At 36.7% G+C, this 275,362-nt stretch overlaps 1 protein-coding gene across 3 annotated transcripts; it reads left to right on the forward strand.

The window, feature by feature from the left end:
• The first annotated feature begins 58,356 nt into the window (after positions 1-58,356).
• Positions 58,357-188,651, forward strand: IL1RAP (interleukin 1 receptor accessory protein). Of its 3 annotated transcripts, none has more exons than XM_059922079.1 (11): positions 58,357-58,495; positions 101,351-101,415; positions 134,344-134,629; positions 138,438-138,624; positions 149,650-149,815; positions 152,211-152,282; positions 154,250-154,376; positions 156,639-156,787; positions 176,486-176,629; positions 177,969-178,112; positions 187,933-188,651. In XM_059922079.1, the coding sequence occupies exons 2-11, from the start codon at positions 101,352-101,354 to the stop codon at positions 188,649-188,651; spliced, it is 2,058 nt and encodes a 685-aa protein (XP_059778062.1). In that variant the 5' UTR covers positions 58,357-58,495; position 101,351. The 3 variants fall into 3 exon arrangements, with proteins under 3 accessions (XP_059778062.1, XP_059778063.1, XP_059778064.1); XM_059922080.1 differs by lacking the exon at positions 187,933-188,651 and adding an exon at positions 180,619-182,246; XM_059922081.1 differs by lacking the exons at positions 176,486-176,629; positions 177,969-178,112; positions 187,933-188,651 and adding an exon at positions 159,691-159,761.
• Positions 188,652-275,362: the final 86,711 nt, after the last annotated feature.

Here is a 275,362-nt window from a genome sequence, read left to right on the forward strand (position 1 = left end):
TCTCTGCTTTGCCCTCCACACCCTTGTTGCTGGGCTGTCCTCCATGGCTCCAAAGCTTTCCCCCCCCCGCACACCCCCTGTCTCTACCAGTGAAGGGTATTCCTAATGTGTGGAAACTTTTCCTTCTTCACAGCTTTCTCTCTGAGGTGCAGGTCCTGTCCCTATTCTTTTGTCTCTGTTTTTTCTTTTCTCTTTTGCCCTACCCAGGTACATGGGTAGTTTTTTGCCTTTTGGGAAGTCTGAGGTCTTCTGCCAGCGTTCAGTAGGTGTTCTGTAGGAGTTGTTCCACATGTAGATGTATTTTTGATATATTTGTGGGGAGGAAGGTGATCTCCACATCTTACTCCTCCACCATCTTGAAGGTCCCCCCTCAGCTGCCATTTTAAACCAGTAAGGAATAGATACTCTTCAGGGAATGATGAAGAACTGAGTGCTTAGGTGGAAAGAATGCAACAAATGACTTTTAAGATGCTTAAACATGTTCATAATTAGATAAATACAACTTACCATTATAATCAGATCTGCAAGTTCAAAAAATCAATAGTAAATTAAGGAGAGATCGATATGGGAAGTAAATCCTCTCTTATATGGTTGGGAAAACTGCACAGCCTCTTTGGAAAATACTTAGGCAATATCTATTAACCTAAAAACTGAATATACCCTTTGGCCAAGAATTTCCCTTTCAGGAACATATCTTACAGATACTACTTACACATGGCACAAATCATTACATGCAATGATGTTCACCAAAGCGTTGTTGGTAATAACAAAATATTGGAAACAGCAAATGTCCATCAAAATGTGACTGATTAAATACAAAATGATTACATCTACTCAACAGAATACTATGCAGTTTAAAACGTTGTTTAAAAAGGTGGAGGCAGATCACAGATGCTGATATATTGTAGAAAAGCTTCTAAGATTTATCATTAAGTGAAAGGAACCAGTTTAGAGCACTGTGTAAATCTTCTACCTTTTATGAAACAAATAGGGAAGTATAGCTTATAGTGTTTTCTCTCTATATAAAATCTGCATATATATGCTTATACATGGATAGAATGTCTTTGCCTAAAACTATTAACAGTAATATATCTGTATGAAGGAAATGAGAGTCTGAGGAAACAAGAGTAGGAGTGATTTACTTTTCACTGTTAGTGTCTAGTATGTTTGATTTTATTTTTATTTCTTTCATCTAAACATTTTGTACACACAATGCATTTCTAAGGGCCAATTTTGAAGCCAATCATCTAGAATTCAGAACAAGATATTGTAGGTCAAGCCCCAGCCAGCATAATTCATGAAATCCAATTCAAATGATAATACGTGGATTCATTTATGATCACATACATACACTAGAAACAAACGAGCCATGTTAGTTATCTAAACTACTGTTCTGAATTGGCCATTAAGGTATATGGATTAGTTGAGCTGCATCTGGACGGGCTGAGCAGGCTGTGTGCGGGCCTCAGTCTGTTTAGTATGCTGCCACAGACACAGCCATGAATTTCAAAACAGAGGAAGGGCTAGGTGCCACTGCCAATGAGGGATAAGTAAACCAAGCCTACAGTATTATTTGTCTCTAAGACACCCTCCATTTTGAGTGTCTCTGAAGCCTGTAATTAAACAGAATGAAAACTAGGCTTTTCACTGGTGAACTTATTTATTAGGCGGTCAGAAGCCTGACTTCCTTCAGTGGAGTCAGTGATCTTAAGAATTCCTAGGAAAGGAAGGGAAAGCCAGATAACTAGAAAAGAGATGAAATAGAAACATGGGCAGGATATTTGGTTTAGCCTTAGAAACTGGAACTATGACTAATCAGATACATAGATTAAATAATTCTCATGAAACACACACACACACACACACACACACACACACAGGATCCCACGGCAGGTGGCTGACTGGGAGTATGGCAGCTAATTGGAGGTGGAGTCTATCTTCACAATAATACCACAAGTGCCATTACTGTATCTGATGCTAAAATAAAGTTCATACTCATCACTACCTTTCTCTTCACAGATTGCTATTTATCTGTTTAATTCTGGACTTTCTCACAGCACTCTCAAAGGCCAGCATGGTAGATTTTCCTAAGACAGTAGTTTTCCTAGAGCATTCCCTTCCCAGCTTCATGACAGCCTGATGGTCTTGGAAAAGGAAGTGTGCCCATGAATGTCTTTTTACATGCATATTTAAGCTTTTTATTTTGAATTAATTGTAGACTCACATGCAGTTTTAAGAAATAATACAGAGGTCTCATGTACCATTTATCCAGTTTTCCCAATGGTAACATCTTGCTTAACTACTGTACAATATCACAAGCAGGAAATTGATACTGATACGATCTACCATCTGCATGATCTTTGTACTTTATGTTTTAACATTTAAAAGTTGTGATTAATCTAATAACTTCGTTCAACTGCATGCTTATGTGCACGGACTTGTGGTAGTGAGTGAACATCCCTAGGAATTCAAGCTGAAGATGGATGACTGCTATCCATAACAATACAATCTCTTACGTCGCTAAGATTCTATGGACTCCTTATGTTTGGATGTAAGGGTGGAAAGAAGCAAAACTCTTGGAAAGAATCAAGAAGAAAAAGAAGAAAAAGAAAGAGGATGTGTACTGTGACGATATATAAGATTACACTCGCAAGATTTACTGAATATTTGGATGTTGGACCTATAATTCTTATCTTTGTAACAAAAGAATGGGCAGATATATGTTCAATAATACTGTGCTGGTCATTTACCCAGCCTTTTGCCTATGCTAAAAGGAAGTAAATCCTGCAGGGAAGGAGGGACATGAGAGCATATGAAACTATTCTCTGGATTCGGAGGCTGGCAGAAGTTCAAATTCCCTGAAGTTCTAAAGTCATATTGCTGTTTGTCCTTAAAGGTCATGGAATGCACCTGTTCAAAAAAAAAAAAAAAATCTAAGGACCAAAATTCAAGGGATTAATAAGAATAAATAGAAGATATGAATAGAAGTGGGCAACGTATAAAGGAAGGTCCAAAGAATAAGCAAGAAAGCCTCAGCCACTCTCTTTATGGAAGTTAAAGGAGCAGGATAAGATGGCCTGGGCTGAGTCATCACCTTGCCACTAACCAGAAGAGTGACAATGAAATGTTTATCTTCTCTAAAAACTATGTTATCTGCAAAACTGTGATAGTAATATTGACTTATTTCCTTCACGTAATGTTTTTAAAAAGATCAACTTGAAAATATCAACATGGATTCAGATAAGGCACAGAGATAAGGAACTAATTACTGGAGCATAATAAAATAAAATAAAGAATTCCAAAATTAGTTCAGTTCATGGAAGCTATGGGAGTCAGGGTTATGCAAGGAGGACATTAAATGAGGAAGCATATCTGGTTGTCCAGTTTCATCATTTGTTTCTTCTCCCCAGTGAAGAGAAATATTGATCACATTGCTAAATCAATGGTTGATTTTCAGTCTTCATCTTACTTGACCTAATTGGTAGCTTTTCACTTAGGTAATCACTTCTTCCTCCTTTAAACACTTCTTCACTTCCAGTGACTGCTTCTCTCCGTCTTATTTGCTGATTTCCCCTCATTTCCCCAGACTTGACATGTTAGGGGTGTCCTAAGGCTGAACCTCAGACCTTTTATTTTTCTATACACATTCACACTTTTGGAAATCTCATTCAATCTCGTACACTATCATTCATAAACTGACAACTCCAAAACTCACATGTCCAATCCAGATCTCTTCCCTGAACTCATAACCAACTGCCTGCTCAATGTCACCATTTGGTGTTTACTAGCCTTCTGCAAATAAACTTGCTGCAAATCTATCTTCTCATTTCCCCCATCTCCCCTTACCCTTATTCCCACAGATCTTCCCTGGATCAGTGCATTGTAACTCTTTCCTTTTGGTTGTTCAGTCCAAAGAGGCTGGTAAAACATTTTTGAGTTCACCAATCTCCAATCAATCAGCAAATATTGTAGTCTCTACTTTCAAGTTACATACAGAACCCAACACTTTTCATTACCTCCACCAGCAATTTTCATCTGAATTAATTGCCAGTCCTCATCATTTGTTGCCTGAATTATTTTAATAGCTTCCTGTCAGTCCTTCTGTTTTTACACTTGCCTGCCCACAATCAACTCTCAATACAGCAACCACATGATGCTCTTAACTATAAGTTAGATCCTATCACTCCCATGCACAAAACTCTCAAGTGGCTTCTAATTTCCCTCAGAATGAAGAAAGGAAGTCCTTACAATGGGTTACAAAGTCTCACAAGGTCTGTTCTCTCTTCCCTTTCTGGCCTCATGTTCTACTGGTCTCCTTTGATTCACTCTGTTCCCAGCACACTGAAGTCCTTGCTTTTCCTTGAACTTCCCAGGCATTCTCCTACCTCTGGGCCTTTGCATTTACTCTTCCCTCAGCCTGCGAGGCACCTCCCTCATTTATCCATGTGACTTACTCTTTCACCTCCTTAAGCTCTTTGCTCAAATGCCACATTCTTAGTGAGGCTTTCTCTGACCTCTATATTTGGTATTACAACCTCCTTCCCAGCCAACGCTCCCTATTCTCTTTGTGTGATTTATGTTTTCAAAAAAATTTTGTGAAATGCCTATTTGTCATACTACATTTATGACTTTTATTTATTATTTTCTCCCTTTTCTGGAATAAAAACATTATGAGGAAAGGAAGTTTTGTCTGTTTGGTTCACTGTGTATCTCCAGTACCTAAAACAGTGCCTTTCACATGTTAAGTACTCAATAAAGATTTGTTGAATAGAAGAACTAATTGATTAATTGAGGTATGAGTGAATGAGCTAGCTTAGAGTCTGGCTAAAGAACATCTCAGACAGCTGGCTGACTCTATAGAGAACAAGTTCCTTGTGGGAGCAGGGGTCCAGGCATTCTTCTACAGTGAAGGTGTCTTCCAGATTGTATGAGAGGGAAAAAATAAGCACAAATTTAAGGTCACTTTTGCTTGGATTTTACTGACCATGCTACTCTTACATGAATATAAGAAGGTGTCAACCAGGAAAAAAAATGCAGCGGGAAGAAGAGAATCAGAATTGATAAAAAGGCACGGTAGTCAGATGAATCTAAGATCACCTTGGAGAGATAGAGTCTCTAAAGCTTTTTGAATGGAAAAACTTGACATTGGTTTGTTCTACACTCATTACTAGATTGTACCAACAACTAAGAGGCCATGTCTGAAATGGACCATTAAATGTAGTCCTTTGCAGATTTAACACAAGTTATATCACTCTGAAGAGTGCTTTGACATAACTTAGAGTTAAACATTTGCTGTAAATGCCACTGTTTATGGTAATAATTGACAAACCTTGCTTAGGTTAGATGTGAGTAAGAGTAAGAGTTGTTTTGTTAACTGGTAACATTACTGAATTCCTGAAAATTGCAAATTCTGTTTGTGTTTTAAAAACCATTGGATTAACATTGCAGTTGCTAAATAGCTGAGTTTGTTGCTCTGTTAAATATAATGTGACAGATATTAAACTCTACCTCTTGGTTCCTTTCACAAATTTCAGTGGAATTTTTTTTGTCAAATATTAAAAATTTAGGACTCTAACTTCCAATTTTGATTTTATAAAACATTACTCAAACCTTTGTGAATGTGAGGGATAAATATTCTTAACTTTTTTTCTATCTCACATTCCTTCCCTCCCTACTTTCATTTTGGAGTGCCTGATTTTCTTCCTTTCACATAAAAATAGAGTCAACGTTTCTTTCAAAAGAATAATCAAAAAAGGCTTTTGAACTTTTTGTTGTCTTAAACCCAGAATAGGTAGTGGGAGAATCCAGAGTTTACCAATTTTGCTAACTTTGTTGTCATGACAGTAAAAGGCAAATGTGTCTTGCTTGGACCAACTATCCATATGGAAATTGGTTCAATTTGGTTTGTAGAAAGAATACATGCTGCAGGAGGTTTAGTTTATTTCCATACTTTGTACTGACAAAATAGCCATGACTTTCTGTTCCAAGGGATTGTACTAACTGTAGCTGCTAATTATCAAGTGTCTGTCACTGTGCTAAGCAATTTATAAACATTGATTCACTTAAGACTAGCCATGCTTTATTTTCATGTAAAGTCATTCCATTTACAGTTGGAAAAACTAAAGCTATGGAACTTCCGTTACTTGCCAAAGTTCACACAGCTAGGAAGAAACAGGTGGAATTGAAGTAGATGACCGTGACTGCCCTATGTATATACAAATGCTCTTCTTCTCCCTTTAACTTCCACTTATTGCCTTGTAGACATGAGTACAGAGTCACCATTCTGTTATTATAAGAATATCAGTGATGGTCACTCAATGAGCTTTGCTTCCACAGGACTTTCTTGGTACCCAGTGTGTGCCAGATACTGGGATAAATAGGTGGAACCTCAAGGCTGTTCCTCATGTCTATTAAAGACTGACTGGAATAGGTTTTCTCTGATAACTGTGTAAAGAAAATTCAATTAGAATTTACAGAGATAGCAATTATTTTTGCATTGGAAAGAGCTGAAAACAATGATGACTCTCCAAAATCTACTCTGCCTTCCTTATAATGCTGATTTTACTGAACCATTTCTTCTTCTTTCAACCCCATGGATGGCTCAAACATTTGTGTTGTCCATTCACTCACCTTGTTAATAATTAGTGTAGGCATGGTATGTGACCCAGTTATAGACAATGAGACATGGGAAGAAATATGCTGTAAGAGACATGGATTATAGGAAACATTCCTCCACACTAATGAAATATTAACCAGAGAATGATTTAAAAAAAACTTTCTGACTTTGCATATTTTGTGTTTAAAATATTATGTCTATTTCATAGCAGGTTTCATGGGAGATGATACTGAAGATAGATCCAAGGTGCATTGTAAAAGATGCATAGAGGTAAACTGAAGTGCAAGGGCATCTCAGGTAGAAATAACAGAGTTGGCAAAGGTACAGAGAGTCAAAATTGTGTAAGATACAGTTGGGAATGGCAACCAGGGACTCCAATGGAGCTAGGACCAGGAATGTAGGCCCAGATCATGGAGATTTTCAATATTAGAATAAAGAGACTAGAAAAGTCTTTCCCTTCAGGAAATAAAAATGGTTAGAAGATTTTGGGGTAAGAAGACACAATAATCAGTATCTAATCTGAAGATGACTCTGGCTGGAGAAAATGACAGGTGAAGTATTTGCAGTTATTAACATCTAAATTCGCAAAAATGACTACATGTACTTCAGCATATTATTAATAATTAATCATGTGTTTATTTAGTTTTTATTCAGATGTTAGACATACTAATAATTAACCAGATTTCTAACAGAATGATGAAAATAATGGACTATAAATGTACCAAAATGTCAAAGAAGCAAAATATTTATTTTCCTTTCACATAAATTTGCCAGAAATTCTCTTAAATGAGGAATGTGAAAGAAAATAAAAGATTGACTACTGTATGCCCTGGGGAAAAATTTATGCTCCATGGAGTCTGCATTCCACTGTGGCTGAGGAAAGGAGCACTTTGTATTTGTAATTTAGACTATAATTTGGGTTGTGATAGGGTGACACTAAGTGGCTGAAAAGGGAAAGGCTTAGTCAATAGAAATCAAAATAAGAACAAAAAATTGCACTGTGGTGACATTTATGACTCCCAGGCAACAGCATTAGGAAATTATACTCATAGTAGTTCGGAATCATTAAAAAAAATCAACATTAGCAATTTCTCTCCTTCTGAGTAGCTCAACTCTCATCCATTCTTATAAATGGATGATAAAAGCCAATGGAAATTGAATCATATAAGATAAATCAGTAAATAAGAGTTTTCCCTTTTAAATTAAAATGTATATATATATTTTGCTATTGTATTTCCGGACTCAAAGGTATATTTATTAGATAATATTTTTTTCTTTTGTGGTGTTATTAATACCAATAGTAAAATAATAATAATTTTACTTTTCAGCTTATAAAACTTACAGTGGTTTTTCAACTCAATATCTCTGAGTAAATTTACTCAAACAAATAAATATATACATAATATTTAGCTGAGTAATTGCTTTTGGACCCCTTCAAAAATTTCTACCTGAAGGTGGAAGAAAACATGACATTCTGGCAAAATTTATAATCAATTTGTGTTGTTATTTCCCTTAATGCTTTGAGAACTCTCTTTTTAAAGCAACTATATTTTTATTCACTGAAAATCAAAAGAACTTCCTAGTCCAATATTCAATCGTTCATTATTTATTTATTCATTTATTTTTTCATTCAATAAATATTAGATTGAACCACATAAAATTGTTATTTTTTATTGGTTAAAAATGGCTAGGACTTCCCTGGTGGTCCGGTGGTTAAGATTCCATGCTTCCACTGAAGGGGGCACAGGTTGGATCCCTGGTCAGGGAAGTTCTGCATGCTGCACGATGCGGCCAAAAAAAAAAAAGGCTAAATATTGGCAATTACATATTATTCAACCTGCTATTTATTAAGTTCTTCTAGATGATGGTGGTAGATATATGGTATCTTTACTCATGGACCTCTGACCTCTGACATGTGACCCATCAGTCTAGTAGGAACAACCTCTACTGAGACAGACCATTTTATCTTTTAGATAATTCTCATAAAATGTAGAAATTTTCTTCCTTCAGTTGTGTTAAAATCTTGCTTTCTGCACCTTCTAATATTGGTTCTAGTTCTGGCTTTTTTTTTTTTTCCCCCTCCCCCTCCCCTAGTTCTGGCTTTTGAAGCCACAAAAAAGAAATCTACTCCATTTAATACATGATTAGTCTCTGAATATCAGAAACTCAACTGCACTTATTTCTGCTTCTATTTTGTGGTTTTACCTCTCTCGATTAAACATTTTAGTTGCCTCATCTGAAACGTGGTAATCTCAAATTGGTATTTGAAAATGTTGGCCACTGCATCTTCCAGATATTTTACCTCTCTGAGCTTCTGTTACATCTCTTTTCTGGCTTTCTTCCTGCCTCTCAGATTCTCCTTCATTTTCTCTGGATTATTTTTCTTTTACTCACCCCTTCAATATTATTGTTCCCAGCCTTAGCCCTTTACCTTGTCCACTAAAGTGACCCTAGATGACCTCATCCTGTCCCTTGGCTTCAACTGTCACCCACTTGCTAAATGTTTCCAGCTCTAGCTGAAAACTCTCTTAACCAGAGACCTGTATATTCAACTGCCCCATAGATATCTCTACTTGGAAGTTTCATCTGTACTAAACGTATCCACTGCTCATGTATCCACAATACATCATCTTATATTCATCAGTTAATCTGTATTCTCTGTGTGTTATTTTTCCATTCACCCTGTCACTCAAGGCAGAAGCATAGTTGTTGTCTGATACCATCATTCTTATCCCCTGCTCACCCCTCACCCCACACATATAAAAAGTAATTAATCAGTAATAAGCACAAATTCTATTTCCTTAATTGCTCTCAAAACCATCTCTTCCTATTTTCACTGGTTCAGGAATGAATCTCTGTAATATGTTTGGTTTTGTATTGTTGTGCTGTTTTTAATATTTTTATCTCTGTCTTACCTCTCTTACCCTCTCCCAATATAATTTCTCAGGTAGACTGATTTTTCAAAGCTGTAAAGTTGATCAAGTAATTCTGTTTCTTAAAAAATATACATTGATTTCTAACAGCTTTTAGGATAAAATTCAAACTCCCTAATTTAGTACAAAAAAGGAGAGAAATAAGAGAAGGAGATGAAGCATCTCGATGTCTTAATGGATCAATTTAATTATTCTTCAATGAGGATGAGAAGAGAAAGTGTTAGAAAAAGAGGAAGACAGGGAGAGAGGAAAAGAGGGAAAAAGAGAAGGAAAGAAGAAGAAGGAGGAAGAGAGAGGGAGAGGGATGGGAGAGGGAGAAGGGGAGAGAAGAAAAGATGGGCCAAAGTTAGGAAGATAACCAAGTGAACTTATTTCCTGAGCTTCCTGAAAGTGGGAGGCGAAAGAGAGAGTTCAATACAACTGGGTCTATACAGAAGTGGCAACCTGAGTCAACTCACCTGTCTAAATACTTAGAAAAAATTATAGTGACAGGGGTAAATGGCTATTTTTACCCTTAACCTGTTCAGTGATCTCCTTTCCATAGAACCATTATTGCCTTGAAATCTGACCAATCTGAATAAATTTCCATTTTGCCTGGGTAAGGGTAAAGGGACAAAGTATTTGCTAGATGGAGGGAGTATACTTTTTCCTCCTATTAATTCTTTCACTTTCCAATTCATCATAATCTTACAAAATGAGGCAAGTGATATATTACACACCCTCTATTTAATGAATCCACTAACTATATGTTTTACATTTTCCTATCTTATCTAAAAGATTATGAGAAATTTGTGTCAAAATTCACTAAGACTGTAGTATTGCCAGATATAACAGTCATACAAAGTTGTCTGAAAAATTAAATGAGATAATTTGGAAAGAACTTGTTCTTTAATGAACAATTTACCTCATTTCACTTTTTATTTTTTGTTTTATTTTACAGAATTATTGCAGTATAATAAATGTGACATAAACTACAAATTATTTAAAGTCAAATTATTTATACTTCAGTGAATTTGACATATGTATACACCCATGAATCTGTTACCGTAATCAAGATGTTGAACAATTCCACCAACCCCCAAATTTTCTCAAGCCTCTTTGTGTTCCATCCCTTCCTCCAACCAGTCCCCAAGCAATCACTATCTGATTTCTGATTCTACAGATTACTAACAGGCTTTAGAATTTTATATAAATGGAATCATACAGCATGAGCTCTTCTATGTCTGGCTTCTTCCACTCAAATTCAACCATGTTGCTGCATGTTCATTTATTTGTATTGCTGCATAATATCCCATTTGCCACAGTTTATTTATTAATTAACCTATTGATGAATATTTGATCGTTTGCAGGTTTTATCAATTACAAATAAAGCTTCTATGAACATTCATGTACAAGTTTTTATTGAGGCACAGATTTTCCTTCCTCTTGTAAGTGTCTAGGAATGGAATGGCTAGGTCAGCTGGAAGATGTATGTTTAACTATTTAGGAAAATTTCAAACTGTTTTTCAATGCAGTTGTAACATGTTACTTTCCCATCAGCAGTGTATGATAGTTACAGTTGCTCCACATTTGTTGTCAACATCTGGTACAGTCATTTTAAGGTATGTAGTGATATATCATGGTGATTTTTAGTTGAATCCTCTGATGACCAAAGATGTTTAAACATATTTTCATATGTTATTGGACATTTGTACACCTTTTATGAAATGTGTGTTCAAATCTTGCCAATGTTTTTAACTGAGTTGTATTGTGATTGAGTTGTAAGAGTTTTTTTTTTTTTTTACTGGTTCAAGTTTTTTTCTCTTTTTAAAAATTTTTTTAAAAAAATTTATTTAATTTTTTTTATACAGCAGGTTCTTACTAGTTATCTATTTTATACATATTAGTGTATATACGTCAATCCTAATCTCTCAGTTCATCCCACCGCCACCCCCCGCCCCCCGCCCCCATTTGCCCCCCTTCGTGTTCATACTTTTAAGAGTTTTTAATATATTCTGGATACAAGTCCCTTTGTCTCATATATGTGTTGCAAATATTTCCTCTCAATCAGTCATTTGTATATTTATTTTATTACAAGTAAAAGTTTTTATTTTGATGAAGTCCAATGTATATATATTTTTAAATTTTATATCTCACATTATGCAAGATAAATAATGTGGAGATCTACCATAAAGTGTCTACAGCTAACAATACTGTATGATATACTTAAAATTTGCTAAGAGGGTAGATCTTATGTTAAGTGTTCTTACCACATTTAAGTAATAATAATAATAATAATAATAATAATAATAATAATAATGGAGGTGGAGGGAAACCTTACGAGGCAATGGATGTGTCTATGGCTTTGATGGTGGTAGTGGTTTCACGGGTGTATACATATCCTCAGACTCACTGAGTTGTATCCGTTAAATATGTACAGCTTTTTACATGTCAATCTCGCCTCAATAAAGTGGTTTAAAAAACAAACATAATTTACTCTATAACAGAATAAAGGAGAAAAACCGTATGACCATTTCAGGAGTTAGATGTAGAAAAAGCTTTTGACAAAATTTAACATTGATCTTCAACAAAAGTACTAACTGTACAACTAAAAGTACTAAAAGTACAACTCAATGGGGAAAGGAAAATCTTCTCAACAAATTGTGCTGAAAAATCAAATAGCTTTATAGAAAAACACAAACATCCATTTCTACCCTGCCACATACCCAGAAATTATTCAAAGTGGATTATGGACCTAAATAAAAGAACCCAAAGTACAAAATACTTAGAATAAAAAATAAGAATATGTCTTTGGGAAATTGAGGCAAAGATTTATTACAAACACATAAAACATCTGTGTGTGCCATCTGTCGGGGCCCATGTATTTTGTCTGTGGGGTGTGTGCAGCACCAGCCAAAAGGGAGAAGCCAAAAGCAGATTGTTGGGAGCACGTGTCAGCTAGCTGTGTGGGTCTGCAGATGGCTTGTTCCTCAGGGTTGGTGGTCTGGGTTCTTGGTGGAGTCCACGAGCAGTCGATCAGATCTGTGGCCACTTGTTGAGATCAGCATGCTATTTGCTGTGCGTCCCTGCCCCTTTTTTTTCTGCACTTACCTATCCCCAGACTACAGCCATGCCAGTCCTCTCAATGTTCAGGTGGGGTGAGCCAGAAGTTGGCCTCTTGGGCAGCATCCTGCAAAGCTGGGGAAGCATAGTGTAATAGCTGCTTTAAAGTACTATCTGATCATTTAAACAACTATATCATCTTGGTTTGGCATCTTTTGACTGTGTTTACTCTTAGAATGGATTACCTTTCCTAATTCCTTGTATGTCAATTAATTTTGGATCATGTCAGTGAAATTGTGAATTCTTTTTTTGTTTATACTGTGTATATATTATTCTGCTATAATTCTATGGAAAACATTCTTATTTTTCTTTCAGCACTCAATCAATTTGGTTATATTTAGGGTGTATGAAGTTCCAGCTCACTTTCTGAGGATGGTGGCTCAAGTCTCAGTTTCGTTTCCTAAAACTTCACGCCATTGTTTGAGTCAGTCCTGTCCATGCAGTTAGGCTAAGACTTGTGTGAGATTCATTCCCAGAATTAAGGCTTCTTTCCCTAGCTCTTTTCCATCTTCCCACACCCCCCAGCCCACTTATGCTCCTTTCCTTGTTTCCTATGGCCAGAAAAAATGTTGAGTTGTTGGTATTTTAGTTACCCACACTGCATCACTCTGCAGCTGATACCATCATCATTCTTATCTTGCCAAAGGGGGGGAAAATATCCTGAAAATCCACTCTCATACTTTTCCATATTTTGACTCCTCTTCATAGCTACTTACATTTGTTAACTCTCCTTAGCAAACAAAATGTAGTTGTCTTTTTTGTATTTTGTAGAGTTTGTAGCTGTTGTCAGCAGGAGGGTTGGGTTATTGGGGGTTCACATAACCAAACAAGAACTGGAACTCACAATGTTTCCTTTGTAAAGTGTTCTCTTCCATTTTTTTGTCATATATTCCAGAGGGAATTATACTTTAGATTATAGGGGAGGAGAAGGGGTTTGACAAAAGGAAGCGTATTCAATTACTTATCCTACACCTTCAGTGTATGATGTAGCTCATGCTATAAAAGAAAGAAAACCTGTGTTTTTTCCTATTTGAAATTAATTTGTTGTTCCTGCTTGAGAAAGTAGCTTTGCTTCTTAGAGCCTCAATTTACTTAGGAATATATTACCAGAACTTGGTATAGAAATTCTTTAAAAACTCCATATTTCTACAGAAAATAGGAGTTGTTATAATCAAAATTCTGACAAAGCTATTTTAGTAGATAACTTTGTTTATTATTTTTGGTTATTAAGAAGCATTTTAGCATTAATGCACCTATTTTGTCAAAGTAAAAGAGAAATCTAAGAAGCCTGCAGAGATTGGGTTTTGATCTGTGACTTAATCTACATTGTTGCTGCCCTTGTTCATTGAGGCTGAAATAATCATAATCTGCTGATCCTAAGCATATTTTTCCTGGCCTAGTTTTCAGGTGGGCTTGGAATTAGGGACCTAAATTAGAAATTATCCTATCTGCTTACTAACACATATTGGTTTCATTTTTTAGAGAAAGCAATTAAGAATATGATGAGCCCACAGTAAGAGAGGCTGTCTAAAAGCTCTTTACAGCCCTCATCACTTAGAAGAATAGCTATGCAATAAAATACATCTGAAATTTATGGATTTAAGACTTAAACCACTGTGACTATAGTTTTTTATTTTAATAAGCTTTTTACTCTTCAGTAAATGAATGAGGAGTAATTTTTAAATTACATTTGGTCCTTCACGCAGTTACTTTTATTTCTGCCTCCTCACAACATACCCATTTATTCATTAGAATTTGTATCCAGATATTACTTATAACTGGCATATAGGTAAAAAGCTATGACAAAAATAATTTCTTTGTGATTTCAAGTCTTAAATGTTACTTAATTCTGGGAAGGAAAGGACAGAATGGAAATAATGACTTTTTAAAATATAAAAGTTATATTTTTTATTCCATTTTTGAAATACTGACACTATTTTAGGCTGGACTTTGAAATTACATGATAATAGCTGACACTTTTCATGAAGCATTATCAAGTCAATTTCCTTGGCAAAATCATTTATCCATGAATACTGAAATATATTCTGCTTTAAGGCATTGTAGCAGCTAATTCATGCATACCGTATTTGAAATTTCACATTTGGGTGGCATATATGAATGCAGCATGAGAAATACCAAAAATGATTGCTGAGAACCTTTGAATTCCAATGGCTGTGAATAATTTATTTTATTATTTATTTCAGATTTTCAAAGAACTTGTCCAAAATTCTCACTTTAATATAATTCCAGCACTTTATTTTTCACTGATAATTCTTGTATTAGTAACATCTCTGGAGCTACAATGCACGATTTTTGTATTATTATGACCTCGATAATCATTTCTGCTCTTTGAAATTGTGTGACATATAAGAAGATCCTAGAAGTGAAATCAGAAGAAGTTTCTGGGTGGTTCTAAATTTTGCTAAATGATTTTTGGTAAACCAAGTAACCTTCTGGCTTCCTACCACTTGTAAACAGAGAAATCCTGTTACCATTACCATAACAGAGGTTTGAATTAAAAGCTCTTTGTAAAGTGTTGTTTTATTCTCCTAAGATGTCCTGTGCATGGGAAACTTTCAATACATAAAGTATTGAAATTGACAGACAGTGCTAACACATCTGATTCTGGTAAAATGGTATATTAAAATGGTATAAAATTCCTCCCATTATGAACAACTTGAGATGCTAGATATAATCAAACAATATATAAAATGTGTAGTTGAATTAACAAAATGGAATGAGAATCCCCAGGTGATAGAAATTAAAACTGAAAAGTTCATGTGATAGAAACCATAGGGCACACTAGATAGAAACATTGAGTATAAGACTTAGTATGTCTAGTGCTTGGATTTTTTTTTCTTCCATTTTTAAAGTCTTTATTGAATTTGTTACAATATTGCTTCTGTTTTATGTTTTGGTTTTTTGGCCACGAGGCATGTGGTATCTTAGCCCCCCAACCAGGGATCGAACCAGCACCCCGTGAATTTGTCTTAACCACTGGACCACCAGGCAAGTCTCCTAGTGCTTGGATTTTAATAACCTTACTTTGGTAAGAAGTTGGAGACTGATGCATGTAGCTGGGACCCTAAAAGGATTGAAACCTCAATCAAAGGGTAAACTAGAATAAAATCTATTTGCTGACATAGGAAGCAGATAGACAACAATGAATCTTCTCATCTTCTCTCTGCCTGGCTTTTGAATGAAAAAAAAAAAAAAAAAAAAGGCGGGGGGGAACTTGTAAACTTGGACCCAGGTCTTTGAAAATTGGAATCTAAATTACCAATGAGTGCAAGATGTAGGAACCTCCATTTCAATAACTAAGATAAATGTTAGTCTCAAACCAGTGTGTTCCTAACAAAGGCAAATATAAAACCAACCTAAAGAGATATTCCACAGTCCCAGTCACAAGAAAATCTCACAGAAGAAGGCCTCTTGAAATGATATCGCAATAAAAGTAGTTTACAGGAAGTTATAAGCACTGGAAAGTGAATTAGAGAGTTGAAAGATAAATTGGAGGATATCATCGTAATGCAGCACAAAGACAATGAGATAGAAACACGGAAGACAGGTTTAGAGACAAGGGGAATAGAATAAGAATGTCCAATTATGTTTGATAGGTGTTCCAGAAAAAGAAAATACAGAAAAGAAGGACATCTATATTTGAAGACAGCATGGTTGAGAATTTTTTGAATTAAAATTCTTCATTTTCAAGAAGCATAAGTTCTATAAAAAATAAATAATTCCACAGTTAGACATATTTTAGTGAAACTTCAGAACATGAAATCAAAGAGAATATGTAAAATCCAACTAAATAGAAAAGGCAAATTACACACAAAAGAACTATAATTAGAATGACTATATATCGCTCAATGAAAACAATAGCAATCACGATTATGATGTAATATCTTCATAACATGGAACAAAAATAACTGTCAACCTGTAATCCTCTGCCCAGAAAATCTATCAAGAATGAGTGTTATATGAATCAAATTTCAAATAAACAAAGACTGAGAGCCCCTGACAGACTCCTCCTTCAGGAAGAAGAATTTTAAATCCTGGAAGAATTGGGATACAAGAGCAATGGTGAGCAAACTATTGGGAAATATGTGAGTTAATATAAGTATTCTTATAATCTGTGCATTGTTTGTGTGGAAGGCAAAGCTTTCAATTAAACTTTAAGTCAAATCTGAAGTTAAAAGTAACCACAAAAAGAATACAAGTGAAAATGTAAAACCTTGAAACTAGTAGTGATCAAAAAAAGGAAATAAATTATATAACACTAAGATTAATCTAGTGGAAGAATAGAAAAGAGAAAAAGAGCAAAGAAGAAAGCATGATATGGAAAGCCTAAATTGTATATACAAATACAATTTTGAGTGCTTATAGTAAAATTAGGTAGCATTATAAGTGTGTCAGATGTGTTTTCTCATTTAATCCTTACACTGATGTCAAGCAGTAAGTATAATAAGCATGTCATTTTAAAGATTATGAAGTTGGCATGCACATGATTTAAATAGTTTTTTCAAACTTGCATAGCTAATAAATAGTAGAACTCAGAGAGTCTGGCTCTGGAGTCCATTCTCTCACCACTATAATTTTTTTATATACAAAATTAAGATGGTGAAATAATTCTAAATTTATCAGTAATTATAGTAAATGTAGAAGATGTATACTTTCCAGTTAAATATAAATGGTATAATATTGCCTATTAAAAGACTCTCAGAATGGATTAAAAGAACAGTGACAACAAAGAGCTTGACATAGTAAATAATAAAATAATTAATAATGAAAGTATCAGGGTGAGAAAAATACCAAAAAATGTCTAATGAAAGGAATATTTAGTTTATCTATATTAATGAGAGAAAAAATTGACACTAATGCAAAAATGTCTTATTAGGAATTAAGAGGCTCATTATATGATGAAACAGGAATAATTCATCAAGAAAATAGACAATACTATTAAATTGCATTTTCAAGATGAAAGCAAAAAAATTTGCAATTCTAAAGATTTTTTGGAAAATACAAAAAATCAGCTAAAGAATAGTAATCTCTCCTTGATATTTACATATTAGAAAATATTCACAGTATAATTTTTCTCTAGTTTTACAAAGGCCCTTTACTGACACTCAACAAATCAAACTTGTTGAGAGCTCAGGAGATGAATATTTTAGCCAAAACTTCAAACATGTTTTGGACATAGTGTTAAGAATTGCTCATCTTAAACTTTTCCATGAAAACTTTCCTGATTTTCCCCACTAGGTATTTCTCTCCCTATTTTGAATCTCCAAAGCACTGTGTTTATATCGCTTTATGGTACCTGTCTTAATTTAACTCGGTGGTCCTCACCAGGGGCAACTTTGCCCACCGGGGACATTTGGCGGTGTCTGGAGACATTTTTGGTTGTCACAACTCAGAGAGTATTATTGTGGGTAAAGGCCAGAAATGAAGCTAAACATCCTACAGTGCACAGAACAGTTCCCCACAATAGGAATTATTTGGCCCAAACTATCAACAGTGCTGAGGTTGACAATAAGAAACCTGGTTTTAATTTGTAGTATATTCATTTGATTTTCCACCTTCTCTGCTTTCAGTTACATTATAAGCATGGTGGGTGGTGTATTACTCACTTGGATTCCATATAGCATGTAGTTTTTGTGTCTGTTACATGGTAAGTGGACATTTGTTAAATGGAATTTTTATTCAGCAACAATCCCTAGTGTCCCTTATGTCTCAGGTGCTCTCTTCAGAGTTTGTGTAAAAGAGTCTAAGTAGGTAGTCTTTATCATCTAGGAATTCTGAACTTAATACTGAAAGAGAAATAGAAATTGATAATGTATAATACAATACACTGTGTACTTCAACAAAAATATGAGGGAAAATATGCAGTGGGAAATGAAAATAAGCTGAGACTAACTCTGCTTAGAGGAGAAAACTTTAGTTATAAAACCGCAGTGAGTTGGAGGTTGAATAAGGAAAAGAATTTGAAAAAAAATAGAGAAGTGAATGAGACAACTTGTGACGGGTAGATGAGTAAATGATTCTATTCTAGAACTTCTATAACCAATCTACTGAAAAAAACAATGGATGATTGGGAGATTGGGATTGACATATACACACTACTATACATAAAATAGATAACTAATAAGGACCTACTCTATAGCACCAGGAACTCTACTCAGTACTCTGTAATGACCTATATGGGGAAAGAAGCTAAAAAAAGAGTTGACATATGTATATCTATAATTGACTCATTTTACTGTACAGCAGAAACTAATACAACATTCTAAATCAACTATACACCAATAAAAATTAAAAAAAACAATGGATGGAGTAATTGTTTAAAAAAGTCATAGAATTGCAAAGCTGGAAATGATCGTAGAGTTCATCTACTCCAACCCCCAATTTTATAGATATTGGAAACTGAGTTCTAGATAGGTGAAGTGATTAATAGTGTCTCAGAGAGTTTCTAGCAGAGACTGACCCAGGCCTCAGGTCTCCTGATTTCTATTGGTTCATTCTTTCTATTATAACCCATTGTTATCCTTCACCTAATGTGCAAGGAACAGCATATTTTCACCAAATTATGGAGATGTGAGATGGCTATTTTGCCATGGTAATTTAGCCAGTGTATTAGTCAGGGTTCTACAGAGAAACAGAAACAGAACCAATAAGGTTCTGTTATACACACACACACACCCCGTAAAGTATTTGACTCACACAATTATGGAGGTTAGACAAGGTCTGAGCTCTGCAGTTGGCAGGCTCGAGATCCAGAAAGAGCAGATGCGTTATTTTTGAATCTGAAGGGAGAAAAAGAACCAAAAAACTGATGTCCCAGCTCAGCAGTCAGGTAGAGGAAGTCCTTCTTATTCAGAATTTTGTTCTATTCAGGTTCAATTGACTGGATGAGGGCCACTTTCATTAAGGAGGGCAATTTGCTTCACTCAGTCTCTGAATTCAAATGTTAATTTCATCCAGAAACATCCATACAGAGACACCCAGAATAATGTTTAATCAAATGTCTGGATACCATGTGGCCCAGTCAGGTTATCATATAAAATTAAATATTACGGTGAGTAACAAAAACAAACAACTGATGCCCTCTGTTTACATACTGCAAAGTGCTTTAGAGGGCTATTTTTATTTGGCTTGGAAGAACTAAGGAGATTTCATATAGTAAATCAAAACAAACTAGAGCCTATTTGGTCTATAACAATACTAGACAGTTGTGTGGACTATTTTGGTTAGGTAAACTAGAATTAGAAAACAAAATGCAAGATTTAAAAATGTAACATTAACAAGATTCTTTTCTACCAAAATAGAGAATTTTATTAGGTTTGCATAAAAGTGAGAGATTTCCTTGAACTCGTCTTTCAGCATTTCTCTTAAATTGTTTACCTGAGTAATTATTCTAAATTCCAAGAACTGTTCCTTGTATTCACTTTTACCTCTTCCATGGCATTCTATTTTTGTTTTATTTATGAAATATTTTCTATAATCTCTCTGAAGCCTGATTGGAGTGTTGTTTTGTTGGAAGATGGAGGGAACGAAAATTGCCCACCAAACAGAGAAGACATCTTGAGACCGAAAAACGAGGTGGACAGCTCCATATAATCAATGGGTCAGTTTATAATTAATGGATCAGTTTATTACTGGGTAACTTACTCAAAGAGTGAGATCATGATTGGGCAGACAACCATCTGGAAGCATTTGCAGCCACACTTCTCACCACCAAGGGGTCACTGGGACAATTTTACAGTTAACCTAGGGTCTGAGGGTAGGGGCTTGGAAATGGAACCTGCATTCCTAAGTCAAAATTCATGAATGGGTAACTGGTCTCCTGGGCACCTGGAATAAGTCAGGGAAGGTTTTCATCATTGTTTGGGGACTAACAGAGCATAGACTCCACCTCATCCTAATGATTATTGAACAATATCTATTAACTACAAAGCCCTTGATGACAAAGAAGTGATTCGCTGCACAGTACAGCCCTGGGTAGGGTCAACAAAAGGACAGGAGAACCTGTAAAGGTCCAAAATGGAGTCAGTTATGCTAACAGTTACACATTTTTATATGGAGTTTAGTTTTTTTGAATTATCTGTATTAGCCCCAGTGGTGTATTTTCTCTGCTTATTTATTTTGTTCTACTCTTTCATTTTGAAAGATTTATTTTATGTCTGATCACTATTTGTGTATTCGTATTAAGATTGTGACACTAGAATTCAGTAAGTTTCCTCTGTACAAAATTATATATAAAAATAACTATTTCCTATATTCAAACAAGTTCCATGTGAATACAAGTTTAAAACTATGCAACAACTCAAATAAGACTTGAAAGAATGACAAAGAATGTGAGTTTCTCAAGGGAACTATTATAAAAAATTATATCTATATAAATTACAATAATATAGAAATTAATTAATAATATGAATGAAATTTTGGTTTTATAATTATATTAACTGTTTCTAATATTCACATGGAAAACTAGACAAGAAAAATACCCAGGATATTTTTGAAAGAGTAGAGAAGTGAGAGGTAACACTACCATACATGAAGTGTATTATGACAATATAATCATTCAAAATGTATATTAAAATGTAAAAATAAAGGTGACAACCTACCTCACCTTCTACACTAAAATAAATGACATAAATGTAATTCATGGAGTAAAATGTGAAAATTAAGCCATAAAAGAACCAAGAAGAGATTCTGAGAGTTAAACACACATGTACGAAAACACACCCATAAATGGCATGAAGCTGTCTTTTCTTAGTATGAAAGAAAATTCAAAAGCCATGAAAAAAATAAAAGATTATTGAATTAATTTTAAAATAGGTTTTAATATGCATGGCAAAGTAGTATAAACATAGTGAAAAGAAGAGGGAAGTTATTTGGAACATATGGGACAGATAATTGATCCAATTTCCTTAATACAGGACTCCCATAAATCAGTAAACAAAAATCGAACAGTGCAACTGAAAAGGGGCAACAATTATAAACAGAAGTGCAAGTACATATGCATTAGTCAAGGTTCTCCAGAGAAACAGAATCAGTTGGAGATAGATAGATGATAGATGATAGATAGATAGATAGATAGATAGGTGATAGAGATTAGAGGAGACTTATAGGAAATGGCTCACACGGTTTTGGGGGCCAAAATGGCCCACAGTTGGCTGTCTGCAAACAGGGGACCAAGAAAGCTGGTGGTGTAATTCAGTCTGAGTGTGAAGCCCTGAGAATCATTGGGCCAGTGGTGTAAGTTCTGGCCTGAATTTGAAAGCCTGAGAATCAGGAGCACTGATATCTGAGGACAGAAGATGAACGTGTCAGCTAAAGCAGAGAGCGAATTCACCCTTCCTCCACCTTTTGTCCTATTCAGGCCCTCTGTGGCTTGGATGATGATCTTTGCAGGTGGTCTGCTGACTCAAATTGTAATCACTTCCAGAGATACTCTCACAGACACACCCAAGAATAATGTTTTACCAACTATCTGGGCATCCCTTAGCCCAGTCAATTCGACACATAAAATTAACTATCACTACATACAACTCAAACACTTGAGAATATGCTTAACTACCATCAGAAGAGGAGCAATACAAATACTTTGAAATACAATTTTTCACCTATCAGAATGGCAATTATTTCCCTGAAAAAGATTGATAGTATTCAGCATGGGTAAGAATATAGGGGAATAGATAATCTGATGCATTTTTGGTTAGAGAGTATTGGTTCAACTTTATGGATAGGTATTTGGCAATATCTATCAACATAACAATTCACATACCTTTTTACTCGCAATTATAATTCTAGGAATTTATCCTTTAGTAATCTTCCACATCTCTCAAAGAGAGATGATATAATGCAATGATTAAGAGCACAGATGCTGGAGCCACACTGTTTGGGTTTGAATCCTGATTTTGCATTTACTAATTGTGTGGCCTTGGGCAAATTATTTAATATCTCTTATGTCAGAGTTTTCTGATTTGTAGAATGGGGATAATAATAGCAAGTACCTCATAGGGTTGCCATGATTGTTAAACATGGTAATATATATAAAATGCTCAGCACATAATAGGTGCAATATAAGTGGAGTGATCATGCATCTCAGTTTGCCTGGCATATAGTCCTGGTTTACACCTGTCCTGTCCTAGTATAAATAGAAATACCCCTGCCCTTTTAGTCTCAAAGATGTCCTGATTTGGATGATACATAGGCACCTTATAGTTAAGTGTGAAGGTGATTATACATAAAGATATTAACTGTGGGTCTGTTTATAATAACAAAGATTGGAAATAATGTCCATCAATTGATTACTTGTTAAATATGTATGTATACATAATATTATATATTAAATATCCAGTCCATCTTTTCAGAGGAATACTCTGCATCTATATAAAAGAAAATTAAACCCAGCAATTATTAAGAACAGTGGTTTTCAGACTTTTTGGTCTCAGAATTCTGTAAACAGTTAAGATTCATTGAAGATCTCAACCTTCATTTTTTATTTTTCTGGGTTATATCTAGTGATATTTACCATATTAGAATTTAGAATGGGAAAAATTTTAAATATGCATTTAAGGCTCATTTAAAAATAACAATGATAAACATATTCCATGTTACTCCATTTTTCATAAAAAACTACACTAAAATTAACATGAAAGTACATTGCTTTACATTTTAGCTAATGTAAAACACTCCTATTTGCTTCAGCATCCAATGTGCTGTACTATCACATTACAGCTTCTGGAAACATCATTGCACACTCGAAAGAATACGAGAGAAAAAAACAAGTAAACTTTTAGTTTTATTATGAAAATAGTTTTGACCTCATGGCCTCCCTGAAAGGATCTCTGGTATTCCCAGAGGTTTATACTTTGAGAACCACTGGCTTAGAACTTGGACCAAAAAAGAATTTTTTCAAGGAGGATTATTTTATTATTGACATTTCTTAGAAGTGCCTGCACATGATGATAATAAAAATAAGACTGACTTTTAGTCAGTTTTATTATGGTTTATAAATTCTCTATCAACAATGCACCCTCTTACTGCCTATGCCTGGGGTAGACCCCTCTCACCACGCCACCATTTGTATACCACCGTGTGACTGAGACCAAATTAGACCCAAATCCATCTGATGGACAAAAGCTGACATGTCACAGCATGTTAAAGAATTATATTGGTACTAAGGTCTAAAAATTGATATACTCACTCATGGTTATTTAAATCGGAAAAAAAAAAACAAAAAAACAAAACTGGTTACACAAAGGAAATTCCCATCATAGACTATGAGACCCAGTGGAGAATGTGGGCAAAAATCCTAGGAAAAAAAGAAAACAACAGTTTTCAATTATTCTATGGAATCTAAACAGAAGATCCAAACACACTCATACTAAAACAGATAGTTACAGCAAGGTAGAAAGCATGCAAATCTCTGAAAACTTGAAGATAGTTAATTATCATTCTGAGATAACTACTGCTGTAAATTCAGTCATTCAGCCTCTGTTTTTACAACCTGACATTTTCCACCAAGAATAATCTGCCGTCCTCAAGAATTTTATTTTCCTGGATCTTTCAAGGGTTCTGCCTGCTCAGCCCTGACTCACCAGCTGAGGCTCCCTTAGGAGGGGCAGGAGGGGAGAGAATTCCCAGCACAAGTGCTCCAACAAACTTCATGGAAGTCCCTGCACATTTTGTTGAGACAATTAGACTGTGCACCCGCACAAAATAGTCTCATCATCTTAATTAAGTTAGTTTGAAGGAAACTAAACTAAAAGGGATCTGAGGTATGGAGCATTTCTTCCAATGTAGCTTGAAATGAGAGAGAAGAGGGTCCATGTGAAAGACTCATTATAAACCTAAGGAAGGTGGAGAGCAAGTAGCGTTTGACTAATGAAAATGCAATGAATTTGGAAGCATAAGTTATATCTTTAGTGATGAGGAAGAAGAAATAGTGCAAAAAAAAAAAAAACCCACAATTTAATGGCTGAAGAAATAAAAGGAGAAAAGGAATGACAGGGAATGTGAGTGGTATTGGTAATGACACATGAAGCACCTTAGATTACCGGATGTCAGAACTAGATTACTGGATGTCAGAACTGGAAGGCATTTTACAGACCATCCAGACCACTCAAACCAACCACTTTATTTTTTATATGGAGGAAATAAGGCCCAGAGTAGATAAAATAAAAGGACTTGATGTTTATAATGTTATTAATTTATTTATCATCAAACTAGAAGTTACATAATACCTCTCAGAATCTCCACTTTTTTTTAAAGGAGGACATATTATAGTTATTGTTTTGTTATACTTTCTTTTTCACATAAAAATATTTAAATATTTTAACATTTTGTAAACTGATAGAACAATAGTGAGTGATTGCAACACCACCCTAAGTCAAAACCAAAGCCTAACATAATGATTTGAACTTTATAATTTCGCATTAGCCACATAATTAAATAAAATTCAAAAACACTGTTTTGACGTTTAATGCTTACAGGTACTGTTCTTCACTCTGCAGAGAAACCATAAATTAATTCAACAAGGTTCCTGACCTCCAGTGGTTTACAGTTATCAAATGAGATTAATTATAGGCAAAAAATACAAAATTTATAGGCAAAAAATTTTTTTAAAAGAGTTTTGAGAGAATAGGTCATGGAGAGTTTAATTCTATTTAGAATTTGGGAAGCCTTTGTGAAATTAAATTGAGAACAAACCTTGAAGGAATAATAAGACTTCAGTGGACATAGATTGAGAAAGGAGGTCATTTCAGATCGAAAGGAATATACCCACAGAGGCAGAGAGGTAGGAATGTCTAGTGTGCTTTTTAGGAAAGACAAGTGTACTGGCTGTGTGTATTTAGGGTAGGGGAAAGAGAGTACAGTTGGCTTACTGACTGCAATGCTTGCCCATACACAGCCTGTTCTTTGAGGCCACCCGTGTATCCAAACATCACTCAGGACTTTCTCTTAGGTGGCCATGAACTTTACCATGTGACCTTGTCTCCAAATGCCCCTCATTGGATTAGAGGTAAGCTACCCCACAGGCTCATCAAAAACATACATGTTGACCTGACCAAAAAGATGAATGAGGCTAATCACGTGCCATAGTTGATGACCTGAATTTAAAAACACAAAGTTTCAATGGAAGATAAATATATAGAAGATATTCTGGATATCTTCTGGAAGAAAAGATATAGAGAGAAAAACTGTAAGATAGAATCAGGGCTATGACGAATTGTAATTGTGAGGGGTTAGAAGCTCCGTGAAGAGAACCCATGGGGTTCTTGAGAGTCAGAAAGCAGTCTGTCCCCAGAGTTCCCTCTTTTGATAAGTCCTTCTTATAAACCAAAACTGGAAGGAGGCTGTTTCTCAAACCAAAAGAACCTGGCTAATCCAGAGATTAAGAAAACCAGTGAGGAATTGGCCCACACTTTAGAGTACCTCTTATGGCAATCTGAGTATTTTAGACTGTACTGTGTATATTAATAGCTGCTTGTTTAAGAATTACCAAAAAGTTTCCTTAGAAAGGTACACAAGTTCTGACTCACTAGATTGAGGATGATACTAGGAATCTACCTTTTTTCCTAAATTCCCCTGGGGATTCTGAATCAGTGTTTATGGACCACACCTTGAAAAACTCTGATGTAGACTTTTTTTTAAAGTAGGGAACTTCCATAATAATTTATATTTTATTTTGTGGGACACAGGCCAAGGAGTGAGACCAGGAAGTAAGCTACTGAATATTCTAGATGGGAGATAAGCAGTTGTGTAAAAAAGTGGCTGTTGATACAATAAATAATCTTTCATAAGTTTTATCTATACTATCTGAGTCTCTCATATGCTCCTTTTATCTCCCTCCATTATTTTCTATCTGTGACTTATCTATTCCAGGGGTATTGAGCATAATTCTATAGATGGATGTGAGGATTAGTACATCTGATTCCCAGGATCTAGTGATCTAACCAAAACTAGCTCAGTCTCATAGTATAAAAGGCTATATCTTAATGCTGAGAAAACATTTATACAATTAAGGGACTCAAGTCTTTTAAGGTAGGGAATGGAAAAAAAGAGGTGAAAATCTAGGTGGTAAAAAAATATTTTTTAAAGTAGGAAACGTAAAATCTAAGCACAGGTAATTGCGTAGTACAGATTTACCTAGAGTAGAGAGAGATCCTTTCAGTTTTATATAACACTAAACTAAAGCATGATTTTGGTGATTGACCAATAAGAGGGAGTTGAAAATAGTCATCCACAAAACGCAAAGCTCAGACTCCGGTATTTATGCTATATCCTTACTTATTAAATGGATTTTCAAACTGGGGTCTTTAATACAAGAAACTGATTTTACTGATGAGTCACTGACAGAAAGTGATCTTTGAATTATCATTATGATTTACTTTGGGGATTTAATTTTTAAGAACTCAAATAGTTCTTCTGTGTCTCTGAATGTGCCCAAAGGCACATACACTATCAGGTTGTGAATCATTTCTAATCCAAAACGGCAGAAAGGGAACTAGAGAAGTAGGAAGACCTGATAAATTTGAAAAGACTTTTAGTTCTACAATTAGGACTTTAATGATGAAATAGAAGACAATGATAAAATAGAAGACACAGAGGAATCCCCCAAAGCATTTTTGGCTTAAATTAGCAATATAATTTCCTGAGTTCCCCACTCTTCTTTCCATCCATCTACACTATCTGTGTTGCATATAAGAAGCTGAGTAACTAGGCTCAGATGTGCTTTTGAAGGTTCCATGTAATAGCCAATCTACACAGACTTCTAATTGCCTTAACTTAAAAAGGAAGTATACTTTTTTTTTTAAACATCTTTATTGGAGTATAATTGCTTTACAATGGTGTGTTTGCTTCTGCTTTGCAACAAAGTGAATCAGTTATACATAAACATATATCCCCATATCCCCTCCCTCTTGTGTCTCCCTCCCACCCTCCCTATCCCACCCCTCTAGGTGGACACAGAGCTCCGAGCTGATCTCCCTGTACTATGCAGCTGCTTCCCACTAGCTATCTATTTTACATTTGGTAGTGTATGTATGTCCATGCCACTCTTTCACTTCGTCCCAGCTTACCCTTCCCCCTCCCCGTGTCCTCAAGTCCATTCTCTACGTCTGCATCTTTATTCCTGTCTTGCCCCTAGGTTCATCAGAACCATTTTTTTTTTTTTTTTTAGATTCCATATATATGTGTTAGCATACAGTATTTGTTTTTCTCTTTTAAAAAGACAGTATACTTTTTTAAAGAACATAACTCCCTGCAAAACCAAATTGATAGCAATGTCGAATAATTACAGCTTCTTCTGGTTGCTATAACACCTCTTATACCTACGTCATCCTTTATCACAAGTGCTTTTGAGTGTTAGTAGAAGAGAGGATAGTGACATAAGATTAAAGGAATGAGAGAAAAAATATCAACTCACTAAAGGTGACATTAAGAAATAATTGAATGTCAGTATTCTACCTAATGGAAACATAATTATCTTCATAGCAAATAATAGCACATATGTCTTATGATGCGATGACTTCAAGAGCTGGTACTTGAGGGACTGATCGGGAAAGAGTTTAAAAGTTTCTCACAAATGTAAAAAGTAAAATACAATAAATCTATCTATAATAAAACTGGGGAATGTTTGAGCTTTTCTTTAACCCCTAGGTGGTCTGGAACAACTTAATGATCATATAAAACAGCCCTGCTTTAGGAGAAAGACTCAATAGCAGAGTTCTTAGTGAAGAAGATTTTTATCCTCTGGAAACCACCTTTGTGTGGTTGTGTGGCTTCACCCATTTGGTGGGAAAAGGCAGGATGACTCTTGCGTAGGGAAAGAGAAAGGAAGAGGTCGGGAAGAGGAAGGCAGTAGACTGAATGAATGGTAATGAGTTCAGAGGAGCCCCTTAATCGTTTTTCTACCATGGGCTTCTATCTGGATAGGACCAAAAGGGCTTCATTTAATGAGAAGATTTATCTTTGGTGTCTATGAAGCGAGAGTTGATCTGACATTGTTTAAACAGACAACATCAGAATGGAAGGGTTTAAAGCTAGTGTATTACTAAAATGTTCAAAGAATCTCATAACAAATACATTCAAAATACACAATCTAAATCCTTTTCAAAGGGCACCTTCCATTAATCCCTCAGCTGGGGTTCCTCCTCTTTTTTATAGCATCATTTATCACTTTAACGTAACATTAGTTTAACGACTAAAAGCCATGGGAGAAAACCTGCACTGAATATTGGAACATTAATGACTTAAGCAAAAAGGAAACACTTGAAAGACCAGCCAGTGCTCTAGTTCTTTCCCCTAAGGTTATAATCACAGATGCAGGAAGCAATTGCTGCTATATAAATAATACTGCAGTGTGGTTCATGTTGGCAAGACCAGACTTATTTGTGACGCTAAAGGGTAAATAACAAAAGGCTTGACAAACTGACTCAGGGGAGAAATGTGTGTTTATGTGTGTAGGGGAGGAGTGGTAAGGGGGAGAGGAATGAGCTCAAACAGTTCTTTGCTTCTGGTGCAGATTTTCCTAAAGAAGAAATACAGGGTGGAGATGAGACATAGGGGCGGGGCATGGAAATACCAGGGCATCCTAGCAGCGCAGATGGCATGGGGACTCACTGCCTCCTACTACTCCTGAGGCTATGGATGCTGCAGAAAAGCAGGTATGGATGTGGCTGGGGAGAGGGTTGGGAAGGCATTGCAAACTCCATTTAGGCGGGAAAATCCCACTCTTTGTGAAATTAAATTCCCCTCATTGCTTCAGTAACTTCCTTTTTTGCTTTCCCAAAATATGTATCTGACATATATCTGATTCTTTCCCTAACTTTTCCTAACATGATCTTGGGAAAGACACTTACCTTTTCTTGAATTATTTTGTGCACATTTATGAAATGGATCTGAGATGGGGATGGTAAGGATGGGGTTGTCTAGGTGAACTCTTTAAGCCCTTCTTGAACTTATCTTCTATGGATTTCCTTTGTTATTCAACACTATTAGTATAGCTGGTAATTTTTTAAATGATTGCCTTAATGCTGTGATTGCATCACATCAAAAGCCTGAATCCACGGGCATAGTTTTCAGCCTCCAGAATTTCCTAAAGGTGAAGCAATCTGGGAAATTCCAAGCACCTTCAATGTCACACTTTGTCACTGAGTGACAAAGACTTTCTTCTCTGCGCTTCTTCTGGGCTAGACCTTACCCTTGGCCTATAAAGACCTGAACAAAACACTAACTTTATTTCTAACAGCTTAAGCCTGCATCCCTAGGGTGACTCTGAAAGCACCTGCCTGAGAAAACTCAGGGCTGCCAAAATAATTTTTTGTTTGTTCCAGCCCACACCTAAGGATAGGGCCCCTGTCTCCCTCCCAGCCTCTGTGGGAGACCAGGAGCCTGACTTTGATAAGTGCCAGTTAACAAACACAGATGGGAGCCTCCTTTCCTGCTTTTTGTAATTTTTCACTTCCCTGACTCTACTGAGCCCTCGTTCTCTCCCTTCCTTATTTCCCCATTCACCCTTTAAATGCCCAGTCACCTCTGTACACATCTAAATTGAATTCAGTTCATGCTGGACTCTTTTCCCTATTGTGATAATATACTACTGATTAAAATCTGTCCTGACCACTTTAACTAGTGTCCAGCTTTATCTTTGACATTAAACAGCTGCCCTCCATACTTCCCTAACATCCTTTTGGTTCAAAAGAGTAAAATACAAACAAGTTTCTCATCCTGTGTTTTATACAGCCCGTGGTGGGCATTTTCCAACTGCCCCACCTCTTCTGCTGTCTTTGGGGCCCATCTGGCTTTTGTTTTAATCTCAAACACAGCAGATGACATTCTCTGCCAATGAGTCCTATTTTCAGCTCCCTTGGGTGAGCTACGGAAGCTGAGCCATGCTCCCAATTTACTGCCAGTTTTAAAACAATAAAAATCTAGTACTTATTATTTCCCACTGACTGAAGGCAGGGTCTAAAAGCACTGACTCTGATTCTTCTGCAAAGATTTGAAAGCCCATTTTTAAGAAGTATTTATATATCATTTGATTGCTTCACGTGGCCCTCTATGGCTTGTGGGTCTTGGAGGAGTTCTTACTTGCTGAATTGAGAGTCTTCTCCATCCCAACTGTCATCAACCGGTGCCTGGGGAGGTAGGTCAAGCTTAGCTTGTGTTGAGCTCTTTTGAGCTCTTTCACCCTCTCATTCTACACTGTAAATGTTGAGTGATCCCCACCTGCTAGATCAGACTTGTTGTCTTCGGGATGGATCCTTACCTAAGGTAGCTCTGTGGCCCCTGGCAGCTAATTTGTCCTGATTCGTTGCTTTGCTGTAGAGCTTTGCTACTCAGGAGAGGACCATCAGCATCTACACACCTGAGAGCTTGTTAGAGATACAGAATCTAAGGTCCTACCCCAGACCTACTCAATCAGAATCTGCATTTTTGAGAAGACCCCCCAGGTGATTCAAATGCACCTGAAAGCTTGAGAAGCATTGCCATTTATAATGCTCTGACTCTGGCTTTCTCCTGGAATCCTCATAATTCCAGAATCCTGTCTTCCTAACAGGCCTAGGAGGCTGTGGATGTAGACTTTTCCTTATTCTTTGCAGACTCTTCCTACATAGACTGTAGTTCTGCTCCGTAACCTGGAACTCACCACAGAGTTACCTCTCTGCCTGCCTGCTGGCACTCAAGTATCTCATGCATGTTCCATTTTCCCCTCCTAAAATACAGGGTTTACACCTGCAGGCTGGTCACTCCTTAGAATCACTACCCGGCTCACCACCTGCTTCATCTTGGTTAACACACCTGGCTCTAGGTCAGCCTGTTCTCATTAGCCCCATACTGTAAAGTATACCCTTCTGTGCCCATAGGGTCCAGAGCACCAAGACCAAGTGAACTGCAATGATAATTGGGGGATCTTGTAAATAGCAGGGACCTGAGGGCACAAAACATGGGATTTAGCTTCATGTAGTAGAAAATATAATTTCATCTATCTCAGAGATTGTTGTAAGGTTTGAATAATAATATGTACAGAAGCACTTGGTAAAGTCAAGCACTAAAATGCTATTTGACTGAGCAGTAATTATGGGACCAAATTACTTATCCACGCTGCATCCCTCTTACAGACATATTTTGGAAAATATTCAGGGACTACGATAAATGATGGATAATAATTTAAGGGGAAAATGGGGGGGAAAAGAAGCCATTCTCATTGAATGGGATTATGATTGAATATTTTCTCTCCAAAAAAAAGAACAAGGAGGGGAAAAGAGCTTAATGGATACCCCTTAGTATGGCATTCATTCAAGAACTTCTATGATGTGACACAACATACCCATCTTTCCACATCTCTCACTTTATTTCTCCCTTCACCATCACCTTAACCCACCCCACATAATTATTCCTTCTCCTATTTATTTCCCCTGAACACACTTGAGTTGCCTTTTCTCTCAACTTAGATGCTCCCTTCTAATTCCACCTACACTTGTGAAAAGATAAATTTTTGTTCATATGCCAAAAACCTCACATTTATTTATTATCCTAAATCAAATATATCTGGATTTGCCTCTACGCAGAAGGATTGGCAGGAAATTTATCACAGTCATTATTTTTCTAAGGGTGGAGGGGTTTCTTCCCTCCCTCAGAATCATGTACGAATCCGGAAGGCTTATGGAGTCCAGAAAACTTGGAAAATAGTTTTTGGAACTTAGGCATTCATGGCTGTTTCTACCACGGATAAATATACAGAAAATCCCATTTTTATGCGAATTTTCTTGATTTTTAAAAGTTGACAAATAATTTCACATGTTTAAAAATCCCTCATGGACCAGTCAAAAGATATCTGTGGCCAAATTCAGCCCGCAGACTACAAGTTGGTGACCTTTGCCTTAGACTTTAGAATACAAATTCTTACCCATCTACTTAGAATAGTGAAAACAGAAGAATTTTAAATTGGCTTTTCATCTTTATAAATTTCTTACAACTCTGAGCATAACACAGAATTTGAAGTTGAATAGATTACTCTGTTACACATATTGAAACCCCATGAAGTCTTCTAAACTTAGCTCAGATACCTTCCATGACTTTCCTGAAGACAACAAGGACTACTTTATGCAATGAAATTGATTGGTATCTCCTCTATACCCTACAGCGTTTTGCATCCTTTATCCCTCCCATCTCCTCTCTTCCCTGCCTTCTCCTTTCTTCCTTCCTGCTTTCCTCTGACTAGTTTGATATCTATGATTCAAACTCAGAGGGCAGTATAATCCAATGACTGAGCTTTTAAACACTACTCCATGGAACTTACAATACAGTGAAGACACTAGTAAATTATGCAAGCCAATACTCTTCAAAGAAAAAAAACTGTTATGGACTTAAACAGGGCTGCTTTTTATTAAATTAGTTTATAGACACATACTTTACTATAATTCTTTTGAATGGAAGATTTATATCTGATTGATTTATTGCTCTCCTATAGCACCTGGCACACTGACGGTCCCATAGTTGTATTGAACTGACTATCCATATCTGAACATTACCACTCCATGCAGTCTGATTTAAATGCATTCAACTATTGCCTCACCATCTCCCCACCCCGCCTTCACCATACTCTACCTTCTTTACAAAGACACTCAGAAACACACTCTATATCACCAGAGAGAATCTAATATCCTTTACAAACTTTGTGTGACGGAAAACATAACAGACAAGGAAGCAGGAGGCAAAGGTTTGAGTTCTGATTCTGTGAGTCTGTACTATGTACATTTCTCAGGCCTCTTTCTCTTATAAAACAGAGTGTGCACTAAATGATCTCCAGGCTCCTTTCAACTCTGGCAGTGCAAAAAAACTGGCTTTGGAGTCATCACAACGGAATTCAAATCTGACATCTCTAATTTCCCAGCATGAATTTATCAAGTTACTTAATATCTAAGACAAATAAAGTGCTTACCACGGTACCTGGAAAATAGGATGCTCTCAATAATTATTAGATATTTTTATTATTATAGTATTGTTGATTATTATAAATCCTTTAGGATGACTTTATCTGAGGCCTATATATATGGCAGCTCATTTCTGGTTATGGGCTGATATTGTCTGCTTATAGCTACCATAAATCCACCTCACATTATCAGTGGTTATGTATACTGCATAAGATCCTCATAGGGACATGGAAACTGAAAAACTGAGTCGTGTAAGGAGTTGTTTTGCAGCTGACATCTCCTTGATTTATTTCTCACTCATTTGCCTCTCTTTTCTTTTCAACCTGAATTGACCAGATTTATGGTTTTGTGTAGGCATAGCCTGTGTCTGATCCTTAGCCACTGTTAAGAAAAAACAAGATCAAATGAGTGAATTCTTTATATTTATGAATCTTTCTGAAAATTCATCAGGGGTTCCACTTTCACCAAGAGAAATCAGCAGAGACAGGCAATGCACATAATTTCTTACTGAGAAAATAATAAACTTTCTCTCCTTTGGGGAGAGCTGTAAAATTTTAGGAACTGTCTTAAAATATAAATCTACTGAAGACTCAGCTTTGTTAAATTATAGAGTGTTTAGCCTCAACTCTATATGGATCTTTGTGGTTCTTTATCCTATACCTATATATTTGTTATTCCTCCTAGCATCTGTTATTTGAAAGTTTAATGAATCTCCCTACTTTGTTTTTATGCAGTAGCAGAAGCATTGAACCAAATTAGACACAAGATGGATTCCTGTGTCACTCCATTAGAATGTTTCCTCCAAGTTGAGATGGGTACCCTACAAGCTCCTAAAGGATAGAACGTCTGAATGTTCTGTCCAGACAAAAACTTCCTAGGTATTGTGAGAGATCAGTTTCACTCCCAATTGTATTGCTATTTCCTACCGTTCAAAATGGTTTCACAATATTAAAAATAGGGGAGGAAGGGATAGATATTTGGAACCAAAATTGAATATACAGTTTTTTCAATGACCCAAATTTCTCCTCAGTCCTCCCTTAGGGTTGGTTGCTAGACCTCTCTTTGACAATCCTCCCTCCTTGCTCCATTAAGTCAATCAGGATGAACCTGAGATCAATGTCTATTGAAAGTTATTTCTCCAAAATATGATATCCTCTAAAATGTTATTCTTTTTAATGATTGAGAGCTTCACCTTCCCTCTAATAAATATAATACTCTTGAAATATGTCACAAATTTAATTCTATTGATGTATCAGTCTGGGCCCAGTTAAAAGATAAATAGAAAACACTTAGATTAAACTGGGGAAGTTAAATATAAAGAACTATTAGCCATGATGAAAGAATAACTGTAAGATATAAGGAAACTCTATATGGTACCCTAGGGCTGATGGAGTGCCCAAGAAAGCACAAATTTGGAAGTGGTTCAGACTTCACTGGAGAAGGTGTGGTTCAGCCACACTATAGCAGAGATGGCTGGAGTTGGTCTGGAGTTGCAGGGCAAATAATAGGTAGCCCTCTGATTGCAGATGAGCTGCAGGGGGTCAGCAAACTGTGGTGTAGGAGTGCAGTGGGAGACCTGGCACTGACAGGGCAGAAGGGTTTCTGCCCTTCTGGGGCTTGGGGGTGGAAGCTGGGTGTTGGAGAGGCTTGCAGATGAAGCCAACTGCGGATGTATGACCCTCTGGGCCACAGGGGGTTTGGGCTCACCCAGAGAGTCTAGGTGACTGCGGGAAGATTATCACCAGAAGCTGAAAGATCCTAGAGAGACTGCTGAGGCAGGCTCCACCAGATGTTCTCACACCCACATTGTTGACACCTAGTCCGCAGAGGAAGCCTCTTCCTTCTGCAGTGTCCCTCTAGTGCCCTCTCATGAGAAAGCTTCGTGCTTACTTTTAAGGAGAAATGATTGTAGGAATTCCATTGTTGATCACCGAGTATGTATTGAAGGATGCATTTGGAGCAGAAAGACAATACGTTGTTAATTTACTTGTGTAATTTTACCGTAGCTTGGCTCTGATATATTGGGAAATTCTCTATACTTAAGAATCAGACAATCAGGATTAAAATATTAACGTTACTTACTAATATTACTTAGTTGCCTGTATGTGATTTGGGGCTATATATTTTGCTTTCCTGAGCTTTAGTTTTCTTGTCTGTAAAATATTCATACGACCTTCCTCAGAAGATTTTTGGGAGAATTAAATGAGATATATAAATGAGAATTCTTGATACTGAAAATCTAAGTGTATTTTATTTAGTCTATGTCTCTTGAAATCATTACATTGTTTATAAATTGCATGCTAATAGTTGCATCTGGAAGCTAGATTGTTGACAAAAATAAGACAATTCCATCACTTACTTTTAGATCTAAAAGAGGCTTTGGAGGTCACTGAATCACCTTCTTTGACAGTTGAGAAAATTGAGACTTGTATATACTAGCTGGCAGCTTGGAGTTAAAAATCAAAACCAAAACTCCAAACTAACAAACAAAACCCAGTTTTTAATTTGGTTTTAACTTTCTTTCCATGGTTGGTGAGTGTGGTGATAAGAGCAATGAATCTAGCTAAACAGGAGGGGTAGGGAAGATTTGTGTGTAGTGAGTCTATTCTGGGGTATGTGAAGAACCTTCTGTAATCTGACCAGAGTGTTCTCCCTAATTTAGGAGACGCAAAGGTTTCCTATGAAAAGGGATCCTTTCATCATTAGCATATCACATTCATGTTCTTTCTGGAGCAATTGTTTGGAGCCTTTTCCCCAAAAGCATTTCTCACTAATTATTTAATATACTTACCAGTTCCTAATCCCCTCACTGTTTTACCCCTAGCATCACTCTGCCTTCCTTGGAGGAGAGAGCTCAATACAAAATGCTGGTTGCTAAGCAGTGCCTATTTTTACTCCACTTGAACAGAATAGAGGCCCACTCAATGAGATTCTATCACTGAGGCTAGCTACCAAGCTGCTTTTGTAGGTTAAGCATTTATTGCTGTTTTTCTATGAAACTACGAACTCCATAGTTTGGCATCCAGAATGAGAGTGTAAAACTGGGGCCAAGGACCTGCACCAGGATTGTATTAATAAAATAATTGGAAAACCCTCAAAATATCTCAATACTTGAAGTATTTACTGAGCTCCTAATACAGTTTATGGTTCTGTATTAGGCACTGGGGAAAAATTATGAAATTAAATAGATTTGGCCTCTGATTAGAGTTTATAGATTAAATGGAAAGAGAGGTAGACAAACAAAAGCACCAAATGACAAATTGTGATAAGAAATAAACATGCTGCTGAGACAGGATAACAAGGAGAAGGGTAGTTTGTTTAAACAGAGAACAAAGAAGAGGGCTTTCTGAGGCTGAGATGCAAAGACCAAGAAGGCACCAGTCATGTGAAATGTATTCCAGGCAGAAGGAACAGCTTGTGCAAATGTCCTGGGAGAGGCAGTGTCAGGGTGGGAGGTGGGATAAGAAGTGGAGAGTGGGGTAGGCAAGGAAAGAGCTAGCCATGAGGAACTGAGAAAAGACCAGGGCAACTGGAGGTTAGTAAGTAAGGGGATGAGGCTGATATTACAGACAGGGATTTGGATTTTAGCTTCACCAAGTGAATGGAAATCACTGGGAGGACTTTATTCAGTGACTGCTTTGATCCATTTACATTTTTACAGGATTATATTTATTTTCTGGAGAGGAACTGGTAGTAGGAGGATGGGAATGAAACAGTCCATTTAGGAGGCTATGGCAAAGGTCCAGGAGAAGGAATGATAGATAATTGATGAGAGGCAGTGGAGATAGCAAAAAGGCAAATCTGAAATACGTTTGGGAAGTAGAAGAAAAGAAACTTGGTGATAAACTTCTGGACTTCTACCGTAAACCTGCTCCATTTACAATCTTCCCAAATTTAGTTGATGGCCACTCCATCCTTTTTGCTGCCCTTTGAAATTTATTCCTCACATCCTTCATGCAAACACTAAGCAATCTGTTGGCTCTACATTAAAAATGTATCCAGAATCAACCACCCGCACCAATTCTATCTCTAAATCTCTATCCAAAGCTACCATCATCTCTCACTTAGATTATTGCAATAGCCTTGCCTGCTTTTCTGCCTTTCCTCCTGCAGTCTATGGTCCTACAACACTCAGAAATTCCATTAAAAATTAGATCAGATCCTGTTAATCCTCTGCTCAAAATCTACCACAGCTTCACATCTCACTTTGAATAAGAGATAAATACCTTGCAATGGTTAAAAGGCCCTACATGATCTAGCCAAACTATATCTCTTACTTTACCTTTCACTCCATTACAGCCACACTGGTATCTTTGCTATTCCTCAAACATGGCAAGTTTGCTCCCACCTCAGGGGCTTTGCGCTTGCTATTCCATCTTCTTGGAATCTCTTTCTCCAGTTAGCTATGTGATTCACTGTCTTACCTTTTAAGTCTTTGTTCAAATGCCACTTTCTCAAGTAGACCTTCTCTAACCACTCCAGATAAAATTATATTATAAACAACATTCTCATTTTTTTGCTTTATTGTTTTTCATAGGATTTATTTCATCTGACATACTATGCATTTTACAATTTATTTTACGTAAATGATTAAGCTCCATTAAGTGGTGAAATTGTTAAAATAGACTTTAATTTTTGGAAGAGCTTTATATTTTCAGAAAAAATTAAGAAGCTAGTACAGAGAGTTCCTGTATACCTGGTACCCAGTTTCTCTTGTTATCAATATCTTTAGTATGGTACATTTGTCACAATTAATGAACTGATATTGAAACATTATTAACTAAAGTCCATAGTTTATTCAGATTTCCTTAGCTTTTCTTTAATGTCCTTTTTCTAATCCAGAATCCCATCCTGTATACTATATTACATTAAGTTGTCAAGTCTCCTTAGCCTCTTCTTGGCTAGGAGAGTTATTCAGACTTTCCTTGTTTTTGATGTTTTAGACAGTTTTGAAGAGTAATGGTCTGATATACCGTAGGATGTCCCTATATTGGAAATTTTCTGATGTTTTTCTCATGATTAGACTGAGGTTATGGGTTTTGGAGAGGAAGATCATAGAGGTAAACTGCCATTTTCATCACATCATATCGAGAGTGCATACTGTCAACATGACTTGTGACTGATGACGTTGACCTTGATCACCTGGCTGACGTAGTGTTTGTCAGGTTTCTCTACCATGTTGTTACTCTCCTTCACCCAATTTCCATATTGTAATCTTTGGAAGGAAGTCAGTGTGCACGGTCCACACTTAGTGAGCCCACTCAGTCCAACTCCTTGAGGGCAGAGCATCTATGTAAATTATTGGAATTTTTCTGCGTGGGAGATTTGTCTCTTCTCACCCATTTATTAATTTATTCCATCATTTAGCTTTATTGGTATAAATGTACGCTGACTTATTTTATGTTTTGGATTACAGTTCAATACTACTTTATTTTGTCGCTCAAGTTGTTCCATCTTTGTCCATTCGGAGTGCTTTCTGTTGCTCCTGTACCCATTTGACATATTGCCACCAATTGTTTTTAGCGCTTTCTTCATTTCTGGTATTACAAGATGGTCCAGGATTACCCCTTGTATTTTCTGTTCTTGTCTTAGAATTAGCCATTTTCCCAAGGAACCAAGGTGAATCTTTGTCAGTTCAGTTATTTCTATATCCCCTGCACCCAGAACAGTACCTAGCACAGAGGAGTTGCTCCATATTTGTTGAGTGAATGAATGAATGAATGCATTGAAAGCAGGATTAAGGGATAGGACAGTTATGGTCAGAATCCCCTCCTCACATCAGACTCTTATCTCATCAAGGCCAGTGGGATCCGGCACTTTGGCATAAAACCTTCTATTGGCAGAATTGTAGAATCTAGATTTGCTCTCTTCTCAAATGTTATTTTTTTTAAGGAAACGGTCATCCTAGGAAAAGTGTCTGGAAATGTACAAATTGCTTCCTTCAGTCAGAATTAAGTACTCTCCCCTCAGTACGCCCCACCTTCTCATGCCCTTATTAGAGAACTGATTTTATTCTTCCTCAGTTGTCTCGTCTCTCTTGCAGTCCTTCACTAGGCTGTGAACAGCTCGACGAAGGGGACTGTGTCTTATTCTGTGCAGTGTACATAGAACCACAGTAGCTGACACGCAGGAAGCTCTCAGCAAGTTGTTAGAATGGATGGGCTACACAAAGAGAGAATATGAGAATAAGATTAACTGTCATTGCTGGCAACAATAATAATTCAAGTTACAAAGCAAGCATAATCAAAGATCTAAGTTTTTAGCTGTGGGACAATTGTCTGAAAAAGGGTGCACTTCAGTTTTGAACACTTACGGGACAGAGGAAGTTCAAAATAATGTATCCATTCTTCAATAGGCTAAATAACTGTCTTTTTCCCCTTCTATCTGTCATTTCCCATAAATTCCAATACGCAAGAGTCTTTTTGTGCATGCGGAATCACAAAATTCTTAGGATAACCCTCAGATATGGTATAGCTTCCTCATTTTAAAGCTGGAGAAACTAAGGCCCAGAGAATGGAGAAATGATTTTTCCATGGCCACATAGGCTTGACGTATGGATCTCAGTCTCCAAAATGCCATGCCAGCCTTATTACTGCTCTACCAGGAAGTCTCCACCAAAATTGACATCATTGCAATATAAGCGTATATTTTAGTTACTTATGACACTGGAAAACACATATCTGCTGAATAAAACAACGAATAGTGTAACTGAACTAATTCAAAGGTCTAATATTTTTAAGCATTTAATAATCTTGAAAGTGGGAGAGAGAATGCACATTTAAAATCCACAAAAGACAAAGTTATTACTTCCAAATATTAAACAGCTAAAATTTGGTCAGAATAGAAAAGGGAAAAGAAAACAACATATGCTGAGTACTTACCATGTACTAGTTGCCTGTACAGATTATGTGGCTTGATGTTTCAAACAAAGTAAGTACTGTTATGAGATGTTAAACAAATCACCCCCAGTCACACAGCTATTAATAACAGAGCTGAAATTCACACCTGGGTTCTGTGACTTCTACATCTGGATATGCCCTTTTTCTATATCATAATACTTAAAACGCCAGGACTTGAACTATTCTGATTATAGATTTAAACCAAGTCTCATTATGCCTATGTTATACGTCATGTCAAAGTTGTATTGATTTAGTTGATTATTTGTAGTATTCACCATTCAATCCAATTTAGTTCAAACATATTTACTAAGTGCCTCCTGTGTTTTGGGCACTCTATACCATGTTCAGGGCAAATAAAAAGGACGGATTCACCTGATCCTAAATAGGAAACACATGCTCACACTTAACTGGAATTGAAGGGAATATATGGAAACTTCTTAAACAGATGGACAAAGTGCTAAATAAAGTGTTGCACATGTGTGTTTTTGTGTACACATACATATATAGCAAGGGTACTTCCTGCTGTGTGTGGGATGTGTGTGTGTGTGCACTCGCGCATATATGCATATGAAAAATCAGTTCCGTAAATTTATACTTGCCCTATATACATATTGTATATATGTAAGTAGATGCATATGAACGCTACTGTTTTGTTTCAGTAGGTTCTTTATTTTACCCCCCGGGGCTTAAAGCTTAAAGTGCAGCTTAAGGTGTTTATTTGCTAGTTTATACATAACACAGAAAAAACTTACACCCGCCTTTTATGTGTTTATTTTCATGGTGATGATCTGATCATGGCTCAAGATTTTGGAAACACGATAAAAATGGGAATAATAGCATAAAAGAAAAAAATAGAAAAAAGCCTGACTGGCACAAAGTGTTAAGAAAAGGAACTTCTTCACAAGGACTTGGGATTTTCTAATAAGTTCATTTTTTATTTCAGACTTGGCACATTGTATAAGCATGCCTTATTTGTCAAATTCCAAGTTTATAACTCTCCTTTTCTATTCTCCAATCTCAAATTAATTTTCTCTGTCATAACTCAAAGAAATTCAGAAAAAAAAATGCTCTTATGATGCTCCATTTGTCCTGACATACATAAACGGTGAGTTTATAATAGTCATTTTATCCAGCTAATCTCTTCAGAACATTTGTTTTTTAGTCATTGTGAAATTCACATATAAGAGCAGGTCACTTGCAGTCTGACCTTTAAAACTCTCAGTAATGGGCTGCACGTTTTGCCTGTCAGATGTTGTCTCTCCTCCATTGTCCTTTGCAAGAGATGGTCCTAAGTACGAAGTCATGAGCTTGAGTCCAGACAATTGGGCAAATCCCTTTTTGCATCTCCTTTGAAATTTTAACTCTATGAATGCCAAGACTTCTGTCAGCAGAAAATAAAACATAATATTTAAAACCAATTAATGAGCAGAACTAACCTTAAAGCCAGGAGTGGGAATAGGAGAGACAAAAAGAGATCTTTAATTTTTTAATGGTGGTTAATTCAGGAAGAACCAACATAGGATATAAAGTAAGAGTGTGGGATGTTAGGTTGTAACAGAATTGTTTAAAACCAAGGAATATACACAAAGGAGACAATTTGCCAGATGGAACCAATTGGAGGGATTTATCTTTAATTTCTCTGAACTCCTCTGTACTCTATACCTGTCTATAGCTCTCATCTCATCTTCCTGGTGTGATATCTATTTGTGTATTCTTACCTCCTCTGAGATGCCAAGGTTTTGTTGAGGGGAGAGAATGGATGTGATTCAGAACATCCTTCTCCAAAATGCCTTGCACAGTACTTTGTACATAGTAGGTGCACGGTAAACAATGATTGATCGGCTGCAGGCATGAGAAGGAATGCAAGGATGATATTAAAGGCATGTGGATTACAGTGTGTGGTTTCTGTATCCCTGCATTGTGTCATCAATCAGTTCTACAGAATCATTTTTGCTCCCTGTACCTTAGAGTAAAAGATGCCAATGGAATGAGAAAGACAGCCACGTGATTTAACATTGGCTAATACATCAGGGCTTCTTAGATGGCAAGACATCGTCTTGTTATATCAGCCAGGCTGACTTGATGAAGCCAAACCACATGGCGTTTGTGTTCATGTCAGGCAGCTGCCATCAAATGCCTGGGAAAGATGCTGGCGATCTCCCTCTTGAGATGCCGATTTCATTTAAATAGTTTGCAGACTATGCGATTTCACCCGCTCGTTTTACACTGAGGTTCTTTTCAAAACCTCAGCTCTGAGTTATGGGTTTTCAAAGGTAAAGAACTCCAAAGAGTGATGATTACTGTATGTGAATGGAGTATGAAAAGCATTGAGTAGTCCATATGAAATAATAGTGATGATTACAATAATTTTAATAAAATTGTCTCCTTGTGTCTTTCTCATGGGGAAGTCAACTGTCTCATGAAACCACAATGCAATAGTAGGTGGAGCCTCAGAGTTAACACTGAATCCTAGTGATGAAGAGACTGACTCGCCCTGTGTTCCATGGGCATAGGCAAATAATAAAGCCAGGACTGCAGACTGAGTGGGGGCTTGTGACTGAACAAGACTACACCAAACAGCATCATAAAGAGTACACGGTGGCAGACCTGGGTTCAGGACCCTTTGCTGATATTTACTACATATTTACAATCACATCAACCAATTTGAGCCTCATGTTAAAATGGGAGTAACAATTCCTGCTTCTTAGCTTTCTTACATAATTGTTTTGTGGATCAAGTTACAGATGATAATGACTTGTAAGGTACATAAAGTACATAATCATAAAGAATTATAATTATTACAACAATTCCAGGGAAGGATCTCTCCCTCTTCTTAAATTAAGTAGGAGCTGACTCTCCAGCTACTCCCCATTTGGTACCTCTGCTTCTCACAATAAATCAGGAAAGCATTTTAAAAACATAAGACATCTTTGCTGCAGTGTCAATCGAGAAAAAGTGTTTATTGAATGCTTCTATTAATCAATAAATGTGTATCAAATATCTATCACCCGTAAGGAATTGTGTTGGACTTTGGGGAGAATAAGAATTAATATCAGCTATGGTTCCCTTAGGGTACCTGTGGTTTCTAGGTAACAGGAGACAAATTATTAATTCATTTTAAGTCAAGCGCTGGGGCAGGAACTTCCATTTTCTGTACACACATAATGCACTAGCCACTGTGGTAGGCACTTTAAAAGCATTACCCCGTTTAATCCTTGTAGTAATTTACCTTTGGAGATAGAGGGATTTTTAATCCTCATTTTTCATGTGTAAACACTGAGGCTTTCTGACTTTATGTCAGACAACTTATTCAAGAATATGCCACCAATCAGTCAGAAAGTTGGAAATTCAACCTAAACTGGGGCCTTGGCAAATAATAGGAAATCCTGGCCAAGTATGCTGGGGCCTGATGGGAGTGTCCTTACCTCTCTTGTTTTCTATGGTTCTACTTTCATGTGTTCACACTTTTGGGAGACTTACATCTCTCTCTTTCTCTCCAGGATTCGGCTTCACAATGAAATCTTCATTTAAGTGTTAATTGTTTCATATATGATGGTTTCATATGATTTCACTTATCTCCACAAAATGCTTGATTATCACAAAGGAGATGAGGGCTTTACCTCATTTTTACAGGTAGAAATTGTGATATGTTATATAACATCTGACATGTTTTGTGAATATATGATTTAAATATCAGTTATCACAAATTATTTAGTGAAGAAAAACAAATGTGCATTTATTGAATGAATAAACACATAAAGCTAGCATTGTTACCTCTAAAAATTATTTATTACAAAGAATATGTATCAAATCATACTTTTCTGTTGATGTCCATTATAAAATTGGAGACATATTCCAATAGACAATTGATTTTTGCAGCATTAGGTATGAACAAATACAAAGGAATATTACTAAACTCTTAAAACCATATATCTAAAACAAAAAAAACTTTTCAGTAAAACAATAATAATATTAAAAATGAATCATAAATTAGATATGCTAAAACATAAAATGTTAAATAATATTCTCAGTTTATTTGTATCTTAGGAATTTTCTATAGTTCATGATTTAAATTTCAGGTTTCTTTCCTTGTTTTTGTTTTTTGGGTTTTCTTGTTTGTTTTTAATTTTTTTTTTTAAATTTTTGGCTGCATTGGGTCTTCTTTGCTGTGTGTGGGCTTTTTCTAGTTGTGGCAAGCGGGGACTACTCTTCGTTATGGTACGCGGGCTTCTCACTGCGGTGGCTTCTCTTGTTGCGGAACACGGGCTCTAGGGGCATGGGCTTCAGTAGTTGCAGCACGTGGGCTCAGTAGTTGTGGCATGCAGGCTCTAGGACGTGCAAACTTCAGTAGTTGTGGTGCAGGGGCTCAGTAGTTGTGGCTCGCAGGCTCTAGAGGGCAGGCTCAATAGTTGTGGCGCATGGGCTTAGTTGCTCAGCAGCATGTGGTTTCTTCAGGGATCAAACCCATATCCCCTACATTGGCAGGCAGATTCTTAACCACTGCACCACCAGGAAAGTTCCCCCACATTTTTTTTTTTTTTTTTTTTTTTGCTTTTATCCCAAACTAAATACTGTGCTTTGATTTTTCTTTCCAAAGGGGTCTCTCTGTGTCCAAATTACTTATTTGTTCACTTCTCCATGGGGAGAAAGAACATTTATTTTTAGTTATTTGCCATAGAGGAAAATATATTGACACCCCCTTTTAGAGGAGTAGTACCAATTTTATTTCTTTCACAAATAACACTGTTGTAGAATAATTTAAATAAACCATCATGAAGTTTAAATACAGTCCTATCATTTTAACACTTCAATTGTTTTCATTTTTATATTAGGCTGCAAGCCTATAAATATGTTTTGAATTCTGTGTTTTAAAATTTAAATATCATAAAAAATTTTATACTGTGTATAATTATAATGACTAATGGCTATATAATACTCTATCACATGACATTTCAAAATTGACTAAATCATTTTCCAATTTTTTTAACAAAACCAGGTTATAATTTTTTTAATTGTGGTAAAAATACATATAGCATAAAATTTATCATCTTAAGCATTTTTAACTTTACAGTTTGGAAGTGTTAAGTATATTTGTATTCTTATGCAACCAATATCCAGAACTGTTTCATCTCTTGCAAAACTGAAATCCTGTACCCATTAAACAACAACTACTCTTTCCCACATGCCCCCAGCCCCTGGTAACCACCATTCTACTTTCTGTCTCTATGAATTTGACTACCCTAGGTATGACACGTAAGTGGAATTACAGTATTTAGCTTTTTGTGACTAGCTTATTTCACTTAGCATTATATCTGGAAGTTTCATCCACATTGTAGCATGTTCTATAATGTTCTTAATGTTTAAGGCTGAAAACATTCCACTGTACGTCTATGCCACATTTTGTTTATCCATTCGTCAGTCAGTGAACACTTGGGTTGCTTCTACCTTTTGACTGCTGTGAATAATGCTGCTATGAATATGGTGTACAAATATCTGTTCAAGATCCTGCTTTCAATTCTTTTGGGTGTATACCCCAAAGTGGAATTGATGCATCATATGGAATTCTATTTTCAATTTTTTGAGGAATCGTCACACCACTTTCCACAGAGGCTGCACCATTTTACATTCTACAAACAGTGCAAAAGCATTCCAAATTCTCCGTATCCTTGCCAACACCTGTTAATTTCTGGGGCTTGGGGGAGCTTTTTGTTTTGTTTGTTTTTATAGTAGCCATCCTAATGGATATAGGTGGTATATCATAGTGGTTTTGATTGGCATTTCTCTGATGATTAGTGATGCTTAGCATCTTTTCACGTGCTTATTGGCCATTTGTATACCTTCTTTGGACAAATGACTATTCAAGGTTTTTGCCTGTTTCCTAGCTGCGCTATTTGTTTGTGTTCCTGAGTCATAGGAGTTCTTTATATATTTCTGGATATTAACCTCAGGTTACCATTCAATCTTGCAATGAATACCTATGTGGATATATTTTTCTCTTTGCTTGAATTATTTCTTTAGGTAAATTTTCAGGATTGAAATTTTGTCTTGAAGAATATAACATTTTTAAGATCTTGACTTTAATTGCCAAATTGCTTCTTCTACGAGTTGTGCTTATTAAGCTTAGAATCATGGAAATTCAGCACTGTACCAGTAATGCCAAAATTTCACTAGCAAAATTAGGTTTAAGTTTTTTTCCAATAGTAAGCGTAAAAATGTTCCTCATTGTCTACATCTGCATTTCTTTGATTACTAGTAAAGTTGAATACTGTTCCATATTTTACATTCCCTTATTTATTAATAATTAGATCACACATTTGTCTATTTGACTATTGGAATTTAGGTGTCTGTGTCATGGCTTTTCAAATATTTTGCAATATTGTCCTTATACATATTTTTTATTTTAGCCATTCTGTAGTTTTCATTGTAAAAAAGTTATGTGTGTGTATGTATAATAGTTAATTAAATCTTTCTGAGCTTTGAAATATGATACTAGATTCTACTTCCTGCTATATTTTTTATTGTATATTTTCTATGATTCTTTCTTTAAAACAAGGTCAACCTGTACAAATTTTTTCAAGGTACCTCACAGCTGACTTGCCGGAGCTGTGGAATTTACACAATCTGCAGGCTTTCCTGAGTGGTGACCAAAATGTCAGCCTATGCTATTATGTGGCCAGCTGAACATATTTGTGGAAGGAAATGTATCTTTTGGAAACATAGCACCAATAAATAAAAGGGCCTTCAGGGGCAAAGAAAGTGTCTTGGTGTCAGTAGCAGCAATCAAAGCCATATTGGAAGCACTGTGGCCAAGAAAAGAAAGTGAAGAGTCCTGGTTTTGGGGGGAAAAGGCTGAGACATGCTGCCCCATGGATTTTACAGGAACAATAAAATTAAGGTCTCTGACCACAGAGGGTCTTTACAAGGATCTAGGATAAGTAGTGATATTAAATCTTGAGACCTTGGCCAAATTCCAACTTGGATAATTGCATTCGGTCAATTTTAAATTCCCTCCACAGTTTCTAATGCAATGCCCTTCTGTGCTTCCTGATGCCAACCCACTGCATGTTGCTGCTCTGCATCGATAAGTAACTGGTAACCTCTACCCTGGAGAAGGCCTTGAAGCCACCAGGGGAACAGTCATTATACATGGCATTCTGGTCTTTCACTTCTGAAGAATCCCACTTCCAAACATTTAGGCTGTTATAGAAAATTCTGGAGGTCTTGAAGTGTAGTGTATTTGGCATGGGTATTCTCCCATGACCCTACCGACCCCATTTCAGTAGATTGGGGTCAGTCAAAAAGATATTTAGACTTCAGATCTGGTAGTCTGAATTCCAGTCTAAGGCCTCTGACTCTTATTACATGTGTGACCTTAGGCAACTCACTCCCTTACTCTTCGACTTTCCCAAGGTTGCAGAAAACAATGCCTTAACATGGCCAGGCCTGCCATGACTAGTCTCTCTAACTAACCTTTCCTACCTTATTTCTACATCCTCCTAAAGATAGAGATTATAGACAGGAAAACTGGACCATTTCTTTTCTTCTTGCTGTGCACGTTCAGGCCACTATGCCTCTGTCCCTTCTGTTACCTAAATTTCTCTTGCCTGAATGCCTCCTGCCTCCCTCTCTTCTTGACAAATCCTATCCATCTTTCAAGATGAATCTCAAATACCATCTCCATAAAACCTTGCCTGATTTCTCAGCCGGAAGTCATCTTGTTATTCCATAGTATGAACGTGAGTGTACATAGTTGTCATAGCTTTCATACTAGAAATTTATCTTCTTAAGTTTATTGTGCACTTCCTGTGGAACATAATACTGGATTTTACATTTACTAATTGTTTAAAATCTCTGTTTTAATCTTCATTTTCATGTGATAACTTTCTAAATAACAAAGCAGATCTCAAATAAGCAAATAATATTATAGTTCATTCGAGGTTAATAAGTATACACAACCAAATAATCTCTTCCTTCTTGTGGACTTTATGTGATTTCAATCACTAGCAATGTGTAAATTTTACCAAATGTATTTTAAATTTAATTACCTCATGATAAAAACTGTAGGGTCATACTCTCAGATGAATACAGTTTAAATATATAGTTTTTTAATGCAGTTTCTTTTGGAGTCTGGTTAAGTGACCATTTATGAACTTTTCCAAATTTATATTGGAACTAATATGTAATCTTAGAAATTTAGCCCTGGAAGATAACTGAGGAATCAGCAAATCCAGTTGTTGTCTATATCAAATTTCAATTTTTAGAATCACTTCTGGAGTGAGGTGATTCATCTCACACAAAGCCCAAAAGCCACAGGTTAGCATAAGAACTGGGTGTCTCTAATTATTTGCAAAACCATTTAGAAAAAAATAAAACAAAATTAAAAAACCATGGGTGATTTACCTGCTTAGTTATAAGGGCTAATGATGACTGTCCCAGTATAATATTGCCAAGTCCATAACCATCTTAAAGGAAAGGAACCAGAAGCTCAGAAAACAGAAGTGACTGTGTCCAGATCACACAGAAAATGAGAAGCCAAACCTAGACTGGAGCTCAGGTCACCTGGCATCTGTCAAGTGCACTATTTTGCCTCTTTACTCTCCAACAACTTCACTCTTCCTTATCTTTTTCAAGGTTTTTCTGTATCCAGGATAACTCTCTGACAACGTTAAATTTTACAGTTTACAATTGTAGAAATACAACATACCAGCATGTTAATCATTGATCTTTTTCAAAATTAGATGCAGAAGTCTCACTGTCTCTTCTCTTTCTGCTGCTTGGGATTCAGAGTCATCCAGGTCTGTCCCAGGTCCAATAACGGCTCTGGTGCTATTGTTTAATGGAGATAACCTCTGACTTGATGGAACAAACATGCTCCCTAAAGAGAGCTATCATGTACCGACTAATTCATTCTTCAGGTAGGTTATAACTCTATAGTGCTTCAGTTCTCATGAAGAGTGTGTGTGTGAATAAAACTACAAAGGGAGTATTTTACCCCAACAGAAATGAAGATATTGACACCATAGTAAGTCAAACTCTGTTGCCTGTGATAATGTGTTTTCCTTGGTTGTGTTTACTTTGTGAAAATTGATCATGCTCTACACATATGATTAGTGCAATTTTATGCATTCATGTTATGCTTCCATAAAATGTTTATTGTAAATAATAACAACAATACTAACAAAACAACACTGCCCTAGCCTTGCATTTAGAGCAAGGCAGAGAATGAGAAAAAACTACAAGTTCTAGAGTAAGACTTTAAAACGTAGCTTCGTATCTTCCTAGCTCTGTGATGTTGGGCAACTCTTTACCTCCCAGAGCCTCGGAATTTTTCATATCTCTTAAATAAGAAAAATAAGTATGCACCGACAATCCTGCAGCCTGTGGAATGAAAACCACATTCACAGAAAGGTAGACAAAACGAAAAGGCAGAGGACTATGTACCAGATGAAGCAACAAGATAAAACCCCAGAAAAACAACTAAATGAAGTGGAGATAGGCAACCTTCCAGAAAAAGAATTCAGAAAAATGATAATGAAGATGATCCAGGATCTCGGCAAAAGAACGGAGGCAAAAATCGAGAAGATGTAAGAAATGTTTAACAAAGACCTAGAGGAATTAAAGAACAAACAAACAGAGATGAACAATAAAATAACTGAAATGAAAACTACACTAGAAGGAATCAATAGCAGAATAACTGAGACAGAAGAACGGATAAGTGACCTGGAAGACAGAATGGTGGAATTCACTGCTGCGGAACAGAATAAAGAAAAAAGAATGAAAAGAAATGAAGACAGCCTAAGAGACCTCTGGGACAACATGAAATGCAACAACATTCGCATTATAGGGGTCCCAGAAGGAGAAGAGAGAGAGAAAGGACCAGAGAAAATATTTGAAGAGATTATAGTCGAAAACTTCCCTAACATGGGAAAGGAAATAGCCACCCAAGGCCAGGAAGTGCAGAGAGTCCCATACAGCAGAAACCCAAGGAGAAACACGCCAAGACACATAGTAATCAAACTGACAAAAATTAAAGACAAAGAAAAATTATTGAAAGCAGCAAGGGAAAAATGACAAATAACATACAAGGGAACTCCCATGAGGTTAACAGCTGATTTCTCAGCAGAAACTCTACAAGCCAGAAGGGAGTGGTATGACATATTTAAAGTGATGAAAGGGAAGAACCTACAACCAAGATTACTGTACCCAGCAAGGATCACATTCAGATTCAATGGAGAAATCAAAAGCTTTACAGACAAGCAAAAGCTAAGAGAATTCAGCATCACCAAACCAGCTCTACCACAAAGATGTTAAAGGAACATCTCTAAGTGGGAGACACAAAAGAAGAAAAGGACCTACAAAAACAAACCCAAAACAATTAAGAAAATGGTAAAAGGACATACATATCGATAATTACCTTAAACGTGAATGGATTAAATGCTCCAACGAAAAGACACAGGCTTGCTGAATGGATACAAAAACAAGACCCATATATATGCTGTCTACAAGAGACCCACTTCAGACCTAGGGATGCATACAGACTGAAAGTGAGGGGATGGAAAAAGATATTCCATGCTAATGGAAATCAAAAGAAAGCTGGAGTAGCAATACTCATATCAGATAAAATAGACTTTAAAATAAAGAATGTAAAAAAAATAAATAAAATAAAATAAAACAAAGAATGTTATAAGAGACAAGAAAGGACACTACATAATGATCAAGGGATCAATCCAAGAAGAAGATATAACAATTATAAACATATATGCACCCAACATAGGAGCATCTCAATACATAAGGCAACTGCTAGCAGCTATAAAAGAGGAAATCAACAGGAACACAATAGTGGGGGACTTTAAGACCTCACTTACTCCAATGGATAGATCATCCAGACAGAAAATTAATAAGGAAACACAAGCTTTAAATGACACAATAGACCAGATAGATTTAATTGATATTTATAGGACATTCTATCCAAAAACAGCAGATTACACTTTCTTCTCAAGTGCACATGGAACATTCTCCAGGATAGATCACATCTTGGGTCACAAATCACAAATCAAGCCTTGGTAAATTTAAGAAAATTGAAATCATATCAAACGTCTTTTCCGACCACAATGCTATGAGATTAGAAATCAATTACAGGGGAAAAACGTAAAAAACACAAACATATGGAGGCTAAACAATACGTTACTAAATAACCAAGAGATCACTGAAGAAATCAAAAAGGAAATAAAAAAATACCTAGAGACAAATTACAATGAAAACACGATGATCCAAAACCTATGGAATGCAGTAAAAGCAGGGTTTTTTTTTTTTTGTAATTTTTTTTTCTGTTTCCCCATTTTTATTTTTATTTTTTTTCACACACACACACACTGTATTTTATTTTTACAAGAGATAAATAAACTGACACCAAGCATTGTAAATGGATGACCACAACAAAAGCAACAATGATTGCAATTACCAAACATGAAACACACTCATACTATGTCATAATATTGACATTCAGTCCAGTAATCCTCCACTGTAACAGCTCCTTTACTTTGCAGTGAAAATTGATTTGTATATTTTTTGCCTCTGAGTCCTTGTGGGCAGTTTTACTTCTTCTTTTCCAATTTGTATTCCTTTCATTTCTTTTTCTTCTCTGATTGACGTGGCTAGGACTTCCAAAACTATGTTGAATAATAGTGGTGAGAGTGGACATCCTTGTCTTGTTCCTGATCTTAGAGGAAATGCTTTCAGTTTTTCACCATTGAGAATGATGTTTGCTGTGGGTTTGTCATATATGGCCTTTATTATGTTGAGGTAGGTTCCCTCTATGCCCACTTTCTGGAGAGTTTTTAATCATAAATGGGTGTTGAATTTTGTCAAAAGCTTTTTCTAACACTAGGAAGAGAAAAAAGGATATACAATGGAGAAAAGACAGTCTCTTCAATAAGTGGTGCTGGGAAAACTAGACAGCTACATATAAAGTAATGACATTAGAACACTCCATAACACCATACACAAAAATAAGTTCAAAATGGTCTAGATGTAATGGACCAAAATGGTCTAAATGTAAGACCAGACACTATAAAACTCTTAGAGGAAAACATAGGAAGAACACTCTTTGACATAAATCACAGCAAGATCTTTTTTGACCCACCTCCTAGAGTAATGGAAATAAAAAACAAAAATAAACAAATGGGACCTAATGAAACGTCAAAGCTTTTGCCCAGCAAAGGAAACTATAAACAAGATGAAAAGACAACCTTCAGAATGGGAGAAAATATTTGCAAATGAATCAACAGAAAAAACATTAATTTCCAAAATATATAAACAGCCCATGCAGCTCAATATTAAAAAAATGAACAACCCAATCAAAAAATGGGCAGACTTAAATAGACATTTCTCCAAAGAAGACATACAGATGGCCAAGAGGCACATGAAAAGCTGCTCAACATTGCTAATTATTAGAGAAATGCAAATCAAAACTACAATGAAGCATCTCACACTGGTTAGAATGGGCATCATCAGAAAATCTACAAACAACAAATGCTGGAGAGGGTGTGGAGAAAAGGCAACCCTCTTGCACTGTTGGTGAGAATGTAAATTGATACAGCCACTATAGAGAACAGTATGGAGGTTCCTTAAAAAACTAAAAATAGAATTACCATATGACTCAGCAATCTCACTACTGGGCATATACCCTAAGAAAACCATAATTCAAAAAGACACATGCACCCCAATGTTCATTGTACCACTATTTACAATAGCCAGGTCATGGAAGCAACCTAAATGCCCATCGACAGACAAATGGATAAAGAAGTTGTGGTACATATATAAAGTGGAATATTACTCAGCCATAAAATGAATGAAATTGGGTGATTTGTAGAGACGTGGATGGACCTAGAGACTGTCATACAGAGTGAAGTAATTCAGAAAGAGAAAAACAAATATCGTATATTAACGCATATATGTGGAATCTAGAAAAATGGTACAGGTGAACTGGTTTCCAAGGCACAAATAGAGACACAGATGTAGAGAACAAACACATGGACACCAAGGCGGGAAAGTGGGTGGGATGAATTGGGAGACTGGGATTGACATGTATACACTAATATGTATAAAATAGATAACTAATAAGAACCTGCTGTATAAAAAGTAAATAAATAAAATAAAATTTAAAAAATAAATACCTACCTCATGGAGATGCTGTGATGATAATATAATATTTGTAAGAAGCACCAGGCTTAGAGAGCACCTGGCCCTCAACAGATGTCAGTAACTGATTCATTTGTTCACTTTTTATGTCAAGCACCATTCTGTGATATAAAAGCCAATAAGTCACAGTTCTTGCTCTGTAATGAGCAATTTCAATAATATTTTCCCCATTTTTATTCCAATATCCAATTAAAGGACATTTTTTCCACTTTTTCTTTCCCATTACCTCCCGCGTGTTTTCTAGCTAGAGTCAGGGGAGTCTGACTCTTCCCCTTTCCCACCTCTGGGGGCCACGTGCAAACACCTTCCTCTGGGTTCATATGGAGGACTGCACTCTGTTTCCAAAAGCACTTAGCACGTGACGTTGAAGTTATTTTATTTATACGTCAAGCAATAGTTGGATGGATGAATGAATGCTTTTCCTTTGTCCTGTAGTGTCTTACTGCTTCCTCCTTTGTCACCATACATCTTAATTTCACCTCTCCTTCCAGTTCCTGCTATGACACCCTCTCTGCTTCTTTCCTTGATCCCCTACAAACAGAAGAAATTTTCGTTCTTCAATACTCCAAGAGTACTTTATTTGAACTTTCTGGGGGACCTCAGGGTAGTATGGGAAAATGCGACCTTGAGAATTTGTTAAACCTGGGGTTTGCTATTGGGTTCAACCTTAACTAGCTGTGTGTTCTTAGGTAAGTAAGCTTCTCTCACTCTGTTATCTCACAAATAAAAGAAGGGAAAACTATGTTTCTGAAGGCTATTGTAAAGTTTAGAAATAATGCATGTTCAAAAGACATGCCACATAATAGTTGTTCATTGGAGGGGAGATATTATTTCAACCTTGTTTTGTATAATCTATGTAGACATTGTGTCTTTTTCTATTATGAAAGATCCACGTCGACCCTATTTTAGCATTGCTCACAGTGCTCATGTAGAGCAAATATTCAACACATGTTTGAATAAATGAATGAAAAAAAGATAAAACGAATTCCCCAATGCTGGTGGCAGAGAGAGAATCCTATACACAGTCTCTGAATCTCAGATGACTAGTTGAAAATCCCTCTCTGGAGATGACTAATACAACAAGTGCCTGCCTGTTAGGGGATCATTCAAGCTTCCTATGGCTGCACAGAAAAAAAAAAAAAAAATAGGGCTGAATGGCACAGCCCTCTCATATTGCTGTATGAACAAGCAAATATTAGCATGATTTTAACGGAAATGGACTGGTTGTTACTCACCAGTTGGTGACCAATTTAGATTGAGTCTGCCCAAAAGAATATTGCAGGGGTTTGGCTTATGGGGTAATACAGGTTATGGTATCTATGTGAAGAGTATGCCTTCCATTTTGATTAGATTTTTGGAGGCTGGAAGCTGGTGTGTTGTTAACTACTTACAAGGCTAAGTTAGAACCATAAAGATAAGTTTCTCCTGTTTACGTGCAAAGTTCTTGTCTTCAAATTTCCTGCTGTAGTGAAGTGTCAACACTGCATAATAACCATCCTCCAAGACTTTATTAAAATCCTGACCTTTGCTTCAAAGCTTCTGTTTGGAAGGAGAAAAGTAAGGAGAGAAAATTAGGTCTTTTCTAACAGTCTCCAGGAGCTTTGGGCCATAGGCCAAGAAGACTCAGACTGTCGTTTGGAAAACATGTCTTTGTCCCTCACCCTGTCACTCACCTAGGTCCGGTCCCTTGGAGGTGCTGGAGAAGCATCATTGTGAAGACAAGCATTCTAAGGGAGGAGAAGCCAGTCTTAAAGGAAAAGCAACTGGGAGGTTGGGGTGCTTTATGTAAACATAAAGAGTTTGTTTTGAACAAGTGAAATTTGAAATGTGTATGAAACATCTAACAAGAGATAGTAAGGAGGCAATAGTGGTGGTTCCTACTGTAGATTTAAGTTTGCAAGTTTTTATCACATAGATGTTTGAGATGAGGTCCCCTAGGGAGGGACTAAGTACACCAAGGATTGAGCTCTGGGACATTCTAACTCTCAGAGGTCACCAAGAGGTAACGGATCCAATGAAAGAGTCTGGAAAGGAGCAGCAGAAGAAATTGATGGAAAACAAGGAGTCAAATAAAAAGGAGTTTGAAGGAGAAACTGAACAACTGTGTCTGATGCTGCTAAAAAGGTCAAGTAAGATGAAGACCACAAATTGACCACTGAATTTGGCAAAGTGAAAGTCATTAGATACCTTAACTATGGAGTATTAGGGACAAAAGTCTGACTGGACTGGGTTCAAGGGAAAAGCAAAATTCTGAGGCCCCCTTACAACTACCGCAAAATGATTAAAGATAACCTGAAAAAAGAAGTAGAGGTTAGTAACAGAGGGAAGAAGAGAGTAATGATGCTCTTCCAAATATTCAGTCAATTTCAAAATATTTTTCTGAGCATTTCTTACGCACCCAACACTGTTAGGCACTGACACCAATGAGTTTGCAGCCTCATTCATTCATTCACTTAGGCCACAATTGTTCATTGAATGCCTAGTATGTGAGTTTTCAAACATTTTTTAATTGTTACAATAAAATTTTGCCATTAAGCAAATTTAAAAAAGAAAAATACTCCCATAATTCTGACACATTAACATTTTCCACATTTCTTTCAATTACTGTCCATGTTTTCATACCTTTTATACAACCTGACTAACTATATTGTAAACCTTTTCCTTTGTAGACACAGTTTCATAATCTGTTAATTATGACAGCAAATACTTTATTGTGTGAATATACAGCATTGGTTATCTAACATTTTCATTCCCAGCCACTTATGTTGTCTTAAAATTACAATATTTAATACTGTGATGACTTGTCTATATGACGTCATCCTCATTAAACTAAGAGTAGCTCCTCAAAGTGAAAGACTATATCCTGTTCAATTCTGAATCACCAACGTGTGCCTGGCACAGAGTAAGGACTTCTAGAAAGTACATGAGACTGTCTAGTGGGGTAGTTAAGAGCAAGGAGACTGCCTCAGTTCTCATTTTGCATTCTCTTCTTGTAGGCTTGTGGCCTTGGACAAGATACAACTTCTCTATACCTCATCTATAAATTGGAGATAATAATAGTACCTTATAAATTATTGTGAGAATTAGCTGATACATGCAAAGTGCCTGCTACTTTGTAAGCACATGTTATAAAAGTGTTCAATGAGTGTATTATATAAGAAAAAAAATTGGATGCCCTGAAATATATTTACTGGGTGAATAATACATTAAAGAGCAGTTTTACTTCTGCTTCATACAATAAACTTCTAAAATTTTATATTGTTTCCTTTTTGGCTTAATAACAATGTGAGCATGTATTGTGTGTCAGATATCCAGAGACAAATAATTTCTCAGGATTAATTTCCATAAGCGATATCAATAAATGAAACAACATGAACATTGCTACAGCTTCAATTATACTATGATTTTCCCTTGGGGAGTTAAACCCTTTGAGGGCAGGGGCAGTGTGTGAGTTTTGCCCTGTTGTCCATCTTTAGCTGGTACCTAGAGACTGGCACCTCCTAGTTCCACCTACTAGTTCATGAGGACCTTTTCTTCTTTCCTGTCTTTTTCCCCCTTCTCTTTAATTGCTGTCTTTGGATCTCAATTTCTTGGGTAAATAAATAAATACGATTCAATCAGTTAACTCTAAGAGCAGAAGAAAAGTCATGCAGGTGGCGGAGTAAAGCATGTGTGAAGAGACAAGTCAGCTTGGTAGATAGCTTTCGTTAGGGAGTCCCAGAAATGGGGAAAAGTGATGAAGGGCCTTGCCAGTCAGGAAGAAATCGTGATGCACTGGCGATAGAGAACAAGAGAAAGTTCTCGAGCAAAGGAGTTGACAGTCATTGTAAAGCTTCTCAGGATGACTATACAGACTACCATCTAGAGTGGGAGAGGGTGGCTGAGGGCTCTCTCAGAAATCTGGAGAAACGGGAGGGAATGAAAGGGAGTAATTCTTTTGAGATTGTTTGCTTCTATAATGATTATTTCATTCATTCACTCATTCAGTGCACATGTACTGAGTGCCTACTTTGTGCCAGGCACCTTCCTAGGCACATTGGGTACACACCAGTGGAAAATACAGGTTCCGTTTTGCTGTCCTGAGCAGTAGTTTGTTCCCATGACTGTCACTTTTGTAGCGGAGCGGAGCGCCAGACCACCGAGATTGAGTCTGTTTCTTCCCGTCGCACTCTGGGCTTGGCACACGATGGGGGCTCAAATCCTGCGGCCTGAATTGATTTATGGCCTTGGCGCAGCACGAGAGCTAAATACACAGAGCCGGAAAGAAAAGGCGATCTCGACTGTGAGACCAGGATCTTGCAATGAGCGCAAGTGTGCGTCTATGTGTATAGCCGGGGGCGCATCTCCCCAGAGCGCCTGGCATCGTGCCAAGCTGCAGGACCCACGCTGTCCCTTTCTGCGCGCTCCAGCCTGCACAGGCGGTGGCCGGGCGCCGAAAGGCCTAGCGCAGCCTCTTGCCGGCCGCGGGCCCGGCGCCGCTCCTCCTCGCCGCGGGCGGGGCCGCCCTCGGTGCCGCCCCGCGGCCTCCGCTCTGGGAAACCCTGAGCGCTGGTGGCTGGCGAGGCGGCGGGTGGAGCGGGAGCCGCGCAGCGCCGGCCAATCGCGCAGCGGCAGGGGAGGAGCCCCAAAGGGGGAAAAAAGAAAGTGCCGGCGGAAAGTAAGAGGCTCGTTGCGGGAAGACTGGCCGGATCCGGGTCCCCGGGACTCTGCTTTGGCCAAGCGCACCGAAAGACGCGGTGCTGGGCGATCCTGCACCCATCCCCGCCGCCTTCGCTGCGCCCGCTCTGCCTCCCAAGAAAGGTGAGTCTCGCGCGGCGATGAGGGCTCGGGGGATCACCGATCTACAGAATCTCAAGGTGGAAGGATTCTTACACATCGTCTCCTTCAACCCTATTTTACAGAAGGGCAAACTGAGGCACAGAGCGAGGCAGCGGCTGGGATAGATCACACAGCTAAGTTAGTGCCGTGGGCAGGACTCGAACCCACTGTCCAGAGTCCCGTCTTTGCTTTGTAGGCATTTAAGTAACGCAGTTGTGTGAGGGCTGCGCGTCACTGCAGCGCTCTCCCAGCTCTTGAAGGGATAATACCCCGGCACACCGCCGGCCTTGGTTTCTCTGGAGTGCTGCTGTGAACGGTGAGGATAGAAGGGGGCAGTGTGTCCCAGCGTTGCCACTGGGTGTCACGTCGTCTCCAGCTTGGACCTGTGACAGCCTGGGTAAAGGCTGCTTGCAGCCTCTCTTTCTCTTCCCCTGACCTGTTTTCTCAGAAAGATGCCCCGCCGAGGGTGTCCGTCAGACTCCTGGTAGAGTCCGTGGAGAGGTGAGGGGCGTCCGGGCGCCCGTCACCTCGTCTGGCACAGTGTTCTCTCCAGCCCCAGGGGAAGCGGGGCCGGTCGTCCTGTGGGAAATAGGATGCTTCTCTTGCAGGAATAGCTGACCTCACGGAGCCATAGCCTCTCTCACTTCTAAGTCCTGGGAGGGAACAAGGAAGCTGAGTTAAAGAGAAAAATCACAAACACAAAAGCAAACTTCTGCCGTTTCCTTTTTTTTTTTCTTTTTTCTTTTTTTTTTTTTTTTTCGTTTCCTTTAAGAGCCAGTTCCCAGTCTGTCTTGCCTCCACCCGCTGGTGGTGAAATTGTGAAACGCCGCTAGGTTAGCTACCAGCTGAGGAGGAGGATTTACCTGGCCTTCACTCCAGCTCTGCCACCTATTAGCCGTGTGAACTTGGGCAAGTTATCCAATCTTTCTGATACTCAGTTTTGTTTTGTTTTTTGTTTTTTTTCCAGCCATAAAATGGAGATTTTCACGGTCACAAGGAGCCCTTAGGGCACTTGGGAGGATAAAATGCGATAATTCAAATAACATGCTTAGCACAGTGCCTGGCTTGGCACCTGTTCAGTTTGACATTGATGGCAACAATTAAAAATATTACTGCATAGTAACCTTGGAGACAATGGGTTTTTAGGAAGCTGAATTTTCAGATAGAGTGACTTTTTTTTTTTTAATCTAGATGTTGTGGTTTTTTCTTCTTTGGAGTTTGAACAGCTCTTTTATAGTGTTTTCTGAATGCCCTCTACATGTGACTTTGATCGTAGATGCTTGACTTGGTGTATAAAATGTTTCCCAGTGATGCCAATGCCCTGCTCGTTTTTAGGCCAAGCCTCAGGTCTGTGAAACTTTGATCTGCGGCATCCTTTACTGGCAAAGAGGGTCTTGAATTTGATGAGAGGTAGAAAGACAAGAGGAGAAGTTGCAAGTTTCGTCTATGTTACAGACTGTTCTAAGCCTTTTATTCCCCCTGTGTCAGGTCAGACATGCAGCTTTATATTCCTCAGCTAATATAGGAAAACAACAAGATTCCCGTGTATTTCTTTTGGATTAAACAGTGATGCTGCTAAATTTAGTCCCTTTTGGACACAAACTTACCTCATATAAACACAAACATCCACATGTGCCCTCACTAGGCTTCCTTTATTATTGGCATTATTGGTATTTTAAAATGAAATAGTGTCCTTTACATACCTGCCACCTGGCTCATAACAATTGCTTTTATTCTGATTGACTTCATACCGTTTTTTACTATCATCTCCTGGCTATGCCATAAGTCCCTAAACTGAGCATCCAGTATTTATAGTTGGCTGCCTGCTCCACAGTCCATCACATATGCCTGTGTTATTGCTGTATGCAGAGCAGGGGTGTGATACACCTTGAGGAAAGGAAAGAGTTCGGTGGTACCCTCTTAGGTAGCTCTCGCACCAGACATTTGCAGAGGATGGGATCGCTTGCTTCCGTCAGCCTGTTCCGTGTGCGTGCATTGTGATGAGCTGGCCAGGATACATCTGAACGTGTGTCTGAGAGACTAGGGACTTGTAGGGAAAAGGAGAATGCTCAAAATAAGGTCAGAACAAGGGGATGGGAGATTGAAAGCTAATTCCTTTTAGTTCTGGTTTTTTAAAGAAAGGATACTCAGTTATACCCTTTCTCCTTATAGAGATTATTTGTTACCAAATACATAAATATAAAACTTTAAAATTTCCACAGTGTATTCCATATATATTATCTTCTTTGTTACTTGCAATAGCCTTGAGAGAAGGACATGGCAGACATATTAATAGTGGAAGGATAATATAATGATATGATAAAGTATGAAAAAAGCTGGGTTTATCGTCAAATTCAGATTTCAGCTCTAATTCCTATGTAGCTGGGTAATACTAAGCAATTTATTTCACCATTTAGAGTTTCTGTTTTATCCAATTCTAAAGTGAAAAAAAAAAATGCTTACTCCAAGGATGCACGTGAGAATTAAATTAAGTAGAATAATGTAAAGTACATTTAGTGAGTAGGTGCTCATTAAATGATATTTCTTCTTAGTTGATCTCAGTTTATTGAGAAGAAAATTGAATAAGAGTCAGAGAAATGAGAGGTTGCCAGGGGTCACATGGTTCATAAGTTTCAGCCTTGGGAATACAGATCACAGCTTTTGACTTCTAGGTAAGGGCTTTTCCATCACACCCTGTCGTCTCTCCAGTGAGATCTTTAACAATTTACTTCCGTTGTTCGGTTGACCTTATTTGTTTGGTGATTTCAGGGTATCCTTTTTGTCCCAAAGAGGATATTTCCTTGCTAAGAGAACTATGATCTGTAGAGTTTAGTGGGGCCAGCTCTCAGGAGAGGAAGTTTCAGGGTGATGATCTCTAAGGCAGCCTGCCTACTCACATGTGTTTGAAGTAATGTACCTTCAATTCCTAGGAGTAAGGGTACTATGAAGACATAAAGCTTAGAATTATGTCATGTTTTTCTTCCTGTTCTGAGTGGTTTTCTCTTTCTGCCATCCTCGTGCTAATACGCAGGCTGTTAAGAAGATGGAGGAACAAATACCATGAGTGACCATACCATTTTTCTCTTTCTTTTGCCAATTCTGAAGTCGGAAGGGATGGAATACAGTGAACAGCGTACAGAGGCGGCATTCGCAGGAAAGACCACTGCTGGCTGGTGATGCTGATCATTGGTCTGGAGTTTCAATCCTCCCTGTGGAAACTGACGGCTGCAGGCTTATGTAGGAGAATGAACAGATCTGTTTCCGGCCCAGGCAATGGGGCCATTTATCTGTTGAGACTTCCCACAGGCCTTTAGGTTTCTTTGCTTTGCAGCAAGCAGACAGACTTGTAAAGGCAGTTTGGGGAGAAACGCTGTGCTCCTTGTGTTTGGCCTTTGGAAGCATATGTTTGCTTTTGCCAAAAGGTAAGCAGTCAGCGGCATCTTAACCTGGCACAGTTAGAAAAGCAGAATGTAGCTGGAGAAAATCAGAGGAAAAAGCAGAAGAAAAAAATAAAGGTTATCTCCAATACACACACAGTTTCATCTGTTGCTCAACTTTGTCAGGCTTTTGCTGGTGACACAGATGTAGGATCTGTTGAGTCACTATTGTCTTGCCCGTGAAATATTAAAGAGAGCCACCTACTGTGCTCTTTGCTCATTTTGGAAATTGTTCTGTGGGAGACATAAAAACCCCAAAGAACAGGAAGGTTACAGAACATTTGGTATCTGATATTTTGGGGGATTAAATCAGGTTAGCTACTGATTTGCTCTCTTTTTTTTTTTTTTTTTTCTTCTCCTTTTTGAAAGTGAGAACGCATGGTTTACACTGACGAGGTTGTTAGGAGACCTCCTTCTAGCCTGACCGTGTTCTGCCTAGCTCTAGCAGCTGTGGCAGTGTGGAATCTTAGCGTCTGGAGGGTACCTCAGGCAAGTTACTATGTTGAGACGTGCCTCGGTCTCCTCAGCTGGGAAACAGGAACACTGATGCCTACCTAGAAGCTTGAGTCTCTTTCTCAGTGCCTTTTTCATAGGAGGCGTTTAATGAATATGAATTCTTTCTTCTGCCATCAGTTCTTGCAGTTTATTAGTCTGTTCAGTTGTGAAAATCAAAATTTAATAGCCGCCCTTTAGTGAACTCCATCATGGCTTGTACTGAGTGTTTTACGTCTATCATCTCATTCAGTCCTTGCAGTAATCCTGTATTTTTTGAGGCAACTGAGGCTCAGAGAGGTTAAATAGCAGGACCTTATCGTGTAGCACAAAGCAAGCACCGATGCTGAGACTCATCTCTGCATTTCATTTCAGAGCTAGGAAAGACCTGAAATTGTGCAGCCTCTGGACTAGAACTGAGGACCTGAATTAGGACCCATGACCCACCCCATCCCCATCATGTCTTTCTGATCCTGGTATTATCTTGCCTGTGCCTGGGAAGTCGCTTTACCTTTGGGCCTAAAGTATGAGAGAGCTGGTCTAGTTCATCTCTAAGGCTCTTCTGCTACAATACATTGTTATTTTTTTTTTTTAAGATTCCTTTCAACTCTGAAATTCTATTGCCACATCTCTTTGTAAAAGTCAAGGCTAAAGATTGAAAGGGGAATAAAGAGAAAATACCCTGATTGTATTATGCCAAGAAATCTATTTTCTGGTTAGACAGAGGAGGGCAAGGGAAATCAGCATTCATTGGTGCATGTACTTCTGTCATTTCATTTAAGCATAAAAATGACTCTCAGGTCCATATTATTGTCTACCTTTTACAGAGGAAAGAACTGAGGCTCTGAGAGACTTAGAGAATTGCCCACAGTTATCCAGTTAGTGACAATTAAAATGTGTGTGCCTGAGCACAAAGCTCTTTGGTCTACTATCCCATGTTTACTAGACACCACAGTGTAAGACCTGAGGACTCATATAACTAGATCCATAGATGTCCCCTCCCTGTGTCCTCACACCACCTACTACTACTACCACCTCCCAAACCTATTACTCAAATCCCTTCTTGATTCTTCCCAGTTTTGGAGACCCCTTTAAATGCTTGTAACCTATTCTTTCTCTCTCTATTATAATTTAAAAAATTTTTTTAAATTTCTTTTTTAACTGTGGGCCAGTAATTTGTCCCTTTGTATTCTTGTCCAAGTCCCTGATTAGCACCCAAGCAGCTGAGGGCATGGTTTATCCTGCCCCATGCCTAGCACAGTGCCCTGTACTCAAAAGGTTGAGTTAAATAGATGATGGATTCATGCTGTGTCAGGTACGCCCAGCATTGGCTTTCCAGTTTTCTCATACTTTATCATATCATTGATTATTTCAAAGGCCATCTCTACAGACTAATAAGGTAACTTTATTTTATTTTTTTTTAATTTTGTGGTCACAAAATCAGACAAATGATAAGGAGTCACAGACTCTAATAAGATTGAACAATCACTGGCTCAATCATGGAAAAAGACATTTTTATCCCAATAATACAGGACATTTTGCAGCAAACACAATGAAGGATGACACTGAAGTTCATGCTTGCATATACTGACAGCAAGGCCAGTGTCAAGTGTCCTAAATAAATTACCTGAGAGAAAGTAGGAAGTTTCCAGGGAAGTGGGCAGCTGCAGTGAACTTCGATCTCACTTTCTAAAAGCAGTGAAGAATTCATACCAGTCCAGCTATTATTTGATATAACTGGACATGAGGACAGGTGACCTTTTATGTCTAGTTTATATGTAGGAGATGCCTGTAGTTTCTTCCTGTCTGACACATAAGTCCCTATGATTACACTGGCTTCCTCTTTTCCCAATCAGTGCTAAAGGCAACAGAAAAGAGAACCGGTCATTTCTGAAAATGTTCTTTTCATCGATAGCATAGTTCCTTACGCCAGGTATGGTTAGATGCTATGGTGACCTAAAATTGTGGTTGTGTAACATCATGGGCTTTAGCATCAGACCACCTTCCCTGGATTTGACCTTAGACAAGTTATTCCATCTATCCCTACTTTATTCTCAGCACCTGTAAAACGGGGATAATAAAACCCATTTCATCCAGCTTTTGGTAGGTGTCAGTCAGGTGCCAAAACATTTGTTAAGAGCCTGGCACATGGGGATTTTAACCTTCGTTATGATTAACAACTACAGAGATATTCAATTGCATGCCCAAATCAATATGGGATTAGAAAGTAGAAGACCTAGATTCAAATGAACAGTTTTTGTTTTTTTATAGAATTTTAAGCCCTCAAAGTGCTTGTTATTATATACGCACATGCACCCAAGTATTTTTTTCTTACAATAATCTGAGGTAATCAAAGTAGTTGTTCTCAACACCATTTTACATCCCGAGTCTGAAAGGCTAAATATTTTCTAAGGCCACATAGCCAGCGAATAGTGGAGTTGGGACTTGCACCCTAGATTTCTAACTCCAAGGTTATGCTTTTTTCCCCTCAATCATTCAGTGCAACAGCCCTGGTACTGGTTAGTGGCTTTTCCTTCTCTAAGAGTCCTTTTTCTAACCTGCAGAGTGAGGAATTTGGACAAGGTCCTCTCTGAGGCACGTTGTTCTCTGAATCTGTGCCTGGAAGGTGATGACTTAGGAGACACCGTGAAAAGCTAAGAGTAGATCCATACTCTTAGTTCCACAGAGGCATTCACATGTCAGGCATGTGGAACATCATAAAATCCAGATACCTGGCGGCCTCCTTGGCCTCAGTGAGAATCACAAGTGAGCGCTGCGTTAGGAGTCACATCCATAAAGACACTTTCTGTGTCCTTAAGGATGTGATTCTGCTACATTCCCACAACCTGCAAACTGTTTTCTCCCTCTGGATCCAGGTTTGGGGGTGGGAAGAGTAAACAGACACCTGGGTTAGGCACAGTGACATTTTTTGTTTGGGAAATAAAAAGAGAGTTGTTTTTTTTTTAAATATAAAGCAAGCTCTCTAGCACCATTAATTATCATAATCTTCTACAAAGAAGTAAAGGGATAAAATATTTAGCTTTAATTTGGACTGTAGCATTATGAGCGCATATTTTCTGCTTTCTTCTTTTGAGCTAATTTAGTGCCGATGGAAGAAGCTAGACTCTCATTGAAACAGATATAGGGTTTTTTTTCCACTTAAAGAAATGATGGACACTTGAGAACGATAATACACACTAAATAGCTCTTTTCTGGAAGATAAGACTTCGGTTTGCCAATTACAGTGTGAGACAGTAGCAGGGTTTGGGGGTTGAATGGATAAAGTGGGTGGTGAAAAGTTGGCTGGCTTTGAAGTCAGAGTTGGGTTTGAACCCTAGATACTGCTTGCTTAGCCTGTCCAGACTTAGTTTCCTTTTCTGTAAAATGGTGATAAGCCTGCCCTAGCTATCTCCTGGTTAGATAGAGCTCTGTATCTATATCTATTCCCATCTCCACTCCTGCCATTCCTGACCTCACTTACCCTGCTCAGCTTTTTCTCTTGTCCATAGCGGTTGTCACCTTATCAGCTTCCACATACTATTTAATTAATTTGTGTAGCCTGTCAACTGTTTAGTGTTTAGTTTAGCCCCACTAGAGTGTAAAATCCACAAGGGCAGGGACCCTTGTTTTCCTCACTGCTGTATCCTGGGTGCCTAAAATAGTATCTTAGCAAATAGTATCTGCCTAAATGATGCAAATAGCATCATGAGTAAATGATGAATAAATAAAAGTATAGATGTTAGTATTATTTATCCTCAACGAGTAGAAAGAAATAGATAAGGAAATGAATTATATAGATATATAATACTGAAATTAAAAAATTGTTATATATACACACATATATATATACACACTTATACACATACACATATACATATATATGTGGGCATATATATTTAGAATATTGATCATATATTTAGAATATTGAAGTATAAATTTATGTGTATGCATATGTATGTGTGTATATACATACATTTAGAAGTTATTCAAAATTGCCTTGGGAGGCAGAGGTGTTAAGGTAATTCCTTGCTGTTAGCATTACTAAGAATAGTTTGGGAGGGATACAAAAAAAGAAAAAAAAAAAAATATATATATATGTGAACGGACAACAAACAAATAAACAGAAGACATACAAGTGAGTTCAGGGTAAGAAATAAGGGGCTGAGATTAAAACAGTGACAACAACAACGATGTTGGAGGGCTGTGGAGGAGAGGCAGTTTTAAATAGGGTAGTCAGGGATGACATCTCTGAGAAGGTGACGTTTGAGCTAAGACAAAAAAGCCTGAGAAGGAGCCAGGGTCGATCTGTTCATGGTTGAGGTGGCAGGGCCTGGTAAGAGGGAGAGAAGGGCTGGAACTAAGGTTCTAAGATAAGCAGGGGCTAGATCAGACTGGCCTTACAAGCCAAGGTAAGGAGTTTGGATTTTAGGCAAAATGCAGCAGGAAGTCACTGAAAGGACTAAAATAGAATGATGACCAGGTTTGACATATTTGGAACCTCAAACAGAGAGTGAAGGAAAATGGAAGAATTCATTTCTAAGATGAAGAGGTAAACTCTGCTGACCTCATGTAGGTTCCTAAGGACAAATGAGAAGACAATTCAGTCTCATTGATCTGTCATTCATGGCCTTTCTTTCCCATTAGAATGCCCAACAGAACAACAACAGAAAAAAGCAGGCTAAATAGGCAAAATCAGATTCCTTTTCTTTTTCTCAAACGGTATCATTATTTTTTCCAAATGCACTAAGTAATAGATGGATATGTAAGTGCAGTTGCTCAATTCAATTCAGCTGGAAATTTTACAGTTCTTGTGTAGGTGTTTTATGTAATCAGTCCCCCAATACACTGGACCTAGAGCTCTTTCTTTATGAGATTTTAGGTACCAGTTTCTGAAATCTGCTGTCCTGAGGAGTGAGTGTGTGAAAGGCAAATTTAATTCCATATAAGATCAATTTCTTCTTTCTGGCTCTAAAAGTCTAAAAGGCACCTAACTCTTCTCTCAAGAGGTAGAACTCCTCCATGAAGTCTTTACTGACACATGCATATGCAGGCTCGTACATGCCTCGTAATAATATAAGCTTTACAAATATTAGCTTATCAAAATCTCAGAATAAGTTTAAGAGAGGCAGGTACTATTATAATCACCATTTTACAGAAGAGAAAACTGAGGCCAAGCTCACAGACTTAGTTGACAGTAGAGTCAGTATTTGAACTTGGGCAAGCTTAACCACTATACCATACTGCCCTGTGATTGTAAGAAGTGACCCTGAATATTTTATTTATCTCGACTAGTCCCACTTCACGGTGCTTCCTGTGAAGGAATAGTTCAATAAATGTATTGAATCAGTGAATGAATGCGTGATCTTTTAAGTTGCATTATTTCATTAGCATATACTAGTAAACATGTGGGTTTTAGACTGAGATAACCTGGGCAGGGTAATGCTACTTACTACCCCTGGGATATGGTAAAATTACTTCACATCTCTAAACCTGTTTCCTCGTTTGTGTTATTGGCATAAGGATATAGAACTGTTTTAGGATTAAATATGTTTATAAAGTACTTAGCAGAGTGCCTGCAATTTAATTAGTGCTCAGTCCACTTAAGCTATTTTTATTTTTATGTTTTGAACTAAAACAACCTCTCCAAACATGCTTACACTTACATACTCCTTAGTTTTTCAGTTGTGCTAGTTTTATTCACTTCCTTTAAAAATCAAAGCCAAAAATCCGATCATATAATCAGTGATGTTAATTTTGTTCCAGGATCCATTCTGGTACCTTGCCCTCAGCATGGCACTCCTGTAGGTAGAAGGGCCAGTCCTGGGGAACTACATGGGGGCAAAGGTGCTGTAGGACCACCCTGTTTCTCTACTCCAAACATCCCTGCAGGCAGCGCTGCCCATCCTTCTCCCCAGCCAAAGCTGGCTTGCTGAAAAATTATTTTATATTCTAGTGGTGGCCCCAGAGCATTCTGGGTGACAAAGGAAAAACAGCCCAAGACTCAAATTTTGTCCCAGATAACACTTAATGAGGCTAATTTACACAGCTTGCCGGACGTTTAGGACCCCTTCTAATCATAATCACTGATATTGATCCAGTGATTCTTGTGTGCCAGGAGCTGTGCTGAGTGCTTTATTTTCATTATCTCATTCAATCCTATTTCCAACCTATGTGAGTTAAACCAGGGGAAAAAATTAGAAAGTGCCACAGTTGCCTCCTTGTGTGTATTGGGGGCTGTGATGATGAAAACAAGTATTTCTTATGTGTGTTTTTCTCCACATTTTTCTTCCAAAGCAAACTGTACGGGGTTGTAACACCTGTAGAGTCTCCAGGGACCTTCCCTGCTGGGAAGAGAAATGAGGCAAAGCCTGTGTGGGAAAGGCAAGAAGCTTCATTCTAGTTGACAGTTTATTTTGCCCTGGAAGAAGCTGGCAACAATGAACTCAGTCCTATTTTGTTGGCTGCATTTACTTGCTTTTTTGTAAGAAACCAATGTGGTGCTGATTTACAATGACTTCTATTTATTTATTTATTTATTTTTTGCTTTATGAGATATTTAAAAGGTGTAATTTTTATTGTCCCACTTCTCCCAAGTTTGATGATTTCCTTGGAGGAAAAGTACACACACACACACACACACACACACACACACACACACACACACGAGAACAGTGCCTTAATCATAGTTGACTCTCACTCCTTATTTGTTGAATAAATGCATGACAAAAAATAAAAATCCTCTTTTTTTCTGATAATGGGAGCTACTATGAGATTCTTTAATGGGGAAATTTCAATATGTAACTTTTTTTAAATTTTTTGTTTTAAAAAATAATTTCAGAAGGAGATTATTCTAAAATATGTAGCATTACTAAATGTTGGTGACTCAGGACAGTTTATTGGAGTGGGCTGTAATTCCTTTAGAATTGATTAAGGTGAGATCATTTACCTATATACTAAATGGCCCCAAACTGGTATACTTTAAATTTGTGTAATCTGATTTTCATAAATTTTCTGTCCTCTTTCTCTTTCATTGTCTGCTATTACTTCTTGCTTTCATCATGTCTTGCTCTAGCAGTTACCTATTCTCCATACAATTAGCTGTTCCTGCTTTATTGTGGACTAGGGAGCCAGCTAACGAGTTTTATTAGAACCATGTATAAGATAATAAAAAGCGTCGGATTTGGATTGGAGAGGCTCTTCTCTAAGGGAAGAGAATGGAAAGGTAAAGTGGCTCTAGAAATAATCTCCATATAAGTGAGGCTACACCATACACAGTAGCATTGGGTTTTCCTTACCTGTGTTATTAAAAAGGGAGTAGTTGCATGGATAATTCATTTACTCTTTTGGACACTAAGCAGTTTTTGAGATCCTTCTGTAGTTAAGACACTGGTGAGATTTGGTGATTAAAATGCAATCACACTAACACAACTCCAGAAGAATAAGAATTTATAGATCACTGTGAAAGATAAGATGCACCAGAGGTTGTAATACAACTTATATAATATTTGGATTAGTCTAAGAGTATATAACAGAACTTTTAAAAGATATGTGGTAAAATATTTTGATGTTTCAAAGGAAGAGGCAACTGTGTCACTCAGGAAGGGGTTTATGAGGAAGTGTTATTTGAAGTGAATCTTGAAATGATGTACAGGCAGGTTTTGGACATAGATTGGTGGGGAGGAGTGACGTGTGAGCTAGGGTCCGACCAGGGAAGCAGAAATGATATGGATGGATGATATAGAATGTGGAATTTATCATAGGGATTAGTCTTACAATTGTGGGAGAAGGTGGGCAAAGAAAACCCCAAAAGGGGACAGTTGGGAGTCACTAAGGACCCTGAGAAGGAGCCAGTGAAGAAGTCTGTTGCCCCTGCCTGTGTTAGGTGGGCAGTCAGGAAGAAATGCTGGATGTGAAATGGAAGAGATCAACCTGGGGACAAACTGCAACCCTTAACTATCTCTGTCTGTATCTAACCATACTGTATGGGTGGCCTGCAGAAGGAGCTGGTGCTCTTAGCCATGGAGCTTCAGACTTACCTGGCTTTGGGCATGAAGAAGTTGAAGGAGGGGATCTAGCAGGAGCTGAAGGAGCCGTGGTCCTGGCTGCTGCCCCCCACCTAGGAGGTGAGCCATCAGATCAGCAATAAGGTGCATGAGCTGCAATAGCACCCAGGTGCCTAGACAGACCCTCCCAAAGCAATTGCTACTACTTCACTTCTCCCCTCCAAATCTCATGCACATTTCCCTGTGGTCAGCCCGAACTCAGAACCATGCAGAGAAGGGGATTCTGGAAAACATAATTCCAGTGGAACTAAATTGACACAGTTAAAAACCACAAGTGATACTACAGATAAAGGGAACAGGGTGAAAACATAAAGTGAAGGAGGGAATCGGGTGTCTTGCTGGGGCAGAGCCCAGTTTGACCAGGAGATGGTATATGAACACTGAGGTCATTGAAGGTCAGACTTTAAAAAGGTGAGCAGAGGCTGTATTTTGAGGACCTGACATACTCTGTTGAGCAATTTGTGTTTAATCCTGTAAGACAGGGAGAAGCACTGAATATTCTTGAGCAAGGGAAGGGTGTATGTAATCAGACCTGTGTTTTAGACAGGTCTGGCAATGCAAAGCATTGGAGCTTCGAAAGGGAATAGGCGGGGCAATTAATGAGCATTCTATTATAATAATCCAAGGAAGAAAATTTGCATTCCCAGAGCTCTCTTCTACTCTCACGGAGGGAGGTGACTCAGAGTCATCATAAGTGGTTGTTCAGGACCATCCTGGGAATAAAAAATATTTGTGTACATTGCAAGCCAAGCTGATTTGATCTAGGGCTAATGTTGTCAGCTATAGTATCCTTATGGCATACCTAGATCACTGTTCTTTAAAACTCCCTGGTGCTTCTGCCTGTGAAGAGCAAGAGAAAGTGTATATGTAATTGGAACACTGACTGAAATGAAATTGGCTTATGAACCACGTCATATCATTTTGAGAGGAAGATCCTATAAAATAAATATTACTTGTTTCACTTAGTAAAATAATGCTTTTTGGTTTTACTGAGTGGTAATAGGAGTGTCCCCATATGTCGATCCAGTGTCTAACAATCTGCAAATTACTCTCATGTCCATTATCGCATTTGATTTGACAACAACTCTGCAAGGTCACTTTGGTCTGAATTAGTATACGTGAGAAAACTGAAGTTCAGAGGTGATAACCATCAAGCGACCCCTTAGCCCCTGATGATTCAAGAGCGCTCACTGCAGTTCCATAGATTCATTCAGTGGACACCTTTCTATCACTCATCCCTTCATCTCACTCAATGTACCACTGCCTGATAATTTGCTTGGGACACATCTCTGGTTCTGCTGTGTCCCTGTTCTAAATCTGTCCTTAGTTTTTGGACTTCATTACCTTTAAGGTCTGTTCCCACCCAGAGAGCAGGCCCCTTGTAACCCAGGTGTTACAGTTCCAGCTGTCTGATTCCTCACCCTCTGGCAGGATCTTTACTGCCTTCCCTCAAAGTGCAGAACACCAAACACAGGGCAAAGAGGGAAAGCCTTCTTTACAAGAGCATACCTGAGCAGGTACATTAGCATACCTGGGAGATCCACACAGTCTTTGAATTAGACCATTCCATAAGTCTTCCCTGACAGTGCTTCCAAGCACATACGCCTGAGTGTTTGAAAATCATATCTCCTGGCTTTCTACTTGTCAAAACACAGCAGCTCATTCACTTGTCTTGACTTATTTAAAACACACACTTATACCCAGTGCTGTATCGCTGAGATTTCAACAGTGAACAGCAAGTGAATAAGGAAGCTATAACCTCCATTCAATGCACCCCTGCAGTGTTTTGTCCACTTAGAGAGCTCCCTATGGCATAGCAAGTTAGGGTGACAACTTCAGGTGCTATACTTGGGGACGTCTAGAACTGTTGCTGTTATTAATGTAGAGACACGGCTCGGGAGAGCAGGAGGAGGCGTACAGGGATCAAGCTTTCTAGTTGCCATTAAAAGGAGTACTTTTAATGGTTCTCTGAGAATACTGAATCGTAGGGTTGAAAAGACTAAATTGCTGGCTTTGCAAATAGGCTAGAAAAGGATGTCCCTGGTTTAGTCAGTCAAACCTGTCTATACCTGGCCTTCCAAGTTCTAGTACAGTGTACTTTCTACTATAATATGCTGCTTCTCCTGTGCTGGTTCTCCCCCGTGAGAACTGCCCTCATTTCTCTCCACCAAACAGGTGGGTTTTCTGTTTCCTGAATTTGCTACAGTGTGTAAGGGAAAGTTTAGGACAATTGAAGTCTAGACTTCTAGTATTAAGAAAAAATAATAATATCCAAGAAACTGGAGTGCTTTCTATGTGCTAGGTGCCTTATAAAATTATCTCACATGATCTTCATACCTCTAATTCCATAAGATGTCTTACTGACCCCATCCATGAATAAGGAAACTGAGACTCAGCATGGTAAAGAAGCTTGCACAGCTATAGAGGATTTGAGGCTAGGTCTGTGTGACTCCAAAGCGTATGCTGAAGCCATGTGTTTTGATTCACTGTGGTGCGGTGTCCCCTCTATGTCAGGGACCCATCCCATTGCTTACACGCACACGAGAATCTTGTAAACAATCTTTAGTTACTACACTGATCTGTCCGACAGTTCCCCAGAAACCCAGCTTGGGTGAGCTAGCCCACTGGTCATTGGAGTTTCGGCCTCTTATTTCTTTCCATTCTCCTTTTTCAATTTCCTCTTAAGCCTAGCTAGCATAGGAGCTGCATTAACCAACAGATGCCAGTTCTTCCCATTTTAATGGCATTTTCATTTTCTCAGTATGCTTTTCTCACTATGAGGTTTGGAGAGACGAGTAGAGAGCTCTATGGAGACATGGAAATGATGTCTCAAATACTGGAACCACTGGGTTAAATGTCCAAAGGTGTCCGTAGAACAGAGAGGCACGTTCCTGACATGGTTCCAGAGACCTCAACCAGGACAAGTAGGTAGAAATTCCAGGGGATCAGAGTCCTGCTCAACGTAATGAGATACTATACAGTTCGGGTCATATGAAAAGTAAACTGGTAATGATTTCACCATCGCTAGAGATATTTAAAGAGGCCCCGTACATCCACTTGGCAAGGATCTTACAGGGAGAACTGAATATCGCAAAAAGAAGTTTGAATCAAAATGACACTTGAGGGCCTTTCCGGCCTTGAGATTCTGTCTTGAATTCACTTAGAAACTTTATCTTGGGAATAAAGGTTTGCCCTTGTTACAATTAACACCAACTAGTGATATCGCCTCCTCCCTCCCCACTGTGCTTCCCCCGTCTGAACAACCACTCGATTTAGGACGGGGACTCAGGATGAGGAAGGATGTGGCTTCTTCCCGCTTGGCAGCAACTCCGTGTCAGAATGGAAGACTTGTGTTTGCGCCTGGCACGGATCCGTCGGGCCCTCTTACCAGCTCAGTCGTGTCTGTGACCAGAGCACGTGGGAGGTGCACATCCGTGTAGAAAAATCTCCCACTGGCTGCCAGCTCTGGATTTTTGTTTTGTAATTACTAATGAATGCAGTCTTGCCCAGGGCAGACCTCTTGGAGGAATGAAGACACACCCTGAAACAAGTCTGAGTCAGACCAGATAAGCATCCCCTGCAAAATAATCCCTCTGCAGTTGGCAGCCTATGAGAAAGTGCCTTTGAGACCAGTTTCTTCTTGCCATTTCAAAGGAGAGCCGCTTACGGGCCAGAATGTCAGGAGTGCAAAGCTCCTGTTTTTTTTTTTTTTTTTCCTATTTTCTTTTTTTTTTTTTTTATTTTGAATTGGCTTACTACTTATCTGAAAGCTGTGCTGTTCAAAAATGATAATCCTTTGACTTAATGTCAGAAGTGAGACAATACCTCTGTTCTTGAAGGAAGGCGTGTTAGAATGATAGAAAGTGCCCAGGAGTTGATTAACAGCTTGGATTTGAAAGAATAAAAAGTTACCCAAACTGGCAGTGGGTCATTCAGACCAGTACTGCGTGTAAGAATGGACAGTGCTTTTCAATGAAATACGGTTCTCTTTCCCTTCAGGACTTATAAAGACTTTACCAATCTCCAACCCAGTTCAACTTTTTTTTTTTTTTTTTTTTAATGAAATGCTATAGCTAAGTATACATTGCTCAAATCTGTCACATTTGGATATCACATTTGGATATCTCAAACTGTGAAGTCCCTTACAGGGATGCTTCAGGAACTCACAGCTATCTGGTCAGGTCAACCCCACTGTCCTTAGGAAATAAACACGTGAGAAACTTCATAGGTGCAGGAATTTCTTTAGGGATCTGGTTCCACACTGCCTGAAGGTAGTCTGGCCAAGATTTCACGCATACACCATACATCTTCACAATGTCTTGGGAAGAGAACAGCAGCTTCGGTTCCTCTGGCAGCTGGCTCATTGTTCCTGGGCCCAAGTAGCTGTCCTCCTGTGACACAGGACCGTTGCCTGTTTAGACATGACTCTTTCCTGGGATATAAATGGTAGGTTATTTTTATGGGACAGTTATATTTCTTAGTAGTTTTTCAGAGTTGGGAGGCAGCATGGTTTCACCAGAGAAAAGCTTGAATTGGGAATCAAAAGCCATCTTTTCACATTTCACAAGCAAGCTATTGACCTCTCCTTCGTGGGCTTCTGCTTCCTGAATAGTATCCCAAATAACATTGTTTGACTTCTGAGGCCCTTTCTGATTTTCTAGAGGTCATCTTGATAAGAAGATAGCTAAAGGGGGGGGGGGGGAGACAATTAAAAAAACAAAAAAACAACTAATTGTAGGATAAGGCTTAGGAAAATATGTTCTCTATTTTAAATATATTGCAAATATATGAAACTTCATCTGTATTGTGTAATACAGGGTGTTCGGATTTCCCCTGTCATTTCTATTTGCTAAGACCTGACAAGAAATATGAATCATAGCCATGAGGAAACTTAGAAATCATCGTGTTTAATTCACTCATTTTATGCATAAATAAACCCAAGGCCCTTACCCAGAGTTACGCAGAGCCTTGAACTCATCCCCTGCCTTCTTGGGCAGCTCTCTTTCTAATGCATGGCCTGTTCAGTTTATTTAACAGTAATGAGCCTTTAGAGAAAGAATCAGGCCAGATTCTCAAAGTTGATGGCTTCTAAACCATAGTTTAGTGACTATAAGAACATGCTAGCAAGAAGATTTGATTTACGTATGTGACTTATTTTCCCCGTGATAAATGTTTTGGACATAAGTTCCCTTTTGTGCAGCTCTCTTTCTGGCCAACATATAACACCTTTCTTTCTCTTAGGTTTAGAAGGTCTCTTCTCCATGGAAAACTTATAACTCATTCTCAGTTCCCTACCAGGGCCACTCACTCTGACAATTCTGATTACAGTATTTCTTACGGTAAAACCGCAGCTCTCTGAAAAGACTCAGTTCTTTCTGGGATATAGAGCATTATGAAAAGTTAAGGTTTCGGTTCCTAATTACCAATTTTGTAATCATGGGGTAGCCACAAACAAGGGATAAGATTCAACCTGTCCTGGATTATAGGTCTGATTATTTCTAACAACCAGCTGACCTTGGATCAGTCATGTTATCTTTGTACTTTTGTTTTTCTGTCTGTTAAGTGAGGTAGTTGACCCAAGGCCTTCCACAGGTCTTCTAGGATCAAGGATCTTGTTGTAACTGTTTTAATAGTATGTCTTTTCTAAAGTGTATTCCATACCACACAGCTGTCTTATAGTGAGTATCCTGAGAAATTATACCTTTAATTAATAATTCAGGGCCATTATTTTGAGCATCAATTACTTTTTACTGTGCATAATGATGTCCCCAGGACCTACTGAAGTATGTAAGACTCCAACACTATGTGGCCCCAGACCTCCATATCGCTGTTTTTTATTTTTCTTCTTGCTTTTTAGTTTTCTTGTTTGGCTTTTTTTTTTTTTTCTTTTAAATCCTTTGGTAATTTAATGGTAACATTTGGAGGGGAAACTTTTTTATTGATTGATTTTTTTGGCCACGCCATGTGGATTGCAGGATCTTAGTTCCCTGATCAGGGATTGAACCCACGTGCCCTTAGCAGTGAAAGCACAGAGTCTTAACCACTGGACTGCCAGGGAATTCCTCTTGTTTGCTTTTAATAGCTCAACTTTCCCACTGCCATCAACATGCCTACTTATAAAAGATTTGCCTTCCATCCAAATTTGCTACTCTTCTGTGCTTTGGCATAAAAACTCAGATAACCAAGTTGTTAGAATGGAGATATGAGGAATGCAAAGTTGTGTAAGCAAAGTTGATTAATGTTTTTAGGTTGATGTAGAACTCATTCTGGTTGCTGTTAAGAGCACTGTTATTGGCTACTGAATATTGACTTGGTGGTTGACACTGTCTAGTAATCGAGTTACCAACTGCTGAGGTATAACCATGTGCCTTTGATTCTGTGTGTTTTGCTTTCCTCCTCTTTTATTGATAGATGTTATGCTTCTTAGCCACTAGGATCACTTCAGAGTTTTACTGTGATTTTCTGGGTAGATGCTAGGGATCTTATGGACTTTTTAATTAATACTAAATTCACCATAAGCCTAAGTATGGTATGAAAAGAGCAAATTTTTTTTAAAAAAATCAAAAAGGCATCAATAGGGAAATGGTTAAATACACTATGGTATAGTTGGTTAATGGACTTGTATTTAGCCATTAAAAAGTATTAGTATAATTTTATGAACTGATCTGGCAAAATGGGAATGATATATTATTAAATAAAAAAAAAGCAATTTGTAGACCTACACATGATTTGATTTTTGTAAAAAAGAAAAAGAAAGGAAAAAATTATGTATGAAAAAATGGAAAAATCTGAATCTAGGAGTTACATATGGTTATGGTGGCAGTGGGATTAATGAAGCCTGAAAAGAAAGGGAAGGACACATGTTTTCACTTCCTACCTAATACAATTTTTTTTAAAGGAGAAGTAGGATTATAGATAATTTCCTCCTCAACATTGTTTTATGAAACTGTAAAAGCATACAGTACAGTTGGAAATGTGTTACAGTAAACACCCATATAACCACCACCTAGATTCTACCATTTATATTATATGATACCTGCTTTATTACTTATGTATCCATTTATGTATTTATGGGTGATATTTATGTTTTTCAGTATTTTCAGACTTATTTAAGGAATTGACCTGGAGCCACTTGCTAAATGAGATTCATAGCCTATCCCAAAGAACCATAATGCCATATTCACAGATTTTACTGATTTGGACAGACCCAGAAACAAATACTGATAGAGGCTTTTTAGACATCCTTACCTTAGATACCTTTTATCTTCTTTTTTATTCGTAACAATGTTGGCAGAGGAGCCAAGGAACTTGTCCATTAGGGCTGGCGACTTGCTTGAATTTCCTAGGCATCCTGTGAGTTCCCTTGTCCTCTGCTACCATGCATTGACTCTGTGCCATGCCTTTTCTTGCAGGCAGCTGTGCAAACCCTACAAGCCTCATTAGCTTCCTTTTCCAGTATATTACATTATGAAATGTTTCTGGAAATTATCAGTTTTGCAGAAGCAAATATAAAGTATTAGTGATTCCACTGAACCACTGTTTGATTTTAGGGTTCTGAATGCCTGACCTGGAAGAAGCTTGGGACAGACCATATTTTGTTTCGGTCCTATGCAAACTCATTTGAAGAAAGGGTATTCAGCTGAGGATGGGCTATGATTTGCAGAAGGCTGTTATATTAAAGAACAATAATGATTTATTACTGAGTTATAAATATAAAAGAATAATGAGTTATAAATATAAAACTGTGGAATATGAATAACTTTAGATCAGACCTAGTTTCTAGAATGTATCATTCTGCATAATTTATTTTAACAGGTAGAATTGGCCTATCTTGTCGGGGATCAAATGTACACCCCACACCTCCCAAAAAAGGGGTCAAATCCATATAATATCTCCATCGTTTTTCCCTGGCTTGTCGTTCTAGGCCCATTTCCCATAACCCCTTGTCTGCTCCCTGCAGACTACACTCTAGTCTTACCAGATATCTTGCATTGCTCTAAATAGCTCACGCACTTTTTTGCTTTCAGAACTTTGCTCAGCTTAGTTTCCCCTTTTGCAGTTCCTCCTCCTCTTTCCTTCCCCACCCTTTCCTCTTCACTCCCCCATTCTCCTCTGTGCAATCTCTCTGATACCCACCACCTACACAGACATACACATCTATTACCTCTGCATCTCCACTTGTTTCAGTACAGGGTCTTCTCTAAGAAACCTCTCTAAACCTATGGGCTAGAAGGAATCACATCTAACTTTACATTCCCATAGTCCTTTATTTACAAGTACACTTTATCCCTTAGGCTGTTGCTTGTCAATCTATGGTCTGGGGAACAGAAGCAAAGGCAGCCTCTGGGGGTGGACTAGAAAGGTAGAATCTTGAGTCCTAACCTAAACTTGCTGACTACGCATCTCCATTTTACCAAAATCTTTAGATCATCTTTATACACATTTGAGAAATAGCATCTTAGAACAGGTATCCAGCTTTGCCTTTCACTTGATTGCTTTCGTGTAATGGATTCTGATAGACCGTGTCTTGTGATCAGGGACTATGTCTTCTTCCTCTTTTACCTGCAGGGCACGGTAGATGGCTTTGCACGCAGTAGTGGCCCTTTAGTGTGTGTTGCTGAATGAAAGCCTGTGCTTTCAATGAGGAGGGTATGTGAGGGAAATATACATGTGAATGCAGGGTATTTTCATGATTCTTTCAGTGAGATATCTTTCAAACTGCCTCCTTCTTGTCATTGCCATGGTTGGGTTTTACAGCTCCTGGTCCAAAGGGGCTTACCCCATTATCAAATCTGTTTCCTCCTCTCACTTCTTTGAGAGGTGCCAAAATGACATGGGGTATTGGAGCTTTCAGATGCTCATGTGAACTCACTGTCCAAGGAATTACATTTAAGGCACAGAGGAACACTTTGTATTTTATTAATAGAGTTGTATCTGTACAACTGACATAATTGTGTATTTGTTTCAAAAATTGGAAGCCTGATCACAAGTCAGAGTAAGGTTCAGAATCAGATTTTGGTGCATCTGATCTCAGGAAAATAATGTTAGTTGGTTAGATTTGCTTTTTGAAAATTTAAAAAGGGAGAAGCTTCATAATTTCAAAAGGGCTTTTTCTATCTCCTGTTATAGGTTATCTTCAGATTCTTTCTCCCATCATCTCCATCCTTCCCACTTTGCCTGGAGTTATTTTTCTTGTTGTCTGTCCCTTCTGTCTTCTCTTCTAGTCACAACGCATTTGTTTTGTAGTTTTCTTATTCATTCTACTCATTAGTCCCATACTCAGAACTTCTGAATTGTATAACTCTGATGATGTCTCTGATCCTTCACAAAAATGCTGAGTGTAAAATTACAATAAGTGTAAATAAATAAAATAAATAAATATATACAACAAAATAAGTAAATCAAATAAAAATAATAAATATGTAATAGCAATAAGTAAAATAAGTGTAATAAAATAGATACAAATAATATAATTATAAATAAAATAAATATAAATAATATGACAGTAAATAAAATAAAATAAAGTAAACATAAGATAAAAAACCAAACAGTAGACTTTTTTTTTTAAAATTAATTAATTAATTTATTTTTGGCTGTGTTGGGTCTTCGTTTCTGTGCGAGGGCTTTCTCTAGTTGCGGCAAGTGGGGGCCACTATCGCGGCCTCTCTTGTTGCGGGGCACAGGCTCCAGACGCGCAGGCTCAGTAGTTGTGGCTCACGGGCCTAGCTGCTCCGTGGCATGTGGGATCTTCCCAGACCAGGGTTCAGAACCCGTGTCCCCTGAATTGGCAGGCAGATTCTCAACCACGGCGCCACCAGGGAAGCCCCAACAGTAGACTTTTTGACTTAAATAAGTACAAGCCCAGTGGAGACTTGCTTTTTTTTCCTGTTATTAAAAACTCGTCTTGACTATGTCATGCCTGTTAAATCCATTTCTTTTAGATTATTAAGGTGAAATTGTTTAAATACTTCTTTCTACTTATAGTCATTAATTTATTTAGGGGATATTTTCTAGGTCTGTTCTCTCCATGTGGCATTGTAATGAATGAAAAAATGAATTATAAAAGACAAAACAAAATTTGCTTTTCCTTCAAGTCTTTAAAGTGTTCACGATAAATAGAAGAGATGAGAAAAGTTGAGGAATAACCATAATACAATGTACAATAGGATAGATACTAACAAATGTTTAACAACATTGTCATAGAATTTTTATTTAGAGAAATCCAGGAGGTATTCAGTTTGCAGAAATGGCAGGAAATTTTTTAGACCAATGAGGGACTAGTTTCTATGAATTATGATTACTGTTATTCACAGTAACATTCTCATTCTCCTTCTCTCTCTCTCTCTTTCTCTCTTTTCTATCTCCCTTTCTCCTTCCAACACTCCATTTCTTCCTCCTTCTCAAGGTCTCTTTTTACCTTTCTTCCTTTCTGTCCTTACAATTTTTTGTCTTTGGTGGACCAGTGTTTGCATGATGTCTGTCATGAAGCTGAAAGCCTCCAAAGTCACAGAATTCTCTTTTTGGAAGTCATTCTACAGCCCCTTTTCATGAGCCTGTCTACAGGGAAATTTCTACCTGTCTTGGCTGTACAATTAACCATTGATTTGTTTTCATAGATACCAATACTTGCTTGTCATTTTAAAATTTGTTTTGCCTTTTCTTCCAGAAGTTAATTTGGCCCTTTCTTCTGGTTTTCCTGCCAGTTTGTAATAATAAAAATTAGCCTTTCTCTTGTGTGTCTGTGTTTTAGGGTTTTTTCCTTCTTATTTTAGTGAAAATTGTACGTTACTGGTTTAGGAGATGTTGGGGAAATATAATTAAAAACAAAACCTCTCAACCCAGAAATCCTCTTCACAAAGGTAAGAGAGAAATAAAACACTTCTATTATTGAATAAGCATTAAAATAGAATGTGATGCCAATCACAGGCTGTCCACTAAGAGACTGTAAAAACAGAAAGAAATCTCAAACCTTTATATAACCAAGCGGCCCACTGCATACATGATTTCAAGATAAACAATAACTTGTTCTCAAGTAAGAGGACTTCATAGTATCATTTGTCATACATAGTTTATCCTGACATTATGTGGTAATGGAGGTGACCATCTGTGTTAGTTAATTGGCTTTATCCAAAGGAAAAACTTCTCATATCTTTAATTTTTTTAATTATAATTTATTGTGGTTAGAAGACTTAACACAAGATCTACACTCTCAGCAAAATTTTTAGTCTACAGTACACTATCGTTCACTATAAGTACAATATTGTACGGCAGACCTCTAGAGCTGATGCTTCTCTCTTAACTAAAAGTCTATGCCCATTGATTACAAACTCCCATTTCCCCATCCCCCAAGGCCATGGCAACCACCATTCCACATTCCACATAAGTGGAATCATGCAGTATTTGTCATTTAGCATAATGTCCTCAAAGTTCATCCAAGTTGTCACCTCACAGAATTCTCTTCTTTTTTAAGAAAGAATAGGATTACATTGCTTATGTTTATAAAACAATTTTCTTTATCCATTCATCTGTAGATGGACATTTAGTTTTTTTCCACATCTTGGCTATTGTGAATAGTGCTGCAGTGAATATGGGAGTGAAGATATCCTGATTTCAATTTTTTTGGATCAAGACCCAGAAGTGGAACTGCTGGGTCTGACAGGGAGTGGTTTTGCAACCACAATGCAAGCGACGAAGGATTAATCTCTAAAATCTACAAACAGCTCATGCAGCTCAATATCAGAAAAACAAATAACCCAATCAAAAAATGGGCAGAAGACCTAAACAGACATTTCTCCAAAGAAGACATACAGATGGCCAAGAGGCACATGAAAGGATGCTCAACATCGCTAATTATTAGAGAAATGCAAATCAAAACTACGAGATATCATCTTACACGAGTCAGAATGGCCATCATCAAAATATCTACATACAATAAATGCTGGAGAGGGTGTGGAGAAAAGGGAACCCTCCTACTTTGTTGGTGGGAATGTAAATTGATACAGTCACTATGGAGAACAGTATGTAGGTTCCTTAAAAAAAAATAGAGCTACCATATGATCCAACAATCTCACTCCTGGGCATATATCCTGAGAAAACCATGGTTTGAAAGGACACATGCACCTTAATGTTCATTACGGCACTGTTTACAATAGCCAAGACATGGAAGCAACCTAAATGTCCGTCAACATATAAATGGATAAAGAAGATGTGGGAGTTTGGGGGAGGAGAATGGGTACTTGTATATGTATGGCTGAGTCTCTTTGCTGTGCACCTGAAATTATCACAACATTGTTACTCAACTATACCCCAATAGAAAATAAAAATTAAAAAAAAAAAGGAAGGAAATCTCTTCCTTATTTTCAACAAGGAGAATAAAGCCTCTTATTTTTAACTTATATTTGGTCTTACAGAGGCTAGGACATATTTTAGTATGTTTAGCTGATTTAGTTTAGAATTAAAGTCTTATTTTTTTCCGAGTTTGTGATCAACTAGAGATTCAGCTGAAGTTTGTCTTTAACCTTGTGTAACAAATTATATCCCTTCCTAATGGAATTTGATTTGAAAATTCATTCGCATTTTTTAAATTTTTATTTTTTTATTGTGGTAAAATACACATAAAATTTCCCATTTTAACCATTTTGAAAGTGCACAGTTCTGTAGTATTAAGTACATTCATATTGTTGCGCAGCTGTCACCATTATTCATCTCCAGAACTTTTTCATCTTCCTCAACAGAGATCGTACCCTTTAAACACTGACCCCCTATTCCCTCCTCCCCCAGCCCCTGGCAACCACCATCATTAGCATTTTAACCTACCTATTAAAAACTACCCATGAAATGTCAATATCCTGCCTATGGGCAATAAGAGGAGTTCTGTTTGCCCAGGATTTGAAACACAAAGGTGTTTCCTTGGGAAACTGACTGGGAGAAACAACTTTAAAACCTTTGAATGTGATGCTCTCATTTATACAAATGATGCTACACTAATTATAAATAATCTGAGTCTGTGCAGTTCCCAGAAACGTCTCATTTGTGCCACTCCATTACTTTCAAAGTAATAAAAATCACTTTCCCAGTGAAAATATTTTTTGCTTATAATTCAAGGATTTTACTAATGTAGATTGGCATTTTTCACAACCTTTGCTTCAGTGAATCTTTATCTTTTTTTAATTGATCTTTTGGGTTATTTTGTGAAACATAACAAACTAAATATTGAACAGTTCCTTCATATGTTTTGTTTATAGCCTGCCACGGGCATTGTGTGGAGGATAATGTAAAAGAATCGGGAGAGACACTCTGCTGTAATCAGAGGATCTTATTTAAAACCAAGCTCTGCTATTTGATTGCTGTGGTATCTTGAGTAAGACACTTCACTTTTTTGCACCTAATTTGTTCATCTGTAAAACAGGAAAAATTATATTCCTTTCTCAATAAAGCTTGTGAATGTCAAATAAAGTAAGACATGGAAAGAAGCACTGTGTATACTGTCAAAGCATGAATTATTTCAGTGGAATAAGGTACCTACGTATAGAGGGATTTGGAAAATATTTGTTGAATGAATGACAAGATACTGTTCTCAAAGTTAAATTTCCTAGGATTCCCTTATCTCCACATGTACTCCTGGCTCGGCTTATAACCTCTCTACTCCCTGCTTTCCTCTGGTTTCTGATCGCACCCCTCTCTCCTGACCAAAATCATGCTTCAGGTTTAAAAATTCCAGAGTGCAGGATTTGGGGAGCGATTCGAAGAGGTCAAGGAAAGTCTGTTACATCCTCGCATCAGCTCTTCCTTTCTAAGTCTAGATGCTGTCTCAAAGCTTTTGAGGTGTTAGAAATGGCAGGTAGAAACACGGTCATCTGCTGGAACATATACAGTTAGGAAGAAGGGAATTTTCTTCTTGCTCAGCACCAGCACGATCAGGGGATTTCACCCAGGCCAAAAAATAATAAGCTGCAGTAATGTTGAATCAGATGCTGTGAATCTAAATTAAACAATATTCCAAGGTTAGTCCCAGGAGTTCCCTCTGTGGACAGGTGTGTAGGAGCTCACTCTCGGTCTCTCTTTCTCAGTGTAATCATGCACAGAATAAATGCAAATATATGTATTAAAAGGCATAACCAGGTCTTACACTGATGAGGCAGATGACAGTCCCGGGGTATTCTTGTGAACTGTCTTGACAGATTTTAGTGAGGAAACACCTCCCTACAGATGATCTGGAGAAAGAAATGACTGTTGAGAGGCCAGAGGTGTGAAAAAACAAATGAAAGAGTTACAGCAGTTTCCTGGACTGAGAAACAGCTTGTAGAATCACTGCGTGCAGAAGACCACAATCATTCAGTCCACAGTGTGGAGCACTTTCATGTGCCAGTCTTCCTGCGAGGCCCCGCAAGACAGATGTTCATCAGAGGTAGACCCTGTTCTCAAGGGTCTCAAGAGAGAAGATATACACCCTTAACTGTAGTACAAGGCAAAGGATTCCATTACTGCAACTAGACGGGAAAGTTGTAGGGAGAAGGAATAAATTACATCTGGCTAAAGGAAGCAGGGGGGTTTCATGAGGAAATGTTTTTGGAAATAGATCTTGAAGGATGGGCAGTGTTTGTACATGTGAAGAGGGGAATGCAGGATATTCCAGGCAGAAGGAATGATTAAAAGGGAAGGGAGGAGTGGAGGTGACTTATATAGCCCCATCTGTGTGTGTACCTGTGGCCAAAGGCTGGGGTATATGGAGAGTGATGTGGCAAAACCTTGTCTAGAGGAGTTTGCCGCCAGATCTTGGAGGAACCAGAATGTCGTATGAAGGACATCAGGGAAACAGAATTAAGATGTGCTGTGTGGGAAAATTGATTTGGTCCTTGTCATTAGTCAGCCTTTACAGGTGTCCTCATGGTACCCAAAACTTACCTAAGGCTTTTACAGCCTTCTTGTTTGTGATGTGGTAAACATCTCTTCTTGTGTCTTTGGAGAACAGGATTTCAGTCTGTTTTTCAAGCATCAGTGGATAAAAAGAATATTTACATGCAAAAAGCCACTGGTTTTTAGGTCAGCCTAATGAATACACATTTTCTCATCTTTCTCTTTTTCAGAGTAAGTCAGACCAATTAAAAATAATAGCACTTTTAATGTATCTAGCATGTATTCAGGTCGCAGAGGTTATTTTCCGGGTCTCCTCATGTATGCTGACTCCTTTTATAATTGGAGAAATAAGAGCTCTCCTCTGTTTTCTGACTCTTTCTCTATGGTGTCTTATGTTCTGATTTGGCAACAGCCTCAAAAATGCTAGAAGAAGTGAGATCGTAATCAACTCCAATTAGCAGTACTGGCCGAGCATAGCACTATCGTGCTTATACCCACCGGCATGTCCTATGTCTCACGTTAGCTAGTCATTATGCCCCTGTTTCTCCATCAGCTTTTGCCACAGGGATGGCTTCACAGATTAGAAAATTGATTTGAATTTCCCACTTTTTTCTCCAGTTAAGAATTCATGACCCTTACCTCACTTAAGAGTTTTCTCTAACACACCTCCTGAGAGAATTGCCAGGAATTTCTCAAAGCTTAGTCTATTGCTGGGATGCCTTATGCAGATGAAACCCCCCCTTTTTTTTTCTGAAAGAACTTCAGTCAGCATTTCTAAACTATGCCGAGAATCCTAATGTTTAGAGATATTTTAAACAAGGATTCCTAAAGTCAATTGAGTTGGAGGAGCACTGTTAATGATTCCTAAGTAATTTAGTTTCACAGTATGCATTCTAAAGACCCTGAGAAGTCATGTAGAAAAAGATAACTTTTTAATATGATACTTCACCTAATACTAACAACTTAATGTTTCTCTGAAATGAGGGCACAATACCAAAATGTAATTTCTTGAAATCACTTTGTAGAAGCCTAATCTGGACAATATGGATCAATATGTGGTCTTTAGAGGGTCTAAGTTAATCCAAGAATAAAATAAAAAGTATCAAGAACCTTGAATTTAGTAGGTGTATTAGGACTATGCGTCGAATTCATCCTGTCTACCTACCAGGATTTATGCGAGGGTGTTTTTTTTTTTTTTATAACTTGGTGATCCTTTAAAACCCTGTCTGTGTCAACAGAGCTGCTGCATCTGATATTATTTTCCTGAATCCAAGGAAACACCAAAGGGGACTAAAATAATAAGACATTAATTTTGGCTGCAGAATGCCAATGTTGCCAACCCCTGCAGGGTTATGGCAGAGTAAGATTAATTATGCAGATGTACCACCCTAGGCTCTGGAGTTGAAGTACCCTGTTGTAATTCACTGCAGGATCATTCATGTAGCCAGCATATTGATATGATTATTATTCCACCAAGGTTTTATCCGCTCCTAGACAATTACAGAACCACTTAACAGCATCTCTCATTGACTTCTTATTTAAAATTCCCAGGGCCACAGCAGGTATTCAGGTCCTTTTGTCGGAGACAGCTACAGATCGATGGCATGAGCAACATGGGATTTTCTTTAGGACACGACGAATGCTGTGATAGTTTGCTAAGCAGAAGGTAGACATTCAGACTCCAATAAAAAATCATGTTTCTGTGGCCCCATGTCTCTAACACAAACTTTTAAAGTAATGACAAGAGCAGAGAGGGAGCATGTAGTGGAAAGACCATGAGATCTGGTGTCATGGTATCTCGGTTTAAATACTGGCTTCACCATTTATTATCTGTGGAACTTTGGAGAAATCACTACTTCTTCTGTAAAATGGGATTGATATTAAATACCAAAATCTAGGCAGGCTTCATAGGTTTAAATGAATATATATGTGTGAACAAAACTTTGTGAATGGAAAAGTGTTTTAAAAATATTTTCTGTGCTAATGAGAAAGACTTCCATTCTTGAACTGGCAGTGTCGGTGTAATCGGACATGCTTTTTATGGCCCCAGTGCTTGGGTAATGTCCTATTAACTCCTATAATCATTAGTATTGCTACCTAGGGCAGAATGTGGTAACCATGTGTTGATATGATTAGTGGCTCCAAGGAGTGTATGCCATTGAAATGATGTGCAGAATAAAATTCCTATTCTGAATCACTGTTCCTAGTACGTGGTTTTAGGGACTTCATAACTGCAAGATAATATTCATCTAATTAGAATCTTTCAACAAGTTTTCCTTCCTGTTCTATGCTCAGTGGTAAAATGTAAGGCTTGTTTTATTTTAATTTTGCCCTAAATGCCTTTCTCTGTATGCATGGCTGCATTTCAGAGTGTTACCTGTCTTCAGAATCCAGCTGTAAGGCCATCCAATCCAGCCGCCGACGCCCCTGCCTCCACCCAACCCATTCCCCCCACCCCCATTAAAACATAAGTAATTCCTTCCTTAGAGCATGTTCCTTGGACTTACATGATTCATAATAGTATGAGTATACACAGCTAAACTTCTGTATAGTTAAAGAAATAATAGATACTGTTATTCTCCCCATTTTACAGTTGAGAAAACTAAGGCACAGATAGATTCAATAACTTGACCAATATTCCACAGGTACTAAGTGGCAGAGCCAAGGACTGGAACGTTTAACTAAAATAATAGGCTTTTAACTACAAGGTTAAATTAGCAAAGCGCATGCTGGAGATCCCCGCTCGGTTGTGAGGTCCTAGATGCCTGAGGCATGTTAAAATCTGTTTCATCCTTCAGCATTTAGCACAGAGGGTCCACGTAGTGGGTACTCAGTTACTATTTATTAGCTTTGTATTGGAAAAGAATGCCCCTAAAAAGCTTAAGTTACAGCCACAAAATGCCCCCCACCTTGTACTCTGTCCATGTTGGTTTTAGTATATGTTCTGCCATCCTGCTCAGTTTTCTTGTCAAAGCATTTTCAAGCCTCATATTAAGCACTGCTTGAGCACCTCTCTGTGAGGGCACTGGCTTTTTGGGTTTTTTTTTCCTAAGTTGCTGTATAGTGAAGATAAGGCATACTTGTTGAAATTAGGGTCACTTGAGTCTTTAGTGGTTTATGGATCAGTAGATAACAGCACTATAAAAGTCCAGCTCATTCTCATTCTGATTAAAGGGGGATTTCGTGGTCTTACTTTACTTGCCACAAAGTCACCAAATGTCAAATGCATATATAAAGAATTGCTGCCAGAACCCCTGCCTTTTCCCTCCATCCAGAGTGATCTGGTTGACTGAGGTCACATCCCAGACTATGGGACTGGTGGGTACACATTGCCATCTGTCAGGATGATCCTGGTGTCCAAAAAACAGTGAAAGAAGCCATAGAATTTTCTTGACAGGGACACAGACTCACACAGACCTCCTCAGTGTTAGTTCCTAAGGGGATTTTCTTTAACACTTTAGGTACAGAGAGATAATATTTTCCTTAACGCTCTCTAGTTTTGGCTTACGTGGGTTCCCAGGAAGACTTGGAATGTTATCTTTGTGTTTCAGGGACAAGGTTGGGGATGGGGATGGGAAGGAAGTCCAATGGGCTGTGTTCTCCAGTAGACTGAATGCCTGAAGGTAGAGGCTGTCCTGAAGCCCCTGTGCTTTCTCACGATCGGCACAGTGTCTGTCTGGGACATGGGAAGTCTTTTGTGAAAGTTCTGCTTTAACTTTTTTCTTTTAAATTTATTTATTATTTATGTATTATTTATTTTTGGCCGTGTTGGGTCTTCGTTTCTGTGCGAGGGCTTTCTCTAGTTGCGGCGAGCGGGGGCCACTCTTCATCGCGGTGCGCGGGCCTCTCACTGTCGCGGCCCCTCTTGTTGCGGAGCACAGGCTCCAGACACGCAGGCTCAGTAGTTGTGGCTCACGGGCCTAGCTGCTCCGCGGTATGTGGGATCTTCCCAGACCAGGGCTCGAACCCGTGTCCCCTGCATTGGCAGGCCGATTCTGAACCACTGTGCCACCAGGGAAGCCCCCTGCTTTAACTTTTGATTTTAACTCTTCTTAACAAAGCCAGTTGTGGAAACTGTGGCACCAAGACAGTAAAGTGCATAGGCAAAGTCACACAACTAATTCATGCAAGAAGCAGGACTAGGACCTGGGACTCATCCCTCCTGTTTCTCTGTGTAAGTGAGAATAAGGAGCCCCTGAGTGCTGCAGGGTCTGTTTGAATAGCTGAAGCTACTGAAACTTCCAGGTCCCTAAATAGGGGAGCAGGTGAAGTTCCATTCTGATAGATGATCTCTAGCGAACCAATCTTTTTTTCTCTGATGGAAGCAGGGGGATGACACAGGGAAATGCTCTTGTGAAAGGACAACTGACTTGGTGTTGTGAGGCCGAGGATGACTTAGACCCATTGAAGTCTAATTTCTGAAAACAGTTCCACTTTTTAGGCAGTGGATTTTGATGGGAGTCATAGAGCTCACAGTGACATCTGTTTAGACCCACTCCTGGAGGAGGCCGCATCCTCTGCATGGCCTTCAGCTTTGCTGAAGAATCTAGGGTTCATGTGAATACGTGTGCAAAATAAAAACATCAGTGCTTCATATTTGCATCATACTTCACTATTTATAAAGTTTTTTCATAAATATCATCTAATTGGATCCTTATAACAGCCTATGAGGTAAGGATTTGTTAGTCTATTTTATTGATAAGGATACTAGGCTCCACAGGAATTCAGTAAATTATCCAAGGGAGCAAAGTTACAAAGTGACCAACACCAAATTAGAACAGAGGTTGACTGTATCCTGGGGAGATGTTCTTTCTACCACCTAGTAGTTGCCCTATAATTATATATGTTTATTATGTAATGGCATTGGACTATATAACGTGGGCACAAACTTGGAGTCCTAGCCCAAAAAGGGAGGTAAAAAGAGAAAAACCTAAATAAAACAGATTAGGACAAAAATTTCTCAGGGCTCTAAGGGAGATACAGATACCTGAACTGAGTTTTCAGAGAAAGCATAGTATATTTCCAGCCAGTGGCCAGACAAGAGAGAACCAGGAAAGGCTGCAGAGGGGAGGTGAAGCTGTGGGAAAGCTAGGACTCATTTCTTTCCCTGGTTTAGTCTCAAGTGGAGTTGGTTGATTTTGAAAAGCATCTGCATCTTATGGACTGAAGATTGATCTGGGAATTTGGGCTGGGGCTCTTCCTTCCCTAATTAGGGCTTTCACTATTTACTTCAGTATTTCCAATGGAACCCTAAGAGTCTTAATGCATCAAAAAGGGGTTCACGGCCAGATAACTTGGTTTAATGCTGGGTTAAAACAAGTCAACCACAATATTTGCTTGGTAGATGACCTGAGCCTTTAGAATACTAATGTACATTGTGAATCTACAAGAAATAGCTACGTGACGTATTACTTTTCAGAATCATTTGGTCACATGGTCCTTTGGCAGAATGCTCACCATGGGATATGATAGTTTGCATCATGCATTTTGGTGTGATTGTATTGTCCTCGACCATTTACTTGTTCTTTTCTCTCTACTTTTCTTTCTGTCGATTTATTTTGTGTTTCTAAGTCTGACTTTGCTCCCAAACTATGAAATCCATGATTATCAGAGCTGTGTGTTTATTTCTGTATACCACACAGTTTCTATTAAAGTGTATGAAATAGGAGTTCAATAAATACTTATTGATTTGAACAAAACTAACTCAATTCTGTATACTCAAAAGCTAGAGCATACAGTCTTTATGGAGAAATCTATGAAAACTTGGCTGCAGTTTTGTTCCTGTGGCCTCTGTAACCGTGTGTAGATGGTATCTCTCTCTAGACAGCCTCCCAGACAGGATCGTGATCTTCAGACTATCCGTTCGAATTAAAGAGGTTATTGGTGGCAATGTCGTTGTATTAAATTTAAGGGGAGAAAATCTCAGATGGTTAGGAAGCTTTCCTATGCTGAGAAAAGTAATGAATTTCCTAACCTGGAGGTGACTAGATCTTAGTCTTTCAGGTGATAGGACTGTTTTGTGTCCGTGGTGGTTTAAATTTCTCCTAATTCTCTACTTTAACTTCAAATAACATCACATTTCCCCAGTGAGCCGCTCCCTCCTCTATACTCTCACATGCTGTGAAATGCTTCTGCTGCAGCCCCGTTCTTTAGACTCTAGACGTTTATACGCCTCAGGACTGCAAGCTCCATGAGAACAGGGGAAGTTTCCACCTTTCTTCCTCCTTCAGACTGCATCCACAGCTTAGTAAATATTTGCTGAATGAATTAGAAGGAATGTGAGGTTCATCCTAAAAATTCCCCCCACAGCTTTGAAGAGCTCTGAGATATCTCTCTCTCACTCTGTGTTGGATTTTAAGCTGCTTTCTTGTTTTAAAAAACTATACTGTTATCCTATACCTTTCTCTAACCTCTCCTTGTTGTTTTAAACCACCTTTTAACTTCAATCAAGCAACAGTTTTTCCATATTTTTTACAGAAGCATAGAATATTAACACTAAAGTACATAAATATTACATGTACAAATTGCTGAATTTTTACAAATGCATCATCATGTAACCATCACCTGACTAAGGAATAGAACGTTACCAGACCTTAGAAGCCTCATTCTTGCTCCTCCCTGGCAATGTCACCAAAGGTAATCCATGTTGTGATCTGAATTAAGCAATTTGTAACATTATTTTCTTTTTGACTTTAAGATCTCCACTTCTTCAAATTCTTTAAAATCTAAACAAAACAAAACAGCCCATCACATTTCGTAATAAAAACCGATGTCATGACACTTTATGTTAGTTTAACACTTTATAATTAAATTCTTCCACGTGTCACATCATTTGATTCTCTACAACCGCCCTATGAGATATCAGGGCAGAGGTTTTCACTTCATTTCGTAAGTGAGGGATTTGAGGACTAGAGAAGTGAGACCATCTGGACCATGATTTTTCCAAGTTCAAGTTTTTTGTGGAGTGTATCATAACCATCTTGGCTTTTCTGTCAGGTGCAGAGGCCCGACTTAAAACCACGACTGTCTTTTCTGAAATATTTTGGGAACAGAGTACTGAACTGGGACCTAGTACCTGCAAAGTGTAGGACATGGCACATTTTGCCCAATGGTCAATGGTCAACTTGAACCAAGTAACTTAGTCTATTCTTTGTAAATGATATTAATGGTAGCTCACATCTGTCTACAGCTCCACAGTTTCTGAAGTGTTTCTCATATATGACTTCATTTAATAAGAGTTAATGATAACCAGAATTTGCTGAGAGCTATTTATGTTCCTGAACAGTGCTAAGTACTCTACAGGAATTATCAAGTACAGTTCTCCTAACAAACTGATGAGGTAGATATTAGTTTCTTTCACCCCATGCAAACTCCAGCCTCAGTATCCATAAGCACAGAATACTTAGTCATCAAATTGTCCACTTACTAGGGAGAAGGTACATTGGAACACTCTTCCTGCCCTAAGAAGTGTCCACAAATGCTTAGCACATCAGTTTTAAATTAGTCATCAAGACAGTAACCAACCACTTATAACTGTAAGTGGTTGCTGTGAATAGTTCTCTCCTCTTCTGCCAGGCTGTCCAAGATCATACAGTGAAACTTAGAACTCCAAGTTCATTGCACTTTCCACTGAAAACCTAGTTCTAGTTCCCTCTTGTGAAGGGTGAGACTTAATGATGCCATTTCTTCCCTCACCCCACTGAGCATGTTGCTATTCAAAATATTAAAGGACAAAAGGAAATCAACCTGCTCACATTCTATTCCAAGCTTCTAAAGGTGGCAGGTGGTGGTATATTATGTTACATATGTCCTCTCAGAGTTCCAAACACTTTGAAGCTATTTAATAAGAAAGGGGAAGGCAGTATCTAAGCAGACTGTGCTCATGTTTTCTAAACTTTGAGTCCTCTGTTGTATCGAGGTTAGCAGCACTGGCTTGATGTGCTGAAAGTTAGAACAGTTGCATTGATCTCTCCATGTTCCTCTACTGCTAGACTTTTTGGGAACATTTCGTACTTAACGTTAGGACTGTGTTATTTTCAAAGTGACCTTTGAAAATAGAAGCCAAATTTGGGTTAAAACAGCTTTCATTTATTTAAACTGTCTAAAGGGGTTCACAAATCACTTGTGGAGTTTAAAAAAAAAAAAAATCACGCCACCTAAACATATTTTGTTTTAATTGACATGAAATAAAATTGACTTTTCTGGAAGTACAATTCTATGAATTTTAACTTATGGATAGACTCATTTATTTAATCACTACCCCAATCAGGATGCAGAACTGTTCTGTCTCCCAAACGATGCCCTTGTGCTGTCCCTTTGCAGTCACCCTTGTACTACCTCTAGCCCCTGATCTGTTCTTTGTCACTTTAGCTTTGTCGTTTTGGAAATGTCATTTAAATGGACCTGGATGGTGGTAACCTCCTGGAACTGACTTTTTTTTCACTCAGCACAGTATCTTTGAGGTTCATCCCAGTTGTTATCAACAGCTCATTGCTGTGTACTGCTGGCAGGCATCTAGTTTTTGGATGTACCAAGGTTTGTTTATCCGTCTCCCTCTCGAAGGCCATTTGAGTTGTTTCTAGTTTTTGACAATTAATAATGGAGCTGCTATAAACATTCACGTACAGGTTTTTGTGTGAACATAAGTTTCCCTTTCTCTTGAGTAAATAGCTAGGAATGGGATTGCTAGATCCTATGATATGTATGTGCTTAACTTAATAAGAAACTGACAAATTGTTTTCCAGAGAGGCTGTACCATTTTGTAGTCTCAGCAGTGGGAGAGTTCCAGTTGTTTTGTATTCCTTTCAGCACTTGGTATTGTCAATATTTCTTACTTTAGTTATGCTGAAAGGTGTTTAGTGGTATCTCATTTTGTGGCTTTAATTTTCACTGCCCTATGGCTAATAATGTTGAACATCCTTTTTTGTGTTAATTTGCCTTCTAAATATCCTTTTTTGGTAAAGTGTCTCTTTAAGACTTTTGACATTTTAAAATTGGGTTGTTTGTAGTATGATTCCTACAACTTTATTCTTCTTTGTCAAAATGGTTTTCAATATTTAAGGCATTTCTCTTTCCATACAAATTTTAGAATCAACTTGTCTATATCTATAAACAGATCTTGCTAGGATTTTTGACTGGAATTTCATTAAGTCTGTTAAGTAATTTGGGGGAGAATTGACATGTTTTCTATGTGGAGTCTTACAATCCATGAGTCTGGTATGTCTCTTGTATTATTTTCTATTACCAATGTAATAAATACCAGACACTTAGTGGCTTAAAGCAACATCCATTTATCACATCAGAGTTTCTGTGAATCACATGTCCAGGTAAAGTGTAATTTAGCTGGTTCTCTGCTTAGGGCCTTACAAGGCTAAAGTCAAAGTGATCAAATTGTCAGCAAGGTTGTGTTCCTTTCTGGAGGCTCTGGGGAAGAACACACTTCCAAAGCTGTTGACAGAATTTATGCCCTGTGGCTATAGGCCTGAGGTTACTGTTTCCTTACTGGTTGTCCGCTGGAGATTTCTTTCAGTTCTCTAAGGCCACTGGCATTCCATGATATGTTGTGCGTTTATCTTTTAACATCAAAATATGTTGCTACATTTATCTTTTAACATCAAAAGCCTATAGCTTCCCATTTCTTTGGCTTATCCTTCTGCTGCATCTCTCTGACTTTAACCAGAGAAAGTTCTCTGCTTTTAAGGGCTCATAGTGATCAAATTAGGCCCATGTGAATAATCCAGTATAATCTCCCTATTTTAAGGTCCATAATCTTAATTAAAGTTATTTTGCCAAGTAAGGTAACATAACAGTTTCCAGGGATTAGGACATGGTTAGCATTGGGAGCCATCCTGCCAACCACATTTCCATCTATTTAGGTTCTTTCATTTCTTTATCAACGTTTTGTAAATTTCAACCAATTTTGCACATGTTTGGTTAGGCTTTTTAGCTAAGCATTTTATTTCTTCTTTGAGTTATTGTAACCAGTATTTTTAAAAGAAGATTCTTTCCAATTGCTCATTGCTAGCCTATAGTAATATGTTTAATTTTTGTGTGTTGACTACACATGATGTGACTTTGCTAAACATACTTATTTAGTTCTATTTTTTAATAGATTCTTTAGGATTTTCTATGTTGAAAATCATATCATCTGTGAATAGCCTTATTGCACTGGGTAAGACTTCTAGAATGATGTTGAATAGTACTGAGAATGAACTTCCTTGCCTTGCTCCTGATGTTAGTGGAAAAACATTCAGTCTTTCAATATTAGATGTAATGTTAGCTGTAGGTTTTTTGTAGATGTTTTTTATCTATTTGAAGAAGTTCCCTTCAATTCTTAGTTTGCTGAGAGTTTTTATTGTGAATGGATATTGAATTTTGTCAGATACTGTTCCTGCATCAATTGATACGATCATGTGGTTTTTCTTCTTCAGACTTTAAAAATACTGAAACCAACCTTGAATTCCTGGGAGAAACTCTGCTTGGTTGTGGGATATCTGTAAATTTGTTTTCTTGAGCTGTCTGTGGTAGGTTTTGTAATCAAAGCAATATTGATCTCATTATGTAAATTGAGAACCGTTATGTCCTCTTTTATTTTCTGGAAGAAATTATGTAGAATTGACGTTATTAATCCTTAAAATGTTTGGTAGAATTCACCAGTGAAAACATCTGGAGCTTAGATATTTATTTTTTGGAAGGTTTCTACCTGCAAATACAATTTCTTCTAATAATATAGGTTTGGGTGAATTTTGGTAATTTGTGGTTTTTAAGATGTTGGTTCATTTCATCTAAATTGTGGAATTTATGTGCCTAGAATTTTTAGTATTGCCTTATGACAGTTATAATGCCTGTGTAGTGAAGTACCCTCTTTTATTACTGATATTAGTGATATGTGTTATTCTTTCCTTGTTGGTTCTCCTGGTTAAAGGTTTAGCAATTTTATTGTTCTTTTCAAAGAACCAACTTTTGGTTCTATTATTTTTTTCTGTGCTTATATTATTTCTGATTTAAAAATCTTTGATCTCTACTCTTCATTATTTCCCTCATTTTGCTTGCTTGATTTAATTTTCTCTTCTTTTTGTAGGTTCTTAAGGTGAAAGATTAGATGATTTTCTTGAGATCTTTCTTCTTTTTATATTGTGAGCTTTTAATACAGCAAATTTTTCTCTAAGCACTGCTTTAATTGCATCCCATGCATTTTGGTATGTTGGATTTTCAGTTTTGTTCAGTACAAAATGTTACCTAATCTCCCTTGAGATTATGTCTTTGTCTTGTGGATTATTTAGAAGTATATTCCTTAATTTCTAAGTGTTTGGAGATTTTTCCTGTTATTTATTTATTTATGTATATTTATAGTTTAATTCTATGTTCAGAGAATGTACTTTGAATTCTTTAACATTTGTTAAGGTTTTATTTATGGTGCATAATATTGTGGTGAATGCTTATGTATACTTGAAAAGAATGTGCTAATTTTTCCTTTTTAGAATCCGCAAAAAGTTGCTCCATGCACTCTGCCCAGGTTTATAGTTACATTCATTAAGAAAGACAAAGTGGCGTATGCTTACTTCATTTTACCCAGATTCAGAGCCTTCTGTGTTACTTTGCTGAAACTTCTGTTTATTAATAAATATTAGATTCTGAAATATTCTGCACAAGAATTCTTTTATGGTTCAAAAGCTATAAATTAGATAAAAGATTGATGAAGAAAATAACTCTGATTTATTAATAAGTGCTGTCTCTTTTTCTGTAAAATGGAGTAATTGATAACTTCTCCTGTGTCCTTTAAAAGCTTGTTTGTTATATCTTAGGTCGGCATAGAAGCAAGACCCACTCAAACTTTATCAGTAAGTTAGAGGAAGGTAAAGGAAAGACCTAGATGGAATTAGGACGCAAGGAAGTAATTTAGCTGCATGGCCAATTTGGGGATGACCATTTAGGGTTTATGCCTTGGTGTTTATGTCCAAGTATCACTGGGCAGGTAAAAGCAAAGGGTATCTGTCAGCCAGGAATGAAGCAGATAAAGCTTCATGGTTGTAGGAGGTTAATTCAGCTTGGAGTAGGACCTTACAGGGAAAAAAATGCAGGCTCTTGGAACAGAGTGCTGATAAGCACCAGGTTGAAGGGCCAAGATCCAACCAGGTTGCTGGGATTCAAAGAGTGCCTATGATCTGATTGTGGAGCTGCATATGGAATTAGGAAACTGATGGATGAATCCAGTCTTGTGGCCTTGTGAAATGCTGTTGTACAGAAGGAAGGCTGAGCAAATGGTGATTCAGAGGTAATACTAGCCTTGGGGTAGCAAACCTAGTTTCAGCCTGTTATCTCCTGGCCCAGTGAGAAAATCTAGTGGTCAGGGCTGACCCAGAGGTAAGGAAATCTTGAAGCTTAATAACCCTAGAGAATGCAGACACTAGAAATATTGATTTGCAAGGATAGATGTTAAAGTATATGATAACAATCATTATTAACATCATGGTTTTTTTTAAAGGTTTTTTTCATGTGGACCATTTTTAAAGTCTTTGTTGAATTTGTTGAATTATTGCTTCTCTTTTATGTTTTTTGGTTTTTTGGCTGCAAGGCATGTGGGATCTTAGATCCCTGACCAGGGATCAAACCCGCACCCCCTGCATTGGAAGGCAAAGTCTTAACCACTGGACCGCCAGGGAAGTCCCAACATTATGTTGATTGCATAGAACTAATTATGTATTTGAAACTTCTTGCTAGACAGTACAGACACTATACTAGGAAACAATGGCATTAAATATGAGAGAAGTACTAATATCTAAGGGGAAGTGCAAAAATAATCATATAGTAAACAGAATGGATAATGCAGGGAAGGCTGACTTGGGAATTTATTATATGTAGGTTCCAATCATCTGAAGCAAGGGCAGGGGCTGTTAAACCCCATCACAATAATCTAAAACTAGGTAGTACTTCAGACCATGAGAAACCATGCATTATTAGACCGATTCCTTTGCTTTTCTGACAGTTTCTTCATGTCTGAAAATACCCAGCGCCCCCTCCCCACAAGAAATAAGAATCAAAAGTGTATTACTGGACTTCCCTGGTGGTCCAGTGGTTAAGATTCCGCGCTTCCACTGCAGGGGGGTGCGGTGGGTTCCATCCCTGGTCGGGGAAGTTCCGCGTGCTGTGCCGTGTGGCCAAAAAAGAAAAAAAAAGTGTATTACTAGTAACAATAATAAAATTCTGAGGTTGAATGCAACACAAGGTTAAATGAATCAGTCTTCCCAGAGAGGTTTCAGACCAGACACTAACACTGACACCTTCAGTCAGTCAAAACCAGCCTGCGAAATCACATTTTCTTTTCAGTCTGCTTTATTCTAATTCATCACAGGGCAGGACTGACCCTGGATTTGTGTTTGCACACAAGTTAGATTAGCTTTATCTTGGTGACCTGACTCCTTGCTGCCTCAAGTATAATCCAGTTACTCATGGAATTAGCAATTAAGACTCTCAATCACATTAATTAGAATGTCTTCTAAGTGTTGCCATAGGAGCTCAGAAGCTTATAAACAGGCAAATTGGGAAAATCTAGAGGTGTGAGGCTTTTTTTTTTTAATAGCCAAAAGCAATTTAGAAGGCTGGAGTGCTTTAGCATAGATGAGTATTGGAAATGAGATTACCCTGCCCTGAATCGGCAGTTAAATGTCTGGTTGCTCTCTGTTGACAAGGATTATACAGAATGATTAATTACTTTTATTAATGACTTGGATGAGGACATAGGTGGAATGTCAATCAAGTTCTTAGATGACACAAAACTATGAGGATAACAATTATTGTGATGACTCAGGAGCCACAGTGATTATAAGAGAGAATTTAGTGGCTATCCATCCAATACATGCCTGGAAGAATGCTCTCCATATGGCATAATGTGATGATCATATCATTCCTCTAATCAGAAATTTTCAGTGATTCCCTATTTTCTGTTTAAATGAAATCCTAAGATCTTAGCCTACTATTCAAGGCCTTGCAATATTCTGATCCTAAAACCCCCTGCTTTCCAACAAAATCTTCTATAGTTATTTTTCTAATACTCTGTGCTTGAGTCAAACTGAATTATTTATAGACTATTTCCTATTTATGTTCCATGCTTTCCTCTTTGAGCATTATTCTCCACTGAGTTTCTTTTCCCCACATTTTTCTTCTGCCTTAATTCTAAATTTCCAAACCAGTTCTTGCTCAGTTCAAAGCTATGTCTTGTGTTTAGTCTTCTTTGTCTGCCTTAGCTGGAGTAATCTCTTTCTTTGGCTAATCTTCAATAGCACTTATTGGCCTGTCTCTGACTATTTTTACCACATTACTTTGTGTTGCAGTTATTTCTTGTACACATTTTAAGTCCCTGCTAGAGTCTGCTTAATGCTAGAGCTTCCGATAAACCTTTGAATATCCTAGAGTGCCTCTGCATGTGTATTATTCAAAGTTGATGTTGCTGAAGTGGTTTGCATGTGGTTTATCTCCTCTACTGGGGACAACAGCTCTACATCTTGCATGCCAGAGACCCCTGTGATTATATCATAGTGACTTGTAAACAGAAAGTGTTCAATACATGTTTTATTGAATTAATGAATGACTAATGGAGAGAACTCCCTAAGTTAATGGTATAAGAACTGGAAGGGAATGGTAGCGTTAAGAAAGAGACGTTTAATTTCTGAGATAAAATAGTTGTTTAAGATATAATATACTCTCCTGTGATTTGTGTACAATCATGCTAAAGAAGAAGCACAGTAGAGATTTTTGGTGATGTGTGGTCAAGAGAGGTGACAGATGTTGGAAACTTGCATTATCCTTTAAAGTGACCACACACTCTGGATTGCTTGGACAGTACCATTTTGGACCGTACCTTTTGGTACTGTCCAAAAGGTATCTTTTGTTTCAGTGTAGTGCTCTTAAAAATGTCCCATTTCAAATGCTGTTAATGTTACCCTACTTATTAAATATCTCTTTGACCTTTTTAGACTACTGGGTTCCTGTGGTTGTGAAACTTGTGACATAGGCTAATGTTTAGGATAATAGACTTGTAGTTTTCCAGGTGTGGATATAAATCTCATCTCTGTCACCCACTAGAAATATGGTCTGGACAATTTACCAAGACCAATGTAAGCACCCAGTTTGGCTGTTGTGTTCAAAACACAGAGTGGAAGTCTTAAGTATGGAATTTATCAGTAATATTCAGGTTTCAGTATTTATAACCCCACAGCCGTTTTATCAGGGACCAGATATGTCTAGAGTAGTAGGGGAAGAAATATTTCACAGAGTTGTTAAATCTCCAGCCCTTCTGCATTAAAGATCACACAACCGAATATAAGGGTATCGGTCTTTCTAGTTGGCTGTTTCAGCTGGTTATCAACAGCAAGGCTAAAGATCACAGAAATTGGAATTCAGCCTCATCATTCATCTCTTCGAATGAGAAGATAAGAGCAGGCACAGCAGGGCATGAGGATTATACATTTCCCCTTACTATAAATTCAGAGTATGGTGGACTGCAAACCAAGTCTGAATCCAGCATTTGTAGACTTTCTATTCATCACTAAGAAGGAAAACTGTCTGGATTATAAAATATTTCCAGTTGGGAATAAACAAGAGAATTGATGAAGGGTAATAAGAACAAACTCATCTACCAGAAATTCAACTCTGATGAAAAAAATCCAAAAAAATATTTTTTTAGTAGGCAGTTAGAGTTCAGTGATTAAGAGGCCGTTCTAGAGCCAGGTTACTGGAATTAGATCATTACTCTACCACTTTCTAGCCACAGGATCTTGGGTATTTTATTTACACGTGTCTCAGTTTTCTTATCTGTAATATGGGGATAAAAAAAAGCATATCTTACTGGTTGGTTCTGACAACTAAGTTTGTTAATATTGTAAAATTCTTAGAACAGTTCCTAGTCAATAGTCAGCATGCATATGCACGAATATTATTTAAGCACTTGAGAGTAATAAGTACTCTCCTTACCTTTGTATTTATATTGACAGGATGGGACTTCTGTGGTGTGTAATGAGTCTCTACTTCTATGGGATCCTGCAAAGTGATGCCTCAGGTAAGTGAATGTCTTTTGACAATCTATTAAAATGCAAGTCACGCATAGGGTAATGTCTCAAGTCTTTCTGAAAATGAGTTAAGAGAACATAACGTTGTTTATTTCCACTGACTTCTGTGGTAACATGGAATCTTAGATTTGACAGAATTATAGAATTTTGGTGCTGGGAGGAACCACTGATATCTTTAGTCTTCATGGAACAAAGTGCACTGGGGGGAGTGCACTTTCTAATTATAGGAATTTTCCATCACCTTCACATCCAAACCAACTAGAATCCTATTTCTTTCTCTTACCTCAGGTCCTGTGGGAAAATAAATGACAATGATGGTAGTACGACTCTGTTTTCCAAACTTCAGCCAGTGGTGGAGAAAGCCTCAGTGGTACCAGTCCACTGATACCTTATAGAAACAAGTAGATAAAGATGGGTTTTTGTCTACTGCTTCCATATAAGAAAGAAAGAACCGGTCATTAGGCTCATTCTTTCCTTGGATGTTGTTTCATAAGCATAAGAAGAGGCAGCCAAAATCTTTATTGAGTTTAAATAACCAAACTCAATTATCATGGACTTGGATCATATGACATTAGAGTTACAGGGGACTTGAAAGTCTGTCCTTGCAGGTCTCGTCTCATCTTCAGAGGTACTGCTCAGAACCATTCTATGGTACCTCTAACTAGTGATCATCGAATTTTAGCCCATTATGTCTTTGGACTGATCAAGTTCTTAGAAATTTTTTAGTACATATAATTGAAATTTGTCTCATCATATCCATATATTTCTTTGGTTCAACTACTGGATTTAAATAGAAAATACCTAATCCCATGATTCTCTAATTTTAATTCAGGGAACTAAGGTATCTTCATTTAAAAAAAGCTTGCCATGTATAATTTCCCTGAAGACCATGGACCATACTTTGAATATCATTGCTTTACTTCCTCTTCTATGTGACAGGCCATCAGAGATGTTAAAACAGTGGTCATAAAACCATGACCATGTTACCAATACATGCCTTCAACTGTTCTTCACATGGCATGGATTCCTACCATCCTGATGATCTTTTCTGGGTGTGTTTCAGTTTTGCTACACCACTTAAGGCATTTTATTGGAAACCGATAATAACACTAAAAGAGGGGTACAATTAGGACAGAGTACAGCTCAAAGCCAAGAGAAGGAGCGATAACTTCTAACATTGTTGGCCCTTGGAGGCTTCACAGAGGAAAGGATATATTATAAGCAGAGCTGATATTCAGCTGGGATGCACTAGTGTACAGCTCTACTGGCTGTTTAGACCAGCATCTGTCCTGATTGATTGAGTGTCCCATTTGACTGGCCAGTGTCCTGATGTCCTGATTTTTAAATATGCTGAATATAACGCCTGATTGTTGTTTGTTCTTATTTGATTTAGTTCTATCCTTGACTGGTATCTTCTTACAGAGGCCTTCCTTAACCATCTTAACTAAAATAGCCCTGCCAATCACTCTCTGTTCCTCTATCCTGCTTTAGTTTTCTTCATAATACTCATTATTTCTTGACACTATATTAACTCTTTCTTTTTTCTCCTCCTCCTTTTCTTCTCCTTCCCTTCCACCTTCTTCCTTTTCTTTTTCCTCCCCAACCCCCATCCTCCTCTCCTTTCTTTCTTTCTCTTTCCCTCCTTTTCCTCCATCCCTCCCTATTTCTCTGTTTTTAAGCTCCCTAAGGACAGAGACTTGTCCATTTTGTTTGTTACCCAAACACTTGGAGTAAAGATTGACATATAGACACAGAGTAGGAGCTCAACTTTTATATTTATACATATATATACATATATCTACAAATACATATATGTAAAATGGATGAAAAAAGTGTCCCTTCACATCCTTTTTTGCCCAGATTGGTTAATTTTATAATGGAACTTGTTTGGATTCATGCCGGCAATTCGTCAATGTGGTTTTATGTTCCCACCTTGAAGGAAAAGGGGAAGATGATTTTGTTACTCTTGTTAGAGATCAATGAAGTTTCAGAAGTTAGTGGTTGGTTAGTGCTGGTGCCTCCCTACTGGTCCTGGCCACGTTGTTTTCTGAATGACCTTTACTGTAATCCATCCAAGGGGCCCCCACCCCACCCCCTCAAATGTTGTTGGAAAATGAGCTTTCTACCCAGGAACTGACTCATAATTCTGCCAGGGAAGCTGATTTCTTGAATAAGATACGTTCTCATACCAGCCCCATTGAGTCACCATGGGAGCAGGAAACATGTTGTAATGCCCTCAGCCCATCTGGCCCATGTTTATTTGCCTTCCTTATGAAAAGGTATATTGTGTCTGTGTCAGTGATGTACTTCCTAGTTGGAGGGAGAGGAACAAAAAGGAAGTGTTGTTGTCAAAAATAAAAGGGGCAACTGGCTCTGGGCTATGAGAGGAAAAAGGGATCAATGCACATGCTGCGGGATCAACCAACCTCTCGTGCATCATGCCTCTTACAACGAGGTAGATGACAGTAGACTGGTTGGTCTTTCATGAGGCTTTTTTGTGCTTTAGGTACCCATGTTAATGGAACCACAAGATTGATGTGAGGAACAAAGGAGAAATAGCTTTAAAACCCTAAAGCTCTGTACACGCATATGATACTAGTAAGAGTTTTGTCTTGTTGCTCTGGACCCCTCCATGTGGACCTTTCTCTTAAGGAAAACTCACAATTTTAAAAAGGAATCATAACAACATAAGAGCTTTATTTCCATGTGGTGCATTCAAGTGCAGTGAACTGGACTTCAAGGCACACAGTTCTGACTAGAGAACATAGTCTTTCTATAGCAGTTCAGTGATTTCCATCTTCACTCAGGAATGTGGGAGCAACATTTCATCTCCGGTGGTGATAAAAGCAAATAATCGAAAACCAACATTTACTTTCTTTTAAGGAATTAAAGCTTGGATAATTATAATAGTGATAATATAATTATAATGTGGTAGTTATAGTGGTGATAATAAAGCTTCCTTTGCTGAAATAAAATTCCCTTTGAATTTTACATATTCTATGTCATTTAGTTCTCACACCCAAAACAGAGCAGTCAGGGTATTTCTTATTTGGATAAGAAAATTAAGATCAAAGTGGCTAAGTGAGCTACCCAAAGTCACACAGCTAATACTTAACACATCTGTGCCTTCAACTAGTTCCTCAGTTCCCAAGATGCATGTTACTTTTACTAAATACATTCCCCTTGTACTCTATTGGCAGATAAATAATTCAGAAAAAATATTAAGATCCAAGGGGTCACGGGTTTTGCTAACTGTTAAAGAACCACTCAGTAATAGGTTTCTGTGTTTTCTAGATAAGAAGTATCTTTACTCGCCCTGCCCCCTCACTTAAGGTCCCCCCCCCCCATTGCAGTGATTTTCCCCCAGGAAGCAAGTCACTGTAGTATAAGCTCAAAAGTCAATATTCCTGTTTTTGCTTATTATAGAATTAAACATTTCTAATACTAAACTCAAAGAAGTGCTCCTTTGCAAGAATCCCAGAAGCAAACTTTGACTTGTCACACATTTCTCTTTTGGTGTGTTTCATTGGCAACATGCTAAATAATTGAATTGTTAAAGCTGCCTTTAGAGTAGAAATAAACATTTGGAACTTGTGATTCCAAGTTGGGGAGGTAGTTAGAACGGCACCACATATAATATGGTGAATTTAAAAAATACTGCCATATAAAAATTATTTGCTACACAGTCCACATAAAAAATGATAGCAATGAGTTTTCTTCCCCAAAGGCATGCACACACACACATACACGCACACACACAGACCTTTGAATACAGCTTTTTATTTCAAAGTCAACAAACAGTTGACTGTGTGCCAGGTGCAGGGCTAGATTTCATCCACATTATCATTAACTTCACAGAAAACACTGTGATGTGGATGGGGTGTAGGTATTCTTACACCCGTTTTATAATTTAGGAAATGTAAAGCCAGGGAGTGGTCTCAGTTAACGGTACTCATGATAAGGTTTCAAAGGCTGCCTTCCCTCCAAAAGCAGAGCTCTTTCTTTTATACAGCATTACCTACCCTTAGGGCTTTCTTCTGCTAACGGAGGTAAGATCCCCTTATTTCTTTATCATTATTTTTAAGAAATTTGCAGAGGGTGGAAATAATCGTGTGGCTTATTGAGAGTGAATTACACTATGTAAAATAAATAAATAAGTAAAAACACTGTGGCTTACCAGGAATCAAGAGACACTGGTTCAAGTTCTGACTGTTTCACTTTGTGAGCTGTTTAATGACATTAAAGTCATATCATTCTGTTTCACTGTGTCCTTACATATAAACCAAAACAACCAACCAACTAACAACAGCAAAATAACCATCCAACCAGCTAAACCAACCAACAACAGCAAAAAGCCAACCAATTCTTCCTTCTTGCTTTTTTATTAAAGAGCATTATGGGTCTTATTATACACCATGGACATACTCAGGGTACACTCTTGCTATTATTTAATTATTTCTAATGACAAGTGTTTATCTTACAATGATTTCACTTTATTCTAAAGGTCATGTGTTTGACCATTTCATACTGTAGAAACCAGGGTGAATAAAGGAAGGTTCTTATTGTAAGTATCTTACAGTAAAATTTGAGAGAAAGAGGAGAAAATAAATACCAAACAAAATTGCATGAGACGGCAGAGAAAGTTATTAGTCCTGTAGGGTGGTACTGAGGACAACTTCTTAATCAAACCAACGACTGCTCTTTTCTAGGAGAAAATATATTTCTTATTTGGGAACAGAATAGTTCAGTTCAGCTGAATTCGGGGATAGTGTGAAGGCGTTTAGAAGCCAAGCTGGAAAGGTAAGTTAGGAACAGATTGTGGAGGACAGGAATCCTTGCAGGTGAAGGGAATATTTGTGCTTAATGTATTTTAGATATAGTTGGCTAGTTCTTTTTTCTTTTTTTTTTTTTTTTTTTTTGGTCTTTCTTCTACAAGGATCTATAATATTTTAATGCTATGAAATGGTTCTTTCAGCTTTTGGTAAAGATTCAATTTGTTGCCAGCACCAGTGGCCTCATATTATTTGAATATGCTCTTTGAAAAACTCCATATTTGGATCTACTTGTGACATTCAGTCCTGTCTCTGTTGCTCATGGCTGGTCATCCTGAACACACTTCGTTTCTATGGAATTTAGTCCAAACATTTGAAGAATGTGTGAAGAATATAGTTTCATTTTATTCTTAGACCTAAAGGTCATTGGAATTATAACATTCACCCTGATGTCCTATAAATGTTTCTTCTTGGGAGCAGGTATCTTCACTTTTTTTTTTTTGAGCTGCATTGAAAGGCACTGATGTTTATTTTTAAGTTACTTGTACTTCCCAAGGGTGGGTATTGAAAAGAGATTTGAGTACCACAATTTATTGGCCTGATGCTAGCTTTGCAGTTATAAATTCTCTAGAAAGGCTTCTTGTATCACAGCGATAATTCTATGTTTAGAAAAATGACCTGATTCTTCCATCACATGTGTGAGTTAAGAGAAGCCACTATCTTTGCAGGGAATACATGGGTGTATATGGTTATAAGTGACAATATCTGGCTTATAAGACAGTCTTCTGCACTTTGAATTGCCTTTGTTTCTGCATTCCCCCTTCCCCAATATTTGTTTCTGCCATATTGAGATGAGCTTTGTAGAACCAGATGACCATCTGATTATCAGTGACTCACTCCTGGGCTAGTTCTCACTCCTTTTATTTCACTATTTTAAAAATTCCTTTTCTATTTAGTTGATGAACTTCTTTAAAAAATAAAATATACATCTACCCTTGAGGTAACAACACAATAATTACTTTATTCTAAAATCCACTAGGTGCTGCAATCACTCATTTATTTTTGAGGGATAGAGAGAAAATGGATGCATTTTATAAATAATATGAGAACCTCAGTCAATAACTTCAAGTACCTGCCATCCAAACCTATAAAAGCAATATACAGAATTGCCTTCTTTTGTCTTTCTCAGTTTTAGAGGCAGTAGGAATAATGAAAATACGAGGCGGCTGAGAAAATAAGAGAAAATAGACAAAATAATCACACACTTGATAATCTAGACTTGGCTGAGTTCTGTTGTTTTCATGAATTTCATTTCTCCTTCTACCACCAGAATCAAAACTCTTGGTAAAGCTGTACATTATTGGGAAATAAATACCACTTTCCTACAGTGTTTGTCAGTAGTGTCTGGAATAATAGTTTAAGGCTTTTTGCCCATCATCTCATTGTTTTGTTTTGTTTTGTTTTACTTCCGAGATACTTTCACATTTTTTGAAGTACTCCTTGAGGTAAGCAGGAGTGTCCATTTTGGTATATAAACCAAGGTACTGATGTTTGCATTTTCCCCATAACTTATGTAACAGAACATTGTGGTCCTTTTAAAGTCTGGGCTTTCCATGCCAGCAAGAAGGACCAACCGAAGAGTATTTGCCAACTATGCTTCCTCCATGGAACCCGTGTAGATATTCAAGGGGAAAGACACAGAGAGGCCATCCATCAGTTACTGGTAGCTTTTCTATATAAACATAACTCTTTATTAATATAATACCGTAGGTTTTATTTGATTCTTAATTGCTTGCATACAAGTACAACTATAGTTGAAATATAGGACTCTATTATTGTTAAAGCAAACACAGATATACAAATTGTTTTTCCCAAGCAGATCTCAACCATTATCAGCCATTATTTAATATAGCTTTGTTTGCTCTTTTTTACTGTGGGAAGAAAGCTTTAATCCTTCACCATGGACTTGTTTGCTGTTTAAACACATTACACCTAATAGCTTAAATTGATGCACCTGAGTTAATTCTGTCCTTCCCTAGATCCTCTGGGACTTCAGACTGCCCCAAAGGCTTCTTAATGAACTAATTTTTGCTTTTCAGATAGAAAGCATTAATTTTATCCTCATAGTTTTCTAATTTGCTTTGGACTCTTTGATCTATTTGGTCCCCCGAGGAAAACAGAATTTCTCTTATGCAAAACTTTTACACATCCATGGCTTGCTTCTAAATGTCTTTTCAGCACTTTTAAATTGTCCACTCAAGGTAAAGGAAAATAAAGAGAAGGAGTGGGGGGTGAGGAGAGAAGAAGAAAGAAAAAGAAGAGAGGAAGAAAGAGAAGAGATAGTGATAGAGATAGAGACAGGGTGAGAGAGAGGGAGATACAAAGAGAAAGATAGAGGAGATACAGAGAGTCTTTCCACAGAGGGACTTTGCTGCATTTGATGCAAATCCAGGTATATACTTTTTCAGATCATTAAAAAAAAAACTTTTTTAAGCACCACACTTAAATACTCTCTTTTTTTAACTGAACTTTGCATTGGATGGTATCCTTTTAGAACAGTTTGGTTTTGTTTTGTTTACCTTCTGACTCTTTCCTTTCTTCCTAGTATGTTAAAATGATGAGCTGAAATAGAAGCCTTAAGTATTATAGAAGTTTCCTTGTATCTAGTGTACCTCTAGCCAAGAGAGCTATCAGCATCTTCAGGATACTTGTATTATGAAGGAAGTATACAGCAGAGCTGGTGGAGGCGTAGAGCTATGCATGGCCTTCATGATACTGAAGGAAGAGGAGATGGCAGGCAAGAGTGCTCCCTTATGCACTCTGCATACGTAAGGTCTAGGGCAGAAACAATCTGCTGTTTGCAACTGACACTGAGCTGTAAAATGTCTTTCCTTTTAGCAATGTATTGCTGGAGGCTCAGTAGAAACCCAGCTTGTATTTAGGTCTAAGAGGAGGGTGTAGCTTTGTTTGGAGGATAGTTGAAATAATGGAAAGTGTGAATAGAGCAATTAATAAATGGAAGTGTTGGAGGAGTCCCTCCCACTACATACAATGTTCTTTGTGAGGTGCTAAGTGGGATTTCAGGAAGAAAGTGAAGACAGGGTCTTTGTTCCTGGTTGCTTTATTAAAGCAAGCTCTTAGTTATCTCACCTTTATTACTCTAAATATCCTCTTATTAAAAACGTTCTTCCTCTTATCTACAATGCAGTGATAGTTGATGACTGCAAAATAGCCATGAAGCATTATACAATACTGAATTTTTTTAATGACTAAAGGAAGATCATGTTAAGCTAAGCATGGCTTTAAATGTCTTTTATTCTAATTCTCTTTAAATTGGTAATAACTATATAGTGGAATATGTGTGTGTGTGTGTAATAAAAAAAGAAGCAGGGTGAATGAAATAACATTAATTGAATCAGGGAGCAGTGTTTGTGTGCGTGTGTGTGTCTGTGTGTGTGTATTAATATGAAATATTACATAAATTTCTGAAGAGCCTCATAAGATAGAGATAGATGTTTTCATCTGTCTTTACCAGTGAGGAACTCCAGATTAAGAAAAGTGAATTAAAAAGCTAAGTTAACAGCTTACTATAGCTATTATTAAGTAGTAAAACTTGTCTACCTGATTGACTTTAAAATGCATGCTATTCGCTCAATACCACACTGCTTCTGAATTCTTTATGATTAAAACTCTTCTCTTTCTAAATATGCCAACCAAAGCTGTCAATAATTGATGATATGGAGCACACACATTTGAAAGGAAACATTCAACCAATTAAAAAAACAGAGAACATAGGATGTAATTTTTCATGTTGCAAATACTATTTCAAATTGATTTGTTCCAAGCTTCCTGAAACATACACAGTGTACAATTGTGTATATTAGATAACATACATTTTTCCAAGGTTATAAAAAATTTCCTAAGGGAAAGCAGTTCTTAACAAGATTGCAGATGGATGAAGGAAGAGTGGTTCAGTGCAGATGCAGCGGGTTTGAGTGGAATGGGAAGCTGTTGACTTTAGTATGTGGCAAGGTTGCTTTGGCATTATTCATTTGGCTTCCCCTGTGGCTAACTCAGAGATATTGACTGTAACTCCCTGTCTTCTCCTTCTTATCCAACTACAGAGGCTCTATCCCTGTTGCTAGGTGTCTAGGGACCTTGTAAATGATGTTTACCTGTGGCTCAAAAAAAATTTTTTTGGTACCCAACAGTGTATAGCTTTAGAAAATTATTTTCAGTCAAAAAATGCCAGGTTTTTTTTTTTTTTTTCTGCTAGACTTTGGCAGTGATTGGGTATGAATTTTGAAATTTGATGGTGGATTTACTCCACGTTCCATTTTATTTCTGGTGGGGCTGGAATGTTTCCTCTTTTTCAGAAACTATCACTTGTGTGTGTGTGTTGGACAGAGGGAACAAACATACCCACTGAACTGAGAAGGCATCTTGAGGCTGAAAGATGAGGCAGGCAGCTCCATATAATGAATGGATCAGTTTCTTATAAGTAACTTACAAGGTGAGATCAGGTTTGGGTGGACAAGTGTTCAGAAGCATTCACAGCCGCTCTCTGCACCACCGAGGGGTTATAGTTAACGTAGGGTATGGAGTTAGGTAATTGGAAACAGGACATGCATTCCTAAGTCAAAATTCATGAATGGGTAACTAGTCTTGTGGGTGCCATGAATACGTCAGCAAAGGTTTTCGTCATTGTGTGGGGACTAACAGAGCATAGCGGCCACCTGATCCTAATAATTATGAAGCAATATCTATTAACTACAAAGCCTTTGATGACAGAGAAGTGACTCACTGTACAGTACAGTCCTGGGTAGGGTCAGCGAAGGACAAGAGAACCTGTAAAGGCCAGAATGGCGTCAGTTATGCTAACAGCCAAACACTGTGGCAATAAAACTGCTAGAATAACTGTTATCTGGATTCAGCAAGTGTGCAAAAGTTTGGACAGGGGGCATTATCCCTGATGCATACCCAGTGCGAACTCTGCAGAATCACAAACCTGAAAAAGTGTTCAGGTTTAATGCACAAGTCCTGCTTAATCCCAGGGAAATCTGTGTTTTCATAGGCTAGTTATCCATTTTAAAGCATGCAATACTTTTATCACAGAAGGGTAAGTATTTCCCTCCTGTTTTGAAAATGTACCTTTGCGATGTAGTAGAAACAGGTCAAACATCTACATGACGTTCATATCTAGGGAAGGTGGTCCTTCATGACTAGATTTGGAACCCAGCTCAGCAGATGTTTCCTGGGCACCTGTTAATATGCAAAGCTTTGTACCACAGGGGATGTAAAGAAGATTAAGACACTTTGCATTCATTCATAATCTATCAGTATGTGCTATACACTGTGCTTGCCTGTATTTATTGGTAAACAAGACAGAAATGGTATCTGCCATCATGGAGCTTAGTCTTGGGGAAGCTGTAGGACAGAAGAAAATAAGTAAATAAACACATTTTTAAAAAGTGAAGATTATCTATAGGGCATTATACTGATGGAAAATAATAGGACAATACTCCCATTGTTGGGTGGTTGAGAAAATCTATTTGAGAAGATGACATAATCTATTGAGAAGTGAAGGAAAGAAGGACCACCATGCAAAGCAGAGAGAAGGCAGTGGATGGCATGTGTGAAGGCCCTGAGCCATAAGGGTCATGACACCAGTATTGCTGGAGCTTCAAGAACTGGGGGAAACTTTCAAATATACAATTCAGTGTTATCAATTATAGTCCCCATGCTATACATTATATCCCCATGACTTACTTATTTTGTAACTGGAAGTTTGTACCTTTTGACTCCCTTACCCATTTCACCCACCCCTCCATCTCCCATCTCTGGCAACCACCAATCTGTTCCCTGTATCTATAGACTCAGGTTTTTGTTTATTTTATTTTAATTTTTAGATTCCACATATAAGTGAGGTCATATGATGTTTTTCTTAGTCTTACTTATTTCACTTAGCATAATGCCCTCAAGGTCCATCCATGTTGTCACAAATGGCAAGACTTCATTCTTTTTTCATGGGTGAATAATGCAATAATAATATTATATCTTTTTTATCCATTCATCCATTGAAATTGCTAAGTGAGTAAATCTTTTTTTTTTTTTTTTTTAACGTCTTTATTGGAGTATAATTGCTTTACAATGCTGTGTTAGTTTCTGCTTTATAACAAAGTGAATCAGCTATACGTATACATATAACCCCATGTCTCCTCCCTCTTGCGTCTCCCTCCCACCCTCCCTATCCCACCCCTCTAGGTGGACACAAAGAACCGAGCTGATCTCCCTGTGCTCTGTCGCTGCTTCCCACTAGCTATCTATTTTACATTTGGTAGTGTATATATGTCCATGTGTAAATCTTAAAAGTCCTCACCACAAGAAAAAAAATTGTAACTATGTATGGTGACAGATGTTAACTAGACTTACAATGGCAATCATTTCACAATATACACAAATATCAAATCATTATGCTGTATGCCTGAAACTAACATTATGTTGTATGTCAATTATACCTCGATAAAAATATTTTTAAAATTCGCACACACACACACACACAAAAAAAGAAAAAAGAAAAGAACTCTGGGGGAAGGGGCCTGAGATGAGGAGGAAGAGGTAGTCAGAGTCTAGGGCCTATTACCGGTGTTATTTCATTTACCTTCATGCCACAAAAGGTCACTGAAAGGACTTGAGCAGGTCCCTGACATTATCTAGTTATTGAATGTTCATGCTACCCACCATGTCAGAAATAGCTTGGAGAAGATTTCAGTTTCTCTCAGTATGGTGGACAAGGTCCCCTAAACAACCCTTTTCCTGTAAAGCAGCTAGAAATGCAGCATTTAAAAATAAATGTCTTGCTGAGTTGGTAAGAAATTCTCGGAGGACAAAATTGAAGGGAAAACAGGAATCCAAAACAGAAAGGAAGCCAGCTCTGCAGCTGGCGGTTACCCAAGGTAGCATCCAGAGTCAGTGGAAAAAGATGTATTTAAATGCTAGGATATTTGGATAATTTCTATAAAAATAAAGTTAAATTCTTACCTTATTCCTTACCCCCAAACAAATCTCACTTGAATTAAATATTTAAATGTAAAAAAATAAATTAAACCCTAAAAGTACTTGAAGAAAATATATGCAAGTGTTTTTATAATGTTGAGATAGAGAAAGCCTTTCTAGATATATCATTAAGGGTAGGGGCCATTACAGAAAATTAGATATATTTGACTACATAAAGATTGACAAAATTAGTGGAGCATCAAAATAGTATAAGTTAAAGGATGAATGAAAACCTGGGAAGATACAGGTATATGGCAAATGGTTAAGTCAGTACAACACAAGGAGCTCTTGCACCCAAAAGAAATCCTTCCAATGTAAAGTACACTCTTTGAAAAAAATGAGAAAAGATTTTTAACTGGAAGTTCAGGCAGTTCAAGAAGAGACAAACAAATGGATCATACTAAAAAGAAGTCAAATTCATGAATAAGACGATGGATGCAAATTAAACCAACGAGATGTCATTTTTCACCCATTATATTAGCAACAATTAAGGAGAACAGTCCTACCTAGCATTAGACAGGATGTGGTGATCTAATGACCAAGTGTGGTGTTCTCATACCATGTGGGTAAGAGTGTCCCGTGAATAGACTTTGTGAAGGGCACCTTGACTGTTTGTTTCAAAGACACCAAAGTGCCTCCCATTGACCTTGTAATGAACATTGCACACATATACCCTAAAGAAATAATCAGAGAAGTGCATCAAGCTGTATTCACAACTTTATTTGTCATACAGTTGTTCAAATAGGTAACATTGGACAAAGCAACGTAAATATCCATTGATAGAGGATACCAAAAAAAATGGAGAATACTATTGAGTCTTAAAAAATATAAATTTATATTTATTGATAATGAAATGAGTTTATGATAGATATTTCTGTTTAAAAACAGGTACCATACAGCAGTTTTTAAAGTCTGAAACCTTTAAAAACAGTGGCAGTTGTTTGCTGAAGCTAGATTACAGTGGTTTATGAGAGCCATTTGTTCAATTTTTAGGAATTATGTGAACCAGCTATTAAATCATTGCTAGTTTGAAACTGGCTTTGGTGAGAGTATTTACCCTATGGAAATTAATAAACAGATGCTACAAATCAGCCCCCGCCCTGCCCCAACCCTGGATTACCACACGCCACTGTGTGCATGTGTGTGTAATTACATACGTGCACACATATAGAAAACCTTCCGTAGAATACACCCAAATCTTAACAGTGATTATCTTTAGAAAGTGGAATTATGTTTGAGTTTATTTCCACCATTTAAAAATAATTTTGTATCATCTGACTATATTACAATCTAATTATATGTATAACTAGAAATATAGAGTAACAATTTTGGAAGTAAGAAGGAATGAAGACCTGAACCTTTGGAGTGCTTGCGATGGTAAGCCAGGGGCAATTGTGAGATATTGTTGTTTAAACATTAGCTCTTTGTTTCTATCTTTAAAATGATATGTTAATAACTTCCATAGAACAGAGATAATTTCAATATTCAGGAAATGCCCTTGGAAAACTATCAAGTTAGGTGATTTGTGAGGGAAAAGTGATATTACTCTTGAATTTCCTGCATTATAACTGTGGCTAGTATTTGTGTATTTGTTAGATATGTAATGTCAAGAAGATGAAAATTAGCCAACCAAATTTTTGGAAGTTGAAATCAGTGAGTTCTCGCTTCTCCACTTCAAAGTTTTCCAATACTGGATACTCAGCCCAAAAAGTAGTTATGTACCCTAATTCTTGCCTGTTTTATCTGCTCATTTAAACATTTCGATTGATTATAGGCAGTTTTCTTTTCCTTCTTTTTTTTTTTTTAAAGAGATCAGTACTACAAAGTATACTCAGCCAATTGCCAATATTTCAGTGTCTGTAGACATGGTTATACATGTGTTAAACAAATGAGTACTTATTCCTTCAACTGTCAGCATTCCTTCATTTCTCTATGCAATAAACACACATACTATTGGGCTTATAGTATGTGCCAAATATAGTTCATATTGTCATTATATCAACTAATCATTATAGTGATGAACAACATCATATAGTGTTTTATAGTTTAAAAATGCTTGCATTCTATGATCATCAGAAAAACGATAAATTATATCATTATTCTTGTTTTGCAGATAAGGAAACAGAGACTTGGAGAGACTAGGCAACTTAGCCATAGTCATAAAACAGTAAACAGAAGAGCCAGAGAACCAGGACACAAAACCTTGTCTTGTACTCCCAACCTATTATTATTTTTCCTGGTATACCCAGGGGATTCCAACCCTTTCACTACTAAGGACATTATTTATTTTATATTTTTTCTAAAGACTCCATGTGTTGAAAACAGTAGCAACCAGTCATGTTAGCAGTCATCACTACATCTATGTTAAGAACATATTCATCACTCAAAATAGAAACTTTGTATCTATTAGCTGCCATTCCACGTGACTTCTTTCCCCCTTCCCTCAATTCTAAACAACCACTAATCTACTTTCTTTCTCCATAGATTTGTCTATTCTGGACATTTCCTAGAAATGGAATCATATGTAGCTTTTTGTGACTGGCTTAGAATAATGTTTTCACTTAATGTTTTAAAGGTGTGTCCATGTGTAGCATGTATCAGTACTTCACTGTTCTATTGCTGATTAATTCTGTTGTTTATCCATTCATCATTGATGGGCATTTGGATTGTTTTTACTTTTTATCTATGATGAATAATGCTACTGTGAACATTTGTGTACAAGTTTTGTGTGCACATATGTTTTCATTTCTCTTGGGTATATACCTAGAAGTGGAATTTCTGGGTCACATGGGAACTCTTTGTGTAACATTTTGAAGGACTACCAAAGTATTTTCCAAAGTGACTGTGCCATTGTAAATGTCTTTTGAAGTATGGAATAGCAGATGAGTCTCAGGTTGTGTATGATAGATACCACAGCGGCATTCCAGGATGGTTCCTTAAGGTTAAATACATTGCATCAAAAAAGAAGAGATCATGGTGAATTCAGAGGTCTTCCCTGGACTCAACCCCCTAATCTGTGATGTAAGAGGGGAACATTTGAGCAGTTCCTTTTTTGTTAGTGTAGAAAATTTAAATCTCAGTGCTATGGGAGCTCAGAAAATGCCCTGGATAATTCACAATATGTAATGTAGAGAAAAAGAAATCCTGGACTAAAGTCAAATTTGGCTCCGTGTGACTCTCTGTCTTTATAAAATGAAGATGATACTATTGGCCGTACCTACCTCGCAGAGTTGTTCTGGAGATTCAGTGAGATATACTCAGTTGAATAAACTTGAAAACTGACACCATGCACTGGCATATGGGTAAGCACCAACTGGTTTCCTTTATTATGAGATTAGGATTGAGATTTTTGTACTTGAAGGTGGGTGTCTGCCCATAAGAATCCACATTTCCAAATGCAGTTAATCTCTTGTCAAAGTCCCTAGCCAATCACTGATCTGTTTTGTGTTTCTATAATTCTGCCTTTCCAGAATTTTATACAGATGGAATCATATGAGACTGGGCTTCTTTCACTTAGTATGATGCATTTGAGATATATCCACACTGTTGAGCATAATAGAAATTCATTCTTCATTGCTGAGTAGTATTTCATTGTAAAGGTAATACCACAGTTTGTTTATTCATCAGCAAGTTGAAGTTCATTTGGCTGCTTCAAGGTTTTGGTGATAATGATTAAGTCTGCTATAAACATCTGTGTATAGGCTTTTGTTTGAACATGAGTTTTCATTTATCTTTGGTAAATACCTAGAACTAATATTGCTAGGTTGTATTGTAAGTATATATTTAGCTTAATAGGAAAATGTCAAACTGTTTTCTAAAGTGATTGTACTTCATTTTGCATTTCCATCAGCAACAAATGAGAGGTCCAGCTGTTGCATATCCTTGTGAACACTTGGTATTTTCCACTTTAAAAATTTTAACCATTCTAGTAGGTGTGTAGTAGTATCCTGTGTGATTTTTCATTGGCGTTTATCTAATGACTAATGATTTGGGGCATCTTTTCATATGCTTATTCACTCTTTGTATGTCTTCTTTAATAAAATGTCTGTTGAAATCTTTTATCCCTTTTTAAATTATTTGTTTTCGTATTGAATTTTGAGAGTTCTTTATATATCCTGGATATGTCCTTTATCAGATGTGTAATTTTTTATTTTTAAAGAGGCAGCTTTATTTTATTTTATTTATTATTTTTATTAGCTCCTTTTTCTTTCTTTTTTTTTTTTTTTTGGCTGTATTGGGTCTTTGTTGCTGCACTCAGGCTTTCTCTAGTTGCGGCGAGTGGGGGCTACTCTTCGTTGTGGGGCACAGGCTTCTCACTGCAGTGGCTTCTCTTGTTGCGGAACACGGGCTATAAGCATGCGGGCTTCAGTAGTTGCAGCACTTGGGCTCAGTAGTTGCAGCACGTGGGCTCTAGAGCACTAGGGCTTCAGCAGTTGTGGCGCACGGGCTTAGTTGCTCTGTTGCATGTGGGATCTTCCCAGACCAAGGGTGGAACCTGTGTCCCCTGCATTGGCAGGCAGATTCTCAACCACTGTGCCACCAGGGAAGTCCCATCAGACGTGTAAATTTTTAATTTTTTTTCTCATCTGTGGCTTGTATTTTGCTAATCTTTAATTTTTCCAGTTATTTTCAAGTCCTATTCTTCGGCCTGTCACTGAATCTACCACTATTCTTTTTTTCACTCTGCATGTTTACAGAGATTCTTGGCTTTTTCAGGCATGGTGGGGAGATGGGGGTTGGGGTGGGGTATGAGATGAAAAGGACAATTGTCCTATTAACACGGAAACTTTAGGTAGTTGGAAAGAGATTCCAGATATCTAATCATCTATAACCCACGGGCTGATGTTCTGAGTACCATAAGGGATGTATAGACAGTGTGCTATACTACAGAGCATTGCCATTCATTGAGGTTTCTGGTTATTAAAATATTTTGAGCACAGACTCAACAAAAGAGAAGCAATAAAAATTCTGGATAATGAAGTTCCAGAAACTGTCATAAAGTGGCTGCCCCCTCTACAGCCCCATGTATGATCAGTAATGATAGGGGGGCTGGGGGATGGAAAAGTGATGTATGATCAGTGATGATAGGGGGGCTGGGGGATGGAAAAGTGATGTATGATCAGTGATGATGGGGGGCTGGGGGATGGAAAAGTGATGTATGATCAGTGATGATAGGGGGGCTGGGGGATGGAAAAGTGATGTATGATCAGTGATGATAGGGGGGCTGGGGGATGGAAAAGTGATGTATGATCAGTGATGATAGGGGGGCTGGAAAAGTGATGTATGATCAGTGATGATAGGGGGGCTGGGGGATGGAAAAGTGATGTATGATCAGTGATGATGGGGGGCTGGGGGATGGAAAAGTGATGTATGATCAGTGATGATAGGGGGGCTGGGGGATGGAAAAGTGATGTATGATCAGTGATGATAGGGGGGCTGGGGGATGGAAAAGTGATGTATGATCAGTGATGATAGGGGGGCTGGGGGATGGAAAAGTGATGTATGATCAGTGATGATAGGGGGGCTGGGGGATGGAAAAGTGATGTATGATCAGTGATGATAGGGGGGCTGGGGGATGGAAAAGTGATGTATGATCAGTGATGATAGGGGGGCTGGGGGATGGAAAAGTGATGTATAATCAGTGATGATAGGGGGGCTGGGGGATGGAAAAGGAACAGGCACTAGGCAATGTCTTTCTCATCTTGGTAAATCATAGTCCTCTAATCCAACATTTGTGGAGCTAGAGGACCACCTCAGAAGTGATTAGCTTCACTGCCTCCACATCCCCCGAGCCCAGGTTACTATAATTGTCTCTTTTGTCATCATTTGTGGTTTGTATAAGTAAAAGCAGAGATAACAAGTGGATAAAGAAATTTCATTCTTGACACTTGTGGAGGTGCATGTGTGTGTGAACCATCAGACAGCCTCAGGGAGCACAAACGTATTTCCCAATCCAGTCTTCATCTGTGCCATAATTATCATTAATATGTGGCACTCATAAGTCAGAGTTCCTTACCCTGTATAATCCTAGTCTCCCACTCTCATGCTCAACTAAACCATCCCACCCTCTGTAATCCAACCCCAGCTGACTTACAGACCAGTTATGGCTCCCTTGCCCTCCCTGCCTTTACTTACAATGTTCCATCAGCCTGGATTCCTCCCTCTGTATCTGTCAGCACACATTTTATTCATTTTTCAGGCTTAAATCAGATGCTATCTCTTCTGTGAAGGCTTCATTGAACTCCCCACCCTCCCCTGCAGTCAGAATTAAGAGCTCCTTCTACCCTCTTATGACACATTGCATCTTTTTCTTTTTCGCATTTACTTTATTTTGGTTTGCATTGAGATTAATTATTTGGCTGTCTGCCCTCTCCAGATAGTGAGACCTTTGAGGGCAGAAACCATGTCTTCCCTGTGTCTTTATCCCCCCATTGGAGCCGATTATAAACTGTTGCATGTAGTAGGTTCTCACTGAGGGTTTATTGATTGAAAGACATGGCATAACCCACGGTTCCCCTTGCTTTGTGAACCAGACAGAAGAGGTGTCTGAGTGGCTGATAGTTGTAACTGGAGGTGACAGGGTGATCCGATGTGTTCTAAGCCAAGTGCAGTCTTGTTTCCCTCTTGGCTGTGATTATGCTCTCCTGTCTAGAATAAGAAAAGGGTGATTTGATTTTGAGTAATAAGCAACCCAGTTCTAACTGTGTACCTTAAATGCCTTCCATTGTTCTGCTTAAGGTGATTTTCTACCAGCATGAAATGTTCTCCTTCCCAGACAGTTGATAGAGGAGCTGAGTCATGCCTGACCATATTTAATAAGACAGAGGCAGCTAATACCTGAGGGAGCTGCCTTTGAGGAAAAGCTGACTTTTCTGACTCCTCTGCTTTTCAAAAGTGTGTGTTGTGAGAGAAACTTGAGCATGAAGATAGCTTCAGAGTCTCCTCTGGAAACAAGACTACATGATGACACTCTTTAATTCAGACAGATGTGATCTGCCCCACTGCCTCTTGGCTGTGATATGTGTCTTCTGATGCTGGAAACTGCTAATCATGGATTTTATGCTCCTTATTAAAGAGACTCATTCAGTTTGTTCCACTTTCTATTAACAAGTGCCCACCCACTCCCACTCTTGTCCTTGAAAAACTGGCTTGATTTTATATTTTTAAGTTTCAGGCTAGAAAACACTGTTGAAGTTAGCACTGATTATAAACCCATCGTATTATAGAGATGGAAAGGGTTAGAGATCGTCTGGTTTTACTTCCTTGTATTATACATGAAAAAATAAAATCCAAGAAAAGGGAAGTTACTTGGCCACAGTCATGATTAAATTTTAGACCCTAGAATGAAGCTGATCTGTGTTAGAATCCTTCTCTCTCACTTACTTGCTGTTGTTAAATGATAAACTGGGGCATATTAAAATTTTTAAATTTTAAGAGGGTATTTGAGCAAAAATCGATGCAAATTGGGCAGCATCAAACTGGACATATTTAGGAGCACTCCACAGAGGGGAGCCAGGGGCAAGACTTCTATAGAGAAGAGGTGGAAGCAAGACAAGAAAAGTATTTGATTGGCTACAGCTTAAGTGGTTGCATTAGTTGAGAAAGTCCAGTTGGCTGTTTGTGAGTGATTGTCCTTAGGTTTCAATTTTCTTGACCTTGAAGCATTCCAGCTTAGGTTTTGGTTTGCGTAAGTAGGCTTCCAGGACATTACAGCCACCTCAGTCTAATGACCTCCTTGTTTAGTTAATTTAACTCTGTGTAATCCTGCAGATACTCTTTTACTTATCTAAGGCTCCTGTTCCTCATTTGTTAAATGGGGACAATAATAAAACCATCTGAAAGAGTTGTTATGAGAATTAAAAGAGACAATAAATGTAAAGCACTTAATACCTGGCATATGGAAAGCATTCAGTATTAGGTGGTAATTATTATAATAATGGTGGTCTCACTGGCAGAGTTAGTGCAAGAAATCAGGTCTCCTGATCCTGTGTTGTTATTCTCCATAAAGAATACTACTAGATGTACCTCAGGAACTCTGTTGAATGGCAAGGAAATTTAAAGATATCTGTCTGACGATGAATTTCTACGGTCAAAGAAAAGTCTCAGCAGTTAGCTGTAAGACAGAAAGAACATGGTTTAAGATGCTCAAGAATCAATGTGAATGGAGTATTTGAGGGAAGATTGTATATAGTCTCCAAACTAGAAGCCAAAGGACTGAGTATGATACCAGAGAGTCTTAGAGGATCATTAGAGAGAGGACTGGTTCTGGAATCAGAAACTTCTACTGCCCAATAGCACTGTGAGCTTCCCATGTCACTCTCTGAGCCTCTTCAAACCCCCAAACGAGGCAACAACCCCTACCTCCGTGATCAAAGAATACGATGTGTCTGAAACTGCCGTGTCAAGTATAAATTATTGTGGAATCTGTTAACAATTACAGATTTATAATCTTTGGATGTGGTGAGGGCGGGGAAGTAGGCACTGATTCCTGAATAATAAGTTTGGGACATTTTACTGACTTAAAGAGTATGAAAATAAAAAGCCATTTCTAATCAACCACCTCCATTATGACCTTCTCCACGAGGCAGGGAACCACAGCATTGGGAGGCTAAAAGTACCCAGAGAAGAGTGCCCTGACTTGACAGTTTTGCCTTGTGATGTGTACCTTGGGTAGACACATACACACACAAAACAGATATATACATGGACAGTTAAAGTTGTATGTTGAAGCTCCTAAAAGCCTTCTTGGTATGACTGCAGACCCTTTTCCTGATCTAGCACCTATTTTTCTCTTATTTTCATTTTTCTACTTTATGGTAATTATTTGCTTTTTTTCAGCATCAGAACACTGGCATGTATCCCCTCGTGAGTGTCAGTGGAGAATGTGTGTATCACGTGAAAGAGAGCTGATAATAGTAGGGTTATTAGCTAAAATCTTCTACGTTTGATTTCTTTGGGGTGTTTGCTTTTGCTTCCTATATTGAAAATTTATTCTCCCATTTTGCTTCCTATGTTTCAAGAGCTCTGGAGTTCAGGAAAGTTGGTTTGTGTTTTCTGCTTTCTCTTCAGCAATAAATATGTAAGAGGCAAATGTTCTCAATCCTATAGGGACTCAAGAAGCTGAGCATAAATATAAGCATAAAAATTCAACCTTTGATATGCCAGGAGAAAAGAAAAACAGAAACTGATGTAAGTGTGGTATAAACTCTCTTCTGTAATTGGTTTTATAGGCAGAAGTCATGTGTGATATGGGAATCTGGAAGGTTTCATCCTGCCTCTGGTACTAACCCAGTGTTTCACTCAGGCATTCCTTCACCCCTCTGGTCTCAAAGCCTAATCAGTATAATGTGTCCTGGAACTGGATGATTTGTAAGGCCCCCTTCCAGCTCCAACCCATAGTGTTTTTTTCAGATGCATAGTGGATTACGGGTGGCTTAAACATTCAGAAACTTGGCCCGTGATTTAATCTTGGCATTTATCTTCCCAAGACCTTGCTTCTCCCCTTGGGAGCTAACACTGCTCTCTTCCTGAGGGACCACGGAAAGCCCAGCCACTCGGAACCCCTACCTCGTGAATTCTTCCTACTGCCCCATCGTCATTCACTGCCAGACGTTTCCCAGACCCCATTTCTAATGCTCAGCTTTTGTTGCTTGCTTCACCTGATTTTCTATCAGAATCTTTTGTTTCCTGCTTGTCACTACCAGCCTTCAAGAAAAATCTACATGCTTGACACATTATTAAAATTGAATGAGACTGCACTGGTATTTCACAGGTGATGCCTCTCTTAAATGTACTGGCAGGATTGTAGCCCCTGTCTCTTCCCCTGGCAGGTGATGAAGATCTCAAACGCCCTTTCACTCCAGGCAATTTCCTGAGAATTTCTGAGGAGGTTGCTGGCAAGGCTCACAAAATGCTCTTTTCTTTTTTTTTTTTTTTGACTTTGTAGTTGTTTATAGAATATGATTGCAAATCTTGAGGCATGGGAATCATATAGCTTTTAATTGAAAGTTGAAGGCCCCTGATGTACTTTCACGGAACAAGCCCCCCTCACCCTCCATGTGGGACATGAGATGTGGGGATGGAGGGTTATAGAGACATTTTGAGTATGTGGAGGGCTTTAAATTTTCATCATGGAGAAAAGTGATTGCTTGGCTGTCTTTACTAATTAAGAAGTTGGTTTATGCTTAGCCTGCGTTCTACATTTTAGGACTCAAATTTAATTTTGGATTTTCTGTCCTGGATCTGGTAAAGTGCAATAAAAACTCAAAAACAAATGCACATAATACTTTTTCCTGCTATCTTTCCAGGTCTCAATTCTCTCATCTGTGAAAATCAAAATAATAATTGTAGCTAAAATTTATTACGTTCTTACTATGCACCCAAGCATATAATACCACATATATGATCTTCTTTACCCCTATCAACAGGTCTGCTAGGTAGGTACTTACATTAGCTTCATATTTTGCTTCATGTATTATTACATGTGAGGAAGCTGGGGTATGGGATCTTTCTTTCCAAGTGCCATACTTATGGGCAACATTGCCACCTACTTTACTTGAGTATCAACCTCAAGGATAAGACCCATATCCCATATATCAGCTTCTTCACCTGTAAAAATAAAAGGAGGAGAATTGGGTGGCTTGATTACGTAGAACACCTGTAGAGTTACCTCCTATGCTCCAGTATTACTGTTATCTGTTTCAATCTTCCTGGATTTGCTTTTTTTGCCTATTTCAACCTCTGTTTTGAAGGAGAATATACTATTGTGCTATTTACATTCCCAAGACCAACTGGGAATGTTTGTGTAGATATGCATTGTACTGGAATGTTAGAGTAGACAGAACGTGACATTTGGACCGAAAAGAAGTGATTCTATGCTTGCCACTCATGAGCTCTATGCCATTCATCAAGTTAGCTCTCTGAGCTTAGTTACCCCATTTGTAAAATGAGAGGATTGTTCTAAATGTTTTAAAAACTCCCCTCTAGTCTAACACCCTCAAACACTGTGTTAGAGGTGAGTCCCCATAGGTTAAATGATGACATTTGTTGGGCCACATTTAGTTTGAAATTGTCCATACTCAGTTTGGAATCAAGAAAGAGAGGAATATAATATTAAGAATAGTAAGGACTACTGAATAGCCCTCTGTTAAACACATTAAAGAACATTGTCTCTTAAGTCTTCAAACCAGCCTTCTTTGATAGAGGAATATTTACTGTACTTGCACATACTCACATGGTTAGCAAGTAGCAGAATGATTTGAACTGGGGTTGTCAGACTCCAGAGACTCCATAGAGAAAGTAGTTTCAGGATATGAGTTTCAGGTTTGGTCACTCCCTCCCTCTATCATATATTGTTAGCCCATCTCTCAGACCTGTGTTTTATCCTCTCTTGGCTTCATTCACCTCATCTGTAAAATGGGGGTATTACCAGCTATCGTACTGGAACAGAAGACTACCACCAGATCTAAGACCCTTGTGTTCTGAGATTCTATGATGCTGCCCAAAATACCTTTACTTCCAATGCTGAGGATCTGTTTCTTACATGGAAATTTGAAGGCAGAGACCTTGTTTTTTGCTACATTTTGTTTATAGCCCTAGCACTCATAGGACCCTGAGTAAATATTGTGTAATAATGAAAATGAAGAGAGTAAAAGTTGCTTGATTATTATATGAGAATAGTAATTGGATATTTACATCTTAATCATGGATTAGAAAAAAATTGCTTGGGGAAAATAACATAAAAACCAGCTAATTACTGCTTAGAGTTTCCCTAGCGCACTGTACCACACTTGACATAAGCCCGTTTACTTACTGTCACAACAGCCCTGCAAAGAAAAGCATTCCCTTCAGCCATATGAGGATGCTCATTACAGTGATTTTTTGAAGGAAAAGAGGCAGCACACCCACAATCCATTCTTTAGCCTGCTAACCCCTACTGCCACTTTGGTGAGAAAAGCGAAGCGTTTTCTAGGTAGCTATTAGATGATGCTCTTCCATGTTCCTCCTTATTATGCACAGCAACGGGAAGGGTGGTTGTTGGACCTTTCTTGGACCTTAACTCATGATGATGAAGGGTCTCTTTGTTGGTGCTGCAAAAACCAGTTGGGAAATGACTTGATGGAGGCGAAGAGTGAGCCTGGAGACCTTCAGCAGCTCCTGTAGACCTGAGAACTGTAAACATTTCTAGAGCACACATGGTTTTTTCTCAAGTCCTCTGCCACAGGGAAAACTTTGTAGAAAGTGACACTCATGTTCACAGACTAAGAGAGGAACAGCTACATGGCAGGACTGAATGAAAACCAAACTGTTTATAGACCCTAGAGTGCTGGTCCTATAACAATAATTAGATTTTGAAAGATCTCAACTCTACATCATCCTTCAGATGATTTGATTTTGTAACTTTAAGTATCACCTACGTTGATATATGTTTTGGATTTAAACTTCATAGGTTTGGTTGTTTTCATCTATGAGGTTTCCTTGTCCCTTTTCACCTCTTCTCATCTTTATTTTCATGTTTGCCTGGTAATGACTTTCTCTACTTTTTTTTTTTTTTTTTTTCCATTGTGAGGACTACCACTTCTAACTGATATAAAATAACGGTCTTTAGGTCAGTGTAAAGATAAATGTCCAGTGTCACAGGGAGGCATTGTACACTATCTGGAATAAAACTTGTTGTAGCAACAGACCCTAACAACCTCTGCAAAGCTGAAGCTGTAACTTGTGGATCTTCACCCTCCCCCAACCCACTTTCTGAGTTTGGCATTCTTTCCCTATCTGGCAAATCTTATCATCTGCTCAGAGCTAGTTCTTATTTTTTTAAATTACTCAATCAAGAAAACTCCCTTCTTTGGTGGGAGTAAGGTATGTCTAATTATCTGGTCCAGGAAAGCCATCTGCCAGTTAGTAGCTCAGTATTGTTGAACAGTACAAGCAGCCTGAGGATGTCTGATGGGTGCTCACAGCCACTCCAGCTTTCCTCCCCCACCAGGAACTTCTCTCTCTCCTTTTGATGGCTAGGTTGACAACTATTAAATTTCAGCAACATTTTCTAGACCTTTGAGTAGCTCTCCTCTGAATAAAAAATATCTAAGTTTTAGTCATCTTTTTTCCACGGAAATCATACTCTAGGAAATGTAGTTCGTGGATTTTTTCTTTTGTTTTTGAAAACTGGTGGTTAATTAATAGGACACTGCTAGAAAAATATCTGGATAGTTTTAGTATTTTTTCCACTGAGGAACAAAAAGGAATATATTTTTCAATGTAAATATTAATCAAAAACCTAGAATCATGGGGTGGATAAAACCTCAGAAATAGTTCAACAACCCACTTGTTATAAGAGATGAAATAAGACATTTTTATCAATTAGAATGATGATTGGCTGTGAATAAGGAGACAAAAATACATTAATACTTCCCCAATGTTGATGTGCATAGGAGTCACCTGGGGATCTTGTTAAACTGTAGATTCTGATTTGGTAGGTCTGGGCGGGGCCTGGAAGTCTGCAGTTCTGACAAGCTCCCAAGGGATGCTGATGATGGTAGTGGGTCATGGATCACACGTTCAGTAGCAAGGATATTAAAAAATACATATTTCCTATGTAAAATCTAGAGGTAGAAAATTCAGGGCTGATAAGCCAGCTCCATACTTATTCAAGGTTCCTTCTCCATTCACTTTCACATTCCTCCATCTTTAGGGTGTGGCCTTCATTCTTATAGTCCATAAGGTAGATCCAGCTGTCACATCCATGTTCCCAGCAGCAAGATGGAAGAAATGGGATGGTAGCAAGAGCACAGGAAACATACGATATGTCAGTGTTTCTCAAGGAAAGTTTCTGGAATCTACCACATGATGATTTCAAACATATCCCATTGCCCAGAACTGTCACCTGACTATATCCAGGTGAGAGGAAAGCTGCAGAATATAGCCTTTATTCTGAATGGCTATGTGCCCAACTGAAAATTCCCATACACTAGAAAAAGAAGGGTGTGGGGACATGGTATGTGGGACATGTTTAACAGTCTTTGCCATAGACCTGGAGAGAGGAAGTTGCCCTCAGGCTTAGTCTCTGCCCTTCCGTTAGACTTAGTCTCTGCCCTCAGCCTTAGATAGAATGTGCTGATGGGTGTTTTTAAGGTGATTTCATTCACATTGGGTTCTAAGATGGGATATTAAAAGGGCCTGGTTCTCATCTCAACCCAATCTCAGGACTACCCTCTCTACCCACACCTGTATATACTATACTATACTATACTACACTATACTATACTATACTATCTATACTATACTAATGTAATGACTATAATCCTGCCTAGAAGCCTGTTTTAACAGTTGATTCATTCATTCTACCAGCTATTTTCATTTAGTTAATTCTGCATCTATGTCTTTCTTTTTCCAAGATTGTTAACCTCTTGATGGACAAGGACCCATGCAGATCCAGCTAATATGTACTGAGCTCCTTTCATATGTCTGGCACTTTGCTTTCCATACAGCACTATAAGATGGGCATATGACACATGGAGAATCTGAGTCTGAGAAGGGAAGCATTTTCTCCAAAGTCATATGGCAAGTATGTGGCACAGGGAAAATAATAACATACAGAAATTAATTCCACCTAGGTCTTCCAATATTTAAAAATTTCCTTTCGACAGCAGTATCTACAATAACATATTGATTGCCTGAGGTTAATATACAAATCTGTAAATTAAAATTTTGTTCTGAACTGAAAAAAAAAAATTTCCTCTTCTTTTTTTTTTTTCCTATACCTGAGCTTCTTGAGTTCTTATATCTGCATGTCTCTCTACCATAGCACACAACACAGCAGATTTTGAGTAAATATTTAGTAAATGCAAAAATATGAGTAGCTTTCCTGTGGGAAATATCTTGCTTTGAATGTGTGAACATAGCTTTGGGACAAGCCTCCCAGATCTATGTTCAGGCAGCTTTTATTTGTGCTACCACGCAGGCAAAAGTAAGTCAATTAATCTCTCTGTCTTCATTTCCTGGCATGTAATGTGGGAATGGGCATGAAAGCCCAAGAGGGTGTTGTGAGATTAATTAGTTAAAATGTATACCCTGCTATATAAATGCTAATTGCTGTCAGGAGCGTGGGTTGGATTTTCCAGTGACTTGGCTTTGCGTCGGCTTTGCACATTTCCATTAGTCCTCTGTGGCACCAAGTCCCGGCCTTAAGAAATCCTTTGGCTGAGGGAAATGATGACTTTGTAGTTCTCCTGTGATGAGGGGCCAATTTAGAGAGGATTTCCACTATGGAGTAAACTGGTTAAGAAGGGACATTTTAAACAAAAAAGTAATTCGTTGTGCTGGTAATTCGCTAAATTCCCTTTGCTGTTATTAGAGACAAATCTATTTGCATAACAGCCTTTTCCCCAGTCTTTTCTTCGGCTGGTGCCTGAAGTGAATCGTATAATTAATTTGGTATTATGTGACACTCCAGCCCGTTGCCATAGATTTTATTTTTATTTGTTCATTGAATAATTTAAAAACCTCTGACAAAATGCCCTCAGGTGGCTAACTAAAGAAAGTTAAAAAACCCACAGAACTAATTTCAAATGGGCAAAGAAAAAACTCAATAAAAATCATATCATTTTTGTTAATGTTCATGAATACTAATATGTGTGGTTTTGGTCCCTATTATAGAGGAGTCTGATTCACTTTATAAATATATGCATTTGGCCCATGAAACATTCCGTAAGGGAGATACGTAGCGGGTATAATGATATCTTTTCCCCTTGATCCTGTATTGCATTTAATTTGGTTGAAAAAATATTAAGTCTAGGGAATTAGCCAAAAATATTGATTGACCTGTATTTAAATTTTAGTATGTAAGAGCCTTTAACATATGCTATTTTAAAAATAACTCTTGTCTGCTCTTGATTTATTGTTATGTTATGAAAGGAAAATTCTGGCTTCCTTTATTAGTCAATACTAGTCACTATAACAAATTATGTCCACCAAATCTCAGTGGCTTAAACAATAGAGATTTGGCTTAACACAGTGACAACTCTTTGAAAGTGAGATGGCTTTCCTGAGAAGCTCTGCTTTGACTGATGGCAGGAATCCGGGCTCCTTCCATCTTGTGATGCTGCACTTTTCAAAAATTTCTGTTCTTCAAGGATTCCATGGAAGGGAAAGAGAAAGCACCAAAGATTATGCTGGGAGTTTCAAGTTGTACAGCATCTCTGGCCACACTCATTGGCCAGAACCAAATCACATGGCCCCCACCCAATTGCTAAGGATATGTAGGTTTCATATGGGCCCAGGAAAAGAAAACAGGACTAATGAACATTTAGTCAGTCTCTGCCACAGTCTACCCCAGTGATAACCAAAATTCCATTTCATACTTCTTCCAAGATTGGTCTGCTTGAGTATATCCTTGTGGTTGCTATGTTACACTAGCTCTCTTTTTCCATCTCCCTTTTCACAATTAACATTCTCCTACTTTACAAAAGAAAAATCCACCTGTCACTTGTCATCTGTCTTGGTGTTAATTATTGTTCAGGGCCATAAAGACTTCCCAGGGCCAAAGTAACAATTTATATTATTGGTATCCAAAAGTCTCCTTTAATCAAGGTAACATTTACCCCCAGAATGGCTTCCTCCTTCTCTCCAATTTACCAGTGTTCCTGTTAAAAGTGAGCCATGATATCAAACTGTGTTCTACTGACCCAAGTTGGGGTGATCTGAATTGAGATGTATTGTTGAGTGGGGTTGCAAGGAGAATGATACTTTCATTTTATAGCCTTGCCTCTAAAATCATTCAAATTTGAGCAAATAGTTTAAAGTTCTTGACAGGGAGGCCTTTAGGAACAGCATAAAGAATATTTTTATGAAATATAGAAAGCAGTAGCATCTTATTTCATCCAGACAACAAACTTAATATAGTGCAGTTCCAGACTCCATCAGCTGCCAACTGTCTCTCTCTGTCTCTTTCAACTATATCTTATAATTTAAAAGTGGATGAATGTCCTGCCAATGCATATTAATACAAATTTTGGAATTAAAAAACAAAATCAATACTTTTTTCTCACAGAAAGTAGGTATGATTAGGATGGTTTGACACTGAGAGGGACTTTGCCAATTGTATTACACAGTGGATATTTCCTTCCTTCCCCCTTCCTTCCTTCTTTTTTTTTTTTTTTTTCTAATTAATATTTTAATTATTTTCAAAGCAAGTCATGCACGGAGGTTTTTTAAGGCCAATATATTAAAGGGGTACCAAAATAATTGTATTCTTTCTGTCATAATTTTCTTCTGCTCCTACTAGTTCTCTTCTTCAGAGACAACCACTTTTGAGGATTTTATTTATTTTTTCTGTCATTTCCTATCTATAGTTTGCTAACCAATTTGTGTATATTGTTATTTTTCATTTAGTCAACCCTATGTGTTATCTCTTCACTTTTTTAAATTATAGTAAATAAGGACTCTCTCTCTAAAGTGCTATCCCCTTTGCTTTCCTTACTCATACCTCTCTATATAATATTATTGCAATATTTGGTTGAATCAATGATCATTCAATTAATATGTCTTCAGATATGAACGAACTATGATTATGTTACCTTTCTTATTTTTTGAAGTTATGAATTGCCTTGCTTTCATATGCTTACTCTAATTAGTATCCTTTGGTAACCATTTTCATACTTTTCAATTACCCTTCAGCATCATTTTTCACAGTGCTAATCTAATCAGATAATCCATCAGTTACAATTATTTTTTCTTTATTGGGGGTTTCCATTTTCTATCTACACTGATTTACCACCAAGCCCTACTGCATAGCTGCTTTCCTGGGATATCCTGCATTGTTATTCTGGGAATCCCTTCCCCTCTCTCTTTAATTGGATCCCCTATTCCTTGATCTCCTGTTTTCCTTCTTGTTTTTTCTCTCATTTTGTTGGCACAAATCTCCCAGAAGCTTCTTGAAAAAGTAGCACATAGGATATAAAATTACTGAGTCTTTATGTGTCTGAAAATGTCACTCACACGTGATTGTTTTGTTGGGTTTAAGGTTCAAGATTGCAAATAAATTTCCTTTAGATGCATTGCTTCATTATCTTCTAGTTTCCAGTCTTGTTTTTGAGAGTTGCAAAGCCATTCTGATTCCTAGTCTTTTGTATGTGACTATTTTTTTCCTCTTTCTTACTCGCTGGTAGTTTATATAATCTTTTCTTTTTCCACAGTTTTAAAAAATATTTTTGTGGTGTAAGTCTGTTTTCATCCACTGTGTTGGGGCAATTGACAGATCTTTTTAATTTAGAAGGTTATGACTTCAGTTCTGAGATTTGTTTTTGCTTTGAATTATTTAATGGAGAGTTTTCTTTTTATTTTCTTTCTTTTGGGGATCCTACTATTGAGATGTTGAGACTCGTGGACTGGTCTAACTTTCTTCTCTATTTTTCTTTTTTACTCTACTTTTTAGAAAATTCTCAAATTTAACTTCCAAATAAACCATTTATTAAATTTTACCTTTCTTCAATCATGTTTTTAATTTTAATAAACTTTTTTTCTCTGAATATTCCTTTGTTATATCATTCTGTTCTTGCTTCATGAATATAAAAGTTTCCTTATCTCTCTGAGTATGTTAATGATAGTTTTTTGTTTTTCTTTTAAAAGATTTCTTTTTCTTGAATAATCTTGGTTTTACCAAATTTTCTTTTACAATGTTTCTTTGGATGTTACCTTTTATAGTAGAGATTTTTCTCAGATGTCTCCTGGGGCTGTTTGTTCATATTTAAGAAGAAGTGATTAAGAAGCTGATTAAAAATTCTAAATGTGAATGTGGGACTTGTTAACCTTGAGCTTTTCTATTGGATGATATGATGATATGGCTGTACAAGTTTGAAAAAAAAAAAAAAAACAAAAAACCTCTGATACTAAGATTGTTAGATCTTTCTTCTGAAAGTAGTCAGATTTTCTAGAGAAGATTCATTCATTCTCCTGCCTGGAGAGTAAAGGTCTGGCTGCTCCTATCCTTGGAGCTCAGTGGGAAAGGTTACTGAGTGCTAGGAGGGTGGGGTTGGAACCAAAGATGTCACTTTTTGACATAGCGTTCATCCAATTCTCCTTATTTTACTGTCCCACCTATGTGCTTATTTTTAAGGTATCTGGTTGCATTTGCCAGGATAGGATAGATTATTCATATTAGTAGTAAGCAAATCCCAATTCTCTATGACTTAAAATAGCAAAGCTTTGCTGTGTGTCATCCATATCAAGGGAACCAAGCTAAGGGAGTCTCAACGTCTATGCTTTCATATTTGCTAAGGCAGAAGAAAAGGAAGCATGGTGAAATATACTCTGGCCCTTAAAACACTCAACACAGGTGACACTCAGTACATCATTTTGGCCAAAGTGAGTCACATGGCATCCCCTTATTTCAGAAGGGCATACAAGTACAATCTTACAATATGCCTAGCAAGAGAATCCAGAAATATTGAGTGTATGGTACTAGTGATTACTTATCTTGATACTGACAGTTTCTCCTCCTGGGTTTTTTCTGCATTCTGCATTGCAGATTGGTTTGTTCTCCAGCTCTCCCCTCTTCATTTAGGATTTTTCGTTTTAAATGTGCTAAGCTGGTCACCACTTGTCCATTTGATGTTGCTATTATCTTTCCTCTTGTTATTGCTATTACTTGGGTTTACGTCTTGAAAATTATTTTAGTTTTAGTGGAGTTTCATAAAGCAGTGAAATTGGATGCATGTATTCAATCTGACATGTTTAACTGAAAAAACTATGGTTATAACTTCCTGTAAACTGAAGGAGCTAATTCTGCAACTATGCAGTTTTAATGAAAATATATTTAAAGAACGTTATGATAGATGTTTAATAAAAAATATTTTCTTATCAATTTGTATTAATGTGAACAACACTTTGATCTTTCCAGTTCTTTCTCTGTATATTGGATTTTAAAACATGTTTCTAAATGAAGCGTAGCAATTGTAAACAATGAAAATTTGTTGATTCTTGGAAAAGTCAGTTTGTTAGATTTCCCAGAGGTCTATTATTTACTTAGAAATGTATTACTTACTTACAAAACATTTTGCAAGTCATAAAGCTTCAAATTCTTTGCTTTTTTCAAAATTAAAGTAGTCCCTAATTTAGTTGTTCTGTTAGCTATCTGCTTATGCAGATAAGCCTAGCAAACGTTAGGCTTAGCAAAATGTTACCCAGCAAACGATCATAAACTTCATTTAATTTATTACACATGTATTATTGCTCATGAGTCTATAGCTTGTCTGGGTGGTTCTGGTGACATAAGCTCAGCTCAGCTGATATAGGCTGAGCTTGCTCTTACGTCTTTGGTCAGCTGTGGAGAGGTCTGACAGCTGTGCTTCCGGAGGGTGCAGCTGTCAGCAAGGGTGCCTCAGCTCTACTACATGTGGTCTCTTATTTACTAGGAAGCTTTCTTGTGTACTGTAGTCAGTTTGGCTGTCTAATCTAATACCAGTAGACACGCATGACTAATCCAAATTGATATGTGCAATAAGTGTAAAATACATTGAATTTTGAAGAATTATTACAAAAAAGAATATAAGTATAAAATAGCTTATCAATATTTGGGATGTTTTGGATATATCGAGTTTAACAAAATACATTATAAAAATTAATTTTACCTGCTTCTTTTTGTTTCTTTAATGTGGCAACTAGGACACCTAAAATTAACTATGTGGCTTGCATTTTATTGCTATTGGACAGTGAAGACCAGGGGAGAACTGGGAATCTTAGAGGGTTGCCATTTCAGTTACAATTTTCTTCTTAGAACCTCTTTTGTCCCCAGAGGAGTGAAAGAGCACATGATTTCTTTTCCAGGTGAGATTCTCCCCCATACTTTGTAGGATTCAACAGGATCAAGCTATCAGATCACACTGTTATCCAATAGATAGTCAAAAGATAATAAATGAATGAGAGGAATTCTCCTCGCACCACAGCTGTCTATTACATGCATTTATTAGAAAGAGGCTAATGAATATGACCCGAGAAGAGGGTTCAGAAAATACTGGGGTACCCTAAGGAGAAGGTGTGTTCTCTGGAGATGAGATGACTCATCTGCCTTTTCTTTCTTTTTGACTGTTCCAGAACGCTGTGATGACTGGGGACTAGATACCATGAGGCAGATCCAAGTGTATGAAGATGAGCCAGCTCGTATCAAGTGCCCACTCTTTGAACACTTCTTGAAATATAACTACAGTACAGCCCATTCAGCAGGTCTTACTCTGATCTGGTATTGGACAAGGCAGGACCGGGACCTTGAGGAACCGATTAACTTCCGCCTCCCTGAGAACCGCATTAGTAAGGAGAAAGATGTGCTCTGGTTCCGGCCCACACTCCTCAATGACACAGGCAACTATACCTGCATGTTAAGGTAGCCTGACCCTTGTGGTGACTTTCTCTTTTCCCTTTCGTTCCTGAACCATTTTCCAAACGATGCATGGGCTGTGAAGGTGGGAAGGGGAAGAAGGAAGCATGTAGAGAGATGTACACTTCACCTCATTGGCTTAGCTGAGGTTAGCTGAAAGAAGTGTGCAGAGAAAATGGTTGAGCTTCCGAGAACATTCTCAATAGGTGGTTCCTTTTCAAACCTGACATACATCGGGGTTGTCTAGAGGTGGAGGCTTGTTCATTTGTTCCCTTTCCCTGACATGAATCTGCCTCCACTTCTGCCTCACCTGAAGGTGTATCTGTTTCCCTGGACAATGCACAGGGCAGGCAGTAGAACCCGTTCATATCTGTCATTCTTGGCAACTTTTTAAGTACCTAGCACAAATAAAGCCTCAGGATGCCATATAAAGGAAAGAATATCTGAGAGGCATTAAATATACTTCGAACAGTGCTTTTCAAACTTTTCCACCAAAATTTCCCTAAAAAGCAAATGAATACCAGATCTCTGGGAATCTAAGAATATAATCCAAAGCACCCTACCATTACTGCAAAATTTCTTTCAAATCCACTTTTTTTCTGAAAGTTCATGTACGTTTTGCATTTTACTTCACAATATACCAATTTTCCTTTTACAACAGATTAATTTTGTTTTTCCTCTGGAAAAAAAAAAAAAAACACCTTGAAAACATTGAGGGTCCTTCTGAAAAATAACCATTTTAAGGCTTAGTACTTTGGCTACTTTTTTTCCTGAGGTCCCTTTTTAGCTTCCAGGCTTTATTTTATTTTTTAAACTCCCATTTCGGTTGTGAATTTTTTTTTAAAGATAGTTTCCTACTATTTAATAGTACATTGGCTTTCCTAGGGCTTGCATAACAAAATAACGCAGACTGGGTGGCTTAAACAATGGAAATATGTTTTCTCATAATTCTGGAGGCTAGAATTCCAAGATTAAGGTGTCAACAGGGTTGGTTTCATTCATCTCTCCTTGGCTTGTAGATAGACATCTTCTCTCCATGTCTTCACATCATTTCACCTCTGTGTCTTCTGTGTCCTAATCTCCTCTTCTTATAAGACCATCAGTTATATTGGAGTAAGGCCCACCCATATTACCTCATTTTACCTGAATTACCTCTTTCAAGACCTATCTCCAAATACAGTCGCATTCTAAGGTATTCAACTTCAACATATGAATTTGGGGTGGGGGACACAATTCAGCCCATAGTGATAGAGCTGGATGACATAACAATAACAGAAGAACATAACAGAATAATAAGTAAGACCAGACCTTCTTCTGAATGCTCCTTGTCTCTCATGGATGTTATAACTGTTCTCTGATGGAGAACTATGACTCTGTTTTGATAAATTTAAACAATGTTATGATTTAGTGAGAAAGGACTTCTCTATCACAGAAAAAAGCATACTGATCACTGTGGCTTTGGGAGTCCCTTGTTACCTCTTAAGTCCCTTCTGAGGCTTTTACCCCTTCTATTTAATTTTATTGGAGTGAACTCTAGACTGGGATGTGAGCTTCCAAGGAGCCTGAAATACTCATGTGCCCATTGTTTATGCCCTAATACAGCTTTGGTATCTATACTCACACAATGAGAAAGCTGGCCTAAATGTTCTTTGAGCTCCTTTTCATCTTTGGCAATTGTTAATCTAGTAACATTTCACACATACACCTTGGCAAATACCTGGGGAAGGGTCATCAGTAGCTTTCTGGTTGACCTTGGTCTCTACTATGCGTTCTAGTGCTTCAGTATCTCTATTTTTTTTTTTTTTTCCTTAGCAACCCACTACTTCTTTAGAGATCTCCCCCAAACTTTTCCAACCTTCTTTTATATTATAGGAGTAGGGCTCATGACTCTCTAGGCCTGAGTATACCTTTAGTGTTATTTATCAATTTCCAGATTGCCATCTCTTCAATTTACCTGTCTGCCTATCTTCTAAAGAAAATTTGAATTAAACTTATCTGGTGGGGGTACCAGAAGCTTCCCATTGTCCTGTAATGATTCCTAAACTGAGAATGACCTTAAACTGAACCATGTGAAATCATAGGCCTGATGTCATTAAGAAAATAAAGTTAAGATTCATCCTTCAGTATTCTACTGCTTGTATTCTTGCTTCAGTACCTCTATTAAGATAACATCCAGATTTGACTTACGGAGCTGGAAAAGTCAGTCCATTCATTGTTCATCACTTGATTTTATAGTCAGGAAATGTATCTTATTAAGCTGAAGTTTACCTTCTATAACTTCCACCTATAGGATGCTTCTACTTGGAAGACCGTTTGTTATCTGTAGGTAAAGATTGTGCCTGCCACTCTCCCTTTCCACCTTATTACCATTGTCATAAGTCATCCTTAAACACTCTCTCCTCCCATCTTGGGGAGGGTAGTGAATTCTCCCACACTTTCCATTGGATTTAGCCTTAATTCATGAGTTATTGAATATGTAATATGTCTTAAATAGAAATCACAAAAAGGGGTGGACAATGAATGACCCATTTACATATCACCCTAAAAAATCACTTATTTTTATTATCTATACTCCCTTTATTGTTTTCCTTTATGTAATACAGTTTTATGTATATTCCATGTATCCAACAAATATTTATTCAGTGCCTACTGAAAGTTTAGGCACTGCACTAGATGCAAGAAATAAAAGAAAACACATATGGTCATGACTTTGAACTATGATAAATTCAATCAAGGAATTGTCCAAGGTGCTGAGAGGATGAGAGTCCTAATTTAGATATGGGGTGTGTAGAGAATGACATAGACCTCCGTGTGAAAGGTAGGGTGATGGGAAAAGAAGAACCCTCCAGGCAGATGAAATGACTTACACAAACATTAAAGGTATAAATACAGTTCCCCACCATCTTTTTTTTTCTTTTTTTAAAGATTTTTTTTTTGATGTGGACCATTTTTAAAGTCTTTATTGACTATTTCTTCTGTTTTATATTTTGGTTTTTTGGCCACAAGACACGTGGGATCTTAGTTCCCTGATCAGGGATCAAACCCACAACCCCTGAACTAGAAGGCGAAATCTTAACCACTGGCCCGCCAGGGAAGTCCCTCCCCAGCCATCTTAACATGTTTTACGTGTTTGTTAGTTTTTTCCTTCATGCTTGACTTTTTTATATATGTGTACAATAACTTTGGATGGTTGTACCATGATTTTTTTTTTACAGTCTTCCTTTTCATAGGTTTTTCTACTGATTCCAATATCTTCCTTGCTGATATAGAACAGGATGGGCATTTTTGATCATGTGCTCTCTCTATTCTCACTTTTCCTATGTCTATCATGTAAAAAAATCTCCAGAAATAGGATTACAAGGGCAAAGGCTAAGGCTTTTAAAAATGTTTTTGGAAACATATTTAATTTTCCAGAACTCATTTATACCATTATCAACCATGAGTTAATATGCTGTTCTTACCTGTGGCTTACCAGTACTGAGTGTTATTAAGAATGTTTTAAGGGTAAAATTAAACATTATATATATGAGTACACACACACACACACACACACACACACATACATATGTATGTTTAGGAACATATCTAAAAATCTAAATAGTTTATCAATAGTAGCTAATTGTGTCTGTTTTTATTCTGTTGTGTCAGTTGTTATAGGAAATACCTCCATAACACATTTAATTGTTACATGAACTCAATATATAAATAAAGTCTCAATACACAGCAGTACTTCACTTAGCTCATTTTAATGTGTTTGCTGCATCAAAACAAATGCAAATGAGACTGCCCATTCATTGCATATTTTTCTTTTCAGGAACACTACATATTGCAGCAAAGTTGCATTTCCTCTGGAAGTGGTTCAAAAAGATAGCTGCTTCAATTCTCCCATGAAACTTCCAGTGCATAGATTATATTTAGAATATGGTGTTCAGAAGATCACTTGTCCAAACATAGATGGATTTTTTCCTTCTAGTGTCAAGCCAACCATCACTTGGTATATGGTAAGCAAACTAGAGGGCATTTACCCTCTCTAAAATGACAATGATTATTTGTTGAATTAATATAGAAACAGATTTTTCTCATCATCATTTCCTCCTTAATAACTTTATACAAATGTTTTACTGCTTCCTCACTTTGTACCATTTTAAAGGAAGTGGTGGAGATGCTTTGCCTCAACCCACCATGTCTTAAATTACATTCACTGGACTACCAGAACTACCTTATTTCTATTAACTTCCTGTGAAATACAATTTGAGAAATATTGCCCACTTCTACTCACTGCTGAGTGAAGTCAGAAGCTGCTAATTCATCTGGTGAATTTCAGCTCTTTGGTTAATAAGTACTGTATTTTATTATTTGTATGTGTTTTCATGTTTGCCTTCCTTTGTGGGCACAGTCGATCTGTGGTCTATTACACATCTGAGAGCTTTGAAAAGCGTTTAATCAAAATATGAAAGTGTTGGAAGATGACACTTGGGGCAGCAGCATAGTTTTCTAATCTCTTCAAATATCCACCTGAGCCAAAGCCAAAAACTCCTGAAAAACATTTAAAACAAAACTCAGTGACAAGTTATGCATAAGAATCACTTTCAGTAAAATAAGTGAGATAAATCACCAGTACAAACCATATAGAATCAGAGTCTATAGAGAAGGAAGCTGATGGAAATAATATGGCATTTGGCAAGCTCAAGAACAGGAGAAACCCCAAAAAGCCAGTGGGTGAAGCAGTTTGAGAATAGCAGATGAAATTTTGCTAATAGAGAGTGAGTCCAAGAAGCCTATAGCAAGACATTTTGAAGGAATTGGAATAGTTCTAGTGCCTCGGAACTCTGAAAAACAACCACCCACACTGAGGAAAAACTGCTAGGAATGGAATCAAAATAAACAGGATCAGGGTAATGTAGAGGAAGGAAGGAGAACCTGCTGAGAATGGACGAGCAGAACAGAATCAGGAAATCTCAAGACTGTAGTTTTGAAGAAGGATCTCTGTGAAATTGGAAAATCCTGCCAAATCCTAAAGCTCAGAAAAACTAGTTTTACATAATAATGAGCAACAAAAAGAATCAAGGTAAAATCCCATTCGAAGCTATCAGAAAAAAAGAGAATAAGAAGCAGAATAACATTTCTATAGAAAAAAATAAAAGCATTCCAGAACGACCTATTGCAACCTACTGTTTCAAAAATTGGCACAAAGACATTAAGAAGTGATGCAAGATGAGAGAGAATAACAAATAAAAATTAGAACATTCCAGAAATTATACAACTCAGTAAAAACTTAGAAGAAAATTAATTATTTCAGAAATAAATCTAAACTAAGAGGAGCAAACAGAAAATAAACACAACAAATAATGCCTTAAGATTAAAAGAAAGTGGAATGGAGAAAAAATTTTGATCAAAAATAAATGATGAATAAAAATAAAAAGGTTAGAATGGATATACCAATATCATATAAAGTAGACTGTAAGATGATTAATATTATCAGAGATAGAAAGGACTTTTCAGAATAATAAAAGGGTCAACTCATCAAGAAGGCATGAAAATAATAAAAAAGTATATATGCTTAATAACAGTGCTTCAAAATACATGAAGGAAAAGTTGACAAAATTGAAGGAAGAAATAGACAATTCTACAATCCTAGTTGAAAATTTTAGTATCTGTCTCTGTTTAAGCCATTAATGAAGTGACTTAGGGAGCCAACTTTAAGAGTTTTCCATTGGCCAAAGATGGAACAATTTAAACTTTAGTAAGGATATTAATTGCAGTAGGTCGAATCTAATGAATTAAATTTAAATCCATAAGTTCGTAATGATATTTCAAAATATGGCCACATTTGGATGAGAATAGGAAATAAAAACGTTACCTTGAAAACCAGTAAATAAAGGAGAAAAAAAGCCAAGATTTTATTCTGCTTTTCTATAAGAAATGTATTGATATATTGAGTAATGACATAGTGCAGGGAAGTGTATTTTTATAAAAGTATATAATCACTTTGCAAACCCCAATGAATTACTAAATCTAAGCATTATGCATCAATGACTGTTAATATCATAAGGAGAGAAACAACCACTTTTCTTCTGATGAAAGAAAACAATATTACCTATAATTGTGCCAAATGGATTCAATCTGAGTCTGATAAAACCTTTGGATCCTGCTGCCATTTTGCAGGAAATATAGAGAATAGGGGAATGTATTGATCTGTACCATGCGTTTGCAATCAGCAAAATCTAAATTGTGAGACACTCTACAGGCCAAATGTCTTGTGTTAGTCAACAGATAAATTGCAAAAAATGAAAGTCATAGAGAGGGAATGTATAGATTAAAAGAAACGTAGAACATTTAAAACACTAGAGTGGATGAGAATATAGTATCTAAGGACATATGTGTGATAAAATCGTGCATGAAAACAAGGAAGTGACTTCACTATGAAGGTATAGATAGTTGCTACTTTGGGGGATAGTAAAGAAGGTGTGATTGACATGGGGCATGTGGAAGGCTTTCAAGGGTGACTGGTAATGTTCTATTCCTGGACCTGAGTGGTGGTTTTAAAAGTATTTGCTTTATACTAATTCATTAACTCACACATATGTTTTGAGTGTTTTTCATATATGTTTCATTCTGTAGTAAAATGATTAAGAGGAAGGGAGATGATAGGAAAGGAAGGGGAGGTGGAGGAGACTGATTTAAGATATATAACAACCAATTGCAATGTATGGACCTTAAGTGGATCATGTTTTGCTCAAACAAACTATAAAACATGCTATGAGAAAGTCAGGGAAATATGAACATAGACAGAATATTGATGACAGCAATAAGTTATTATTACTTTTTAAATTATGATAATGGTAATGTAGTTATGTTTTCAGGAGGGATCTTGTCATTTAGAAGTACACACAGAAATATTTACAAATTAAGTTGTATAATGTCTGTGATTTGCTTTGAAATAATATTGGGATGCAGTGAGTGGGTATAGATGAAATAAGACATAGCCTGAATTGGTACTATTGACTCTAGATATGGGTACAGGGATCATTGTTTATTCTATGATTGTACTTTTCCATAGTAAAAAGGATTAAAAGAATTATATTAACAATTTGACATCAATAAGTGTAATATGTCTTCTGGTTAAAAAAATACGTTCATCTATTTATCTGCAACAAGGTCTCTTGTTTCTAATGAGACCCTACTCACTTTTTCTATATTTTGAATACTTTATGGTCTGAAAATATAATTTTACTTTTATACATATTCTATTATTTTCTCCTCTTTTTCCTCATGTATTCCCTCTGCCTGGAATATCCTCTTTTTCTCCTTTAGAACAAATCAAATTCTACACCTTTGTAAAATGTTCCCTGTACTCTCCAGCTGAAATAAATTTTCCCTCATATACCCTCAATTAGCTATTTATTTGTAACTGTTTCAGTGTCACTTTTCACTTTATTGTTTTATAACCATTTATTCATGCATATATTCAATACATACTTGTTGAAGATCAACTGTATTCAATGCAATATATCTGGGGTCTGGGGGGTACATGGTAATGAATGTGATATATGCCCTCCCCAACATAGTCCCAAAGGGTCTCAGTTTAATTCAAACAAGTTTATAAATAAGAATTCCTGTTCTTATCAAAAAGTAGAATTCTAAGTTCTACAAGAGTGTCAAAGAGAATTTATTGTTGGTTTTAAGAAGAGGGACAGATTTACATGCAGGTATTCTATGAGACTGACTATATCTTGAGGGCAAAGTTATGCCATATCCATCTCTGTATCTCCAATGATTCCCAGACTTCTGGTTTTCCTGATTGGACTGATGTCGGTGCTATTAACCAAGGTATGAAATAGCAGAGGAGGAACAGGTTTGGGGAACAAATAATGAATTTAGATCATGTCATATTGAGTTAGACTTATCTGTGTGACATCTAGGTGGCAGTGACCAATAGGTAGTAGCTACATGTGTATGGGTCTGGAGCTTATAAAAAAAAAAAATCAAAGCTGGAGACAGAGAATTGGATACATTTATGTGATAGTTGAAGCCCTTAAGAAGACAAAATAAAGTGAGAAGAGAAAAGGGCTAAGATAAAAATCTGGAGAGAATGTTTATGCAGTGAATGAAAGCCCAAAGCCTGGAAAGAAGACTGAGAAAAAAAGTCATGGTGGTAAAACCATCACCATGGCAGATACCCAACAATGTGCAGATGACTAAAGAGGATAACCAGTAACCAGCCATCCTTTCTATTCCCTGATTATGAAAAGGTTGCTATGGATGTGTGTTATACTGCTTTTTATTTCTTTACGTTTTGGTAATTGACACCTTTACTCCTAAGTGTGCTTCCATGTTGGGAACAAGATCAGGGTTCTTGGTAGCTGCATTTTCCTATCACTGTGTAGCAATGCTGCTATTGTTTTTTGCTTTCCACCTTCTACAGTCGCTCCCTGCATCCACCAAGGTATTTGACCCTCCTACAGTAGTCCTCTTTCAGTTGTTATCAGCTGAATTCCCTACCTTGACATTGTAGAAATGGTCTCTTTTAGTAATACAAATAACTCTATGAGAGTTAAAAGACACATTAATCAGTTCCAGCAAATTTGCTTCCCTGTTAGCAGAAGGATGAAAACTGATGAATTGAAAGAAGGAAAAGGAAACTAACACTTCTTGCATTTTACTAGTGCAATACATTGTGCTACGTACTTTAAATGTTATCATATGTAATACTCATCACAGTTCTTCAAGGTAGATATCATCCTTGTATAGATTAGGAAACAGATGTTTGGAGGCATAAACAATAATAGTTAACATTTACTGAGCACAGTAATTCTTCTAAATGCTTTAATAATTTCACTCATTATCGATATCTCAACGTGAGGTGGACTCTCTTGTTTTCTCCGTTATGTAGTCAAGGAAACTGAGCTGTAGAGTGGTTGAGTGTTTTGTCCAAGATCACAGTGATTTGTCCAAGATTCAGCACTATGCAATCTGTATCAAGAGCCCAGACTTTCACATTATCTTATACAATTTGCTCAAAATAATCCAGCTGATAATAGGAGAATCTGGAATTTCAGGCCAGTTCTGTGTGGTTCCAAGACCTATGCTCTCCAGAAATGACACAGAGAGGGAGGTCTAGTCTTTACTTCTGGGGGGTAGGGCACTTTGAAGGGCAGAGCAATCTTTGAACACAGATTGGGTTGTAGGCTGGGCTGTGGAACATAAGGAAACCTGTGAAAAGAGAGCCCTGGAAAATCATAAGGCGCTCAGAAAAGATGAGATTGGAGGGAACAGAAAATCTAAAGTTTGTATTTTAGAATCTTAGTTTAATGGGGCAGGATTGAACTTTCTTCCTCTGCATGTCTTCTCTTCTCTCATCCTGTCTTCTGCACGGCATGGTTTTCTTCATTCAGGGCCCAGGGTTCACAGTTCTCTAGTTCAACAATCCTGTGAGTCAAATTGATGTTCAGTAAATGTTTGTTGAGTAAGCCAGGATTTCCAGCCTGGAAAGCAAACCATGGTTTGTAAGTGATTTACTGAATTTCAAATAGCCAGCTTCTAAAAGAACTTCTGGGACACAACATGTATATAAATTGGAGGCTGCCTGTTTATTCACAGGGTCTTCCAAATATATAATAGTAATGACACAGGTAAGTGTGATCTTGTTGTTGTTTTTACTATTATTATGAAACGTATTCAAAGAACTGAGCTTTAAAATATGGTGAGCCATCTTAACATTCATATTACTGGATTATTTCTCTTTCTTATTGTTATAATTAGGTATTTGAATTATTTTTCCCAAAGATACTTATAAAAACAAAGTCAGTTTTCCCCTTCTTACTAAGGACCAGAGGGACCACTTTATTGGGTGCTTTGGATGTTACATTTATAGCAGCTGCTGAAATGCTCTCAATTGCTGTTTAGCAGAGTAGATATCATTCTGGATATCAATTTTCAAAAAGCGGGTTGTCCTTGTCCTCAGTGTGATCATTAAAATTGGTATTTTACATCCACCTTTAATTTTCAGTGTGAAATTAAGCAGAATTGGTCAGGTATTGTTTATAAATCTCTCTCAGAGAATAGGAAAATCTTTGCTTTTTCTGACAAAGTGCCATCAGGAAAGCACATTTCTGAAACAGTGCCAGGCTTGGCCTTCTTGTTGGCATAGCACATATGGTTGGGAAGCTAGTCCAAGGTCTATCTAATAGACTTTATTTTTAAAGTGTTTGTTTCAATTTGATCTGACAGCTTAGTTTGGTTCTTTATCTCCTCCCTTTTCCTAAGGTCCCTATATAGTGATTTTTAACCTTTGGTATGAAGGAAGTGTGTATCATATTTTCTTTCCAAACTATACATATTTAATTTAATATACATATTTAATTCCATATTTTCTTTCCAAACTATACATATTTAATTATGTATATATGCATATATACACATAGCATTCTACATATAATTTCAGGGCTTCTGAGGACCTAAGATTCATCTTTTAAACTTAAACTAAGTTCAGATATCTGTGAAGCCTTGAGGTTCAGTTAGGCTGAGTGAATCACCCACTCTACATTTTGACAGCACTTAATTTATATCTCATCTTTGTTACTATAATGATTGCATAGCATCTTTGTTACTATAATGATTGCATTTCTTCTGTACTAAGTAGTGACTTCTCTCTCCTTTGCTTTCCCTTGACTATCAAGTGCATATCACAAAACTGAGCCAATATACTTTGTATTTAGGAATTGATTAAATAATTGAATGAATTAGACTGGACTAGAAAATTCCATGGAAATAAGTGCCATTTCTGTTTTTACTGGCTACTTACTGTATGCTCAGCTTCTAACACAGTGCCTGACACATAGGGGAGATTTCGTAAGTATCTATCACATAGACACAGTTCTGCTGTGTCTATGCATGACATAGTTCTGCTCATTGAAAGTGACTGATGTATAAAACTCTTATGAGTCTTTGTGAACAATTGTGGTGTATTTTATAACAACTTAATCTTGGAAGCAAAAATGTCAATAGATATTTCTAACTGTTTTAACCTCATATCTCAGTTTAACTCTTTGTATCCTTACTTCCACTTTCCCCACCCATCCTACAACTCACCCATCCCATGTCTTATAGGTCTATATACTCACCTTCTTATTATCATTTGCATACCACGTGAGCTTGCAGCTCCATGTCTTATGTCTTTGCTTCTCTGGTTCAGTTCATATTTTTGATCATGTAACACCAATGTATTGAGCATTTACCATGTGTCCAGTATTGGGCAAGTAGCTGGCTATGCAGATACAGTACTCATCCACCCGCCCGACCACTTTACCCCATAGAAGTAAATTTTCTGGAGAAAGAGATAAGTGAAAAGAGATCATTATGATAAAGTTAGTTAAGTACTAACATGGAGGGCAAAATGTTATAAGAGTGAAGGGAAGTTGTTCACACTTTTTCCTGTCCCTGGAGCGTCCTTCTCTGTGTCTTGCCCTCCTCCCGAATAACTGTTAATAATCTACACATCCTTTAAGATCCAGTTCAGATCTTCTTTCTCCATGAAGAGTTTCTAAATGTTTTCTGTTTGGTCTTCTTCCTCCACTTCCCCACCCCAATATGCCTTTCACAGCATTTGTTGCAATCCTCCACTAGACTGCTTACTTACAGGTTAAGAACTGTGTCTTTTCCATCCTTGTGCCTTAACATAGTTCTTTAAAAGTTGTAGGTTTACTGAATGGACATATTTGTTCTTATTTAGTCATGTCATCCCCTCACCCACACCCCGTACCTCACCACATGATTTATTTCCTCTCAAGGATCTCAAAATCATTTCTTATGCTGTTCTTTACCTATATACTGTGGTAGGTTGCCATGGCTACCATTATGTGGTTGAAAAGTTGCTCTCCTATTTAACTTCTCTCTTTTAAATTCAGAATGAGGAACTGATGGCTCAACTAAATGAATGACTTGTCTTCTGGTCAGACAAGTGTTTGCTTCATAGTGGAATCCACTTACTGTTAACCCATTTCTTATATTTGGAAACATGTTTTTATTATTCTTTGGGTATTGAGATCTTTGTTCATATCTTTTTTTTTTTTTTTTCCTGGATTCCAAATAAATGATTTTGAAATCATCAAAAAGTTTGCAGGGTTTATTTTCAGGAATAGTTTATTATGTTTAAAAATGCCCTTTGTGTCTTAGGCCTATGAAGGGCCTAGAGAAGCAGCTGCTTATAAGAAGTAGAGAGAGCTCATCAGATATTACAGACTAAAGTTAATGGGTATTTATAGTTCAACAATGCCCTGAAGCTACCCTTACCACATACATAAACACTTAAAATGTAAAATATTTTCTTCATTTCCTTTTCTAACATGTCTAATAGCTTTTAATTTTTTTTTTCTTTTTCCTCTTCTTTTTTTTTTTTTTTTTTTAGTTAATTTAATTTTTCATGGTCCGATTTTTCTGAATAGTAGATTAGACCCCAAAGTTTTCCGTTATTTTTTATGGGATATTCCTCAATTTGAAATAATTTTCTAGACAAATCAGCTCCAAGAAAAACCTGTCCTTGGCCTACATTTTTATCCTACCTTATGGAAAGAAGAGAAAATCCCAGAACACCTGACTTACAACACTGACACATAGGCCCAATGATAGTCTTAGGCACATCCAGCCCAAATTTCAAGTTCATCCTCAAGAGTCTGGAATAAGGTGAAGAGAAAGGGGGAGCTGGCAAGAGATCAACACACACCTGTTTTATAACATTTTCCTTGCTATTTAGATGTGTCAGACTCCATTTTTCTGTTAATGATAAGTCCATGAGGGTGGATTCTTTGTTCTATTCAGTGCTGTACTCTCAGAACCTCAAAAAGTGCCTGGCATGTGGTTTATTGATTAATACTCAAGGGTGAATGAATGAATGAATGAATGAGAAGACTTTGAGTCAGAAGCATTTCTTTATATTTGTAGCACATACTATGACTCCTAAAACGATGTGTTTGAAATAGTTTTTACATAAATGATATTTGGTGAGTAAAAAAAAAAATGTTTTTTTTAACATTTTATTAAGAAGTACTGTTGACAAGTTTAGTATTAATAGCTAACTTCTCATACTGAAAAGTATGCTTTTCCAGTTTACCACTAATTGTAAGAATCAGCCTCATATAAGAGTCACATCACACTATTAACACTGGGGCTGGCCCCAGGTAGGTCAGGACCACAGTGTAGTGTGAGACAGTGTCAGGTGGGATTAAGAGCAAGGGCTACAAAACACGTAGATCTAGGTTTAAATTCCAGCTCTGACACTGCTTGGCTCTATGATAATGGCAATCGCTTAACCTTTATAGTCCTTTGTATTTTCATCTATAAAATGGGCATAAGAGCATTCCAAATTTGCTAAGTTTGGAATAAGAATTGGATGTGATAATGGAGTATACCTAAGCACAGGTCTCAGTATAATTTTTTCAGCCTCAAGTAATGGATGAAAATTGGTGTTCATTCTTGGTTAAGAAGCTAGTGAAAGACCTTTACTCAGCTGTGTAAAAAACTGAGTTTTAGCTCTGCACTGTGTTACCTAGAATATCTCTTTACCTATCTCATTTTTTTCCACCTGAAAACTAGGGCATATTTAGTCTGATCTGTCTACTTCACAAGGACTTGAGAACAGCTAAGCTAACACATGAAAGAGGCAAATAGCTTTGGACTGTTTAAATGAAAGGTGCCAGAAAAATCAAATAGAGTTCTATAGATAGTCTAAACTCAATATAAACCAAATCTGACATAAATTTATTATAAGAGTACAGGGCTTTGTGGCCTTATACTTTGTGATAACTTTAGAGTATTAAAATATTGTGCTGATGTGACAATTTTCTAGAGGCACTGCTTATCAAAACAGGATAAATTGTATTCAGAAAAATAACTGAGCATATGTCATTGTCCTCTTGATGATCATCCCCATGAATCAAAAGTTTAGTACTATTCCTAAAAGACGTTATTTCCTGTGACAAAGAATTACAAAATGTTCCACTTAATGTAACTGTCATATTTCAAAACACATGCTCCAGGAATTGAAGTAAGAAAACCTTGAGGATAGAAGAATTAAAGTTAAATATGTGAACACGGGAAATTGAAAGTACAACCTGGTAATAGACTCCCAGAATATTAAAGATCAAGAGGACCCAATTCTTTTTGTCATAGATGAAGTATTGATTTTTAAAAGACAAACACAAGTTTTTCTAAAAGTAAATGTTCAATGCATATTTTTGTCAAATATGATGTATTGATTTTTTTCTTGAAAAGAAAAAAGTAAAATGATATAGCCAATTAGTGGGGCTGAGAGATCCAAAACAGGATTCTAGTTATGTTGAATGAGATATTTTAACCTCAAAATTTAAAAAAACAACAGAGTTATATGAAAATATGAGTTGGAGCACAAATAGACTCTTAACTCTTGGTAAGACTCATAAAATTTATTTTTAAATTCTGGAGTCTGTACTATTCAGCTAAAAAAATGGGATAAGTAGAAGAAAAACAAAGAAGTTTGGAAATAACTGATACGGTGATTCACAGAATGATCAAGAATGCCAAAACCAGACATCTAAAACAGTGCCTAGTTTGTCAGAGTGACTGTATTTCTGAATTAACATAATCAGTGAAAAAACATAGAAAAATGAAAACAAATTATTCTTTAAGTAGCAGGGTATGCATTTACTTAAGTTGCCTTAATCATTTTTTGAAACTTTAACCTTGCTTTACTATTAACTTGGAATTCCCAGAATTTGAATACTAGATCTTGAGACAGGAAGCTTGTGCTTTTGAATTCATATTTCAGTTAAGAATGTTAATTTTCCTCTTGCAGAAATGATAATAAAAATTACTGCATTCATTCTTTGCAGAAACATCATCAAATACATGACCAAAATAGTTTTGTAAAAAGTATAGCCAGCATAGATATTTCTACGTTCTGTGCAAAGTTAGATGTGTATGCATATCTTTGTTTGTATACTTTCTATGCATGTATCTAAATAGTAAACATCTTTTCCTTTAATTCTTCTTAGGGCTGTTATAAAGTACACAACTTTAATAATGTAATACCCGAAGGCATGAACTTGAGTTTTATCATAGCCATGGTTTCAAATAATGGAGATTACACATGTGTTGTTACATATCCAGAAAATGGACGTACCTTCCATCTCACCAGGACTCAGACTGTAAAGGTGGTAGGTAAGCATGATTTGTATTAAGTGCGCACAACAAAATGCAGTAATTTTGTTTAGGCTCTTAAGAGTTTATTACGAACATGTGTGTAAATTCTGAAAGAAAAGAGGGTTATCTTTTATCTTCACTGCACTATTCCCAAGGCCTCAGCAATTCCACATAGATAGTAGGCATTTAACAGCTATTGTTCTACTGAATGAATATGTGGATGAATGAAGTAAAGGCAGCTTGGAGAGTGAAAAGAGTGCCGGACATATCTGTGTTCAAATTATACCATTGCCATTTATTAGCACTATGACTTGCCTGTACTCTAGGACTACAACAACCTAACATTTAGTATAGTTCAGAATATTAGAAATAATATACATATTATGCTAATGCAGTTCCAAGCAAGCAGTAGAAACTCAATGAATATTAGTTAATACTGTTGTCAAAAAAAAGTATTCTACTTGAATTAAGTAAAATATGTCTTTCATGTACTGGAATTTCTGTAGCGATTGCTAAAGCTATTTACTGGTCGTGCTCAACCATTGCTTTCTTTGGGGGTGAGAAACTAGAGAAGTGGAAAGGACAGTGTCTAGGCAGAGTCAACAGACTCCCATCAGACCTAGAAATCAAGAGAACCAGTGTCAGGATAGGTGCCATTTAGAGGAGAGCCCTAAATACTACTGCGCCCACTGTATTGAAAATGACAGGGCTTCCCTGGTGGCGCAGTGGTTGAGAACCTGCCTGCCGATGCAGGGTACGTGGGTTTGAGCCCTGGTCCGGGCAGATCCCACATGCCGCGGAGCAGCTGGGCCCCTGCGCCACAGCTGCTGAGCCTGCACTCTGGAGCCCGCGAGCCACAACTACTGAGCCCGCGTGCCTAGAGCCTGTGCTCTGCAACAAGAGAAGCCACCGCAGTGAGAAGCCCGCGCACCACAACGAAAAGTAGCCCCTGCTTGCTGCAACTAGAGAAAGCCCGCGAGCAGCAATGAAGACCCCCCCCCCAGTGCAGCCAAAAGTAAATAAATAAAAATAAATAAATTTATACAAAAGGAAAAAAAAATGGCAGCATATCAGAGTGAGGTTTTTTTCATACCCCATCTTTTAATAGATGGAAACATTGAGTCCCAACAACAGAAACTAACCTGCTTAGAGAAGCTCCCTGAGTTAGTGGAAGAAGTGATTCTAAATCCCAGGCTTCTCACTCTTTGTTTAGGGCTTTTTCTACTAGTCTGACACCAAGTTCAGCACAATCTTTTTAAAGGGCTTTAACATAGTGCAAATAAAATTCACATCAAACAATTTTGTAATCACTTCTCTTTCTCTGCTTACCTTTGGAATAATGCGGAATTGGGGATGGATTCAGAAGAAAAATCAGACTAAATTTAGAACCTAACATGAATGGACATTGAAAGTCACATGAATAATCTAACCATATATTCATCTTGGTAATTGTTTCCAATGTATATATACGTCAATGTATTCATTTTTGGAGCGTTGGGAACAGGCACGCATGGTCACTTTGACTTATAGAAATAGAAGTTGACAGACACATATGTGAGGGGTGTGTGTTTCTTATCCAACTCCCAAGTTTGTTTTTTAAAACTGAAGCATTGAGTACTTATTATATACCAATAGGATGCTTTAATATGCATTACTTAATTTAATCCACATAATGAACCTGTGAGGTAAGTTTAATTACTCTCATCTTAGAGTTGACTAAATTAGATTTTCAGAGATAAAGTAAAAAAAAAAAAAATTGTATGGTTTGTATATGGTCAAGTCAAGGTTAGAACCCTGGTCATTAAATCTTTGAAACTTCTACTCTTAAATACTACACTATTAAACCCTTTCAGGGCATCTTTCTTTCAGTTTAGGAATATATAATGTTATAAAAAGCAGCAATCCTATGAATGAACATTCAACTGATAACTAGATAACAGGTAGACTTACGTACTGACCTCACGATTGTGATTTTGAATTTTCCATTTGCTTGTTCATTAATTAATACTTACTTATTTAACCATTTCCCAGACTAGACACTCTGGGCATGTTGAAGAGAAATATGTAGAAAAGAAACAATTGAGAAAGACTTGAAATCAATTAATTATTAAGTAGTATGAGAAAGAAGTTTGTCTCAATTAGGCTTTGGGAAGCAAAAACACTGGAAAAACATTCTATCCGAAACATGAAGGATCCTCAGTATATATTTTTTTTTCCTTTGTTTGCTTCTTTTAAATGAAAGAAGTGTTGTAATTGACTATCCATTGAACTGTGGGCCCCCTCAAGAATTGACAAACTATGCCAGGAAGTTGGGCAATGCTTCACTGAAGAGCAGAATTTTGAAATGGGTTATGTGGAATAAAGGTTACATGATTTGACATCATATCTCTTTGTCCCTTCCTCTCTATCACAGGCTCTCCAAACGATGCGTTGCCTCCCCATTTCTATTCACCCACTGATCTTGTGGTCTACGAGAAAGAACCGGGTAATTATAGCTGTGCCTCGGAATATCAGTGAGATTCTCTTAATTACAAGGAATAGAATGTCACTTAAGTTAACGCAAGAGAATAGAGGGCTATTGTAAAGAAACACATGAATTGAAACTGAAGTGCTATCAGAAACCTAGTCCGCTTTGGGTATTAGCTGCTTCATTGATCTCGTGGGCAGCTCAGGGATTCTCTGCTTCTCTCACAACAGATGCTCCCTTCTCCCTCTGTGAGCAGTTTTCTTCTGATTAGCGATTTCTGTTTGATGCAAACTTTAGCCTGTGCAGGACTTTGGTTTACCGAGACTTCAACATGAGCACCAGACGTCCTTTAAACTTCTACCCCACTACAAAGGAGCAGGGGGTAGACCTGGAGTCAGAATTGTGACTTCAACAAGTAACAACTAATAGGACGAGTACACCTTGATTCAGAACACCATTGAATGAGTATGCTGGCTACCTGGGTTTCCTTTTAGTTTTCATAATTTTTCATTCTAGACAAAAATCATTTGGAACTGACCAAATAAGGCATAATCTGTTATTCTTCTGACTCAAAGCCTCTCACAGTTAACTTGAAAAACCATAGAAAATTTTAACATTATCTTATTGCATCCTTACCAATAAATTCACTTCAAACCCAATGAAAAGTATAAAAGAAAATTTGTTTAAAATGTACTAAAGATAATAGAAGCAGTGTTCAACATAGGTGGAGAACAACAATACCCCCCCACCAAATTAAGAAAAGGTTTCAAATAGTGATCTGCCTTGTGAAAAAATAATACCAAGGGGAGTCTGCCAACCCCAAATGGACCAGATTTCCTAGAATCAGTAGTGGTTTTATGTATTAATATGAACATTCTTCCTGCTATTGGGGTAAACCCTTATTAATCTTCTAAATATCTTTCCTCTATCTATCATAGTATGGTTATAAAAACATGCCTGAATCCATGTTCACTTTATAACTGGAGAGGAAGGCATAAAAACCATGCATTGGAGAAGAGGATAGCGTATGACCACTCAGTGAGACAAACCTGGGTTCAAATTGGGATGACAATATAATTTATCATCTCAACCTGGACAACTTTTGAGAGTGAAAGCAGTCGATATTAATAAATAACTAGGAAAGCAAGCATAAAACAGAACTGTTCTGGGCGAACTGAAACGGAGAGTCAGTCTAGGTCAAATCCTGATCTGCCACTTATTAACAATTTGACCTTGGAATGACAGGTAACATCTTTAAGCTTTAGTTTTTGCATCTGTAAAACATGAATTTAAAAAATATTTCATAATATTTTGTTAAAGTTAAATAAGCTTATTAATAAGTAGCCAAATATAATAAATATTTAGCACAGTGAATTATTCAAAGTTCTCAGTGAGTGTACTGCTGTTGTTGTTATGGTTATTATTACCAGTTTTGCCTAGAGATCCCCCTATCCTCATGTTCCATCTCAGAAGGATAGCATAGCATTTCTATTTATAAGTTGTCTTTAAACTCATTGACTGCATCCTGATAGCTTGAGCATTTCCAGATGCAGCCTGCCTGGCCAGTCCTCTCAATGATGGCGTTGCCCCATCTTTTCTGGGCCAAGGTCCAAAGATCTGGAGAACCTTACCTCAATCACCCATTGTTTGAGAGGGAAATAACAAAGGAGAAGAGTAGTCCATGGAGGTTTAGGGCTAAAAAAAGGAATGTTGTCAGAGCCTTTTTGAATAAATACTGTCATTTTAGAACATATATAGTTTGTATTAAAAGATGGGCAGTGTAATAGTTTTATATAAAGCTACTGTCCTTTTCTTGGTTTGTTTCTTATGCAGTGAAGGAAAAAGGTTACCTTATGGTAGCCCACTTGAAAATTAGAAGTAGGGTTGAAGGCACACATAAGTTTTATGGCTTCTGATTAATCACAGAATAGAACCAATATAACCATGTGAAGGTTACAAACTGATGAGTTAACTTGTTTTTTTAGGAGAGGAGCTACTCATCCCCTGTAAAGTCTTTTTTACTTTCCTGAAGGACTCTCGCAATGAGGTTTGGTGGACCATTGATGGAAAAAAGCCAGAGGACACCAATATTGACGTAGCTGTTAATGAAAGGTATCATTGACACAGGCAAGGGGGTGACTAACCTTTGTCCCTCAACCTAATGCCTTCCAGTGTATGCTGATCAATGAAAATTAAAATTCTACTTTTTGCCTATCATTAACAAAAATCAGCAAGATTTTCAAGTCTTTAGTGGCTACACCCCAAAGCAAGATTATTGGACTTGCAATCCAAGCCCCAGATGCCACCTGATGATTACATCTTTATGATACTCACTTGAAGGTAGATGGAATGCATATCCTATATGAATGAAAAGGCCAGGATATAAGGTTGTGGATAGATGAAAGCCTGCCCGTGTGGCCCTATTCTCTTTCTCAAGTCTGGAGTCTGGGCCTATGTTTTTGTGCCTCAGATAATTGTGTTAGTTTCTTGTCTTATAGTCAGCATATATTTCCTATCTTCCTCCTCTTTCTTAATTTTCATAGCATACAAGTCACATTTTTAATTGAAAATAATTTTTAATATTGACTAAATACATTAATGTTCTTTAAATTTTATTTTTTAAGTGGATGGGGTGGTAATATAGCTCATTCTTAAAGTAACAAGCTGGGTCATTTTATTCATAAATAAACATGACTTTTTTTGAAGTGGCTTGAGTTGGCAAGGAGAACTGCAACAATTAATAAAAATGAGCAGCTGACTAATTACATGACAAAGTAGTTCTGAAAACTTACGCCTTATCTATCACCTGTGTGTGGATATATCTTGGGCTACTTGAACTTCTAGAATTTAAAAGATATTTATTCCCTACTAGTAAACTTAGACTTTATGCAGAAATTATGAAATGTCATCAGGTACTATGCAAGATACTTAGTCCCTAACTGAGTAGATTTTATAGGAGTAACAATGATAGAACAGAAATGCCAGTATAATGTGATAAATGCAGTGAATGGGAAGTATGGAATGTTAAAGAAAGATTTAGTTGGGGATTCCAGTCAGCTTTAGGGGATTCGGTAATGCTTCTCAGATGATACAGAGACTAAACAAAGATTTGAAAGATGAGTAGAAATAAACTAGATAAAGAAATAAAAAGTATGTTCCTGGTAAAAAGAACATCATGTGCGAAGGTGTGGAGGTTTCAAGAAGCAGAACGTATTTAAAGATACAGAAGGAGTTTCCTGAAATTGGAGCAGTTTTTGCTGAAGGAATTGATGAAAGATGTGGCTGGAGGCACAGAAGGAGAGTTATTATTTCAGGAATTCTGAATATTGTGCTTCCAATCCTCATAATAATAATGAATGAATAGTAATGAAAGTCATGTTGTTCTTCCTTGCTGCTATTGAAACACAAGTCCCTGTTCATTGTTCAGCAGTGCAGTTAAGCTTAGGTTAAATCCATCACAGTCCTTAACCAAATTCTCATGACCTACAGTAAACTGCATCAGAAGAACCTGGATGTCAGTCAACTGTAGGAGAGAGATTTTTTTTTTTTCTCCTTTTGAGCAAAGTAGTTCAAAGGGATCGTAAATCTTGATCTTAGACCCAAAGCACTTGATCTCTAACTTGCTGAGAATTGGATATATTTATTTTCACAAAGTTTACTTGCTCTGAGAAGTTTCTTCTTTTTAGGATATAACCATGAGGTTTGACCAAAATGTTCTATCTGTGTTCAAAATCCAAGTTTTGGGAATCCCTGAAATGCATCAACTATCACTGTGGGATGATAATAATAATAGCCTATATGAATATTTATTAAACATTGCTCTAATACTTATGCATTAACATACTCAATCCTCAGAATTCTTGAGTAAGTTAATACATGCAGTGCAATATGTAGACATTGCCACTTTCCTCCTTTTCAAAGGAGGAACTAAGATGTGGAAAGATTAGTTACCATGCCCAAAATATATAAACAATAATTGGCAAAGCCTGGATAAAACTCCAAAGGGGTCGGGCCTCAGAAGCTTCTCTCTAAAATGATGCTGCATCCTACCTCAGATGTTTGAGGATAGGAGACGGTTCCCTTTGAAGACAGATCTGTAGTATGATGCTAACTCTGGGAGTTGATCTATATATTGGGATTGTGTGTAGTATAGACAGTAAAGAATGGTACTGGAATCTACAAGCTAGTCTCCTTTTGTAACTCCTTTTGGATCTGTGTAGTATAGACAGTAAAGAATGGTACTGGAATCTACAAGCTAGTCTCCTTTTGTAACTCCTTTTGGATCACAGGCAACTCAGCTAATTGACATCCTCACCTAGGAGCTCTGGCCCCTGAGTCTCGCTAATGGTTTGATTTTCTTTCCCCTACTTCTAGTGTAACTCTGAGTATGACAGAAGACGAGACAAGGACTCAGCTTCTGAGCATCAAGAAAGTTACTGCTGAGGATCTAAAGCGCAACTATGTCTGTCATGCCAGAAATGCCAAAGGGGAGGTTGACAAACCAGCCAAGGTGAAACAGAAAGGTAATGGATGCACTCAGCAGATGAATCTGTGAACTCCAAATGCAACACCGAGGTGAATAAGAAAAAAGGAGAAATTGAGAACGGGAGAGCTCCAGCACTTAGCATATCTGACACATAGTAATGAATTAAAGTTGAATGAAAAAATCTTGAGAGAAAGTTTCCAGTTATATAAAGATACTCAAAATATTATAATATTTCTTATAGTTTCAGTATCTTAATGCCCAAATGTGACTTAAAAATTCCATATGATTATCATAATGAGGCATAGTTTTATATCTCTATACAGTAATGAAAAATGAAAAATAAAGAAAATATTTAAAGCTACCAAAGATTTAATAAAACTGGTAGAGTCACTTATTGTTGGTGAATTGTAAAGACCCTTTTAGAAATCACTGACGGCAGAGTTTAGGCGTTACAAAAAATGGTCGTACCATATGACTTAATACTTTTGGAATTTTTCCTGAACAACTAACTTAACAGAAAGAGAATTACGGCCCCGTCGATATTCTTAGAAGCATTATCTATAATAATGAAACATTATAAATAGCAACCATCTAATTGTATGCAAGTAGTTAAGATATAAAATATTCTCAAAAAATATAATTTTAAAAACTATGTGCCAATATTCAAGCAGGTTTATAATATACCACTAGCCACAATTGCTGAAATGAAAATTAATTAAACTATGACTTAAAATGCTGTAAAATGATTTCTATGTCGATATTACTATGTTTTCCTACAATAAATAAAAATTATAAAGCTTTCCTGTGTGAGCTGTTGCTCCTGAAACATATTGTGTCTAAGATCCTCTATGGGTCTCTCACCTAACAAAGAACCCCAGACAATTAATTCTTTCATGAATGTTTTTCAGTGATCTGGATAATAATGATGATGATTCATCATCACACATGAAGTTAAGCCATTCAGGATTATTCTGGATCCCAGTGTCAGAGCCTATAATGTTTATATAAAAAGTAAAAAATATTAATTTATAACTGCTGCATTTTTCAATGGGAGTTAAACTTTTTTTAAAACTGATGAGAAAACAGACTTCACTTTAACATTTTATTACAATTTAGAAAGTAAAGAGCAAAGGACTGAAGTGTATATGCCTCTTAAGAAGACTTCGTGGATTTGTTCTGAAAAGTTAATTGCTTCTGCTCCTCAGAAGCTAGTGTAAAGAGAAAAGACTGAACCCCTTGACGTAAGGCAGTGTTTCCCAAAGTTAGTTCCTAAGAACACTACTAAGACTCTTTATAGTACTGCAATTCATTATTTTTACTCCAGACACAGATAGCCTATGTTGGAATACTGGTTTCTATGTAATCTAATTCTGTGACCTTGGAAAAGCCACTTAACCTCTCTGAGCTTCAATTTCTTTCTATTTAAAGTTGGCAAAATAATACCACTCCCTCATAAGGTTGTTTTAAAGTACTCAGCACAGTTACTGGCATATATATGTATGTACATATTAAATGCTCAATGAATGTTAGCTCATTATTATTACTTCCACAAGATTTTCACAGGTATTATTTGACAAAGTCGTTTATACTCAAGTATCATTAAAGTCTGGGGTAAGCAAAATCGATCAAGTTAGTTTAGTTCAGGGCCCCTTAGGTTCTTTAATATATTAATATTTGATGTGAATATCTGCAAGGGGTTGGAATATAGTAGGCAGGATTTTTTCATATATATTTGAGTCCAGATTCTTTAAGTATGGAGCATTTTGTGGGATTCATCTTCTGAGGCATGTGTTTTGGGAAACATTATGGAGGAAAACATAAATTAATAACATTGTCAGATGGATAGAATCAAAACAATCAATTAAAATAATGTTTAATCTAGGAGTGAGGTGGAAGTTTGTCCACCAGAGCTGCTTGAGTAACTCTCCTTTCACAGAAGGCTGTGTTCTCAGTGGTTTAATATGAATGGCATCAGGAGTATGGAGTGACAAATGCAGCTACTGGACCAGATGATCTGTGCTGAAATTGCATTAATATTACATATAACCCAGTTGGATCTGTGTACATCCAGTGGTACCAGAGGTGTTGTTTACTTGGATTCTATTCTGGGCCAGCTAATGCTGAAATTCATAGGTGATATCTATGTTCACATTCATACACTATATGTAGGGGTCTTTCTCTGAATTCTGAATTCATTGACAAAGCATTCTATGTATGTTGCCAAGATGATAGGAAGAGGCTAGAGCCTAGAATGAGAAGAGTTAACTGGGATAGGTATTTTGACAGCTGCACAATTTCATCTAGTCAGTTAAAGCAAAGTATTAAAGGAAAGGCAGCTAATGTCAAAACGATAAACATAAGTTTTATAATAGCAGAGTTGTAGGGACTCAGGCATGGTGTAGGCTGAACTTTATGAGAACCTGCCAAACCTGTTGCCAAAGAGGTTGTACCATTTTACATTTCCATTAGCAGTGTATATAAATTCCAGGTGCTCTACTTCCTCACCTACTTTTGGAGTTGTCAAACTTCTAAATTTTGGCCATACTAGTAGATAGGTACAGGTATCACATTGTTTTTAATTTGCATTTCTCAGATACTAATGATATATGTATTACATTACCATGAGCACTTTTTCATGGACTTATTTACCATTATATAATAGTTCTTCTTTTTGTGAAGTGTCCGTTTGTTATTGGGTTGTTAATGATTATATCTATATATCTTTTCTCAGATATATGATTTGTAAATAATTTTATGCAGCTTGTGAATTTTTTCTTTTGATGAGCAGAATTTTTAAAAATTTCATGAAGTCCATTTAATAAATTTCTTCTACTATAGTTAGTACTTTCTAAATCCCACAGTAACAATGTTTGATTTATAAAGACTTTTCTTCTATACTTAGGCTTATGATCAATTTCTTTTTTTTTTTTTCCCATACAGAAACCAGTTGTTCTAGCCTCGTATTGAAAGATCCCTCCTTTTTGTATTGAATTGTTTTGATAACTTGGCCAAAAATAAATAAATAAATAAATGGCTCTATGAGTGTGGGTCTATTCCTGCATTCCCTATTGTGTTCTATTAATCTGTTTATGTATCTTTAGTCCAATACTACTTTGTCTTGATTAACAGCTTTAAAGTAAGTCATGAAATCATATACTTTATGTCCTTCCCTCCATTTTTTTTCTTTTCCAAGATTGATTTGACTATTTTAGGGACCAAATATTTTTTCATATGGATTTTAATATCAGCTTGTCAATATCTACATAAAGCCTCCTGCAATTTGATTGGGATTGCATTAACTTATAAATTGATTAGGGGAGAACTGAAATTTTAGCAATATTGAGTTTTTTAATCCATTAACATGATATAGCTCTCAATTTATTTAGGACTAATTGAATATTCTCAGCAATGCTTTTTTTTTTAGTTTCGAGTGTACAGGTCTTGTACACATATAGTTAAATTTATCACTATTTCGTTGTTGATGCTATTATAATGATATTTAAAATTTTTCATTTTCAAATTACTCATTGATAAAAAAATAACCATGAAATTAAATTTTTTATGGCCCTTTGACTTTTCTAAATTCACCAATAAATAGGGTTTCTGTTTGTTTTCTTTTTTCGGCGTCTTAGCGTTTTCTACACACTTGATCATGTCACCCACAAATAAACAGACTTTTACTCCTTCTTTTCCAAACTTCATACTTTTGATTTATTTTTCCTGACTATTTCACTCTTTCGGACCTCCAGTAGCATAATCAGCAGAAATTGAGAACAGCCATCTTTGCATTGTTCCCTATCTTATATGGCAAATATTCAGTTTTCATAAGTATGATGTCATTTATAGGTTTTTGTAGATAACCTTTATGTACACGAGGGATTAATCTTCTGTTTTTGGTTTGCTGAGAGTTTTGTTTCATTTTGTATTGTTTTTATAATGAGTGTCTATTGAAATTTGTCAAATTCTTTTCTTATCCATTGAGAAGGTCATATGATTTTTCTCTTTAATTCCGTTAATGTTATACTTTACATTGATTGATTTCAAAATGTTGATCCAACCTTTCATTTCTGAGATAAACCCGAACATCATCATGATTTATTATCCTTTTTTATATATACCTGTATTTATTTGCTAAGACTTTTAGAAGATTTTTGTTTATGTTAGGGATTTTGCTCATATATTTGTTCATGAGGGATATTGGTCTGTGATTTTCTTTTAATGTAATGCCATTGACTAGTAAAAATGTCATGTTGGCCTCATGATATGAGTCGATTGATGACCCCTCCTTTGCTATTATCTGAAAACTTACGTGTAAAATTGATATTACTTCTTACTCGAATATTTGAAGGGAATACCCATGAAACTATCTGGGCCTGGTGTTTTCCTTATGGGAAAGCTTTTAATTATGAATTCAGTTTCTTTAGTAATTATCTGGATATTGTTTCTTCATGTGACAATTTGGGGAATTTGTCTTTCAGAGAAATTTTTCTGTTTCATCTAAGTTGTCACATTTTTGGCATAATTTTTTTACGTTATTTTTTATCTTTTTAATACCTGCAGGATTTGTAGTGATTCTCCCTCTGTCATTCCTGATATTAGCAATTTATGTTTTCGCTCAATTTGCTCATGACTCAAGAAAGAGGTTTTCCAATTTTACTGATTTTTTTCAATGAACAAAGGTGTTTTCATTTATTTTTCTCTATTTTGTATTTTATTCATTTTACTCTAATTTTTCTTTTTGCTTACTTTGCATTTAATATGCCCTTCTTTTCTCTCAACTGAAGATGAAAGCACATCATTGATTTTAAATAATCCTTTTTTCCAATATAAACATTCAGAGCCATAAATTTGCCTCATAAGACCACTTCAGCTGAAACAAATGATGAAATCTTGAAGTTTCCTTATCATTTAGTTCAAAATATTTTAATTATCCTTTTAATTATTTTTGACCCGTGGATTATTCAGAAATGTGTTACTTAATTTATACATTTGGGAATTTTCCAGATAACATTTTTATTACATTATGTATTAAAATGTATTTGAATTTTAGAACTGACTTTATTTTCTCTCGATCTTGATAATTTTTGATATTTCATATTGTCATTTAAGTCTAGGTAATTTTTTAAAAATCAGCAATGGATATTAAAAGGCAGGGAAAGGGTACCTCTCACTTAGAACTACCTGGGAAGACTGTATAGTGAAGTGGAAGGAACATGGGATTTGGTGCTAGACAGACCTCAGTTCAACTTCTGGCTCTGGTGCAGACTGTCTGTGAGACTGGAGGGAGCAAGTAACAAGTACTTAGCACGGTGTGGCACATTTGATTCTAATTTCTAATTTAATTCCTTCATGGCCAAAAAAATATAGTCTGCATCATTTCATTTCTTTTAAGTTTATAGGTGCTTCTTTTATTTTTTTAATTCCCAGCAGATTGTCTATTTTGGTGAATGTTTCACATGAACTTAAAAAGGATGTATATTCTGCAGCTTTGGTGTTCTATAAATGTCAACTAAGTCAATTGGTGTCAGTGATGTTCAAGTCTTCTATATGTTTATTGATTTTTAAAAATCTGCTAATATTTCATCTTTTGAGAGAAAGCGGTGTTGAAATTTTTACATGGAATTATGTTTTTCTCTAATTCTCCATTCAGTTCTGCCATTTGCTTCACATTATTTTGGAATTGTGTTTTTAGATACATACACATTCAGGATTGTTATGTCTTTTTGATGAATTGACTCTTTTAAATTATGACATGTCTTTTTTGGTTAATATTCTGTGTCTGATATTAATTTAGCCACTCCAGATTTCTTATAGTTAGTATTTGTATTGTATATCTTTTTTCATTCTTTTATCTATCAATGTCTTCATATTTAATGTACATTTCTTATAGACAGCATATTATTGGGTTTTGATTTTAATACTATATGATAATTTCTGCCTTTAAATTTATATGTTTAATCCATTTATCTTTAATGTAATTATTAGTATTATTGGCTTCAAGTCTACCATCTTACTATTTGTTGTCTACAATTTGCATCTAGTTTGCTTTTTTCTCCTTCCCTGCCTTCTTGTGGATTAATTGATAATTTCTTAGTATTCTATTTTATCACCTCTTTTGGCCTACTGGCTTTACCTCCATGTTTTGTTTTTTCTTTTCTATAGTGTTTACAATATTTATCTTGAACTTATCACAATCTGCCTTGAATTAATCACTTTACATATTTTATAAGAACCTTAAAGTGATATACTTCCATTACTTCTCTCCTGTCTTTTGTTTTATTGTTATAATACATTTCAGTTCTGCATTTATTATAAATGCCACAATACATTGCTATTATTTTTTGCTTTAAATAAGTATCCTTTAAATACATTAAGAACTGAGAAAAAAGATTCTTATATTTATTTACATATTTTCCATTTCTGGCACTTCATTCTTGGTAATATTTTAGTCTGAAAAACTGTTCAGTATTTCTGGTGGTGCATATCTGCTGGTGACAAATTCTCTCAGCTTTGTTTTAATCTGAAAGTATCTTATTTCATCTTAATTTTTATATTTCAACACTTTATTAAGAAAGTTTTCAAATACATGGAAGATTTGAAAGAATTATACAATGAACGATCATATATCCTACCTAGATTCTATCATTTTGCTGTCTTTGCTTTATCACATATCTATCCATCTATCCATTCCTGTATGCATACATTAATACATCTTTTTTTTTTTTAAACATCTTTATTGAAGTATAATTGCCTTACAATGGTGTGTTAGCTTCTGCTTTATAACAAAGTGAATCAGTTATACATATACAATATGTTCCCATATCTCTTCCCTCTTGCATCTCCCTCCCTCCCACCCTCCCCATCCCACCCCTCTAGGTGGTCACAAAGCACCGAGCTGATCTCCCTGTGCTATGCGGCTGCTTCCCACTAGCTATCTATTTTACATTTGGTAGTGTATATATGTCCATGACACGCTCTCACCCTGTCACATCTCACCCCACCCCCTCCCCATATCCTCAAGTCCATTCTCTAGTAGGTCTGTGTCTTTATTCCCGTCTTGCCACTAGGTTCTTCATGGCCTTTTTTTTTTCTTTTCCTTAGATTCCGTATATATGTATTAGCATACTGTATTTGTTTTTCTCTTTCTGACTTACTTCACTCTGTATGACAGACTCTAACTCCATCCACCTCATTACAAATACCTCCATTTCATTTCTTTTTATGGCTGAGTAATATTCCATTGTATATATGTGCCACATCTTCTTTATCCATTCATCTGTCGATGGACATTTAGGTTGCTTCCATGTCCTGGCTATTGTAAATAGAGCTGCAATGAACATTTTGGTACATGACTCTTTTTGAACTATGGTTTTCTCAGGGTATATGCCCAGTAGTGGGATTGCTGGGTCGTATGGTAGTTCTATTTGTAGTTTTTTAAGGAACCTCCATACTGTTCTCCATAGTGGCTGTATCAATTTACATTCCCACCAACAGTGCAAGAGAGTTCCCTTTCCTCCACACCCTCTCCAGCATTTATTGTTTCTAGATTTTTTGATGATGGCCATTCTGACCGGTGTGAGGTGATATCTCATTGTAGTTTTGATTTGCATTTCTCTAATGATTAATGATGTTGAGCATTCTTTCATGTGTCTGTAGGCCATCTGTATATCTTCTTTGGAGAAATGTCTATTTAGGTCTTCTGCCCATTTTTGGATTGGGTTGTTCGTTTTTTTGTTATTGAGCTGCATGAGCTGCTTGTAAATCTTGGAGATTAATCCTTTGTCAGTTGCTTCATTTGCAAATATTTTCTCCCATTCTGATGGCTGTCTTTTGGTCTTGTTTATGGTTTCCTTTGCTGTGCAAAAGCTTTGAAGTTTCATTAGGTCCCATTTGTTTATTTGTGTTCTTATTTCCATTTCTCTGGGAGCTGGGTCAAAAAGAATCTTGCTGTGATGTATGTCATAGAGTGTTCTGCCTATGTTTTCCTCTAAGAGTTTGATAGTGTCTGCCCTTACACTTAGGTCTTTAATCCATTTTGAGTTTATTTTTGTGCATGGTGTCAGGGAGTGTTCTAATTTCATACTTTTACATGTATCTGTCCAATTTTCCCAGCACCACTTATTGAAGAGGCTGTCTTTTCTCCACTGTATATGCTTGCCTCCTTTATCAAAGATAAGGTGACCATATGTGTGTGGGTTTATCTCTGGGCTTTCTATCCTGTTCCATTGATCTCTATTTCTGTTTTTGTGCCAGTACCAAACTGTCTTGATTACTGTAGCTTTGTAATATAGTCTGAAGTCAGGGAGCCTGATTCCCCCAGCTCCATTTTTCGTTCTCAAGATTGCTTTGGCTATTCGGGGTCTTTTGTGTTTCCATACCAATTGTGAAATTTTTTGTTCTAGTTCTGTGAAAAATGCCAGTGGTAGTTTGATAGGGATTGCATTGAATCTATAGATTGCTTTGGGTAGTAGAGTCATTTTCACAATGTTGATTCTTCCAATCCAGGAACATGGTATATCTTTCCATCTATTTGTATCATCTTTAATTTCTTTCATCAGTGTCTTATAATTTTCTGCATACAGGTCTTTTGTCTCCTTAGGTAGGTTTATTCCTAGATATTTTATTCTTTTTGTTGCAATGGAAACGGGAGTGTTTTCTTAATTTCACTTTCAGATTTTTCGTCATTAGTGTATAGAAATGCAAGAGATTTCTGTGCATTAATTTTGTATCCTGCTACTTTACCAAATTCATTGATTAGCTCTAGGAGTTTTCTGGTAGCATCTTTAGGATTCTCTATGTATAATATCATGTCATCTGCAAACAGTGACAGCTTTACTTCTTCTTTTCCGATTTGGATTCCTTTTATTTCTTTGTCTTCTCTGATTGCTGTGGCTAACACTTCCAAAACTATGTTGAATAATAGTGGTGAGAGTGGGCAACCTTGTCTTGTTCCTGATCTTAGTGGAAATGGTTTCAGTTTTTCACCATTGAGGACAATGTTGGCTGTGGGTTTGTCATATATGGCCTTTATTATGTTGAGGAAAGTTCCCTCTATGCCTACTTTCTGCAGGGCTTTTATCATAAATGGGTGTTGAATTTTGTCGAAAGCTTTCTCTGCATCTATTGAGATGATCATATGGTTTTTCTCCTTCAATTTGTTAATATGGTGTATCACATTGATTGATTTATGTATATTGAAGAATCCCTGCATTCCTGGGATAAACCCCACTTGATCATGGTGTATGATCCTTTTAATGTGCTGTTGGATTCTGTTTGCTAGTATTTTGTTGAGGATTTTTGCATCTATGTTCATCAGTGATATTGGCCTGTAGTTTTCTTTCTTTGTGACATCTTTGTCTGGTTTTGGTATCAGGGTGATGGTGGCCTCGTAGAATGAGTTTGGGAGTGTTCCTCCCTCTGCAATATTTTGGAAGAGTTTGAGAAGGATAGGTGTTAGCTCTTCTCTAAATGTTTGATAGAATTCACCTGTGAAGCCATCTGGTCCTGGGCTTTTGTTTGTTGGAAGGTTTTTAATCACAGTTTCAATTTCAGTGCTTGTGATTGGTCTGTTCATATTTTCTATTTCTTCCTGTTTCAGTCTCGGCAGTTTGTGCATTTCTAAGAATCTGTCCATTTCTTCCAGGTTGTCCATTTTATTGGCATAGAGTTGCTTGTAGTAATCTCTCATGATCTTTTGTATTTCTGCAGTGTCAGTGGTTACTTCTCCTTTTTCATTTCTAATTCTATTGATTTGAGTCTTCTCCCTTTTTCTCTTGATGAGTCTGGCTAATGGTTTATCAATTTTGTTTATCTTCTCAAAGAACCAGCTTTTAGTTTTATTGATTTTTGCTATTGTTTCCTTCATTTCTTTTTCATTTGTTTCTGACCTGATCTTTATGATTTCTTTCCTTCTGCTAGCTTTGGGGTTATTTTGCTCTTCTTTCTCTGATTGCTTTAGGTGCAAGGTTAGGTTGTTTATTCGAGATGTTTCCTGTTTCTTGAGGTAGGCTTGTATTGCTATAAACTTCCCTCTTAGCACTGCTTTTGCTGTGTCCCATAGGTTTTGGGTCATCGTATCTCCATTGTCATTTGTTTCTAGGTATTTTTTGATTTCCCCTTTGATTTCTTCAGTGATCACTTCGTTATTAAGTAGTGTATTGTGTAGCCTCCATGTGTTTGTATTTTTTACACATCTTTTCCTGTAATTGATATCTAGTCTCATAGCGTTGTGGTCGGAAAAGATACTTGATACGATTTCAATTTTCTTAAATTTACCAAGGCTTGATTTGTGACCCAAGATATGATCTATCCTGGAGAATGTTCCATGCGCACTTGAGAAAAATGTGTATTCTGTTGTTTTTGGGTGGAATGTCCTATAAATATCAATTAAGTCCATCTTGTTTAATGTATCATTTAAAGCTTGTGTTTCCTTATTTATTTTCATTTTGGATGATCTGTCCATTGGTGAAAGTGGGGTGTTAAAGTCCCCTACTATGATTGTGTTGCTGTCGATTTCCCCTTTTATGGCTGTTAGTATTTGCCTTATGTATTGAGGTGCTCCTATGTTGGGTGCATAAATATTTACAATTGTTATACCTTCCTCTTGGATCGATCCCTTGATCATTATATAGTGTCCTTCTTTGTCTCTTATAATATTGTTTATTTTAAAGTCTATTTTGTCTGATATGAGAATTGCTACTCCAGCTTTCTTTTGATTTCCATTTGCATGGAATATCTTTTTCCATCCCCTCACTTTCAGTCTGTATGTGTCTCTAGGTCTGAAGTGGGTCTCTTGTAGACAGCATATATATGGGTCTTGTTTTTGTATCCATTCAGCCAGTCTGTGTCTTTTGGTGGGAGCATTTAATCCATTTACGTTCAAGGTAATTATCGATATGTATGTTCCTATTCCCATTTTCTTAAATGTTTTGGGTTTGGTATTGTAGGTGTTTTCCTTCTCTTGTGTTTCTTGCCTAGAGAAGTTCCCTTAGCATTTGTTGTAAAGCTGGTTTGGTGGTGCTGAACTCTCTCAGCTTTTGCTTGTCTGTAAAGGTTTTAATTTCTCCATCACATCTGAATGAGATCCTTGCTGGGTAGAGTAATCTTGGTTATAGGTTTTTCTCCTTCATCACTTTAAGTATATCCTGCCACTCCCTTCTGGCTTGCAGAGTTTCTGCTGAAAGATCAGATGTTAACCTTGTGGGGATTCCCTTGTGTGTTATTTGCTGTTTTTCCCTTGCTGCCTTTAATATGTTTTCCTTATATTTAATTTTTGACAGTTTGATTAATATGTGTCTTGGCGTGTTTCTCCTTGGGTTTATCCTGTATGGGACTCTCCGTGCTTCCAGGACTTGATTAACTATTTCCTTCCCCATATTAGGGAAGTTTTCAACTATAATCTCTTCAAATATTTTCTCAGTCCCTTTCTTTTTCTCTTCTTCTTCTGGGACCCCTATAATTCGAATGTTGGTGCGTTTAATGTTGTCCCAGAGGTCTCTGAGACTGTCCTCAGTTCTTTTCATTCTTTTTTCTTTATCCTGCTCTGCAGTAGTTATTTCCACCATTTTATCTTCCAGGTCACTTATCCTTTCTTCTGTCTCAGTTATTCTGCTATTGATCCCATCTAGAGTATTTTTAATTTCATTTATTGTGTTTTTCATCGTTGCTTGGTTCCTCTTTAGTTCTTCTACGTCCTTGTTAAATGTTTCTTGCATTTTGTCTATTCTATTTCCAAGATTTTGGATCATCCTTACTATCATTATTCTGAATTCTTTTTCAGGTAGACTACCTATTTCCTCTTCATTTGTTAAGTCTGGTGTGTTTTGACCCTGCTCCTTCATCTGCTGTGTGTTTTTCTGTCGTCTCATTTTGCTTATCTTACTGTTTTTGGGGTCTCCTTTTCACAGGCTGCAGGTTCGTAGTTCCCGTTGTTTTTGGTATCTGTCCCCAGTGGCTAAGGTTGGTTCAGTGGGTTGTGTAGGCTTCCTGGTGGAGGGGACTATTGCCTGTGTTCTGGTGGATGAGGTTGAATCTTGTCTTTCTGGTGGGCACGTCCACGTCTGGTGGTGTGTTTTGGGGTGTCTGTGGCCTTATGATTTTAGGCAGCCTCCCTGCTAATGGATGGGGCTGTGTTCCTGTCTTGCTAGTTGTTTGGCATAGGGTGTCCAGCACTGTAGCTTGCTGGTCGTTGAGTGAAGCTGGGTCTTGATGTTGAGATGGAGATCTCTGAGAGATTTTTGCCGTTTGGTATTACGTGGGGCTGGTAGGTCTCTTGTGGACCAGTGTCCTGAAGTTGGCTCTCCCACCTCAGAGGCACAGCCCTGATGCCTGGCTGGAGCACCAAGAGCCTTTCATCCACACAGCTCAGAATATAAGGGAGAAAAAAATAAAAAGAAAAAAAGAGGATAAAATAAAATAAAATAAAGCTATTATAATAAAAAATAAGAAAAAAAATTATTAAGAGTAAATGTATTCAGAAAAATTTTTTTTTAATTTTTAAAAATAGATTTATTAATTTTTTATAGTAAAAAATAAGAAAAAAATTTTTAAGAAAAAAATTTATGAAGAAAAAAAAATTTTAATTTTTTAAAATAAAAAATATGAAAAAACTTATTAAAATTCTTTTTAATTTCTAAAAATAGAAAATATGGAAAAAATTATTAAGAAAACATATATTAGGAAAAAAAATTTTTTTAAGTTAAAAAAAAAAAAAAAATGGATGGACCTAACCCTAAGACTGATGGTGAAAGCAAAGCTATACAGACAAAATCTCACCCAGAAGCATACACATATACACTCACAAAAAAAGGAAAAGGGGAAATTAATATATCCTGCTCCTAAAATCCACCTTTTGAATTTGGGATGATTCATTGTCTATTCAGGTATTCAACAGATGCAGGCACATCAAGTTGTTTGTGGAGCTTTAATCCGCTGCTTCTGAGGCTGCTGGGAGAGATTTCCCTTTCTCTTCTTTGTTCGTACAGCTCCCAGCGTTCAGCTTTGTATTTGGACCCGCCTCTGCATGTACGTCGCCTGAGGGCGTCCGTTCCCCGCCCAGACAGAACGGGGTTAAAGGAGCAGCTGCTTCGGGGGCTCTGGCTCACTCAGGCCGGGGGAGGGAGTGGTACGGAGGAGGCGGGGTGAGCCTGCGGCGTCAGAGGCATCGTGACGTTGCAGCAGCCTGAGGCGCGCTGTGTGTTCTCCCGGGGAAGTTGTCCCCGGATCACGACAGCCTGGCAGTGGCGAGCTGCACCGGCTCCCGGGGGGGGGGGGGCAGTGTGGAGAGTGACCTGTGCTCGCACACAGGCTTCTTGGTGGCGGCAGCAGCAGCCTTAGCGTTTCCTACCAGTCTCTGGGATCCGCGCTGATGGCCGTGGCTCGCGCCCGTCTCTGGGGTCCGCGTTGTTAGCCGCGGCTTGCTCCCGCCTCTGGAGTTCGTCTAGGCGGCGCTCTGAATCCCCTCTCCTTGCGCGCCGCGAAACAAAGAGGCAAGAAAAAGTCTCTTGCCTCTTCAGCGGCTGCAGACCTCCTCTCTGGCTCCCTCCCGGCTCGCCGCAGCACGCCAACCCCTTCAGGCTGTGTTCACACCGCCAACCCCAGTCCTCTCCCTGCGATCTGACCGAAGCCCGTGCTTCAGCTCCCAGCCCCGCCCGCCCCAGCGGGTGAGCAGACAAGCCTCTCGGGCTGGTGAGCGCTGCTCGGCGCTGAGCCTCTGTGCGGGAATCTCTCCGTTTTTCCCTCTGCGCCCCTGTTGCTGTGGGATCCGCGCTGATAGCCGCGGCTCGCACCCGTCTCTGGATTTCGTTTAGGCAGCGCTCTGAATCCCCTCTCCTTGTGCGCCGTGAAACAAAGAGGCAAGAAAAAGTCTCTTGCCTCTTCGGCAGCTGTAGACTTTTTCCCGGACTCCCTCCCAGCTAGCACTGAAGCCCGAACCTCAGCTCCCAGCCCCCGCCCGCCCCGGCTGGTGAGCAGAGAAGCCTCTGGGCTGGTGAGTGCTGGTTGGCGCCGAGCCTCTGTGCGGGAGTTTCTCCGCTTTGCCCTCCGCACCCCTGTGTCTGCGCTCTCCTCCGTGGCTCTGAAGCTTCCCCCCTCTGCCACCCGCAGTCTCTGCCCGCAATGGGGCTTCCTAGTGCCTGGAAACCTTTCCTCCTTCACAGCTCCCTCCCACTGGCGCAGGTCCCGTCCCTATTCTTTTGTCTCTGTTATTTCTTTTTTCTTTTGCCCTACCCAAGTACGTGGGGAGTTTCTTGCCTTTTGGGAGGTCTGACGTCTTCTGCCAACGTTCAGTGGGTGTTCTGTAGGAGCAGTTCCACGTGTAGATGTATTTCTACTGTATCTGTGGGAAGGAAGGTGATCTCCGCGTCTTACTCTTCCGCCATCTTGCCCCTCAGGTCCAATACATCTTATTTTTGATGCCTTTAAAGTAGTTACAGACATGAGTAAAAGTTATCACCTAAACCTTTAAGCATCTTATATTATCCAAATTTTAATATTTATTTACAGTTCTCTTGATTTGTTTTTTTTGAGGTAAAATTTGTATAGAATTACAAATTGCAAAACATAAGTGTATAATTTGACAGTTTTTAAGAAATGCGTATGTATGTATGTGTGTAACCTAAAATCAAGGTATAGAATGTTATCACCATAGATAATAACCTTTCATTCCTTCTCCTTATCAGTCAATCCCTGCTACTCCTACCTCCCCTGCCACTGGCAAGGCAATGTTCTGATTTTCTTTATCAGAATAGATTATTTTTCCTCTTCTAGAACTTAGTATACCTAGACCTATACAGAATGCATTCTTGTATAAAGCTTCTTTCATTCAGAAAATATTCTTAATATCCATGCCATTGTATCAGTCATTAGCTCCTTCTGTTTGCCAAGGAGTGTTTTTTTTAATAGAATATATCACAGCTTATTTATTCATTCTCTGGGTGGAGGACATTTGGGTTGTTCACAGTTTTGAATAGAGCTTCTGTTAATATTCTTATCCAAGTCTCTTTATGGACTTTTATTTTTACTTCTCTGATCTGAATATCTACTGTGGAATTACTGGCTTAGTTTTATCAGAAACAGTCAGACCTTTCTTCCCAAGTGGTAGTATCATTCTGCACTCTCACCAACAGTGTATTCACATCTTTGCCATTTGGTGTTGTTAATCTTAGTTTTAGCCATTTTGGTGAGTTCATGGTAGTAGCTCACTGTAGTTTTTATTTTTCACATCACTGATGACTAAGATAGTGAGTACATTTTCATGTGCTTATTAGTCATTGGTATCTTCTTTTGTGATATGACTATTCAAATATTTTGTTCATTTTATAAGTGAGTTGTTTGTGTTTTCATTATTGAATCTTAGCAGTTCTTTTTTCTATCCTGGATACCAGTTCTTTGTCAGATAGATGCTTTGCAAATACCTTCTCCCAGTCTGTGTCTTGCCAATTCCTTTCTTCAGTGGTATATTTTAGTGAACAAAGGTTATTACTCTTGATGAGGTATAATTTACTAATGTTTTCTTTAATGGTATTGTGTTCTGTGTTCTAAGAAATACCCCCAAGTCATCAAGCTTCATCTTTTTTTGGGGGGGGTCTATGATCCATCTCCAATTATTATTATTTTTAATGTATTTTATGAGGTAGGAATTAAAGTTTAATCTTGTGTTATATGGATATCCAGTTCCAGCACAACTTGTTGGAAAGATTTTTATTTCCTCATTATGTTGCTCTGGTGTCTTTCACTGCATACGTAACTTTAGGTTGGAAATGTTCTTTTTCTTTTTATTCTTTCAGCCCTTTGAAGGTGCAATTCCGTTGTCTTATGGCTATATTATTTCTAATATGAATCAGGCAGGGTTTTCTTGTCATTATTTTTTAATCATTTTTCCCTTTATGTATGCCCCCTCTCTTTTTCTTTGGCAGATTTTAAGACTTTCTCTTCTTCATTGATTTTCAAAAATTACATCATGATACACTTTGCTGTAGTTTTATTTGTATATATCTTCTTTAAGGTTCTTTATACTTCTTAGTTCTGTGAGTATATTTTTTATTTAATTTGAAAAAAACAACCATTATTTCTTCAAGTATGTTTTGCTCATTCTTTCATTTATTCATCCTTTCCTTTTCTTCTAGTACTTCAGTTATATTTAGGATAGACCCCTCAGCGTTGTCTCACACGTCACTGAGGTTCTCGTTATTTTTTTTTTTCATCCTTTTTTCACTCTGTGTTTCACTTAGGATAGTTTCTGCTATTTCTTTCTTGATATCTAATCTGCAGTGTTTTTAATTTCAGGATTTTCTTTTTCAGTTTTTGAATTTATATTTCTCCATCAAAATGTCTGTACTGATATTTCCTATTTGCTTTTATAATGTTCATGGTCTTTTTTTTTAATTCAACAGATATATTTATAATACTCATTTTTAAAGTATTTATCTCCTAATTCCACATGAAAGCCATTTTTATTGGCTATCTTTCTTCTGATTATGGGTCTTTTTTTTGACTTTTTTTTCTGTCTAGTTTTTTTTTTTTTTTTTTTAAATCCTATACTAGACACTATAGATGGTACACGATTGACTGTCTGAATTTTTAAAATGCCTGTTAATTTTTGTTCTAGCAGGTAGCTAATTTACTTGCATAACATCTTGCTTATTTGAAGCATCTTGCTTATCTTTCTAGAGTAGGTCCAAATTAGGCTTCTCTCTAAGGCTAGATTGGACCTATTTCTAAGGCATATACTATCTGGGGTCTCTAGTTAATACTTGGGGAGCTAAATAAAGTTTCTTCAGTCTGAGTGGTCTTAACTCAAATGTCTCTCAGCCCTGTATGCGCTCCTAAGTTGTTCAGTTCGCAACTCTTTAGCAGTCATTTCTTCCTCGGTGGTTTTTCTTTCACCGGTAGCTCTTCCTTGCCTGACCTTAAGAAGTGTCACCCTTTGTATTTTTCCAAAGGCTTGTGGATTTCTAGAGCTCTTTGTCTACATAGTTTTCTTCTCTCCAGTACCCAGGTCTACAAATGCAGTAGTCATGAACTCTACTTTCAGTTTCCTCGCTCAGTGTAAATACTGTGTGTCTGTGTCACAGTCCCCAAAGTGCCATTAGGCAAAAAGCCAGGGAGATCGTGAGCTTACCTTTTTGTATCCTATCTCTCACAGATCACACTCCTGCACAACCAGTCGTCCAAACTTGAAAAGTTGTTATTTTAGATATTATAGAGAGAACGCTACCCCAGTCACTTCTCTAAGATCAGAAGCTGAAGTCCAAAATGCACAAATTTTAACACACTATGATAGCCAAACAAATCAGGTGGTTAGCTGGAAATCTGGGCTCTGGAGCCTGCCATTACTATAGAATTGCAAAAGGGATGGAGGGAATTCTGATTCAGAGAGTAACAGCAGAGCAAATCGCTAAATTTTACTCCCTCCTGATTCAGATTATCAGTGAGATCAAAGATAGAAGCAGTTTAGGAGTCCAATTTGGTCAAATTACATCACCCTTTTGATTGGAAACCCTTTGGTATGGGATTGCTCAGAGGATCAATGGGGGGCAGACAGAAAATGTGGGCTAAGGGTCATCCTTTCCCTACAAGCCGGCAAAGCTGTATATGAAAGCTTTTTAGAGCACTTCCCGAATGTGATTCAAACCATTTAGAAATTCAGCCTTGTGAATTATTTATCTTAAGAGTTCAATTAGTTAAATAACACTAGAAACTTCTTGATATCATCAAGATGGTCCAACAAAATACAATCTGTAAATATGACACATATCATTGTATGACACAAAATTAAAAAGCTCTACTAGAAATAAAATAGGCAGTAGTAAAATGAATGTGGCAGAGGGAAAGCCATGAGTATAATTTATCTCTTGATCACTAAGCAAGGTAACTATTGATATTTTTAAAAAATCCATTTCAGGTTAGTGCATCCACTGACCTCTTTTATTTTTCCTTATTGTGAAATGTCCACCCAGAGGGAGCCAAAATAACTTAGCAAATAATGAAGGTGACAGTGGAAATTAACCCAGTATGTTGTTAACATGTACTCAGAAATACCAAGGACACAGCAATTTTCATGCCAGCTACTCAGATTGATCTTAGTAAATTCTCATCAACTGCACTGACACAGCTTCTGGCATTTTATCATGAGAGTTTTCTTATTTTAAAGCACCGTTGTTCATGGGATGAGTACAAGAGTACCTAATAATTCTGCACTGCTGAGTCCCAGGCTGTATCTGCATCAGGATTAGTACCCTGAATTTAGGATAATGAACTCGAAACTTAATGATTATTCCCTTTAATAAGAGAACTTCAGATGCCTCTCCAGGCTGCTCAACATTTTCCCCTTAGAATAGCTACCTGTTTTAAAAGGGATTTTTCCACTAATATATGATCAATAATTGAACTTCATTGTAGTGTTGTGCAAAGATCTCTGAACTTCGGAGTCAGGAAGGCTTGATAACAATCCCAGCTTTGAAGAAAATTTTTCTATGCCTAGTCCTGGCAAACACTTAACACCTACGATATTCAGGTGCTCAAAGGGGCCTTTTCTCACCACCATACCTGATATACCTCTCCTGCCCCAACCCCTCCCCTAGGTCACTCCATCACATTATCCTTGTTTATTTCCTTTATAACACTGATCACTGTCTAAAAGTAACTGTCTTATTTATTTATTTTCTCCTTTACTTCCCTGCATTAGACTATTAGCCCTAAGAGGGCAGAGATAATGTCTTATCTACCATTATAACCTCGACAGCTTCTAGCAAATAGTAGATATCAGTAAGTAATTGTCAAATCAACTAATACATAATTTAAGCCATTTCTGCTTCAGATCCAGTAAATATTTTGTTCCATCTCAAACTCTTAAGTTTCATTATCACAAGCTAATAAAACAGCCAAATGAAGTTACTAATACATAGTATAGTACTAGATTTATTTTAAGTATCCCACAAGTGTGTAGTGTTATATACAGAAATGCTTATTCAGATCCTAGAAATTCTCAGGATAAGATGGATGAAGAAGACATAGTCTCTACCTAGAAGACCGTAAATGTATAGTTTAATGGGGAGTGAGAAAGGGTGGAGAAGCAGGCTTGTAGAATGTGTATCCTAGTAATGTAGACCTGATAGATACTTTCAGGGCCAAGCATACTCAGCATTTGGTGGATACCCTCATTTTCTTCTCAATGATAATAAGATTTTTTTTGAGGCCTATTGCCAAATATAAAGAAAAAGGAATTAAATTTCTTCCATATGGCACTGGACAAGAGGAGGAAATTAAGACTGATATAAACACATTAAAATTTTTTCTCAATTCAACTGCTCCAGCAATTAAAATTCTACCAATATCATAGGCTGGTCCAGGTAAGAGATGCACAAACAGAGGATGGAGTTACTTTTCAAAAATATTTTTGAGGAGATTCAGACGTCAGTTTGTGAGTTTAATTGGATGACCTTTTAAATTCTCAATAATAAGATTCTGTTTTAATTTGTATATCATCAAATTCTATTCAAATCATCTAATAGTTAAAAAATACCTTCTATGCCAGTTTCTGGAAACAAAAAGATAAATATGCCACAGTCTAGTATTAAAACATAGTGCTTAACCTCTACCATGTTATCTTGTTCACACATGTAAGTCAGGTTCATGGCTCAGCTGCTTGGTGTAAACAGCTATTTACAGGATGATGGGTCACCGCAATCACCACGTACAAATCAGTTTGTTTCTTTGTTGTTCATTCCAATGCTAGCTCCAAGGTACACAGTGGAACTGGCGTGTGGTTTTGGAGCCACAGTCCTACTGGTGGTGATTCTCATTGTTGTTTACCATGTTTACTGGCTAGAGATGGTCCTATTTTACCGGGCTCATTTTGGAACGGATGAAACCATTTTAGGTGAGTAATGAAAGTTTGTTGTAAATCTCCCTACTGTCATCTTTAGAAAACATGTTGGCTTGATAAAACCTAGATTAATTGGAAGATGTAATTAGACTACCTTTTGTTTCAGCCCTTGCTATTGAAAATCTTCCTAATGAATATTATCCTACTTTCTTGGGTCAATATGTGATTTAGTTCAGATCAGCACTATTCGAATAGAAATACAATGCAAGCCACATATGTAATTTAATATTTTTCTAGTGGTCACATAAGGAAAAGTAAAAGAAAAAGTGAAAATAATTTTAATAATATATCTTATCTAATTTAATATATTCCAAATACTATCATTTTTAGCTTATAATTAATATTAAGTTAATAGAGGTATTTTAGTCTTATTTTTGGTACTAAAAATCTTCAAAATTCAGTATGTATTGTATTTTACACATATAGCATATCTCAATTCAGACCAACTGCATTTCGAGTGCTCAGTAGCCACTTGTGGCTTGTGGCTACTGTACTGGACCCTGCATGTCCACACTCCTTGTAACCACAGGTGATCCATGTACCAGAAGCATCACATGGGAGCTTACTAAAAGGAGAATCTAAAGCCTAACCCCTACTCTGAATCAGAATCTATATTTCAACAGTATCCCGAAATGATTCATATATCCACATTAAAGTATAAGGAGCCCTGTTCTAGTGCATATGTGCCTGGTGACAAGAATGAAACATTTAACATATAGATTCTTAGACCCATCCCATAAAGATTCTCATTGAGTGGGTTTGTGGAAGAGACACAGAACCTGTATTTTTAATGAGAGGTGATTTTTATAATTAGGCAATTTTGAGAAAGATTGACTCATTGAATCTAAGTATACTTTTAATTGTAGATATTTTCAGGTGTACATAATTTAGACAGTTTCTCAAGGTTTTGCTCAATTTATAATTCTAACATATTAGTGAGTGACATACTAGGACAGGAACTAGAAATTTTCTGCATGCTATTATTGCCAGCATCTATGATTGAGTATTTGCTTCCTGACTCTGTTAATTCATAGTTGAATGAGCCAAACCTCACTCATTCTCCGCTACAAAATCTGAACTCCGTGAGATGAGAGGAGAAGACACATCAGATAAAATTTGCAATTACACCTTAAAATAGTCATTTTGCCTGGAGAGCTGTCACAGGTGGGAAATCACACTGAAATCTGTCAGCTAATTTATATAAGTAAAAAATGAAAATGTCTAATATTCAAAAGTTCGATTTCAGAAAAAAATGCAATACTATTGAGAAACTTTCCTAATTTATATTGGATCTGTGTTTTCTGTTTTTGTTTTTTTTTTTAATTTTTGCTAGATGGGAAGGAATATGATATTTATGTATCCTATGCAAGGAACGCTGAAGAAGAAGAATTTGTATTACTGACCCTCCGTGGAGTCTTGGAGAATGAATTTGGATACAAGCTGTGCATCTTTGACCGAGACAGTCTGCCTGGGGGAAGTAGGTATTTCAGATGAATACAGGTGATGCTACACTTAAAGGCAGAGAAGATCCTTAGCTTTGGGTCACATACAAGAGTCATGGTACAGCTCTATGTTGGCATCTTTGGACATTTAAATGTCCAATGCTTTGATGTAATAGACTCTAGGAATAAATCTACACTGTAAGATGTAGACTATAAGTACAGTGTATGGTATTAAAATATTTTCCCAGGTAAGCTTTAAAAACTTAGTGTCAAAAAAGTGTAGATGCACGGTGGATTAGAGCTCTAAGTGCCACAGCTTTAAACATTTTGTTTACTCACATTTAGATTTTTAGAAGGTTTAGCTAATTTGCATTAATCTGCCTCTAATTTTTTCATAAAGACTGAGTTTAAATAAAACACTTTTATAAAGACTGAGGTTTACTCAATTTTACTAAAAATGAGGTGCAGAAGAGAGGGCATGGAATCCTTTATATTACTTACTGATAGTAAGTAGAATGTTTCCCTGTGGCATTTGCTAATTTCCTTTTCTTCACCCTTGTTTTCTGGCAAACCAGTGCTACTCATATCCCCCCTTTCCTTGTGTCTGTTTCTTCCTTTCTATCAGATTACACATTTGAGATAAGCTTAACATTTTACAAAGGCCAGTATATTCTAATAGGTTTTTAAAAAGTTCGAAATGCTGAATGATTTTAAATAAAAGTATACCTCTAATTTTCAGATCCAAACAGTAACACATAAAGTGATAGTACATTTGAGTCTGTTTTATAAATGCACAGTAGCGCTCCTAAACCCATTGTTAAACTCCATACTGGTAAAAATGCATATAATGTCTCTAATCTTTACAACAACCTGATTTATTTTCTTCCCCTAAAATCCTGTTTAATCACTCATGTTTTTTCAAGGTTACATTGGTAACTAAGATAGAGAATAGACATTAATGTTTATTCTTATTTTGAATTAGCTGGATCACTTACTGTATCTCCCCATTCATCACCCAAAAGTCCATCACGCTTCTGTTCTACAGCGGATATCTCTTTCAGTATAATTTTTCCAGGAAATGATGACTTGACTATAGAGTTAAAGGATAAATTCCACTCATTTTAAGGCTTAAAATCCTAAATAATTTATTTATCTATTTATTCATTCATACAGCCATTCAACAGATATTTACTACTGTGTGAAAAGTTATATAAAGATACATAGTATAACAACAATGTAAGACCCTCCAGTAGGGATTGATAGTTCTTTGAAGAATTCAGGTTCTACATAATTACTCTTGCATCTTGCTTTTGATGGTTGATCCTTGTGATCTTTTGCATTCTCCCTGCTCTTCTCACTCAGTCCCCTTTGCCTCTGGGTCTCTCTCCCTACTTACATACAGTCAGCCTCCAGGAATACTGCTTGGAGTAGACAATTACTTATTACTGGATTCTCCTCTAGGCTGCACATGCTATTTTAATTGCAAGTCTTTCCCCACTGCCTCTGTACTTGCGAAGATTAAGGCGCAAAATGACTGCTTAGGGGAGTATTGTAAGCCATGAAATAGTTTTCCATAACACTGGTGCATTCCCTGGAGTTGGCTTCTATCTGAACCCAGGTAAAGGATTATTCAGTCCTTGATAAGCAACCTCGAGGAGATAGATTATTCCCAAAAATTTAGTGATAGGAACTAATCTGAGCCCTTGACAACAGAATAAAATTACACTGCACTTCCATTTTCCCTGCTTTTTCTTCTTCTTTTTGGACATGAAGAAATCATTCGCCTGTTAGCGAAGGCACACACATCAGCTAGCAGCTGCCAAAACACATGGCTTCACAGTAATGATAGGAGTTTAAAGAGAAAGATTCAGGGACTAATTTAGGTTCCAGAACAGAGCAGAATAGAAAGCTGAGCTGAGAATGTGTTACCAGCCAAAATGCCATTCAGTTGGATAGATTTTCTTAATTTCCTATTCCAATGACATAGTGATGCTAGTCTGAGTCGGGGAGGTATCTGGCAATAGAGAGGGAGTTTCAAAAAATGAAGAGTTCTACTCTGGCTGTCCTGTGTTAGTGAAAAATGAACTTCTATGACTTTGACTCTATAATGTATACTTTTTGAATGCTCGCTGGCACTAGAGAGTTAATACATGGGTGTCTTTGGGGAGAAAGGGCTCAGGAGCTGATTTTGCTGGGCCACGACATGTAACACAGTTTGAAGAAATTGATTTCAGTACAACCCACTCATTCTTCATGTCCCGAATAATGCTTTTGAAGATCAAGGTCATGGAAATACATTTTGGCTTTATGCTTGTTTAGAACTCTTTTTGGGTTGGAATATGTACATATAGCTTCTATTCCCCGGAGGAGAGTGACATTTTGTGAACGAAGTGATTGGGACTAAGGACTAAGTGTTCTTCGTAAAAAGTTTCACCTCAGTTCTCAGGCTGTTACCCTAATTTCTTTTCCCTTGCTCCTTAAGCCCTGTACCTTGGGGGAGTTCTTGGCCAACACTAATCCCCGTGGTGTTTTCTTTCCCAGTTGTCACAGATGAGACCTTGAGCTTCATTCAGAAAAGCAGACGCCTCCTGGTTGTCCTAAGCCCCAACTACGTGCTCCAGGGAACCCAAGCCCTCCTGGAGCTCAAGGCTGGCCTAGAAAACATGGCCTCTCGGGGCAACATCAACGTCATTTTAGTACAGTACAAAGCTGTGAAGGAGACGAAGGTGAAAGAGCTGAAGAGGGCTAAGACGGTGCTCACGGTCATTAAATGGAAAGGGGAGAAATCAAAGTATCCGCAGGGCAGATTTTGGAAGCAGCTGCAGGTGGCCATGCCAGTGAAGAAAATTTCCAGGTGGTCTAGAAGTGGCGAGCAGGGTCTCTCCTATTCATCCTTGAAAAATGTATGAAAGGGCCAATGAAAGGGGTAAAAAGATCCAAGGGTACTCCAGGAAGGAAGAATCCCCCCTTCTTTATTCCCAATTTATTGCTTCATGGACAGAAAAAAATTCTATGGAAGCCTCCCCATAGAGATAAATTCAGGGTGACTGTAGAAAGAGCTGTTCTGCTTCCTCAGGCAGTAGTAAGGCTTAGAACGCTAGTGCCACCGCCTGTCACCAGCGTCTGATGTCACTATGTTCTTTGCGGACAAAGACCTGGTTGACGCGAATTTCCCCTTCTGCATCCTCCATCCCTGCTCCTACTCATCTCTATCTTCTCTCTCTCTCTCTCTCTCTTTTGAAATAATCTTAACATTATGAGGCAGCCTTTGCTGTGGATTTAAAGACCCCTTAAAGATGAGTCATCTGTTAACAGAGTCATTATGAGTTTCCAAGTATAGTTTTCTTTTTCTTTTATTTTTACTCATCCATTAAAAAGATAATCAGGGCCTAAATTTATTTTAGCTAAGGATAAAAACTCTTTTGCTCATTCAGCTGTATCAGACACCCTCCTAGCAAGACTGACACCACTTAGGACGATACAAAGCAGAGTAACTGAAAATGTTCCTTAGACAGTAATTGGTTTAAAGGGCTTGCCTGAATTGTCTCCTACTATGCAACCCATGTCCTCTGTCTCAGGTAATTGATATCATATTTGTCAACTTGAAAAATGTATAGTAATTTTTATTAAACTCCCGATTATCTGTAGGTTGACCCATATTTATCATTCCATCTCCCTACCTACTGCATCTTGTGTCAGTCGTTGGGAGTTTGCAGGTGGTTCCTCACTTGGTTCAGTCGGGTAGGAAGCTTCTTTTAATGGTGCTAATATCAAGTAAAATAACAGCAAAAAGCTTTTAGGGCATTTTCTGTCTTATGAGAAAAGCACAGAACAGGGTGTTTGTCAATTTGTCTTTTAATCTCAACCTTGCTAATGTGAATATTAGGAAAGTAATTTCTCATTTGTTTCTGTCTCCCTATTGTAAAGTGTGAAATTTAGACTTAGTGACCTTGAGAGTGCTTTTAGCATGTATATTCTAAGAGCATTAACTGGACCCCAAGCATTTTTCTTATTTTATTCACTGGTACAGTTAATACACTCACTCCAAACAAGTCAGTCTGAATAGTCACTGTTAATGAAACGTGTTTTAGTTTGTTTTAAGTAAAGTTTTACTGTTCTTAAGACTTGGAAAAGTGAAAACTAAGTCCAGAGTTTACAGAGTGGTGAATATCTATGTTACATATAGAGTTTTTAAAATATATGTATGTATATACACACAAGAATTATATATGTATATATATTGCATATATATACACATGAATTACATATATATACATATATACATACATGAATTGTATATATTATATATATAAATATATATATATACACATACTCACACTATATATACACATACAGACATATGACTTTAAATAGTCATTGGCACAATATAATGAATTACTGGAACTCTTATCCAGTTTTTAAATTACCTTCTTTACTGTAATATTTTTGTGTCAGTGTTTTCTGTACATTAATATTTGTGAATTTACAGCTCACAGAGTGATAGTTGTTGTTAGCTCTTGCTCTCCCTAAATTAGTATAAATAACTTACTACTGCCACAGTTGATCTGGGTGCAGCGGAATCTCTTGTGCACAGAGCTTCCATGGTCACTGCTAAGCAGTAGTCAACCCTCTGGCATTAACTGATCATCTACTATGTTCTGAGCACACACTCTTAGAAACTAAGCTATATTAATCTTAGTGCTCAACTACTGGAGAGATAAATCTCTATTTGGACTGTTAAGTAATACAGGAAAAGAAAATAAAAAGACCTATAAATGAGGCTGGGTATCCTATGAAAAATGAGAATTCATAATTTAAGGAGATCCTTATCTTAGTAGTATGAATGTTGATAAGCAATTCTAAAACTATCTACTACATTTGTGTCCTCCTGAGGTATTAAAGTCTATTTAATAAATCATTTTTCTACAGAGGAGTTAATGATTATTTTAAATTTAAAAAAACCTTCATGAATCATTGACCATAAACCTGTGGTATGGGGTCACTCTTGGATCTAACTTTTTTAGCCTTATTTATGCTTTTCTTTATTAGAAACCACAATTACTCCTCTTATTAACCCTTCACTCACAAGACCAGAGGAGAGCTGACTTCAGATAAGATTTGAATATCAATTCTAGGATAAATTTTAGGTAAATGAAGGACAGCCCCATTACCAAGGGGCTGTTCTCTTGCCAATGCTGCATTCTTTTTGCACTTTTGGATTTTATATTTACCCCAAATGCTGTTTGGTACCCCTAGAAACTTCTTCATACTTCTTGTCCTATTTATATTCCTGTATTTGGTACTGAAATTTTCCAAATGCTAAAATCTAAAGCAACTCAAATCTAAATGATATGTCTCATCTTAAGATAATTTTCTTTCAAGATTTTTTGTTTTATGTCCCAGAAGATACCCAATACAGATTATCTGAGGGAGATGGAGAAACATAATTTGGAGAACAAGAAGAAATCGCTCTCTAATGTTAAAAATAAAAGTATCTAATGTTAAAAAGAAAAACCTTAATGGTTTTAGATATACGATATAAAGACCTTCTGCACCCAAGTTAACAAAAAAACATGATATATAGAGTGTCTAATTACACAGTCATATAAAATTATTTAATATTTTTCTGCGTTGTAATTTAGATGATTCCCTAGGAGTCTAATAAACAAGGACTTCATTGTATTGGGGAACAAAAGCATTACTCCACTTGTTAATTATCTATTTTCTTTCCATAGGTTTTCATATATTAAGGTTATCTTTTTTATTTTATTCATAAACTTTTGTATTTTCCATTTTCCAATGATTTGTGAATTTGTTTATTTTAAAAATAAACCATTTATTTTAAGCTTTGAATTTTATTTTGTACATGTGTTTTATGTCTTTATTTTCATGTTTGGGCATAAGAAATGAGAATACAAAGATTAATGATACACTTAGAAAAAGAAATGTTATAAGAGACATTAATTTTCTCTTTCTGAGAAAAATCTGAGAAAACCGGGAACTTCAACTCAAGAACATTTTTTTTACATGTCAGTAAAAGAGTTACTTAATTAAAATGGGTTGATCTAGTATACCAGATGTGTGTGTGTGTGTATGTGTGTGTATATGTGTGTGTATGTATCTGTGTGTGTGTGTGTGGATTGAGAGAGAGAGAGAATCAGAGGGAGAGAGAGAGAGAGAAGGAGAGAGAGAGATGGGGAATAGAGACAGAGAGAGAATAACAGAGAGGCAGAGAGAGAGAGGAGAGAGTTTTAAAATAAAGACACAAGCCTATTCCTTTTTTGTTCAACTTGAAACTTGAGCAGCTTACAGTAATCTCTTACCTTTTATGGGTTTTAACACAACCCTAAGGCAGTTGCTTTGAAAGGAGATCAATTAACTAATGCCTTGCTGTTAGTTAACAGGTGATAATTTGAATCAAATATGCATTTCTATCACAAATTTCAAACAAATCAGTGATAAATATTTGGAAAGGCATTTTCTTTTGAGTTAATATTAAGTCTGTAGTGACAGGGAAGATTTCTTGCTCTTTAAAAAAAAATCTTATTCATTTATTCCAAGATTATTTATTGGATCTCTATAACTGAGCTGGTTAGCTTAGTAAAAATCTTCCTACTGAAGAATTTCCCAGTTTCAAACCAGTCTCCAAAGAGTAGACTTAAGATCAATGGATGCAAGTTACAAGAAAACAATTTCTACTCATTTCAGAAGCAACTGTAAAGCAAAGCTAAACAATAATGTATTTCACTGTCTTTGGAGATATTAGCCCCACCGCCATTACTAGAGGTGTACAAGCAGAGATTTGATGGATCTTATTGAGACTTTGTAAAGGGTTTTTTTGCATTGTATAAGTAATGATGATCCTGAAGTTGCTTCCAACTTTGAAAATGACTTACTGGAACACAGTGGTGACTATTTTCAATATCAGCAGTTTCAATATCAATAGTTTGGATATGATGGCTACCTGGCTATTACTGACCCTATTAAAACTCTTAAGATGTATTTTTTAGTCACTTACTGAGGTTACTAGGTCTTTGACACAAGTAAACTTGCAGTATATCAGAAGAGACATGTTCAGCAACTAGTCTGTCTGTTTCTCTGTTTCTACTCAAGGGATATGAGGTATTTTTAGCATGGGCTAACAGATTAAGTATACCAGTAGTATTTTTTAAACTGAATAGACAGACTTTTAAAAATTAAAATCCACATTTTAAGATGATTCTTTAAAGTTACCATTAGAATCAATCATTAGTCTGTACATTATTTTTATATTGTTCTTTATGTATTATTTTTATTGTTATAAACAATATAAAATATTGTTAATAACAATAATAATATTGTTATTCAATTTTGTATTATTATTATTGAATAATAATTTAATCAAGGTGATTAATTCAAAAGCGTACCATGCAGTAGATATTTACCTATAGGTATCAGTGAATTGTCTAACAATCCTACAATTTTGCTCCCATTATATGCATTTTATAGATGGATGAACTCAAACTTTTAAAGATATTAAAATAAATGATTATACTATTAAGATAAAATATTAAGATAAATGGAGAAACCAATATTTGAATTCAGATTCATCTTCCAAATTAGGTGCCCCCATTTTTTTAATCTGTACTTCAAGTTTTAAGAGAGAGAGAAAGAGAGAGGTTTGCTACTCTTTCATACACCAGTAAACTAGCCAAAGAACAAATTTACAGCCCTAGTTTTCTTTTGGTTTTCTTTCTACTTTCAAGTTAATACCAAGGAGATTACGACTTTTACAAGCCGGAGTGTTCTGGAATAGTGAAGAGTTCTAGATCAGAAACTGTGACTTCAAAACCAATTTAGTATGACACCAGAAAACTGATCTTATCAATCTACAGCCACACCTCAGTTTTTTTTTTTTTTTGAGCCAAACAGAATAAATGACCTAATTTAAGATGCCCTCTCCAAGTAATAGCATTAAAAAATAGTAATAATTAACATCCTCAAATATGCAGTTTGACAATATGGAAGATAATAAAATAGGCCATAAAGGAGGCAGTTTCCTTCAAAGTACTATGTGAATACCCCTAGGTATCGCCCAACCCTTATCTGAGAAGCATATCCTATATCCATTCCTCAATGTCTGGAATTCCACAATTCATATTTATTTTGTTTTGGTTTTTTTAGCATTACCCTCTCTCAAATGCAAATCCTCCATTTTCAGGGTGAGGTACCAAAATTAAAACCAATCAAAAAAAGCTATAGGCTTTAAAGACAATTTTTTTTAGAGGATCTAAGACAATGTTTTATTTTCAACAGTGGTACCCTCATTGGACAGAACAAACATTTTCCTAAAGTGAGTATTTTGAAGTGAAACACCCACACCCACACTCACACTCACTCCCCCCACACACAATTTGCACAAGTTCCTTTTGTTGAAAAACTATCCATGTTATCTTAGGGTTATATCATATTTATCATGGTACAGGAGAAACAGTAGAATTCCTACCCTTACATTCTCAGGTTTATGAAAGGCAACAACATAAGATTCTGAGTAGGACCGGAGAGGACAAAGGAGTTACCAAGACACACACACACACACACACAGGCGGGCTTTGAAGATAAGTGAAAATCTAGATTTATCTTTTAAGAGTGCAACAAAATTGTCTAAAACACTTCATGCTCTTGATAAAACCAATCAAAAGTTCTTAAACATTGAGCATGTTTCATTTGATTTTCCTTCAAATTCATGTTAAATTCATCAACTGGAAATAAATAATCTGGTAAAGAGCACAGTTCCTTCATCCCCTGTCAAATTCATGACCCAATTCACTGCAAACTTCCAGCTTGTCTTCACAGGCTGAAAAGTTTCTCTGTCAGTGTTTTACCCCTGGCCTCAAAAGCGTAGGCACTCAACCTCATGGTCTGTCCACAGTACCTGTTTTCAGAGTTGTCAATGGCTGCCATTTATAAATTTGGAATCCCTTTCCTTTAGAAAATCACGTTGTTTAAGCTCCTAAATCTCACAGTGAGTTAAGCACTCCATTTATCTCAAAAACTTTCCACTGGGTTCTGTCCAAATTCAGCTCAATAACTATTAGAATTGAATGCTTCATGCAAAATCTCAACTAATTGCCTGATTTTTACCAGTCATTCTTGTCATCCTTGTTGACCCTTTAATTGATTTCCAGGCCAATCCTTCACACATACACACAAGAAAAAAAGAAAGGGAATTTTGGTTGACAACACGGTCAATCCTATGAACTGTCTGCTATATCCAAACATTTTAAGTAGCAAGAACTATAACTGTGGATCTTAGGAGGTAGTAATGACCTATTGACCTTTACTGATAAGACTGTGTCTGGAGCATTATGTTCAGTCCTGTTCAGGGTACTATTTTTAGGAGACACATATATAAACTGAATATTATTAAGAGAAAAATTATAAAAGTGGGGAAGAGACTTGATACTGCATCATATGGAGAATAACATAAAATTCATGAAGTCATTTAATCTAGAGATGAGAAGAAAATACAATGAGATCACAATAATTATGAAATATTTCAGATATTTTAAAATGTCAGCTCCAAGACCACTGGATAAAAGTGGAAGGAATTTCAAAACAAGAAATTGTTCACCAACGGAGCTGAAATTAGCTGCTTTTAGAGGTGGTTAATTCCTCAACCTTAAAGGTAGCAGATACTTTGCAACCATTGATAACAGTAGTGTAGATGAGATTCCTTACCTGGGTAGACTATTTAACACTTAGATCTTATATTCTCAAGTGTTCATTGCCTGTCCTTTGCAGGATTGTCAACAATGAACTGAAACCTATATAAGTTTTCACTAGGCATTGTCCTATCTTTCCATTTTCCTATAGATACAGTGGAAGCAGTTTTTGACTTCATTCAAAGGAGCCGGAGGATGATTGTTGTCCTGAGCCCAGATTATGTGACAGAAAAGAGCATCAGCATGCTGGAGTTCAAACTGGGTGTCATGTGTCAGAACTCCATTGCCACCAAGCTCATTGTGGTTGAGTATCGTCCCCTTGAGCATCCACACCCAAGCATCCTGCAGCTGAAAGAGTCTGTGTCTTTCGTGAGCTGGAAGGGAGAGAAGTCTAAACATTCTGGTTCTAAATTCTGGAAGGCCTTGCGATTGGCTCTTCCCCTGAGAAGTCTGAGTGCCAGCTCTGGCTGGAATGAGAGCTGCTCTTCCCAGTCCGACATCAGTCTGGACCGCGTTCAAAGGAGGAGAAGTCGTTTGAAAGAGCCCCCAGAACTCCAGAGCTCAGGAAGGGCTGCAGATGCCTCTCCAGCCCCAGACACGATGTCCAAGCACAGAGGGAAGCCCTCTGCAGCCTGTCGCTGCTGTGTCACCTACTGTGAAGGAGAGAGTCAGCTTAGGAGCAAAAGCCGGGCAGAGATTCATACCCAGCCCCAGTGGGAGACACACCTCTGTAAGCCTGTTCCCCAAGAGTCAGAAACTCAATGGATACAAAATGGCACCAGATTGGAACCCCCTGCTCCCCAGATCTCAGCCCTTGCTCTTCACCATTTCACGGATTTATCCAATAACAATGACTTTTATATCCTATAATTACTGTGTGGTGGGTGGTGGCTGCTATTTCTACCAGCCCATTTTGTGTCATGAACCTATGGGAATAATTGACATTTTTATCATCTAATGGACTATCAGATTGTGTCCCCTTCATTGATTTTTAAAAACTATTTATTTCTAGGAGACAAAAGATCTGAAGGACCCGAATCCAGACTTATTGCCTCTAACGGCCTCAGAAGAGCACACTCTTCTTGGGCCCTAGAAGGTCAGTATGTGCAAGTTGCCTAAAGTCTGATCCTCTCTCTTGCCCAATGGTTTTAAATGGAGCAAAGAATTTTATTGTGTTTCCTTTGAGTTTGTTGACCAACCTCATGTTATAAGTCAGTCAGGTGTACTTGGGCTATGACACTTACAGGGTATGTGTATCTTGAGGGAGCATTATGGAAAGAAATTGGTTTTGATGGAAGCTGTAGGACTAAGCTCAACAGAAAACCTACAGCACATTTTCCCAGGAAGAACCAAATACTCCCACGCAAGGATACATGGTGTCCTGTGTCTCACTGTAAACTAGTGTTCTCTAAACTGCCTAAAGTTGTTAGCATCAATAAAGTTATATTTTTATGTGATTTCATTTGTACTAACAAATTTTTACCTCTCTCTCTCCCTTCTACCTTTTATGGCTTTTAAATTCATATCTGAAGAGTATCCCCTTTAAGGAAATTGCGATTTGGTTTGGGTACTAGGAAAACTTAGATGTCTCTTTAGTTTCTTTCTAATGTGTATTAGAAGTGATCCGAGAAAGGACCAAAAGAGAGTAAGAAAATGTCTCAAAGGAAATGGAGGTTTATACAAAAATCTCATTATATTTTTAGAAATGACACCTGAAAAATTCAGTACTGTTAAGGGTTTAGGGTAGAGTTTGGTACACCAATCCCTTCTTCCCATTCAGAATTCTGAGAATAGTCAATTAAAGTGCCTACAAGGATCAAAAGTAAGAAAAAAGAGAAAAGGGGGCCAGATATAAGTATAATACAATGCTCTCTATCTAGTACCCATGTGTATAGGGACATAGGTATAGATAAGTATTTCTTTAAACATTTTAACACAATCATAAAAGGCACATGGCATTTGATTTCCAAGTCAGGGAGATAATAGAGATGATTAAGCCTGGAGGTAATTGAAGAGTATATATTTCTTTAAAAGGGAGCATCCTCTACTCAGCTCCATTTGATTGCTGTCACTGATTTAGCCCCAGTGTTGGAAGATTGTCCAGTTTTTCAAAAGAATCTAAAAATCCAGATTTTATGTAATCTGTCAATTATGGAATGACTTTAACTTAAAAAAAAAAAAGAAAAGAGAAAAGTAAAGAACCAACCAAAATACATGAACATACATTTATCAGGAGAGCCACTAGTTTGTAATTTCAAAACGAAGGCATTCACCCAAAAAACATATGTCAAATGAAGATCCAAATAACCCTGGTGATTCTGAGACTGGAGAACACAGACTGGCCCTAAGGAAATAATGGAAGACATTTATTTCCTCCCCAAATTGAAGACATCTGGACACTCAGAATAGGGCTGATCTGATCCAACACTCCATTAAGGAGAAAAAGCTGGAAAATAGTGTGCCTTCCATCTACTCTGTAAAGGGCCTCTTCCTGGTGGGTTTACTGTAAAAAAATTAGAAGCACAATCTGCTGCTCATGACCAGGAGAAGAGTAAAAGGAGCCAAAGGTCATACCAGACATGAGCGCTCACCTTCAGTATATGAGCCCTGGTTGCTAGTGAGCTATGGCCCAATGGGTGTCATCCATCCTCAGTTATTAATAGTGAATGAGAGGTGGAGAAAGAAGCCAGAGTTTTCATCCCACTACTCCTCTTGGAGAGAAATACAGAATTCTATAATGAAAACAGAAACAATTAGATCCTTCTCCTGCTGAAATAAGATGAAGAAATAGGGCCCTCCAGAGTAAATGGGACTCAACATGGAACTTGTAATTAGGAAATGACAGGCCTGAATATCTACCTGAATATCCAGCAGAAAAGGATTGAGCACAACTCGTGTTCTACACTGAATTCCTTCTTGAAGGGATTAATCCATTCTTGATTTATGTTCAAGAATCTTCACTTGGAAGACAGAGAGTAGTTTCTCTCTAAATCTGTTAAATAGTGGGTAATGTAAGTTGCTCCAAATCCCAAGAAGGGAGAGAATGCTGTTACCTCTAATCAGTCTTATTCTTTATTAGCACACTATCTCAAACCATAAAATATCTTTGGGGAAATTGAGACATTACTTTTACGATTTATAAATTATTTTCTAAGTGAAGAAAATAAGTGAAAGGACTAGTGGCAGAGGCATGGAAAATTACACCTGAGCTCTTATGAATGCATAGATGGATAATCACGGTGTTCTCAAAAGCTAAATGTTGGTCAGTATCAATTTCCATTGACAATATAAGTACAATGTAAACAATATAAAGTCATAATTTTTGGTACTAGCTATACAAGGGTCAGAAAGATGATAGACCATACTTATACTGTATAGAGAAAAGCGATGAGGTTATGTCATTATTCCCTGACCCAACATGCTACAATTGAATGCAGTATTCAGTACCATATATTTCAGTGGGTGAATAAGAAGAATGAATTTCCTCTTGGGTCATGCATATTCGTAACTGAATTAATATGATTGTAAGTTAAATGGACATCATTTACATAGGAAAATTGCCTATTTAAGAGTAAGTTTCAAGCCAAGTAGAGATGAATGTGAGTCCTGCTTCTCTCCTAACTGTCTGTTTGACTATGGGATCTCTGGGCCTCCATCTCCTGCTAGCTAAAATGGAGATAATATTATTAACCTCATTGGACTTTGTGAGCATTAAATGATATAATGCATGTAAGTTCATAGCACAGTGTCTGGCACACTGTAAGTGCTCAATATTTGTTGACAAATTTTATACACATAGTGAAATCATTCTTGTGGTTGCATAAATTTCCATTTGCATAATTATTTATGGCTTACAAATCAATTTTATTACATCATTTTTTTTTTTAGCACAAAAGCAGTTCAGAACAGGAACATATTATCCAGATTAAGTGACTTTCTTAATGACACTCAGCCAATTAGTGATAGGGTTGGGCCTCTAATCTAGGCTTCTGACACCTGATCCAGTGTCAACTGTAGAACTACTCTTGTAAGATTCAATTGGAAGTACGTCTGTTACAAAGCCACCTAATTGGAACTATTTAATTTGAACCATTATACATTCAAATCAAAAAGGCAGTTAATGTAAACCCACACACAGTTAATTAAATGTCATATCAACTGTCTGATGTGTCATCTGGCCTTGTCATCTCATGATTTTATATAATTTCATTTAAAAATATTATAACATCTAAGCGTTTAAAAATTAGAATATTTTTCTTTCTTCTAGACCCTATGATCAAATTATAATTCCCCCCCATAAATAATTTGTATTTTTCTTAATGCAAAATAAAAATCTGTTCACCATTTATCTTGAAAATCAGATATAATCTTTCAGGAGCTATGATTTACACTGTGGGTTCCAATTACTTACTCTTATAACTAGTAAAAACTTTAGTAATAATATATTCCCTTACAGTGTGAAGATTTGAGGTGGTCGGTAAAACTAATGTTCATGAAAAAGTCATGAATAATAAATTGAACTAATCATAAAAATGTGTGCAGAAGGACAAACAATCCCTATGACAATGGTTTCAAACTTTTTGTGTCTAAAAATTGTTTGGGGGGCATCTTACAAGTGAGGATCTCAGGTGAAGCTCCTACTCCAGAGGGACTGATTTATTAGGTAGTGGACATTGTCCAGGAGTCTGCATTTTAACATTGTACCCTTGATAATTCAGATAAGGTATTCCATGGGTCAAACAAACAACTACCTATCTACCTATGAGAATTCTTTCAAACTAGTCTTACATTTTTATACTATTCAAGCTATAAGGAGAGAGAGCCTTTATTAGAGTCCAGACTAAGGCTTCTCAAAACATACTCTTGATGCACCCACATCAGAACCAGTTTGGTTTCACATTGAAATGCATATTTCTTGACCCCATGCAATAGTAACTAAATGAAAGTCTGCAAATCTGCCCCACTCAAGAGAGTGGGGCAGATTTGCATTTGGAATAAACTTCCCAGGTGATTCTGATGTACAAAATGTTTAAGAACCATTCATTTTTATCTTTCTTTAACTACTCTTTTACCCTTGTAGGCTCTGATTTTCTCCAGCCAAGGAGGACTACGAATCATCCTTTTAACAAGGTGTTTACAGGAAGTAGATGAAAATGTAGGACAAGTTTAATCCTTGGAGTTGCCTCAGCACAAGGAGATATTTGAATAGATGAGCAGTTAATAGAGTATATTTTTAATATATGAAACATCAAACACTGACATTTGGAATCTGATGGGATTGCTGTAGTTTATCATATACATTAATCAGAATCTCATAAGATATGCTGTGCTAACAAATAACTCCAACATTTCAGTGGCTTCATACAACAAGACTTATTTCTTGTATATGCTACATGTCCAGTATAGGGGCTTACTTTTTTGTAGCATTCCCATCTGAAATGTGTAGCTTCCTGCTGTTCTATACTTCAGACTAATTATGACATTTAATACTCTTACTCTTGGCCAGAGCTAGCTACAAGTACTGATCTGGTCATAGAGAAGCCTGGAAAATGTAGTTTTCCTGTGTGCCTTGGAGAGGAGAATGAAATAGAACTGGGAGAACACATAGCATTGTCTGTGTCTAAGAATGAGATGAGATTGCCTAAAGAGTCAAGGGACCTTCAAATTGAGATATGTCACATATTTTGATAATGAAGGAAAGAAGGACTTTGCTACCAACACCCCACCTCAGGTTGCCAAAGTGTCAAATCAGACAGTTGTGAAAAAAAGTAGTGTACAGAAAAGTGTAGACCTTGTATTTAAATGTTCCCCAATGAAAAATCGTTGAAGGAATGCATAATAAATATAGCTTCTGGTTAAGAGGAAGCATTCTTAAAAATTGGAAAGTTTCTGTATTTGGTTAATTTCCATTCAGTGGCTTTAGTTAGCTCTCTAAGAATGTGATGCTCAAACTATCTGCCAATGAGCCATTTCATTTTTGAATATTCAGGGAGCCTCAAAAGAATTGAAGACATTTAGAACACAGCAGAGCATGTAACATGGTCATTAGAAAGCATCACTTATCCATTTATCTGAAGAGCTAAATAGGGAATTCAAACTGAAAATGTTAAAGCTTAGATGAAGGAAGAGACAAATGCTAGAGTGGGCATTATGATGTCTGCTGCTATCTGTGCATCTGCTCTATGGTTTGGATTCTCTGTATTAAAATCTGAATTATTGTATGACTCTTCTAATACTGTGAAATAACATTTGATCATGAGGAAAAGCTCTCTTTGGGGTGGTGAAGATCAGTGCTAAAGGAGCTTTTTTTTTTTTATTGAAGTATAGTTGATTTCCAATGTTGTGTTAATTTTTGCTGTATAGCAAAGTGACTCAGTTATACATATACGTATATGCGTTGTTTTTAATATTATTTGGTTATAAGTTATAATGTTGAACAGAGAAGAGGTTTTATGTTCTAGTGTAGTGAAGAGATTGTTGACACACTCCAAATTCTTCAGAGAATAATTTACAAAGTTTTCATTTTGGACAATTCAAAACACTTAAAAATATTTAAAAAGGAAGAATTCTCTTTGAGATGAGCTCATGGAAAGAAAGTAGAAAGATTCAAAATAAACTCTGAATTCAGATCATGAGCTATTTTTATCCTGCTCCAGGTGATGGGACCATTAATACTCTATTGCCATATTGAAAAAATCTTAAGATACAATCTGATATGCATTTATTTATTTTTCGTTTAAGACACAAAGGCATACATAAAAACTTATTACTTTTCCATTGTCAAAAACTGTCACATGCTTGCAATTAATTTGTAATTTAGTACCATGTTTTGAAACACACCTTGGACAGTGGTTCTTAACCAGAATTAGACATCAACTTTTTAAAAACTGAGGTTACTCCAGACTGCTAAATCTACCAAAATGATTTATATGCATAATCTTGTAAAGGATAACTGCCTCAAGTTATCCTTATAATATCTGCAAATATTTCAGTGAAAAATCAATAACGATATATTACAAATTTGGAGTAAAGAGGTTAAAAAATCCTAATATTCTAGATAATATCTTTTCCTTAAAGTGCAAAACTTAAAACTGATTCCCAAATACTGAAATTTGAGTCTTTTATTTTCATATCTTATTATGAAATTACATAAAATATGAGAAAAACCAAATACAGATGATAAAATTATAGAAATCACCAATGAAATTACTTAACTGAATAGCCAAAGAAAGCCAGAACACATGCAATCAGTCATCTAGAATAAGAGAGTGTTTAAAGTATAACACCTGGCTATAGGCAAAACAATTAGATGACTTTTAAGAAGTACCAGGAGAAAAAAAGGGAGAATAAATGAACCCGCTCAGTTATTCACAAACCTCAGTAATAAAAAAGAGAAGGGTTATATGTAAAAATTCCCAAATATCAGACTTGAAAGCTAAAATGTGGAGTGGATGTCAGGTATGAGGAAATAAAGTTGAATGATCACTTCTATTATAAGGGCTCTTGATACAGTGCAAAAAATATTAGATTGGAGTCAGAAGACCTGAATTGGAGTAACAATTCTTCTCTAAACTATGTGACTTTCAATCAGATACTTTTGCTCTCAAGTACTCAATTTCCTCATATATAAAATGGGAATAAAATAAAATATCTACCTCATTGTATTGTTGTAAAAGGTAAAAATATATAATAAATGTGAACCTGTAAAATATGTAAACTACATGCTTGGTAGTGGAAAGATGACGATGATGATGATGATGATGATGATGATGATGATGATGATGATGATGATGATGATGATATTATAAAAGAAAGCTGGGGGAAAAGAAGAAGTCCAAAAAAAGTTCCTTAACCTGCTGAATCCTAGGGTACTTCCCACAGTACATGGTCTAACTGTAATCGTTCATACCTAAAAATTAGGGAATAGATAATACAATTTCATATGACTCTAAACACTGAAGACTACAAAAAAAACCGTAGTCTCTGAAAAAATAAGAAGTTGAAAAATAACGGTATTTGTTTTTCATTGCCATACAACAAATTACCCCATAGCAGCTTGAAACAACAAATATTGACTGCATCCCATTTCCTGTGGGTCAGGAATTTGGGAAAGACTTTACTGGGTGGTTCTTGCTCAGAGTTACACATGAAGTTACTGTCAGAGTGTTGGCCAGGGCTGCAGCCATCTGAAGGCTTGACTGAGGATAGAGGATCCACTTCCAAGTGTAGGCACACGGGTGTTGGTAGGAAGCCTCAGTCCCTTGCCATATGGACCTCCCTGTAGTGTCGTAGGGTTCCTTGAGTATCGTCATGACGTATCAGCTGGTTTACGCCAGAGGAAGAGATGAGAGAGAGAGAAAGTCTCAGTGTCATCTATGACCCAGTCTCCAAAGTGATATATCATTACTTATGCAATAGTTTATTGGTTAGAAATGAGTCCCTAAGTCCAGCCCCAACTCAAGAAGAGGGGAATTCAGCTCTTGAAAGGAGGACTCTCAAAGAATCTGTGAACATATTTTAAAGCCAGTACTGTAACATAGAAAGCCCTTTATTTTTTACTTAAATTGAAGTCCAGAAAAGGAAAGTGACTGGTTCTTAGTCTTCCTAACTTCATCCTTAACCTGGCAAGCTAACTAGCTGTAGTGATGCCACAACTCAAATGAGAGTTAACTATCTTGTTCTGGCTAGGACATTTCTTCTGTTTGGTGAGAGATTATAGAATGGGGAAGAATTATATCATCTGCAGTCCTGGTATCTCTGTCTCTGTCTCTCTTTCTGTCTCTTGTCTATCTCTCTCTTCTTTCTCTCTTTCTTTTCCTCCCCTCCCCTCTTTCTGTTCTACTCGACAAAGAGACAGGCAGGCTCTGAAAACTGCAGATGGATGAGATAAATGGAGCTGGTTAGCCATATTCTTGGTCCAGGGTTGAGTCCTGAAATAGAACTTTTATTCTGGGCTTGCCTCTGAAGAGATTGGAAGTGACTGTTTATTCCAAAAAGCAGCTGCTGCAGGAGGAAGGATGAGCAGGTAATTGCTCTCTTTGAAGTAATCCGGGTTCTTGTCTCAGCTCTGAAATGAAATGATTATATATTAATAATCAAGTCATTTCTCCCGTGTATCTCAGACTTCTAAGACCCCTACCCCAAATGGATGGAGTTGGACTAGACACTCTGTAGGATGTTATAATTTTATGTTTCTTAGGTTTACTTAGTAATGCATAAATAACCCCCTCCCCTCTCATATACATACACACCAGCATCCAAGGTCTAGTAATTGTTGGAAGAATATTTAAGAGATGCAAGTCTTCTTCTCAAAAAGACTTAATAATAATAAATAGTAAAGAGTACTTCTGTCTGTTTAGACCTAGTTCCTGTAACATGCATTTCTCACATGTAAAGCTAAACAGCTTACTTCTGTTCTCCTCCGTTATCTGTTTTCTGTCACTGCTTGGTGCCAGTAGCTTTGAGAAGATACATTAAGTTTACATGGAGCCTCTTCACAGGTCAACTCTGATGCCTCCAATTTCTCCAAACCAGTTTTAATCTCAAGTTCTAAGGTCACTACTTTGTAAATTAGATTGGAAAAAATGTTACCTTCTGGCTTCTTAACAGCTTTATGCCCTTATCTTTTACCCAAACAAAAATCCAAGTGATCTTTCTATTGTGATATATGTCCATATATTTCACCATGCCAAAAAATAAATGGAAACGGCTTTTGAAATTATATAGTGTATAAACAGCAACATCTATGGAGTTAGGAGATCTGAGTTCTAATTCAAACTATAATTCTTTTACTATGAGATGCTGAGCAAATCACTAACTGTGCCATAGTTTCCCCATCAATACAATTCAAGGATCACTATGTGCCTTTCTATCTCTGATATTCTAGGAATTGATATAATAATAATGAAGCAAGACTTTCCTGTGTGCTTCAAGGTACAATCTATGATTCCTTCTGAGTAATCCAAAGTCAGATGTCTAAGGAATTGATTCTTCATAAGTATATAAAATGCTAGTTGAGTTGCCCAAAGTGAATAAAGATCTCAGAGTTCTCTCCTCCCCATTCATCCTGAGTCATTTGTTCATCAACTCTTGTTCATCTATTTCACAAAAGTCTTTCAAAATTTTTCTCTTCTCCCCAAGAATTCTAAGAATATGAGCTGCATACATGCTAGCACTCTATTTTCTGAACATGACATGCACTTTTATGCTCTATATGCCTTTGCTAATGTTACTTCTGCTTGGAATGCCCACTCTTTTCCTCCTTCATGTTAGAGCTCTGCCAGTGCCTCAAGTTCAGCTCAAATGTTTTCAGACCTATGAAAGTTCCCTGGTAAAGTTGGATACTCCTTCCTCTGTAGTTGTATTGTTCATAAGACTTCTGTTATTGAATTATGCATTTCTGCATTTCTCTTTCACCTACTATCCTGTAAGTGTCTCTGGACAGATACTATATATTGAATCTCTAATTTAAGCACTTAGCAAAAAGACGAGAACATAACATTTTTCCACTGACGTTTTGTTAAATAAATTAACTAATTATGACCAGTATCATTGGGAACAAAGTAATAGAGCCTTGCCTCTTTCTTTCTTCCATCTCCACTCCATTATAGATGCAGTGTTCTATAAAAGGTACCATTTTAGGATTTTGTTCATCACTGTGTAAAATGAATTTCAATACTGGAATCCTGGGGATCCCAACACCACATCCAACACTGCTAAATTTTACCCTTGGCATTGCTTGGGGACAGATGATCCATGATCAAGTAGGGGTAGAAAGAGTCCCAGCTGTACCATGCCTGTCCTGGTTGTCACCTCCAAATAAAGGACTCCCATTCCTGCTCCACACTATTTGCAATTACAGTTGATGCTGGAATCAGTGTTTTGCTCATTGGCAGATGTTCTATTTGTGATCTTTCTATTAAATAGGCTCAAAATGACAGGACATTAAGCTGTGATAAACACCCTCTACCTACAGTGTACCATAGAGTATTTCTCGCTAATGTATTTAAGAAGAAGAAAATTAAACCTGTTTATTATTTTAAAATTCAGATGATACGGGAAAAATGAATAAAGTACTGTGTTGATTCAGGGTTAATTGGTAATTAAGAGATCAGTTCTTCCAAACACCCTGCATAATATATTGGTTTACTCTAGGGGTCAAGAAACTCTTACAAGACAATACATCTTACAGCCCTCCTTTCCATGTTCATCACCACTACTGTGGTTCAGGACTCATCACCTCTTGTAATAGCTTTTCTAGTTTCTCTCAATGACTCTACTCTCCCTTCTCTAAACTCTTGTGTATACCACCACCAAATTAGTCTTTCTAGGATACAACTTGGACCATGACACTTCACAAGTCCCAAAGAGTCTGCACCTCTTTTCCCACAAAATAAAACTTGTTTTGGTTTGCTTTACCCTGCACTTGGGATACTCTGTTCTCTAGCCTGAGCCTATCTTCAACAACTTAGTTATTTCCTGCTTCTGCAGTAAACTCTCCAATCCAACTGAAAGACAATGTTTCTTGAGTACTTTTCCATCAATGTGATTTTGTTCCGATTGTTACTTCCTGGGAAAACCCTTCTACTCATCAGCCATGTCCACTCTCAAAGTGCAGTTCAAATATCATTTTTCTGATACTATTAGCTGAAAATATTTTCTTTCCTATTAAATCTCTCATTGCATTTTTCCTGTTTTTTCATTCATTCACTCATTCCACAATATTAATTGAGCATCTACTCTGTGCCCAGCAATTTTGTAAAAACTCAAAACACATCAGTGAACAAAACAGATCAAATTTCTTTCTCTCCTTAGGATTACATTCTAGTGGAAATGGAAAAAGTAAAGTAAGTAAGATACAGAGTATGTTATATGGTGATAAGTTCTAAGGATTTAGATAAAGAAGAGACATGGGATAAGGAGTATTGGGAGGGGACTTTCCATTTTAAATAGTGTTCATAGAAACCCACAAGGAGAAGGTGGCTTTTAAGTGAAGACATAAATGAGGTGGTAGAGGAGTGAAGAGACTTAATAGCAAATGTAAAATTCATAAGATATCAAAAAAAAAAAAAAAAAGCAAGGAGCACTGTGGCTCCTATGGTTGGTGTATGGAGCACAAGGAACATGTGGAAGAATAGGGAATGAAGTCAGAGGCACTGGAGTAAAGTAGCAATAATGTGTGTCCTTGTAGACCATTGTAAAGTCCTTTCAGTTTACTCCAAGTGGAACAACAAAGGTAATCATAGTCTCAGCAGGAATAAGATGCCATATATAAAGTGAGAAATTTAAGGAGAGTTTAATTAATTTTTAATTTACAAATGTGTGCAAAAGGTTGAATAAACTTAATATGAGATAGCACAGTACCCAGTACTAGTAACAGTGGGCAGCGTTACTACCCTAGGCCTAAACTGGCAAGGAGAAAGAGACACCAGGGGTGTCTGTATGGAATGGGCTGCTACACAGCAGCTATGGCTTTCACGGAAACAGCTAACACTTGCTGACAATATAGAAGCAGGAAGAGATACCTAGACCTCACTCTCCTTCTGCCCACCAATTTCTGGTTAGTTCCTCTCACTGTTGACTCCAACCAGAATCTAGAAATCAAGAAATCTGGTAGATGAGATCTAACAAGTTCAGCCCCTTTGAACATAAAACAGTATCTAGGAAACACACAAAGATACTTAGATCTGGGATCTCTTGGAGGATTCTGAATAGAAGAGTGACATGATATACTTTATATCTTATCAGGACATTCTGTCTGTTTTGTGAAGAATAAACTATAGGAGAACAAGAATGGACGTGAGAGGCTACTGCAAAACACTAAGTGAAAGATAATGAGGATTTGTATCAGCATGTTTAGCAAGGGGGCAATGAGAAGTGGTTGCAAACTATGCATTTTGAAAGTTAAGCTTACAGGATTTTCTGACATATTAGAATAAGGATATTAAAATATGAATGGAGCTTAAGTTTAAATTCATAGCTTTGGCCTGAACAACTGGAAAAATAGAGTGGAAGTTTTGATAGAGGGGGAAGATTAGAGATTCAGTTTGTTTGTTTGTTTGTTTTTTAAGTTCAAAATGCTTTAGACTTCAAAGTGATGATGTTTAGAAGTCAGCTTAGTGCTGGGAACTTGCCATTCAAGAGAAAGGACTAAACAGGATGTATTCATACTGAAATACAAATATTATTTCAATATGAACATATTAGAAAAAAGGTGGATGTACTGGAAAAAAGAAAAGGTCCAAAGGATCCCTGAGCCATCCCAGTGATGGAAGTTCAAAATGATGAGAAGGAACCAAGAGGAAGTCTGTAAAGAAAAACAAACAAACAAACAAAACCATGGAGAATGTAGAGCCCTGAAAGTCAAGGGAAGATAGTACTTCACAGTGAAGGAAATGATCAGTAAATGAAACGCTGGGACTGGATCAAGTGAGATGAGGATGAGAATTGACTATCGAATTTAGCAACATAGAGAATATTGGTAAGTTTGACAAGAAGAGTTTTGCAGAGTGTTGGGAGCAAAATCCTGCTCTAAATAAGTTCAAAAAAGAGGGGAAAGAGAATCCACCTTTTTCTAATATGTTCATATTGAAATAATTTTGTATTTCAACATGGATACAGCTGTTTAGTCCTTTCTCTTGAATGGCAAGTTCCCAGCGCTAAGCTGACTCATAAGCATCATCACTTTGAAGTCTTAAGCATTTTGAACTTAAAAAAAAAACAAAACTGAATCTCTAATCTTCCCCCCTATCAAAACTGCCACTCTATTTTTTCCTTTTACTTTTACAGAAAGTAAAATAATTCTTAAAGGAATTTTACTTCAAGAACAGAGAAGTGTATTTTTTTGAGGTGGGAACAGAGGAGTGAAATTTTTTGAGGTGTAAGTGGCATCAAGAAGTGCTTTGTTATTGTTTCCCCCATGCTGATGAAAATAATAACAATAAATAAACTTCAGCTCAGAGTGGTATTCCTGATTTTGATGTGAGAACATTCAGCACACTTGTGTGTTTTTCATCACCCATATTTAGTTGCACATGGACAGGTAGATAAGTAGAAAGGGAAAAATTAAAGATGCAGGATAGAGAGAAGAAAATTGTTGGAAGAATAAACGTGTATAAATTGAATGTAGTGCACAAATAGAAAGGTTTCCTTAAATACCACAAAGTTCAGAGTAACAGGAGGTTGCTGGTAGGTAAGTAGATGCAGTGCTGGGAATTTGAGGACTGTCTTTTCTGGCTCTCTTCTATTGCTTTCTAAATGAAAAACTAATCAAGATAATCAGTCTAGAGTAAGAATGAGAGAAGGGGTATTTGAGACAAATGGGCCAGATACGAAATAGTCATCAAGGAGGGTAAGAAAATGAATAGTCCTGGGCAATGTGCTATTATTTCGGGGGAAATTAAGAGTCTACTGGAGGATGGTGGTCATGGAATGGATATGAGATCAGTCATCATGGTTGTGTGTTTTTTTTCTACCCATTTGCCTATATCCATGCAGGTGGTATGTGGGTGGAGAGGTGGCTTTCACTAGAATGGGGATGGATAATGCCAGCAAAGATATGATTATGTTGATTGACTGTGGAATTTAAGTCACATAAGAATTAAAGTGAGAACACAAGAGAATTTAGGAATAGTGAAAAGTGGTAAGATAAATAGATTAGAGGTCTTGGTAAGGTCAGACGATTGTTGGAATACGAGTATCTAGGTCAAGTGAGCTAGAAAGATAGGAAATGATAGAGAGCAGGTGCTTGAAACTGAGATTATAAAGAAATTGAAATTATTCAGCCTCATGACATTGAAGGTAAATTAGTGCAGTGAGGAAGTGAGGTAGATGGAAGATAGGACCACTAGTGAGGAGGAGATCAAGAACTGAGAGGCTGAAGTATTGCAAACATACTCTATGTGACTATTTGAATCACCAAGAATTAAGGCAGTACTTTTGAAAGAGTGACAGAGATCCAGCTATTAAAATCACAAGATGAGTGGGAGAGATGAGGAACTGGGATATGATTGCATTCAGGAGGCTATCTGGGTGGTATACATGAAATTCAAAGCTGGAGGATTTTATAGAGGAGGGACGACAGTGGTCTAGAAGAAGCAACAAAGAGCAAGGAGGACACATTTTACTGCCGGGCCAGTTGTATAAGGAGTATAGGAAGAAAATAGCCACTACCTGAGAAGGCTAGAGAAGAAACAGTGTCTTCGGGGCAAACCAGCTTCTGTTAGAGTAAGAAGAGAAGGGAATTTACAGAGAAGAGATAAAGGACGTCGGAAATTCTATTGCTGACCATGACTTCCAGAGGCCCTGGTGAAAGTGGCTTGAAGAAGGGAAGGAAATGAGGTCAAAAATGGGGAAGAACAGAACCATGTGTGGATTGTAATGCAGAAGATGAATGTATTCTCAGAGGCTTGGATTTATGTGTCACCTATGATGAAATTGGTCTGATGGATCCCAGCAAAGAAATGGATAGGAGATTGGATCAGGTATTTTGTTTGGGGGTTGGGGAGGAGAGTATAAAAAGACCTATGAGGAGGGGAGTTTAACAATCTTGAGATGACCAGAGAGTCTTTTGTGACCATAGCTGATGCAAACAGAACCAGAGCATAAAGGAGTTGGTCCCAATATTCTCTAGGAACAAAAAGGGGGTGACACTGTGTGTGCTGGGTTTAGAAGGATTCGGGGTTCTATCCAGGAGCACAAACAATTCTGGGGCTCTCTCCTGACCCATATTAATGGAAGTGTGAGGGATAAGGACTAGGCTCTTTTCTTCCTGTCCCGTATATAATGATTTGTTTACATGTTTTATAGGGACCTAATAAGAGTTTCTTGAAAACATGATTATTGTCGTTTGCATAGTTTCTCCATGCTCCCTAAGGTCTCAGCCATGGTAGGCGCTTTATAAGCCATTGTCCAGCAATGATCAAGCCATCCTCGGTTACTACTGAATGTTAACTTTTGTATTTCAACCTAACTTTGCTGTTGTTTTTTACAATTTTTATTGGAGTATAGTTGATTTACAATGTTGTGCTACTTTCTGCTGTATAGCAAAGTGAATCAGTATACATATACATATATCCACTCTATTTTAGATTCTTTTCCCATATAGGCCATTACACAGTATTGAGTAGAGTTCCCTGTGGCATACAGTAGGTCCTTATTAGTTATCTATTTTCTAAGTAGTAGTGTTTATATGTCAAATCCAATCTCCCAATTTATCCCTCCCCCTCTCCCCCCTGGTAACCATAAGATTATTTTCTGCATCTGTGACTCTAATTCTGTTTTGTAAATAAGATCATTCATACCATTATTTAAGATTCCACATATAAGCAATATCATGTGATATTTGTCTTTCTCTGTCTGACTTACTTGACTCAGTATGACATCACCAGGTCCACCCATGTTGCTGCAAATGGCATTATTTCATTCTTTTTTTATGGCTGAGCTATATTCCATTGTACATATCAACCTAAATTTGTACAGTATAATTTTTAAACTTTTTGCCCTTAGAATGCCTAGCGTCTCAAGTGCCTTGTTCCTGCCAGAAGTGAAACTACATGGAGGTGGTTACTGTGAGATTTAGCCATAACAGCAACCTATTCTTGTTCCTCCAAACTATCACACTCTTTAACCATCCCTATGTCTTCCTGTCCCCTTTGCCTCAAATGCCCACTACTCTATCTCCTACAACTACTTGTTCACCTTATGGAACTTTTGTTCATTCATTATTTCAGGCTCAACACATATATCACATTCTTGGCAAATGCACGATGAGGGATTTTTTTTTTTTTTTTTTTTTTTTTTTTACATCTTGGTATCCATTCCCCCATTTCACAGTAATAAAATTCTGATTTTTTAAGGGTATCCAACTCTTTCCTTCTTTCAATCCTTGTTTTACAGCTAGGATTAGAGTCAGAAGAGGGTATATGATTTAAGCACACCCAATCAGTAGTATTTCCCTGTCCTCTATAATTAGTTTATAAAAACCACATGGCCCAAATCTGTCCAAAGCAATTGAAATGGGGTTACTATTAGAGTTTTCAGAAAGAAATATAATATTTTGATGGGGTTACTGAGAGAATAGGAGCTGCTACGACCTTCCTTGCTTTGTGGGAAGAGACCACCTGAATAAAACCAACAGAGGAGCCAAGAGATGAAGAGAGAATGACTCCTGAAGTACTATGAGTCCCTGGATCCAGCAATATCTAAAGTATTTTCTATCTCTGGACTTTTCAATCATGTAAAGTAATAAATTTCCTTTTTTTTCCCCTTAAGACAGTTGGAGTGGGTATCTTCTGTTTATAAATAAAAGAACCATGACTAATACAACTACTTTATATGATGGAGAGTCAGAAGTCCTGTGTCCAGTAATCAAAGCCCAAGCACCTGAGAATTATTGGGTCTTCTAGGACCCAGAACAGAAACAGTGAGTCTCTTAGGCAGTGGGAAGAAAAGACCTTGTGTAGGACAGTTTGCCTCAGCTCTAAACCTTTACTTATGATTCCCACATGATGAATAGTAGCAGTCAGGCCATTAATGCAGAGATAATTAGCAAAAATATATTTAATTAAGGGGAAATTCTTCTTCCTTGTGAAAGCCACCCAAAGTCTACAATTAAAGGTTCATTCAATTATGACAGTGCTCATAGTCAACACAAGTCTCATAGTCTGAAGACAAAACCTGCCCTTGAGGGAAACAAAGAAAAGTTTAAAATCAAAATATTTCAAAGGAGTCTGCTTCCCATTACATTTTATCAACCTGCTTACCCTTAGGAAGAGTTTTCAACATATTTTATTCAGGAGTTTCAAATTTGTATTCAAAGCTATAAATAAATTAGCTAATCAATTATTGTTAATTCACAACAACCCAGAACAGAACAAAGTTACACATAAAGGGTACAGAGAGAACTTCTCCAAATACATTGCATAATTTCTTTCCAATTTTAAAGAGCAGATCAAAGACATATAGTGTAAGTTATTTTTGTGAAACACATTATCTTTTGAAAGGTTAAAAGAGAGAAAATAAACGTAACATTTTCCTCTGGAGTATAACAGAATCATAGTCAACAGCATGTCCATAACACACTACAGTGTTTTGTTACACACACCCTCATTTGGAAAATCCTAGGCTATATATCTGCATTCAAAATTATTCAGGGAATTACATTAATTGCATGAAACAGTCCATAGTGACAGGCCATAAAGCTCAGTTAACCACAGATAGTGACCGTCTCTTGAAGCACATTTATGATGGCTTACATTGATAAAACTGTACTAAATAAAGCCACAGCTGCACACTTTATAAATAGTTATGCTTATGGGCAGTGTTTTCCTTTAGAAGAGTAAAATGTCTTCTTCCAACTATGTAGACCTTTTCAATCTCTCTGACTTTAAAATTTGCTGTACAGGATTGTATTGGGAAGAAGCAGGATACTTGTTGGAGAGAGGAGACGAAGGACAGTAGGGTCTACCTACCCTCACTGACCGACATCATGCCATTCCTACGACAATCAGAAGCTGATATAATTATCCCCATTTCAAAAGTTATATAACCAAAATTCAGAGAAACTAATTTGCTCAAGATTCAACAACTATCAAATGGCAGAACTTGTATTTGAAAACCAAAGAAATCTAGTTCCAAAGACTAAGTTTTCTTCACAAATCAGGCTGTCTCCTAACATTTCAATCAGCACGATTCTTAAATGGTTGTTTACATTTTTGGCACCAATGACGTATTATGATAATGAAATACGATCAAGAATGGCTTAATGATTAATCAGATTTATTATTTTATCATTACAGATCACAGATTATAATAAGACTACATAAATGGTCTTGTGAATCCAAATGTAACTTTCTGTTATGTTATGACAATAGCAATAGCAATAAATCACATTTATATAGCATTTACAGTTTCAAAATATTTCCACATACTCTGCCTCCTTGTGATTCTGTTCTTGTAACAACAAGAAGTAGGCAGAACCAATTTTATTCTCACTATTTTAAAGTTGAGGAAATTGAGGAACAGATAAGTTTTTGCTCAAATCAAATGACTGCAAAGCCTATATGAAAACATAGACCATTCATTCATTGATGTACTCACTCTTTCAAAAAATAATTTAGCATATCTATTATGTGACACTATTATTTCTTAAGCAATATCCAATCTACTACTCATTTCATAAGTTAGAACTTTACATTACAGACTATACAAAATATGTTAATAATAGTGCCTACCAGGCCTAATTTCTTTCCAAGTCCCAACCTATCACCTCTACTAAAAGAAGCTGACTTGGGTTTTTCTTTGAGTCAGCTCAGTAACATAGACTGGCCCAAAAGCAGCAAATCCATAAACTGGCTGCTAACATATGATGTGGTCTAGCATAAAATATCTGCTCACAGGGGCAATGGCTATTAAATAGGTAGAAACTCAAAAAGAAGCAGACTGAGGGAACAGAAGAGTCAGACTTCTGGTCTAAAGGACAGACTTAATAGAGCAGAAGTTCTTGCTCTTACTTTGAACACATAGTAATGCTAGCTAATGTATTTTAAATAAATTAAAAACAGTTAGATAGCCTATAAAGCAATAAAGGGAAATATCCAGATGCCAGAAATAAAAAAAATAATCCCAAAGCCATAGTTATGAGCAAGAGTTGCAACATGTTTCCTCTGAGAGAATAAGGTTATATGCCTTAGTGACTTGAATTTTTAATGCTACATGCAAAAATTGGTCAAGACTTTAATCCCCACATACAGTGAGGACTGTATCTGAGCTCTTAGTATAAACCAGAAGCCAAATAAGTGCAGCTCTGTATATGTGTAACGTCTTAAAATCTCTGAAATCTCTTCTCACTGAGCAATGGCTTCTGAAGTCATAGGCATGAACCAAGTGACCTGTAAGAGACTGAGATCTTAGTCCTATACCTGTGTGCAACCCCAATTTATACCACCTGAGCTATTTGGAAGAACCCCAAGTAGAAAACCTGATTAAAAAAAAAGTTGGAACCAGCCTACCCATAGGACCTAAGCAGAGGCAACCAGAAAACTGTCCCATAGAGGAACTTCCAGTACTCAGAATTTGCACAAGATTGCCTAGGAAATTGACCACTGAAAATGTTCTTATCAGCAAAAATTGAGGCTAGCTGACTTTTGGAATAATATTATCAAAGTGCTGAGGGAAAAATAAAACTGTCACCCTAAAATTATATACCCAGCTAAACTATAATTCAAATCTGGGGATGAAATAAAAACACTACCAAAAAAAAGCTAAGTGAAAGCATTGTCCATGGAATTTATGTATAAGAAATATACTTAAGCAGGAAGAAAAATAAACCCAGAAGGAAGCAGTAATATGTAATAAGCAAATATGAGCAAAATTTAAATAAATAAATAAGCACAAGTATTAAATGTAAATTTTAAAATAACATTTTTTTTGCATGTGTAAAAAAATGAGGTGGAGTTAAAATACTAAATAGTAATGTTGAAGATTGGAGAGGAGTAATTAAAATGGTTGTTAACATACAGGAAATATATATGGATTATAAATATATATTTATATATATGAAAGTAAAAATAAAGAAAATGGTATACTCTAAATTCATATTAGTGGCTGCCTCTGGAGAGAAGGGAGAAAAATGGGCCTGAGAATGCTTGAAAATGTGTTCAACCTTGTAGTGTTTTGTTTCTTTTAGGAAAAAAAGAGACTTGAAGCAAATATGACAATGTTATCAGTTGTCAAGTCTGAGAGGTGAGTACATACATGAGTATTTTTAACCATGTTAGTGCTTTAATTTTTTTAGTGTTTCCGTTTTTAGTTCATATTAATCACTAAAGTGAAGGTCATGAACTCCTGCTTCTGCTAGATGTCAGTAAATAACTCCAACCTAGAGTTTCCAAAAAACTGAGCAACAAATAATCAAGGTTCATCTGAGCACTTTCATCATTTACTGACACATAGGTCCTTAAAATAAACTCACTTGACTGAAAGTAGCTAAGAGAGTGTCTATTGCTTTTAATTTGAAAAACTTAACTTTATGCATACACATATAGGTCCAAGACACACTAACAGTAGATTTGAAAAAAGATCAACATTGTCACAAATATATAAATTGTATTGGATTAGATTTCATTGGATTTGATTCAATTTATTTCAACATTCACTCAGATAAGCACTAAACCAGACATGATGAATATGAAGACATGTAAAGCATGAAACTTATTTTCAAGAAGCATATCCATTGGTTGAGTTGATAAATGAAGAAACAAAAAAAAAAAAAATTAAATACAGAGTAACAGATACAAGGAAGGATAGAAGAAAAGATGCAGGTGCCTGAAGAAAGAGAGCTTTTCCCAACTGAACATGATGAGGGAGGTTTACTCAGAGGCAAGGATATCAGAGTGGTCATTTAAAGAATAAACTGGGGTTTAATAAAGTATCTCTGTTTGACTCAAGATACATCTGAGACTGGCTTATCTACAATTAAAATATTCCAAAGGAAAAATCTAAAATATCATCTTTGAAGATCATAAAATTGACATTCTTCCCAGTGGATTTACATGACCCTGAGAGTCCTAGAAAAATCTTTAATGCTTCCTCAATATTAGCTTTGTTGCAGTAGGTGATTCAGACACTCCCAGATTCCTCGGAATCTGCTAATGGGAACTAAGTTTCTAGTTTATTTGCAGGATTATTTTTATCTTATTTATTTAATTTAGCAATTACATGTTTATTTTTCACTGTTTTGAGTAGGATGCTTTGGACTACAAATATTAATTTACTTAAAAGTGGAAGTTTAGAGGTAAGACAGGACCCAGTGAGGTAAGACAAATGGTTGAACAGTATAAGCAAGTGGGTAGATGCATAGATTCCTACTATACCTTCACTCTGCTACCCTAAGTCTTTGCTCTTCTGCCTGAGACAGGAGTCCTACATCACTGACATGTAGCTACAGAAGTTTCCAGCATTTGCTTCCAAATTATTTAACATTTAACATTTAACAGCATTTAACATCCAAATAAAGTGAAGGGTCCTGTCTCTTTCTTATTAGGTGAATACGTATTTGGGATTATAGTCTTCCTAATGGATGTTTTTCACTATAAAATGTCCCTCTTTATCTCCAGTAATACTTTATATTTTAAAGTCTGCTTTGTCTGATATTAATATAGCTACACCAGCTTTCTTATGTTTAAGGTTACATGATGTATCTTTTTTTACCCTACTATTTCCAACCGTCTGTGCTCTACATTTAAAGTGTGTTTCTTGTGAACAGCCTACGGTTCGGTCTTTTTTAAATTCAGTTTTTTAATCTTCCCCTTTTAATTGATGTGGTTAGTTCATTTTCATTTAATGTAATTATAGATACGATTTACGTTTTCCATTTAGCCTATTTATTCTTTGCTCCTTTAGTCTTTCTTTCCTATCTTTTTTGGGGGGTGGGCGTGGGGAGTGAATCACTATTTTTAGTGTTCTTTTTCATCCTCTGAATTGGTTTTTTAGCTATATTACTTTGTGTTACTTTTTTAGCTAGTGCTGTAGAGATTACAATAAATATCTTTAATTATTTACAGTTTATCTTCAAATAATATTATAGGATATTACTTTATGAAATCTTAATATAATTACATTTTGCCTTTTCCCACCCTTTATACTCCAATTGTTATACATTTTACTTCCACATACAGTATACATCATAATATATTGTTATTATTTTAAGTAGTTAATAGTACAGTTGACCCTTGAACAACACAGTTTGAACTGCACAGGTCTGCTTAGAGGCAGATTTTCTTCAATAAATATTACAATACTACATGATCCCCAGCTTGTTGAATCCACAGATGTGGAACATCATATATAGGGAGGAGGGCAGACTATGGGATTTGAGCATCTTGGATTTGGGAAACTGAGGTGGGTCCTGGAACCAACCCCCCACTGGTGACGAGGGACAACTGTATTTTAAATTTAAAACTACATATAAAAATAAGATACTTTTTGAAAAGTATTTTTATATTTACCCACATATGTATCTATTCTGATGTTCTTTATTTCTTCCTGTTCATCCAGAGTTCCATCTGGTATCTTTTTTTTCAGTCTGAATAAATTCAGTGAGCATTTTGAAAAGTTTTTAATAGTGTAGGTCAGCTGGAAACAAATTCTCTGATTTTTGTGTCTCTGAAGAAGTATCTTGAGGGATGTTTTTACTGAATATGGAATTCAAGATAGGCAGTTTTGTTTTGTTCATCTTTAGCACCATAATGACTCTGGTGAGAAGTCAACAGTCATTTGTATTGTTGTTATTCTCTAAGAAATATGTATTGTATGTATAAAAAGTTATTTTAAAATATTGTATGTATGTATTAAAAACAAATTTATTTTGATATAATTTGCATAAATTAAAATGTACACATTATGTGTATGTATTAATAACATTTTACATATGTGGGTATATATATATATGTATATATATATATATATATATACACATATATATATATATATATATATATATCTCCATATAATCACCATCCTAATCAAGATATAGAATATTTCCATCATTCCAGAAAGTTCCCTCTTGCCCCTTTTCAGTCAATTCTCATTTCCTTCTCTGCCTCCTCTGCCAGAGGTAACCTTTTTTTAAATTATTATTATAAGACAAGTTTTCCCTTCTCTAAAAGTTCATATAAATAATCATAAAGTATATGATTTTGTATCTATGTTCTTTCACTCAGTATAATATCTGTGAGATTTATCCATACTGTGGCATAATCCGTGGTTTGTTCCTTTTTAGTTATTGAATAATATTCTATTGTGATCATAAATATACCACAATTAAAACAAAATAAAATCATGTACTCTTCATGAACTTTTGAGTTGTTTCCAGTTTGGAGTTTTTAAGAGTAAAACTTCTATGAATATTCTGTACAAGCCTCTCTGAGAAAATATGTCCTCATTTCTATTGCATGAATACCTAAGAGTGTAATTACTTGGTTATAGGGTAGGTGTATGCTTGAAATTATATAAGAAACTGCTAAACCTTTTCCAAAACTGATTGTGGTATTTTGTATCCCCACAAGCAATGTATGAAAGTTCTTATTGCTTCACATACAATATTCGGTGTTGTCAGGCTTGTTAATTTTAGCCATTCAAGCAGGTGGGCAGTGGTATTACATTATGAATTTAATTTGTGTTTCCTTGATGGGTAATGATATTAATTCTTTCGTATGCTTATTGGCTTTGGCGTTTGCATATGTCTGTTCAAGATTTTTGCCTCTCTTGTTCCACTGTATTCTGTTAAATCATTTTATTATTGAGTTATAGGAGTTCTTGATATAGTCTGGATACAAATTCTTCATCTCATATATATATATATATGCGTATATACATTTATATACAACATATACATACATACACATGCATATAGATTTTCTGCCAGTATGAGTATTGCCTATTAATTTTTGTTTGTTTTGTTTTGTTTTTGTTTTTGTTTTAACATCTTTATTGGAGTATAATTGCTTTACAATGGTGTGTTAGTTTCTACTTTATAACAAAGTGAATCAGTTATACATATACATATGTTCCCATATCTCTTCCCTTTTGCATCTCCCTCCCTCCCACCCTCCCTATCCCACCCCTCTAAGTGGTCACAAAGCACTGAGCTAATCTCCCTGTGCTATGCGGTTGCTTCCCACTAGCTATCTATTTTACATTTGGTAGTGTATATATGTTCATGCCACTCTCTCACTTTGTCACAGCTTACCCTTCCCCCTCCCCATGTCCTCAAGTCCATTCTCTAGTAGGTCTGTGTCTTTATTCCCATCTTGCCACTAGGTTCTTCATGACCTTTTTTTTTTTTTTCCTTAGATTCCATATATATGTGTTAGCATACTATATTTGTTTTTCTCTTTCCGACTTACTTCACTCTGTATGACAGACTATAGCTCCATCCACCTCACAACAAATAACTCAATTTCGTTTCTTTTTATGGCTGAGTAATAGTCCATTGTATATATGTGCCACATCTTCTTTATCCATTCATCTGTCGATGGACACTTAGGTTGCTTCCATGTCCTGGCTATTGTACATAGAGCTGCAATGAACATTTTGGTACATGACTCTTTTTGAATTATGGTTTTCTCAGGGTATATGCCCAGTAGTGGGATTGCTGGGTCATATGGTAGCTCTATTTTTAGTTTTTTAAGGAACCTCCATACTGTTCTCCATAGTGGCTGTATCAATTTACATTCCCACCAACAGTGCAAAAGTGTTCCCTTTTCTCCACACCCTCTCCAGCGTTTATTGTTTCTAGATTTTTTGATGATGGCCATTCTGACCGGTGTGAGATGATATCTCAGTGTAGTTTTGATTTGCATTTCTCTAATGATTAATGATGTTGAGCATTCTTTCATGTGTTTGTTGGCAATCTGTGTATCTTCTTTGGAGAAATGTCTATTTAGGTCTTCTGCCCATTTTTGGATTGGGTTGTTTGTTTTTTTGTTGTTGAGCTGCATGAGCTGCTTGTAAATTTTGGAGATTAATCTTTTGTCAGTTGTTTGATTTGCAAATATTTTCTCCCATTCTGAGGGTTGTCTTTTGGTCTTACTTATGGTTTCCTTTGCTGTGCAAAAGCTTTTAAGTTTCATTAGGTTCCATTTGTTTATTTTTGTTTTTATTTCCATTTCTCTAGGAGCTGGGTCAAAAAGGATCTTGCTGTGATTTATGTCATAGAGTGTACAACCTACATTTTCCTCTAAGAGTTTGATAGTTTCTGGCCTTACATTTAGGTCTTTAATCCATTTTGAGTTTATTTTTGTGTATGGTGTTAGGGAGTGTTCTAATTTCATACTTTTACATGTACCTGTCCAGTTTTCCCAGCACCACTTATTGAAGAGGCTGTCTTTTCTCCACTGTATATTGCCTATTAACTTTTAATGTAATCTTCTTATAAGCAGAAATTTTAATTTAAATGAAGTCTAATTTATATTTTTTTCTTTTATGCCTACAAATTTCTGTGTTTTACCTATGAAAATTTGCCTGTCCCCAGGTCAGAAAATTATTATCCTGTCTTATTATAGAAGTGTGTATTTTTAGCTTGCTTTTAGGTTTAGTTTTATTGTTCATTTGAAGCAATGTTTGTATATTACTTTAGGCAGAGGTTGAGGTTCATTTCTCTTTGAATATCTAGTAGTTGCAACATCATTTGTTGTAAAGATTACTGTCTCTCAATTGAATTATTTTGGTGCTTTTTTAAATTGAATTTCTTTTCTTTTTTAAAAGTTAATTAATTAATTAATTTTTTAATTTTTGTCTGTATTGGGTCTTCGTTGCTGCTCTCAGGCTTTCTCTAGTTGTGGCAAGAGGGGGCTACTCTTCGTTGCAGTGCATGGGCTTCTCATTGCGGTGGCTTCTTTTTTTGTTGGGCACAGGCTCTAGGCACGCGGGCTTCAGTAGTTGCAGCATGTGGGCTCAGCAGTTGTGGCTCACGGGGTTTAGAGTGCAGGCTCAGTAGTTGTGACTCATGGGCTTAGTTCCATGGCATGTGGGATCTTCCCGGACCAGGGCTCGAACCCATGTCCCCTGCATTGGCAGTCGGATTCTTAACCACTGCGCCACCAGGGAAGTCTTAATTGAGTTTCAATTGTATAATTGTGGATCTATTTCTATGCTTAGCATTCTGTTCCATTGACCTATTTGTCTATTTTTTGTGTTAATGCCACACTACCTTGATTACTGTAGGTTCGTAATAAATCTTGATATCAGGTTGTGTAAATTCTTCAATTTTGGTTTTTTTTTTTAAAGAGTTAGATTTGCTATTCTAAGCCCTTTATATTTTCATATAAGTTTTAGAATCACCTTGTCGATGTCAATTTAAAAAGTCTGTTGCTATGATGACTGAGACTGTATGTATATGAGAATTAACATCTGAACAAAATCCTGTCTTCCCATCCATGTTTGTAGTATATCATTTATTTAGGTATTTTAAAATCTGCTCAGTTTTGCATCTCTTATGTGAAATTTATTCCTAATTATTTTTGTTATTTGATGTTATTTTATATGGAGCTGCTTTTTAAAACTATGTATTTACCAATTTTTGTTACTATTATATAGAAATATAGTTGTTTGTGGTAAGTTGATTTTGTATCTGTCAACATTGTTAAACTTGCTTATCTATATTAATAGTTGCTTTGTACAATCTTTGTCATTCATCTTTTTATATAGCAACCATGCTATCTATGAATACAGTTTTACTTCTTCCTTTCCCATCTTTCTGCCTTTTATTTATTTTTCTTGTCTTGTTACACTGGCTAGGACCTCCAGTACAATAATGAATCAAATTGGTGAGGGTAGACATCTTTGCTTTGTTTTTGATCTTGGAGGGGAGAGGATTATCATTTGATATTTTGCCAATAAATATGATGTGTTTGATAGATGGCGATATACACACAAATCATAATGTATGATTCTTCCTATGTATTGTTGGGTTTAATTTGACAATATTAAGAACTTTTGCTTTTATGTTAATGGGAGGATATTTATCTGTAATATCTTATTTCAATGCATATCTTTATCAGGTTTTGTTATCAGGATGTTGCTTGCTTCATAAAGTGATTTGGAAATGGTCTCCCATTTTTTTTTTTTTTTTTATTACTTGAAAGAGTTTATGTAACCCTGGTGTTATTTCTTCCATAAATATTTATTAGAATAAACCCTTAGAAACCATATGGACTTACATTTTCTTTGTGTAAACGCTTTTGGTAATGAATTCAACATATTCAATAAATTTTATGCTTTGCAGATTTTCTATTTTATTTTGTTCCACTTCTGGTGAATTAGGTTTAGCAGGGAATTTGTCCATTTAATCTAAGTTATTAAATTTGTTGGTATAAAGTTATTTATAATATTCCATTTTTAGTTTTTAGTGTCTTAGGATTGGTGTTGGTATCTCTTTTTTATTTCTGATGTTGGCAATTTGTGTGCTCTCTGTTTTATTGTTTATTTCTTTTAGGAGTTATTATATTATTCTTTGCAAACAACCAAATATTCCTATGTTAATTGCTTGTAGTGCTTTTTTCCTACATAATTATTGCTGTTCTCATCTTTATTACTTCTTTTTACATTCTCTAGATTTATTTATTTTTACTATCTTCAAAAGACGAAAGCTTAAGCCATTGATCTGTTACCTTTATTTTTTCTAATATAAGCATTTAAAATTAAAAATGACCCTCTATATATTTTAGTGCTTCTCACAAATTATAATGTGCTGTATTTAATTATAAGTCAGTTCAAAACATTTTATAATTTCCCATGTGATTTACTCTTTGATGTTTGGGTCATTTAGAAGTGAGTTGTCAAGTTTTCCAATACTTGGAGATTTTCTAGATAACTTGTTATTGCTTTCTAATATTGTAGTCAAAGAACATGCTCTAAAATATGTCAATTTTTAATTATATTGCGTACACTGTTTTATGATCCATGATGTGGTGTTTATTCTGTACTCATTGGGTGAAGTGTTCCATAAATGTCAATTGAGCCAATATAGTTGATAATGTTGTTTTAAAACTTCTATGTATTTACTGATTTTTTTGTTTAGGTTTTCTATCAATTACTGAAAAGGTGTTCTTAAAATCTCCAGCAATGGTTACAGATTTCTCCATATTTCCTTAGTTCTGTCAGGTTTTTATTCCTGTGTTTTGAAGCTCTATAATTAGATGCTTAGTCATTCAGGAGTATTATATCTTCCTGATAAATTGACCTTTTTATAATGAGGAAATGTCCCTCTTTATCTGTGGAAATACTTCTTTTTTTTTTTGAAATTGATTTTGTCTGATATTAAAACAGCCATTCCAGGGTTTTAATGATTACTATTTGAATGCTATATATTCTTTGTTATCCTTTTACTTTTAACTAAATGTGTCTTTATATTTAAATATATCTCTTATAGATAACTAGTAGCTCGGTCTTGCCTTTATATCTTGCCTGACTTTTAAATGGAGTGGTTTATCCGTTTATTTTTAATGTAATTATTTTTGTGGTTGGACTTAGATCTACCAATTTTCTATTTGTTTTTTTATCTATGTCATCTTTTCTTTCATGTTTCATTTCTTTTGAGTTAGATAAATTCTAGCATCCTATTTTAATCCTCCTTTTTTTTTTATTTGGAGGGGCTTTTTTGCATTATTTTTTAGTGGGTACTCTGAGAAATACAATATATATTTCTAAATTATCACCATGTATTTAGAGCTAATATCATATACTTTAAATGCATGATAATAACTTTGAAATGGTATAGTTCTATTACCATTTTCCATTCTTCAAGCTATTTGTCTTACTTATTACCACTACCTACTGTATAAACCCCAGGATAGTGTTATAATATTTTGCTTTATGCAGTCAAGTCTTTTTAAAGAAATTATATAAGAAAAATATAGTCTTTTATATTTATTCACATATTTACCATCTATATGCTCTCCATTCCTTGCTTTAAATCCACATTTCAATTTCATGTCTGTTATCTGTAACCAGAAAGAAAAAAAAAATCCTTCTACATTTATTGTAGTGTGTGTTTAATAGAAGCAGATTCTTTTAATCTTGTTTATCTAAAAATTGTTTATTTTACTTGATTTTTGAAATATATATTTCTATATAAAATATTTGGATATAAAATTTTGTTAATAGAGTTTTTAGAGATGCTATTTCCATCATTTTCCACTGTTCCATGTTTCTGATAAGAATTAACAAGAGAGAAAGTTGAAACCACTGACTATAACATGAAGCTCCCATAAGGAAAATGCTATGAATTTCAAATCACATTTTCAGTTTTAATTCTATTAACCAGAGTCTTGTTCCTTCTTTGGGCACCTGGAACAATGCAGTGGCACTTTGGGGAAAACTGACTAGTTAGAACACTAACAGGGCTGTGTTAATAGTAGGTCAGGTCTAGAAGGAATGCTCCCAAGGGGTTTTAAATATTGCAATTGTAGACTACCCTTATATTTAAGTAAATATTTCCTCACTGTAAATAATATTAAACCTTGATGGACTAAAAAATACCACACACACAAAGTCCTCAACATGTGATGTGTATTGTAATGAAAATACTTTTTTTCTTTACACAGTCTCACACCAGTATTGTGAAGCCATAATTATTTTAGTGGTATTAATCAAAGAGTGGCAATATTTATATTGTTCTGCTGTATGTAGTGGGTTGTTTTTCTCTGCCGACATTTGGGGTTGTGTCTTTATCTTTGGTACACAGTTGTTTGACTATGAGATATCAATGATGTTTTCCTTGTCATCTATCATTACTGAGGTTTGTGGACTTCTTTTGAGTTTTGTTTTTTTTTTTTAATCTTGGACTTATAAGTTATATTTTTTAGCAAATTTATGAAAATTTCAGCCATCATCATTTTAAAATAGTTTTGTATCCAATTCTCCTTTACATTTTTTTATGAGATTTCAGTTACTTTTATGTTAGAATTGTTGATATTTTTATACAGATAACTGAGATTCTGTTCCTTCTTTTCTATCATTTTTTCTCACACTTCTTCAGACTTGGAATTTCCTATTGATCTATCTTCAAGTTCACTTACACATTATTTTGCCACCTCTAATTTACTATTAAGTTCATATAGCAACTATTTCATTTCAGATGTTGTAAATGTTAGGTGTAGAATTTCCATTTGGGTCTTTCTTTTAAGTTTCCATACCTCTGTCAATATTCATCATCTCTCCATTGTTTATAACTGTGTTTTCCTTTAAGTACTTGAACATATTTATAATATGATACTTGCTCTAAAGTTCCCATCTGTTAGTCTCAACTTCTGGATCATCTTAGAGTTTCTTTACATTGATACTTTAAAAATATTAATTATATTTTCTTATTTTTAAATGTATTTCATCATTTTTATATTATGTTAGACATTTTCCTAATATATCATGGAGACACTGAATGCTCTTATCTTTCAATGAAACATGATGAATTTTGTTCTAGCAGTTAACTAACTTGACTGGAGTCAAAGTTCAAACTCTTTTCCCCTGTGTTTGACAGCAGGTGAAATCTATGCTTAGTTCTTTCATCCTTTCATCTATTGCTTTCTTTGAGCTATCTGGATTATATCCTGCATATATGTAGTTCAGAGTTCAGGCAAGGACTTGGGTGGTGTAATTTGTAGATTTTTGTAATTCTCCCTCTCTGGATCCCTCTATCTCAGGATTGCCCACTTAATTTTCAGCCACTACAGTAGCCTCAAACTCTGTTCTTTTCTCTTCAAATAGTACATTTGTGCCTGACTTCTAACCACACTATGGTGAACAAACTGGGGCATTCCCTCAGGCAGAAAGCTACATTAATGCAAAGTTCATCCAGCATATTTTCCTTCTTTTAAGGATAGATTCACCTCCATTTTGTCTATGTTTTGTGACTCTTCAGTGTTTCCTATTGTTTCTTCTTAATTTTGTCCAATGTTTATAGTTGTTAACTATGTGAGAATTGGATTAATATAATCTATTTTATCATTACTGAAAGCAGATTTCCCTTCGTCCTTATTTTGATTTGTTATGATATAATATGATTATAATTGTTTCAAGTACTCATAAGAGGAAGTGCATAGTCCTATATAAAATTAAGTATCACTAGTGTAGGAACTCATTTCTGAGTTCCACTTCTCTAACTGTGCAATAATTAACTTTAATTATGAATTATGATAAGTCACCTTGTAGAAGATGGGTAAGAATGGAGTTGACCTGCATTTCCAACAAGAGGAAGAGCATGTTTGAAAGCTTTGGTGGGAGAGATTTTTGTGTTCTCAAGGACACACGAAAAAAGGTCAGTGGGCAAGAGTGGAAAGAGTGAAGAAAAGCAAAATAAGAAACTTAGGCTAGAGATATTAATAGTGGCCAAATTATGTGGAACCTTACAGGCTATGTGAAATATTTTGGTCTTAAGCTTGAGAGTAATGGAGAACTATTGAATAATTTTTGAACAAGAAGAGGACATGATGAGTTTAGTATTTTGTAAACATCATTCTGGCTACAGGAAAGAGTAGGTATTGAAAGGGACACAAATAGAGAAGAAAGACCAGTTAGAAGGCTATTTTAGTAATGGTACAAATGAGAATTAATGGTAGTTAGACTAGCTCATGCTCATGTTGAAACAAAGTGCACAAAGTTAAGAGACTGTTAGGTGGCAAAAATTTAGAACTTGATAGATAGGGGTGTAGATGAGATTAAATTGTTTCCTCAGGTGGGCAGGAATCTGTGTCTGTTTTATTTAATGATATTATTCTAAACATATAAAATAGTGTCTGGCACACAAGAAATCAAATTAATGAATGAAAAGATAAATCCTATTTAGGCGGGACAATTGAATGAGTGATGTTACCTTTCATCAAGAAAAGGAACACTGTTAAACTGATAAAACAGGGTTTGGGGCTTTTGGGTTCTTTGGGTTTTCTTTGAGTCATCGTAGTTTTGTTTTTATTTGGTTGGAAGGGTCATCAGTTCAGTGTTATGCATGTTGAGCTTGGAGTATCTTTGACATATTCAAGTAGAAATGTCAAGATGGCAGCTACTTCTAAGATTCTAGAATACAGACAAAATCTCTGGGTTAATGTAATGTGAATCGTTTTACTTGGTGGTACCTGAATCCATGGATAAAATGGATTCACTTAAAAAGAAATTTTAGAGTTGGAAGATAGGAAAGAGTACTTCAAACTAAGTCATAAATTAATCTACCTTTTACATGCTGAACAAAGAAAGAAAGAATCAGGAAGATTAAGAAAGCAGAACAGACGCAGGAAAACAAATGAGAGAATGTGGTATTCCAAAGGCCAAAGAAAGATATTTCTTCAGGAAGGATTGCTGCTTAAAGACAAGTAGCTTAAAGACTGAAAAACATCTACTGAGTTTAGTTGTATGAACTTACTGTCAATATAACTAACACCTATGTGCACCTCTTTCTCCAGTTCTTCTGTACCTCAGAGTATTTTATTTTCCAAAAAGGAAAAGTGGCTAAAAATAAAATAAATATGTATAATAACTTTTTAAAAACTTTATGTTATAAGCAGTCTTACATTTACTATGAAATTGAGAAAAGGTACAGAGATTTCCCTTAAACAACCTGCCCCCCACACATGCATAGCCTCTCCCATTAGCAACAACACTCAACAGATGGGTACTTTTTTTTTTTTTTTTTTATCCAGGATGAACCTACATTGACACATCATAGTCACCTAAAGTCCATAGTTTATTTTAGGATTCTCTCTTGATGTTGTACATTCTAAGTATTTGGGCAAATGAGTAATGACAGGTATCTATCATTATAATAACATACAGAGTATTTTAGTGCCTTAAAAATCTTCTGTGCTCTGCCTACTCATCTCTTCACACCCATAATCCTAGTAACCTTTGATCATTTTATTGTCTCCCAGTTTTGCTTTTTCCAGAATATCATATACGTGGTCTTTTCAGATTGGCTTCTGTCACTTAGTAATATGCACTTAAGTTTCCTCCAAATCTTTTCATGCTTTGATAGCTCATTTCATTTTAGACTGAATAATATTCCATTGTCTGGATGTACTACAGTTTATGTATCCATTGACCCGCTAAAGGACATTTTTGTTGCTTCTAAATTTTGGCAGTTATGAACAAATCTGCTATAAACATTAGTGTGAAGGTTTTTGTGTACACAATGTTTTTAACTCTTCTGGAAAGATACCAAGTAGTACAATTGTTGTATTATATGGTAAGAGTGTCTTTCGTTTTGTAAGAAACTGTCAAACTGTCTCTCAAATTAATTGTACAATTTTGCATTCCTATCAGCAATAAATGAGAGTTTCTTGCTCCACATCCTCATCAGCACTTTGATGTTGTCAATGTTTGAGATTTTGACCATTTTAACAGGTATATCTCATTGTTTTAATTTGCATGTCTCTAATGACATGACATGGAACGATTTTTGTATACTAATTTGCCATTTCTGTATCTCTTTTGATGAGGTTAAAGTCTTTGGTCCACTTTTTAATCAGGTTGTTTGCTCTATTATTGTTGAATTTTAAGAGTTCTTTGTATATTTTGGATAACCCTCCTTTATTAGATATGTCTTTTGCAAATTCTTTTTCCCAGTCTGTGGCTTGTCTTCTCATTTTCTTGATATTGCCTTTCACAGAGCAGAAGTTTTAATTTTAATGAAATCCAGTTTCTCAATTATTTATTTAATGGATCATGCCTTTGGTGTTGTATCTAAAAAGATCATCGCCATCCCCAGAGTCATCTAGGTTTTCTTGTATGTTATCTTCTAAAAGTTTTACACTTTTGTGTTTTACATTTAGGTCTGTGATCCATTTGGAGTTAATTTTTGTGAAAGGTGTAAGGTCTTTTTCTAGATTCAGGCTCTTTCTTTCTTTCTTTTTTTCTGCATGTGGATATCCAGTTATTCTAGCACCATTAGTTGAAGAGACTATCTTTGCTCCACTGTATTGCCTTTGCTCCTTTGTCAAAGATCTGTTGACTCTAATTATGTGGGTCTATTTCTGGACTTTATTCTGCTCCATTGATTTATTTGTCTAATCTTTCACTGATACCACACCCTTTTAATTTCTACCTGTAGTAAATAATATATTTGGGTAACATCTTTTATCCAACTTTGTTCCTCTCCTTCAATATTCTGTTGCCTATTCTGTGCCTTTTGCCTCTCCATATAAACTTTAGAATCAGTTTGTCAAAAATCCATAAAAAAACTTGCTTGTATTTTTGTTGGGATTGCACTGAATCTATAAATCAAATTGGGAAGAACTGATATCTTGATAATATAGAGTCATCCTATTTACATACTGGGAATATCTCTCCATTTATTTAGTCCTTTTTCATTTTATTTATCAGAGTTTTGTAATTTTTCTCAAATATCGTTAGTATATATTTTGTTAGATTTATATCTAAGTATTTCATTTTTTTAGTGCTAATGTAAATAGTATTGAGTTTTTAATTTTAAATTTCACTTGTTCATTGTTGGTATATGGTAAACAATTTTGTACATTAACCTTGTATTCTGCGAACTTGTTATAAATCGTTTATTAATTTCAGGAGTTTTTTGTCAATTCCCTCAGATTTTCTACACAGACAATAATGTCATCTGTAAACAAGAAAGTTTTATGTCTTTCTTCTCAATGTGTATACCTGTTATTTCCTTTTCTTGCCTTTTTTGCTAGGCTTATTCTAGGTGGCTGATTTTGTCCCTTTGACACATTAGATATTTCACTTCACTCACTTCTTGCTTACATGATTTCTGAGGAGAAGTCAGAAGTAATTATTATTTTGTTTCTCTACAGGCTCTCTGGCTCTTTTCAGGTTTTTTCTTTATTTTTGATTTTTGATAATTTGAATATGCTGATATGTGATATTTTGACATTTAACATGCTTAGTATTCTGCAATCTTCTTGGTTTCATGACTGCTTGACATTAATGGGGAAATTCTCAGTCGTTATTGTTTCAAATATTTCTCTGTTTCTTTCTTCCTTCTCCTTATATTCCTGTTATGCACATGTTACACCTTTTATATTTTTCCCACAGTCCTTGAACTCTCTGCTCTGTTTTCTTCAATCTCTCTCAGAGATTCTTTCCTCAGCTGTGTCTGATATACTAATAGGCTCATCAAAGGCATTCTTCATTTTTTGTTACAGTGTTTTGGTTTTTTTTAGACTATAACATTTCTTTTTGGTTATTTCTCTGGATTTCCATCTCTCTGCTTACATTTTTAGATGTGTTCTTACATGCTGTCTATTTTGTTCATAGAGATCTTAGCATATTAATCGTACTTGTTTTAAATTTCCAGTCTGATAATTCTAACACCCCTGCCATGCCTGGTTCTGATGCTGGTTTGTATCTTCAAATTGTGTCTTTTTGCCTTTTGGTATTTCTTGTAATTTTTCTTAATAGCTTGACATGATGTACCGTGTAAGGATGGGAATAAAGACACAGACGCAGAGAATGGACTTGAGGACATGGGGAGGAGGAAGGGTAAGCTGGGACGAAGTGAGAGAGTGGCATGGACATATATACACTACCAAATGTAAAATAGATAGCTAGTGGGATGCAGCCGCATAGCACGGGGAGATCAGCTCCGTGCTTTGTGACCACCTGGCAGGGTGGGATAGGGAGGGTGGGAGGGAGATGCAAGAGGGAGGAGATATGGGGATATATGTATACGTATAACTGATTCACTTTGTTATACAGCAGCCACTAACAAAACAATGAAAAGCAATTATACTCCAATAAAGATGTTTAAAAAAAAGAAAACTGCAAAAAAAAAAAAAGAAGAACTGCTGTAAATAGGCTTTTAGTAATGTGGTGTTGAGGTTTTGTTGCTGGGGGTGGGGGAGGTGTGTGGGAGTGTTGTATAATTTTAAGGTTAACTTTCAGTCTTTTAGTTAGCCTATGCTTCTGGACTTTGAACTTCACAATTGTTTATCAGTTTTTGCCTCCCTCTTAGGTGGCACAGTACGGCTGGAGTGGGCTCATTTAGGTATTTTCCTTGCCCAGGTCAGTTAGACTTGATAATACCCCATCAGGTTACTCTAGTTTACTAATTCTCTCTGAGAGCAGACCTTGTTGAGAACAGACTGCACTGGCATATTTCAAAATGGTTTCTTTCTCATCCCTCGCCAAAAGCCTCAAGGGATTTTTCTCCTATATTTACTATGAGAACCTGGTCGAGATCCTGGAGATAAATCTCACAATGTTATATTGTCCCTCTCACCTCCACCACCAGGGCTGTGTCCTCCTGGAGTTTTTGACTCCCAGAGTTCCCTGCACTGAAACAACTCAGAGGTGTCAGAGTTCCAACAATTCATCAATTACAACCATATTTTCCCCCGCTGAGATTTGTTCTTAGGGTGGTTTCCATTGTTGAGTCTCTTCTCTGGTAAGCCACATCTCCCTGTGTACACCTATTGATCTCTCCAGTCTTTGGGGGCAGGGTTTGCCTGGTGTCTTCTCCTCTCTTATGGATCTAAGAAGAGTTCTTGATTTTTCAATCTGTTCAGGTTTTCACTTGTTAGGATGAAGTGCTGACTTCCAAGCTCCTTACAGGTAGAACTGGAAACTGGAAGTTGTATGTTAAGTTTTTGTGAAGATATTTGAGTACATATTTTAGATAAATTTATATTTTGTTTTAAATTCCTTTGGAAGGGTAAGTACTTTGGTTTTACAAAAAAATTTACTTTTTGAGGTGTTTAGGTAAAATGCCACTGGAAGGTTCACTGTTTCCAGTCCATTTTTTAAATCGCCAGTCTTTCTTCTCTCCTCCCAGCCTCTACCGATAAGTCTCTTCACCCATATTTTTAAGCTAATCAAGACTGAAACACAGAGAGGCTAAAATTATTTGCTCAAAAGTTAATTTTACGTTTTTCTCAGCTCAAAATCAGCTATACTCCATCTCTGAATTAAAGGACTTTTAAATTATTATTAAATAATTTAGTACTTGAAGAAATAGCTTATAACTATCTGTGTGTGTCTGTTCTCAATGGACTAGAGATGCCTCACAAGTTTTGGTGATCTTAAGTTCCCATGGTGGTAATGTAGAAAGATTTCTCAGTCTGACAACCTGAAGAAGATGAACTCTCCACTTCAACTTATTATTGATAATTCAAGGGGACAATTATATATTTGTAATTTGCTTAGCCAAGTATAATGTGGAATAATCATCTCTTCAACCAGGAAAATGCCTTAATAAGATGATGGGGGAGAACATTAATAGTAACTAATATTTATCTTGCTCTTGATAGTTAATAAAGTGCTTTCACAAATATTATTTTACTGATTTTCACAACATCTCTGTAGGGAGTATATACTGTAGTCTTTATTATTATTCTCATTCTACTCATGAAGAATCTGAGGCTCTGAGCAACGTAGGGACATGGATATAGACCAAGCAGGAAGTAATGGAGACAGGACATGACACGAGTCTTCTCAAAATTCACACCTCCCCTATAATCACATATTGCCTCTCTGGAGATCCCACAGAGAGAGGCTAAGAATCTCTAGGCTAAGAATAGTTATAATAGCAGTAACTTAATCTGCACAGAGATTTACATTTCATGAAGTCCTTCTTCTTACCAAGTACCTTTTGTTACCTACATTAACCTAATGAGGTTTTATCATTGTGATGATGATGGTGATGATATTGATGGTGATGATGGTGATGATGATAGTCTGAGACATGCCTAAATTAGTTTGGTTACTCACCTAACCAGGTAACTCAGACAGGGAGGGATGACCCTGCTTCATACACCACCTATTCCTGTACAGTTTCTTTGGACTATTCAGTTAACAATGGCCTCATTCTCATCTTTCTCCTTCTTCTGAATCTGCCTCTGTTCTTCTGTCTTATTTTCTCTTTAATATAAGGGTGGGAGCAATCGTAAAACTAAAATAAATGACAGAACCAGGTTAGGAACTTGTTTTGGGGTGCTGTATTAGATGTAATTTCAGGGCAGATTTTCCTAAAATGACTTGAAGAAAAACAAAATTTTATTGGTTAATGTTTTATTGATTAATGTCATTGGTTAATGTCATCATTTTCCTAAAATGACTTGAAGAAAAAAAAAATTTTATTGGTTAATGTCATCAAGGACTTCAATTTACCAAAAGTGAAAAACTTTAAAATAAGGGCTGACTTTTGAAGGGCTCCAAGGTTCTCCATCTCCAGGTGAGATGGAAACATCTTCCAACTACTTTTTGTGGAAATTGACTAACAGCACTGTCCAGATGTCTTAGCCTGGGTTCCTCAGGAAAGTGAGACAGATATAAAAAGGCTTGTACACTATTCCTTTATTCGGGAGAAGGATCTTATGGAATAAGAATGAGGGACAAGGGGAGAGTAAAAAGGAAAGAGGGAGAACTGATACACGGATATATTATTGAGTGGTTTACCACTAAGTGTGACTAATTGGTTGATCCCTAGGTACTATCCTCTGAGAAGCCATATAAACTACACATCAGAACAGACTCTGCATGGAGAAAATGAGGGAATCATTTATACTCCAACTCTCTTTTCCCATTGGGAAAATATTTCCCCCATAAGTTGTCAAATTCCCCACACCACTGGTGTGCACATATGTGGGCTTAAGTGGAGTCCCACAGCTTCTCATTTCCAAATGATAGAAAAGCTCCAAGGTGGGAGGGAAGAAGTGTACAGTGTGGTTATGAGACAAGGTACTGTTGAATTTCAGATGTGTGAAGTTGTAAAGCTATGCAGCTATGACCATAGCAAGAGAGAGGTGAGGCTGAGAGGATCCCAAATAGTCCATAAATGAAATCTGATAGAGACTACCCTCTACATCACTCAGGTCTCCATACCCCAATATGGAGTCCCCCTTTTTGTGAGAACAGGTTGCCTTCACCTTTTTCCAATCTGTCACCAAGTCTCATTCTAGATGTTGGCCACATGATGCCACTTAGATGTTAAGATTTAAGGCAAGTTAGTTATTGAAATATACTTCAGTCCTTGCTACAGTAATGAGGCTGTGATTGATGTTTGTCATCATTTTCTTTCTCTCCAACTGTTCATTGTAGTGTTTCCTCATCTTGGGCCAGCATGTTGGCTGGTCTGAGTTGCTAGCCCCATGAAGTCTAGTCCCTTAGTTGCCTTCCTAGGCTGTGGTTGCTGCTATTGTCCAATAACTATAATTACTGGATATGAAAGCAACAAGGCAGTGCCAAACATACTCCTCCCTGCCAACATTAGCTAACAGAAAGCATCACTTCTGATAATCTGGGCTGATTGCACCCTTATTACATCAGTTGTTTACTTTGCCTATTGATCTACTGACATGAGGAGCCAGAAGAAAGCAGGTGGTAGGTTCAGTTTCAAGTTCATGAGAAACCTTACTGTGGCTCCTGGAAACGTGTTTACTTTTTTGGGAACCAGGAACTCTAATTTGGTGATGCTTAAGAGTGCAGTGACAAGCAAGACCAATTATGCAATTGGGACATAGGGAGGAATGGTGAGAGTTGAGAATCTTATTTCCTTCCCTTGGTTCCTAGATCCATATATATCTTGATTCCCAGATGGAGCACTTTCAAATCTTCCTTTGAAAGAAAAAAAAAAAAAAAAGACTACATTGTTTTAATTTTCAATTGTATGTACGTTTGTGGTTTCTTACCTTTTTTTTTTGCATTGGAAATCCAAATAGACCCAGTTTGTTTTTTTACAACAGAGGAAGGAGCATGATATAATACAGGTATAGGGTGTGTGTGTGTGTGTGTGTGTGTGTCTGTGTCTGTGTGTGTGCGCTTACCTATCATTCTATTTATCTAAGTGTTTTGTCAAGAGAAGTATGATATTCTCTAAACGTTGGGTATCCAGTGCTTCCTACTGTCATATTCCAACCTAAAATGTCCTGCACTTATGTTTTACTTTTCTTTCCATATCCACACCCCCATAGCACACAGTTGAGATATCACAGTCTAAACTTACAACCCACCTGTGCTATTTAAGGAATTCCCCACACACATCTGTGCATTTAGCTTAAGACTGGCTGCAGGGTTTTTTGTTGGTGTGTGCTGTGTGGGTTTCCCAACTGGAATCCTATTTGTAACACCTACAGCTTGCTCAACTCATTCTAATGTTAGGGTGGTTTCCTTCCGTGAATAAATGTCAGTGAGGTGCTCTAGGCAAAGCTATTGCCCTCATCCAAGCCTTTTGGATTGGATTTAAAGCCTTATGGATTTAGTTTGTTTCAGGAATAGACCCCCTATTTCTATATGCAAGTGAACATTTGGAGCAGGTATATTAGCTAAGCCAGCTTTAGGAGATTAAAAGAAATGACTCTTACTGCTGAAGGCAGAAGGACACGCATTGCTGTACACTATAATACTTCATCCAAACCAATTATATACAAACATTTTTTGAGTGCCTACTATATGCCAGGCACTGGATATTTCATATTCTACAAATATTCATGAGGTTTACCATGAGCCAAGAACTGTGTTAAGAATAAGCAGAAAATACACAAATAAAAGTGAACAAGTAAACTAGTAAGGATGATAAAACAAGTCCAATAATCACAATAACTAAAGACAGAATAAGGAGTGGTGATTTTAGCAAAATGGTGGAGTGGATGATACAAACCTTCATCCATTCACACAGCAAAAACAAAACAAAACAAAACAAAAAAAAACAGATACCTATTCACATGAAAATAGCTTTGGGAAGATTCAAGAGTCCAAATAAGAACATACAGCAACACAGTAGAGCAAAAAATAGAATAATCACACAGAAAAGATCACTGGGGAGATCAGTATAGCTAAGCCATCTGAATATGACTAGGAACAAAGAAGAGTGGAAGTTATCAGTATCAGCTCTACAGAGGGTGCCACTGCGGTCCCCTGCTCTATAGAGGACCCCAGTAGTCTTTGCCATAGAGGACCTCAACAGTCCTTCTGACAGTCAAGGATTCCTTGCAACCTTCTCAATGGAGGACTCAGTAGAGTTTGTCAGCATAGACCCCAGTGACCTCCTCCACTGAGGACACTGGCAGCTTTCACCACTGAAATAACCAACAGCTGTCACTGCCTGAGACCCCCCCCCCCCGAGAAAGGGACGTTACTGAAACCCCCAAGAAGGAGCCACTGTTGCCCACCATGGTAATGAGTTGCCCTCAACTCCAAACCCAACACATCCTGGACTCCATGCACACTCACATTCCAGATCCTGGCTCCAGAAACATGTTCACTCTCACACACACACTTGTGCTCCAGACCTTGATTTCATAGCTTCTCCACAAGTGCTCACAACAAGGACACTGGAGCCACCACCACAGCAGTAGTTCCCATGTCTTAACCCCTGAAGCTGTGGTAGCTCCATGCATACCCACTCTCCATGCCCTGGCTCCAAAAGTGCCTGCACCTAGGGACTGGAGCCATTGCTGCAGAAGGTGTGCCTGTATCCCAGAACCTAGAGCTGCTGTAGATCTGTGCACACTCATACTCCATACCTCAGCTTCATGTGGTCACTCCATAAGTGCCTGCATCACTCACACCATTACCAATGTTAAAGTGGGGGCACCTTACCTGGGCACTAGTGCCTCCAAACCCTAAAGGCACAGTCTTTCCATGCATGCCCATACTACAGACTCCGATTCCATGACCATTTCACAGATACCTACACATCAGACACTGGTGCCACTGCAAATGTGAGAGCACCCACAAATCAGCCCAGTGCCAAGAGGAATCCACTCAGCCATGACTTCCCCTGTGTGAAAAAAAGAGATCAGGAAGACCCCAGGAGCCTTCATTACCAAAGAGCCTAACAGCCCTCACCATGACTACAGACACTTACAGCCTTGGCTACTGAGGACCCCCTCAATCTGTGGTGATGCTGACCTCAGCTGATGGAGCTACATGGAGGATACACAACTGCACCCTCCCCAAAGCCATAATTACCACACTCTACCACGCCAGCACTCTCGTACCCACCTATAGGTAAAGATCTTTCTCCAAAACCAGTCCATTAAGTTTGGAAGAGGTAGCTGGTTCATAAAATGTGCAGACATCCATACAAGACTATAAGAAACACACAAAAATGAAGGAAACATGATTCACCAAAGGGACATAATGATTTCCCAGTAACTGACTTCAAAGAAATGGAGATATACAAATAATTCAAAATAATTGCTTTAAGGAATCTTAGTGAGCTACAAGAAAACAAATAGATGACTAAATAAGATCAGAAAAACAACAAATGAACAAAATAGGAAGTTCAGTAAGAGAGAAATCATAAAAAAGAATCAAACACAAACACTGGAGCTGAAGACTGCAATGCATGAATTGAAAAATGCAATAGAGAGTGTCAATGTCAAACTTGATCAAGTAGAAGAAGAATCTACAAACTTGAATATAGGTCATTTGATATTACCCAATTACAGGAATGAAAAAATAATAAAGAGTAAAGAAAGACTATAAAATTTATGGGACTCAATCAAGAAGTGAATATACACACCATGGGAATACCAGGAGAAGAGGGGCAGAAAACTTATTTAAAGAAATAATGGTGAAAAACTTTCTAAATCTAAGGAGAGATATGTATATCCAATACAAGAAGTTCAAAGGTCCACAATTAGATTCAACCCAAAGAAGACATCACCAAGTCACATTATAATCAGGTTGTCAAAAATCAAAGGCAAAGAGAAATTTTTGAAAGAAGTAAAAGAAAAGAAAACCATCACATACAAGGGAACCCCTACAGAGCTATCAGAGAATTTACCAGCAACAATCAAGCAGACTAAGAAAAAGTGGATAATACATTCAAAGTGCTAAAACAAAATAAAACATTGTCTTATAGGAAATGTTGAAGGGAGTTCCTCAAGCTGAAACGAAAAGACAATAATTATGAAAGCAAAAAACTCACTGGTAAAAGTTTATATATAATGAAATTCAGAATACTCTAATACTATAATGGTGGTGTGTAAATCACTTTTAATTCTGATATAAAGCATAGAAGACAAAGTATTAAAAATAATATAGCTCCAATAATTTGTTAATGGTTACATAATATAAAAAGATGTAAATTGTGACACCAAAAAACAGAAAACGGGATGGAGTAAAAGAGATGACTTTTTGCATGCATTCAAAGTTAAGCTGTTATCACCTTAAAATAGAAAGTTAAAAGATATTTTATGTATGCCTAATGGTAACCACAAAGCAAAAACTTATAGTAGATGAATAAAGATAAAGAGAAAGGAAATAAAATATACCACTAAAGAAATAATCAAATTACAAAAAGAAGACAGCAAGAGAGGAGGAAAGGATCAAAAGAACCACAAAACATCCAGAAAATAATGAATAAAATAACAATGATAAGTCCTTACCTATCAATAATTTTTTCAAATGTAAATGGATTAAATTCTCCAGTCAAAAGACAGAGAGTGGATGAATGGATACCTCATGAAACTAGAAAAACAGGAAAAAAGTAAGGCTAAAGTTAGCAACAGGAAGAAAATAACAAAGATCAGATCCAAAATAAATTACATATATATTAGAATAACAATAGAAAAGATTAATGAAACTAAGAGTTGGTTTTTTGAAATGATGAACAAAATTGGCGAACCATTAGCTAGACTAACCAAGAAAAATGAGAGAATAATCAAATAAATTAAATAAGAAACGAAAGGCAAGACATGACAACTGATACTACAGAAATACAAAGGATCATAAGAGACTACTATGAACAGTTATATACCAACAAATTGGATAACCTAGAAGAAATGGATAAATTCCTAAGGACATACACCTACCAAGCCTGGATCATGAAAAAATAGAAAGTATAAACAGACCAATTACAAGTAAAAAGATTGAATCAGTAATCAAAAAACCTCCCAACAGAGGAAAGACCAGGACCACATGGTTTCATTGGTGAATGAACAAACATTTAAAGAAGAATTAATACCAATCCTTCTCAACTCTTCAAAAAAATAGAAGAGTACAGAACCCTTCCAAACACATTTTGTGAGGCCTCCATTACCCTAATACCAAAGCCAGACAAGGATACTACAAGAAAAGAAAATTACAGACCGATATTTATGGTTAACATAGATGAAAAAATTCTCAACAAAATGCTAGCAAACTGAACTCAACAGTACATTGAAAGGGTCACAAACTATGACTAATTGGAATTTATCCCTGGGATGCAAGGATGGTTCAACATCTGCAAATCAATAAATGTGACATACTACATTAACAAAATGAAGGATAAAAATAATTTTATCATTTCAAAAGAGACAGAAAAAGCATTTGACAAAATCCAATATCCTTTCATGGTAAAAACTCTCAACAAATTAGGTATAGAAGGAATGTACTCAATGTAATAAAGGTTACATATGACAAGCACATAGCTAGCATTATACTCAAGAGAGAAAAGCTTAAAACTTTTTCTTTAAGCTTAGGAATAAGACCAGGGTCCCACTTGCACAATTTCTATTCAATATAACACTGAGATTTCTAGCCAAAACAATGAAACAGAAAAAAGAAATGAAAGGTTTTCAAATCAGAAACAGAGACCTAAAATTGTCTGTTTACAGATGACATGACATTAGGTTTAGAAAATTTTAAAGACACAATCAATAAAATGTTAAAATTAATAAATAAATTCAGTAAAATTGTAAGATATAAAATCAACATACAAAAATCAGTTGCATTTCTATATACTAACAATAAACTATCCAAAAAGGAAATTCTAAAAATCCCATTTAAAATAGTATCAAAAAGAGGAAAATACTTAAGAATAAATTTAACCAAAGAAATGAAAAATCCATACATTGAAATCTATAAGAAAGATATTGATGAAAGAAATGGAAGAAAAGACAAATAAATGGAAATATATTTCCTGTACATGGATTGTACAGGAAAGAGTTAATATTGTTAAAATGTCCATACTACCAAAAGCAACTTAAGATTCAGTGAAATCCCTATCAGAATTCCAAAGCCATTTTTCAACAGAAATAAATTTTAAAAATCTAAAAAAACTGTATGGAACCACAAAAGAGTTCTAATAAGGAAAGCAGTCTTCAGCAAGAAAAATAAAGCTGGAGACATCACACTTTCTGATTTCAAATTATATACAAAGCTATAGTAATCAAAATAATATGGTACTGACATAAAAAAACAGACCAGTGGAAGAGAATAGAGAGCCTAAAAATAAATCCATGCATATATGATCAATTAATATTTGACGAGGGAGGCAATAATACGCAATGGGAAAAAGATGGTCTTTTTAATACATGATTTTGTGAAAACTGGATATCCACATGGAAAAGAATGAAATTGGACCCTTCTCTTACACCATATGCCAACTTGATTCAAAATGGATTAAACACTTATTAAATGTAAAACCTGAAACCATAAAACTACTGGTATAAAACATATGGAGAAACCTTGATATTGATCTTGGCAATGATTTTTTTTTTTCTTTTTTTTTGGCTATGCCACTAAAAGCACAAGGAAATCCTTCATGAAAACATAGTAAATTAAACAAACAAAAGAAAATTCACCTTAGTTGAATTAGAGAAATTTACCAAAGCCCCAGTCACTCAACCCTCTCTCCACTATCCTCACTTCTCTGTGTCAACTAAAAAAATATTCACAACCTAAAAGTTGAGAGTTATGTTTTATTTGCTGAAAATTTTTAGGACTTCAAGCCCGGGAGGCAGCATCTCAAGTTACCCTGAGAGAACTGCTTAGAGGAGGTGAGGGGAGGCAGGATATATAGGAGTTTTGCAACAAAAGGCAGATAGTCTGAGCGTCAAAAGATGATTGTTAATTACAGAAAACCAGATATCTCAAGCTAAGGAATTCAGCGCTGTTCTGTGTATAAGAAGATGCAAGAGTCTGGGCTCACTGAAATCATTCCTTTGATATACACCTCAGCCATCTGGGACCAATATCCTGTGTTTTCATATCCTGAGTTTCCTCAGGGCTCACCATGGGGAGTGGCTGCAGTCTGATGGCTGCTTGATGGCAGGTATTCTTTTCCTTCCTGAGTTCCCTCAGGGCTCACCATGGGCGGTGGTGCAATTGTTGATGACTGTGACATCCTTTGTTTACTGATATGGCCGGCAATATTCAAGTTCTCATCTGAGTAAACTCTTTGAAGTCATAACCTCATATGTTTTGAAATCACTACATTATTTGATTTCTAAATCACTTCAATTTTTGGTATTCGTGAGTCTAAGATTAACGTCTATCTGGTCAGGCTTATAGTGTATAATAACCTATCTAGTGCCAAATTTCCCAGTCTCCTGGGATCCTCTTTGTGTAATGGCCTACCTATTCTACCTATTCTCCAGTTTCCCCTACTGAAGTCCTGCACATGGCCTGCTTCAGTTTTCTTAAGTAGAAATTATAGGAGGAATAATGAATTTTAAGCCCCAGATTTCTCCCAGGACTTGGGCTTAGACTTTTCCTCTGGTCCTGGATACGAGGCTGGGCTAAAAAAGAAAAACCTTTTAGGTTTTTCCCTGGGGACCCAGTCTCAACCACTAACTAGAATGAACAGTTAAGGGGCTGGGCTGGCCCTAGCTCTCTGACAGAGAAAATTTAGACTAAAATCTTTGACAAAGAAGTTACCTCTCTTAAGCATGTTTTTTGTCTGTTTATTTGTTTTATCATAACAAGGAAGAAAGCCTTAACTTAATTTCTGACATACACAGTATGTATGTATATGTCAAATTGTAGCATTCCTGAGTTGTAGGAGGATTTGGGGGAAATTCAGAAAATTGAGGAATCCCCTAAATCTGGCAGGCTGCCACATTTACTGAGATGAATCTACTAAAATTATCAAAAAACAGCCAAAATGAAGAATTCAGAAGAGGAAAATCGCATCATATGTGCTACCCTGTTTCTTTTTGATAAATGTTGTGTGGAAACAGCTTGAAAAAGTTTTATCTAGCGCCACCTGGTGGTGGATCCTGAAACGTAGGCCCACCCAGTAGTTCTTAAGCAACTTTTCGCAATGCTGTGGACCTCCTTGCCGGTCCTAAACAAAAACCAGCTTTGAAACTGAATCGCAATTCTTTTGCAACTGGATACTCCTAGCAAAGTATCAGACATTGCAGGTGCTCAGTGTAACAGCAAAATATATTACAACAAGAATTTTCAAGAATAATTTTCAGGACATTCTTGCTGTAAAAACCAAAAAAAATTTTGATGCACGAAGAGCAGTTGTCACTACAGAAATAATTTGAAACAATAAATGTTATTCATTAATTAGTATTCTCTTTTTCTTGAGACAAATTTTGAAATACCTTATATGGATTTTTTTTTCTGTAAGCCAAGATGATAACGTACAAATTTTGAAAAGGGAATGACTTGATAATATTTGTTTATAATTGGTCAATCTGGCTGCAGTGTGGACAATGACATGGGATGGGAAGTAAGGAGGTGTAGGGGATTGGATGACAGAAGGAATCTGTGACCAACATCTTATAGGTAAAAGATTAAAAGAAAAGAACTTGAACTAGGGCTGTAGCAGTAAAGGTGGTGAGAACTCAGATTCTAGTGACATTATTGAAATATAATTGACAGGGTTTGATCATTGAGTTAACATAACTGCCAAAGAGTAGGAAGAGTTGAGGATGCAAGATTTCAGGTCCTTGGACCCATGGAATTTTCCACTAAATTTCAAACCAGCCACTACCTTCCTGCGTTGTACATTTCTTCCTTGAAATCATCATGAAATTCATATCTTATCTGGATCAGAAGGAAGGAAGGTGAGGTTTATGGATGAGTCTGCCTGATCAGTTAACCTGAGAAACCAGGACATTTAGAGTGACTTAAACTAAATTTTAGGACAGGCTATAAAACCAGGGCTGGTACCTAGTGTGAGAAAAGATGAGTGGCCAAGTCTACTCTACTTCACTTACTTAATATAGCATCTTTATCTATTCCTAGCATTATAGTTTATATAGCATCTTCTGTACCAGACACTATGTGACACACTTCAGATTTAAGTAAAAATAAGAGGAAATTTTTGCTGTTAATAATTTTACTATCTGGTGTTGAAACAGGCAAATTGTCCCTTCAACCTCAACAATTTGTCCCTTATAGAAGAGGATATTTTGTTACAACAGGTTTATGCTATCCTTCAGCCATACATAAGGCCCCTCTATGCATGTGGTCTTACAGAAGTGATTACAGGTCCAGCCAGAAAAGAGAATCAGAGGATGGGATTTTGTTTTTGAGGTGTGACTAATCCACAACTTTCTCAATTCCAACTGGTATTTTTTCTGTAAATTAGTTTTAAATATTTTTCCAAACCAGGGATTGCCTCTCAAAATGTAGCCTCCCACCTTAAGCTTGCCTGGGAAGTTTCTGCAGAAACTTCTATCAGACCTAAATGAAGAGATGGATTACAGAATCATCTCTGGGTTGGGGTTCAAGCAACAGAGAAATTGTGGAATAGATCACCAGCATCACAAGAAATAATGATCCTATACAATGGGATTGGGAGGCTGAGATTATTTATATCATTCTAGGAAATGATATTCCTAGAATATCATTCTAAGAAATGATATTCCTAGAATATCATTCTAGGAAAAAATCATCTAGGGAAATAATGTATCTTTAGCTCCTATCTTTTTTGAGATACTTTCCCTGAGGAATGAGAAGCATGAAAAAGTTGCAGAGATCCACTTCTTAGGCCAAGAAAAGGTTTGCTAACCATGATGGACATTTAGTGGGAATAACATCAAGTGGTGTGAGTCTGTAAGTATGTGTATACGGGAGACAGGTACTTGAAATATACCTTCCTGACCATGCTAAGGAATCTAAAGTAGGCTAACACGTTCAGACTTTATTCAGATGGCACTGAGGAAACATCACAGTGTTTTAAGCGGAGAAATATCATGATTATATTTATATTGTATCAGTCAAGCTTCTATGTGTAGAATAATCTGGAAAAAGCGTACTGAAGGGAGGAAGATCTATTAGAAATGTGTGCAACAATTGAGGCAAGAGATGGTGATTGATCTAGTCTGGTAGTGCTGTGGATGTTGAGATGTGTCTGGATTCAAGAGATTTTAGGGACATAGAAACAACAAAACTTGGAAATAGATCAGAGATATCTGTGGTGATGAACAACAGTTTAGAGAAGATTATCTTGCCTTAAAGCTTATTGGGAATTATGGTTTTCTCAGGGTATATGCCCAGTAGTGGGATTGCTGGGTCGTATTGTAGTTCTATTTTTAGTCTTTTAAAGAATCTCCATACTGTTCCCCATAGTGGCTGTATCAATTTACATTCCCATCAACAGTGCAAGAGGGTTCCCTTTTCTCCACACCCTCTCCAGCATTTATTGTTTGTAGATTAATTCAAAAAGAGTCATGTACCACAATGTTCATTGCAGCTCTATTTACAATAGCCAGGACATGGAAGTGACCTAAGTGTCCATAGACAGATGAATGGATAAAGAAGACGTGGCACATATATACAATGGAATATTACTCAGCCATAAAAAGAAACAAAATTGAGTTATTTGTAATGAGGTGGATGGACCTAGAGTCTGTCATACAGAGTGAAGTAAGTCAGAAAGAGAAAAACAAATACCATATGCTAACACATATATATGGAATCTAAAAAAAAAAAATGGTTATGAAGAATGTAGGGGCAGGACAGGAATAATGACATAGATGTAGAGAATGGACTTGAGGACATGGGGAGGGGGAAGGGTAAGCTGGGACGAAGTGAGAGAGTGGCATTGACATATATACACTACCAAATGCAAAATAGCTAGTGGGAAGCAGCCTCATAGCACAGGGAGATCAGCTCTGTGCTTTGTGACCACCTAGAGGGGTGGGATAGGGAGGGTGGGAGGGAGACACAAGAGGGAGGAGATATAGGGATATATGTATATGTATAGCTGATTCACTTTGATATAAAGCAGAAACTAACACACCATTGTAAAGCAATTATACTCCAATAAAGATGTTAAAAAAAAAAAAGAAGAAGAAGGGAAATTTAAATATGGCACAAATGAACCTATCTACAAAGCAGAAACTCACGGACATAGAGATCAGACTTGTAGTTGCCAAGGGGGAGGGAGGGAGGGAGAGGGGTGGACTGGGAATTTGGGGTTGGTAGATGCAAACTATTACATTTAGAATGGATAAACAACAAGGTCCTACTGTATAGCACAGGGAACTATATCCAATCTCCTGGCATAAACCATAATGGAAAAGAATATTAAAAAAAGAATGTATATATGTATAAAACTGAGTCATTTTGCTATTCAACAGAGATTGGCACAGCATTGTAAATCAACTATACTTCAATAAAAAAAAAAAATTTAAAAAGAAGGGAAATTAAAAAAAAAAAAACTTATTGGGAACAAATGTTACTGCTTGCTTGAGGATTTTTTTTTTTTTCCTGATTGTGGGAACATACTGGCTCTACACTCAAGAGGAAGCTGGATGTGTTACAGTTATGGCCCCAGAAATAATGAGAATTGCCCCCAACCCATGATATATGGGGAGCTGACATATCAATACTCCAGCTTCATCTCCCTCAGAAATATACCTATGAACTCTGTTGTACTAGAGTTCTAGAGTTTCTGGGTGGGTTTAACTCCAGTTAACCATAATGGTAAGTGGCTTTATAATGCACCTTTGTTTGGCATTCTTCCATTTCAGGTTTTACTTCCCCACATCTCTGTGTTTCCTAGGATCAGTTGAATGTTTGCCTCCTTCTGTGTTTTGGGGGAAACACAAAGGACACCTTTACTGGAAAGTGATTTATGTTGGGATGGAAATGAAGAGTTCAATTTTTGGGAAAGATGAGTCTAAAATACTCTACTCAAATTATATTCTACTTTAATCCAGCTCTGAGGGCCTTCCTGGGGTCATGCCGCACGCCTGTATATAGAATCTCAGTTTCTGAGGCTTTGATTTAAGACCTGATCATCTTTTCTTCACTAATTGCTCCTTTTAGAAATCTAATCTGTTCTCTCATTGAATGCTACCATTATGCCACCTATGCTGTATGAAATTTAATTGTATTGTACAAACTGAATTGAAGAATATTTTCTTTAGTGAATGGAAGTTAACTAGATGTATTGTGGTGATCATTTTGTAACATATACATATGTCAAATCGTTATGTTGTACACCTGAAAGTAATATAATGTTATGTGTCAATATTGTCTCAATAAAAAACAACTGGAACATATATAGGATTATTTTGTTACTGTTTTAATATAAAAATATGATCATGTTATATACACATCTCTTTTTCTTGCTTATTTAACTTAAATTTTTACATCAACTAGCTCTAATTCACACTTTTTAATGGTTGCATGATATTCTATAACATGGATGTAACCATGATTTATTCACCTATTGCCCTATGAAAGAACATTCTCTTTGTTTTTCAGTTTTGTCTAACCACTATGGTTTATGCTACAATAAAGATTCTTGTACATATCCCCTGAATTTTTTGATATCTCTTTTAGTTTTTTATTTTATTTATATAGGATAAAATATGTTGCAGTGGACTGAATTGTGTCCCCCATAATTCATATATTGAAGCCTTAATCTCCAATGTGGCTGTATTTGGAGAAAACACTTTTAGGGAGGTACCTAAAGCTAAATGAAGTCAGAGAGTGAGGCTCTAATCCCAGAAGACCGGTGTTCTTACAAGAAGAGGAAGAGTCTCACTGTATATTTCTGTCTTTCCCTCTACGTGCTCATAGAAGAAAGGCCATGTGAGCACACAGTGAGAAAGTGGAGTCTACGAGCCAGGAAGAGAGCTCTCATGGGAAACCGAATCAGTTGGCACCTTGATCTGATACTTCTAGCCTCCAAAACTGTGAGAAAATACATTTCTGTTGTTTAAGCCACCCAGGCTATGGTATTTCATTGTGACAGCCTGAGCTAATATATGTAGGTACATTAAACTTCTTAAAATGTCCTTACTGTTTTATTTCCAACATTATACATTCTCTTTCCTATTTTTAAAAAATATTTTTTCATAATGTTCTTTCTTAAGGAAATGGATTCTGAACCCAGACTATCTTCTACTTTGGTTAAATTCCTTAACTTTCTTTGATTCAGTTTTCTCAAATATAAAAGGAGAATGATATTAATACATGTTTCCTCATATGACTGTTGTGGAGATTAAACATTTAAATATATATAAAGCCCGGCAATGTACATGCATTCTTTAATTATTGTTATACATTTTCTATCTTATTCCTTCTTGTCTTTTAGATAAAAAATAATCATTTTTTTCAACAAATTAAATTGAACATTTTTTTTGCTCTCATTTCTTTCTATTCTTTCCTGTCCTTAGTTCTACTCCCCCTCTCTAATCACTTCTTGCCACAGATTCCTTTCCCCTGGGTAGATAGAGCTTCACAAGCTCATCCTTATTCTTCCTCATAAAGGGTAGTCAAACAGACCATCCATTGAGATTCCCACCAGATCAATTGACGATTGATTCAATTTGGTCACTAGGCAACATATTTTAGGAAAAGAATGCGGTGAATACTGTGTTTGCATTTATTCTCCAGGAATAAAAGTTTCTTCAAATAATCTTCCTCTTTGTTCTAGGAGCCATCCAAGCTTGAAATAGCATTTGCACCATCTGCTTTTGCTTGCCTGATATGCCATAAATTCTTTCTAAGCATATAAATCTGTATCAAGGTCACATCGATATTAGATGCAGATTTATATGTTTAGAAATAATGTCAAGAAAGAAAGAATGTTTGGAAAGAATATCAGGAAAAATAGCTTGCCAGAAGAACCAAATAAAGAAGAATTAAGGAAAAAATAGCTGGTGCAAGCTAAAATACTCTAGCAATAGTTTCTCAGTATCAGTTGGCTCTTATTCTCACAATCCATTGGCAAGTTGGGACATTATTTTCAGGGCTCTTTTTCCACAATGACCACTGGAGGGCATTGCCAGTCAGCAGTGAGGGAGGTAAATAGCACCCCTTACCTTGGGGGAAAGTTAAGGAACAAAGGTGAGATGTGGCAATAGGGTCAGACAGCACCAGGGCAAACTAAGCTATAACTAAGGATCTCAAGGCAAGATTTTGTTGGAACTGAGACTGAAGTTTAAAAAAGAGCTGTCAACATGGGGTGGGTGCTTCCCCAAATTTTATTCTCAGCCCACACACTGTTAACATAGATGTTGTAATTGACTATGGCATTATGGCTGCATGTGATACATGTCATGTCATCAGTATGTTACCTAAAAGTTTAATATAAATTGAGTTTATGAAAATCAAAACCTGTTTTAATGATGATAGGTGATTTCACCATTAAAAGATGGCATAAGCAGGTCTTTCCAAAATCAGAAATGTTCCTTTAGGAAAGCAAAATATCATTTTAATACTTGAACACACCTACGAATTCCTTATTACGTTGATTTAAAGAGTAACACATTGCTAAGTTACTTGAGACTTGATTCAGTAGAATAGCATACTACCCAGTTAGACCGGTGGCAAAGCATAAATTAGATTTCCAAATCTCCAAGCAGTCATTTAGCATATTCACAGATTCTGCTCGTGGGCCACTGATGCTTCCTTGAGCACCTTGAAGCTGTGCCCCTGTGAAAGCCTGTACCCTGTTAATTTTCAATTCTACCCTCTCATTATATGCGTTGAAGGGCATCAAGAAGATATTCTAACCTCATGTTTCTGGAAGACTTTTCACTGGGCTTTCAGCACTGTGCTCTCCTGGACTGTCTGTGACATCAAAGATTGCTCCTCCTCAGTGCCGTTTACTTTCCTCTCCTCTCTGATGTCAGAACAGCAGAATGCCCAGGGGATAGACATTGGACCGATTTTCTTCTGTGTCTGCCTCATTTCCTTGGTGATCTCCTGTAGCTTCATGACTTTTAAAACCACCTGTAGGCTAACAATTAATTGCTAAATTTATAGCTCCAGGATGTGTCTCTCCCATATACTACAAATTCCTATATCCAAATGCCTACTTGACATGTCTACTTGAGTGTCTAATAGATACCTCAGACTTAACACGTCCAGAACTAAATTCCTGATCTTTCCTCCAAAATGTAGTTTTCCTGTCTCAGTTTAAAGCAATTTCCACTTCCTCAGGTGAAAAAGACAAGAGTCACTCCACCCCTCTCACTCATACCTTATATCAAATCCGTAATTTATATTTATAAAGATATTTATAGCTTACAAAATATCTTCAAGGATGATTATTTCCTTTGGTTCACAACCTTCTTCACCTGATAGATAAAAAGAAGATAAGGAACCTGGATGTCTATCTAGAAGATTAAGTGATTTGTTCTAAACCTTAAATTCACATCTTCAGATTTTAAGTCCCAGGAATTTTTTAATACTCTTAGAACTAGTGCTGAACACTAATAAGTTTTCTACTGGCCCACTGGAAAATGAGAAAATAAGAAAAATGAAGTAAATTTTTCACAAACCTGAAAGTTTTTCATTTAAAGAAGTGTTCTTTATTCTTAGATATATTCCTGGCAATATTTGATGTTATAGTGTCCTTTATTTTATAACAATGATGATAGTATTCATAAATGCCTAAAGTGGGTAAAATAAAAAGTTAATTCCTATTTGAAAAATACTATGATCTACAATATGAAAAATCTGGGAATCACTGACCTATTACATCTCAGGTAAGAAAACTTGGGGTCGAGTTCTCACTAATATATTTTTCTTCTAGTCTATGCTTAGACTTTAGAGACTGCTTATTTTATATTTATTTAAAGCAAATTAACAAGTCTAAGGTAGGAAGAACTAAATGGGCACCTTCTGTATGTGTCTCATGTTTGATGCTCCTTTCTGGCTCTCTGTTTATCTTCAGGCATTGAAATTATAGTAATTTGGGAAGTGTAAGAAAATTCATATTACTTTGTTAAAATCAACTTGGTGTTCACATCACCAAAATGTTCAAGGGCAATGATGATTTCATTCAGAAAATTTATCTCTGATTCCTATAAAAATGCTACTGAATATATGATTTCATTTATGTTTCCTTCCCAAATCCTACTGAAATGATGTAACAGATATGAAAATAGATCCATAGCAGTATGAGTAATTGGAGAAAAGTACCACCAGCTGATCAGAGAAGTGAAGAATTTCTGGAAGGTAAAGAGTAGATTCATTCACTTTTTCAACAAGTATTTGTTGAGGACTTATTATATGTCAGACACTCTTCTAGGTGATCGGAATACTGCATGGAACAAGATGTTAAATGTCTTTGTTCTCATGGAGCTTATATTATTGAAAGGGATATTAGGCATTTAATATATATAAAAATACATATATATCAGATTGTGATAAATGCAATGCATATAATTAAGATAAGTAATGTGATAGAAAAATTACTGAGTAGTCGCTCTAATTTGGATAGTTATGGAAGAGCTCTTTAAGAAGCTGATGTTTTGTTGAGAGCTGACTGAGAAGGAACCAACTGTTTAAAGATCTGGGGAAAAATTCCTGGGAAACAGAAGAGCTAGTGCAAAGGCCCTAAGGTATGAATGATCTTAGAATGTTTGAGGATCTGAAAGAAGGCAGTGGGGTGATGGTAAAAAAGTAGGTCACAGAGGGAAGCACAGGTCAGATCATGTAAGAGAGGAGTTTGGATTTTATTTTAAATAAGACAGAAAGCTAACTGGAGAATTGTAGGTAGACAAGTAGCATTATGTACTGTATGCTGTTAAGACTGCTCTGACTAATTTTTGGGAAATGGATTGTAGGAAGTGATATTTTGATTTGTATGGTTGTGGCTCTAATTATAGAAAACCTAACTCATAGTGGATATAAAAGTTAAAAAGTGTATTAACTCAAAATAAAAAAATCCATAGATAGGACATTTCCAGGATTGTTTATTCAGTTACAGCAATAACATCAAGGACAAGAGCCTTTTAAACTTTTCACTCAGGCATCATTGGCTCATTAGCCTTGTCTCCATGGCTTCTCCCACCATGGTTGCAAGGTAGTTGCAGTGGTTCCAGGCTTTAAGTGAAGATGTGTCTGTGCTCAGAGGAATAAGCCTCCCAGTAAACCTTCTCTCAGATCTGCCTTTACATTCATGGCAATAAAGATTTCTGGTGGAGTGAAAAAATCTTCACCTGCTCCCAATATCTGTTAATCAGGATTTCAAATATGCATATCAAAAAATCAAATAACTAAACTCCAAGCTCTTAATTTAGGAACCAGAAGAAAGCTAGATATAATTAATATCCTCAAAGAAATTTTTGAGGATTCTCATTCATGAAAATGTACAGGCTGTTTTGAAAAGAAAAATCAGACTTCAAAAATAAAAACAGGATTACGGAAACAAAAAATAGGTAGGTGAAAATAGAACAAATACAGCTGAAGACTGAATATCTAAGCTAGAAGATAGAGTCAACAAAAAGAGCGCATATTTTTTTCCACACCCTGGAGTATTTATAAGATTTCAATAATTCAAAATATTGAAAAATGATGTAGATCAGATTTGTTGACCACAATTTAGTAATAGTAAAAATTAAATATAAAAAAAGACGACCAAAAAACAAAAGTTTGGTTAAACAAGAATTGAAAACTAAAATTACAAGTAACTAATTGTATAACAGCTATGCTGGTCATCTCTCTGAGACCTGCTGCCTACTTACTGAATATATGATAGCACGGTGTATGGAAATATGCAGGATGAAGTCAAAACAGTATTTAGAGGAAATTACTTTGCTATAAATACATTAATTAGAAAATAAAAATGATTAAAAACAAATCAACTATGCTTTCAACTTAAGAAGAGAAAAAAATCACACTTAAAGAGAGTCAAAGAAATTGATTTCATTTAGAACTTGATTTGGGGGAAATATCAAAAGTTGACTAAATAGGACACAGATTTTTATGCAACAATACTTAATTATCAAATTAATTAAAGTGACAATAAAAGATTTTAAAGGCAATTACAGAAGGTTACATAGTTGTGAACAAAACAGCTCTTTTAATGTTGAGATGATTCAGTTTTCTAAAGTAATCAAAGACAACATGAAGCACGGGAAATTATTTTGATAAAATACGAAATCTTTCCTTTCTAGGAAGATTAATTAAAAGGTAAAGAAAATCCTTTTGTAATCTCTTATCAGGAGCTGACCAATAGTTCAAGAAAACTTGCCTTTCAGCAGATGAAGGAAAATTAAGTTTTAGTATTATGTACGTACACAATTGATATTAAAGATTATTTAAAATAACTATAACAAATTCATCCAGTTTTAGTCAGCTAAAATTACACAAGGTTAAATTATACAAGGTAAGATTCTCTATCTCTCTTCCCAACTCTCTATATCCATTTACATCTATTTAATTTTCTTGTTCTTAACAATTTTCTTTAGATTACTCATGAAAATTTCATGAGACTTTAAATAGCTAACCATCATATTAAATTGTTTTTCTTGCCAACAAATTTTGTAATAGAGACAATATGAATTTATTTGACTAGTAAACCCAGGTAGAATAAAAGTTGTATGCTTGAATTAAATTTAATGCTGATAACTCTGAAGACATATTTATTTTAATTAAGCCAACAAACTTAAACTAGCTTTTATTTACTGAAGATTAACCCAGATCACATGAACTTGAAAAGTACCTGCATTAATTTCTATATTTCTGAGCGTTTTAGGAATACTTAATTTACACATGCACTTATTTTAAGTCAATTAAATGTGCTCTTTTACAAATTAATTTTGGCTATACCATCTAACGGTATAAACATATCACATATATGTAGCATACATCCATAGCCATACAGAAACATACAAACAGACATAGAGACCCTATAGTTTTCATTCCAAAATTTTAACCATTAATCGTGTACAACAGTACAAAACTCACTAGTTATAAACAATAGTTGAATACAAACTGTGTCAAGTTAAGTTTAGCTACTCACATGGTTAAAATTTTTCACTAATTTTTATGGAGAAAACTTTTAAGATTTGTATTTGCTCTTGATGAATAATCTTATGGAGGCTGTGAGATAGATTTTGGGCAAGGGAGCTCCTATAGAATAGTGTATATTTAAAAACTTGCCCCCCCCCTCTTTTTTCAACGACATGATAAAATTTAAACCTTCAAGGAACAGAGAAAGAATGCAAGTTTTTCTTTTAGGGGTTTTAAGGTATATTTCTTTATTAGCAGAAGTCTAGGGTAATTACTTTTTAAAATTTTCCTCTGAATTAGGTTTTGGACAGCATGAGGTCCTCTGTCCTCTTCACTGTCAGTCACCACAACATCTTCCTCTTTGCTCTCATCACTTTACCAGAGTTCCACTTCTTAGTATCTCAATCAGGCTTTGTCACAAACACTTAGACTCTAAATCTGCAGCAGTTTGCACCCTCCTAGCTTTGCAAAATGACACACTATGTGCTGCAACTCATTATCCTGAGCTCCCACCTTGTCTCCTCACCAAGAAGCTAGTAGAGTAGTGGACAACTACACATCCTTCTCTAACCTAAGCACTTCTTCCAACTTTCTAACTCAGGTTCAGCCTCTAGTTGGGCATTGGTGGTCAGCTGAATTGCCATAGTAGAGGCCAGCCCACCAAGGCAACCATTTGTTTCCATTCTTTGCTACAGTGTGTCATGCACAGTTTCTCAAAAAATATACATCACACCAGCTGGCACTTTTGGGGCATCCTGACACTCACAAAGCAATCCACAGGCATCTAATCTATAGGGCACCCCTCCACATATAGAAGTCAATGGCCAACCCAGGATTTCCCCAACAAATGCCTCTTTCCCAAGACCCATTTCTTCAGTTTCCTGGTTGACTCTCCAGTTGTTTGCTTTCAACCTTAGAAGTTCTCCAGGTGAAATTTGAAACTGGCCCTCATACATGGGGGGCAAGGAGAGATCGAAGAAAGAAGCAGACCACTCCATATCGGTAGGTGGCAGTTTTAATTAGCAAGGGAACTTACATATGAGGTTTGTCTTGGTCTGTCACAAGACAAGTAAATCTTCACACCCACCTGCCAGAATTCTTGAAAGTCTTAACAGGGTTGAGTCACATATACCATTCCGATAGTCTCAAGACACATAACTCTCCCAAGGTTGTATCCTTGAAATAGCTCTGGCTATGGGAACAGTGTGCAGAGAGAACATTGCAAGGGCAAGAGAGTGGGTGAGGAGCCTTCGGTTGCCCAGGTCCAGCTTGCAGGTCAACCAGTGGTCATGTCCTCTAGATGACATCCTCCAACAGTAATGAAAATGTAGGTCAGAATGGGGTAAAATAGAAACAAATATGTCATCAACAAATGAATTTGAGCAGAAGGAAATAAATGTCTACATAAACTAAACTGTGGATTCATTTATGAAAAGTGTAAATAGGGCACATGGTGTGGGCATGGGTTATATCTAGTGTGAAAAGCAAAAGATAATGACTAGAAGCTTCAGATGTCTATTTTCAGGACCATAATGGTCAGGATCATCTCAAGATACTCAAATACTGCTTATTTTATAATGTTTACTAATAGCAACAACTTAAGTGTTATAGTACCTTTACACAGTTCTTATTATTTATAAAATATTATTATTCTCTTTGGACCAGGAATTAGTTCTTGTTAATAGAAGTTGCTATGAAAAAAATTTGTGTTCAAAGTAGAAAAAAACCTTTCTGAAAATCTATTACTGTCAGGTAAGAGAACTTTATTAGGAGGTGAGAATTTTTTAGTGACTGAAAGATTGCTTATAAGTGATGCTGAAGAGGAAAGTTAATTATTGGATGTTATGGAGATTGATGTGACCAGATGTGCTGTAAATTCCGTTCCCACCTTAACATTCTAAGATTTGTGCTTCTCGAGTACAGCATTTACTATAGATATATTGAATCAAATGACTCTTCTATTAATTAAGCTTCTAAATAACTCTAAGTATCAAAAACAGTCCATCTTGAATATTTTCTAGTCATTGCTAACCCTTTCAAGGACCCTACAGTTTTACTGAAAAGGGATAAAATAAGTAATGCACGTCTTTATTTAAATATGGTTGTTCCATGAGCTCTGAACTTTCTAGCAATGGATGGTTTTGTTCATTTTGAAGATGGAGCTTCTCCTTAGAAGCTCTGCTCAGGCTTTGGTGATGAAGTCAGAATCCCATGTCTTCTTCATTTTATGCCTGATGCTCTTAAGGATACCAGGATGCCAGCCCTTTTACTACTGATGACAAGTTCAGTATAATATCAGGTATGATAGATCTCATTAACATAATGACCCTGTATGATTCTTTACATAAAATTTGCTAATATTATATAATGCTTCTTGTATACCAGGACTATTCTCAGAGCCTTATGATATACTGACTCATACAATCTTCAAAATTGCCCTATGATGTTGATGATAATTGTATCCTGATTTTAAGGATAGTGAAATTGAGGCACAGAAAAATTAATTAATGTACTCAGTCACAAAGCTAGTGAGGAAGAGAGCTCAGATTTAAACTCAGAACGTTTGGATTCTAATCTCTTGCTCTTAATCCTTCATCTTTAAGATATGTTGTTTCTTTTGAAATTTCTACACAAAATGATGTGGTTCATACTAAAAACTAGTTTTTGTTTTTAAACAAAATTAATGAATGACAGGCAGTAAGATGGGGTTGAAAGAATATTGCACTCAGAGTCAAGACATTGGATTTCTGGTCCTGATACGTCTCTATTTAATTTTGGGTGAATCATTTAATGGCTGTTCCTCATCTGTAAAATGCAAATCGATTTTAACGTCCTTTATTTGTCTCATTCCAGGCCTTTCACAAATCACCTTCACATACATGATCTCATCTAGATTTTACAGAAATTCTATTAGAATCCTGAGGCTCAGAATAGCGGTGATCCCCTACCTCAGCCCCACTCACTCTGTTGCACAGGTGGTAAGGATCTTTGGATTGCAAAGCCAGTATCTTTTTCTACTATACCTTGCTGATCTATTTCATGTACATAAAAGCATTTTTCTAAGCTATAAAATAATATGCCAATGTTAACTTTTATAACTAATGTGGCATGCAAAGATGAATCGGTAATGCTTTCAGCTGAAAAAGGTAGCAAAAAAGGGATAATTTTGGAATTGGTTTGAAGAAGCCAAGCTAGTTTATGTGAAAACCACATGCATTCTTAATTTACTTTGTTTAATCCTGAAACAAATGCTAAACTGATGGAAGAATATGCTGCTTCTCTGTGCTTCGGGGAATTCCTTATTTTGTAACATGAAATGATAAATGTTTGAACAGCTGCAATTATAAAGTTAAGCAATCATACAACACACACACACACACACACACACACACACACACATTTTTTCTCCAGGGCTGTTGATTGAAACTGTGCCACAGAAAAGTAATCCATAAGTGATATAAATATATTTTCATTCATTTTGTTGAATCCTTTTCATGGTATAACTTTCTCTGTGGGAGGTTTACCTCAAGAATGGAAAGAAAAGAAAAAAATGTGAACAAACCAGCTTTCTTGATTTATTATCTTGGAATAGTTTCTGAGATATTGTTCTCCTTTAGGTACAAGTGAAATGCTTTTGCAACAATTGAGGACTAATGGGAAGGAGCTGGGGGGTGAGGGCTCAGCTGTGGCCTTGGCCACTGAACAAATCTTTAGATTCCATTTTATCTTTGTATACTTAAGAAGCATGAATAGAAGTATTTGTTATTTCTTATTTAATTTCTTATTTAAGCACTTGTGCTCTAAATATATACTATTATGCAGGTGAGCCTGTGTGTCTACTTAATCCATATGCAGTCACTGTAAATCCTTTTATTGGTTATATATCTGAAATTGGAGAACTCAATACTCCGTTGGTGTTCTGGGAAGTCACATGAAAACTCACAATGTGGCCTAACTTCCCTGTTGTCTGCTAGAAATAGATGAATGGACTTGAACCTGCTCCTGCTGTTTGCTGAGATATGCACAGATCATACAATATCATACAGAATGGACTCTGAAAATCCTAGCATATTAGATTTGGAGGGGGCTTTAGAGCTCATCACCACATGTTGTAAGTAAGAGAAAGAGAGCCACTATAGGTATTATGTGAATAAAGGATTTATTGTAGGAATTAGAACTTACCCAAAGATGGGAGGAACTGAAGAAGAGACAGTCTAGAGGGGAGTTGAAAGATCTGAGAAAAGGTCACTGACCAGTCCACCTTAATCACTGATGAGAGTGAACAAACAGAAGCTTTCATGGGAATCCAGGATAATAGTATTTTCAGTCTGTGAATGAGGACCACAAATGGGGAAGCTGGAGGGGAGCTGAATGGAAATCACCACCTCTCAGGAAGCTATGCTTCTGTGTAGCTGTTATCTTTGCAGTTCTGCAGCCAAGTCCCTGCTGGTGGGCCTGGCAGTGGGGAAGGTAAGCTATAAGCAAAGTAGAAGAAAATGAACATAAGCTGAGGTCTACTAGACACCCTGCATCTGCTCAACACCAGGCCAGACTGAGACAGTCTCCCAAAAGTAATGGTACCTGCTTTACTCTGACCTTCCAAATCTCAGGCAAGTTCCTCTTTTGGCAACTCTAGCCTAAAACCATATGGAGAAAGGGATTCTGGGAACTTTAGTCCCCAGCCTTAGTCAAGTTGACAAGGCACAATCCAGCACAATGTCCAGTGTTCTAATTTTGCAAACAAGAAATCTACTGCCTTGAGAGAAGTGACCCTACTAAGCTTGATGAATTAGGTAGTGACAGAATCAGAACTAGATTCAAGTTCTCTTGATTGTTGAAGTAGTTTTCTTTTTTTTTTCCCTACTACATTTTTTCTAGTTTATATCTGCATATGTGCTACATGAACACAATTATTTGGATGTGAACTAAAATCTTTATGTAGGTCATTCATCAAATATTTTTATTAAAATTAATGCATAACTTATTTATGGATAATAATATAATTGAGGGTTTTTATTGTTGTTAACATTTCAAGGACTTTTGGATTTGTGTTTATCAGTGATAGGGAAAGGGCATTTGGGGCACATGTATCATATGACTATTTGAAAGATTTTTTCACCCAAACTGTGTTTCAGAAAAATAATTAATACCAAGGAATGGAAGGACTACATAAAATCATAACAACTGTACTTGTGATTTATTGAGAGTTTTCTATAACACCATATATATTCACGATGCTAAACACTTCATATATTTTTCTAAATGATCTTTCCTTATTTTAAAATTACTTTTGAATAAATATGAAGACTTATATATATAGAAATTGATTAGGAAGCACGAACAACTCTGTAAGAAAAGCCATATTGTCATAAGAACAAGAATCATAGCAGAAGATAACTTAGTTAGAGTTTGGATCATCATTTGGTTTTCAGATTCCTTTTGAGGTTATTATAAAAATTTGTTTTGGGGAATTTGGTGGTAAAGGCAGTGAATGAGCCTTGGGAAATATAAAAAGTTTCACGGTTTGGCATTTGTCAGATCTGTAAAATGAGCTGGATGCTGGATATGGTTGGGGAGAATGGGATAGTTTGAATTTTTTTTCCTGGAATCCTGAGCTCACCATAGCCAACTCCAGTTCTCAGGAAATTTCAGTACAATGGGGTGAATGTCCTTAGTTGACAACAGTGACTGCAAGTGAGAGTGGGAACTTCATCAGCACATGAGCCTGAACCAGGCTCACCAGAGCAGAAGGTATTTTAGTGATCATAGCCATTAGCGTGTCTGTTTCATTGGCTTAAATCTGGGCTGGTTGCTCTTTATGTCTTTTGTACATTTGTTATCCTGGGATTGCCCTTACTGGTTTCCTGTGTTGGATCACCTGAATAGTGTATTAAAGTGAAAGAAAAAATCAGAAGCTTTATGAGAATGGCTCATGAAAATATTTTGTGAATTAAAATATTTTTATCTTATTTTCAGATTTAGTTTTCAATTTGGCTGGATTAAAATTTTAGTTTTTTTAATTACATAACTAAGAATTTGGAAGGCATTGTTCAGTTTTCTTCTTGCTGCAAGTGTTGTTTGTTGAGAAGTCCCGTCATTCTGAATCCCAGTCATATGTACAATATCTAGCTGTGTCTTTCTCCTCTCTAGAAGCTTGTAAGATGTTTCTTTTTGTATCCTGAGTTCTCATATTTTTTTCAGTTTGGATTTATTTTCTTCCACCACTGGCAGTTGTCTGTTCATGTTTAAAAGTGGGGACCCTAGAGTGGATTGGATTCTCTGAGCACTTGGGCAGAGTTTGTTACTTGTAAGGTGAGTCTGCCTGGACTTTCAGCATGATTTTAGTCTTTCTCCCTCGGCCGGCCAGATTGGAAGAAAAGACACTTTCAATTTTGTCATTCTGTGTTCAATGCCTTAAAACAGATTTTTAGTGTATTTTGTGTGTTTGGTTTTTTTTTTTTTGGAGAGGGGGTGGCTGTGATCAAAATGATTTTTTTTTAAACTGGGATGTCTCCATTACCTTACTAAATCTTAGAGCAAACTAAGATGGAGTTAGGTGAGTGTAGAGTGTTAATCTTATCTTCGTGGCCGTGAAGTTTAAGGGGTTTTATGAGTTGTCCATGTTCTCATAACTGTTGAGTGGATAAGTCAAGATTTGAACACAGAGGAGGCTTATTTCATAGACACGGTACTAAAGACTTGTGGCTCAGAAAACAGTTTCTCTGATAACTTTATGAAAATCTGACAGTTTCCTATATATATGGATGAAGGAAGAATCAATATAAAAAGCACTTCAGTGTTAGAAACAGTATTACTTGAATACATAATTAACTGGACATTTCCAATCCTTTCAACAAGAGAAGTGTATTCTAAATCTATTCTGGCTCCAAAGTAAGATTCAAGTTTGTGTCCTCTTATACCCTCCAGACACTCATGTTCTCCTAGGTTAGCACAGTAGCTTTCTACCTGATGACTTCCCATCCTTCTTGGCCACTTTTTAAACATAATGCACATGGAAACTAGAAGAATATTTTCAAATGTATCATGTCCTTTCCTGCTTAAATGTTGTAAAGGTTTTTCATAATAACAAAAATGTTAGAATATGAGTCCTTAACATGGTCCACTAGGCCTGCATAGGATGATTTCCACCTGTTTTTCCAAACTTTGCTTTTATTTTACTCATTATGCTCCAGCCATAATGGTTTTATTTCAAATCCTTGAAAGTCCCAAGATATTTCCTACTTTAGGTATTTTATTTATGTTACTCTCTATGCCTAGAATGCTCTTCCCATTACCACCAATTATGGCTACCTCAGAATCATCCCTCAGAGTGCATCTTAAATCACTTCCTCAAGAGGTCTGGTAAAATCTATACTCCCCGTGTCAATTAAGTACTTTATGCTTCTTGTAATGTTTCACATTTTCTACATGTAATATTTAGGTAACTAGAAAAATAATCTAGAGAATCTGAAAATTCATACCTTTCATTGTGTGTATTTGCATCTAATTCTAACCACAAAATTTAGAAGCATATTATCAGATGACAATGTGCTCTTATGAATTCACAAAATGAGGTTTTCAGAACCCAGTTGATATGAGACAGTAAAGTGAATTGAGACAGTATCAGGATGCCTGGGCTCTGCCACCAGTTGATGAGTCAACTTAGTCATATCACATAGAAAAAGAATGGACTTTAGCTATTTCTGAGGTACACAGACTGGACTGGAACAATTTCTATAGGTTCTTCTGGCTTAATAGTCTATGGCCCTCCATTCTAAAATGTGGGTTTCAAATGATTTTCAAACATTGCCAAAAGCTCTGCACATTTTTTCAAAAATTTAAAGTAAGCCTTAAACCATGTATTTTTTAATTTTTATTTTTTTTAATTTTTTATTTTTAAATTTTTTTTTGTAAATTTATTTATTTTATTTATTTATTTTTGGCTGTGTTGGGTCTTCGTTGCTGTGTGTGGGCTTCCTCTAGTTGCGGTGAGCGGGGGCTACTCTTCGTTGCGGTGCATGTGCTTCTCATTGCGGTGGCTTCTCTTGCTGCGGAGCATGGGCTCTAGGCGTTCGGGCTTCAGTAGTTGTGATATGCGGGCTCTAGAGTGCAGGCTCAGTAGTTGTGGTGCATGGGCTTAGTTGCTCCGCGGCATGTAGGATCTTCCCAGACCGGGGCTCGAACCCGTGTACCCTGCACTGGCAGGCGGATTCTTAACAATTGCGCCACCAGGGAAGTCCTAATTTTTATTTTTGATAAAATGAACTTCCTTGAGTAGGCTCAGATTTTCTTTCATAAGATTTTTTTTTGTTTTGATTTCAGTCAACATTGACATTAAAAACTATGTTTCCTGAGTAAATATCAGTTGCTGTGAGAGAAGCAGTGGTCTAAAAGTACCATAGGAAGCAAAGAACAGAAAATTAAAATATGGTGATTAAATGTCCATTGTATGACCTGTTTAGTAGTTACCATGAAAGGATTTGAAAATGAAACACCCCCAAAACTGAGAAGAATATGTGCTTTCTAAACATGCAATTGCCAGTAACTGTGTGTAGGGGAAAATGCCAAGATGGCTACAAACTAATATTAAATTAATGACTGGAAAGGAAACTACTGATTAACCTATTGCCTTACCTGTGATACGGACACTTAAATCTGAAGGAAGACACTAGTGAAGAAAGTTTAGGTTTTAACTTACAGTGATTGACAGTACTATGGGTAGTCAGATGACAGTGTTTGCTCATTATAATTTGTTAAATACTTCTTTCTTCTCCCCAAACCACCATAGGAAGCTGTCTTCAAAGGAAATTATGAGTGGATCCAGATCCATCACATTTGAGCTATGACTCCAGAGAGCTCTTTGGGAAACTATAAAACACAATAATACTGATTTTGGTGTTTCACAAAACCACAAATGCCTAGATGTTGACTACTAGTGATAGTTACTAACTATAGCTTTTGTAGAAATCTCACTATTGAAACTAGGACTAAGCAAATTTATAAGAACTTAAGAAAGCCATGTCACATTGATATCAATAAGCAATGGTTCTTGCTCTGCAGACTATTTTTTTACAAAGGCTGTCGAAAGGACAAGTATTTAGAAAACATAGGGAGTTGTTATGACATTAACCTCAAAGGTTAATGTATGTAGTAAAAGTATTCCTTATACACCTTTATTGATGATAATTCCTTACACATGATAATACCTTACAAGCATTTTAGTATTTTCAAAAGGCTTTTACATCCATTGTTAACTATATTATGAGAGATTAGATAATGTACAAAATGTCTCAATCATATTTTTTTTCATAGCATAATGCTTGACATATGCAAATATGCTGTAAAGGCATTTTGGATAAATTAAACAATTTGATTCACACAAAAAACTATGTGAGGCACATAGGGAAGTATTATTACACAATTTAAAATATGTAGAAACAGTTGCAGTGAGTTGTCAGGGTGCCTTACCTAGTTGATGCAAAGAAAAAGACAAGATCTAAATTCTCTGATGTTTTGGCCTTTAGTGAACTATAGATGAACTCCTGAGGAGGAGAAAGGAAAACAAATAATCAATAAAAGTCTGTAGAAATGGAACTTTTCAAAGAACTCATACCTTTATTTGAGCACAATTATGATACATGTGAGAAAGGATAGATGACACAATTTTTCACATGGATAGAGAACAGCCTCAAAAACCTCAAATTAGGACTTATTTGTTCATTTCTTAGCTCTTCCTGTCTGTACACCATGATATAATTTAGTTGGTTTTTTTTTTCCTTTTGTTTTGTTTTATATTGTGTCTACGGCAACTACCTCTACTGACTTTACAGTGTTCACCTCATGGTTTTATCTTTGTCTTTTAATTCTTAAGAAAGAGGTATTACATTTGCATCTTTCCTCAGTCCTTTTATGTCTTAAATGAAGGGAAACTTGAATTGTCTTAAAAGATAAATGGGTGTGTATGCTAGTTGTAAAATTGGATGAAAAATGTTTCAAATTGAGAAACCATGAGATCAAAGTCCTGAGGTAAGAATCTGCTGAATATATATTGGGGGAATGGGTTTGGGTGAGACACAAAAGGCACGGAATGGAAAGGTTCTGGGTTGGGGCACTATTATGAGGCACCTTAAAGGCTAACAGAGCACTTTCTTTCATGAGCAATAGGAAGCTATTGAAGGTTATTCAGCAAGGGAGTGACAGTGGGTCACTAAACAGGTTTGGTTTTGTTTTTTAACACTAATGAGGACATAGCTAAATCTTTGCTTTAGTATGAAAGTTCTGGTGATAATGAAAGAAGAGTGGTATTTGTGTTGGAAGAGAGAACTAGAGTAAGAAGTGGGGAGGATCGCCATCTAAGAGAGACTGTTTCAATAGCTCAGTTACAATGGAAAGCATATCACCACTGACTAGATATATGATATAGGACAAATTACTTCTCCTTTCTAAGCCTTGTTTTCTTTACCTGTATCCTATAAGATTATTGCTAGGATTAAGAGGGAGATTGTATATACAATTAAAAGCACCATGCCAAGTACATAATAGGTAAGTAAGGATTTATTATATATTAGGCCAATTAAAGTCCATCATTTTCATGAATATGTCTCAGTGAAATATTTTAATCTTTTCTCAATGAAACCTTTTTTATAACTGAGACATACTATTGGACTAAAGTAAAAATGCTCACCAACAAGGTCTTTCCCAAGACTGTCCTCTTGGCCTCCCTCAGCAAAAAGAGCTTTGCTAAAGGGGCCTAAAGCAAGGAGGTCATGTTGTCGCCTGGAGTTTCTGCTCTTTTGCACTATACAACCAGAAAGACAACAAACCCATGAAAGAACACCCCATCATGCTTGAGAAGTCAAGCATGAGCTCTGGTATTTGCTCTCCTCCCAGAGTGAGTCAAGCGTGCTATTTCACTTATCTTAGGGTGTTTGTAGACACTTGGTCCTCATTTATTGTCTTGCATTTCTTTAACCCAACCTGTGTATAAGATGGAATGGTAGAACTACTCTCCATTATTTACTGCTTTTTTCCCGCTTAAATGGCTGAGGCTTTCTTCTGATGGAGTTCTCTCATATTTCAGTGACTGGAAAGCATACGACTGGAACAGCTATGGTATCAGGAACAAAGCATGCAGCAGGCTTTGACAATCAAGGAGGTTCTATCCTATCTTTGGGATTGGTTTTATCTTACTCGTACCCAAGGATGAACATAATGCTTGGGAGAGAATGTGCAATAGATGCACATGGAATTGAAAGGCAGTAGTTATTTATGTTGTCATCATTTGTTCACTAAAAAATAACTCTAAGCAATTAAGCACCTATTATGGTCAGATACTGTATTCAAGAATAGAACACCGAGATAAATAACATTATTTAACCCAAGACATTTACTGAACATTAACCGTGTACCAGGTCTGTTGTGAGAATTCATACATGACTATGTAATCATTCCTTCCCACAAAATGTTCCTTATAGAAAGATCCCATAAGGAAAAGGCTCGCTAAATAGCAATAACTAAATAATCCTTTAGATCTTTATGATATTTTATAGTTAAAACAAATTTCATATCTACTTCATTCCATCTTATCTAAGAAGATTCAATCATCTGAAATATGCCTTTTCATGTTTTTTTTTTTTTTTTTCTCTTTTGCCATGCTCTTATCTCATACTTCTGGAAAAACAGAACATCTGAGTTTTCCTCTCTGAATATATTCAATATGGTAGTTTCTCCTCAGCCTTATACAGATGAATACTGTTTGACTGTGGTCTTTATCAGTGTGGCGTTGTTGATCCCTGAGATTCCTGAAATGGGGAAAATAAGGAGGCAAGAGAACATTTACACTAAAGAATCTCATCATGCTATAGATTTATGACTTCTTGACTGAATATTAAAGAATTACAAAAATAATTTCTTTGATCTCAGGTTTATTTATCTCCCTGTCATGAAATACAACTCTGACTATGTTTGCATACATCTTTGTGGTTGGATGAATGTTGTTTGGGAAAGCTAATGCATTTCTTTTAATAATGTTTGGTCATCTGAATCCCTTTGTTATGAGATACAGTAAGCATTCCTGTGTTATTTATGTCAAATTTTCATCACGGATGTGAAAAGTTATAGGTTAAGAGGGAGGGAGAAAAAACTGACATCTTTATAGTCAATTTGCAAGATTATGTTGAAATAGTCATTTGAACAATTTAGTACTAGCCATGTTACCAAGAGATGCCAATAAAAGGCAAACAGTTCCTCTTTTAATCCGACATCTTGGGATACATGGAGGACCTCTGACTGTGGTTGGTAATTGCAGTTTGAAATTAGTGTTTTGGTGCCTTGTCACCTCAGGAAAAGAAGGTAAGTTTCCATTCTGCTTGTGATATTTATTACAATTCCGGTGTTGAATCTACTCAGTTCTTCCACCTGAGGGTTTGATGTTGGAATGTGCCCAACTTCCTAAAAAAAGCCTTCTAAATATTGCTGCAGGGATACCACAGTTTGATTCCTTCATTTAAGAAACCTGTCTCCTGACTTCTCCCATGAAGCGGAAGGGAAATTGGATCTATGTATGCTTTAGTCACTAACTGAATTCATAGTCCCTGTTAAATTAATCCAAAATAATATTGTTTCCTTTCAACCCAATAGAGTATGTTAAATGAAACTCAACATTTTGGCCAAACTCAATCTGTTTTTAACATTATGTAAACAAATTTTCCATCTGTTAAGCTACTACTAGTCAGTGAATTGGTATGAACTTATTACCTGGAAAAACCACATTTGATATTGCACACATATAAGCTTCTAGTTAACTAAGGCCCAGATGGTTCACTGCAAATGTCATCACATTTTTAAGTTGGAGAAAATAGGTATTCTCTAGATCAAGAGTCCACTGGTTAATTGTCAATGGAACTCATATGAGGGAGAGTTTCTATAAAAAGTCAGTGTCTAATCTATATTCCTAATAGGATATCTTACCAACTTTTTCAGTCAGTAAATCACAGTAGAGTAATTAGTCCATTTACATGACTTAAAAAGTAGAGGATCTCTGATTATTTATTATTGTTTTAAGAATCTCTGAATGAATTAGACACACATTTAACCATATAAAAAGAAAATCCATTAGGACATTTTAAACCCATGGTTTATGTTTCTTTGTCTGACTTCATCTGTCAGAAAGCCATGGTGACTATCTGGTTTCAAGTGTATCCACTCCAGTGAAGTGGCAAAAATCCTTTCAGAACAAATACATTTCTTCCTTCTTGTTCTGCTACTTGTATGCACAAGGGTCATCTCTTTAGATGTGATGACCAAATTTGTAATACCTGGTTCTTTCTTTCTATTAAGCTAAATTTTAGTATTTTTGATCTAAGGCAGGCAGTACCTAGAATAGCCTTCAGCCTTCATATCAGAAAGTAGTCCCTGAGACTGTACTTTGTCTTTGCCTCCTGTCCCATTTTGTTTCTGTACATATCAAGTCTACTGCTAAAGGCTGATGAGGAAAAATTAAGTCACCAAATGACTACTCCTAGGAGTATACTTACTAGTGTCAAAAGACCCTTTGAAGGGGAAATGGAGTATTCTCTGTGGATTTATCCAAAGAGCAATTCCTATGAAACATGTTGTTACATTGTTCTCCCAGCTGGATTACTTCCTTACCTATTTCCACTACAAAGTAAAGGTTTCAATGAACTTCCCTTGATGAATTTGTTACCCAGGAGAGTCATTTTTTTTTTTTCCAAAAAAGAGGCAACATGTGTGAAGACAATCTTTTGAGACTAATGTAAACTTTTATTTTTTCTTGCCCAGGTGTACTATTAAAGAACACTTCATCTCCTAAATGACACTGCAGGCTCCTTTGCTACTCAGAAGAGAGAATTACCAGAAGGAATTCTGATGACCACAAATCAGATTTACTTATAGAAAGAGGCTGATGGCCTTTAGAGAACTATGAGGTTATTGGCATGCATGTTATTTAATGGGACACTCATATCAGGCAACTAGTCACATTTTAAACTGTCATATTTTAATAAAATCAATGTTCCATATAACAATAATAATAATAATAATAGATAAAATATGTGAACCCACTATGTGCTGTCACTGTATTATGTGCTCTACCTACATGATTTCCTTTAATTACAAATCAATATTATGAGGTAAATGTATTATCTATCTTTCCCTTTTACAGATGAGGAAGGTGGGAGTCAAATAAATTGGTAACGATAGTAATAAATGCTTGGGCTTCCCTGGTGGCGCAGTGGTTGAGAGTCTGCCTGCCAATTCAGGGGACACGGGTTCGAGCCCTGGTCTGGGAGGACCCCACGTGCCGTGGAACAACTGGGCCCGTGAGCCACAATTGCTGAGCCTGCGCGTCTGGAGCCTGTGCTCCACAACAAGAGAGGCCGCGATAGTGAGAGGCCCGCGCACGGCGATGAAGAGTGGCCCACACTTGCCGCAACTAGAGAAAGCCCTCGCACAGAAACAAAGACCCAACACAGCCATAAATAAATAAATAAATAAATAAAAATTAAAAAAAAAAAATGCTTATCCAATGCTTATTATTTGCCAGACCCTGGTATTAAGAACACAATCATATTAATTCATTTAATCTACAATAAAATCCACTCAGTAGATATTATTGTTAGTCTCCATTTTTAGATGAGGAAATAGAGACATGGAGAGGTTAAGATACTCCTCAGTCTCCGTTAATAAGAGGTAGATTATTAACGAAATAATACTGGGACTGAAATACTGCTGTCGTCTTCCCCCAGCCATGCTCTTACCACTGCTTTGCATTGACTCTGTTTCTCTGCACAATTACTCAGTGATTTATAGCAGCGATGGGCCTTGATTTCTGTGCTCTTAATCACTATATTTTGCTCTACTACCTTTCATTCACTAAGTAGGCAATCAGTGTGCTATGTGCAAAACCTTGTGGCTTGTGTTGCACATGCAGGGGTTAGCAGAGTGTATGGAGATAATCTCTGCCCTTAAAATTTTACCTTTTGGTAGTAAAGCTGCTTACTCTCTAATTAAGGGGCCTACCAACACCATTAACACCATAATAACCTCTCCAAGGATCGTTCTGGAATCATTAGTGATCTCTTCATTATGACTCCTTTAACTTCAACTACTGAGTGAACCAAGGGGTCTCCCATTCAATACATTCCTGGAATTTCTTTCTTAAAAGAACTACTCTAATTAGTAAGAGGTAAGCTGTTGCTAAAGGTGTTCCTCCCTCACTAAGAAGAGGCAAATGGCCAAACTCATGGCTGGACAGTGAAAAGAACAAACCTCCTCTGGGAAGTAATACCGGCTTTGAAGTGCTCAGCTTCTTGCTTTTCTAGGTGAGAAAATGATGATGTGACATGAGGGTATGAATGACAATGAGTCCAAACTTTAATTCAAATACTTTATTATCTCCAAATATTCTCTGTAAAACAGATGTAGTATACTGAAGGAAATATAATTTCTTTCTGGAAACACAAAAAAATATTGAGAGAAAAGCAGAGAGGAAAATAGATTTTTGAGAGAATAAGATCCTAAAGGTTTTGCTAAATTTATGACTAATAAGACCTTAAGTGTCATGGGACATGTGACTAAATTAGGAGTAAGGTGCCCGAGTTCAAATCCACACTTAAATTTTAATATTCTTCCTTACAGATAAAATATTGCTATAAGTAATGGGCTTTATTTTTACTAAAGAAAGTGACATGTTCTCACAGTCTTTCTCCCCTTAGTTAACAGCAATCTCTTCATTTTCTGAGCTCCTACAGTTTATACCATTCACCTGGATCATCATATATTATTATATCTTATATTATTATATACCGGGCTCTATATTATTATGTCACTTTATTCAACTTTACTGTAAGCTGTTTAAGGGTGAGGTCTATGAATTCTACCTCTTTACCATCCCTGTTTCTTGCTAAAAGTGGGTGTTCAGTAATTGTTGCTGGATTGAGATTAGGGCTCCATTTGAAAGGTATTCTTTTAAAATTAATGCTTTCCAAACATATCAGTAGAATTCAAGTTTATTATTTACTAACTGATAATAATGACTGCATTAAACTAGAGACCTAAATCGTTGCAACTAATTATAGAAATGTAAATATAATGATGGATACAATTACTGAAACTATAGCCAGCTAGCACAAGCTTATTATGTGCAAAATCACAAGTAGTCCTTTCTCTTAAAGACCGTGCTTTGAGCTTTGGCATTTTCAGTAAGTGATGTATTTATACTAGTGTCATATGGTGAATAACTGGTATTTTTTGGATGCCTTCTCACAAAAGTGAAGGTGGAAACTAAATTCATATGGCCAAAAAGAATTGCAATCCCAATATTGTTTCTGCTGGTAGGGTTCACTTTCTCATTTCAGCTTGAAGTTAACAGGAGTGTTTTCAGTCGAACCCTTGGAGTTCAGGGGGCTATGGACCAGTATAATATGGAGATCTCAGTTGTATACTAGGGCAGTGGGAAAGAGGACAATGCTATAGAGCAGGACGGTAGAAAAAGCACTATACTGTGTCTGCAGAGCTGAATTTGATTAGAAGTCCTGGCACTGTTGACAGCTTTCTGTGTAACTTTGAGTAAATAATAGCTGTATATGGTCTCTTCCAACCATAGCATATTGCGATTCTTCAAGAAACAAGCTTTGCATTCTTATTTCTACCTTCAGTCCTAAGTCTGTTATTTCTCTTTCATCCTGGGACATTACATTGCTATCTAAGAGTTCCTCGCCCTGGAATGAAAATATCCGGTTCATTAAAAAAAACAGTCTAAGGTTGAAATAGCCTCTTGTGTTGTAAAGAGCTGTAGAGTCTCAGGAGACATATAGTGACCGTACGATAAATGGTCTTGGCAGCTTGGGTGTCAGACAGTTAACTAGGTCAAAGTGGGTGATTTTATTTGATGCTATTTACCCATCTTCCCATTGTACGATTTTATTTGCTTTGGATAAGTTCTTCTTAATAAATGCACTCAAGTCAGAAATCTAATGTCTTAGTTCTGCCTCCACTGCTTAATACTCTGTTATATGGGGCAAGTCACATGTCATCTTTGGCCTTAGTTCCCCATGTGTAAAATAAGAATAGTAATATCTGCCTAACAGAGTTTTCATGAATGTTAAATGAACATTGATCTAAAATATACATTACTAAAATTTTCATATTCAAGGAATGATGATGATAATGACACTTTGCAGAGAATAAACTAATGATTTGAGGGAGATACAGTAACTCCTTCAGGTGTTTGTTTTTAAAAAGATGATTATACAATGTTCTAAGTAAAATACCAGCAGTTCTGAAATAAAGTATCTTCAAAATTTTACGGACTCTCTCTTAAACTTGAAACTTCAACCAAGTTTTCCCTTACTAAGAAGGAATCATTCACCTGAATACAAGCTATTCACCTTGTGGAAAAATTAATAATACTATTACAACTGCTACCATGAGCATTACAATGACAGTAATAGTAATTTTGATAATATTGATATGATATTTCAAGAATGGTCACCCTGCAAAATTTTTTAAACCTTATAAAATCATTTTTTTCTGAGTACTGCTTATTACCTAGTAAGAAATATTTTTTACCTACATATTTTCTTGGGGATGTTATAAAGTAGGATGGAGCAGTTATTCTTTTCATGCAAAGGAAATCAAGAGTGACTTAGAACAAATGTATACCTATTGGATTGGAAGAAGTAGGGAAGAAATTTAGGTATATTCCGGGAGAGAGTTTCCTTTCTTATTTGAACTGAAACTGCTTTAGATTCAAATGGAGAATCTAGCCCAGTGAAAACATGGCCCCTAGCAGAAACTTACCTCAGAAGCCTAAAGTGTTTTCACTATGTTTTACCACCAGCTCAGAAATCCCATTATTTCAAGAATTAGAGTTGAGCCTTAGAACTCTAGGGCTAGTATTTTTACAGCCCTACTTGTTCAAAACTGAATGCTTCTGAATTATGTACAGACAGAGGGAGCGTGAGTCAATTGCTTGCCTGGACATCCCAACAATCACATCTTCACAATCAGGGATTTGGCAGCCTGTCTTCATGAGCAACCATCACAACTGAAATGCGTGACTTCATTTAAGACTCTTGAGGAGTACATAATGGAAAAATGACTAGAGATATTGAAGATATTAATTAATGAAAGAATTCCGACTTTCTTCTGAAGGATAGCCTGGGAGGCAGCAGGTTATATTTGGGTGCCCCAGGGTTTGCGGTTAGGAAGTGCTTTAACAGGATTAAGCATTGCTAACAGTCACACATACTGGGGTCCATGGTGTGTGTTTAGGAACTACAATTCAACTCAAAAAAATGGGGGCAGAGAAAACTTTACAGACAGCTTAAAGATATAGAAGAAGAAAAGTCCAGCTAATGACTGGTAGGCAAAAGTATCAGAGGGTATCTCACTTTGAAAAATGAATTGCTCTGGTTTCATCAAGTTCTTTGGAGTATTTTTCCTATGAGCTAATTCAATCTTATAAAAATTGCAGGTGTCATGATGAGGTAGGGAGTTTACCTTTACAAGAAAAACTCTAAAAAAAAAAAAAAAGAAAAAAAGAAAAACTCTAAGTATATGTTTGCTTATTTAAAGTTAATGAGAGACAGAATCATCAAAACTTGAGACATACCTTAGGGAAGAGCTGGCCAGGTAGCTAGAGACAGTGAATCTTATCATTGTGCTTTGTTTGTTTGTATAAATGAGAATGTGATTCTGTCTCACCCACCAACTTATTACATTGGACCCTTGTTTTCAACTAGATAAGATATATGAGGATTACTTGTGAAACAAAATAATAAAGGGTGGGGGGCAAGTCCCTGCCCCTAAAAACTCTGACTGAAAAGTTTGAGGTAAGGTCCCAGAGACGTGCCCAGTTAAACCAGCTCTTCATTTCACAGAAGATTTATCCATACAAAAATATATATCTTCTGGTGGCTTCCCTGGTGGCGCAGTGGTTGAGAATCTGCCTGCCAATGCAGGAGACACGGGTTCGAGCCTTGGTCTGGGAGCATCCCACATGCCGCGGAGCAACTGGGCCCGTGAGCCACAATTGCTGAGCCTGCGCGTCTGGAGTCTGTGCTCCCCAACAAGAGAGGCCGCGATGGTGAGAGGCCCGCGCACCGCGATGAGGAGTGGCCCCCGCTTGCCGCAACTGGAGAAAGCCCTCGCACAGAAACGAGGACCCAACACAGCCATAAATAAATAAATAAATAAATAAAAATATATATCTTCTAAATCAGTTTTGCCCAACTTCTTTCAAAACTGAATTTGTTTCCACTTATCTTTTTTCTCTATTGGACTATAAGAAACTGAGAGGTTAACAATTACTCTTTACTGAAGTTTTGTGTACAAAAAACTTCTCTGTTAATATATTTACAACCAATTCCAATCAATAAACATTTTCTGGATGTCAACTAGGGGTCAAGACGCTGTGCTAGGTTCACAAATCCAAAGATGAATAACACCCAGCTCCTGACCTCAAGGAGCTTGCAATTTAACTGCAGAGACACAGACCCAGTGCATGAGCAGTCAGAATCAGTGTCTTTCTCCTTTGGCACTACCTAGTACTATGATCTCATAATTCTTATTGCATTCTTTCTTATGTCACTGGATCCATGTCCAACTCCCTAAGTAGACTGAAAGTTTCAAAGGGTAGAGAAATATCTGCAGCCATACAGGTACCTATTGGCATAAAACAGGGATAAATAAAACCAATAAAAGTAAACAGATAATGTAACTGTGCCAATTTGATTGTTCAGAATCATAAGTCAAGTTGTCTCAATCTTGAATAATGGTGTCTAATCCACTTGTTTTCCAAACTAGAAAATTCAAGGTCATTTGCTTGCTCTTCTCAGGCTCTATATCCAAATCCAAAGAGATTTGTTGCAAAGGGCACAGAATCCGACTTATTATATTTTTAGGAATTCTGTTCTTCTCTATTCTTACTTTCATTGATTTACTTGAAAAAAATCATTTCTCACTTGTACTTCTGCCAAAGAACATTGTATTGAATTTCAGATACTTTTTTCCTTACTATCTGTTTTTTTCTTCAGAGCTACCTTCCTAAAAAGCAGATTTGATCTCCATTTACCATGCTTAAAAACCTCTTTTGACATCCTGTTGCTTACAAGATAAAATCCAAACACCTCAGCAAATGAACCTCTTTCTTCATTTTGCCTCAACTTACATCTCCAGGTCCATCTGCAACCACTCTCCCCACTCTTTTTTCAAATATATCAGGCTCTTTAAACAAGCTGTATCTTCCCACATGCTACTCTTTTCTCTGGGGAGGTTCTTCTTCATTTTTATGCCTGGTCAAGTCATAATCAGAATGCAAACCAATTCTCAGTATCAGGTTTGTAAAACTTCCCTGAATTATCCCTCTAAAATTTCAGAGTATGACTCAAAGTCCAGTTCTTGCCACTGAGCCCAATATTTCTGAATCTATCAGTCCTTTAAAGTAAGGTCATTACAACTGCAGGAATTTCCTTCTAAAACACAGATAACTTTAGAAGAGCTAATATATTAACAACATGCCTGGAATTTACCTAACACTTCACAGTTTACAATAAATTTACATTTGCTCAATTTGAAACCAAGAAGACAAATATTTCTACTCAATAATATTCAAATCAGAGAGCTAGTCTCTGATATTTTCTGCAGTTAAATGTTTTTCTAGACCTTTTAAATTTGTCAGATCTACATATCTGAGTACAAGGTGTCTCTCTCTCTCCCACCCTCCCCTCTCTCTATATATGTATATATAACCAACCCAAACTTGGGTCTGCTTGTCCTCGAGCAGTAAAGCCAATCTACTGACACCAGGTTGTGATGAAGGAAAGTACAGCATTTACTGCAGGGTGGCCAACATAAGGCCAAGCAAGGAGAATGGGCAGCTCATGATCAAAAGACCCAAATGCCCTAAAGGCTTTCAGGGAAGGGTTTTTAAAGGCAAGGTGAGGGAGAGGGTCAAAGGGTGTGTGATCAGCTCGTGGGCATCTCTCTAACTGGTTGGTGGTAAGGTAACAGGGTGCTGTTTCAAGAGTTAAAATCACCAACCTTCTAGTTCCAACCAGTCTGGGGTGTGGAGTCTACCTGCTGGTAATCAGAATACAGTTAACTTCTTCCACCTGGTGGGGTGTGGGTTTTAGTAGCTGCAAAACAACTCAAGGATATGGCTCAGAATATTATCTATAGCCTTTGAGGAGGAACTAAATGTCCTTGACTTTGTTTTATGGTTAAATAGTTATTATTTTGTCTTGCTTGAATTTTTCCTTTGTTTCCACACTTTCTCACTTCTATGATTAAATCTGCTTTTTGGAACTTGGGGAAGGCCTAGGAGGCTAAAGCTTTTCTACAAACAAGAAGCAGGGGACATTTGGAGGGTGGAGCTCTCCCCAGGAAATCCCCACAGGGTCTTGCATGGATATATATATGTAAAATATTTAATATATATGTGTATACATTAGTCAATTGTGTTTTATTTTCCATTTTCTCTTTGCTCTCTTTCTCTTAGACAAATCTCTCTGGTGCCTCAGTTTCTCCATCTATAAAATGAGTGTGTCAGCCCGAAAAGCCTTATCTAATCCTGATATTTCCAGTTTCTGAATTGGTTTTCTAGGCTACCATTTAAATATAATCAACCTATTTTTTTATCATTAGAATCAGAAAATTAGTCACTCCATTTTTTTTTTTTTTTTTTTTTGGCTGTGTGGTGCGGCTTGTGGGATCTTAGTTCCCTGACCAGGGATTGAACCCAGGCCCTCAGCAGTGAAAGCACAGTGTCTTAACCACTGAACTGACAGGGAATTCCGAGTCACTCTATTCTTTTGTTCAATTAATTTCCTAGTAGTCACTGGTGGGCCTAAGATTTTGCAAACACTTGCTATTTTAAGACTTTCAAACTGAGCCTCAAATGTAATGCAAAACCTCAAACTATTACTTATTAATATATTCTGTTTCTTTTAACACCAGATTCTTAGACACTGGTTTATGGCCAAGTGATATATTCCTAAACTTCTCAGCTTCATTTCTAGTGTAAGTCTAGGTGTGATTTGGCTTTGTACAATTCACTACTGGAATAGCTTCCAAATTTTCAAGCCTGTAAACTCAAACAAGGCCTCCATCTTAATTCTCACTCTTAAAAGTATGAAAGGATCAAACACATGATAAGGTAAGATAACACTGTCAGAACTAGAAATGACCTTAAAGTTGATCTTCTCCAACTCTTCCATCAGACAGGTACAGGAGGAAGTTGGGGCCCCAGGAGGAGAAGTATATGATTAGAGTTGCACAAGAAATTTGTATCAAAATCAGAACTGATTCCAAGTCTCCCAATTCCTACCCCAGTCTTCTTTCAACAATATCATGCTGCCTTTCTGATGTCAGTTTATAAAAGCATCTCTTCTGATAAGTACTCAGAAATTTTCCTTATTTAACATTAAAGGAAATGGTGTTAGGCAATCATGTTTCTACTTTCCATCCTCCTGACCTTTAGTTTTATGCTAAGTGATTTCCTGGAAGTGAATCCTACCACATCAAATACATTTTTTTTTCAAAAGTCATTAACTTGTTCTAACTTCTGAATTCATCATAACTCACAGGTGTAATAGCCCCTTGAGGAATTGCTAAATGTCTCAGACATTTCAGAGATGTTCTGGGTCAAATTACCGTTTAGAAAGAGGACACTTAAATTAGAGGTGAATAAAAGAGTTGAAAATCAACTGATTTACTCCCTGAAGGAAGCAGGAATGTCTCAATTACATGCAGTATCAGGTCAGGCTTCTCTGGAGATTTTATAGTGGTGTATGCTTCCAATGTCCCTGAAAAATCAAGCCTTTCTGGATGTCCTAATTTGGTTATAAAAATAATTGCCGTAAAGGGCAATATTCACCTTACCGTAGACTAAAGCATATGCCTTTTAAAATTCTTTAGTGAATTATTTGATTCACTTAGAAAGCAGATTACTTACCTATTATTGGGCCTCAATTCCTCTTCTTTTTTGCTTTCCTGGTTCAAATTCTGTTCACCTTTGAGCCCACAAAATCTTTCCTAATGGAAGGTGCTTATTCTTGTGCAGGAAACCTTATGGCACTTAATCCCTTTCTCGTGCCACTTAGGTTTTGTTTTGAGCGATAATGAATTATGCTTCTTTCTTTCCTCCCCTATTACTCCATAAGCAACTCTATGCAAGAAACTGGGCTCATTCTCTTTCCTTAGAAGCCCCCATAGGTCCTGGAGTACAGTAGGATTCAACAGATGCCTCAATTTCACTGAACAAAGCTGATAAGTACTTTGTTTCGCTCACTGTGCCATTCAGAAATGCTTGAAAATGTATAGGTTAATGGTAATAAAAATAAATGTTTTCTTAAAATCTATTCCAAGAGATTCAAAACTGTTCTATTTGTGTTCAAAAGAGCAGAAGTTGTCAGTTTTGAGTTGGAGGCTAAGAAAATCAGCTGATTTTGTATGTGAGGAAAACAAAATTCACAAACCATTTAAGCCACCCAACCGAAACACAAACAGGGGTGGGCTGTTAGGTATTTACACTAGACTTAACAATCTTTTTTTTTTTTTTTTTAAATGAAGAATTATTGTTAGCTCAGTTTCCAAAAAGTGATAATTTACCAGTAAGCGGTCATGTTTGTCCGCGTGGCAACAGGCTTGGCAATACTTAGAAGGGGGACCAAACAAAGAATTGTACAAATTACCCAAGTGTCAACCCCAACCTATTTATTTGATTTAATCAATCTCATGGCACTTTTGACTTCCTTAACAAATAAAGGCACAAAAGCTGAGTTAGGTCAATCATCCTTCTTGGTTTTTGTCTTAGAGGATTTATTCTGCTCACAAGCAAAAGAATGTAAAGTTGGCTTTTCCAACTTGCATTAAAGCATTTAACAATGTGAATCAAATCCAACACATCAGCTGAAACCATTAACTTTAAAATGAACCCTGAAGGAATTTGAATAAGAGCTATGTCCTTAAACGATATCCTACATTACAGGTGCAATTTTATATCTGCCAAAAAATGCCTACTGAACTAAGAACTGAAACAATACAGTCATGGGAATGATGATCTACCATATTTTTTTAAGATCATAAATTTTGTGCATGGGATTAGAAGACCATCAGAATGAAAAATAAACTATACCATAAGTTCCATGCTATCAAAAACTTACCATTGAAACAAATTCAAAATATCACTGTTTAATATCTTATCTGTTTCACAGGTACCCTTCCAAGTGGTATCAGCTTCTGCAAGGGCAGGGAACTAACTCATTCCCATCTAGGGTAGCCTAAGTTATCTATAACTGAATTTATTAAAATACTTTGTCAAAATCTATTGCCTTGAGATTTCTATCCATGGTACAATTATATTTCTTATGACCACAAATATATCTATTCTGTCCACATGAAAAACTTTCCAATAGAATTAACTTATAACTTCTCATCTATATAGGCTAAATACTGTTACTTTTCAATTAATTCTCTATGTGATGCCATGGACTCTTCACTATTATTGTTTCCTTTTCCACACACTAAAGTATATCTACATTTATAAGGTTAAGATTTACACAGAAAGTAAAACACACTTTTTTCAGGGTTTATTTCCTGGTTTGCTTTATCCATTGATGTTTCTTAATAAAATATTTATTAATGTAGATTGTGTTTACAAAGGGAATAATACAAAATTTTCTTTTAGTGACTAACCCAATGAAAATATGCATATTTTATATAAAACAGTAACAATTTATTGAATATGTAAGTGCAGAAACTTTTATTATGGATAAGAAGTTTAATAATTGTAAAGATTTAAATTTTCCCAAATTAATTAGTAGAATTAACATAATTTCACTACTAAACCTATCAAGTTTTTTCTTGGAACTCTATAATGAGACAATAGACATTATCTGGAAGCATAAACAGGTAAGAATATCAAAGAATATTTTAAAGGTAAAAATAGACATAGTTTAAGTATTTCTATAAATTAAAAAATATTGTACTTGATAAAATAGATGTGCAAAATAGAAAATAGACAATAGAATAGACTGCCAATGAATGTAACATATTTTGAAGACATTTGCAAATCAATAATGAGTTTGGGTCTTATTTAATAATAAGAATAAATGTTTAGAAAATTAGAAAAAAAATTTAACTTCTCAAGATAGACCAAAGTTATATAAGGTTAGATTAAAGAGTTAGATACATTAAAAAAATTCAATTAGTTTTCTGAAGCCATAATATTTTATAATTTTTGAAGTCATAGAAAAATTACAAAAATTACTTGAAATTTCCTCCTTACCAAGTCCAACTAGCATGGTGGAGCAATGTAGTGGACTAGTATAATATTATGTAGAATTTTAAGATGGAGTACCTGCCAACTATTGTGATAAAGATCAAGAGAATTAACATAGCTCAAGGTCAAAACAATAAATGCGTACTGCTGTCTATCTCATATAAAACAAACTCATTTTTCCTTCACTGATGAGAATTGATGAAAATACATTCTCGGGCTTCCCTGGTGGCACAGTGGTTGAGAATCTGCCTGCCAATGCAGGGGACACGGGTTCGAGCCCTGGTCTGGGAAGATCCCATATGCCGCGGAGCAACTAGGCCCGTGAGCCACAACTACTGAGCCTGTGCGTCTGGAGCCTGTGCTCCGCAACAAGAGAGGCCGCGATAGTGAGAGGCCCGCGCACCGCGATGAAGAGTGGCCCCCGCTTGCCGCAACTAGAGAAAGCCCTCACACAGAAACGAAGACCCAACACAGCCTAAATAAATAAATAAATAAATTAATTAATTAAAAAAAAAAAAACATTCTCCAGCTCAATAGCTGCATACCAAGGGTCAGAGTCTGTCTTGACCTATTCCAATAAGGATCCACAGCTGGTAGAGCTGCAATGAATACTGTCATTTGGTGAGAGTTACCGTATTTCTGTTACCTGTCATTATCCATCAGCGTTTTCAGGAATGGTACTGCTGAATTGAATGAGGGGTCACCACCCCAGCATATTTTATATTTTTGATGATTACATTTGCCTCTGCAATTCCTTCTGGTATGTGGTAATGCAGATGATTTACTATTCTAGCAGTGTGAGGGGACATTTTCAGTTTTCACTTGGTATTTCTTACCATAATATCATTCACTCCGCAGTCAAGATAATCAATATGAGGGTTCTACTATCTTCTGAATATATGCATTTCAATTATGTACTGGGGATCAGGGAATGACCTGAGGATGTGTCCAAGGACCTGTTTCACATATAGTAAGATATATTTGGACCATAATTCCATTTATCACCTGGTTTCCATAAGTCCTCATCCTAATAAGAGGTATACAATGTATTTGTGAACCCATGTTTTAGATCCAATGTCAGTTCAGATTCAATAATTGCCCTACAAACATAAGCTGATTCTCATATGGTTATGTAACTCAGGGTTACGTACCTATATGATCCAACAAAATTAAGCTCAGAATTTTATTTTAAAAGATCCCAAGTTGATAGCCTACACAGTCATGTGGCAGAAGAAAACACAAATTCTCTTTGGAAGAATACAACATCAATGTAGGCCTCCAAATTTTCCATGGGTATTTCTCAGAACAAGAGTTTACAATCTTAAGGTGTTCCTTCCTCTCTAATTTTTTAGATGAGCTTGAGAAAGATTGGTGTTAATTCTTTTTAAAATGTTTAGTAAAATTCACAGGTAGGATGTTTATGATGAACAAGTGGGAGGTTTATGATTATTGCTTCAACATCATTACTTGCTATTAGTCTGTTCAGATTTTCTGTTTCTTTATGATTCAGTCTTGGTAAGTTCTATGTTTCTACGAATTCATCCATTTCGTCTATGTTATCCAAATTTTTTGGTGTGTAATTGTTCATATTAGTATGATTCTTTGAATTTCTATAGTATCAGTTGTAATGCCTCCTCTTTCATTCACAATCGTGTTTATTTGAGTCTTTTCTCTCTTTTTCTGGGTTAAACTAGCTAAAGGGTTGTCAATGCACTTTATCTTTTCAAAAAACAAACATTTAGTTTTGTTCATATTTTCTATTGTTTTTCTAGTCTCTATTTTATCTTGAAATACTAAAAATCCATTTTTAAACGCAAAAACAATATATGTTGAAGACTTAAGCTGAAGTCGAGAATCAACCACCCAAAAAGTTACAACAAGTTTGAACTCTGCAGACCCAGTTAGATTTCACATGGGAACAATCCTGTTCCACATTAAAACTAATATATAGACAATCATTCAGTATCATCGTCAACACAGGGAGTCTGAACTTCCTCCTTGTGTTCAGGCTGAAGTCACCAGCAGGGTAAATCCAGAGTAAACAAAACCAGTTTTCTAGGTGTGATGCATATAATGTTAGACTGAAACAGGATGCCTGGATGCTAATTCCAGCTCATCTTTGGACGACTTACCTCCCCTGTCTAGGCCACAATTTATTTTGATGTAAAGTAAGTGGGTTAAAATAAAATTTAGTTATTGAAAGTATGACCTGTAGGACAAATATAGTTTACCTATCCCAGAGTAGAGAATCACCTTATATTTTTAGCACAACTTAGAAGTCTTAATTTGCTGTTATAGCTCACCTAATATGGGAGCTTGAACTGATTAAGCAGTTAAGCCCTAAACTGCTGCTTCTGGAAAGTGAGAGAAAGGGGAAAGAACTGTTAAGACTTTCCCTAGGAATTATTATCTCTGCAATGAGAGACATGTTTTCATCTCCACATGCCAAGCCTTATGAGACTTATCTCACAAAAAGAGGTTTTAAATGTCTCTTTTGTTTCACAATATAAGTAGAATGCCAATTTTGCAGTGAAGAGGCAGACAAGCAGTGGTTAAATTAGAGAAATAAAGAACCACTCATCCTAAATATTTCCAATAGGATGACATTATATATTAGTTGAAGCATTTTACCATTTGTAATTTGGACATTAAATTATAGAAGTGCATGAAAATATTTCATCAGATGGAATAATAAAACAATCTCAGACAGATTTTTTAAATTATTTTCCCTGTCATATATTATAAACTCAAAAAAGTACAAGACACTTTTCTAATAATTTTTAGCTAAAGCTAGGAAGGTGATTCATTTTGGACATTTACATTGCATCTTACATTTTAAGGTCTTAGGAAATTCAATTTCATGGATATTATTTTGTCCCTTAAAATTCAGGTATTTCTTAGGGTCAAAGAAGTCAAATATTTAAGGAACAACTCGCTCCTTGGGCTTACTTTTTGATCTTCCTTGTTTGGAATGCAAGCAAGGACTCGGATTACTTTTGAACCAGCTCATACCAATTTCACAATCTCCTGCTCTGGCATGTCTAAGGAAAGTGGTTTTATTAGATATAAAAAGCTACTCATCCAACTAATCATGTAAGACTTATTCCTGAAATGTGTTTGGGGATATTGTGTGTGAATTTTAAAAGATTTTAGCCCCCTTTAATATCTTAAAGTCAAAGAATATTTGTCTAACTTTTGCTCTCCTTAGAGATGTAGCATTTAGGAATCTCTTGAGGAAAAACCTTATTTTTTCTCATTTCTTTAAAGCGCAGTTTGGAAGATATACACTTTTAAAACTTTTATTTGGAAATAATTTCAACCTACAAAGAGTTGCAAAAATAGAAAGAGAACAAAGAACATCCATAGGGCTTCCCTGGTGGTGCAGTGGTTGGGAATCTGCCTGCCAATGCAGGGGACACGGGTTCGAGCCCTGGTCTGGGAAGATCCCATATGCCGCGGAGCAACTGGGCCCGTGAGCCACAATTACTGAGCCTGCGCGTCTGGAGCCTGTGCTCCGCAACAAGAGGGGCCGCGATGGTGAGAGGCCCGCGCACCGCGATGAAGAGTGGCCCCCGCTTGCCGTAGCTGGAGAAAGCCCTCGCACAGAAACGAAGACCCAACACAGCCATAAATAAAATAAATAAATAAAATTAAAAAAAAAAAAAAGAAGAGAATCTTTAAAAAAAAAAAAAAAGAACATCCATAAAAATTTAACCCCAATTCATCTATTGTTAGCATTTCATCCCATTTGCTTGGTGATCCTCTCTCTCCCTCTCTCTCTCCGTCTACTTCCTCCTGAAATAAGGGCTTTATTTTCCTGTTCAAGCCAACTGTATTTATTATTGTGGAGACATAAAGGGAAGCAAGGGCATTTTTGATGAAATCTAAT

Source organism: Balaenoptera ricei, chromosome 4 (assembly GCF_028023285.1).
Source record: "Balaenoptera ricei isolate mBalRic1 chromosome 4, mBalRic1.hap2, whole genome shotgun sequence".
NCBI lineage: Eukaryota > Metazoa > Chordata > Mammalia > Artiodactyla > Balaenopteridae > Balaenoptera > Balaenoptera ricei.

Bases quoted from the DNA above. Each gene is read 5' to 3' on its own strand.
- IL1RAP (XM_059922079.1), top strand. From the start codon at position 101,352: ATGGGACTTCTGTGGTGTGTAATGAGTCTCTACTTCTATGGGATCCTG. The intron at 138,625-149,649 runs GTAAGCAAACTA...AATTCTTCTTAG, and splicing joins CAACCATCACTTGGTATATG to GGCTGTTATAAAGTACACAA. The intron at 178,113-187,932 runs GTAGGTATTTCA...ATTTTCCTATAG, and splicing joins AGACAGTCTGCCTGGGGGAA to ATACAGTGGAAGCAGTTTTT.